The sequence below is a fragment of the Channa argus genome, chromosome 11 (genome assembly GCF_033026475.1).
Source record: "Channa argus isolate prfri chromosome 11, Channa argus male v1.0, whole genome shotgun sequence".
In the NCBI taxonomy this organism is placed as follows: domain Eukaryota; kingdom Metazoa; phylum Chordata; class Actinopteri; order Anabantiformes; family Channidae; genus Channa; species Channa argus.
This window is the reverse complement of record NC_090207.1, coordinates 6,214,462-6,449,896: the sequence shown is the minus strand read 5'-3', so window position 1 is coordinate 6,449,896 and position 235,435 is coordinate 6,214,462. Positions and strand designations below refer to the sequence as shown.

At 40.3% G+C, this 235,435-nt stretch overlaps 7 protein-coding genes across 48 annotated transcripts in view; 5 read left to right on the top strand and 2 right to left on the bottom strand.

Annotated features, from left to right (window-relative positions):
- The first annotated feature begins 23,381 nt into the window (after window positions 1-23,381).
- Window positions 23,382-61,617, top strand: LOC137135952 (neurogenic locus notch homolog protein 1-like). 3 transcript variants are annotated; one of them, XM_067520823.1, is made up of 34 exons: window positions 23,382-23,653; window positions 24,400-24,475; window positions 36,960-37,102; window positions 37,375-37,713; window positions 39,349-39,471; window positions 39,591-39,824; window positions 40,728-40,883; window positions 41,314-41,499; window positions 41,985-42,098; window positions 44,747-44,860; window positions 45,021-45,254; window positions 45,345-45,455; window positions 46,330-46,522; window positions 47,044-47,189; window positions 47,293-47,406; window positions 48,137-48,256; window positions 48,649-48,801; window positions 48,912-49,140; window positions 49,711-49,912; window positions 50,128-50,281; window positions 50,441-50,625; window positions 51,154-51,286; window positions 52,226-52,483; window positions 52,739-52,851; window positions 53,325-53,896; window positions 54,011-54,442; window positions 54,568-54,716; window positions 56,578-56,791; window positions 57,086-57,176; window positions 57,323-57,485; window positions 58,729-59,027; window positions 59,198-59,345; window positions 59,454-59,551; window positions 59,676-61,617. In XM_067520823.1, exons 1-34 carry the CDS (start codon window positions 23,596-23,598, stop codon window positions 61,071-61,073), a joined length of 7,452 nt encoding a protein of 2,483 aa, XP_067376924.1. In that variant the 5' UTR covers window positions 23,382-23,595; the 3' UTR covers window positions 61,074-61,617. The 3 variants fall into 3 exon arrangements, with proteins under 3 accessions (XP_067376924.1, XP_067376923.1, XP_067376925.1); XM_067520822.1 differs by having other exon boundaries at window positions 57,320-57,485; XM_067520824.1 differs by lacking the exons at window positions 56,578-56,791; window positions 57,086-57,176; window positions 57,323-57,485.
- Window positions 61,618-63,358: 1,741 nt separating this feature from the next.
- Window positions 63,359-72,510, top strand: ubac1 (UBA domain containing 1). Of its 2 annotated transcripts, none has more exons than XM_067521957.1 (10): window positions 63,359-63,809; window positions 66,785-66,905; window positions 67,000-67,073; window positions 67,218-67,322; window positions 67,482-67,584; window positions 68,135-68,243; window positions 68,471-68,807; window positions 68,891-68,977; window positions 69,293-69,431; window positions 70,066-72,510. In XM_067521957.1, the coding sequence occupies exons 1-10, from the start codon at window positions 63,672-63,674 to the stop codon at window positions 70,179-70,181; spliced, it is 1,329 nt and encodes a 442-aa protein (XP_067378058.1). In that variant the 5' UTR covers window positions 63,359-63,671; the 3' UTR covers window positions 70,182-72,510. The 2 variants fall into 2 exon arrangements, with proteins under 2 accessions (XP_067378058.1, XP_067378057.1); XM_067521956.1 differs by having other exon boundaries at window positions 63,360-63,809; window positions 67,215-67,322.
- A 3,475-nt stretch (window positions 72,511-75,985) lies between these two features.
- camsap1b (calmodulin regulated spectrin-associated protein 1b) lies at window positions 75,986-102,231 on the top strand. 5 transcript variants are annotated; one of them, XM_067520238.1, is made up of 19 exons: window positions 75,986-76,416; window positions 77,860-78,026; window positions 83,005-83,267; window positions 86,685-86,846; window positions 88,031-88,111; window positions 89,027-89,086; window positions 91,106-91,247; window positions 91,378-91,517; window positions 91,701-91,797; window positions 92,456-92,612; window positions 93,042-93,127; window positions 93,462-93,546; window positions 94,085-96,389; window positions 96,670-96,806; window positions 96,886-97,100; window positions 97,314-97,416; window positions 97,551-97,663; window positions 99,239-99,357; window positions 99,935-102,231. In XM_067520238.1, exons 2-19 carry the CDS (start codon window positions 77,861-77,863, stop codon window positions 100,229-100,231), a joined length of 4,728 nt encoding a protein of 1,575 aa, XP_067376339.1. In that variant the 5' UTR covers window positions 75,986-76,416; window position 77,860; the 3' UTR covers window positions 100,232-102,231. The 5 variants fall into 5 exon arrangements, with proteins under 5 accessions (XP_067376339.1, XP_067376337.1, XP_067376335.1 ...); XM_067520236.1 differs by lacking the exon at window positions 89,027-89,086 and adding an exon at window positions 88,491-88,523 and having other exon boundaries at window positions 92,456-92,579; XM_067520234.1 differs by lacking the exon at window positions 89,027-89,086 and adding an exon at window positions 88,491-88,523.
- Window positions 102,232-102,370: 139 nt separating this feature from the next.
- Window positions 102,371-108,267, top strand: LOC137135736 (uncharacterized). The gene is made up of 7 exons (XM_067520262.1): window positions 102,371-102,916; window positions 103,835-104,359; window positions 104,436-104,621; window positions 104,923-105,000; window positions 106,049-106,147; window positions 106,243-106,290; window positions 106,378-108,267. The coding sequence occupies exons 1-7, from the start codon at window positions 102,778-102,780 to the stop codon at window positions 107,637-107,639; spliced, it is 2,337 nt and encodes a 778-aa protein (XP_067376363.1). The 5' UTR covers window positions 102,371-102,777; the 3' UTR covers window positions 107,640-108,267.
- Window positions 108,268-108,323: 56 nt separating this feature from the next.
- Window positions 108,324-171,041, bottom strand: kcnt1b (potassium sodium-activated channel subfamily T member 1b). 24 transcript variants are annotated; one of them, XM_067520239.1, is made up of 37 exons: window positions 170,848-171,039; window positions 167,348-167,390; window positions 166,485-166,652; window positions 146,835-146,873; window positions 135,768-135,847; window positions 134,438-134,543; window positions 133,754-133,810; window positions 133,618-133,666; window positions 133,360-133,419; window positions 130,917-130,991; window positions 130,251-130,334; window positions 128,651-128,745; window positions 127,596-127,776; window positions 126,886-127,050; window positions 126,259-126,395; window positions 125,386-125,449; window positions 125,019-125,127; window positions 124,824-124,932; window positions 123,569-123,718; window positions 123,227-123,462; window positions 122,897-122,917; window positions 122,164-122,377; window positions 120,799-120,904; window positions 120,143-120,315; window positions 119,658-119,729; window positions 119,261-119,395; window positions 118,996-119,107; window positions 118,575-118,676; window positions 117,587-117,670; window positions 117,366-117,494; window positions 116,963-116,983; window positions 116,407-116,704; window positions 114,665-114,727; window positions 114,351-114,401; window positions 112,377-112,388; window positions 111,616-111,700; window positions 108,324-111,319 (listed from the first exon to the last, which is right to left on the bottom strand). In XM_067520239.1, exons 1-37 carry the CDS (start codon window positions 170,912-170,914, stop codon window positions 111,199-111,201), a joined length of 3,873 nt encoding a protein of 1,290 aa, XP_067376340.1. In that variant the 5' UTR covers window positions 170,915-171,039; the 3' UTR covers window positions 108,324-111,198. The 24 variants fall into 24 exon arrangements, 21 of the variants coding, with proteins under 21 accessions (XP_067376340.1, XP_067376345.1, XP_067376343.1 ...); XM_067520244.1 differs by lacking the exon at window positions 170,848-171,039 and adding an exon at window positions 169,483-170,672; XR_010915485.1 differs by having other exon boundaries at window positions 111,256-111,319; window positions 112,315-112,388; window positions 170,848-171,041.
- Window positions 171,042-171,468: 427 nt separating this feature from the next.
- LOC137136828 (kelch-like protein 20) lies at window positions 171,469-180,372 on the bottom strand. The gene is made up of 8 exons (XM_067522570.1): window positions 180,247-180,372; window positions 179,787-179,929; window positions 177,945-178,128; window positions 176,086-176,229; window positions 175,493-175,626; window positions 174,138-174,349; window positions 173,237-173,343; window positions 171,469-172,137 (listed from the first exon to the last, which is right to left on the bottom strand). Exons 1-8 carry the CDS (start codon window positions 180,267-180,269, stop codon window positions 172,080-172,082), a joined length of 1,005 nt encoding a protein of 334 aa, XP_067378671.1. The 5' UTR covers window positions 180,270-180,372; the 3' UTR covers window positions 171,469-172,079.
- A 31,300-nt stretch (window positions 180,373-211,672) lies between these two features.
- Window positions 211,673-235,435, top strand: part of col27a1b (collagen, type XXVII, alpha 1b) — a 58,789-nt gene continuing 35,026 nt past the window's right edge. For 2 of the 12 annotated variants that reach the window (XM_067521135.1, XM_067521134.1), the window contains exons 1-7: window positions 211,696-212,285; window positions 214,002-214,066; window positions 217,471-218,792; window positions 221,796-221,849; window positions 227,038-227,091; window positions 229,433-229,486; window positions 229,608-229,661. In XM_067521135.1, coding sequence (XP_067377236.1) covers window positions 212,233-212,285; window positions 214,002-214,066; window positions 217,471-218,792; window positions 221,796-221,849; window positions 227,038-227,091; window positions 229,433-229,486; window positions 229,608-229,661 — 1,656 coding nt within the window. In that variant the 5' untranslated portion in view covers window positions 211,696-212,232. Of the gene's footprint in view, window positions 212,286-214,001; window positions 214,067-217,470; window positions 218,793-221,795; window positions 221,850-227,037; window positions 227,092-229,432; window positions 229,487-229,607; window positions 229,662-235,435 lie in introns of all 12 variants that reach the window. The other 10 variants (XM_067521145.1, XM_067521144.1, XM_067521142.1 and 7 more) reach the window with 10 other exon arrangements.

Below are 235,435 nucleotides of genomic sequence, written 5' to 3'. Positions count from 1 at the left end.
TATTTCAGTTGTCATGAGAGGCAGGGTACACCCTGAACAGGTCACCAGTCTATCAGAGACAGACAACCATTCACACCCACATTCACAACTACAGGCAATTTAGAGTCACCAGTTAACCTAACATGCATGTCTTTGGACTGTGGGAGAAAGCTGGAGGACCCGGTATCCACACAGAAAGCCAGCTGCTGGCAGGTCGATTCAAACCGGGAACCTTCTAGCAGCTCTAACCACTTTGTCATTGATGTTTCACAGGTTTAGTCTTAAGTATGTGTGTCAACTTAGTGTATGAGCCTGCTCACATTTGCTAGTGAGCAGACACTCACGCAGGTTCGGCCCGGTTTTAGCCGTGAATTGGCTGACGGGCAAATTTTTGAATCAGCTAGATTTCTGACATAAATGCAAATTGATGTGCAGTAAAAAAAAACAATGGGGGGAGGAGGCGTTAAAACCCTTCTGAATGGCGTCAAAGGGATATCTGAAATATCTGAGATATCTGAAACATTTTCATGCTGTCAGCTGTGTTGCAGTTTGAGCATTTTCAATTTCCCTACTGGCTGCTGCATAAATAATAGTTTACCCTGAGCTCACGGGATAAGCTAAAAATAAAAAAAGAACAATAATATGTTGTTATAAACTTGAGAGTTTGGAGATATTAAATTGAGCTTTGCTGTGGAACAAACACAATCTGCATCCTTCAGCCATCTACTGATCAATATTTTCACATATTACTTATAATAGAGTAACACTAAGAAATGCTCACCATAATCTCTCACCTTGTTGGCTCTGGGGAGGCAGCTATGACCAGTAGACTGCCCTGGAAAGTGTGAGCATACAGTAAAGGTTGCAGGGTGTCGTGTGAATAACGACAGCGTTCAAGATCACTACCATTTTCTCTCCAACCCCATGTTACAGTTTTGTAGGTGTTGCCGTAAACAGAGGTGCTGAGAAAATAACATTTTGAACTGATAGTTGTATGTGAACAGCGGGGGAGGAGGGGGTAACAACAGATATGACAGTTTATCCTCAGGGGAACATTAATGGGTATGGCAGATTTCATGGTAACTTATGCAAAAGCTGTCAACATACAGTGATTCCCTCAGAACCAAAAAACCTCATATAACCATGAGAGGAGATCATATGTCAAAAATATATATCAAAATATTAGGCAATTCAGTCGTCCACTGATTGAAAGACAACAAAGAGATGCATGAAATGGAAACAACAAAAGAAAAAAAGAGCATACTGGTTATTTAGTATCTATCAAAAAACATGACGAACGTCAAGGGCTGTCACCCTCTTTCTAAGGGTCGTGTGAACAAGCTAGGGTTAACACATCTGAGGTGCCAGGAACCCCCCCCCCCCACACACACTCACACACACACACACACCCCCACCCCTGCTAGTTTGACAACAACAGATGATTTTTTATGAACGTGTAGAGTTTCCTCTTGAACCCACAAATTAACATCAAACAGACAACACACACTTGTGTCCACTCAGGTTTCATAAAGCTCGTCTGTGCCGCAGTTAAAGGAATTGCGAAGCAGAGCCTTGGAAGCCATAGTGAGGTTTGTCACAATCTGTCAACACATGTCGGGTACAGTATCAATCTGTGAAACTTAAATAAGCTGCATTTGAACCTTATAGAGTTTGTTTTGACCTGCATTAAGTCGCACACCCATTGAATTTATAGCTTGAAGCATATCATGCAGGTGACTGCAGCAAAGTGTGCTGAGTGGACTAACTGACAAATACGTTAATGTTTTGCCTGAAAACAATCACATATACGGCAGATAAATGAGGAGAAGGAGGGACTTAGCCCACAAAGCAGGTTTTTCTGGGTTTTCTAAACAAAACTCCTAACAGTATCACACTTTTACAGTAAGTGTGTTTTTTTTAATGGGAGGAAAAAGCAACATCCTCTTCCAAAGTAAAAAAATATTAATTTAGGGAACTAATCTACACAGCAATATTTTTTTAATTCATTCATCCCAGATGGTCCCACCACAAGGTCCATTAGCAGCTGGAGCTCTTTGTAGTCATAAAACTGTAGATGATAAAATTTAGTTGTATCTCTGTCACAGTCACCACTATAACCTTTAATTTTAACACAATTTTGTCTTAAAAAGTTGGTTAAAAAGGGCATAAGTATAAATACTGCTGTGCATATTTTGAACCTCAGGACAAGACTCCAGTCCACTGTCAGCTGTAACTGAAGTGAAGAAGAAGCCATTCACTGACTGGCCACCTGTGACCGCACCTGGCTCCTGGCACCCAGCCTGAAGCTTGGTTTGATCACCATGCTGTTCCTCTGTGTGGTCCTGCTCCTCCGCTGATCCGCATTGCCGCTGCACCGTTTCCCCCTCCCCTGGCCTGAGCTCCTGTTGCTGGTTTCAGGCCATCTCCAACAGGTGTTTGTGTCATTTAACAGAACTCAAACTCTAACTTGGAGGATGGTGGAGGATTAAAGGACCATAATAGAAGTTCCCATTTCCCAAATCAATGCAGAGGAGCTTCAGTTTCCTGTCTCTTCACTGCTCAGTGTTTATCACAGTACAAATCTCTGTCCCCCTGAAGCTAAAAGCTGATAATCGTTCAAACAATCAGATCTTAAGTTGGACCACGACTAGTCACCTTCACAAAATTAGGCCGTCAGTGACGTAAAAAACACCTAGAGAGCAGCAGTAACATATGGGTTTGAAAAACGTCTGCACCAATATAATTTTTATTATTTTACTATAACTTTTTTATACACCCCTTTATGATTTGTGCTATTTTTGACATTTTTTAAGCTTTAGGGTTGAGTTTGCATCCCTTTATATTGAAATGGCTTGTCAGGACATTCAAACTTTACCCTAAACCTCAGATAATAGTAATGCATTTTGTACTTTATTAATCCTAAAGGAAAACTGCAGTGAAGAAGCCAATTCACTAAATTACAAAAACATACGCACTGTACGTTAACCTGAAACTGTGTTTGAATGTAGTAATCTGGCTGCACCATACATGAATTACTTTCCATTCCCTCCTGTACTTTATGAAAATCAGTAAGTAGACCTGACACTTGCTTGAGCTATACCTTAGAAAAATGTTTTGCTTAAGAATGTTCTCTCTCTCTCTGTCTCTCTCTCTCTCACTCCACATTAAAATCAGACCTGAGGTGTCTAAACTGTCACATGCAAATTTCTCATTTTAGGTGTATTGCACAGACAAGCTCATGTTGGAACACTGAAATTCTTTATTGACTAATGTAATTGGTAATAAACAAACAAGGGATCCATTTAAATGTGTTGCAGGAAAGGCATGTGGTCTCTGGTCCCTTTTTTTGTCCATCACGGCAGCCACTCAGAGCATTCAGTCCTACGTGTTGACAGAGGTTTTAAGTCTTTTGGATCCAGACACATGACTTGAAACTGACCTGAAATCACTTGACAGAACAAAGAAAACTGTGGTATGTAGATCCAGGGCCAGAACTACCAGTTTGTACACTGAGGTTGACATTATTTTTCACAATTACCCTCTCGTGACAACAAGGGTTGTAATGTCACCCACATTTTTATTTGCAAAAAACAGAATTACTTTTCCAGCCTTTTTAAATTCTAATAATTATCCAACAGATTCCAGCTATAAAAAAGAATGAACAAATAAATTATTTCCCCAACAGTATTTATGCTCTGGTTCTTTGGGAACTGCTTTAAAACAGCAGACAATCAACTATATAACTGCATTTGACAGCCTTTGCTTTTTCTTGCATGAGCAATGTTCTGTTGTAATGTTTTACATGTTGTTTTCTTGAAAGAGCTATTCCAGTTGAATAATTCTGGCAGATTTATAAGTGATTTTCTTTTGTGAAAATCCTTGTTCATTTCATTTTCATACCCCTGCAGTCATCACTCCACTTCATAGCGTCACATAAATTCGACCATATGAAAACTTGTATAGCTTTAGCTCTTTGTCCTGATTGTTCTTTCTTTGTCTTCCACCTTTTTCCAGTGAAATCAACATTGCCTTCTTCTGACAAGCAGGACCTGAATGGAGGCAACAAAATTGTAAACCCTCCAAAGATTTTTCCTCTCGTCTACAATCAGGCCTGAATTACACCTTATCGCGACAGGAACAATGCCCTCATTCAGGCCCCGGACATTCAAACTGGTCCAGCAACAACAAGCACACACACAGACACATATACTTATGTCCCTGTGGGGACATTGTTTGACTTGACACATAAGCCAAGCTTTTGTCGTGATTTTAATTGAAAAACATCAGTCTTACCCATAAACTAACCCCAATTCCACAATAGATGGGACGATGTGTAAAACGTAAATACTTTTTTGAGATGCGTTGCCGCCATAAAATTTAAAATGAATGAATATTTTCCACGAAATGTTAATAATTTCTCAGTTTTAACATCTGATATGTTGTTTATCTTCTATTGTGAATGAAGAATGGGTTGATAAGATTTGAAAATCATTGCATTCTGGTTTTATTTAAGTTTTACACATCTTCCCAACTGTTGGGGAATTGGGGTTGTGAATGGTGAACATTGTGGGGACCCCATAAGGCAAATGGGAGCCCAGCAAGGTTTGTCCCAATTAGGCAGGTAGGTCTTCACATGTACAGCTACAGTGAACATGCACAGGGTATGTACCACATTTTGGTAATAAGGGAAATTCATGTTACCCATCAGTGGAGTTGTCCTTAGAGAATGTTAAGCTACATCACACAATGTTTAAGGTTTGGGCTGTATACTGTATTTTGCGGCATTTCCGGTAATTCTGCAAGTCTTTTAACAGTACATTACCAACATTATAATGTCTGTGTACTTATTATGTGTTATTTCTGTTTGTTTTATGTGTTATTTGTGTTACAATGCACATATACTATACACGAAAAGATTAAAAACATGATAAGAGTAAGATAAAGGACCTTGTCTTACAAAGAAATCTTAAAATAAATGAAAATAAAACAGAGCCACGCTCAACATGTCTTTAAATAACGATAACGTAACAATAGAAAACATCTAAATCAGGGCATAATGGTTAAAACACATACATAACTACAATGTCCAGTTCCCAGCTGGGGGACCTTTGTTGCACATCAGACCCTTCTCTCCCTGCCCTTGTTTATTGTTCCTCTGTTGACTCATTTATGTCTCTTAACAGAAAAATTCTTTTAAACAAATACTCGTCATTTCTGGATGAAGGCCAGCATAGATAAAAGCAATAGACGAATAGAAGTCCTTTGTTTACATGAGATTGAGCAGATTGACCAAAAAACTTCAGTAAACCTGTTATAATTACTTCTCTAAAACACCCTCAAAAATGTCTATAAGCAGTGCTTCTGTCACTATTTATCTATCTATCACCCGTCCTCTGGGTATTTGTGACTTTATTTAACCCTGCTCAGAAACAAAATGTACCAAAAACTTTAATTCAATTCAATTCAACTTTATTTATATAGCACCAATTCACAACAAAGTCATCTCAAGGCACTTTACACTTTTCCCCCCTTGAGCAAGCCCTAGGCAACAGTGGAGAGGAAAAACTCTCTTTTAATGGAGGAAACCTCCAGCAGAACCAGGCTCAGGGTGGGCGGCCATCTGCCTTGACCGGTTGGGGTGAGTGGAAAGTGAAGGGAGAAAAGAAAAAGAGCAACAAGGACCAGTATCTGCACAGTGGAGAACACACAGCTACAAAGCCGGGGACACCTGCACAAAGGGACAGAGAGACAAAGCGGGAGAAAGACAACTAGTGGAGAAAACACACAAAGTTAATGTCATACAGTGGTGACAATTGTGGGGTGAGAGGAGAGGAAAGAGGGTCGAGAGGAGGAAAACAGCTCAGTGGAGACAGCGGAGCCAAACAACACTTCCCACTTTGCCTGGTCAAACCTGCCTGGACCCAGTAGTCACCACTAGGAGGTGAAAATTGACAGATGGGCTCTTTAGAAGAAGAAAAACATCAACCTTTAATGTCATTGAGCACAATAACATACGTATTACATACAGTAATACACATTACAAGGAAATTCTTTCCTCGCAATTAATCCATCCCCCTGGGGGGAGCAGTATGAGCAATGGGGCGGTGCCCGGGGAGCTAGCGCTGAGTGTGTAGCTCTGAGACACACGTTGTGGGTCCTGCAACTCCTGCATCCAGTCCTGCTTCTATACCCATTGAGCTTGAACAACGCTGCCTGGTTAATTGGCGGGATACTGCACATGGGCCTCATGCTGATATGAGCAATGAATGATACAGGATTCACACAGGTGAAGGGGACAGAAAAACACAAGCAGGGGACTTAAAGGGTGGAGAAATAAGGGAGAGACTTGCAGAAAGAAATATAATACAAAAATACAGTCTAGAGTAAATGTAAGTCTGGGAAAAGACAGAAAGTTCAGGTAAAAGACTGCACACATAGTGATACACATTTCTTTCTGCCTCCCCAGTAATCCTTATGTTGAAATGAGGCAGCTGGGAAATTGGCAGCTCTTCATCCGTAATGAGCGACCATCTCCCTGACCCTGCCTCATTCCTCTCGGCCTTCCTTCCTCCATCCTTTAGTTCAATGAAGCCCTCAGTCCGAACTTCCAGCCTTTCATCGCCTCACTCCAGCCAGCTCTTTGCAATTAGGAGAAAGGCCGAACGTAATTGCAACGAAAAGACGGGAGCCTGTGTGGCCCGCGTCGCCATCGGCTTGACTGTGTCAGAGCCAGACGTCTTGTTGTTCTCAACATTGTCTGTCCACACACAGTAAGAGCCTTTGTTCCCAGAGGAGACCAGATAGAGAGAGGCGATGACCAGTATATCCAGACCAAGAGCAGGCCTGCCCTGCAGAAGTCTGCAGAGTTATTTGACGTCTGTGTTTGATGCTGGGGTTTATGTAGGTGTTAACCTATCCAGTATAACAACAGCTTTATCTTTTTTTTATGAGGCGCAATCCAGCTGAATAATGGAAACTGAAGCTGCAGCTCCATCCTGTATTACAGAACACAGAGGGTTTCAGTTCATTCTTCAGATTACCAGACCACAGTCTTACTTTTTAGGTTCATTCTCACCACTCTTGTTTTAAAAAACTCCACAAATCTAATATTCCATTAAAAGTACCTTCTCATGGCCCCATAGAAGACTACATTCATTGAGAAGCCAGAAACAAGGCTCCTAACAAATGCACTAATAATAACTGCTGGATGTTCACCACACAGGAGGGTAAAAATCAGTCAGTGTGCTATACTGTAGTTTTCAAATTTAAATGAAATGTTTAAGTACAACTAACACAAAATTCAAATGCATCAAAGCCTTTGCTTATTTACAGTGCTGTGTGGATGTGCCACAGTACTTATACTGTACCACCTCTGCAGAACTGTTGATTTTCAACAACATACAGTGCAAGAGTGCTGTCTTTTAGGATCTATTGGTGTTTGATGATGGGACCACCATACAGCGTTTGGTTGCAGAGCTCAGGGATGGGGGACATCAGATAGCCAGATGCTGTTGAGATGACCAGTCTGTGGGAAGCCCGTGCAGAGATATGAAGACATGGTGTCATATGTGTCTTTTTTGGCTGAATGAGACTTGCTGCTGTATTCTGGATCATCTGTACAGGTGTGGTTGTGCACGCTGGCAGCCGGGAATTGCAGTAGTTGAGAATGTTTCAGCTCCAGCTCAGTGACTCTATGTGGATCGACAGAGGATACAGTGATGCGTCATTTCAAGTAAAGAGTCTGATTCAATTCTCTTAAGCAAATCTCCCACTAATTGTTTTGTTCATGGTTTTGATAAACACGTTCATACAATGTGATAGTAACTCCTCAGTGTGATGTTAACTGTCTCTTTTCTTACCACCATCGAATGCAATCACCAGTGACCAATGTCAGTACCAAGACAGGATCGTTTTCAGTCTGCTTGTATTGTCTTGCTATCATGAATAATATAAAAATGCAAATGTATTTTTGGCACAGCAGAGCACCCCGAACCTGTAAAAGATGGCTGGAAAACAAGTATGTGAACACAAACATCATATTATTTCCTCAGGAGATTTTCCCAGGCTCAAGAGGAATTTTGTTCCTGCTCCAAAAAAAAAAAAAAAAAAAAAACCTCAACAATTTTTTGAGCAGTGAAAAAAAGACATATGTTTGGGCTTGGATGGCAAACAATAGCCCATAACCCTCAGGCCTTTTCCTTTGTCCTGCAGGAACAGAGAAGGGAACAAACTGTTGACTGAGAAGAAGAAGGTTGGAAGACGGATACTTGATGGCGGCAAGGTACCAGGCCCAGGAGAAAGTAATGCAGTCTGCAAAAGACGAAAGAAAAAAACAATAACACAGTGTCATAATTTACAAAACACTCACAAACAGAGAGGGCACTACAAGTGCGGTAGACACAGTGTGGGAAACTGATAAAAAGATTGATAAGTTGGTTTATGGTTTATGGTTAGTGTAGGTGAGAATATCACAAAAATAATATAGATCTGGATACAAACAGTAATTAAATAAGTAAAACCCGGATTATTACATAATAATGTTAACATTATGTAAAAGCACTTTTACTCATTATTTTCATTTTCAATATCTATTAATTTTACTGTCAGAAACACAGCTGTAAGCTTTCTTGTTATTAATTTCTTACTTAACAGTTTCCGAGACCCCCCCACCCCCACCCCCTTCTTTAACCACGTACCAGCATGTTTAAGCATATTTTATTTTAGACCCAATCTCCTCAGCTGAACTCTCTCTAAAGTGTTGTGTTGTGCTGATCCCAGTAGAAGAGCATTGCTGGGAATTCCAGGCCATTTCCTGTCATGTAGCCCACTCAAGATTTCGGATTTCCACCAACAGACTTCTGCAGATGTTGAATTTTGGACTGTCGTGAACCGAATCATTTGGGGGCTCGAGGCGATGCGTGTTCATGCGGGTCACTTAATGAAAAGCAGCTTAACATCAGAGGTCCAAGGAATTTCCAGCCAGTTTGTGTTATACTCACATACACAAACATTAAATAACAAAAGTTAAAATCAATGCTGCAGATATCCAAGTTGTTAAGTTACATATATCAGTCTTTGGGTAAAAGGACTTTTTTAAGAAAATGCCAGTTAAAATGGCAGCACAATAATACAGTATTATTGGAAATTATTTGAATATGAAAATAAATATTATATTAAGTATTTGCAATGCTGTCTCATTTCTATGAAGCTAAACCGCAAATGTGATCACAGAGATTTTATATTTATACATTTTTGTAGGGAATGTAATCAGTGAATGATTATGTTCTCACACAGTGAATGTTTTTTTCTTTTAGTATCAGAAAGCAGTTTTAGAGATTGCTGTTAATTGATCTGATGCACTACGCCAGATCAATCTTCTGTCTAAACACAACCAGAGCAAGTTTAATAATGGTGTAGTCAAACAAAGTTTAGGTTGTGGTTCAAAATCTGATATTTGAATCAAATTTTATGAGAACCTTCTATTCACATGTTCAGTGACTAGTCATTTACAATAATTGTCCTCATGTCTTCATTGTGTTAACGAAACGCAAAATCTGTAATTGTAAACACCTTTCCCACAAAAACACACTTGTGTTTGCAGTTGAGCTGCATAGAAATCTAATTTTTAGGAGAGATGGTTTTGCATTTGGGGCATCCAGAAACTGGTTATTCCCATATCTCTGCTTCTGGTGTGAACAGGCTGCTAGTTTGTTTTGTCGCAGGCTGTCATAACTGACACGTGGCACCAGGTGGTTAATTTCTGTTCCAAAGCACAATTATGACTGTAAAAAGAGCTCTTAATGGCAGCACATGTTGAACTAATCACTGAGTCATTTAAACAATTTAAACAAAAACGGCTTTAGCATTTTGTGTTAAGGCTTTAAATATTTTATATATTGCACCTTGGAGTACACACTCATTATGTTTCTTTACTCTTGGACTACAAAAGAACAAACACATACAGTAAGGCAAGAATTAACAATGTGACAAAGGAACAGTCAAAAAGAAGACAACATTTGATCTGATCACCTACTTCGCAAAAGCACCTTTCACCTGATGTTGGGAAAATACTTTTCAATGATGATTTGTGTTGAGTTGTACTCATTTGGCACTGCACTGCTATTAACAATCAGTGAAAGCACCTGAAACCTTTTACACAGCCTTTCTCACAGCTGCTGTTTGAGAATTATTGTCACTTGATTTTGTGGAACAACCAGAGAGAGAGAGACGGGGAGGAGCAGGTCCATTTGTGAAGGCTCCTGTAGTTGTCTCAGTTTAGACAGAGGGGATATTCAAATACCCTGTGAACTGCTTGGGAGCCCTTAAATAGATGTTTTCTATTAAGTGCTGGATTAAGGATATAAATAAACAGTTGCAAGGCCTATAATTCAAGTAGGTTCTTCTAAATTTTTGGAAGTGAAAGGGGAATTCAGAACACAAATCAGAATTATATTTGATGTGTTGGTGAAACTTAGAACGAGAAGCTAATGAGCTTAATTGCAGAAAACAAAACATTTACTTCCTCCGGACTGTGTACGTGCTGCTGGAAAAAGCTGCGCGGCAGGTGATTGTGTCAGATCGACACCACTGAGGAGGAAGTATGTACTGCATGTTTGTGCACATTACTGCTGCTTATTGTCCTTTTTGTCTCGAGCCATTGTTATGACTTTATGTTCTCATGCTGCGTTCAGGTTTTTGACAGGACACTGTGATGTGCATTTCCAAAATTAATCCAGGGTCATTTATCACTCTGTGATAACCGTTTGTGTTCTATGTGTTTCAAAAGGATGTTTTTGTCTCTGGAAACGCAAACTCGAAGAATGAAAAGCCATTTTTCACACAGAAGGAAAAGCAGAGTTGTAAACAATCACAATGATCAAGCTTTGTCAGGGTTTTGGTGTTTTGTTTTTTTTTTGTGATCAACATCATACCGGAGAAAATGAGCCCCTCTGCACAGATAGCAACACACCTCGTGGAGGTGGAAAGTCTTTTTTCCAAATGTGGGTGTTTGTGGTCAATTTATGTCTAATTTTGAATGTTTTTTTTTCTGCTTTAGACTATTATGTGCCTATATTTAGATGTTTTGTGTGTGTTTCTGGACATGTTGTGTCTAAATTGGTACATTAAGCAGACATTTAGCTGTTTCCCTCAGACGTTTGTGGAGATGAAAAACAGCGAAAATGGAACGAATGTTGATGGTATATTAGCCAATATTTGTTTGTCTTTTGTTTGTCTTTCCTTTCCTTCCTTTAATTATCTTACCATTCTTAATAAAATACTTTTTGTTTGTTGCTGAGTTGTTTCCTGTATTCCTCAAATATGTAATTACGTACACAAATGGATTAAATGCACCCTGTTCAGTTTTACCACTGATTTAAGGACTAGTCTGATAGATAGAAACTATATTTTGGCTTACTTTTCAATAAGAATCAAAAGGGGAAAACCAAAATGTGCTAACATAAAGGGTGTTGGTGTTTACCGTAAACTGGAGAAACTTCCTCTGGGCCTACACTTGTGCATATAAACTAAATAGGGTTACATTTAATCATACCTTTTAATGCGCTTTACAGAAAACCAACAACAAAGGCCTCCCACTTCGCTAAAAAGGGAAGGCTCACTGTTGTAAAGACATGATAAGTGTGTGAATTTTTCCTTCTTTCACATCGTCTGTAATGTCGAGCATCAAGCTAAACCCCTCAGGTGCTTCATTGTCCCAAGAAACTCCTGGTTTTCTCGCTCTATGTGTGGCACCGTGTCCCACGCCATTCTCATGCAGACGCACAGAGGAGTGCTAATCCTCACCCTTCCTTCCCTCGCCCAAACTACAATTATGAGATTACACAAACAAGCACCACACACACACACACACATTGCTGTGCCTTGCTGTAGTATTGTCCAAACTTTAAGGAGACATTAATTGATAGAATAATAAACTTGAGAGCAACAAAGTCTAAGGAAAACAGTTATTTTCCAGGAAATAATTTAGTTATAAAGACAGACAGTGGGAAAGCAGTGAAAGGAATGCAGTGAGGGTGTTTGACTGCGTTTTGCAGGGAGTCAGAACCAGGAAGAGAGAATAAAAAAATCCCTAATGAAGGGAAGGCAGAAAGTCCCTCTCAATCTGAGTGGTGACCTTGGACCAAGCCTATATCAGTAACTCCGGATCACAGACTTGACACAGAGATATTTCATTCCCATGACTGGGCTGCAGATAGTTACCCACAATTCCACAGGGTTACAGGATCGGTCGCAGCTGCCCAGCGATGGCCTCTAACATCAAATCCCCCTTTTTACTGCTGCATAAGAGGAGAGCAGTTTCACATTAGACCTCTTTCAGTGAGTGGTCAACAGGTGTCGATGTTCACAGCACAGCAAAGTCTGCGCGAAGATGCAAGGAGTTCTGCAAGACATCATGGCGTCAGTAAGGGATTTAATCGACACTAGCTGCGATTCAGTTAAGTATCCATGTCCTTCGAAGGAGGCATGACCTTTGTAGACAGGATTGAGAATGAAGTTCGAATCGAAACGCGATGTTCTGGTCTATGGGGGATTTCCTGTTTACGTCACCAGCTGTTCCCACTTGGTTGCAGGCAGCCAAATGTCACGTAACTTAACAAGTTTTATGAAAACATTTTTTAAAAAACTAAATTAAAAGTTGCATCCCACAGGCTGTGCGTATATATAGTTTTTCCTTTACCAAGAATTTTGGAATAGGTTGCTAAGCGGTTGCTAAGGGCGAGGGCGCTGGAAATTTTGGCTGCATTTGAAGGAGCTTTCACCTTGTCACAACACTGTGATGCAATTAGTCTTTAAACACGGCCATCGAAAGATGCAGCCCCTGAATTAATAAGCAGATACTTAGACAGACTAAATCGTGGTCAAGTTCCCCAAGATTCTGCAACAATCCACCTGTGAAGTAACTTCAAAAACTGCTAATAAATTTACAGAGGAACAGATGCGGTTTTAAGGCAAAGGGCAGACACTCTAAATATTACATTTATTTTTCCGTTTAATGCCCTTTGTGTGAATTGATAAAGCAAAGCTATAAAGCATCCTCTCACCCTCACTGGTACAAAACATGTACAGTGCTGTCTATGGAATTTAAAGAAAGGCTGTGGCATTCGTTTATCCTCAAGATACAGTACAAAACCACACCCTTAATTTCAGAGAGTGGTGGCTCATGCTGTACTTTTTTTACCTCTCTGCTTCATTTCCTGTCTGTTTAATACTGCAAAAATGTGTGCAAAAAATAGGCCGGGCTCTGAAGCTGCATGAAAAAGAAAAGCGGGAATGTCAGAATTAGAGAAAAATGGACTGTGACTGGGAAAAGGTGACACACCTAACTCTAATGGTAGGTGGTGGCAGGAAGTGATTCAATGTAGGGAGAATGAAGTGCCTCTGGTGACATCACTGCGAAAACTTTGGCATCGCTAAGTGACCAGTATACGCATGAGATCGTCTGCGTCAGACAGCACTGGAAGTGGTACATTTCAATGTAAAACTCTACAATCCCACATGGGAATATAACATGACTGCCTGGATGTCTGACACATGGCAGCATCGAAACAGTCTTTGCCGGCAGGGAAAAAAATGCAAGACTGAATGCGACAAATATGGCAGGGGAGAGCGAATGACATCAAGATAGTAGAGGCCGAAAAAAGGTGAAGGAGATCATAAGTGAGGGGCGAGAACTTATTTTGATAAATGGAAAAAGCAATGGATGCGGAGGAGAAGTGGAATTACCGAGGCCTGTGGGAAATGTTAATACGGGAAAGGCCACACAGTTCCCAACCTTACTCAAACACAGCTTTTTTTCCTGGCGGCACCTCAGACAAATAGCCTCAGCATAACATTGGAAAGCGAACATTTAAAGTAACACATAATCCTCTTGAGAAGCCCTTTGTGTCCTCAAAACACAGCCACCTATTTACTTTATCCATTAACTTCTTATGCAAAAACAGCTTTTTGCAAGACGGCCAAGACTTCACCGGACACAAAGAGTAACATGTAGAGGGAGGGGGAGCTCTCACTGGAGTAATTATCAGATATCTAAGGACACCCGTGCAGCAAAGGTATCGAAATAAAATCATAAAACATGCAATTTGACCACTTATATTATAATACATGCAGAATAAAATTAAAAACACATTCAAACCATGCAATAAAACCTAAGAAGAAAACATCAAAGTTTACCCCAGTGACACATGTTTAAAATCCCTCTGAAACACAGATGGTAGTTGTGTTAATTATAGAAATATTAAACATGAGCAGCAGATTTGAGAAACAGAGAAATGGGGGAAGAGTGGACACTGTAGCTGCAAACACTGGTACAACTTTGTCTATTGGAGTTAAATTCAACCCCCCAGTAAACAAAAGGAGGAAGTAGCCCTGTGTGACTGGGTTGCAGGGACTTCCTGTTTGTGATTATATGTCCAAAAACAGAACCAGGGTCTCTGGACCTCCCACGACTCTGTTTAACTCGGGAATGGAGAACCACTAACCCACTGCGTCGGGCTGTCCCGCACATTGTGCTTGCACAGCCGAGGTGGCACAATACTGGGAAGCAGCTGCGACAACATAAAAGTGACAAATGTGTGTTGTTAATGACATGCAACACGCCATTTTTCATTAGTGTAATTAGCCTAATAGGTAGTAGCAAAGCACAGGAAGTAGTACTAATGGTATTAGGATAAACTTTGCATAGTAACATATACTAGTAACAAAATCCTCAAGTCCTGATGTTCCCAGAATTTCCATCGGTAGAATGGGAGACAGAGCCTTTAGCTATTAGGCTCCTCTCCTGTGGAACCAGCTCCCAGTTCAGATTTGGGAAGCAGAAACCCTCTCTACTTTTAAGTCCAGGCTTAAAACCTTCCTTTTTGATAAAACTTATAGTTAGTTATAGTCATGCTGCTATGGGCTTAGACTGCCCCCCCCGATGCACTGAGCTCCTTTCCTCCTCTTGTACCTCTCTCCTCTCCTCTCACCCCACATATATTTGACACCAGTGCATGACATTAACTTTGTGTCTTCTTAAGACATTCTCGTCATTAACTTGTCTTCTTCCTTCTCTGTCTCCCTCTCTATGTCCCTTTCCATACGTGTCCTTGGCTTTGGTGCTGTGGGTGCAGCTACTGGTCCTGCCCGATGCTTTTGTTGCTTTTTGTTTCTCTTTTCTTTTCTCTCTCTCTCTTTGTCTCTCTTTTCCACTCACCCACTCTGAGCCTTGTTCTGCTGGAGGTTTCTTCGGTTAAAGGGAGTTTATTTCCTCTCCACCTTTGCCTAGGATTTGCTCAAGGGGGAAATGTTGGGTTTTCTCTCTATATTGTTATAGTCTGGACTTTATTATGCAAAGTGCCTTGAGATGACTTTGTTGTGAATTGCCGCTATATAAATAAAGTTGAATTGAATTGAAGTGATGGGGTAGACACAACCATGTCCATGCAGTGATGAATTATAAAACAGACAAAGGTGCCCACTGTGCTGCGTAGGACCTTTGGACTGAAAGAGACACAAAGTAGTTTGTGTCTCATCTGAAGTCAATTATTGTCTATTTTATGTCTTTTTGTTTTTATTAGCTATGTTGAATATTGTTTTTATTTATTTCTTTTTGTTGTCATTTATTTATTTTTCATTATTTCAAAGGCCGTTTATTTATGTAATTTGTTGGCTCTTTGGAATGGTTTCATGTCCAAATAGTAACATATATAATAACATATATTATATTATTATACAATATCATTGCCTCTTTTTATTCATTTTGTGTCTCTCTTAGATTTATTTTTTGTCTCTTTTATTCATTTTGTGTATATTTATAGTCATTTTGTGTCTCTTTTGGATCATTTTTGTATTGTTTTGATCATTGTGTGTTTCTTTTAGGTCATTTTGTGTCTATTTATCGTGATTTTGTGTCTATGTTAGATAATTTTGTGTCATCTTCATTTTGTGTCGCTTTAGGATCATTCTACCTGGTCATTTTGGGCTTTTTTTAAATGTCTATTTTTGTCACTGTCTTTCCTTGTTCACTCAATTTGTGTCTCTTTGGAATCAATTTGTACCGTTTCACTAAGCACTGTGACTTGAACCCTGTGATATGAACCGTGATAATTTGTCCATGTGCACGTGACTTCTGGAGTGAAAATCTACCAATTGAAAATAGTTTTATTAATTATAATCTTCACCCCACCTGGACATTTTCCAAACCACCCTGACAATGTACAATATTTACTATAAGATTCTCAGCAGCCACCCCCTTCCCTTAACCTTGTTAAAGCAGGAAAGCCGGAGCCAAAGACCCTTGCTTGCATTTCCTCACACTGGGCGACATAATCCATGATTCAACAATAAAGTCAGAAACCCCTCCTCCCTGATAAAGAACAGTACAGCAACAGCAGGATACATTAATCCTTGTTTGAAACACTAAGGAAATAATACGACTGCAATACAATGGCCTATTTTCCTTCCCTCAGGTAGGCTTTTTAGTTGGCACACTCACTTGTAAGATTTGTCCCAGTGGTAGCTGAGATCTGGATTTTGACAGTGAACCAAGTGGTTGGTATTGAAGCTACACCCCTGAACAAACCGGGTTTTGGAAAAGGAAATACAGACAGAGAGCTGATGAAGCATTATACTTCTCCAGTAATTTTACTTTTCAGCTCCTCCCACCGCTTCTGGGAAAACAGACAACTTAAAAGTCATATAATGTTTTTTTACAGTTCATTGTATAGGAACTTTGTATTAAAACTTAAAACTGTTTCTTGCCTTGTAAAATGAATCACTAGCAACCTGGTACAAGACAGATGGCAGATATTTTAAGATAAGGTGCACCTTTAAAGTTTATTGTAAGAAATACTTATAAGTATATATAAGTAAATAATCAATAAGTAAAAGTATCATCGCCCGCATTCAAAATGTTGCTTAAGAAAAAGTACAAAAGTATTAGCTAAATAAAAATACTGGAAGTACCAAAAGTGCTCTTGATGTATTAATGTGTTTATCACTTTACTGTTGCAGCTGGAGTTTGTTTTATTCATGTTCTACACTGTTGAATTACTTTACATACTGCTGGGTGGCTAGAGAATTTCCAGTATACCATCAACTGTACCTGCGTACACGTACTGTACATCACTGACTTTGAATATATATTTTACATCCTAAAATCAAATTAGCTGCTAAAGCACATTTATCATCTGGAGCTTTGTTCTCTCTATGTTTACTGTATAACTGTACTACTGTGTAAGTTCAGCGGTGGTGAATGTTGCGCACCTATGCTGAAAGGAATGCTTCTTAATGGTTTTCCCTATAGTTAGAGCAAAATGTGCTTTTTCAGAATTGACTTGGCCATCTGTAAAAAATGTGTCTTTATCTGATAAAAGGTGATGAAACAAGTAGAACATGGACATGTGCAGGGGCGGAAAGGTGAATGTGGCAGAAAGAGGAACAAAACAACATAAAAAAGAAACATGTCCCTGCTACAAATAACAAAAGACATGGTACAGTTCATCAAATATTGTAGACCTCACTTTTTCTTGTTTTTCCACAGACCTTTAGCTCAACTGAACCTAAAAAGCCCTGTCCAACTATTGACAGTCCCTCGGGGGACGTGGGGGTACAAAGGTCAGTTTTTTCCCCATCCATAATGCTTCTTCCAGGCCTTTGAGTGTGTATGTAGTAAACAAGACTGTATAATTAGAAATGTCTTAGCTGTAGTAGATAACAACTTCTTTGGGACTGCTGGAGTACTTCTGGGAAAACGAGTGGAATAAGAGGAGTGTGGGAGCAGCTCAACTGAAGAGATGTTCAATTTGAAGGATTGTAAGAGGCCTGATGAGGCAAAGGACAAAGGGGGAAATCATTTGTAAACAGAAATAGTATTTAATCATTTAGTGACCCCTCAGATAATCTCACAACCCTGGGCTCTTGGTTTGGATAAAACGATATTTTGCTTATGGCAAAAATGCCATGAAAGAATTCACAAAGAATTATCCTACAAATCAACTAGCAAGCATTGTTTGTGATGCTAAAGCTTAAACTTTCGTTTATTATTCAATTATTTTGAGTTAATCGCACATTCACCATCCTGCTGCTATACAAAGCAACACGAACAGATCGGTATTAACCTAAGACTTGGAGCAGTCCACAGAAATGTGCTATTTACAAACTACTGTTTTCTAAAAGCTACTTTAAAACCTACTAAATAAGTCAAATAAAATGTCTAGAAGGTTAGAAAAAAAACCCAGACGCAACCCATACTACCATTCATCCAATCAGCACTTAGATAGAACAAAGGCCAACAGTCTGAGTCTTATTCAGTTTGATAAGTGTTAGCAGCTTCTGGCAAAAGTCCAAAAAGACAGAATAACAGAAAGAGGTGACACCAATAGTAAACACATGATTATGCAATAATAAATTGAACATCACAGTGTGCAAGTATTCAACGGATTGATATGGTTCCCTTTAACATCTCTCAACTGTTTGCCTGCCTCACTTTTGTTTACTGCATTACTTCTAATAAAGTATCAAACTATCTGCAAACCATCTTTGAAATCTCACCTGTTCAAAACCGTCACTTGCAGATGCAACGATATGAGACCAGTCGAGTTGTACTTGACATGACAGTGAGTTACATAAACACGTCCTGACTCGTCCAGTACACACCACATCTGTGCCTGCAGGCTACTCGTCGCCCACCCACACTCTTTCTCAAAGGCGCAAACAGAAGATCTTTTATGCAAAGTGACATTAACACTGTAATTCATAGCAGGAAGCTCATGAAGTACAATGAGTGCAGCAGTTGAACAAGTTTATGTTCCATCATCAACATAACAGCCCAGCAACCAAAGGTCAGGGGTTAAATGGTCACATCAATAGATACTTGCACTATTACAGTATATATTCCTGTAAAACTATTAAAAGACAGTGCCTGGGTAGTTTGCATGAAAACATATTTTATACATTAATATGGTAAAATACTTAGATAGATAATGAATTTAGGGGGTTTACTCATTAGAACTAAATAAACTCTAATCAACTAACATTTCATATATTCAAAACACTATTTCAATTCTGGCAAATACAAACAGGTTTTAATAAATAATGCTAATCTGTCTCATTACAGAACTATTACTGTTGACAAATGTCTAAAAACAGCTTATAGCGTCAAATCCTGTATATGTATCATTTAACACCGTGACATATTTTTGTTTGCAACCAGAAAGTTATCGCCATAACCACAAAGTGCATAGAGAAGTCATCACATGAGCACAAGGGATAACAAGTCCAGATTAATTAAACCAGTATTTATAATCCCGCAAAATTACTGTTTGTTTTCTGCCACAACAGAAGCTAATAACACTTATTTTGCATGCTTCCATGCTTCACTTCCACTGTGAGGGTTCGTGGGTTCACAGAGCAACTGTACTATAGTTTTGTGAATCAACCCTGAGCAGTTGTCTGCAATTTATGAGGCTGATAAAGTAAAACAGGTCTCTCCATCTGTGCTGTGCCAGTCCCCCAGGTCAAAACAATGAGAAGGAAATCAACACAAATCCTGTTTATTCTCCACCTCACAATGTGACACAATAAACATGTTTCCCCTTATCACAATGAACAAAAGCACAATAGGGCATTGTGAAAATGAAATTTGGATTCTGTGGACATGATATGTTTAAAAATGTCCTTACACTTATTGTGACTAAGTATCATGTTGCTGTGGTGCAGCTCGGAAATGTAAAGTGGACAATATGTGTAAATTAAAAAGAAAATGTTTAACTCATCTGTTAATTTTTCCAGAAGTTTGCAGATCAAGAAAGATGTAAGCAACATTTATTAAAAAGCAAAAAATTAACAACATGTTCTTGATGATCCCCACGACTTCTTTCTTCTTCAACAAACCAACTTCCTATAGATGTTTTTCTTAGTGCAGTGCAGTGGGACAACTAGATTTCCATATTCAGCACAACAAATGGGTTGTATACAGTATAAACAGTGGGCCTACAGACTCTGTCTCTGCTGTCGCTGCTTCCCACAAACCACATTGTCGGTCTGGGCTGTTTAAACTTGGGACAGATATAGGAGGCTTTGATAACAAGTGACACTCTGTGTGTGTGTCTATTTATTAAACTAAACACTCTGAAAACCAACCAAGTTCAGTTTGAAGCTGTTAATGAGAAAAGATGAAAAGTAAAAACGTATCGCTTAAAAATGAAAGTTTATCAAGTTTATTTTGCTCTAAGTTAGTGTGTAAACAATGACCCCACTTTCCCTCCATATAGTAGCTGCTTCTGGGCTTTTCTTACAATATTACACATTTCATTTATTGTTTGTCTGCCTAGATCCTGGTTTTGAATTTGAATTCAGTTCATCTGTAAATTTAAAGCAATAAAAATAAATAAATTATCAATTTAAATCCTTAAATTAATTGACTGAAGGAGATCAAATTTAGGTAGGTTAATAGCCAAAAAGCCAAAGCTGATTAAAAACTTCATAACAGACGGAGACATTTGGATAACAATAACCATATAGTGTTGCCTTAATCTGCACATTATAGTGTGTATTTGAATAGATGGATTTAAATGTAGGCTACACACAGATAAACCATGTGTGACCTTCACCATCACATTTTCCCATCACTACTTCTTCCAGCACTCCTACTCTCTGTCTGCCCTCGGGGTTTGATCGCCTGCTTGATTTACTTATTTATTTTTTTTGTTGGATCTTTGGCAGGCGGTTTACCTGTCACTTTGTGATTTATTAAAAAAAATGAGGACGTAACGTGTTGAGCAAGACAATTACCACAATCGTGTGCTTGAAAGTGTCCGTTATCCTTCAGTAATATAAAAGTAGTTTAGAAAGATGGGATTTCAGTTTGACAACTTCTTACTATCTACTCTACCAAAAGATTTTGTGCTCATAAACAAATGACATGTATGCATTACATAATGGGCCTCCTTTAGGCAAAGACAGAGGGACTGGTGGGGTCAGGAGACCCCAGTCAGAGCTTGTTTGAAATAGACTCCAATAACTATAAAGAGACTCAAAACAACTTCAGAGAGACACTAAAAGGCTACAAAAAACTACAATAAGGACATACAAAACAGGCAAATGATATGTAAGATAACCACAAAAGCATTCAGAATGACTTCAAAGAGACACAAACTGACGCAATAACAAAAAAGAGATGATAAATTACCAAACGAGGCGACCGCAAAGAGTCACACAACAACACAGAGATACTAAATATGCAAAAGAGAGATCACACACAAAAAAAATTTGAAAAATTGAAAAAAAAAGTCAATGCAACACTTTTGTAAACATGCCACTGTCTCTCCTATAAAAAAAAACCTGTTGCGGGGTTTAAGTTTAGAAAAAACAGTTGTTGAAATATTGACATTCAAACTTTCATTCACTTATATAAACCAAGATGAAAACCCAAAAGTCATGAACATCTACAACTTTATCAGCCAACAATTCCCATCACTGAAAGCTCTGTGAAGCCTCAATAACTTTGCTGCTGGGACAAAAGAGCGGGGAATAAGATCATTTTCCATTATTATTATATTGGATTTTATTTTCCTTAGCTTAAAATCATGTTACATGGACAAAAGCCCCAATTTGTCTCTAACTTGGATCAACCCCCCCCAAAATCGGTACCTACACTTGTCATTAAATAACAGCATCTTTTCATTACTCTTTCTCTGCCAAATGCCCAAATTTAAACCTCACATGCAAACTTATAATTTTTTGTTCCAAATTTGCAGTTTCTAAGATCAGATGAAGATTTTTTTATTTTCTTAGACAAATATTCATCCTGTTATACAAAAGACATTATACAACTATTGTACTACTATATTCCTATCATGTAAACTGAGCCTTACAATAATGTGTGAAACTGGTGGAATTCCCCTGCAATTCAAGTTTGAATTGGTTTAACGGCCTTCACACTGTCCCAAACAATTGTTTAGAGTATGAGCAGGATTTATCTCTTCTCAACAGTTAAGCTCTGTATCAGTGAATCAGTTTGGAAAAATTGTGTTTAATAAAAACTAAAAAACTAACTGAATTGAGCACATTTTTTGTTAACGAAAAGTTATATTTACATATCTAAAAACATAGGCAGCATGACGGTTAAGTCGTTAGGATGAGGCCCCACAGTTAGAGGGTCCCCAGTTCAAACCCACTGGCATCGGCCTTTCTGTGTTTGCATGTTCTACCTGTGCTTGTGTGGATGGAACTCTGGTTACTCCAGGTACTCCGGTTTCCTCCTTAGGTACAAAGACCTACAGTGAGGATAATGGGAGGTGTATATGAGTGTGAGTGGTTGGCCCTGAGGTAAACTAGCGACCTGTCCAGGGTGTACCCCACCTCTTACCTAAAGAAAACTGGGATGGGTTACTTTCCTGCTCCTCAGCTACTGTTATAAAATGTACAACTATGTAAACACCTGTGTTATGATTCTGTCTTGTGCAGGACAGGAGCTGCCTGTGAGAAGCTGCTCGGACCACGTTCACAAACCACCCGGTGGAAATCAAGCCACCTGCATCTGCTGACTCTGCAGCCCGGATGAGTGCAAACACGCAGGAGTAGCTGTCAGCATTTATTTATCAGTGTGGCAAATCATCATCAGAACTGCAAACAGCAAGGTTCCCATGCTTTGTCATGTTTTGAGGTTCTGTTACAGGAGCACATAGGACGTGGGTCTGACTGATGTGGGCTTTAAAGTCCAAAACTCTCCCTAGAATTTGAAAATTGCTTGAAACCTGTTATTGCTTTAAGAGTATTTGTAAGAGAGGAAAGGGAAACTGTACTGCACTGACTACCAGTGTACATTACTTAATTATTATACACAGTATTAAATAATATACATTGCTTAATTAATATAAATACATTACTTTTAGCGCTATTAGAAACATGGTTAAAAACAGTCACGTGGTGGCACTGCATGAGATAAAAAGTGAAAGAAACTGGAGCTATTTTGGAAACAAAGTGTCCAACACCAAATATGATAAATGTGTTTACTGAAACATCAATGTTGTAACTTTCCAACATCCTGCTCCATGCTTCCTTCAAAACGTGTGATGTGTTTCCACACTGGTTTCACACTCTCTGTCCGCACTTAGGAAAGTTATTGATCTTAACTCCAATTAAAAGCCAAGAAGTTCCTACATTAACGTGATGAAATCTGCCGACTAATTGCTGGATATCACACTTGTCGATTAGTCGGTCACCAGTCGGGAGAAATGAAATAACAAAACTTTCTTCATGAAGTGTTACACCACGTGCCTCCTTTAGAGGCAAGTAATAAAGTGTGTGTGTGTGTGCGTGTGTGTGTGTGTGCGCGTGTGTGTGTGGCGGAATAACGCCCCTCGACGCGGAGCAGCGAAGGAAGGAGTGCGTCCCCGCCTTGGGTCATTTCCAACTCGGCATCTGAGGTGACAACATCTCCCGCTCGGAGTTCACAGCCGCGCTTCACTTTCACTGTGGATCTACTCAAGGATGAACTGAAACTTGTCTGTACTTTGTTTTCTTTAGTTTTTTTCCCTGCCGGAGAGGAAGACACCATATCGGATCTATGAAAAAAACCGCGTGGATTAGTAGAACCATTTCAAACCAGAAGGAATGCATATTTTCTTTGTGAAACTAACTTTCTTGTTGTCGCTGCCGGGACTTGCACGAGGTGAGTGACCCGGGGGATTCTCGATTTTTCCTGAGTAGTTTTTGTGTGTGTGTGTGTGTCTCAGCGAGATGACAAAGTGTATCTGTGCCACTGTTGAACTCTTTAGAGGACGCAGAAAAGTTTGGTGTACTTGTTGGATCCTCTATGGTTTGGAAACTGAGGCGAAGTACAGCATTTCCTCAAACCTTCCTTAAAGTTAGTCGCTAAAACTTCGCGGTACTGTTACACACAGGCATCAAGCTCCCTCGTAGCGTGTGACTTCAGGCACCTGTTGGCATTGTCCCGAACGTGTCTTAACATATTTCCAGCCCACTGCGCCTCTGGATCAATCTATGCGTCTTACTTTGCTCAGGCAGCTGTTGCGCACTTGCCCAGCCAACACTTTTCTCCCCATTCCGTGAAGGCATGTGTTTACAGTTTGAATTCAGTGCATGGTGTTTTTTGTTGTTTTTTTTTACATCAAGGCAGGTTACTCCCCAAATGGCATATTTTGTGTAGGGCATCTGGAGAGAGAGGCGCATGCTACTGCCAAGTCCTGTTCACCACAAAAAATGTCACTTTCAGGTGGCAAGAGTCACACCTGTGTTACACGTTTATGGAGTCACACATGTGCCAATTTTAAATTCGCCTGAGAGAAATAGAACTGTAAAGAATAGTAAGAACTACAAGCTGAAAATAACCACAGGCTTCACAGTTGATTAAATCTTATAGCAAAGTGCAGGTGTATTAAACTTTTCCTTTCACAGGCCTAAGATGCTCCACAGAGGCGTGTTTGAACCAGGGGAAATGTGAAGCAACTCAAGATGGGAATGAGGAGTGCAAGTAAGTGTGACATCTAGACTTCTTCTTTCTAACCAATACATGAGGAGGAGTATCTGACGATTCGGACATGAGTGATTGTTGAGTCAGGGATGACACACGTGAACGCTATCAGTGTTGGTATTTCTGGGAGGGAAATGGTCAAATGGAGCTGAGACAGAAGTGAGCGGACATTGATGAGGACAGGGGTCACAGTGAGAGTGTGTGAGTGTTACTGTCACTCTCTCTCCTCCGCAGCCAAACTCTTGCAGCCCTAAATCTTGTTTTTTCTTTTCTTTCGCGGGCGCGACAGCTGGGGTTGCCAGCAGCTCGGCGACTATTGTTCTCTGCTGCGATTAATTCTGTGTGACTAATCTGGGTGAGGCTTCCCAGAGAGACCCCCAGACCCTTTCCCCTTGTGTGCCCCCCCCCCCCCCCCCCCCTCTCCTGGGATTTTGTCCCCTCTTCAATGGCCCTCAGTGCCCCCTCTCTCTCTCATTCCTCTGGACAGATGGCAGAGGGTAGAAGTTTTCTAAACAAATTCTGCATTTTGTTTGTTAAGTGCTCCTGATTTTTCTTTTAGATGATTTCCGTTCTCATGTAGACTATTACTGTCTTTCTCTGCCCCAGAACTCTTTTTTTTCTTTTCTTCACTTTTCTTTGCATTTGGCTCTCCCTCCATTCTGGCATGAGCAGCCAGTGTCATCTTACTGTTGGAGCGCTTGGTGTCCGCTGGATGATTGGGCTGGACAGGTCACAGCTTTGGGACTGCCAGACCCAGTCAGCCATCTTGGCGCTCGGCCACATCTTAATTTGGTCTGCTTTGATTATTCACCTCTCAACCCCCCGCCCCCTTCACTCACTCTTTCCCCACATCCTGACAGGGCCTCAAAGCCAGCATTGTGCTCCTGCACTGTCCTCCTCAGACCTGTGCAGTTTAACTTAGACATGGGCATCCTTGAAATTTCGAAAAGGTTTGAGCAAATTGGTGACATTTGGATTGCTTGTTTTTGTCATAAGATGCAGAGTGTTAGATGCAGTGTTTACAAGGACACTGCTGCTAACAGTCATTTTGCGTTTTCATTGGAAAACCTGCTGAGAGGAGTTTTTGCAAAGTATTCCTGCAGAATAATGAGAAGCCATTGTTGGTTTTACATGGTCACTAAGTGGCCTTGAATGTGTCAGTCATGCGGTCAGTCAAAGATCCCTACTTGACATACCATACCGTAAATACTTTCTCCTCCTCATATCTGGCCTGCCGTGCCCAGTTAGATCCTGACTGAAGTTTATCTCCAGAGAGCTTCGAGGAGGCCTCTCATGAACCGCAGCAGAGAGCAGTGACAGAGCCGAGCCTATCCAGACGAGGAAAAATAACATCCCAAATTCCAGCGGCACAAAGACCAGAATGAGAGCAGCCTGCTGCAGAGCTTCTCTCTGCACCGAGAGATGAGCCATGTCAGGACGGCTCGGGAGGCAAAGCTTTTGACAACCTGTTGCTGAGAGATCACATACCTTTCACTGTTAGTCAGTGTAATGCAACCATGCTGATTTTTGATGACCTGTTGACAGTAGGATTTCACACGAGGCATTATTGGCATTCAGTTTTGATGGAGGCCGGGATGAGGCAATTTTAAAAGGATGCAAAAATACCCCAGAATTAGTTCATTTTGTTCACGTGGTTTAAAAAAACAACTGGTTTTGGGTCTGCTGCTTAAAAAAAAGCGTGAACTTAAGTTCTTGCATCATTGGGGATTTAATAAAGTCCCTGAGATTTTTTTATATTGTGTGTACATATATTTATGTATTTGCAAGACCCCTGCACAGAGCCATGCTTGTCCATGTGGATGGAAGTTCACAAGGTCCACTTCTCAGCTTTAGCTTTCAGCTGTGGTGGTCACCATGAGCAAATTGAGGTTGCTTAGTCTGGATGTAGATGGATTTGCCAGTGTTTCACCCTAAATTGGAGTTGATAACCATGTTATTATGTTAATGCAGACATAAACAAGATTAGCAAATTCCACCACTTAAAGTCAGGCTTTTTAGTTTTTTGTCCACTTATGTCCATTACACTTAAAACTAACACAAGATTTTGACGCATATATAGAATATAATAATGTGTCAACTGTAGTGTTTTGGACTTTTCATTTTTTGAGTAAACAAAGAAACAATTTGCCTATATCGATAATATAATAAGTCATAATTTCCCTCCTTCTATGTGCAACAACAGCTACAGTTTATGGCCATTTGAATGAAAGTGAGCCCTTGTATCTCTGGTTCCAAGGCTTCTTCAATAGCACCTCTGTTTGCTTGGGTCAGATGAATCTTAACTTCCTACACACACACACACACACACACACACACACACACACACACACACACACACACACACACACACACACACACACACACACACACACACACACACACACACACACACACACTATCTGCTCCTCCTCAACCCCCACCTAGATTCAGAGTCAGGAAATAGCCTACGAGTTGCCCGAAGGGAAGAAAAGGTGCCGTATCAGATCATATCATCACACAACGAGAAACACGCAATTTGAGGCTTTTATATGGCCGCTACTGCTGGTGTTGGGTTCCCTTTGGCTAGAGCCCGGCTGGTGAGGGGGCTGATAAGGAGAGAGTTCTGGCTGAATGAAGTGACTTGGTGCTGCGGAACTTCAGTGCTGGGGATTGGAGGCATTTAATCCTTCCTGGTTGGCATTTGTCAAGATGAATCACATAAACTTTGATTGTGTTTGTGTGTGTGTGATGAAGACACTGGGCATACTCCCTAGCACACTTCCTCATTTTCCTTTCACCCAGACCACCTGTCTGTGGCTTATAGTATAACAAGTAAGCAGGACGTGTACTCACCCACACAGCAGCATGCTCCATAATACCCATGATTACTTGTGGTTTTTGCCCATTCAGCTCCACACAGAAACAGGCTGATTGTGTCTGCCAGGTGGGCCTCCACCTTTTCACTCTCACTGCCTGAAACTAACTCATTCATAGGAAATTGAGGAGAATGGAGTGTGATGCCTTGTGTAGTGAAATAAAGAAGTTAAGCGCAGTAATGCAGATCACAAGCCTGATGCCTGTCACGTTACCTGTTACAAAGTGGACAATGTGACAACTTCTTGTTATAGGCTTCAACAAATAAGGAGCTGCAGGTCACCTGGCCAGGTGAGCGTTGGCAAGTTGAGTCATAATGCATATAATGAATAAGTTGACTTACAAGTAAAATCCTACAAATTTCTGAGGAGTAATTCAGTCAAATCCTAAAACTCAGTTACAGTAAGCATATTAGTAGGTCTTAGTGAAAAAAAGTTTCACAATAATCTTTTTCATATCAGTTTTTTATTTTATTTTATTGATAGTCACAATATAATTCAAGTCATTATTCTTTTGGAGGAAACTCCTTTATGTCCAACATTTTGGACATAAAGGAGTTTGTTACTATTGTTGCGCCAACAGCTGCCTTAAACCCACTTCGTATATTCTGGTATTTGTTTGATCGTTTTTTAAAAAATAAATAAATAATTCAATTTACATTTCCATACTTAGTGTGTTGTGATACCTGTGTTGCAGCATGTACATGTAAATGGTAAAAGGTCTGTACTTATATAGCATTTATACTTATATACTTATATACCATCTCAGACACACACACAGTCTCACACTGATGGGGGAGCTGCTATGCAGCTGGCCTACACTCACTGGGAGCAAATAAATTGGGGTTCACTGTCTCGTGAAGGACATTTCAAAATGTGACAGGGGGAGCCGAGAATTGAACCAACAACCCTGCGATCAGGGGACTACTGAGCCACAGATTGGCGGTCATATAACAATTTATATTGTACTATCATGTAATTGTAAATGGACAGTGTCATGATCTAACAAATAATTCATAAAGGAAAGAAATGTCATGATATAAACAAGACAATACAATATTAGGTGTAAGATAGACGTATCATAGATATCCATCAAAAATGAACATCAGTTTAAATTAGTCCAGTTCGTGTAACGTCCATTGGTACGTTGCAAAAAGGAGCTCACATTAACCAATTTAATCCAATTATAAAATGCAAAAATAGCTTCTGTTGACAGCCCTCAGAAACTTTAGATAAAGTTATGTTAATGTTAATAGCTGTACCTGACAAATATTGGGCATAAAACATGCAGATGCACAGAAGGCCAAGGCCCGTTGGTTTATTGACCGTATGAAAACATGCTGTCCTCTTTAATATTTGAAATATGAAAAACATTAGTGAGAGACATTTTAACCTTTAAACATCTGTGGCTAAGCACACACACACACACATATACACACACACGCACACACACACACACAGGCTTGCAATGCACTTTTATCAGTTGCCATTTACCAAACAGCTGTAAATTTTGCCTAACTAAAGTTTGACTAACTCACAAAATGTTCACAGAGCAAATACAGTAAAAGCTAAAAACATCAATGCTGTTAACATCCCCATCCATCTTGATTTACGGGGGGGTGAGTTGGGTTACATCTTGGCATGCTCCGGCTCAAACTCTGAAGTTACTGTGCACATTAACAACCTGAGGGTCTGGTTGCACTGTCAGCTACACCTTCAGACACTTATCTTTAAAGCTTTAAAGTGGTTCCCAGCCTCGTAAAGTAGGCAGTGGCAGAAGTCATTAGTGCTGCTATGACTCTCAAGACACACACACACAATGTGGGTCCCTGGGGGAGCAGACTTTTCCCATGGGCTGTGTCCATAATGCTCACAAATAAACAGGGTCTCTAATGAAGGCTGCCAGATGTGGGCTGGCCAGGTCAGCTCTCCTGTACGATTAGAGAGGAAGGAAAAGAAGGATGGATGCACGGAGAGGGAAAGAGGGGCAGCTCCTCCCCTGTAATTTGTGTAGCCAGTTGGGATTTGGTGGTAATTTTGGTTTTAGTTCCACAACAAACAAAAACCCAGATTTCTGTGCCGGCATCAGTTTTTAAGCCAAAGAGCTATTTATATTTCAACAGGACTTTGCATTTTAGTATTGATTCTCCTCACCAATGGTGGCAGATTTGTACTGTGGTTAGCCACTATATACTGCTTGGAAAACAACAGGCCAAAAAGAGAGGGAAGTGTGCAGGAAAGGAGAAGAGATCCCCCCCCCTCAGTCCCTTGGGCTGTGCTTTTAAAACAGATCAGACCAGACTAAAGGGGACTTAGCCCAGGCACAAAACCAAACAGCCAGGAAATGAGAACGAGTGGTGGGGAGACGGGAGAAGTGAGGGAGGAGGGAGGAGGAGCAAAGGTACAAACACGCTCCACTAACACTTGACTCCTAAAGCTCTTTTCTTTGGAGACACCAGAGAGAGGGAGACACAGAGGGAGACATGACATAAACCTGTTGTTTTTTTAAATTACACTCAGAATGGTCTTACTTTCATGTCTCTGGCCAGCCTTCCATCTTTGATGTCATTCTCTCAAGTCTGGGAACTTGGCAACATTGTCAATCAAGTAGCTCGACTATCAGGTTTAAACAAACCCTCAGGTTAGTCAAACATATTTGGAAGAGCGAACAAAGGTGAATGGTAAAATAACTACTCTGTTCCTGGTTAATTTTCAGGGGCCAAGTAACTTATTCATCCTCAGTTGCTCCACAGCTCCTGGCAGCCTTTGTTAAATTCATCTTAAATTAAAAGAAGACCTATTATGGACCTTTTTATTAATCAATGAATTGGTCACTTAAACTGGTTTAATAACTAACCAAACACTTTTCTACTTTCTTTGTGTGAATTTGTTGCTTTAATTTGCCTTGTGGGACTTTTTAAAAACATCACCTTGGAAAGTTATGAAATTATTATACACTTTCTGACATCTCTAGGCCAGTTAATTGATTTTTCCAGTTTAACAAATTAACCAGCTACTTAGTGGATAATGAAAAGAATGATAGGTCACAATTTACTGTTCTTACTGTAATGTAATAAGAGAGTATTATCAAAATGTTGTTTTTGAAAATGTTGCTTGTAAAAACGTCCTTGAACACCTGAAATCTGTCCGAATCCTAAACTGATTCATAAACAAAGATTATCCTGAAATATTCCCAATTATATCATTTGTAGAAATGGAACCAGACAGTGATTCTGTCTCCCACAGAGCTTCCATGGCTTTACAAATACAACCTAATTCACTAATCTTCTTAAAATTCAGACAGTAGAGTCCATACAGCTGCCAAAATCTGTATATTCATTGTAGGTTTTCATTCGTATACAGTACACATGTGTACTACATATTGTGTTCAAAGCCTCTGTCCCCATCTGTGTGTGACCTCAGAAAGATGGCAGATGGCAGACTGGCCCTAAACTGAGGAAAGTCCCCTTAGAGTGACGCCTGACCAAGGGTCAGATGTCACCACAACATCTGCTGCAGGCTCGAGCCGCCCCGTCATGCATCCCATCAGTGTTGCAGACCTGTTGCCACAGGCTTCTGCGGCAGCAATAGAAGAAGAGACGTCCTAAAAGTGAGTGTAGAGGAGAACAATGAGGACTACTTGGCAGGGTTGACAGAAAAGTTAATAACAGTATCGGCCTTACCACAGAGATAATTCCGCCGGTGTCCTGCAGTTATACGATACCTCTCAAACACCTGATATTTGCTCAGCTTCTGATTTCTGCCTCTCTTTTCATGTCTTCATTATTTACCTTTCCAGCTGCCCAGTTTACCTGCTGCTGTTGAGATTATCCCTCTCACCAGGCCAGCAGATTTTTCTTGTTGGAGCAGCTGCTTTTCTGTTTGTTTTGAACACAGCCAAGACTCCATAAAAGAGTCGTTGAACATCTTTTGTGTTTCTCCTTTATTTTATAAGTTTTATAACTTTCTTGGGGAGAAAGTTTGATTCCTGTAAAAATCCACTTTTTTTTTTTTTTTTTTTCCACTGAGCATCCATTTGGCGGGGTCTTGCCAAGTTAAAGAGCAAACTGTTAGCATTCTTTGTCTAGCGTGTGCTACAGTTGACTTAGTGCAAGCGCCTCAGCTGGAGTGTGTTTGGACAGAGCGTCCATGTGCATCGAGGTAAGGGTGCGGGGGCTCTGTCTGTTTGTCTTTTAGGCCTTAGTGTGAGACGCTGGGCTGTTTGGGCGAGGGCAGAAGCCGGTTCCAGAGGTGGTGTGAGTTTCTTCAGGGAACCATAAAGTGAGGCTGCCAGTCAGCTTCTATTGAGGTTTCTCAGCCTGGAAATCAGGACAGGAGACTCTTTAGAGTAAACACCAAAATTCTCTCTGAACTTTCAACCTCTTTCTGTCACTCTCTCTAAACCAGTTCCAATCTCAGACTCTTTTGTTTGGGATTATAAGGTTAGTTGTTTTTTGCCTTACGCTTGGCCACAAATGATGCAGACAACTGTGCAGATCTTGGAGTAAGCAGGAACGTTTTGGAGGAGTGAGCAGCAGTCAGTAGAGACTTGGAGAAATCTAATGTGGTGTCTCATAAATGAAAAGAAAAGGGTGCAGGAGAAGTCGGGTGAGCGGGTTTGGCGGGAAAGAAGGCGCAGGGAGGGGAGCGAGCGGATGCCAACAGCTATTCAGCTTTGAACAGCGGAAGTGAAACCAATAATGAGGGGGAAAACAACAAAATTCAGGGATGAGGGATGAGTGTGAAATGTTTTATTTATTTTTTTTAGAGACAGAGAGGGAGAAAGAGGAGGGACGGGAGAGGAAAGAGGAGGTGGAACAGCTGAATTCGTCCAGCCTGTGGTCAGCTCTGAATGGGGAGGACAACAATGGGCCCACTCATCTTTTGCTCTCTCTCCCTCTAGTTTCTCTTCCCCGCACTCTCCTCATAAGCTCAGTAGTTGGAGTGGGGGCTATTCAGATACCAACACTGTAAAAAAAGAAATTGTTCAACTCAAGATGTAAAATAGCAAATAATAATTAAATGTTTCTTAGAGAGATCTTCTTTTCTGTCTGGTTTGAATTTGTCTTGAAACTTTTCTTCATCACAGGTTAACGCAAAAAAAAAAAAAATGAGGATTCATCATACATTAAGAATTTTGGTTTTTGCAGTACGTGGCCCTTGCCTCTTTCTAGGCATGATGACAGTAGTATGATGAGGAGCCCTGGAGAGGAAGGAGGCAGAGCGGTGGGATGAGGGAGGAGGAGGAGGGTGTGAATGGCTGGGACAGCAGCTGCTGTCTCCTCATTAACATGCGCACCTGCTCCCTTGTGGCCTTTTTCCAGCGAGCTCGTGTGGCGCCTCACGACCTCAGCACTCGCCACTACTGGAGCTTAACTGGACTGGCCTTCTGGCAGTCAGATCTGCACTGAGCCTCCTCCCTGCATCTCAAACACACACACACCCACACACACACACACACACACACACACACACACACACACACACACACACACACACACACACACACACACACACACACACAGAGAACTGATGACACTGATCTCCAAAGAATCAGTTCTTTTAGATTTAAAATGATTTGATACTTAATTATACATCAGAAAATTTAAAATGCCTTAAACATGGGACGTATAGTTTTTAGGTCTAAATGTGCAAAACTAAGATACAGACTGACACTTTCATGATCACTTTGAGCACAGACAGGGCAGAAACTCACTGAGTAGTTTGCTCACTAATTCAACTGCACCTTTTGCATAGACAACACATCAGCCTCATTTCTGCCAGCTATCCAGTTCTATAGCTCCTCTTATTCAGACTGAATAAAGGTGAATCGAAACATGAAATTGTCTTATATTCTTGGCTTTATATTGAGATTTGAAAAATACAGGAATTTTCACCAGCCAAGTTAAAAAGCTCTTTTTGGAAAGAATTAGTAATTCCACAAGAAGTTGGTGATGTTTGTAGTTGTAATACAGCTGACATGTGATCTAATGTGGTCCTTGATTATTAAGAAGAAGGGCACTGGGCACAGACAGATAACCCCCCTCACCAATACAGACAGAAAGAGAAAGACATAATATTCTGTCATTTTGTTTAGTTTTTTGTTTTTTCGATAATTTTTATCTGTTTGGGTTCATATTATGTTATTTTCTTTTTCTTTAGTCTATTTATGTCTCTATGTGGTCAACTTCTGATCTCTTAGTGATTGATTCACTTTTTTAACATTTTATTTATTAATTTTTTCGTCCTTTCAGCTTATCTTGTCGCCATAGCCACAGCAGATCATGTGTCCGCATTTCGATTTGGCACCGTTTTTACGCAACCCTCCCCAATTTCTACCGGCACTGCACGGCTGGGGATGAGGATGGGCTTTTCGAGCTTCAGTTTCTGTCCCAAGGACACTTCGACATGTGGTCAGAAAAAGTGGGGCCCTATGGTAGGAGGGTGGCCAGTCTACCAACTGAGCCACTGGCGCCTTAACTCACTCAAAATGTCAAATAGTATATTGCTCTCATTCTGACGAGGTCACAGTGGCAGCTTCATCTCTTTCTTTATCTTAATATGATGCTCAAAAGTGAGTCTGTAGTTCCGTGTGACAGAATCCGTGTAGTTTGCAACACAAATGCGAAATTTGAGGAAAACAGCAATACATTTAAGTTTGGCTAATGTACATGGATAATGTCTGGTTGATGCCCAATCCAGTCAGTATCAGGCAATATATTGGTTGTTAGGTTTAGACCACTTGGGAACTGCCTACATATTGTTATTTTTTTAGACAAAAAATACCTTGGATTTTTTCGCGCTTTGACTTTTAGCTCCTGCTTGTTTGACCTAATGCAACCAAAAATCCCCGGCCAGATGACACTAAACCAAGGTACTCCTCTCTGCTCTCGACGTGGTGACATGCCACCACTCACCACTACTGTTTATGCAGTGGGCAGCCTAGCGTATGATGTTTTCTTTTTTTGCCACAGTCCTAAGGCTGACTAATCCTCTGAGAGGGAGACCCTGTCTAAACACATGCCTGTCCCTACAGAGGGGCCACGGTTCGGCCCCCAACTACACACACAGACACACACACTGGACCCCCTGGGAATATTTGGGGACGTGGTCCTGCCAGCCCCTCAGGGCTAACAGACTTTCTGGCACTGCTCAGGTATTTCAGAGTCATGGCGGGTTTTATTGTCGTGGGAAGGCAGCTTTGATGTCGGCAGGATGTTCCATGCACAATATTGTTCCTGTGGGAGAGTTAAACACATTGTTTGTCAAGTTTGTTCCTGGAAAAAAGAAGAAAAAAAAACATCCAAAGCCTTGGAAATGCAGATTTTTAGGTGGTGGTTCACCTATGTGTAGGAATTCTCTCTTCAAAAATCTTTCATGTTTCTTAACAGACCTTGCACCCGGGTGTTTTCCATTTCTTTTTCTTTCCATTCCTTGTCTGATGCTGGAGCAAATCCTCTTTTGGGAGGGAAAAGTAACGAGCACTGAGGTGGTGGCTCGGTGCTTTGAAGTTGTCATAATGTTGGCTTACAGCTCAAACACTGTGCTATAGATGCGGCCTTGTCCTCAGGATTAATGAGTGCTGACAAACGAGTTGGACGGATTAGGAACAAGACTTCCAAATGCCTCCGATTCTTTTTTTTTTCTTCTTTTGTTCTGATCTCCAGTGCGATTGAGAAGATGCTTTGTTTGTCTAATAACCAAGCCTCCCTGGCCACCCAACGTTGTCAGCAACCGTATTGAATCTCTGAAGATGTAGCAGATCGGAGGTGGTTGGCTTCAGGGTCAAAAACAGCTGCAAAAAAGACTGAATAGTGGACCTGAATCATATTAGGTTTACATCTTTTTTATTTGTAACTTATTATTGGGATAATGAGTGTCCATTTTTTAAAAGGGCTAAGATAAACTGACCTCTTTTGCAAAGTTTTCCAGCAGCTGCCAGACCCGTCCATCCATAATCTTAACTGCTTATCTTGTTCAGGGTTATGTGAGGTGGAGCCTGTCGCAGCTGTCAGGGGGTGAAAGGTGGGGTACACCCAAGTCTATCTTAGCAACGCAGAGAGACAGACAACCTTTCACACATACAGGGAATTTTGAGTCCCCAGTTAACCTAACATGCATGTACTTAAACTATGGGAGGAAACTGGAGAAACCCAGACGAACATGCAAACTCCACACAGAAATGCTGCAGCTGGCAGGTAGATTCAAACCAGGGGCCTTTTAGCAGTGAGGCACCAGTGCTAGCCACTCCACCATTGTGCTGCTAAGCATAAAGGCCCATTATAAGACAAATAAGCAACGGTTCGAATTGTTAATTAAATGTATCAGCGAAGCCCCAGAAATTGTACATAATATGTCCTCATTCAATTTATGAGAGAGCATGTAATAGTTCAGAAGCCTGGCGTCAAATACATTTTTTGTTTGTTATTAAACAAGGCATCAAAAAGTCACTTATTGTTATTAAAATAAAAGCTCCAATAAAAACCACTTTTAATAAAAAATGTAATTCATTAAGAAAACTAATTGCATCATTACACCCTTTATTCAAACAGCTTTTGACTGGTTGACCATGACCCACCGTATTGTTTAAGTAAATTTACAAATAGTTTGCAAATAGTTGTAATCAACTAGTTGTAATCATTTTTGAAACGTGAGATCCTGTGCGTAATCTTCATATGTAATCTTCCTGTGCCTGTGAAGGACTGTACAATAAAGGAATGAGTGTGTGTGGCCCCTTTGTTGAGCCGAGCGTATCCTCTGGGGACGCCCCTCGACTCTTCTCATTGTAACTGTAAATGTGTAAATGTGTCCCTGTGATCTGCGGCAGCTCTCTGTCTCTCTCTTATCTGGAACTCGTTTGCTGAGGTTTGAGCAGTGTTTGTGACTCAACCTGTGAGAACCAACACAGGAGTTGCTCCCCCCCCCTCCCCTCCTCTGTTTTACAGCCTGAAACACATTGTCTAGAAGAAGGGGGCGGACAATGTGTTTGAGGCTACAGAAAGATGAATGCCATGTTCCAGGCATAGTTTCTCATGGCCATGTTGCCGTGTTGTAAAAACACCAGGATGGGACCATCTTTCAGAGAAATGGGTAGTTAGTCTTGTCGGTAAAGGCTATTACCCATGTTTCGGATTTATGAGCACAGTAGTGCACAAATGTATGACCCTTGCTATTTGGAAGTGTTGTCTTACCCTTGTGAACTTTTCATTCAGCGCTGGGCTGAAAAAGATTGTATGTTGAAAATAGTGTTTGGAAATTCCCTGGTTAGTCTTTGTAATGCTAAATTGGAATAAGAATTATAAATAAAGTTCTTTTATCAGTATACCGATATGTCTTGCAGATAGGTTTTTATTACATCATAATACAGTTACATTAATTGTAAATGGTGAGCTGAGCTTATTTGAATCATATTTTTTTTTTCAAAGAACCTTGTGGAGGAAATGTTGTGTTTTTCTAAATTATACAAAGATAAAAACTGTTCACCTGTCTGTCTTTGGAAAATGTGGAATGTGCAGAAGTTGGTCCCCATATTCAATATGCGGATGCATCCTGCTCAAACCTCTTCAATCAATGGCTGCACAAAATGTTGCTGACAAGTCTGCTTTTCTCAGGTGCCGAGATGGATTCCTTGGAAACAGGTGCCAGTTTTCTGACCCGTGCACCTCTTTTCCATGCATAAATGGCGGCACGTGTCGTGCAGATTCCAGGGGCAACACAGTGGACTTCAAGTGCCGTTGCCCACCTGGATGGTCAGGTAACACGTGACCGTTTGACCTTACAACAGGTTTCTATCTTGGTAACTGCTTGTATAAGACACATGTGAAGGTTAATAACATGTAAAGTTTTTCTTGCTAACAAAGATGCTAAAAAAAACCATAAGTTTAGTGTCTTTTAAATTCGGTCTGTCTACTAGAAAGAACTGACAAACACTTTTTGTGATCAGGTTCTCATGTCAGGTCCTTATTTTATTTCTATATAAATCAGGAGAAATGTGTGAACCTTGTTGTATTTACTCTGTGCCCGCAGGAAAAGAGTGCCACCAGCCCAACCCCTGCGCCTCAAACCCATGTGCCAATGGTGGCCAGTGCTCTACCATTGACTTCCAGTACATTTGTACCTGCACACCATTCTTCTCTGGGCAGACCTGCAACCAGGATGTCAATGAGTGCTACGCGAACCCGTCACCCTGCAAAAATGGCGGGATGTGCATCAATGAGGTCGGGGGGTATCAATGCCAGTGTCCGCAGGAGTACACTGGCAAGCACTGCGAGAGCCGCTACTTGCCCTGTAACCCGTCGCCCTGCCTCAATGGAGGCACCTGCATCCAGAAGGGAGAAACCAGCTATGAGTGCTCCTGTGTGCCAGGTAGGGACATGAAACTTAAGACGCAGTTAGGGAGCTATTTTAGAGTAGATTTAAGTATTTATTGTCTTAAGGCCTCGTCACACCAGCATTTAAAGCCATGTGTTCTTTTTTTTAGAACCAGCTTCATTTTGAAGATAAAGGCCATTTTGGAAAAAAAAGCCTGAAATGGAAATTATGGCGAAGTTAGTTATTCATTTCTAAGTACATCAAAGTTGGCCAAGTGGAATTTAAATGTCAGTGCCTTTTGGCTAAGTGGTGGTTAAGAGATGATGTCATTTAAGGCAGGGCTGTTCCTGCTTATGCTGGGCCCTGTCTGTACACATGTGTATTTCTGCTTTGTGTGTGTTGTGTGTGAACAAGCAAAGCAGGAAAGCATTGGGCCTTATCATTAGGAAATGGTCGTAGGACAGCATCCTTTTCACATAGTGACTGAAGCAAAGCTTGCCGGGAGAATAGACCTGCACAAACCTCCCCACCTCTACACATACTGTTTTTATTTGTGTCAATGCAGACTTTTCTTCTGCTTGTTCCCCAAAAAGACATATTTGAAACAGTTTTATTGAACAGTGTTTTATAAAGTCATTTAGATCTCTGCATGCAAATAAGAATACATATGTATGCATGTGCGTATGTGTGCTTTGGCCTGCAAAATACACATTACCTGACAATGGTGTTAGAAAAATATCAAGAAAAGTTGAAAAGCATCAGTACATGATCGCAAGTGCACATGTAAGAAATGAAGAAAACTGCATTTACTATGTTTATTTACAAGAAATCTCCAGAGGGTTTGTTTCATACAGCACTTGTAAAGGTGATGATCGCAACTGTAAATGTTTCTCAGTACATACATTTCTTTAAATGCATAATCATATTTGCTGAGTGAAAATGCCATGAGATCATTTTCACAACATACTTTTACAAATTGACTTTTAACAACTTTAGCTTCTTTTCTGCAGACCACACTTTAATGATTTACAGTCTGTTCCCCACAAGAAAGCTGAAAACTAAACAACAAAAAAGTGGCTTTTGGAATGCACCTAACCACGGCGAACCAAAATTAACATTTTATGATTAAAAAAAGAACACATTTCTTCTGTGGGTGTGAAGAAGCGGTGAAAAATATTTACATGAAGGCACAGTTGTTTAAAGCAACAAGCATCGATTCACGTGTTGTTTTGCAGAAATATCTCAGCACTTAAAGCTTTTGTCACATTTTAGTGAAGGGTGGAAACAGTCCTGTGTCAAATCATTCAGGTTTTTATTAAATTGACCTAAAAGACTCCTGGCAGTGGCAGGGATGACTTGAACTGGTTTTGACTTTCACTTTATATTACCCACTGTGCCACTTGTACAGTCCAGTGGTTTGCTCTTGTGTAACTGTATAGCAGAGTGGATGTTATTACATGGTGAGGTTGCCACAGCTGCTTTCTTTCTTGGGAGGAACAAGACAGTTGACCACATTTAACTGTAGAGAAGTTTCACTACCTTTGTTTTAGATGGAAGTTTTCAAACCAGGAGAAATTTGAAACCTCCACTAGTCGAAATGACACAATGAAAGCGAAGCAAACACACAGTGTTACACATTTAATTATGTCTGTGTTACCTCAGTTACTTACATTTCTATATTTGTTTCAGGTTTTACTGGACAAAACTGCAACCACAACATTGACGACTGTCCAGGTCATGAATGCCAGAATGGTGGAACCTGTGTAGATGGTGTAAACACGTACAACTGCCAGTGTAGAGCAGAGTTTACAGGTTTGTGTAGCAATGTTCAACTATTTGTTTCAAAGCCCTCTCTCAGTTTAGACACTAAACTTGTTTTCACTTTAATCAGAAGTAATGAAAAGAGTTTCTCTCCCCCTCCCCCCCCACAGGTCAACTCTGCACAGAGGATGTTGATGAGTGCCAGCTGATGCCCAATGCCTGCCAAAACGGGGGCACGTGCCACAACACCTTCGGCAGCTACCAATGTGTGTGTGTGAACGGCTGGACTGGGGACGACTGCAGTGAGAACATTGACGACTGTGCCAGTGCCGCGTGCCACCAAGGGTCCACTTGTCATGACCGTGTAGCTTCTTTTTACTGCGAATGCCCCCATGGCCGCACAGGTATTTCAAGGTTTATTTTGAATTTATTCAGCTCTTAATAGGAGACGGGAAGTTGTTTAATATGAAAATGTAAAGTCAGGTTGCAGCTTGAAGCCACATTGAGTGTTAAGGGTTATTCAGTTAAATGTTTAACTGCTATTTGAAGAAGCAAATGCAATGATTTCCAGTAATAATCAACATCATGTTTCTTCCTCAAATAGTGCGAATAAATAACAGTTTGGTACATATGGTACCTCGCTTTTGGAGTCCTGGTTCTCTTAATTCTTTGGTATGGTAAGATGAAAAATACTGTAATTGTTTTTTTATTAAGAACTTTGGCAAACATCAAACCTTTATATATTTTTCAAAATCAAAAGATATAATGGCCATGATGCTAACTAGTAGCCAGGGGCTGCGCTAAGTGTGGCCCGGTTCCTCACTTAATATGTTTTTGTGGTGAAAAAAGCACAAACAGGCCTGCTCTTAGCTACTGGGAGAATGCATTCAGTACACATCTGCACAGAACCAAAAGTCCTATACTGAAAAAGGTCTGAATATGTGCACTATTTTGCCCTTACCAAACAGTATTGGGCGTAAATAAATGTGTTTATTAATGTGCTGTATTTGTCAACTCTTTTTTATGAATTCATATTTCATATTTTTACATCTGTGATTTATTATATTGTCATGAAATATATTAATAGATTACTTACAAGCCTTTAAATTGGCCCACTGTTGAAATTGACAAATTCTGTTGTATCTGTTTATAACTATAGTTATACTTTTCTTGGGCTTAATGAGTTAAAGATGAGACAGTTAAAAAGTTAAAATAATGGTAAAGTTTTTTTGGGTAGACGTTGTTGGGGCATGGGGTAATGTTACAAGTCCATTATAGTAAAGTCCACCTTATGTACTCTGCTCCAGGTCTCCTGTGCCAGCTGGACGATGCCTGCATGAGCAACCCGTGTCAGAAGGGCTCCAACTGTGACACCAATCCTGTCAGCGGGGGTCATTACTGTACCTGCCCCATGGGATACATTGGTGCTTCCTGTGATCAGGATGTGGACGAGTGCTCACTGGGTAAAGACTCACCCTACCTGACCTAGCAACTCTCTGACTGTCAGCAACAGGCCTTAAGAGTCTACTGATTGAAGACACATGTCAGTTGTAATGAGTCCAGTAAAGTGTAGACACTGTCTTCCACTGTCAAGACTCACTACATATGCACTGGTAACTCTTTTGTACAAGCCAAAATGCAAGCTCATTCTTTCCTGTCATTATGGGTATTTCAGTGCCCATAATTGTGCCCATAACCACAGAAAATAACACGCTCAGGGGTATTATTGCTGTAATGACACAAAGTTGAGGCTTGGTTTTGGCTTCATCAAACAACACTAAACAACCCAAATCATCCCATTGTCATGTCTTTAGAGTCAAATTGCTCCTTGTTTGGTCATACGCACAAGACCTAACAGGCCACACAAACTAACGTATTCATCTGCTTAAACAGGTTCCAACCCATGTGAGCACGCAGGGAAGTGTATAAACACCAAGGGCTCGTTCCAGTGTAAGTGCCAGCGGGGTTACGTGGGGCCACGCTGTGAGCTGGACATCAACGAGTGCATGTCGAACCCGTGTAAGAATGAGGCCACCTGTCTGGACCAGATAGGAAACTTCCACTGTATCTGCATGCCAGGTGAGAGGACGGCTTTTGAGTTAAAGTGTCAGAGTTTGACTAGAATGTATTGTTGTTCGATATCTACAATAAAAAGTATTGTATATTTCACGTATTGTAAAGCCTTTTAAGTCAACAGTGTATGAATAAATGTGAGTATAATAAGATAAGATTACATTTTTTAGTTTAGTTCTTATTTGTTTACAAAACCAACAATGAATCTTCTCTACTCATGTTGTTCTCTGTTAGTCTCCAGCATGGAGTAGCTTGTTTGTTTGTCCTATATTCTTCTGTTGCCAAATGCCCAGTTTGTGCTTGATACAACAGGCAATTTAATTATATCACCTTAAACTTTGCCATTTTCACAGTGACTAATCAGGAGAGTACAGTTCTATTCCTGTAGACACAGTGTGGTTAAAGTCATTTACAACAGTGTGAAAATGCCTCTCACTCACTCTCTCTTACCAATCCATCTCCCTCCTGGTCCTCCCTTGCTAATTGGCTAGGCTACCACGGGGTGTTGTGCGAGATCGATATGGACGAGTGCGCAAGCAGCCCCTGCCTGAACAACGGCAAGTGTATCGACAAGATCAACTCCTTCATCTGCCAGTGCCCCACAGGTGAGGCTGCCGTGCTGCTGCAGAAGAGAGGAGGATGATGAAGGGAGGGGGGAGGAGGCATGGGGCCAGGGGACATGAAGGTCGATCTCTCGCTCTCTCTCTACCTTTTTTTTTTTTAAATTCTCCTTTCTGCTCAAACACACACACAAACACCTCTGTGGACGGTCACTAATCCCAGCCCTGAGGCAGGCTTCAGTAGGCCCGGGTAGCCCAGAATGAACGCAGCAGTCGGGGAGGAGAGGGAAAAAAATCTATAGGGAAAGACTCGATGAAGTTTGAACTTTTTAAACAAGTTTCTTTCTTTAAGTAAGTCTGATGACCGAGCAAAAACCTGCGTCCAAACAAGACATTTGGCTGGAAACAAGTGAGAGCTACTGTAATTATAGCAGCCAGAGATATTACGATGTTTCATAAAATGATATTTGTTTGTGTTGTGGTGGTGAATTAGGTCATAATTTGGTCTGTTTTCAGGACAGTGAGTTGTTTTGCTGCAGTTTTTTATTTTTATTATTTTTTTCAGAAATGCCTCTGGAGTTGCGCTATTTAGACAAGAGGTATTGATGTTTTGTTCAGGGGTGAAGGAATGCAAGTATTGAATCTGAGATTGAGAAAAACAAAAAAAAAGAGGGAGTAAGCTTCTTCAAACTCCACAAATGTGTTTTTTGTTTTGGATTCTTTCAGCAGGATCATTGAGGTGGAAGTGATTTTTTTTTTTTTTTTTTTTTTTCTTTTCATTTTCTTTTCTGGGAGGAAAATAGTGAAGCTCCCGAGTCGGGTGGATCAAAGGCGGCCTGGGTGGAGAAAGAGACAGGATTCCTCCTGTTGAGAAAAAAGAAAAGAGGGAACAGATGGAAGGAATGAGAGAACGAAAGAAACATCCCAATAAGGAAGCTTTAGAATTAACAGAGAGCGGCACAAGAGCTTAACGCCTCAGAAAACTCTGTGTGTGACAGTGAGAGTGGGTTATGTGAGGAAGCAGCACAAAGTGGCATTGGTGAAAGTGTTTTTTTTGTGTTTTTTGTCTTTTTTGGGGGGGGGGCTTTGAGGCGCACAGACCGTTATCCTGAAACAGGATGGGAGGGGTAACAAAAGGGAGGGGTTTTAACCGCACTGGTTGAGATGTAAATTTGTCCTGTTGCAAGCCAGGCCTGAGGCGAGGGTCCCCTCTTTTCATTTCTGTACATAGAATAGCCATGGAAACCCCACTGGGAGCCATTGAAATGTCTGATTCCAGCAGTCTGGGGATAAATCCCTCTTTAGCTGCTGAGTTCCATCGTGTGTGTGTGTGTGTGTGTGTGTGTGTGTGTGTGTGTGTGTGTGTGTGTGTGTGTGTGTGTGTGTGTGTGTGTGCGTCCCAGTACATGCTTACATTTTTGCTTTTGAGTGTGTATGCATATGTGTGCATGTGGGTAAGAAATTCTTACACAGAGATTTGCTGTAGCCCTTTTATTTATTTCAGTCAGGAGTGCATTTTGGGGAGCTGCAGCTAAACCGAGAAGAAACCCTTCATCCTGGCAAACAACCTCTCAGTTCGTACCGCTGAGGGTTTTTTTCCTCCACTGGCAGCATTGCTAAGAGAAGAGCCTGGTGTTTTTCCCCGCTCAGGCTGCAAACAGCTGATCCTCCACTTTTAGTTCCTTCTTCATGAAGCAGACTGATTCTTTTTTAGGGCAATGCTGGCTAGGCAGTGCCACAATATGATGCTGTCTGAGGCTGCATACTCCCGCAAACCATCAAGCTTATAACCTTTCTAAGTATGAGCCACGATGTATATGTTTAGGTACATTTGTGTAAGTATGAATACATGTGTATGGGTGTCTGCACTGTGTCTTCATGTGTATGTGTGTGCCTCAGTCAGAAATCAGTGAGTGGTTCTTCCTAAACCCCCTGAGAGAAATCAGCTCGCCGTCAGCCACACAAATACTTCCTCACCGGATTAGCCGCAGCTGAGTCTCTCTTTTTAGCTAAAACCACCTGTGTGGTTCCTGCTCTATTGAGGTGGGACGGGGAGTTAAGACTTTATCACTTCATCAGACAACATCCTACTAGTCTTTGGATTGTATGGTCATGTGACAGAGGAGACTAGAATAAAATATCTGCGACGAGAAAAACTCCAGGAAAAAAGGAGAGAGCCCGCTGGTTGCTTTTGAATGACAAGGAGTTTGAATAGTGGAGGTTCAAAGGTCAAGGTGGCTCTTTTTAGAGGCGGGCAGGGAGTGGATGGGGCGTTGGAGACTGGGTGAAAGCACGATGGTAGAATGCACTTTGTGATGGAAAAGTTTTAGGGGAACAAAGGAGGCAACAGGCTTGGTTTGGCGTTGCGTTGAGCAGACAGGCCCTCCTTTGTTTCTCACCCCTTGGTCAGGAGGCCTCCCCCACTCTCCCTTCTCTTTTTGGAGCCTGAAAAGAAGTGAAAGGGAAAATAGAGAGCTTATAGTATTGCATAGTTGTTAATTAACATGCAGATTTCTGATTCGCTGAGAGCTCTTATTGCATGAACTTGTAAGGATTATAAGTGAGACTGGTTTAAAATGGTGAGAACACAGTAGCCATGTCTGTATACACACACACACACACACACACACACACACACATCACCTCCTTTGCACACACATGAACACAATAACACTCTCTCGTTGTTTTTGCAGGCTTTACTGGGGGCCTTTGCCAAATAGACATCGATGAATGTGCCAGCACCCCGTGCAAAAACGGCGCCAAGTGCACAGACGGGGCCAACAAATACACCTGCGAGTGCACTGAAGGTATACAAGTTCAAACAAAAACTAAAAACGTTTGATAAAAGCAGATATTATAGATTAAGATCTTTTAGCGATTATTTTTACAGGGCAAAAGAGTGTAAAGAGAGGCCAAAGCTAACACAAGCAAACACATCAATTCACAACAAAATCACATTTTTGCCAGGGTACACTGGGAGGCACTGTGAGACAGACATCAATGAGTGTTATTCAGACCCCTGCCATTACGGTACCTGCATCGATGGCCTGGCCTCCTTCAGCTGCCAGTGCAACCCTGGATACACCGGCCGGCTGTGTGAGACCAACATTAACGAGTGTCTGAGCCAGCCGTGCAGGAATGGAGGCACCTGCCAGGACAGAGAGAACACCTATATCTGCAGCTGCCCTAAGGGCACCGCAGGTAGGGGCTACATATACAAAGAGTGGCTGCACTGTTAGCGTAACCTTTTTGTTCTTAAATTTAAGGTTACTGAAAGCACGTTTCTTCCAGGAATTAACTGTGAAAACAACATTGACGACTGCCAGAAGAACATCTGTAACCATGGGACCTGCATCGATAAGATCGATGGCTACGATTGTTCCTGTGAACCTGGCTACACCGGTAAATAACTTGTGCACTGGCCGTTATGTTGTCATATTATTGCTTAATTAATAGTAATAATAAGTGTAGAAATGTGTGTATATATGCAAAAGATGTGTTTCTGTCCACAATTGGACTCAATCAATCTTTAAGCCGTGGAAAAGCTCTGTGCAACAGTAGAGTTAATTTAGGGCAGGTTAAACTCTGCTTCTGTCTCAGGTGACCAGTAGACAAGGTGAGTGTTTGAGGTTGCAGCTTTTTGGGATCAAAGATAAGGATGGAGAAGTGTGGTTGTGATGGGGAGGGTAACAGATGGTGAGCGAGTGTGCACGCTCCTTTGAGACTCGACCGGTGTCACTTTCCAGCTCCACCCTCTCCAAAACCTGCTGCTGTTAGGACACGCAAAGTTGCCCTCCCACAGAACGAGAGGACACACACGCACACTGTGTCACATACAGTCACGGGGGACGTGAGCAGGAGAAAAGATTCCCTGAAAGATTCCTGAAAGTTGAGCTTTTAAAAGCTTGGAAGCCAGTCTCTGCTTTAAAGCTGAATGGCCTGCCTTTATGCTATGCGTGGCATCGGACTGAATAGCGTCAGCGCTTCAAGCGGCCGACAAAGGAGGACTTAATACCCCTGATGTTTCTGAAAATTGATACAGTCACTGTACTGAGATGCAGGATCCATTTTGTGGCAGCATTGTGTGCAATTCTGTGTTTACATTGTGTATGTTTAAATAATACGAAATCTTCCTCTAGACAGGCAGAAATGACTGTAGTCATGTAAAAGCCAAATGACTTCTATGTATATACAGAAATTAATACATTATGTGACTAGAATACGTACGGTAAGATTGAGCCAGAAAGTACACAAACCATCCTCCCCTTCCTTATAGGCATCGCGTGTAACGTCAACATCGACGAATGTGCCGTCAACCCTTGCCACAATGGTGGCACCTGTATCGACGGCATCAACAGCTTCACCTGCCTATGTCCAGATGGTTACAATGACGCCACCTGCTTCTCCCAAGTCAACGAGTGCCTCAGCAATCCATGCATCCACGGTCACTGCGAAGACAAGATCAATGGGTGAGACTGTCCACAAACCGGAGACCGTAGGACATATGATATTGTGAATGACATTAAATTAGTGAACCTTCAAGGTGACAGTAGGTGGCAATCTTTGGCTAAATTCAAAGTTTTTTTGTCTGTATGTTCACTGTGGGTCATGCACTATTTTGTTTTTTGTTTTTTTTGCATTGGGGTAGAGAAGAGAAGATTAAAGGTGGTTTCTCTATTTTAAAAATGCTTTGTCAATACATTTTCTTACCAACATTGCCCCAAAATGCTCCAAATCTCCAGTGATCTGAAGTAGACAAGAGTCAACTGCATATTTTTAACAGTTTCTCGGCCAGTTATGAAGAATGACCCTTGTGAAGTGGCGTGTCTGGCTTATTATTGTAATTTCTTTTCATACAGCACAGACAAATATTCTAATCCAGTTTGCAGACTGACAGAAAAAAGTAGAAGAAATTGATTTTTGGCTTTAGTGTCTTTAACATCACCAAGCAATTCATGTCTGAGATTTTCCATTGTTGTCTCTCCTTCAGCTACAGTTGCTCGTGTGACGCTGGCTGGAGCGGTAAAAACTGTGACATTAACAACAATGAGTGTGAATCCAATCCGTGTATGAATGGAGGCACCTGCAAGGATATGACCAGCGGATATGTTTGCACCTGTCGCATGGGCTTCACTGGTCAGTATTTGAGTCAGTGTTTTGACCTGCATTTTTCATTGATCCCAAAGTGTGTGTGCGCGCGTGTGTGTGTGTGTAATAGATTGTTTTACTTTATTCACAGGACCAAACTGCCAAACAAACATAAATGAATGTGCCTCCAACCCGTGCCTCAACCAGGGGACATGCATCGATGATGTCGCAGGCTACAAGTGCAACTGTATCCTGCCCTACACGGGTATGAAAATATCTGATATGTTTATGTGTTGGCCTCGCGGTCAGACTTTTTCCTAACTCTGGTGATATTTTCCACACCCTCTGCACTTTACATTACTGGGCAAAGAGGAAAAACATGCAGTGGATGAAATAACTGTTGAGTAAAGTTCAGCAGCAAGACTTCCTCAGGACACAAAGAACCTCTGACTCACTCTGCACCTCTGTGATACACAAGCATCCCAGATAAGAGAGTTGGAAAATATTTCATCTCAGCTTACTTATTATTTGACAAAAGAGATAATGACAGAAATCCTGAGGGCAAACTTTCTTGTATTTGTCAAATCGTCTTTTAGGCAAAATCAGCAGGACTTTGAGTAATAAAAAACTTTTGCTTGTGCCAGGGTGGGAACGGGGTGCTTGACACACTTCCTGCTTGCCTGCTTCCTGTCTCACAGAACAGCAAATGGGTTCACAATGGCCGGAAACTGGAGCTGGCTTCCTGTATGTGCTGTGTGTTGTGGAAACTGATAGGGAAATGTCTCTGCAGGCCTCTAATACTGACAGACCCTGGTTAAAATCTTCTGATAGCACTGATTGAAAGATGATTTGGTGTCCATTTGGGTTGGGTTATCTCTTAAGTTCATGACCCCTACGTGATCTCACGCAGTGCAAGTTATCATCAAACGCAGATTGAAAATGTTTGTATGAATAGTGTGCTTTAGTAGAAGTCTTGTTGTGTTTGTGTCTTACAGGAGAGAACTGTGAAACATTGATGGCCCCCTGCAGCTCCAAACCCTGCAAACACGAAGGACTGTGCAGGGAGTCGGAGGACTATCAGAGCTTCTCCTGCGTTTGTCCTGAGGGATGGCAAGGTAATTGTTAAAGTCTGTGTGTCCCGCAGAATCTATTTCAGATTGTGTTTCCATTTGTAAAAATATGTTTTAGAAAGGAAAATATTTAAAATTCAGTTTCCATGTTTCACACAACACCTCCTTCAGTTGTTTTTTGGTTTGTTTATCTCTTCAGTCAGTGGCCTAAATTGTTTCGGTTCATGATTCACTTTATTCATCTACCAACATGATATGCCTTCAACCAGTTCACTTCTTGAATTATGCTGCTTTGCACTTCTCTCATCTATATCTATGTAGTTTAGACAGAGGATGTTAAAAATATCCATAATCAGTTCAAATTATGCACCTGATTTCTGCCTTCCTTTGAATAGAATACAAAAAATACTTTCTCTTCTGCTTTCCCCCTGCCTTAGGCCAAACCTGTGAAGTGGACATCAAAGAGTGTGTGAAGAATCCATGTCACAATGGAGCAACCTGCCAGAACACTATGGGCAGTTACCAGTGCAGCTGCAAACTGGGCTTCACTGGACGCAACTGTGAAACCAACATTGACGACTGCAATCCCAGTGAGTTTTCCAATTGTTCTTCCTCTGTTCGGTTACTGATGGTGTTTGATAGCAAAAACAAGAACCCGTGAAAGCTTGAACAAACACATTTCCTAATGCTGTCTCTTTAGATCCCTGCAGTAATGGAGGCACCTGCAAAGATGAGGTGAATGGCTTCCTGTGCACTTGTGTGCCTGGCTTTAGGGGAACAAAATGTGAGGAGGACATCAACGAATGTGAGAGCAACCCATGTAGGAACGGAGCCAACTGCACAAACTGCGTTAACAGCTACACCTGTACCTGCCCACCTGGTTTTAGTGGAATCCACTGTGAAAATAACACACCTGACTGCACTGAGAGGTACGGAGCTCATGAGTCAATCACAGCATCACAAAATACAAAGAGCTCAGGTTGTCAAGTTTAGATCCATCAGTTAGTATTTGAAGAGGTAAGACAGGTGAACACTGGTTGTTGTGTTTATTTGCACATATTGGTGAGCAAGGTCGTCTATTCAGATCAACAGGTTTACTTTCATCCACTTGTTAATGTAGAGCACATTTTCTCGTCCATTACTGCCTCTTCTAGTGGGGTTGATGCACAACAGCTGGCCTTAACATCTTTTAAAGTGCAGCTCCGCAATAAGCAAGACGAGTTGAGTAGTCTATGCATGAAATTGGTGTGTGGTGGTTTAGTTGGTTGCTTAAATGGCATAAATAGATTCCCACATTATTCTTTGGAGATTCCATAAGGGAAAACATGTAAGTTTGTATACAGTGGGGTACTGCTGAAAAAAAAGTATTTGTTGTTGGTTAACTTTCTGTTAATAAATCAGATGTGAATTTGACGGCATTGTGAACAGTGACAGTTTTATTTGCTCACCTCCACTCTTCTTCCTCAAAATGTATTTTAGAATCTTTTTTTTTTCTGTAGCTCTTGCTTCAATGGCGGCACCTGCATGGACGGGATAAACACTTTCATGTGTTTATGCCCACCTGGCTTCACAGGGATCTATTGCCAGCATGACATTAATGAGTGCGATTCCAAACCCTGCCTCAATGGTGGCACCTGCCAGGACAGCTACGGCACCCACAAGTGTGCATGCACACATGGTTACACTGGCCTCAATTGTCAGGTAGTACAGTTACAATCTGCTTAACCTTAAATTATGACTAAATGACTAAATGTAAATTACAATGAATATTTAAAACATTTTTAAGGTTGAACCAAAACTTTCATAAACCTCTTGACCTGCAAATCACCAAATCCAAAATTACAGATGACGGTTCAGTTTGGTACAGTATTCAGCATCGGTAGTTGTTACATCTAATATGTTTGTACAACTTTCAGAACTTGATTCGTTGGTGTGACTCATCTCCATGTAAGAACGGGGGTACCTGCTGGCAGAGGGGCACCACCTACAGCTGTGAGTGTGGGACTGGCTGGACAGGCCTGTATTGTGACGTCCCAAGTGTTTCTTGTGAGGTGGCAGCTAGGCAGAGAGGTAAGATATATATATATAGTACATTTTACAATTTGGAGTGTTTCTTTATGCTTCCGAAATGTGACTGTTTCACACACTGTATTGAATTATTGTGTTGTTTAAACTGAATGCAAATCTCCCCTGACATGGACACGACACTCTGTCTCATCCTCTGCCCAGGAGTCGATGTTGCCCATCTGTGTCGTAACTCGGGTCAGTGTCTGAATGCAGGAAATGTTCACTACTGCCACTGCCAGGTCGGATATACTGGAAGCTACTGTGAGGAGCAGGTGGACGAATGCACCCCGAACCCCTGTCAAAACGGAGCCACCTGTACCGACTTTTTAGGCGGATACACCTGCAAGGTAACAAACATAAAGAAACCTTACACACAGTAGTTGGAATTAAAAAAACAAAGATGTGGATGTTATGTTATTTGAAGGTATGCTCAGTGGTATTGCTATTTTACCAACTTTGACAACTTTTATAGATTTTGTTCTATATTGACCTTTATTCAGGCAAAAATCATCCCAATCATGCAGATACTTGTTTTCTATTCGATTTGAATTGCTAGTCGAGTCTTGAATATTCCGAATTTGGTAAAACGCCTGGATGTAGAGCAGGCATCCTTTGCACTGAAGTGCTACGCAGTCCTAATGAAGAGGCCTGTTTATAAATAGAAAACAAACAACTTGGTTATGTTAATCTCCTGTGGAATAAAGGATCTCCTGGCCTTGGCAGGATGGAGGCCAGAAAACAGCCAGGTAAACAAAAACCATCTTTGTTTTATGTCAGGCATTGATTAAACCTTCCCTTCTCTTCTTCTTCTATGCTCTTCTTCTTTTTTTTTTTTTTTGTGGCTTCTTCTCTCTCTTGCTCCTTCTCTCTCTCAGTGCATGCCAGGCTACGTGGGGACTAACTGCTCTGACGAGATCAATGAATGCTTCTCCCAGCCGTGCCAGAACGGGGGCACCTGCATTGACCTGATCAATACCTACAAATGCTCCTGTCCCCGGGGAACCCAAGGTCAGCAGACCTCACGCACACACCTCCACACCACTCAGCCTCTATATTATCTCCTGCTAGTGACCACCCCTTCATTAATTAGGGCTTAACAGCACCCAGGGCATGTCTGAAAACTCCTCCTTCCATCTTGGCTCCATCTCTTCCTGTGCTTGTCAAATACACCATTGATTTTCCTGGTAGACATGAAGGGAGCATATGTTGTAGATCAGTTTTCCAAAAAAGCCATCATGTTGCTGGATACATTTTAACCAAGACACACAAAAACTCTTAAGAGGCTTCGGCAAAAAATGTTAGGACACAAAAGATTTCTTGGTAATGTGTTTTATATCAATTTAAATAAGTTAGGTGGCATTATTTTACAAACCTGATTTGTCACCTTTTTTATTTTATTATAGATTTATTAAAACCTAATATTTACTCATTTTTTATTTGGAAAAAAAATTTGCTTTTATTTTGGAAAGTTTAAAATTCACACATGGACTTGTGGCTTGCAGAGTAAAGTGTGTTTAATGTCTGTGCACTGTGTGTTTGAATACAGCTCATGGAAATTAGCCCTTACCATTTTACACTGCCTGCAGTTATACAAGAGGCAGAGATATGACCTTTTCCATTGACTTTACACTTGCACCATAATTCCATGCAGCCATGACAGTACTGACAGATTAGAGCATGAGGGTGTTTTTCCCTACACTGTTGTTTTTTTGTAGCTATTGATCTTATCAGAGCGCTGCTTGAATGTCACCTTGGGACTTTGTGGGAAGTTACTTAGTGAAGCAGATGTAGACAAAGCATGTAGAGATAAAACCACAGTTGGTTTCTTAACAACACCACAAATGCCCTGTAATGAAACAGACATCATAGATTAAATGTTGTGTAAAACATTCTTCCTAATTTTGGATTAACTAAATTCCTGTTACTCTCCCCGTCCTGTTTCATCAGGTGTGCACTGTGAGATTAATATCAATGACTGCAACCCCTTCACTGACCCAGTCACCAAAGAGCCAAAGTGTTTCAACAAAGGGAAGTGTGTGGATCGAGTCGGAGGCTACCACTGCATCTGCCCTGCAGGATATGTAGGGGAGCGCTGCGAGGGAGACGTCAACGAGTGTCTGTCCAACCCCTGCGACCCTGTAGGCACACACAGCTGCATCCAACTCACCGACAACTACCGCTGCGAGTGTCGCACCGGATACACAGGTGAACAGCTTGGGAGCAACATGAAAATGTGAAAAATGCAGCAGCAGATGATCTCACAATTTATTTGCCACACGCTGTTGAGAGATGTGTATCTATTGGTAAAAACTTCCTGTCTTCTTAGAAAACTTGAGCCTGGTCAGGGAACAATGATTGTGAAAGTAAACTCTTTGTGAATTATAATCATATTGTAAAACCGTGAAAATTATATTGAAACCGTAAATATGTGTATGTGTGTGTGTGTAACCCCCACTATAGGTCAACGCTGTGACACAGTGTTTGATGGCTGTAAAGGGAAACCTTGTCGAAACGGAGGAACTTGTGCTGTTGCCAGTAACACACCACACGGCTTTATCTGCAAATGTCCTGCTGTGAGTACATGCACACATCTATCCAAATCTCTCTCACATTGTAATAAATCGCATTAGTTGCCAAGAGGGTTATCCAGACCTAAACTGTAACTGCTACATCTTGGCCCCTAACCTTTAACCTGTAATTTTCTGAAAATAAAAGCTTATCCTTGCAAACACAGAAACGTATACACACACTTTATACGAAATACGAAAACAGAAAGATGCAGCCGTTCACTACAGAGTACTCTCATTGCGTCTTTCCATAGTTTGTGTATGTTCACCTTTGACAATTAGGTTCCATGAATCTGTGTCACGGGAGGCTCCCACCGCAACGCTCCATGTGTCAGAACACATTTTTACCTTTCTACAGAAATATGTGACAAATGTTGCCCGCCTAAATAAATTACATTAAATAACATGCTGTACAAACAGACATTCACACTTCAGACTAATTGGCTAAATTAACACTATTTGCTTTCCTCTTCTTACAGGGTTTCACTGGCTCCACATGTGAATATGATGCCCAGGCATGTGGCAGTCTTCAGTGTCACAATGGAGGCACCTGCATCTTCAACCACAAGAGTCCCAAGTGTTTGTGCACCCCATCCTTCAGTGGGCCCGAGTGCCAGTATCCCACTGACAGCCCCTGTAACTCAAACCCCTGTTACAACGGTGGCACGTGTGAATACACCTCAGAGTCGCCATTCTACCAGTGCGTCTGCCCTGCAAAATTCAACGGTCTCCGCTGCCACATCCTGGATTACAACTTCCGGGGAGGATTTGGCCGCAACATCACACCGCCGTCAGAGGTGGAGGAGGCGTGTGAGATCCCGCAGTGCAAGGAGTATAAGCACAACAAGTTCTGTGATGTGCTTTGTAACAACCACGCCTGTGGCTGGGACAACGGCGACTGCTCACTCAACTTCGACGACCCCTGGAAAAACTGCTCAGCCTCGCTGCAGTGCTGGCGGTACTTCAACGATGGAAAGTGTGACTCGCAGTGTGATAATGCTGGATGCCTCTACGATGGATTTGACTGCCAGAACCTGGAAGGACAGTGCAAGTAAGTGACTTTTATATCTAAATTAAACAAAGGTCAAATTGGAATTTGTACTTTGTATTTCCATTCATATTCAGTGTATTTGTAATCCTAATAGTCTTATCTCTTTATCTTAAGCCCTCTGTATGATCAGTACTGCAAGGACCACTATGCCGATGGCCACTGCGACCAGGGCTGCAACAATGCTGAGTGTGAGTGGGACGGCTTGGACTGTGCCAGTAAAATGCCTGAGAAGCTTGCCTTGGGCGAGTTGGTCGTGGTGGTTCACATCACCCCTGAGCATCTCCTCAACAATTCATTTGGCTTCCTGCGTGAGCTGAGCCGCGTCCTGCGAACCAACGTGTTGTTCAGGAAGGACGCCAGGGGGGAGATGATGGTATACCCCTACTACGGGAACGAACATGAGCTGAAGAAGTACAATGTCAAGCGCTCGGTGGACCTGTGGTCAGAGGTTCCTGGCAAAGTGCTGAACGTGGTAAAGAGGAGCCTACATGTGGCAGAAGTGAGGAGGATGATCAAGAGGGAGCTGGATCACTTGCAGATTAAAGGGTTAGGAATAATATGCAAAAATAGTTGCATTTTTTTTACTTTTTTGTGCTGTCAATAAACTATATGCTAATTTAGTCTTTGCCTTAATATAAACTCTGGATGTGGTGTCTCTTCTCCCTCTTCAGTTCAGTCGTCCACCTGGAGGTGGACAACCGTCAGTGCTTCCAGCAATCTACAGAGTGTTTCCAGAACACAGAGGATGCCGCAGCTTTCCTTGGGGCGTTGGCCTCCAGTGACAAATTGGATGTCCCATACAAAATCGAAGCTGTTTTTAGTGAGTAAACATCCTAAGAATCTCAACTGATTCAAAAAAAGGTCTAATTATTTCTTTCTGCACCTCTTAAGTAGAAACTGGTATTAATTTTAACAGATGATGGCACCATCCTTGCAGGATTTTGCACTACAACTACAAACCTTGACTCATTTAGGTTTATGGATGTATTTACACTACAATTCCAGGCATCCATTGGTTTCTGTTTATTTAAATCAACTGAGAAACTTGCCTTGTTGTGCATTTCATCAAGGGTAAATATGGTGATATGTTTTTAACAATTCCTAAGACAAAACCACAACAAAGACTCTATATGTTATTTCTCACATCCATTGCCCATCTATGGATATTAGATGATATGTTACTTTATGACAATAAATCTGAACTCAGTTCCACATGAACCATCTTGCTGCTGAAATACTGACCAGCACACAAACTGTATAATATGCTGCTGAAAGTGATCCCTAACCAATGCAGTGAAAACTACAGCACTTGTCTTGTTTAATGAGGTTATTTTGTCCTTTTCAAAAAAGATTTTAAAAAATATATATCTTTAAAGAATAAAAGGAAGACACATTTTTTAAACTGTCACAACAACTGACTGATACATTTCTGGAAAAACTAAATCACAGAAAATCCCCAGCCTCATTAAGATCCACCTAACAGAAAACAGTAATGTAACTTTGATGCTGATGTGATGGTTCCACATCTCAAACAAGCTCCAAGTGTTTAGTAATTGATTTTTGTCTCACAATAAATGGCTGTTTCAAATGATAGAAAAGAGGTCAATAATATAAGTAGTTGTGTAGTAGTTCTTTTGTAACAACAATGTGAAGCACCTGAAATCCTTGTTTTAGTGGCTGCCCTTAATGTACATACTCAAGAGGATGAAACACGTGCTCTTTCACGTTCCCTCTAAAACTGGAAGTATCAGCTGCGCCCTCTGGTCGGGTCCTAACCCTTGCACCCTTTGATTGTGTATTTGTTATGCAGAAATGAACAAATGCAGTTGTGAATCTCATGGCCTAAACAATCAGTCCTTCCCTCGGTGTGTAAATCCACTGGCTTCGGGCTCCAAAATGGTTAATTGGTGCAAATCAACCCCCAACACAATGTAACACTTACAATCTCATCACTCTCTCTTCCACAGACATGTACACATATACGTCGACAGACAACACACTTGCGCGCACACACATGCACGCAGACACACTTCATCCCACAATGTGAGGGGCTGCTGCAACCTTCACCTCGCTGAATGTAATACCAGGACTTAATGCATCTCTAAGGGTTTAGGTTGGGGGAGTTTATCATTTCAAAATCGTTAGTGGAAAAAAAAAGAGAAGGGGAAAAATTGATCGGGAGTGTGCTAGAAGTTGGGAGTCTTTGTTATCTCGAAAATCCTAATAAATCCTTCGTCTTTACAGCTTAAAGCGCGTGCAGTAATTTGAAGTTCATTAATCCCCCTCCTTTTTTTCTCTTAAAGAAGAAATGGTAAAGTTGTCTCTTGGTACCCTGGGTTGAAAAGGGAGAGATGAGGTGGTGGTGTTCTTTTTTTTTTTCCCCCGTTTTTCTTTTTATCACGCCCCATCCCTTTTTTTCCCTTTTTGATGAAAAGTGGTTAGCAATTCCGATTATGACTGAGTGGATAGTAGAAGCTAGCTTTACAAACGGTGAGGATCATCAGTAAGTTACTGGCACTTGGTGGTGGTTGTAGCTGTGCTTTGGATTGGGAGCCGGGGCGCGAAAAAGCTGGACTAGCTCTGCTGCAACACTCAGGCTTATCCTGGGTGTCCTGGTCTGTCCTGTTGGTTTACATCTCTTCCTCAGGCTGACCTGAACATGTTGTCCCTTGTCCTATCAGGCAGTGCGGACGTCTCACCCACTCCGAACCCCGTAGCAATATACTTGGCTTTGGCCGGCGTAGGGATACTGGTCTTACTCGGAGTGGGGATGGTGGCTGCCCGAAAGCGCCGCCATGAGCATGGACGCCTTTGGCTCCCTGAGGGTTTCAAGACCACAGAGACCAGCAAGAAGAAGAGACGTGAACCTGTCGGAGAGGATTCAGTGGGATTAAAGTAAGTTTGTGTTTCTTCACCAGTGGCGCTCGGTTACCTGATTCTGTGCACGTCAGGTGAAGGGTTAGTTCTGAAGGACAAAATGGGTGTAACTGGTGCAGTCAGATATGGGAAAGGAGGTGTTTTGTCTGGATTATTAAAGATAATGATATAGAAGGTTTAGATGCGTATTAAATCACCGGGGCAGAGGGGTGGGGTATGGATTTGATCAATGCTTTTGTTTGGTGAGCAGCTCAGATGAGATGGTAGCAGTAGAGTACAAGAATTTTCACTGGGTTTTCTGGTTCATCACAGGCCACTGAAAAACACCTCTGACATTTCACTTATGGATGACACGCAGAATGAATGGGGAGAAGATGAGGCTTCGGATGCCAAACGCTTTAGGGTAAGCAAAGTGAAATATTTCATTTAAACTAAAATTTTTGAAGAAGTTTTTTTCCTAAAAAAAAACTTATTACATTTTAAAAATACATAATTGAATACATTGGAATTTAGTTTCATAGTTGTCATTTGCTACCGCGGTTTTAGCAGCTTGACGACCAGGCTATACTGGAGGTAGATGACCAGACCGACCACCGCCAGTGGACGCAGCAGCACCTGGACGCCGCTGACTTGCGCATCCCTTCTATCGCTCCCACTCCTCCACAGGGCGAGATTGAGAGTGATTGCATGGATGTCAATGTCCGAGGACCTGGTGGGTTACTGATTTATTTATAAGGGAAACTAAATGGACTTAGATATAAGTGGAAGTGGACCTAATGATCCTAATTTTTACATCTTGGTGACTTGTTTGCCTCTAAACAGCCATCAATGTTCCAAGACCATACAAAGTGAAATCAAATGTGTTTGTTTCATCTTTTAGCAAAGAGTCGTTGTCATTGTGCAGGAAAATGCATTGAACAATTTTTCAGAAGAAATTGTTGACAATAGATCATGTTAAAAAGTAATTTTTTTTTAAATCTGCTATCTTATTTTTTTCTGCCTTTTCTTGGTAATTATTGCACACTTAATGAAATATTAAAGATCTATGATTGTAATATATTGTAACAAGGGTTGAAGTAGATATCGATGGGGTCACAAGCTCTAAGAAGATCTAACTTTTGAGTCAACATTTCTAGCTCTGTGTGTGTGTGTGTACATTGATTCATGGCTTTTCAGAGTGAACATTTATTTCTAGTGTGTGTATGTGTGTGTGTGTGTGTGTGTGTAATCGCGCATGTAGGAGTTGCTAAAGCCCCATGTCCTCAGGGTAAAGGATCTTCTTCAAAGCAGGAGGCTGGAAGCCAGGCGCCTGGGGGGAGAACACTGATACCTGATCAGATTAATCATTTGACCAGTAACCGGCATCGCTTCTTTTTCTATTCAACATTACAAAACCAATAAAGGCATCAAATGCAAAAACACAATTGTGCAGTAAGTGCCCAAGTCCCCGAAGAAAAGCTATGAAAAATCAAAGCAATAGGGTTAACAACTTTAGAGCACGCTTTTTTTCCTCTCCGTCATGGATCGATGCACTTGAATCGACCAAATCTGTGAGATCTGGGGCTTGCTATTCTTTTGAAGAGGAGAAAACCTATCCAAGTCGACTGACTGAGCTGCCTCTCACAGTTAGATATTAATGCTTGGTTTTTGCAGCAGCCTAGCTTTAGCACAGCCCAGCCTCTATCCCCCTAGCTTCGCTTTCCTTCTGAAGCCTCTCTTGTGTTGGGGTCTTGATCAGAATCCATTATCGAAAAGAAACAGCTGTGATGATTCAACTGAAGCAAAAGTGTCAAATCCACATTCGATTTGTTTGTTGCCTTGTTTTGATCTGTCTGTCACTTTGAAGTGCCTGTCTTTTTGTAGGAGTAAAAGCGTCTGTGCTAACCGCGCATTCTGTTGCCTACAAGTTCGAGACACCTGTGAATATATCCGCTATCTCTCCTCGTTCTGTTCAGATGGATTCACACCCCTGATGATTGCATCCTGCAGCGGTGGAGGTTTAGAAACAGGCAACAGCGAAGAAGAGGAGGATGCCTCTGCCAATGTGATTAACGACTTTATCTATCAGGGCGCTAACCTACACAACCAGACTGACCGCACAGGTGAAACTGCTCTTCACCTGGCTGCCCGCTACGCTCGCTCTGATGCTGCCAAACGCTTACTGGAGGCCAGCGCTGATGCAAACATCCAGGACAACATGGGCAGGACGCCTTTGCATGCTGCTGTGGCAGCTGACGCCCAAGGGGTTTTCCAGGTGAGTTTTCATATGCCAAATGTATTTGCTAGGTCGCATAGTTGCATTAGTTGATTTATCAGTCACAAAATGCCAAACAATACCTGTTTCCAGCTTCACAATTGTGAGAAGTGGCTTCCATGTCTTATAAGTCAGTAGAATCAGGACTAAGTTAATCCATGTCTCTGTAGATCCTGATAAGGAACCGTGCGACAGACCTGGATGCCCATATGCACGATGGCACGACACCCCTGATCTTGGCTGCTAGGCTGGCAGTGGAGGGCATGGTAGAAGAACTGATTAACTGTCACGCTGATGTCAATGCAACAGATGATTTTGGTAAAGATTCTCTGTTTCATGTCACTCATACAAATTGCTTATTGTTACATATTGAAGAGCTTTGATTGCATCAAGCACATAGTGATAGCCCTGTTGTTGTCTCTACAGGTAAATCAGCCCTGCATTGGGCCGCAGCAGTAAATAATGTGGAGGCTGCTATTGTTCTTCTCAAGAACGGTGCCAACAAAGACATGCAAAACAACAAGGTATTTAAGAAGTCTGTATGTCTCACAGTTTTTACTCTGAAACAATAGGGAGACATCTTTCCGGTAGAACATTCCTTATGTGTCTGTAAACGTCCTAATGTGTCTTCTTTTTGTTCTGCCTCAGGAGGAAACTCCTCTGTTCTTGGCTGCCAGGGAAGGAAGCTATGAGACTGCCAAGGTTTTACTAGACCACTTTGCCAATAGGGAAATCAGTGACCACATGGACAGGCTGCCCAGAGACATTGCACAGGAAAGAATGCATCATGACATTGTGAGGCTGATGGACGAGTACAATTTGGTACGAAGTCCTCCCATGCACGGAGGGTCGCTAAGCACTACGCTATCGCCTCCTCTTTGCTCACCCAATGGCTACCTAGGCAGCATGAAGCAGCCGCAGCCTCAAGGTCAAGGCCAGGGCAAAAAGGCACGCAAGCCCAGTGCCAAGGGCATCAGCTGCAAGGAAGGCAAAGACATAAAGGTGAAGAAGAAGAACTCCCAAGATGGGAAGTCTGGGAACCTCTTGGACAGCTCAGCTGTTCTGTCACCAGTTGACTCTCTGGAATCTCCGCATGGCTACGTTTCTGATGTGGCCTCACCTCCCATGATGACCTCGCCTTTCCAGCAGTCGACATCTGTATCCCTGAACCATCTGCAGGGCATGTCTGACACACACCTGGCTGTAAACCACATGGTGATGCCAAACAAGCAGGAACTGGCTCGAATGCAGTTTGACCCACTGCCTCCCCGCCTTACCCATCTGCCCGTGTCTGGCTCCTCTAGTCAGGGCGCCATGAACGGACAGTGTGATTGGCTGCCCAGGATGCACAGCAACATGAGCCAGCCAGGCCAGTTCAACCCCATGAGAGGAGCTCCAGGTGGTCAGTCAGGTCTGCATCAGGGAGGACAGCATGGGATGCTGACCTCCCTCCACAACAGCCACCCCACCACAAGCCTGTCTCAGATGATGACCTACCAGGGAATCCAAAGCACCAGACTGGGACCACAGCCCCACATCATGCAGCAACAGGCTCAACAGCTGCATCAAATGCAGAACCTGCAGCAGCTTCAACAGCAGCAGCAGCAGCAGCAGCAACAACAACAGCAACAACAGAACATCCAGCTTCAGCACCAGAACTCAAATGCCACTAACAGCCAGAACTTCATCAGCAGCGAGCTCAGTTCCCCAGAGCTCCAACAGGGCACAGGCAACTCCAGCATACCCATCCACACTATCCTGCCACAGGAGACCCAAATTATCACCCCTTCTATCAACCAGTCAATACCCAGCACCCAGTTTCTCACCCCACCCTCCCAACACAGCTATTCAGGCCCCATGGACAACACCCCAAACCATCAAGTCCAGGTGGCTGATCACCCATTTCTGACCCCCTCCCCTGGCTCTCCTGATCAGTGGTCAAGTTCCTCTCCTCATTCCAACATGTCTGACTGGTCAGAGGGTATTTCAAGCCCTCCAACAAGCATGCAGTCTCAGATTGGACATATACCTGAGCAGTTCAAATAAGTCTCTTGTATCTTTATGCCCAGATGAGCTGCTGTATATTTTTTTTATAAAAAGCACTCTGTGAAGGAAAAAGAAAAAGGGGCAAAGCTGTAAACAAGATTTAATAAGATTTTTATATACTTTTATACTAACAGCAACACTTGTGTTTCATCCACTCTTTTTATTTATTAATGTCTTATTTATATGCATTGCCGGCTTACAAAAAGTAATGGAGATCCATGCTGTTGGGTCATAAGCAGGACAGAGAAAGTCTTTTCTTTTAGTTCTTTTCTACAGCATACACACTGGGTATTTATTTCTTAAGGTCTTTTAGTCTTTGCCCATTTTCATATAAGTTCTCAATGTGTGTTTATATTTTTTGTATAATCTTGTTTGTAAAGAAAATCAGTTTTTTTGTTGTTTTTGTTTGATTCTTTGTTTGTTTTGTTCTTGTAGAGCACATTTTCAGTTCCAGTGTTATTTCAAATTTTGTGGGAAAAATTTTCAAGTCAGCTGATGGAAAATGTCAACAAAACAGTACATGTCATGCAAGTCCTTTCCTCTTTTTTTTAATATGACAGGATTTCTACTACAGTTGAGCTCTTTAGAGTTGTGTACATTTCAATGAATCAATTTAGGTTGTTCATCTAGAATTGATTGTGTTATGTAGACATTTGGTGGAGATGTGATATGTTGTACAGTATACAGCCATCTTGGAGATTGGCAGTTAAGACAGGCTTGAATATCTTAGTCCTGTGGTGTTGGAGAACTGGCCTAGTGGCCACAGTGTATATTGTTGTACAGAGGGAAAAGGAAACTTCATTTCCTCTTTCCCTCCTATTAGTTTGAGCCTATGGCTGTGTTCTACCCATTGTAAATATGTTATGCATTTCCCTTGTAAGCAAGATTTTGTTTAAGAAATCTGATGTCTTAAGCATGCAATTTTTGTAATTCTCACACCTGTCAACAGCCTCTGAGATGTAAAACGGAACAGAATATATATTTTGTATTTTGAATTCCCTTAATGCATAATAAAATCTGAAATATATATACAAACAGATACAGTATATTGTTAGGGAACTTTTTTAATTAAAAAGTGAAATATTAAGGTTTTATAAATTCATATATATTTACTGTTCTGTAACAAAATCTACACCGAGGCATTTTTTTGTTAAATGTTTTGCTCACTTTGTCACTCTGTGAGACACTCCCTCTAATAGTTTGCAAATGTTATAGAAAAAAAAAATTGGTTGTAGTCAAATTTTATCATGTGTCTCTTATAAATTCATAAGTTACAAATATTGTAAATATTTCATTATGAATCTGTAAAAATGTTTCTTATAATAATAATAAAGGGCGCTCGTGTGTCTTGAATTTACAAAACTTGTCTTTTGTTTTATATCTTATGATTTCTAAAAATCATGTGCACTATCTTTTAAGAAACTTAAGCTCTATTAAGCTAATAATAATGTTCAAAGATTGATTAGATTCAGTTGCACAGGTCAATGAAACTCTTACTTTGCATATCCTAAAAAATAGAATTAGAGGTTAAGGTCTTAAGACTTACTAAAATAAAGACTTAATATAATGTCAAAACAATTCAACATATTTTTTCTGATCAGCACCAGTAGTATGTGAGTGTGTTACCAGTTCTATGTGATAAACAACTGCACATCTAATACAATAATTCCAGTAAACACATATGCCTAAATGTGTTTGTTGTCAGATATGTCACCTTTTTCTTCCTGCCCCACAGCACTAACGTTTAAGCTTTGCTCAAAAGGGAGAATCTTGTTTTATTTAGTGTGTCTCCATCTAGTGGTGCAAATTTATTTACAAGTAAGACCCAACAGTATCATTCACGCCATTTTTGGTCTATTGTAGCGAGACCTAAGGCGATAAATAAATAAATAAATCCTACATGACTTTGCCAAAAATCCTACCTATAAAAAAATAAGGCGCAAGGCCTCAAGTAATTCTTCGTTTCTGTTAGCGCAATATATAAAGTTATTCAGGTTAGGAGACAATCTGGCCCAGGCTTTAAATGTGATCATTTGAAGAAACATTAAAACCATATAATATATACCATAATTCAATTAATCTCTTAAATTGTGACCCCTGGGTCCCCTTCAACGTAATGATAATTATTCTGTTATTATTATTATGTTACCTTCAATGTAATAATAATAAAAATAATACTAATAATCTGATGGTTTATTCGTTAGTTTTTTAACTGTATGTTTATTTTTTTTAGTTTGTAAAAGAACTACGACTCCCATGATGCACTCGTAGCAGCCTAGTTGAAGTTCAACGTTCAAACGTTACAATAAAAATAGAGTATTCGCTGCCTGGCTGCTTGTGTGTCGACAGGTACAAATAAACTTATTGGCGAGGAGAGAACACGCAAATCGTTTGCCATCGCAACGAAAAACAGCAGAGGAGACCGAAAATGACCTCGAGTTAATCGGTGCACGCTTTTGCACTGTTGTAGGCGGATTAGGCTACAGAACGACGGCTAGCTAGGTGCTAACGTTAGCACGCTAGCTTGCCTGGAGCACATAGCAACAGCTGCTGGCTAACGTCACTGGACTGGCGCTCTTTACTCTCTAGACTGCAGGCATGTTCGTCCAGGAGGAGAAAATATTCGCCGGGAAAGTGTTAAAAATACACATCTGTACCGTGGATGGCACGGAGTGGTTGGAAGAGGTCACGGAAGATACCACTGTGGAGAAACTAAAGGAGAAGTGCTTGAAACATGTAGGTTTCTGTGGCTTGTTTGTGTCTCGCTTGTTCCCTTTTTGTCCTGTCACTCCTCGGGGGTGTTTGCGGTCTACTGTTCCCTCTGTGCTAGTGTCAGTGTCCCTGGGTCTATATTTATAGTAACTGGTTAGACCTTGCTATTTATAATTTAACAGGTTGGCTGCCCCTATCAAGCTAGCTTGCTAACCGTCTGACTCTGCCCCTTTTCGGTTTCCAGTGGCTTGCCAGAAAGGCATGCTGCACGTCAGGTCGTCTATTATTACACAGCTCATCACTCTTTTCCTTCTATGGCCCAGAGCATTAGCTGGAGTCATAGTGTAAAGTCTTTTTTATTTCATGATACATTTTGTATGACATCAACATTGGACTCAAGGCATTGCAATGAAAGTTTGCATTTATTATCAGATGGTATCGTTTTGTCTATGTAATTTAACACCAGTTCAATTAATTGCCTTTAGTAGTTGTTCTGGGTCAATTAATCATTATTTAACCCCTGCAACTTTTTCCATAATTAAATATTTCTGTGACTTTTCTGACAATTTATTCATAAACAATTTTAGCTATAGACTAAGCTTTATTTAAAATATTTTAGTTGCAGCACTTTTTCATATAAAATTTAATAACGAATGGGAAGAAACTGTGAATTTGTACATTGATGAAGTCATATTTGACTTAAATTGTTGCAGTTTTTTGAGATTTTTTTTTTTCTCAGTGAACTTATGCATAAATCCACTTAGTGTTTGCTCTACATATTCTTTTCCTTTCCCTTTCAGGGGTCAAAACAGTGAATCATGTGCCTCCATCTAACCCTTTCCTCTGCATCCTCTTCTCACACCAACTAACTTAATGTCCTCTCTCACCACATGCATAAATCTCCTCTTTGGTCTTCATCTAGACCCCCTGCCTGGCAGCTCCAACCTCAGCATCCTTCTACCTATATATTCACAGTTTCTTCTCTGAACATGTCCAAACCACCTCAATCTGTCCTTTCTGACTTTATCTCCAAAACATCTAACATGAGCTGTCCCTCTGATGTCCTCATTCCTGATCCTGTCCATCCTCGTCACTCCCATAGAGAACCTGAACATCTTAAGCTCTGCTACCTCCAGCTCTGCCTCCTGTCTTTTCTTCAGTGCCACTGTCTCTAAGCCGAACAACATCGCTGGTCTCACCACCGTCTTGAACACCTTTCCTTTCCCGATACTCTTTTATCACACAACACACCTGACACTTTTCTCGACCCGCTCCAACCTGCTTGCACTCGCTTCTTCACCTCTTTTCCACACTCTCTGTTGCTCTGACCCGTTGACCCTAAGTACTTAAAGTCCTGCACCTTCTTCACCTCTGCTCCCTGTAACCTCACCGTTCCACCTGGGTCCCTCTCATTCACACATGTATTCTGTCTTAATGCTGCTAAGCTTCATTTCTCTCTTTTCCAGAGGAGACCTACATATCTCTAGGTTTTCCTCCACCTGCTCCCTGCTGTGGTTACAGATCACAATGCCATCTGCAAACATCATAGTCCATGGAGATTCCTGTCTAACCTCCAGACTTCCTCATTCAATCCCACAGCTCCTCTCTCAGCACCATGTCATACACTTTCTCAAAATCTACAAAGTAGCAACTACCTATGACCTTCTCTGACCCTTAGTGTCCAACGTAGCATACAAGCCTTTTCCACCTCTACCTTCACCTTACGCTGCATCTCCTGTACTGCTGTCTATTCTTTTCAGTCGTGTGTGTCCCAATTCTTCTTAGCTAATCGGTTTCCCCTGTATACTCTCCTGAACATCCTAGTTCCAACCCCAAGTCCCCTTGTCCACTTTTCTCTTTCCCAATGACACACAGAGTACCTTCCTACCTGTCTCCCTGATCACATTAGCTTTAGTGGTTCAGTCTGCTGGAGCCTGTCTAATCTCCTCCCTGAAAACTGCACAACATTTGTCTTTTTTCAAATTCCACTCTGCTCTGCCTTAGTCCTCGTCATCTTCCTCACCACCAGAGTCCTTTTACACACTACCATCCTGTGTTGTCTGGCTACGCTCTCCCCAACCAATACTTTGCAGTCACTGATCTCTTTCAGATGCCCATCACATTCTCATCACCTCTGTTTCTCTTTACCTACATTCCCAGCTGCACCAATCGGGTGATATCTCACTCCAGAATTTGTCCTTCTCAATGCTTAGAACGCTTTGAATTTCCTTCGAATATCCTGCTTCAGACTCATCAACCTGTCTGATACTCTTTCCACCTCTAGAACATTCCTCACAAACTCCCGTTTCAGGATAACTCCGACTGCATTTCTCTTCCTAGCCAAACTATGGTGCAACGACTTGAACCCTGCTCCTAAGCTTGTAGCCTTGCTACCTTTTCACCTGGTCTCTTGGACACAAAGTAAATCAACCTTCCTTCTCTGCATCATATCAACCAACTCTCTAGCCTTACCTGTCATTGTCCCAACATTCAAAATCCCTACTGTCAGTCCTACTCTCTTGACTAAATAGGGTCACGCCTTTCCTCTTGTCCATTAGCCCAATTTGGCACCCCGTAGGTCAACAGCACCGGTTGCGTTGGTTGTTAACCTGAGCCTGGACCAATCCGGTATGGAAGTCAGACTCGGGTGTTAAATTAGTTTTACATCGGATGCCCTTCCTGACACAACCCTCTGCATTTATCCAAACTTGAGACTGACAAAGGAAGACACTGGCTTGTTCCCATTCAGTTTTTGGTCTAGATGATTTACAAAAAATTGGTTACGTTTGCTCTAGTTGACAGAATATCAGTTATTAAGTCAATATATTAGACATAATCACCTTCTGCTTATGCAATGTTCCATGCTGCTTCTGTGTTTTTTTTTTTCTTTTTTGTAAAATAACTAGCTTTGTTCTAAATGAAGATTAAAACAATTAGGCCTAGTAGTTGGAGCCCCGCTGTCCACTTGTCTGAGCTGCTTTATATTGTTTGTTTTTTAGTATGTACATGGAAGTCTAGAAGACCCCAAAACACTCACCCACCATAAACTTCTACATGCTGCTACGGAAAGAGTCCTCACAGATGCTAAAACTGTTGCTGATGAAAATCTTAAGGATAAAGGTATGTAACAGCCTATTTGACAAGTTTGGGAATTATTACATCAACAATCCCACTCAGTTTTTCATAAACTGTGCATGTTTGACATATGTTGTAGATGTTTTGCTGCTCATAAAGAAAAGACCACCACCAACTCTTCCAAAGATGGCAGAAGTTAGTTCAGATGAAAAGGTATGCTTCATTTTTTCTTTTTGTTATGCAAGTGAAGTTTTGAATGCGTTGGTTTTACAAGAAAAACAGCTTTTTAATGTCTGTTGCTTTTTAATAATTTGATCTCTTTTTTTTTTTTTTTTTTTTTTTTTGCCGTCAAAGAAGAAACAAGATAACAAAGCTCCAGACAAAGATGCTATCCTGAAAGCCACTGCCAACCTGTCGACACGCCACACTGACCGCACTGTTACCCAACACAACATCAGAGATGTAAGATTCCTACGCACGTGGCTTATGGGTTTTTAAAATGTAGCTGTGTAATCTTTTCATTCTGTTATTTAGAATTTAACACAGATTTTAAACAGATAGAAATTAATAGAGTGAGAGATGGTATTGATTTCCGATGTGTTCATGTTTGTTTCGAACCAGTTTCAGACGGAGCTTAGAAAAATCCTGGTTTCTCTCATTGAAGTTGCCCAGAAGCTTCTTGCCTTAAACCCTGATGCTGTTGAACTCTTCAAAAAGGCCAATGGTAACGCATGCAGCCCCATTTCCAAGTCAATAATCATATAGTTGGAAAACTAAAGATAACATTTTTGTTTGTTTGTTTGTTTGAGATGCAAAAGTCAAAATAAGCAGTCACTGTATCCCAGGGCCAATGTATTAAGACAAATACGTTTCAATGTAAAGACAGTACTGGGAAGATGGAAGGAGTACTTTGAAGAGATTCCACTTGACATGTGGAAAGAGAGCCAATCACTATCACAAACTGTGCTCACACAGATCTAAAGAAAACATGAAAACCCCACACAGAAAGGCTCTAACTGGCTGCTGTGCAGCAGCAGTGCACGCCAATGAGTGTCTTGTCTAAATGATAAAATGTATTTTTAACATGGACTTGGATGAGATGAGATATTTTGTGTTCATGTTTATGTTCTCTTTTAGATTTTACTTTAAAGAATTTATAGTTTGCTTTACACATTTGAGCCATATTTTTCTGTTTTTTTTTTTTGTTTCTGTTGTATTAGACTTTTCAACCCTTAGATTCAGTTTTTTGATGTCTTTGTTTCTGTCTCTTGTAGCAATGTTGGATGAAGATGAAGAGGATCGGGTGGATGAAACAGCCCTTCAGCAGCTCACTGAGATGGGATTCCCTGAGAGCAGAGCTATCAAAGCTCTTAGATTGAACCAGTAAGTCTGTACTGGTTTAATAATGATTCACTATTACCTGATGATCAAGCAGACTTATTCAGGTTTTCCTAAAATCTTTTCCTCTGATGTACATTTAATAATTCCTTAAAGACCTAAAATAAAAAAGTGTCACAAAGGGCAAAGTCTAACTTGGTCAGCTTGTTTAGCATAACCATTGTCTCATTCATTATAGAAACTTTTAAAGACCTTATCTTCTCTTCCTGCAGCATGTCTGTGACCCAGGCAATGGAGTGGCTAATTGAACATGTAGATGATCCTTCTGTGGACACACCGTTACCGGAGCAGGACTCCTCTGGGGCTTCAGGAGCCACAGCAGCTGCCACACCAGGCCCCTCTGCCTCGGCCTCTGCCTCGGCCTCTGCCTCGGCCTCTGCTTCGGCCTCTGCTTCAGCCTCTGCTTCAGCATCTGCATCGGCCTCCAGTCCTAATCTCCTCCGCAGTCTCTCCAGCCAGTCGAGCACAGACGAGAACAGCAGGCAGGACGAGCTCACAGAGATCTTCAAGAGGATCCGCAGGAAACGGGAGTTTAGACCCGACACAAGAGTGGGTACCTTTATCGAGTTAAAGCTTTCACACACTATTTTACAACAAAGTTCATGGTGTCTTCTTTGCTGCTGTTTCTTCAGGCTGTCATCGCACTGATGGAGATGGGCTTTGATGAGAAAGAAGTGATCGATGCTTTGAGAGTCAATAACAACCAACAGGATGCTGCAGTAGGTGGACACATCTAAGATAGTAATTTTCAGGGAGAAAACTACATGAAATCTGTACCAGATTTCAGAAAAAGCTCTCTTTACACTCCCTGTTTGTGATAATACTTTTTTTTTTTTTTTTTTTTTTGGTAAATCTAGACAATGTTTGACTGATTGTCAACACTGACACTAAAACAGTTCAAAACTCAACTTTGGTGGGCTTTCTTTAAAAATTATTAAATAGTTGATCATAATTAAAATTGATTTCTTTTCTAGCTGACCCTGCACTCTGACTGGCATAAAGATTAAAAAAAAAACTTTTTTTTTTCCCTACAGTGCGAATGGCTGCTGGGAGACAGAAAACCTTCTCCAGAAGACCTGGACAAAGGCATTGATACAAACAGCCCACTGTTCCAAGCCATACTAGAGAATCCAGTTGTCCAGCTGGGTCTAACCAACCCCAAGACCCTGCTAGGTACAGTCTAATCAAATTTAGTGGAAAGGGCAGGATATTAAGCAATTTGTTAAACCCCACAAAACCAACAACGAAAATAATGCATTCACACCGATACAACAGACTAACTGTTAATATCAAAAACTAACATGCATCTTCTGTCCAGCTACACTCTAAATTTGTTAAATCCTTAACTGAAGCAGACCAAGAGGGCCCTTTCACACCACTGGCACAGTTCATTCATATTGTTACTGATACTAGTACAGTTCTTAATTTTGTTTAGTTATGGTCTGGTTCATGTTCACACTCTGTTACATATGAACCAAGAACTGTAAACTGGAACTGACAGTTCACAGGCCATCTGGGTGACAGTCTTCAGTAGACCATATATTTTTATTTATATTATTTATATTCAACTCTCAAATAACTTTAATATTAGGTTTCTGCTGAAACAGATTTTGATTTGGCTTCACTAGAGTGGTTTTGAAAGATTTCTCACCAAATCAAACAAACCAATCCAAACTGAAAAAAAATTGGGTTGTGTGGGAATTTGAGGTCAAACCACTTTGAATGTATGATCCTAACTAGTTTAATGAAGGGCTAGGTTTTTAAACACACATTCACAGGCTGCTGGTATGTCTTGTCTTGTGTGCAGCATTTGAAGACATGCTGGAGAATCCTCTGAACAGCACCCAGTGGATGAATGACCCTGAGACTGGTCCTGTCATGCTCCAAATATCCAGAATCTTCCAGACCCTCAATCGCACATAGAGCCTCCTGGTGACCCCCTTGTGTGACTGTGGCAGCCTGTGTGTGTGTTTGCGTGTGAGTGTGTGTGTCTGAGAGTGGCAGAGACGGGTATTGTTTTTGCCTTGTAGACAGGTGGCCAGAGGAGTCAAAGGATGAATTAAATTACACATATAACTATTTATAACAGTGCAGTAAAAATGCTTATACAAAACAAATATTAACATAAACATTATAGTTACAATAATAATACAAATGAGATTTAGTATGTTGTTTTTACATTTTAATGAGAACAATTTATAGGTATGACAGACGTGATTTATTTTATATAATTTCTCCATGTGAAAAATTGACATCAGATATAAATTCAAGGTTTACACTTACAGAAAAACTCTTTTTCTATGTTTTGCAATATTTCAATATCAATTACACTCTTGTCTGTCTCTTTAAATTGTTACATTTCATCAGTGGTGAATGTGTGGAAGACTTATGTCAGTATCATGTTTTGTTTTTCTTCTCTCCCTTTTTGCTTTTTTTTTTTCATCAAATAACTGCTTGTGTTTGATTAGTCAAAGTTGACTATTTAAGCTCACTAAAACTGGGCTTTCAGACACATTACCTCTCTCCTTTCATGCCTGTGAGGTCACTGTAAGTTAACCGCCTCTCTCTTGTTTGTTTTTTTTTTAATTTAAAAAAAAAAAATGTTTTTTTTTGTCCTGGAGCTTCTTTAAGAATATTTGAATTTCTTGCCTTTTAGAAGAAAGATGTACACTAAACTGTTTGTCTTAGTCATGTTTTACAACAAAATTCTATATTGGGCCTGTCTGTTTATTGTCAGTGTGCTGTTGAATGTCATATGATAATGTTGCGCTCTTTTAGCACTTGTTCACTTCTATGAATATTGCTCACTGCAGCACTGAGGAATTTAAAAAAAGGGTTTGATTTTTTTTTTTGGTCTCAAAAAGCTGTTGTGGGATATTAAATGAAGCTGAGCCTAATCAGAAGGGGGTTGACTTTTTAAACTTTAATTGGCATGGTGAAAATGCATGCCTGCTATATGTTGTAGAGGTGCATCTTCACACTGCAAAGAAATAATGGGATGCAACCATTATCTGTTTTAGTTTACTGTTTGTTTTTTGTTGTTGTCATTTGTTTTTTTCTTTTGAGAGCAATGAACATTTATGCTGTCAAACCAAACCAAATTGTCACTATATAACCTGCCTTGTCATTAGACGTATTAATTGAAAATACCCTGTATTTCTGTGCAATAGCAATGAGTTCTGTTGACTTGTAAAGAAATATTTTTGATTTGAGTGCTAGAGATATTTCAACTACAATGGGTAGTGTGTTATACAATATTAGCCTTTGCATTGAGCGCCTAAAATCTCCAGCTATAAGAAGGATAGCTGCCTCTCCTCCTTTTACAGAGAGTTTAAAACCAGTATGGAGGTTGGTGTGTTCTGCCAAGCTTTTGAGTGTTTTATTCACTATTAAAAATGTGGTATTGATGTGACTTTCTGCTCAGGGAGGCGGAGATTGTGTTTTTTTTTTTTTTTTTTTTTTCTAAACCTATCATTCTAGTTTAGCATTTGAAAATGGCTTTAACTAATCTGTCTAGAACTCAATAAGAGCTCCACAACACATGGTTTCGTAAATGCAATATTTGGACATGTTTAAATGTTTTTTGAGAGAAGTGTTTGTTTGAACTATGTAATTACATTATTTATATCAAAGCCAAACTAGTAACTTGTTCTTATTTATAACATTTTTAGCGAACCTCAAAGCTAATCTACAAATGTGAAAATAAAGTGATTCAAATGTTGTTTTTACAAACCATTACAAAAATGTGCTTATGAACTGCTAGTGCACGATGTGATGTTTTTAAGTCGTGTTTGAATGAAGGAGCGTTTGCATATGTCTCTGGAAGCCCCTCTGCACACTTTCTGCACTGCAGAACTGCACTGTACCTTTATCATGGCCGCCGTGACTTACTGTGTGGCCACCCCTATGATTAGCATTGGCATGTGTCCAAAACCACCTGTCTCCTATAATATTGTGAAACACACCTTTGGAGATTGTACATGTAAAATGAGCAAGATCCGCAGAAATTGATGTCTTCTTTTGAAGATGTTCAGAATACACCGAAAGAACAAAATGAACTTTATTGCTTAGGGATCCTGAAGAACTGTAATATTCACGGGTTACTGTTTTTCACTCCGCTTTCATGCAGGACTGTCCCAGATTAACAACCTATGCAATAAACTCTCTCAGTCTGTTCGTTTAAACAGTCTCACGGCTGCGGCTGCTGATATATACGTCACTATTGCATTAAAGTTATTTTTTGTGGCCGTAATCTTTGTGTTTTTTTATGAATGAGAATGAGAGGTCAACAAACTTGGCAGGAGGATCCCATGGTTGAATAATTTTAGTGTTTAGTATGAAATAATTAGACACCTGACAGCTGTTGATCCTGAAGCCTTGAGCAGCCACGTTGGGCTTCCTGGAGATCTGTTGTTTGTGCTTTTCCTCTAGTGTTTCTGTCTGCTTTGTCAAAATGTCTTTGATTTTATTGTGGGCATTCCTCACGTGTTCCCTTGTTTCTCAAGGGCAGGAGCCATCTGATTACCTTTAACTCAGAGTTTTCTTTTCCATCGTAGGACACATTCAAGTTCCACTTGTCTTGCTCTGACTGGCATGCTCTCAGTTAATCTACCACACTCAAGCTTAACAATGGTAACTCAATTCTCAGAAATGATACCATTTTGCTCAGAGATAGAGTGGTGTTTCATTTTTAATCTTTCATGTTCTTTCTACAAAGCTGCCTTTTCTATCTTTAGTCTTTGCATATCATTCCTCATGTTCTCTAAGGATGCAAAAGCTTCTCTTAGGTGGTAAGTGAGATCTGCTAGTGGATTGACTGCAGCCTGCTTTTGTAAAACCATCTGCTCAAAGCTCCTCTTCTCATTTTTGAGGGAAGCCCTTGAAATATTATTATCTGTCAGACTCTGTTCTAAAGCCAGAGTCATCTCACAGAGCTCTTTCTTGCATCATTTTATATGCTTGAAAGGAAAGAGGGTTCTCCTTTTTAACTGGCTCTTCAAGTTCATTGCTAGCTACTTTTTGTCCAAAGCACCTGTATGATCTCCTCAATCTCCTCGTGAATGTGTATTCAGAGGGAGGTTTCTTTCCACACAAAAGATCCCCTGACCTCTTAATTTTCTTATATGGAAAAAAGGTCCTCACCTTAAGGTCCTCACCTTGCTAATTTGACTGGAATGTATAGCTACACTATCTGTAATGTGAACAGCACAAAGTAGTTCTGATTTTACCATATTTTGATTTTATTGCAAAGGATCGGTTCAATCAAATTCCAAAATTGAATAACTTAATGCTGCAGGAACTTTGCGTGTTTTTTTATTTTATTTGTTTGTTTGTTTTATTTTGCAAAGTACATCATGGATGCCAAGGAAGCCATTGATCTATTATTAGTAGTATTATTAGCATTGCAAGCAGGTTACCAGTTGGTTAGTTTTTTGAAGGTCTTGGAACTCTACAGAATTGTCCACATTTTGTCTTAACATTATGCCAGTATTCCTATTTACCACTTTTGAAGGACAATGTATTTTAGTACTTTTTAATTCCCTAAACTAAATTTCTTTCCTGCATTGATTTATGTCTAGTTTTTAATAGTTTACCTCTGTCAAGTTTCCTGTAAATTCGAACCTGAAAATGTTAATGCATCTTCATGTGGGGTTGGGATAAAAAGCAAGTGTCGTATTAATGTATTTCATGCTGTATCTGGAATACTTTATCAAGCCCCATGGGGAAACTGTTGTTGAAGCTTTACATAGATGATGGTGCTACTATGGCCATTTCAGTGTTTTGTCCAAGGACACTCCGGCCAGAAGGCACAGAGAATTAAGCCACCAATCTGGGATTCATGGACAACAGCTGAGCTAAAACCGCCCCAATTTGTAAGCTATGAGATTCTCTTTTGCCCTTTTTTTTCTTTGTCCAAATTTTATGTTTTTGGCTCCCTTGCACTTGTGTTGTGTTGATCAATTACATTTTAAAAGGAGATTTATCTATTTATAGCAAAAAAAGGTCACCACTGAACAACTACTAACTCTAGTGAGTAGATTTTTCGTTGAATGCACTTGAGCAACAACATAAATAAACATTCCCAAATCATGGGGCAAGATGAGATTCAGAACCAACCATCCAGCATCTATCCATTGTAAACACATAAAGTGCATAAAGGGTCATATGGTCAAGACCAAAATGTTATGTATGCATACTTTCAATTTTTTGATTGTTTTCATATACATCTACTTACAAATAAACCCTAATTTCATGAATTTGCATGTCTTTTTGCAGCGTTACAGTGTTAAATTGTGACATAGAAACTAACACCACATTCTTCATTTCATCTTCTTTTTTTCTTTTAGTAATGGTACACTTCCATAACCTACTGTATGTGTGTCTACAACCACATTTCACCACTAGATGCCAGCACTGGTCAGAGTAACAAGGACATTACAGACAACAGACTGTTATATTAAAAGTATACATATACTTTCATATTCAGCTGAAAAAGTGGAATTGAAAATATATTTGCACTTTATTGGTTCCAGCCAACTTTTGTCGATTTTTGAAAGTATAAAAGTGTAAAAATCCTAAAAAGTATAAAAGATATTAAAAAGCCGTATACAAGCCAGTCCTATGCTGAACAATTTTAAGTTATCTACAGCATTCACCTAGATAGTAATTCTACTTTTTCTTTTCCTTTCGGCTGTTCCCTTTCAGGTGTTGCCACAGCAAATTACTATTACTACTTACTAATTAACTTCATGTCCTCTCTCACTACATCCATAAATCTCCTCATTGGTCTTCCTCTAGACCTCCTGCCTGGCAGCTCCAACCTCAGCATCCTTCTCCAATCTGTCCTCTCTGACTTTATCTCCAAAACATCTAACATGAGCTGTCCATCTGATGTCCTCATTCCTGATCCTGTCCATCCTCTTCACTACCAAAGAGAACGTCAACATCTTAAGCTCCGCTACCTCCAACTCTGCCTCCTGTTTTTTCTTCAGTGCCACGGTCTCTAAGCTGAACAACTGGTCTCACCACCATCTTGAACACCTTTCCTTTCATTCTTGCTGATACTCTTTTATCACACAACACACCTGACACTATTCTCCACCCGTTCCAACCTGCTTTCACTCGCCTCTTCATCCTCTTCAGTACCCTCCTCACTTCACTCTTACTAATCTTTGGTACTTCCTGCTCCTCACCAGTCACCTCTTCTACTCTTTGTTCTCTTTCATTTTCCTCATTCATCAACTCTTCAAAGTTCTCCTTCCATCTTCCCATCACACTCCTGGCACCTGTCAATTCATTTCCATCCTTATCTTTAATCACACCAACCTGCTGCACATCCTTCTCATCTCTATCTCTCTGCCCTACCGACCTGTACAAACCCACCGCTCCCTCCTTAGTTTCCATCCTAACATACAAATCCTCAGATGCTCCTTTGTTTGGCCTCTGCCACCTCTACCTTCACCTTCACGTCCTGTCTACTCTCTTCAGTCCTCTCTGTGTCCCACTTCTTCTTAGCTAACCTCTTTCCCTGTATACACTCCTGAACTTCCTCGTTCCGCCAACAAGTCTCCTTGTCCAATAATAATTATAATAATAATCCTTATGATAACCATTACAATATCATTACTGTGAATACTCCAGCAGTAGATAAAAAGTAAGAACGTGAGCAACTGCCAAACGGTTTATTAACAGTCTGGAAGGTGACCACGCATGCGCAGTCGTTGCCTTTACGCAGGCTGGGATGATAATTACATTTCTATGGGCTGAGCGCGAACACATTGCTGGTTCTCGCTGCAAAGCCCAATCTTCTGTCTAACATGGGGCGTTCAATACAGACATAGATTTTGAAGCAAAACAGCCTCTGCACGTTGCGCTTCTTCACTGAAGAGCTCTTCTCCCCCTTTTTTTTTGCCTGGTGTTTGTTTCAGCTCAAAGTCTGCCGTGGATCGGTTGTCACAGGCCGCGGTTCGGGTCTTGTTGCTGGGAGGAGACCATTCAGACAGACTCCCTGCTAGCATTATTAGCTGGCTATGATGCGTCGCTGCTGCTGGGGTAATTTCTACACAGCAGGCCTAATGTAAAGCGAGGCAGGTCCTTGGTTAGGTGTTTACCCGGACGGAACCGAAGGGTGACTTGGGAATATACCACACCTTTCAAGGTAATGTCTTGCCAGTTAGCTAACGTCATTCATGGGGCCGATGAATGCAGCACTACTGTATGCTAACTGTTAGCCGGATAGTTAGCTGCTTTACATTTGCATGCATGGGCGCTTGGCTAAGACAGTGTTATAGAAATATGCCAGTTAACGGAGGTCTCCTGGTTAATGAGGTTATTATAATAATATTGTAACGTTACAACCCCAAGCTATCAATTATCTGAATGATCTTGATCAAAAAGCTAACGTAACTTGGGCGTCAATGGAAGAACATAGTTGTTATCATTAACTTTGAGTTAACGTCACCTAACATTACAGATAATGTAACAATGAGACATTCATTTTCGTTTTCTGGCCAAAAACAAACAAACAAAATATTTAAAAAACAAACAACGATAAGATGTATGTTATTAGAAATGCTGTATTGGACTCAGTTGTAAACGTCACTAATGTTAAGACAGTTTGTCAGACGTCTCGCAAAACGGTGGTTAAAAATAATGAAATATTCAAACCACACATCCCCATGAAAGTGCAATTGATAGTGAAAGTGCACAGAGTTTGATGGAGGCACTGATTAGAAAAAAAAACAGTCTTTAATAAAATTCCATTCCAAATACACAGCACTTTCACAATCTTATTCTTATCTTAGAGAGTACTTTTAAAGGGGAACTGTCAAAAACATTAAAAACTAGGAGGAACCAGGCTCATAAACACTTGATAGAAAGCCACAATAATCAAAGTGGCAATTTACAGAGTCTGGGGGAACCTGACGGCAAATATGATCTGCTTTCTTTGCAGTCTAGATTGTGAAAATACTGTCACACATTGCAGCGGGAGTTGAAGTTGTGATTGTATGAGTCACTAGTTTAATCTGTTATCCGAGTCCTCAAGATATTCATGGTCAAGTGTACTTTCTGCGTGTCGTTTTTGTTTAAGCGACTAATGTGATAATTCATTGAAAATCCGTACCAAAGTCATGGTGTTCTGACTATAATTAACATAATGACTATAATTAACACAATGGCTATAATTAACATAATGGCAAGTGTTTGAATCATATACCCTTCGACTCTTTAAGGCCACCATCACCTCACTCTGGATTACGTATTGCACATAATGACTTTGATCATGCCTGTAAGGTTGCCTCCTTGGTACTTACAGTATGTCTACCATCAGATCAATTGACCACTAACATGATTAAGTGGAGCACCCGAAACAATATTTACCTTAATTATCAGTAAACGTAAGATGTGACTGGAAAACAAAATTCATTATGGAATCATTTTAACACAGTATCCAACCACTCACAAGAGGGAGTATTGCAACTTGGCAAACTGTGGATGACAAATCCTGTTATCTGGCTCTGTCTGTTTGTCAGCAATTTTTCCAATATAATTTTGACTTCATGTTAACTTTTTCTTTCAATTGTATTTTATTTTTTTAAAGGATGGATGTTGATTTGTGCACCGGCGGTGACAGTACCAGGAGAAGAGTGGATTTGGCCGGGGCTGCAGATGGCACATTGGATGTTGTACCACTGGAGATGTATGATTCTGCCAGAGCAAAAATAGCTGCCAACCTGCAGTGGTTGTTTGCCAAAGCCTATGGAATTGGTAAGTAATGTATTTAACATACATATGGTTTTGGCATTTGCTTGGCTATTTCTTGTAAGTAATTCAATATATTTACCATTTTGAACCACAGAGAGATTAATAATTTCTGAGAATATGCAGTATAACTCTTGATATTCTTAAAGTAATTTCAGAAATTCAGATATTGTTGGGACTATAGTTTTACTCTTGTCAACATACAGTCAGCACAATGTGTGTAGCTTCAGTGGTGAAACACTGACAGCAGACGCCCAAGAGAAAGAAATATTTGTGTGCATGCTCTTAAGCCAACACTAATTCCCTCATGACACTTGGCAACTAATGCTCCTCTCACTGACTCACCAGATCCTTGCATTCTTGTAGGGTGGCCAGTTAGATTTGAACCCAAATCAGGATCAGTCTGTATTTTAGACTTTACTCCGAGCATGGAAAATACTGATCTGCACTGTCAGTCACTTTCACTCCCTGTTAAAATTCTATCAGCATTAGTAAGTTGGCCTGTTGGCCAGCTTTTCTTGTTGTTTGTGGTTGCAACAGTCAGGAGTTGCAGAAATGAGATCAGTTGTGTGAAATTTAGGACAACCTTGTATGGATTTGTTTTGTTGTTGCTGTAAACCTCATCACCCTGTCCAGTCGATGCTTATCTACTGTTGTGTTGTTAATGTTTAAGTTCATGTTCTCTCATTGATTACAGCTAGTGAAGTGCACAATAAAAACAACTCTATATGAGTTGATGTATTTACTGTAAATTGGAATTTGTGGAATAATTCAGTTGCCAGTTTTTTAAGCACATTTAGCCAAAACTGGTAACTTAAACTTTTGAATACCCATGTGATCCATCATTCAAGATTCAAACAATTTCATTGATCCCATGGGAAAATTGTGTAAACGATTCATTGAAAAATGTGTTTTTATTTTAAATGATCGGCAAAAACCATTGTCCTTTTTTTGGGTAAAAATATATTTTAAAGTTTATCAGTGGTCCAGGTAAATGAGAATTCTGCCATCTTATTTAGTGAACTTGTATAGCTATCTTGGAACTTAGTATTATCGCCCCAGCAGAATGTGTTCTGCACGTTGATTTGGCATGAGTTTTTATGCCGGATGCCCCTCCTTTCACAACCCTCCTTTTTTTGTTTTTATTTTTTCTGGGCTCGGGACCTGCACCAAGGTGGCCCTTGGTGGATGGGTGGGGCCACACCTGATGGGGTGGGATTCAAACCCGCAGCATCCTAACCCAATGCTCTACCACTGAAACACCAGGCCCCCAGTATTTTTAGTTTAAACTAATCTTAGAAAATTAATAAAGCAGCACACTTGAAACAAATCCCGTGTTCATAAAATTTCATTTTTTATGAAATGCTTTAGAAAGTTGTTTACTATACTGGCTGTTGTATGTGATGTTGTGGACTCATGCTGTGTTAAGAGATTCGTTTTGAATAGAACATGTAGTCAACCAGTGTTATAAATAAAATGGTCCAAAATTAAAAATGGATGAGGATATGATGCAGAGTATATATGTAAAAATGGTCACAAATGCAGCTTGGGCAGCCACTGTCTCATTGGACACAGTGGTTCTGACCAACATGCAAAACATAAATGAGTGTTCAGGGTTAGTGAGGTTAGGTAGTCAAGACGCATTATCGGTCCTACAGTCCAGCTTTTATGTGTGCATACCTAAGTTTTAACCATGAGGAAAATGTTTTGTGAGATTGTTTTATTCTCTGAGCTTTCACAAACATAATACACTTCAACCTTTAAACTCAGACATGACATCAGAGGACTTGTTGCAAAAAAACCAAAACCCTTTTGTTGCATGATTATCGCACCATAGCTCCCTTGTACTGCACAGGTGGCTTTTTGATGTGCAATAGGTGGTCTCCCTATCATAGCAGTTAATCTTGGTCACTGTAAGCCTCAGCTATCTCCTGCATGCATCACTCACTGCTTTGCATGTCTCTTGCATCAGTCTAGTCTCTGGTCAAATCATCCATCATGATTTCAGATCCTCAAACAAGCTTTCTTTTGTACTCTGTAGTCATTATACCTATTTCCCAATTGACCTCATGCATTTATAGTAAACAAATGACAATCAGATGGAGGTTATAATGGTAATCACACCAGGTTATGAATGGAAAGATATTGTCTATTATGCCCGCCTCCTTTCAACACCTGCACTTTCCTCTAAACCCATTAGCTAAACTTAATAATTTAACTTTTTCTCAGAGTTCATACAAAGGCTTGTAGGCCTTTGCTTGCCCTGTTCAGTTTGTTATCATAGGCCCGAGCTAATAACAGTAGCCCCTAACTTGCAGCTGCACACTCAGGTTCAGCTGCAAATATCCTTCTTCCATGGCAAGTAAATATATAAAGCCCATATCACCCAATATGGTGTCATATGGTGTCTACTACAATGCCAATGCTGCACAGTTGTTTGCTTGGCTCATGCAATGACTGACCGGCTTAAACAGTGCAGCCATCTTGTGATGTTGCCATGGGTTCAGGTGTTCCTGGTGCGTATTCATCAATGTGGGTTACTTGTTTAGTTTTTGATTATGCATGTCTTTGTTTGTGTATTTTATTTCCTGTCCTACTGCCCTCTGCTTGTGCCACAGCTGCTCCCAGTCTTAGCGATAGACAGCCAGACACAACAGCAGCAAGGGTGAGCACATGTCCTAGTTACATATCCTAGCTGCTATCCCCAGCTAGTGTTGATCATGGTGTGATACTGGTCATGGTTGGCCAAATGCTGAAGCACATCCTGGTTCTTGTTGTCAGATCGTTTCCTCTTACAGTATCCCATTCAGCCTGGTCCCTGATGGCTCGGGGGGAGGCTTACACACAACATCGGTGCCTGGAAAATGAAGTCAAACGTGAAGACCCGCCCCAACCAGACCTCTTTGTTTTTATACACAGTAACTCCCAATTTTCTGATGTATTTATAGGCTCAGACAAAGGTCTTCAGGAATGACCCACACTGTTGGGCATTACACATAAGTTAATGAAGTTGTACAACCACCAGTATATTGGTAAAGCCTGTGTTGTGTGGTATACAGTTTGGAGCATCAGTGGGATATAGGCATTAGCATCCATGGAAATAAGCACTGCATCATTAATCAAATAAAATTGCTATTGTAATTTGTATTACTTTGCATTTCTCTTTTCATTCTTGGACAACAACAAATATTATATAGTCAATGCATTGGGAGGGACAATTGATCAAATGAAAGGCTCTTAATTGTTTTTTTTAGTTGAAACCACAAATGACAGAACTGTGACAAGCCACATAAACTGTGCACAGAGATAAAAACAAATTTACACAAGGCATCAGAAAAAAGAACACCGCTCCATTGACAATAAACCACAAAACATGACTCCACCATTCATACCAGTTAAAGGGAAACTTCACCAATTTCCAACTTGCTCTCTATGGCTTTAGTTGAGGGTGTTAATGCTTTTAAATGTTCCTCTGACTTCACTATATTAAAATATTCCTCTGCTTCTGAGTGAAAAACTCCCCCAGATGACATCACCCAATTTTTCATCATTAGGAGTTCAGATGATGTCATCTTGGGGAGCTCTTGAAAAGCACGTTGACCATGATTACAAACTCCATAGCATGAGCAAGAAGATAACAAAATCTCAACTGAAAGCTCTTTTTTTTTTTTAAGTGATGTCATCTGGAGACACTTCTCAGGTAGATGTAGAGAGTATACATATATTTTTATATTGTGAATTCAAAGTAAGGTTTAATGGCATTTGTGTACATGTACTAACCACTCCACAACCAAAAGAAGCACGTTCAAAAGCCACACTTTAAGGTAATGGTCAGATTTGGTGAATGACTGTCAAAAGCACCTTGTTTACAAAGCAGCAGATGCAGCACAGTTGTTATCTTTTTATTTAAACTTGTTTTTTTTAAATGATTTCCACTGTTATTGTAGCTCAAAGTAGAATCTTGGTTTGCAGAAATGGGCAGCTTTTGTTGGCTGCTCTCCTAGACTCTCTCTACTAGATTGTGGTTTAATACTTTATCTTTCATTTGTACCATATTTTAGATATTTCAGAACAGTCTTGCTTGGTGCCTCCTTGCTTGAGCCCTTTGGCATTTGTGTTTGGCAGATTATCATCCACAAATCCATCTTGAAGAAGCTGCCTTCTGTTTGCCTTCCTGGTTTTGAAAGCAGGGGATTGCTGACAAGTGGGTCCCTTTGTAAGTCAGAGCAGGCAGTAAGAACCAATCACATGCACACTGACTGTACAGCTTGTACTGTTGGAGCTCAGGCAGTTCAGAACAGATTTAACAGAACAATGTTATTAGCACAGCACTTTGTAGTAAAGTGCAGAGTTTTGGGTTCATGTTTTGGTGTTGTTTGGATTATATTAGACCTATTTTAAGTCTTAATGTGTGGTTGACATTACAGTATAAATTTAGTTTTTGCATGCCGTTAGTCAAATGTTTTGTCTCATGCCCCTATATGGAAACACTTTCTGGTCTTGAGTGACTTCACATCCGAAGCAACAGAATCTTTTGTGTAGGTTATATTTTTCTTTTCGTTTATGTGGCTGCAGTGTTGTCAAATTACTTCTGGCAAAACCCAATGTGCCACCTGAGAAACTTGCTTTCATTGAGGACTTTTCCTGTGTAGTTCCACAGTAAGCTGTGGCTTGCAGTTACAAATGGTCATGTTTGCTCTTTGTAAACTGAAGCATGTATTCAGCAAATACTATACTGAAAGCATCATGCTTTGTCATGTTACTGTAGTTTATTGACACTGTAGGTGTTTGATGCGTGTAGTCTGAGGCACTCTGAGATGTCGGCATTAGAAATGCTTGCCAGGCACCATATGTTCCTGCTTCTTGTGTACTTTCTAAAATGTTTTCTTGCAGGCTAATATCTATTCTCAGTGCTAAACTGCACATTACTTCAGTAGCACATGGTAATGCCACGTGGTTTACCTACCCATTTTCATCATTACAGACCATATTCCAGAAGACTTGAGGGACCCCTTCTATACAGACCAGTATGATCAGGAACACATTAAGCCACCTGTCATCCGCCTGCTGCTGTCTTGTGAGCTCTACTGCCGTGTCTGTGCCCTCATCCTCAAGACGGAGCAAGCAGCTTCTCTTCAGTCCCACATGTCTGTCATCCAGGCTCTGTCCAGGAAGGGGATATACGTTGTGGAGAGTGACGATACACCAGTCACAGAGGGGGACCTGGCCTGCGTGCCCATCAAAATGGTGAGCAGATGGATGAAAGATTTTGTATAGAAAGTTAATAATCTCCTTTTAATTAAATATTGAATTATTCTTCACTAATAGGCCACTTTGGACTTTAAGTGAAATTACAAGTCAGTAATACTGATATTTATACTCGTTTATCTCAACCTTTAATCCTTTGTCAGAAAAATTATTACCTATTACCGAGTTCTTGGAAATAGTACACACACTATAAAAAGTAAGCCCTCTCAGAGCAGCTCATTTAATCGCTCTTAAGAAGGTTACTCTAATGCTAATACTGTTAAGAATTCTTTCTCTTAAGAATTTTTTTTTGTCTGTAAAATCTTTCTAATAAGCATTTTTGTCAGTAAAGTATTTGGGGAATGTTAACATCTAAAAAACCTTCAGTTAAAATGGTCCACTAGCTTGGCTCTACTAAGCCATCATATTTATGTTGTGTGGATGTTTTCCAAGGTCAGCTCTGCAAATAAGTTAAATATCCTCATTGTGTATCCCCAATCTAGTTCTTCACCTGAATCAACATTGTCACAGCCCAGTAAACAGCCCACCTGGTGCCAGTGAGATCCAGCGTCTCACAGTTTCACCCAGAGCACTCCACCTAGGATAGAATGAACACCAACCAGATAACTTGCTTACAGCCATCTTCCTTCCCCTTTGTTACCATGGTAACTAGCTATGGTGTTCAGCAGGCTTTGAGTCTGCAAGCCAGCTAGTCTGGGATGTGTGTCTGCTTTTCCTGTGAGCAGCCCGACAAAATAATCCATGCAGGCATGTGTGTAAGCAGCCAGACACAAAGCCTGGTAAAGGGATGGAAAATCCTGAGCAGGACACCGATTATCTCTCATAGACTGTTGGAACTTCCCTCCCAGTTTGCTGACTTGACAAGGCGTTTCCATAGCAACTAAATTTCCTACTTTGTGTCTAAGCTTGTGTGATTAAAAAACATCCTGAACCTGCAGACAGTTCCACTGCACCTCGTTTGAGTGTTGTGGGGGGCAACAGCTGGAGGTTGTAAATCCATAAGAAGCTACCCATACTCTTGGGGGCACTTAAATGTGCATGTCTGTGTTCACAGACACCTCAGGGCAACACTAGCCCTCTCACCCCCATGGGGCTCCACACTGTTCTGATGAAGGGCAGGTTTGTGTTGAAAGAGAACAAAAGATTTAACCACACTTTATGCTGTTAAATTTGTCTTTTATTAATAGTGAGGTTTTTTTTCATGGTTTCTGGTGCTGCAATATTTAGTTGCATGTGCAGTTGCGAATTTGGTAAATTTTGGTGTGGCTGTGGTTATGGAGCAGGTTATCCACAGGTGACAGGATCAATAGATCGATCCCCGGCTTCTGCTGGCATGTTGAAGTGCCCTTTGACAATATACTGAAGTTACTCATGGTGGGTCAGAGAGAGAGAGAGAGAGAGAGAGATATGAAACGACAGAATGTTATCTTAAGAAGGTCTGCCGGTCTGCAGCTTCTATAACGAATGACCTCCTGTCAATGTCTGGAGCACGTCCAGGCTTTGTTTGGAGTTGTTGCTTCACACGTGTAACACACAGCAGAAGATTATCTGAGTTGGATGCGTTCTCACATCGGGAGAAACTGGAACTTGATTTCACTGAGGGTCGACTGCCTGCTAGAGCCTATGGGGGGCACATCGTAATAGTTTGCTGCTTGAAACTGTACTTGAAGAGAGACGCCATGGCAGTTGCCACACCCATGTAGTTGCTTTAAATCCTCCTGACGATTTGGGAAACAACAGACCATCTCACTTAGACGTTTGCATTCTTACATACACTGCATCCGGGTAAAGTCTGGAGAAGCTAATGAGTCAAGGGCATGTGTGAAAGTGGCTTACCAGGAACAAATGTTTATGAGATGATCTCAATACTTATAATTACCTTTTGCAAACAAACAGCTGAGATAAACAGCCGCTGACGTGTAAATAACAAAGCTGAACTTGAGCATTATCCATCATTCTGCATTGAGTCTTTTCTTTTTTTCATTTCTTCATGGATTAACTTTCACAGTTTTCAGGAATACAGTGTAGGGTTGTCTGCGAGTCGACTTTCACAGTTATTGTCTGTGTCTTTGTAGGTCCTGCTGTAGCGAAAGCTCTAAATTGCTCCCATTAGTTTTGTTAACAAGCTTAATCTCTCATTCACTTCCATCACCATCATTGGATTAGGCAAGTGGCATGTTACACAAAGCACTGACTGAAACAATTCCTTGTATATGTTGGTTGGACTCAAGTTTTTGTGTGCTTCAAATAAGCTAAATAACAGAATTTTACATAGAATGATGTTTAGAAGTTGAAATGTTTAAGACAAAATTCAGTTTTCCCACCTGGGGACAAAGTGGGGGCCAGTGTTGCTCAGTATTATGACTGCAGGCACCAGGCGTTTGACCTGTGCCACAAGTGGTGCCACTTAAGTCAAAAGACTTAAGAATGGGGGGAAAACATTTGGAGAGAAATTGAGTTGCCAGACTTCTGTCCTAATCCAAATCTCTTCTTGAAGCTAATGTTGTATTTTTGGTTATAGTGGATTAAGCTACTGACAAAAAAGCCCACATGGAATATTTTTAACTGTCCATTTTCCCAGAAACACTATAGGAGTAAAGTTCCAAGTAAGTGGAGTACAAACACATACAATAATTGTGATAGTAATGTATCTTATGAAGCATTCCTGATGGAAGCACTTGAGAAGTACAAATCTTGAATATTGCCCGGTGAGCAGCTGGAATTTTTATGTTGTTTGCTGGTGTCAAGTTGGCCCCACCAGGGCACCCGTGGTGTGTGTGTTTGTTGTTGTGCGTGTGTGTGTTTGATAGTGTGTGTGACACCACTGACACCTTAAGTGGTGGAAGGAACAAGTTTTATGTGACACACCATTTTGACCATTTTAACTCTTTAAAGAATGCATCATAAAAGGGCTGTGTTGTTTCGTGTACCATCTGGTACCACACATGTACCAGATGGATTAGGTCTTGTTTTTAAAAAAAAAAACATTCTTAAAAACTATGATGGTTTCTATTATTCTCAGACAGGATTGTCCAACTATGCTCTGACTTTAAGTCCAATCTTGAGGTAAACTGCTGAAGTGCTCCTTTTACATCGCAATCCAACAACATGCACTCTTTTGTTAAAGCATCTGTGTAAATTCAAATGACTGACAAGCACTACTTGAATTTGTTTCATGCAGATTGTGACTGTTGAGGTTATTTCTTACTTTTCACTTTGTACTTTCACAGTTAGGGTGTTTTAAAACATAGAATGTGTTTCACATTAATGAACTTGGTGCACTAATAAACCTGATTTGCAGTGCATTAAAATCGACCTCCAGTTTCGATCTTGGTGTAAAAAAAAAATATATATATATATAAATAAAATTGAATTGTGCTGTGCTCTCTCACCCAGAGTGCCCACATGCCCATGATTGATGCCCTGATGATGGCCTACACAGTGGAGATGATCAGCATTGAGAAAGTGGTGGCTTCTGTCAAGCGCTTCTCTACCTTTAGTGCCTCTAAGGAGCTGCCCTTTGACCTGGAGGATGCTATGGTCTTCTGGATCAACAAGGTTTGAACACATGGACACACAACCCAGATAGAAGAAATGAGTCAGCACAGTAAAAACTGAAAATGTTGCACATCAAAGCTTTTCATAAATGTGGGGTTTAGCCTTTTATCTCTATAATCCATCTGATTTTGATTATTGGCTGCTGCTCATTTATTCAGCACCACATGGGATGAATAACCGTCTTCACATTGACGTCCTAACAGTGGCCCCGGTTGTGAAGCCTCTATGTCACCAGTGTTCAAAACGGGTCAACGGAAGTGTGGATGTTGTGCACCCACTCGAGGCTCAGGCTCACACTGTGCTCATCTTTCATTGAGTCCACAGCAGAAGTGTAAATCATACCAATGTTCCCTTTAATTTTAATCTGAAATTAGAATAAAATTATTAAGATTATTTTCAGACTTAAATAAATAAACAAAAACTTTACACAAGATCTGTTTCCACTTTTAAATAGCTGAAAACATTTGGTCTGCTTTTACTTGTAAAGCAACATTTGAGAGGGACAGCAAAACTATAAACACATTTCATTTCATTCTGCGAATATTAGAATTTGGTTTGACAAAATGCCACAAGATAATGTTATTCCTTGACAGTAATAATGTTGTCTTATGAAGAAAAAATAAAACATAACTCAAAAGAAGAAAATGTGGAAAACATGCTGACATAATGACGTCTCTTTGTTTGAGCATTACATCTCTTCATTACTCCATACATATCTGATTTATTCCATGGAATCTAACAAGCTCTGCTACATGTCATTATTTGTTCTGTGTCTCATTGTGAGTTTGCTCTGCATTTTGTGACATGTTGCTTTTATTGGTACTCAGATTTTTAATGGTTCAATTATTTTAAAGAGAAGTATATATAGAAATTAAACTTAAAAGATTAAAGCTGAGTTTTTACATTTTTTTTGTTTCCTCTCATGTAACTTTTTGCATTGCAGGTATTTTTAGGATTGAAAATGTTCATAAAAACTGTTATAAACTCTCTTCAGGCTCTCAAAATAAGTAAGCCTGTCTCCTAAAATCAGGCCAAGGGTATAGGAATAATCTGATTTATCACCTGCTACATGCATGCTCAGACTTAATCTGATAAAAATAATCTGCAAAAGGTGGGTTCTCTGAGCAACCTTGTTTTCTGGAGTACATGTAACCATGCGGAATATGTCATTATTTCTTCTGCAGGTGAACATGAAGATGAGGGAGATTACAGAGAGGGAGCATAAAGTCAAGCATCACCCCCTGGAGTCCCCCAGCCACCAAAAGGTAAAAGCCACACCATCTTTTCTTTCTGGAGAAAAATCCAAAAACCTAAAATACCAGCGCCAAAATCACCACCAAGATTCTCCCAGAAGATCCATATATCTGGCTTTTATAAAACAAGCATGTTATTTAGAAAGTCAAGTTGGGTCATTCCCATGAAATCTTTATAAAGGTAAATATTGGCTCAAGATGTCAGAATCCTAAGTTTTGTAGGGAATGTATCACCCTAATGCCATTTTGGAGTTGTTCTCACCATGATCCCTCTCTGTCAAAACGGAAGCAGATCCAATCCTTTTGTCTGTGACCTCTGACCTGTTAATCTCTCTGCTCCTGTTCCTCATCTGCCCCTCCCTCCCCTCTCTTATCCCTGCAAACTGGATAGTCTCCCTCCAAATGGTATTGGAAGCTAGTCCCTGTAAGTTGGATGCCAGACCCCCGGCATAACCCCATTTTCTTCCCTCTCTCCCCCTTGCACGCATAGTTCTGTGTTGATGTGCGTGCACACTCCACCGTGGCTCATTCAAGCTCATTCTGTGCTGCTTGTAGCCAGTGTGTCAGCAAGGGGGAGAAAGCTGACACTTTATATTTTTTCTTTTTGTTTTTGTAGAAAATATGTGACACAGGTGGAAGGTTGCTATTTTTTGGCTGATGTGTTCAAACGTTAGCTACGTAATGTGTGTTATCTCATTTCAAGCTCAAGTACACCATGTAGATTTTGTGTGTGTGTGTGTGTGTGTTGGTATTTGCTTGCCAAGAGCAAATCCATGACTACACTTCCCCTTTGCTTTGCAGTCCCATACCTGGCCACCTCCTCTCACTGCTCTGCTTTGTCATTTCCCTTCCATTCTCCCTCCTCTACTCTCACACTCCATGTGCCCATGGTCTCCCCTGACTGTCTCTCTGCTCTGTGTATGTCAGCTTGATGTCCTGCACGAGCTAGCCCACTGCATGCAGGTTCCAGAGGAGCTCTCCGAAGCGGTACAGTGTTTCCTCCTAGTCAGGGGAAGACCCACATATTGTAGAAGTCGTCTAGTAGTAGTGCTTATTGTTGTAGTTTCACCTGTTGCTTCAACATGGTTAGCATAGTTGTGTTTAATACCCACTGATTAGATACAGCCCTGAATGCTGAAATAAATGTTAAGCAAGTGCTGTAAATGTGCTATTCTGTATAGTATGTAATTTGTTTAAATAGTGCTGATTTTTTTGACTTGCCATAAATTAGCGTGTTCTGTCAGTGTGCGAAGACTGAAACCACATGTTTATAATTTTTTAATGAAATAATTTCTTTATTGGGGGGGGAAGTTCTTCCTGGAAACTAGTAAATGCGCATATGGAATCCTGCACAACAGCTCTGCCACATATTCTCCCTTTATGAAATATTTTTTTATAGAAGTTTTTTTTTTTAAAGACATTTGTAATTCCACTGTGTTTTTTACTGAGGTTGTAGAGTGTGGTGGTTCTTACTGAACTGCTTTACAGTGAGCAGCCACAACGCTAATACTAACTGGTGGTATTATTGTTGTGGTGGAAAGAGGTCAGCATGGGAACAATGTAATGCTAGTCATGAACAACAGGTGTCAGAACACACTGTGCATCCCATCTGGCTGCTTATGGGCATGCCTAGCTGCAAAAGGCTCAGTATGCCCATGCCCTGACCACTGATTGGTGTATATTGAAATATATTATTTAATATTCTACTACAGAGCATTTTGATTCAAGACTCGACAACCTCGATAAAACATTGTTCAATCCATCAGTATTCACGCTGGACAATATTTCTGTAAAGGTAGAATTTGTAGCTAAGCTGCTATATTGGATAGTGAAATTTTACCAGTGTACCTTATAAAGTGTCTATAAGGACTCTGTTTTGTGTGTTCTGGGCTCTTGTTTAGGTTATTATTCGTGCTGTAGTCACTCCCGTCTTTCGCATCATGTGTTCCAAAAGACCTTTCATATTTTCTATACCAGGGCATGGCTGACTCTGATTAACGTTCCTCATGCCTTGTTTATTAGTGAGAATGTCAGGTTGACTAGTTAAATAATTGGGAGTGACATTCTCACTCATTATATTTAAGTTATGTGGAAGCATTTGGAGTTAAAAGCAGTACTACCTGTCAGAGCAGTCTTCTTTGGTATCCTGTGTATTCTATATTTATATTGCTCCAAACTTAATGTAGGTCTTAAAGTGTACGGTATGTTCACTTGTAGTAACTGTACACGCATATGTAACACAATGTTATAAAGACTTTGGGTCTTTTGTATATCCTATTTAGAAAAATGTTATTGCTCAATTTTATCAATAAAAATTGGAAACAGAAATAAACATTGAAAATACATATTGGCAACTTTTACCATCTATGTAGAGTATGTATACGAAAGGGTAAGTGAGTTTCTATACCAGCCACACACTCATTTCTCATAAGTGGGCCAGTTATTACCCCAGTTTCACTCCCAGTCAGTCCATGCAGTGTGAACCAGCTGACCATAGCTGGCTGCCATCCCATTAAATGGAAGCAGGCTGATCATCTACTGTGTACTGTTGCAAATCACTGCTTTAACACTTCCATCTCCTTGAATTTAATCAGGCCCTCAGGGTTCTCCCTAAATTGAGTTATTATGGGGACACCGGACCTTTTCACTCAGGAGCAGCATATTCTGGAAATTACATTAAACATACCATTGGATTGGTTGAGAAGTTGAAAGTTATCTTATTCAAACAAAATGCATTTTTCTTTAATGCTCCTGGGGAGAACCCTGATCTGATGCTTAAATTAAATGTTTAGAGCCTTAACAGAAGCAGAAACATCCACAAATAATATGCATATGCTTTGACTAGTTCAGATGTGAATCTCAATAACAGCGAGATTTCTACTTGCGACACTAGTCATTGCATTTAGGATGTTTTTTGATCACATATTGATAGTACCATGGTGGTGATTTTGTTACTGTAATGCCTCAGCTTACCATAAACCTTCATCATTTCCCCCTGGTGGTTAGCTACGATATCGTCGGGAGCAGGCTTCAGGCCGCCAGCTTCCCTTCTTTCCACTGCTAGAAAACTTGATGAGAGAGGTTTGTGACGGAGCTGCACTGCTTGCTGTGGTCCACTACTACTGCCCAGACCTCATGAAGCTGGAGGGTATGCGATGTGTGATACTATTTTAGACACTTGCACAACTAACTGTCCCAGTCAAGTCAGTGTGACATTTATAGTCAAACAGTCATTGAGTTGTGTCCTGATCTGACCTACTTTGTGCCTTTCCGATCAGACATTTGCCTGAAGGAAGTACCCTCTATTGCTGATAGCTTGTACAATATCCAGCTGCTCAGAGAGTTCGCCAGCGAGTATCTGAATAAAAGTTTCTATCTTACAACGGAGGATATGCTCTACTCGCCACTTGTGCTCAAGGTACAGAGTTTGATGTACGGAGTTTGCATGAACTTCTAAAGCAATATTAGTATTTTACCAGAGATTACATTAAGTATAATTTAATGGATTTAAAACTTTTATTGGAGGAGATTCTTCATGTTTTTAAAAAAAATCTTTATTACCCAGAATCTGTACTCAAGTCTTTTAACTTTTTCCTTATAGCACAATGTGATGGTGTTTATTGCTGAGCTCTTCTGGTGGTTTGAGACTGTCAAGCCAGAGTTTGTCCAGCCCAGAGATCTCCAAGAGTTTAAAGATGGTAAGAATCACATGGTTTACAATCTTACAAAAGACATCCATGACCTGAAAATTCAGGTTTGCACGTAATTGCAATGCAGCTGCAGGTAAATTAAGAAATTCTCGTGGGCTTGCAAAGACGTGACTAAAAGACTATTTATTTATACTTCTCATTGATTATGAAAGTTTTTATTTATTTTTTTATTTTATTATTTTTTTTTTTACATGAATTTAAAGAAAATCTGTATTTTCGTTAACATGCAGATAATGGAGGAAAGTGTTTAATTCATGGTGGGAACTACGACATGAGTCAGCTGGTTGATTGGATGAACATAATACATTTCTATTAGTTGTTTTTCTAGCTAAAGTGCCACACGTGGAATAACTTTAGGTTTTTGACTGGTCACTCTGATATTACAATATGCAATTTCACTTTTTTTGAAAATGACTGTTAATATATTAACCAAGAAAGAAATTAGTTGATTAATTTATTAATAAATGTTGGTTAGAGGTAGAAAGTTATAATTAAAGGGAGTTGCATCTAAAATGTCAGCTTCTTTTTCATGTCCTGCCTTTTATTTGGGTCACAATTATCAATAAATCCGTGACAGTATCCCAGGTTGAACTTGTGTACAGATCAGAACTACCTGTGTTTTTAATTGTCCTCGTCCGTTCCTCAGCTCGAGCCATAGCTCTGCCCAAGAGCACCCGTCCATCAGTGCCCATCTCCAATGCTACCAAGCGAAGCTTCCTGGCCAGCCCTGGCATGGCCGATAACCACAGCAGCCCTGAAGTCTGTAACAGGTACTTCCTGCATCCTGAAGACTCTGACCCCCTGTAAGTCTTCTCATTTCATCCCATCATTATCCAATCCCTAACCCAACAAGGACGGGTATGCAGTGACATCTGACTATCATTTCCATGTGTCCTTCACCTCTAACTTATTTGTCTTCTAACAACATCAGATTGGTATGTGTGGGTGCGTGTGCTTGTGTTGTGGATGACTGAAAGGCTGTCTTAAGATTTTATTGAACTGTCAGTTGGTCACACTGTTTGTGGGAAATGCATTTGTTTTACAGAAAATGTCTTGGGTGTGACCTGTGTACTGGGCACTGAAGTGTTTCTAAACCTTGTGCTGTTACTGTTTTCATGTTTCAGTAATTTGTAAAAAAAAAAAAAAATATATATATATATATCTATATATAAATACTGATTGTATTTTTTTTGTTTCCTTCTTTTTTCTTTTTTTTTTTTTTTGGGTTTAAGTAAAGGGGGTCCGACCTTCAGTCCTTCCCATCCACTTCTGCCACTGCGACAGAGGCAGCAGAAGCAGCAAGGAGAGGAGGGTACAGGTAAAGGAAGTTATTAAGCTACTTATTGCAAACACAGTGATGTTCGATGAAAAAAAAAAAAAGTTCACATTTGAATTGCAGTTTATGTCTTCAGGAATTTTAAATCAATTTACAATAAGTTTTAACGATAGTCATCAAATTTGCTCCACAACACGGATGAACTTTTAATTTACCCATTTATGTCTGACAGTAAATTATATATAAATTACATAATAATACCAAACCATAAAACACATTCATCTTCAGAAATTACAGGTTTATTTTCAATGTGTCATGCTGTTGTATTTATGAGAAGCTTGCTTAATATTCCAAATGCTCATGTGTTTCTGGCTAGGTCTAAGAAACCGTTCGAACTCCCTGACTCAAATGGATGGACAACCCCGTGGCTCTCTCGCTGCATGGCCAGACAAGAGGCATAGGTACCTTCAGATAACATATCAACAAACGTGTGTTGGGACCTTTTGTAAATAAAAAGAGAATGCTATGGTTTGCAAACCTTTTTTTTTTTTTTTTTTTTTTTCTGGTTGTATAAGGTGCAAAGACAACATATATTGAAAAGCACTGAGCATTCCAGCCTTTTTTATTAAAATGTCATTGGTGCATTCTCATATGGATTGATAAAAGCAATATTTACAGTATATAGTAATAGATCCGGTTATGATCTTTATGCAGACACATTTTCCAAATATTTTTGGACTAACAGTCCACTCAGTTTTATTTATAAACATATAAAGTTTAATCTACTCTTTTAATATGGCAAAGATTCTGGATTTCCAGAAATGGTATAATAATCCAGCATTAGTTTGCCACTTTGTTAAATACTTTGACATGGTAAAGATCATGAAAATGTTGAAATAGATGAGACCCAATTGGGCAAATCTCCAGCAATATATGAATTCTATATATTTTAACTTGTTTATTACATATACTGACTTGTTACATGTTCTATTCCTGTAGACCACTGTCCACGCTGAGCCCCTACATGTTGCATTCAGGCACAGACAGTGATGCAGACATGGCGTCTGGGGACAGTGTGAGTTTGGCTCGCTCCATAAGTAAGGACAGCCTGGCATCCAACATCATCAACGTAACACCCAAACACCAGGGGTCTGTTCCCCTGCCCTCACAGGCTTCAGTGCGCAGAGTCAATGGCCACAGCCTGCTGGGTAATGTTGACATGGAGGATGAGGAGGAAAAACTGACAGCAGTTGTCAGGACCGATGCTCCCACCATTCCGAAACAGACAGAAGGGGCACGAGCGACCACCACAGTGGGATCCAAACCTTCCGAAGAGTCCAAATCTGCACCAGATAGCTTTTACCTAGAACCACTAATGCCTGCCGTGCTCAAAACGGCTAAAGAAAAGTCTGTATGCCTAAATAAGGAGGAGGAGAGTGGGGAGGGGCCCCGGCCCTCAGGAAGGGGTTCCTTACGTCGAGGAGATGGATCAACATCAGCAGTTCGTAGAAAAGCTCCCTGCAGCCAAAACCAAACCTTTACTCCTCGTCACGATGAGACAGACTTGTTGGAGGACCTTCCCCCGGATCAGGCAAGTTTCAGGCCCATTGTCACCAGCAGTGTGGACCCCTCATCCAGAGATCCACCAGGGGGTTTTTATCTGCATTCAGATTCTGAAGAACCAAAGTCTGGCCAGACCCTGGATGCAGACTTGGAAGACCTGGATGAGGAAGAAGGGGATTTGGATGAAGCTGTCACCACTAAAGACCCCAGCTGGTCCAGGAAAACTTTCAACCTGGAAGATGAGGAAGAAGAAGAATCAGCCAAACTCCAAGAGGACATGAATGTTAAAGAGCATGAGGACAAAGACATGAACGGTGGCAGTGGACGTTCCAGCCCCTGCCTCAGCGGTCACTCCCAGGCCAGCAGCATGGCCAGTGGCAGTGTGCGCATGACCTCCTTTGCAGAGCGCAAAGCACAACAGCAACGCTTTGGCAGTAACCACGACCTACGTTCCAGTGCCTCCAGCTCCCAAAGGACCACGCCAGATGGATCAGAGGGCAGCGGGCCTCTGACTTCTTCCTGGAGGCTTAAAAGAGACCAGAGCCCCTCATCGCCCTTGGGAGGATGCACCCGTACAGGCGATGGTAGTGCTAATGTCTTGGCTTCTGAAATTGTCCAGCTTCGTATGCAGCTGGAGGAGAAGCGACGGGCCATTGAACACCAGAAGAAGAAGATGGAAGTTCTGTCAGCGAGGCAGAGGCAGAAGCTGGGGAAAGCAGCCTTCCTGCACATTGTAAAGAAAGGAGGAGGCAAGAGTGATACACTACCAAGCCCACTGAAAGCTGATATCTCTAAAGATGAGGTCAATGGGGAGAAAAGACCATCAACTAAAGATGATATGTGTGTGGATACTCTGAGGGGGGCCAAAGAGGACGAGGGAACCACCACGCCAGGTGCCTTAGAAGGAGACAAAAAAGGGAGTAATGGAAGCTTTTATTTAGACGAGGAGTTGGACCTAAATGAGTGCAGCCGTTCCATTGAGCTCCTGAACGAAGCCATCGGCAGCATCCAGCAACAGATGATGCAGCTGTCACTGCAGCAGGAGATGTTGATGAAACAGAATGTTCAGTCCCCCCCGGGAGCAACTCCACCTCCTCCTCCTACCAGTGACAAAAATTCTGACTCCAAAGCGGGGGCAAGCTTTCACTATGTGGAGCATCTCACTGGCACTGGGACTGCCCCCACCAGGAAACCCCCCAAGCTGAGCTCAGGCCGGGGTTCCAGGTCAAAACCATCAGAGATAAAACTAGCTAAGGAAGTGAGCCGGCACACTTCCAGGACCCTCACTCCCACCCAGATTGGGCCTGAGACACTACCACACCCAAGGCAGTTAGCTGGGGGCAGGTCCCCCAGGACGGAGCAGCCAGAGAGCCCAAGAAACCCCGCAACCGGAGAGATAATGGACATGCCAGGATCTGGTCACATTCGCACTGCCACCTTCCGGCTTCACGATGAGGCAAACATGCGCATCCCTACCCGAGTGGACCTGACAGCTGTGGCTGTACCTGAGCTGTCCTTTGGCGAGTGCCTGTCCAGCACACTAAGAGAGTCCGAACTCAATTCTTCTGATGGTTCAGGGAAAGAGAATATACCATCAGAGGAGGTGCAGCGTAGCAAAACTCATCTGATTGAAGTTGATCTGTCAGACCTGAAAGCTCCAGAGGAGGAGGACGCTGCTGAAGACGGAACAACAGAAGGAGGTGATGGAGAGCAGAAGTCAGTCATGGGCTTCTTCTTCAAGGTAATGGAAACATATTTATTTAGTTCTTTTTGCAGTGATTATTATAATATTATATAATATTATTATACACTGCAGGGGTCCATGATCAAGTAATTACTTCATTCAACGTCATTTTTTTATTGATCCATCTAATAATTTTGTGTGAATGTGAAGTGTCTGTAAATTCTGAACAATGTGCAAAAATAATTTGAGCTCCATTTGCTCAGCACAAACTCAAAGATTGAGTAAGTACTATGACATACGCATAATGTTCCTTTTTATTCTGCGTTTCATGTTGTAGGATGAGCAGAAGGCGGAGGATGAGCTTGCTAAAAAGAGAGCAGCATTCTTGCTTAAGCAGCAGAAAAAAGCGGAGGAGGCTCGACTCCGTAAACAACAGCTAGAAGCAGAATCAGAGCTCAAACGTGATGAAGCCAGGTAAAAATAATAACATCACTGGAATAAAAAGTAGTCTAACAGAGAAGGTGCTAACAGACGTGTTTTATTTTAATACCAGACGGAAGGCTGAGGAGGAGCGCCTCCGAAAAGAAGAGGAGAAGACGCGTCGGGAACTGATAAAGCAGGAGTATCTGCGGCGGAAGCAGCAGGAGATGTTAGAGGAACAAGGCCTCGTGAAGCCTAAAACACCCAAACCGAAGCAGAAACACAGACCCAAGTCTGTTTTCAGAGAGGAATCCTCCAGCGACAATTTCTCCAAGGGCTCTTCCACACGTAAGATTGTTACATCACCGCTGACATTTAGCTGAAGCCTAATCTTTATCTGCGTGTCTAAGCACAGTGCGCTTCAGTGGTTTTATTACCAGCTGAGCAGTGGGGGCCCATTTACTGACCATCAGTCCTTTTCTGTTTTTCAAAAACAGGGTGGTTACTGTAACTTGTTGTCTCCTTTGTAACCTCTGCGATTGTCTCATCTGTTTCCTGTAGCTGACAACCTGAGCAATGCCCAATCGGGCTCTAGTCTGTCTCTTGCATCTGCAGCCACCAATGAGGCTGATAGTGTTAACTCTGGAGGGGCTGGCTCCCAGCGGTGAGTTGCTGATATTTATACCCTTGATAATATTCAAGCAGTGCATTGTTTCTGTTTGACACAAGCGGGACTTTTTCACAATTCAAATTTTACTAAACATTTTAACATGTACCTACTTTCACGATGTCTTCTAGCTGTGACTCTGTGGAGTCGTTTCCTGGCAGTCGTAACAACAGTCGAACTGCAGAAAGAGACTGGGACAATGGCTCCACTGCATCATCCATCACCTCCATGGCTGAATACACTGGTCAGAGAACACATTTCATCATGTTTTTCTTTCCTCCGCTATTCTAATGCCACGTTACTAGCTTCACAGACCCGTTTATGTATTAAGTGACAAAAAGATCAGTATGTCGAGGCTGCTTTTAGGTGACACAGTAAACATGATTCAAAGAACTATATTGATCCCATAGGGAAATTGCCTTGTTCGCAAGAAAAAGAAAGGAAAAGCACCTCAACCAAATCAAGGAGAAACCACATAGCTAAATAAACTAATACAAACTGCTGAAATACAACTGAACACAAATTAAGATGTATGAGGTAAATAACAATTTACCTTTAAAAATAAAGTAAATAATACACTTCGACCTGTGAGTCGACCCTCGTTTTTACAGAATGGTTTAATGGTCACTGGGAGAAAGGACATCCTGGGGTGTTCTGTGGAGCACTTGACTGTGATCGGTCTCTGGCTGAAAGTGCTCCTCTTTGCAGCCAGCGCACACACTGCATGTGGGAGGGAGGGATTGTCCAGGATTGAGAGGAGTTTGCCACAACATGCAGAGGGTCCAGCTCCCCCTTATTAAACTGTCTGCCTCCTTCGTATTGCTGCCCCAGGAAACCACAGCATAGCGCTACCGCGTATTCAGAAAACACCTGCAGCAAGGTGCTGTAGATGTTGAAGGACCTTAGTCTTCTTGGAAAATACAGCCTGCTCTGGTATCCTTCTGTTGGAGCCTCTGTTCCAGTTTCCTCCTGTAAGCCTCCTTCCCCTTTTTGATCTTTACAGACAGCCGTCTCTGGACCTCTCTCACTGCTTCCCTGTCACCTGACCTGAATGTTGCCTTATTCTCATTCAGGATTACTTTAATGTCTTTGGTGACCCATGGCTCGTTGTTTGGGAAGAACAGTTTTTGTTGGTACACAGATGTCTTTAATGCTGCCTGTCAATCCATCAATGTCCTCACCGTGTGTCGCAGTGTGTCTTCCAATCTGTGGCCTCAAGGACCATTGCTGCAGGGCACATTAGTCTACACTCCTGAAAGATATTATCCTTCCTCGTCAGTGCACCTTGTTCTCCGGAGACCTCACGTTGCCCATAATCAGAGATGGGAGATGCGGCTTGTAGCTTCTAACCCTCGCTCGCCTGTTTTCTTTTCCACCCCTCGGCTTTTTACCAGCCCTGCGACCTCTCGCTGTTTAAACATCCCGAAATTAGGAGGTAAAGTCCGAACGAAACCTAAATCCCCGGTGCCGGTCTGCTGCAGCCCGATCAGCTGTTTCCGACTGTAAACAAATAAGCCCGCTCCAACTCCATACAGCTGCTCACAGATGATTAAAACAAAAAACTCCCTCCAACCGCAAGGTTAGAGAGGCAAAGCTTTACACAACAAACTAGTGACTTAACTATACTAAGAAATACAAATAGGAGGGGTAAATTAAAAGAAGTACACTAAAAGAATGGCTGTGTCTCGGCTTGCTTCCTGCACACTCTGCGCATTCACGGCTTTCCTACCAAAGGACTCTTGCATAATGTAGACTTGCATGTAATTCAAAGTTATGACTGATTAATATTTATTGATATGCGTTATTGACATCCTTTTAGGTCCCAAACTCTTCAAGGAGCCCAGCGCCAAGTCAAACAAGCCAATCATCCACAATGCAATCTCTCACTGCTGCCTGGCCGGCAAAGTCAATGAGCCCCAGAAGAACCAGATCCTGGAGGTCAGTGCTCTGTCTGACATACTGTAAATATTGAAATTAAGTTTAAGGAGTTTTTGATGTTTACCTGTTCACTGATCTTAGAATAGCTATGTTAGTGCAGTCATTGCAGCTAAAACAATGAATTGAGTGTAAGAAATAAATGGCAACTATTTCTTGTTGTCTTGTATTTAAACACACACACTGAAAATTGCCAAATACAATAAAACTCAGCAGATATTTACTGAAGAAGCACTGCTGCTTTTGTTGGTTATATCATTGCAAACTGAATAAGTGATGTCACCATCAGCTAAAGTGATTTTCTGAGTGTTTTTTGATGTTTTGTATTGGGAATCACTTTTCAACTCATAAATTAATTCTGTAGCAACAAAACATTTACTAGCAGAAAACAGAGGTTGAGTTGGACTTGGAGTTGTTAAGCTAAGCCCACATATGAACAGGAAGCAGATTTATTCACAAACGTAAAATAGATATTCAATCTGTCCAAATCTGCTTTTGGGGGCCTTTTAATCTCTACTGTATGTTATATAAATTCTAAAATAATAACTGTGTCGTACACCTATTATTCCTCATTCTCCAGGAGTTGGAGAAGTGCGAGTCGAACCACATGATGATCTTGTTTCGGGATGGCGGCTGTCAGTTTCGGGCGCTCTATTCCTACTTCCCAGACACCGAGGAGATACAAAAGCTGACGGGCACAGGGCCCAAGAGCATCAGCAAGAAAATGATTGACAAGCTGTACAAGTACAGCTCAGACCGCAAGCAGTTCACAGTCATCCCTGCCAAGACTGTGTCGGTCAGCGTGGACGCCCTGACCATTCACAATCACCTGTGGCAGGCCAAGAGAAGTGCTGTGCCAAAGAAAAGTGGAAAATAGCAGGCCAGTTTCATAACCCTCTGTCGTGTAAATCAACTTCTCCTCATCTCGCTTGTTTCCTGAATAGACTGCATTGATGCCCACAACCTAACTCACCACCACACTCGGTCTGGAGACCTATTTAGGAGAGGCCACATCCATGGACATGTGGTCGTCGGTAGGCGGACCCAGGCTGAAACAAAGGTGAAGGTATGTGTGTGTCAGGTGGTCCGAGGGACTGGTGCTTGCAACAAAAAGAAGAATGCCGTCTGAATTTGCGTCTTCTCCGTGTGATCTCAGTGTGATCTGTTCAGGTCTCTTTTGTCCAGCTGCAATTTATTTTATTCTTTGATTTTTGAATGACAACCATGACTCAAGCATGTGGCATATTTCTCTGTCTCTCATATGTGGTGGGTGTTCATTTCTACATGACGTATCTGTTAGTTCAGCACTGTTTTCATCGAAAGCTCAGCTGCAGCACTAAAATCCTTCCTCAGCGCAAACAACTGTCCTCCTTCAGACAAACTTGGACAAAAAGGAGGGTGCACCGGAGGATTTGTTGTTCTTTTCAGGCTATTTGAAGCACGGGACCTTTGTACGACCCTTTAGGATTGTCGGACTGCACTGCTGTGCCCCCCGAAAAACTAACAAAACAAACAAAAAAAAAAACCCAACAGCAATCTCTTCCTGTTTGGACCATCGAATCAGGCTGGAGTTACCGATTTTTGCCTCACCAGGAATCTCCGAAAACCTGCTGCTCTGAACTGTCGTCTTCTTTGTGTCCTGAGGGAGCCTCTCGGCCCCCCTCAGACGTCCGTTGGCCTTTCACGCATCGTGGTACTATCGTCTATTTATTCAACCGCTTTTTAAAGTAGACGCTGATCGTGTAGCACTGGATATGTGTAAGAAAATTTTAAAACTTTTATTTTATCGAAACATCTTTTTTTTTTTTTTTTGAGGGTGTCAAAAGAGCCTGAATGAGAGGCTTTGGTACAGAAATGATGCTTTTTTTTGTTTTAGCTTTTTTTTTTTTTTTTTTTTTTTTTTTTTATTACAGCAATGTGTTATAGACTTTGAGCTGATGTTATGTGTTTTCATCATAACGGGAATTCTCTGATGTTTAGAGCGGAGTTGTGTTATTGCTCTTCACTGGGCACTGAATTGTCCTGTATAAAGGTGCACTCATGAACACTTGTCGACGGCTTCTTACATGCAATGTAACCCACCCCCCCCTTCTCCTCTAAAGTCCCCCACCCCTCTCCTTCTCCCCCTGAGTGTTTTTGTCAGTCTGTCCCATCTTTAACTACACACACACTCGGCACACACACTCTTGTTGTGAAGAGTGTTTCCGTGCTGCTCCGTAACCAGTTCGAATGCCAGTATTTGATATATTCACAAAGGGGGTTTCTGTGTGGGGGTGGGCTTGCGGGGGGACTGGTTCAGTTATGTACCAACATTAAAGAACATTCCTCCAAGGTGTTGACAAAAACTGCCACATTGTTTCTCTCTTCTGTCTTTGAAAAAAAAACAAAAAAAACACTCAAAGTGCTTTTTTTTTGTTTTGTTTTTTTGTTTTTTTTAAGAAACCATTTGTTGGCCTCGAGAACAACCAGAAGTGTTGCACAAGCACTTTACTTTATGTTTGTTGGGGAATTTCTGAATGGGCATAAAAATCAAGACCTAAATAATGAAACTGCTGTTGTACTTAAAGGTGCAAAACCTAAACCAAACGCTAAGACACAACACTGACATGTAATGTTCATGGGCCTCCGCTGGTTTGATACTACTGCTTTCTCCAAAAACTACAGAATACTTGATTCTCACTTGCTGCATTTTTGGGGTTTTCTGGGGATTTTTATGTTAACTAAAAGATTGTATTGGCATTTGGTCACCATTTTTGTTACACTAGTGTACTTTTCATCCTTGTTGATTTTATCGTTGATCCCATGCCATCTATTTATTTTTAAATGGAAGCACTGAAACAATAAATTTTCAAGTGAATAAAAGTCAGTTTTAATTTCTGTTCTTTTCTCATTGCTTTTATACATTTGTAAAACTCACTAATATTTACACAACTTCTCACCAACATGTTTTTCACTTTTTTATTTTATTTTTTTGGTCCTTTTACAAGTGACACGTCTGAATATTTTTTTTTTTTCCTCTGGATTGATCACTTTTCATGTCCTTTTATGAGTTGTGCACTAACTTAACAATGTTGTATGAATCTTCTCAAAGCAAAGGAAAGAAAAATCTGGCATCCAGTGCAACAGGTTTTCTACTTTAAGCAGCTTTAGAAGCTTCGGGCCCCTCTGGTGCGAACATCCTCGCACTCCACCAACCAACTGGAACAGCGGCTTCAATGATGCCTTGACGCCTGAGCTCATATCCATGGTAAACTCTGATCTCTCCATGGCAACTGTGTTTCTTTTTCACACCTGCTAGTTCAGGTCATCACAAGACCTTCAAACTGCTAAACCGTCACTCCAGCTATGTGCATCCCGCTGTGATAACTCTGGTCACCATGAGAGGTGAGTGCACGTATTTCATGCTCATCTTGAACGTTGGAAATGACCTGTAGAACTAACGGATGTGATTTGTTTTTTATCACAGTTGTTTGGATTCTCACTGTGCTGCTAGTGAATGTGGAGTTCAGCTATTCGTGTGTTGGAGAAGGACACATTTTGCTCTGCCTGAACATCCCTTCACGTGAGAAAATTATTTAATAATCAGCTATATATATTAGTAAGTAGACTCATAAAAATATTTGAGCGGATGTTGGTGTTTGAGTATTGGATTTTTCAGTTATGGAGTCCTTAAAGTTTTTTTTTTTTTTTTTTATTAATACAGTATACACAAAGAATTTAAACAGTCTAACACTATGAACTAAATATAATAACTGATCATTATTGATTAATGATACACATCATATCACACTTCTTATCTCTCAGCATAATGAGAGATATTAGAAAATGTTTTTTTTTTTTTTTTCTTGTAATTAAATCTAAGTACAGTATAAAGCTACACTATATAGAGCGATGCTCAACAACTTATTGTGGAGAAGTGCTGTCGATGCCTCTCATGACACACACTAAGAGAACAGCACAGGCAGCAGGAAAGGTTATCCCAACACATAAATGTAAATGCCACGGGCCTTTATAGATGAATTTGGTAATGATAAAATCCTTATCACGTTCATGGGGGGAGTGCTTGAAAATCACTCTTGATTTTGGCAATACAGGACATGGAGTGTGTGGTGATGTTACACCGCACAAGTTTACCACCAGAGGGCAGCAAACGCACCAAAGACATAAGCTTCAACATGAGTAGACTGGCACTAGGGATATTAAATTTTATTAAATTAAATTTATTTTTTTATCCCGTGAGTTCAGGGTCACCACAGCAGATCATTGTCCGTATGTTGATTTGGCCCAGTTTTTACGGTGGATGCCCTTCCTGACGCAGCCCTCCCCAATTTCTACCGGGCTTGGACCGGCACTGCACAGCTAGGGATGGGAATCGAAGTCAGAATTTATAAATTACATTCATGCAGTCATCGGACCAGCATTTGGTTTGAAAACACATTCATTGTGAATTCAGCCGTACTACTAATTTTAATACTTTTAGATTTCAGCCCTGGTTATTTGACCCTGGTGATGTATCTCAGTGACGTTGGCGAGATCAATGCCACCATGTTTCGCAGCAGCAACCTCAGCACTGTGACCAGGCTCAGGATCGACAACGCTGGCATCACGGGAATCGCCGAAGGGGCCTTCAGTTCTTTCCAGAACCTCACGAGTCTCAGTTTAAACAAAAATGCAGTGACGCAGGTGAACCCTAAGTGGTTTGGCCATCCTGCTATCCTCAACGAACTCAGTCTCACAGAAAACCTGATTGAAGTTGTAAACGAGTTTTCATTTAGTGGACTGATTGGCCTCACAAAGCTAAGTCTGACAAAGAACAGAATCCGAACCATCGTTCCAAATAGTTTTAGCTCCCAGACCAACTTGGCTGAGTTGGATTTATCTAATAATAGCATGACTCAGGTTTCGCCTCTGGCCTTCAGTTCTCTCGAGTCCACCAGGATCAAACTAAATGGGAACCCGTGGGACTGCTCTTGTGAAGCCAAGGACTCTGTTGACACCCTGAAAGGTTGGTGAAACGGAGACTTAATAGGTCCAGCGTGTTTGACCAACATCTGAAAACCTAAAGCTGCTTGTTTTCTCAGATCTATGGAACAGATCTCTGTTAGACCCACTGGGGGTGACCTGTGAGAGTCCTCCTCCTCTAAAAGATCACCCTGTGTGGAACGTGCCCGTGTGTGTGCTGTCTACAACACCAAGATCACCATCAGGGACACAAACCGTCCCCCCTAACCCCACTGGTCCACTCTCAACTGTCCCTGCATCTTTTGGTACATCCGGTTCTTCTTGTCTCTTGTAATTGTGGTGATGCTTTACTTCGCAGGTCCCCGGGGTTTCGCAATGAGGTTTATGTTAATGGAGGCCATTGGACACAGCCCCAGAAACATTTACAAAACAGACAGGTGGCAGGTCACAATCATAAAATAATAATAATTTCTCGATTACATTTAAAATATTGTCGGCTACCTGCATTAGGTCATTTGTGCATATTACCTCTGTTGTACATGTGGTTCTTCTAATGTTCTTCACTGTTAAACCTACTTACCCTTGTTCTCTCTTGTTCATCTCCAGCACAACCAGCATCAGAGAGACAAAGTTCTGTCCAACCCAAACCCACTGAAAGCCTGACAACAGTGACTTTAAAGACGGGTATAATTGGTTCTTCTCACTTTCCATTTTACATTTAACAATGGAGACGGGACTAAGAGGAAAAAGGTTTTATTTAGGGAGAAGCAGGAAAAACAAGATAAAATATGTTGATGAGCTTTTTAGTAGAAAGTCCTGTTTGCTAAAATTAAGTGACTTATAATATCATGGAAAACCACATTATCCACGTTCCCTTTCTGACTGGTCAGAACAAATCACAGCTCCTCAAAACCTTTTGAATGTCAGATTTATTCTAATTCTATGACACCGAAAACTAATTAGTGGTTATCTTAACATATGTTTGTTTGCCTCATTTTTGCACTATGCTGCTAAGTGACTGTGGTAGTGGGATTTTTCTTGTGGACAGCCCAAGGTTTCAAATTCAATTTTAGTTTTGTCCTTTGTTCAAGACAGGTGTGCGAGTAAAAGCTCCCACCTGCCAGAACAGAGCTTAAAGAAATACACAATTTCTCATAAATATAGTTTATTTTTCTTCCATTTTGGAAAAACTTTCTACTATACAATATAGTTTTCTGGCTTCTGTGTTTTAGTTGTAATACTTTCACAATATTTCACAAACTAATTTAATAACATTTTATTTAAGTATTTCCTTTCCCCATTATTTACAGCTTCCTTGTCTTAATATTCCCTTTTTTTTTCTTTTTAACCTCTGGTTTGCTCCAACCATGTGATTGACTCATCCTGTGGAGGAAAACAGCAGACTTGGCCTGGTGCCTTTGATGCCACCATAGCTTTTTAAATAAACTTAAAAATTGCCACTTAATTCAGATGAACTGTGCACACACAGTATTCTTGAACTTGCCGATTGCTGTTTCGCCTACAGACGCCACCACAACTTGGTAGATTTACCCATATTCCAGTTATTTTGACTGAAGTTAGGCAAATGTTACATGTTTCTCCTTACAATAAAATACAAATCAGATTTAACATTTTAAATAATTGTCATTGCAGTAACACATCTACAAGACTGTCCGGCCTCATATCTTTGCATTCTGGGAGCTTGATTGTTGTTTTCTGGTTTTCCCTATAGCAGCATCATCATCATCACCATCATCACAGACAGAACCCTCTGAACACCCCAGACCCACTGACATGCCCATAACGCTGTCTTCACAAATTGAAGTGACCGGTAGGTTTGATCCCTTGGTCTTTTGTTGAGTTTCAAATTCTGAAATACTACATGTGTATATAATAATCCATTTAATTTCATTTCTGTTTCTTCAGAACCACCATTCAACACAAATACTGTCTGCACACTCGCTGTTGTTATAGGTACGTTGAATATTTCTTGTGCATTTAGTGTGAAGATGACGTGCTGGAAAATACTGTGTGATAATTAAAAATGATTTTCCTTGGCAGTGGTCCTCTGTGTGCTGCTGCTTGTGGTGTGTTTCCTGGCTGTGCTGCACAGAAGGAAACGCACCAGAAAAACCGTGATGCCCAAACTTGCAAAGGAAGACAAAAAGAAAGTCGAAGAAGACAGCAGATCGAGTCCGGATCAGTCTCCAGGACGCTGTGAGGAGAAAGACCTGGAGAGTGGTTGGTGGAGGCCTTTTGCTGGAGTCAGAGCTAAGTCTGCTAATGCTGTTCTCTCTAGGTCGTCTTTTTGCACGTCAGGGAAAGATCAAGTTCCTCCACAAAATGAAACCGAGTCTCAGCCAAAATACACAGACACCCAGGCTGTAAATGAAGTAGCTGGAGGGATGCAGATAGAGAATCTCTCCATCAGTACTGTAATATGTGAGAAAAATGAGAAACGAGCTGATGCTGATGGAGATGTGGCTGAAAACCGCCACTGTCTGTCCATCAACACTGAGACTGTCCCTTATCTGAGCATCGGTGCAAATCCTGATCATCCAAAAAACCAGTCTACCACCGGTCCAGATCATAGATCACAGGTGCAAAAAGTTTTAGGGAGGATCTCAACCTGGCCTCCGACTGCAATTCAGTGGCAGGCACGATGTAAAATGAAGGACGTGGAGGAAAGTAGATCTGACGTCCTCACGTTCTGGACACAAAATGAAATGTTCAAGTTCTCAGATGAAGTTAGGAAGATTGTAAACAAAGCGGAGCAGCCTTCAGGTTCTGATGGTGTCCAAAAAGAAGACAACACTGAGAAAGATCAAGAGGTACATACAGCAAATAAAGCTCGCAAGATATCAAGACTGTCTGAGTCCTCAAAACCAAATGTCCAAACCACTTCGTTCTGCGAGACTCATACCAACACGGACATGAGGCTGGAGGAGCAGCCAAAGGGGGAGGAAATGATCCAGGATGCTGCTTGTGGCAGACAAACAATTAGAGAAACCCCAAATCAGAATCCGGAAAACCTTCATGAAAGCAAACCTGCAGAAAAGCCTCCGCACAAGCCCACGAGTAAGAGCAGCCGAAATGCAGAGCTGAGAAACGAGGCAAAGGGAGCTGCAAGAAGCAGGCTAAGAGGAGAAACCCGAAGCACAGGTTCAAACGCTACCTCTGGTGGGGCCTCGCCTGATGATGAAACGCTGCTGTCCGGCAATGAGTACGCCTTCATGGACCTGCTCCATGAAGTCGTGCAGAACAATGGCCGCTGGACACGAGAGAGGTGGAAGCAGATACATATCAACAAGCAGCGGCGTTAGGGAAGAGATGCCCTCAAACTTTGGTACACGTAACAACAAAGTATATTCTAGTTGAATTGTGAGTAAACTGATTCACTTGAGCCGTCGATGATGAAAAGGATCTTTCACGTAAGTGAAGTCAACATTAACAGGAACGGTTTGACATTTTGAAAAATTGGCTTGTGGTGAAGTTTCCGAGCGTTCAGTGCAACAAGCATCTGTCAGAATTTAGCATAAGTTTTAACGACAGTCGCACAAATACAGGGGATGTTTGCCTACGTCACATTGCTGTGGAAAGTAATGGCAACATTTTTTACCAACTTAATGACCAAATTAATTGTTGGAACCAAGTCAATGTGTTGTTTTTGTACAATGACCCAGAAGCACTGGCCCAGTTGTGTCTGGCTGATGAGGGTTTTATTTCATTTCTTTTTTGGACAACCAGGGTCTACAGCCCTGAACAAGCTCATCCAGGTTGCAGGCTGAGTGGAGACGAGAGCAGCACAGATACTCATCCTACGCAAACAAGTGCATTTTCCTAAAATGTCAAACTGTTTCATTTAGTGGTGGGTAAAACTTAGCATCCCGGATGAAATGAAACCTGTGATTGGCAGCTGGTAAACCACACTACATGTAATATCCAAATGTTCCTCACATTGTCATTTAAGAGTCTGAAATGAAATAAACAAGCTTTGATCCATTAGATCTGGCTACATGCAGCATTTATTTGTTCATATGTGAAGTATACCCACTTCTCATAAGAAATAGTACAAAATGGATCAACCCCCTTAGTCAATGACTCAAAAACAAAGTGGTGGTAAACATGTTACAGTGGGTTTTGAGAAACACCTAGACATCATGCACGTTTCATTCATATAAATACACAGTATCAAATATTGGCTCCAACTCGCAAGCAGTTGACAGGATTATGGTTTCCTCTAGCAACACGATGAAACGTGAAATTTCCCGCTAAATGTACAAAACGTGTCGTTCTTTGCAAGCTCGGACATCAAAACATGCTTTTTAGTGTTTACATGCTCCTCGTGGTAATACGTATGGACAGCAGGATATCTGAAGGAAATCCTTTGTGGAACGTTAACGTTTGTCCGACATGAAGACGCAGGAAGACGTTAAGTGAATGGATCTTCCATTGTGGTTCTCCGCTCACCTGCCCTGTAAACTGCCACTGAGCCTAAATCCACTACACGTTTCAATGGGACTTCTTGCAAAATACATACTGATATACATTATTTTTCTTAAAGAAAAGTTATCTTGATCCTTTTAAAACAAACAAAATTGGCACATTAAGCCATTTCATCATAGCTATCACTTGCTATTTCTTTGACAAATCAAAATGGCACATTTTGAAATAAGCTTTGCAAAATCAGCAAGGTAAATCAAATCAGTGAAATGCACGATGGGTAACACGTCTGTCTTTGCATCACAGCAATGGGTGAATATAGTCTGCAGTGTTGTACAGATTCATATTAAAGGGTCATGCTGTTACGCTCTAGACATCCTGCAGAGCTTAGTGCAAAAATAGTTCAAGTTCTCTTTCACTTTTGAATCACACAGAAGAGAGTGAAACAAAACCAAGTGGGAAAACAATGAAAATAGAAAGTAGCTATTTACAGTGAGCAAACCTCAAGAATAAATAACAAATCAAGAATAAATACTGAACACTGACATGGTTTTACACACGTGTGGCTTGTACAATCTGAAAAAAGATGGTGATTCATTTCCCGCACATTCCAAATGAATTTGGAAATAGATTACAGACGAGAAATGGACTTTACTGTTCCTGGCAACCAGTTGTACTGCAACTCATTTAGAGTTGTGCAACCGGAGATCACAAATTAATATGTACAATCAACTGAATTCACAAAAAAAAAAAAGGGTAGAGCCAAACTGATACTGACAGATTAAAAACAATTTGATAATGATACACGTGTCCGTATTAACTGCGTACACACTTATGATAACGATGCCTTCAAATAATACTTGACAGTTTGTAATATACACTGCATGAGGAGACTGATATTTCTCTCATGCCCCTGTATTAACTGTTAACTGCGGCATAATCACAGGAACGGGAAACCACTAGCACCGGTTTCCTGCACGTCTGTGTCCCAGCACCTTTAGATTTAGAATCATTCCTACAGATTAGACTGTCACGACTTGTTAACGATTGGACAGAGCAAACTTCTCCTCAGCCTTTATGCCAATGTCAGCAAAATGCCTGCAAGTCCTGGCTTCATATGTATCATACAGGTGTGAGAGTGGCATCAGCCTTCCCATCTCACAAAAAAGTGAACGACAATATTTTAGAAACAGTTCAAATGTAACACTATAAAGAACTATAAGCAACAATTTAAAAAATATATGAATATTGTTAATTTTAACTTTAACAAATAAGGTTGACAGCTTGATACTTGCTGGACAGCTACCATCAGTCCTACCATTCCCCGACAAGTCCTAGCGCACTAATATCACATTTCAAATCATTTTTTACTACCGGACAACTGTCTTTATAACAAGCTGTCGTCATCACACGTATAGACTCAGCTCTGTGTTGTTCCGGTTTTGGTCGTTGCAAAAGGATTCAGATAATACAATTTTCAATCTAAACTGGCAGAACTGATAAATTTGACCCGACCAAAAAAAAAAAAAAAGAAAACAGTTTTAAACACAAAATTAATTGTGTTTTGAAAAATAACATACACCAACAAAACTGTAATTACTTGTACTAGAGCTCCATTAAATTTTGTTGGATTGTTGAGCCTGTTACAAACGAGTAATTAATCTTCATTTAGGCCAGTAGTCTTTTGGCAAACAGACAATCGATGCAGAATGGCACATAATATAAAAAGCTATGTAAAGATATTTACAGAGCAATAGAGTAAATGATGACACATACAGTACTGCAGACATGGACATGTTAAATAATCAATATTAAATAGTTACCAAAAAAAACCCTACTAACATGGCTGAGAAAACAGCCACTACAGTGTGTGAATTCACAGATAAGTTTGTGCTTTTAAATAAAATTTAGCAAGAGAACAGAAATTCTTTTAAAAAGTGAAATAAATATTGTACTGTACTTTCAAACTTCATGGCGAGAGGGTGTAGTTGCCCCAGGATTGAGTTATTTTGTATGTTTGGTAAGAAACAGGCGAAGAGGAAGTCGGCCTGAGTCACGGCAACAGGGCAACTTCACCCCTGTGCAAGACAGGTTTTGTGAATTTCAGATTTGATGTTGTGTATGTGCACGAAAACCTCTTAAATGTCCACAGATCGCTCACAACATTGATGGTAGTGTAGGTACAGTAGTGTGGGGGGAGTCTGGGGTTGATGGCGAGGCACTCTTCATGCATCCTCTTGTAGCAGCTCAGTGGGAAATAGCAGGTCTCTCATGATCATCTTCTAAAATGCTGACTGCTTCTGCTCTGAGAGATACATTAATGCACATTCACATCGGACAGACGAGACCTCCCTTCATCTGTGTGAGCCAAACGAGCTCTGTTGGCCCAGGCAGGGCAGAGAGGTTAAGGGTCAGGGTGTCGAGGACTATACGGGGGTTTCAGAGGTGAGTTTCATCCCTCGTCTCTGTGCCAAAGTCCTGCTGGTTCCTGGTACTGCGAGTCTGCCCCACTTGTGAGTCCTCTGGCATGTGTGCTAGAGGGTCAGACCGGATAATGTACCTGAAAAGATACAAATGTGGAGTCAGCAGGTTTAGCTTAAAATGTGAAAACTGTCGAAAGCCGACCGGCAAACTGTGGGTAAGTTAGCAGCCTCGAGGTTTTCTTACAACAATTCCGACCCTGCGTGAAAACAAAGTTGGCTACAATTGTTCCGACTGGCCAAAAGCCGGCTGTCAGAGGAGAGTGAGACGTGAAAACCATTTCAATAGGGATAACAAGTGTCGTCTTTTCCACATTATAGTAGAAAATGCTGCAGTTACAAACGTGAATACTGTTTCCTTTGCTCTGATCCTTACACAATGTCATTGAGCTCCAGCACGGTGTCAGGAGGAGGATTGATGAGGACGTAGGACAGTGTGTTCTGGTGGTCATTCATCTCATCTGTAAAAAGAGACAGAACATAGTTTCAGAGCTGCTCTGGTGCCCTCCCTCGACCTCCTCCCTTATACAGAGCATTAACCTGGAAATGAGCCCCCTAAGCCCCGAAAAGACTGACGACAAATGTAAAGGAATGCATTTATAGTTCCAAGTGAAGTTGTATGAAAATCACAGTTAAACCGTTAAAGGGAAACTGCAGAGATGGTTGCTACAACTGTGATGTCATCAAATTTAAGAAAGTAAAAAAACTCATTTAAACTAACAAACTGGTGAGAATAAGCCGTTTTGTTCTATGCTGTCCAGTCAGTTTTATGTGAGTTAGCATTTAAAAATGTAAGAGTTTCGTTATATTTATAAATTACAGAAGAAATTGTTTAATTTTCAAGTTCTCTTTCAGCCTTTGTATGCAGTAAACTGCATGAATGGTTGTCTGTCTGCATGTCTCTCTCTGTGTTGGCCCTAAAATTGACTGGCAACCTGTCCAGGCTGTCCCCCGCCTCCAGCCCCCCTACCACCATTAACAGTATAAGGATTGGCAGTTATCATAATGGAAGACTATTTTCAACATTAATAATGTGTCAGTGTGTGTTATGTTTGTTTATGTCCGTGGTTCCTACTTGCAGTGCGTGATGGGCGGAGGAAGGGAAAGGAGGGCACGCGTCTCTCCATGACAACCCACCTGTTTGTGGCCCTTTATAAAGCCAGGCAGGGTGGAAGAGAGAGAAGGGCTAACCGTTACTGACAGGGCACTTTGTGGAACAAGGGGGAGGCCCATGCTGCCTGCTGACTTAAACAGCGCCCATGCGCAGCTTGAGAATGGAGCCAACATGCAGACGGCGTCCGCGGCTACGCAACATATTGATCCCCATCGCATTCCCTCATTGTCCTGCGCATTCCACACTGGACCAAACAGGCCGGTAAGGCGGCGGGTTGCCATGCCACGGACGACACGCAGCCCCCACAACCCGTCCCCGGGGACGTGTGACACACCCACAGACACAAAGGACATGCTCCAGCATCCGTCAGACTGGACCAAAGGCAGAGCGACTCAAACCAAACTCAGAGGGAAGCAGAAAGCATTGCGAGTGTGAGAGTGGAAGAGGTAAATGTGCTGCTGCATCATAATCGGGTTACATTGATTCAATAATGCTAAAAATCACTACTAAGTAGAGACAAAACAGGCTTGCAATTATAGGGGCCGTACCAATTTGTTTCCCCCCTTACTCAGAGCATCAAATATGGATCATACCGTGGCCACAGAAAATACACAATTCTGATTAATGGGCAGCTGTATGCTGAGGATTCCTTCGTTATGATGCAGTTGAGAAGGATTTTATTCCTGGATTCTTTCTTTTAGCTCTTCTTTAGCGCTTAGACATTCACATGTCCAGTTTTGGCGTTAACACCAAACTGAAGGAACGATGAATTCCTTGCCTGCTTCACCTAATTAAGTCCCTGTCATGATAACTTGAAGATTTTACTAAACTAAGTGACATTTAACACTAATCACTGTAAAAAAAAAAAAAAAAAAAAGGGGAATATTTCTATGAGTATATTTTTATACTATACACATTGTCGATGTTCGGGTGGTTTGCATGGGTACTAGAAGTACTTGTGACTAATTAACAAGTACTACTGCAATCCATTCAGACCTTTCTGCTTGCTTGTTAACTAGCTGTCATGCACTTTCAGCAGCAGGAGGTGGTGTTACATCTGACTTAGTGGAGTTAGTGGAGGGTACACTGTGTCTTGTGCGGTCAGACTAATGTAGCTTGGAAATATACAAATCACATATTTGCATGTTACTTTTTTTTCCCAAATACAAATATGTGGAGATATACACGTTAAAATTAGGCCAGATGCACTTGCAGAAGCACATCCGGGGTGGTCCGGGGGTACAGGTACTTCTGATGAGGAATTACACATTGGCATCATAGTCCTGTTTCACCATAAGTAGCACATTGATAGAGCTGAAATCAAAACTCTTTTACCGTCTGCTACACTCTGCTAGTGTCAAATTACAATAAAGAGTAATGTTGCCAAATGTACAAATTAAGCAGAAATCATTTTAAATTCTCTCAAAGAATTTGAAGGAAATATATCTTCACAACTGGTGGAGGCTCACAATGAGTCTTCATGGGAGGCAGCAACAGCAGCTACGCACTACTAACTTGAAACATATTTCTACAAAGAGTTTGTTAAAAAACCAAATAGACCTTTTTTTTTTTGGCGCCTTTTGGCTTCTGTGGCCATGATATCAATGTCATAATACATTTTGGGAGGTGTCCTGATGGAAAAACCTACACGGTAAAACAGGGTGGCATCTCCAACATGAGGACACCTCTGATTAACTTGTGCACATTCTATGTTTAACCTTCCATCCACAGACAGAATGTGTTCCGCTCCACTCTTTAAGCCATACTCTGACGCCCTGCAGGACTCTTGCCATTTGGGACGTCACTTCACGGGAACACAATGCAGAAACGACCAGAGAAAGAGGGAGAGACAGTAGAACAAAACAGAATTGCTAGTGATATACCACTCATTCAGACAGGAAAAACACACACACACACACACATACATCCACACACACGCGCGCACATCCACACACACTCATGCAGTAGAGTTGCAATACTATGGTCAACCAGCTAACCTGACAGCCTGGTTCCCTCTGTATATGGGTGCTCTGAAATGTCCTGCAACTCTGAGCAAGGGCATTCACTGTTAACTTCAATGGCCTGATTTGTTAAATTGTAATTAATAGAAAATGAACAGTATCATCAAAATTGAAGTGAAAAAAAAAAAAAACATCTTTTACAAATGAATATTTGTATTTTATATTTCTATGGATAAATTCAGTGCACTAATCTTCAATGGATGCTGGTGAAAGGACAACTTTCCTTTCTCCACAAGATGGACGTAGCCACTCACATGTTATAAATAAGTTAGAAACAGCACACAAATTACCTTGCAAATATCCTAGATTTACTCGATTCATGACATCGCTCGCAGTGAGATTAGAAACATCCTCTAAAAGCCAAAAGGAGGGAAGACAGAAGTGTCAGAGAGAGAAAGTAGGAGGAGGAACAGAGGAGGAGGGGGGGGCAGAAAAAAAGGAGGTATAAAAAGATCAGGCAGGCAGTGAAGGCATTTGCAGTTAAATACTCAAAAAAGTGAGAGCAATGCAAAGAGGCCATGCATCCGTTTTGGCACAGAATCACTTCCAAACTATTCACACGATCATCGTAAGGATTATTGCATCCTTACGATGATGAGCTTTTAGGGTTCTCCCTGTGATGCGCTTAATCAATGTTATATCATATTTAGAAAGTGCAACACATCTGGAGCATGATTCTGTTTGCCTTCAAGCATAAAGCTGGGAGGAGAGAAGCTAAAGTAAAAGAGTGAGCAGAGAGAAGAATGCAGGCAATTGCAGTCTGGAGTGCAACTGAGATGAGGTTTAGTGTTCCTACATCTCCATGCATGACATGTTCACATCCACATGTGGGTCTGCTCATGAATATGCAGTGGGGTCCATGAGTTATGGCACACTGAGGAGGAGTTTGATGAGTGTTAAACTGATGAGGTTTTCGGAAAGTTGATGGCTATGTTGAAGATATTTTCTAGACTGACAACAAAACACAACACAACACAAGACGTCCTGATAGAAAATGAAATGAGATAAAGTGACGAACACAGATTGGAGTTCTTGAGGATCTCAAACACGGAGCTGATCTTAAAAGTAGAAATGTGTTCAGTGGGTCGGGCCAAACCTCAGCAGGCAGAGCAAAAGTCACCTAAACTCCAGCTTCTTCAATCGACTGCACATTGTTGGAGCTATTGAGGCTCTTTTTGCATTGATCACTCACACTATACACTTTAAGTAGTACACCTGTAGAATATAATGCAGTTCAACACAGCAGCACTGCTTACAATCTTAGAATTTCTCAGCTTTTAAGTTGAAACTGTCAGAAAGGTGATAATTCTACTCTGTTTATTATGGAGGTCATACACTCGTTATATCTAGGACCATATGTTATATATATTTGGGCTGTTCACACTTTTCACACTCAATCAGATGCGAGTCATTTGGGTAAATCGGCTTTAAAACACATGACTGTTTGTTGTTCTAGAGGCTGTCGCTTAATTTTAATATGGTTTATAAGCTACAACCTAAATCACACATAAAATGTCCAAAACTCAAAAGGGGAATAAATTTACAGTGGTAATATTGTAAAAAGCAGCATATAGTCACATTTCAGAATCTGGAAATACTGTGTTTTTTAAATGTAGTTACATTTGTGAATGACCAGGTGAGTAAAATATTAAAAAGGCAATATAACCACACTAACCTATATTGATAAACAAACTAACTTATCCCTGATGTTTCCTCAACTTAACACTCACATATTTGCTTCACCCACTGAGGTTTAACTCATAATTTACTTTTACATATTTTCCCTGGTGTGACCTTAAAGACGTTTTTTTCAGAATGGAGACCCCAATCTGCAACAAACATTATATTTTCTATTAATATTCAGGTATATTATAATTAGTTGTGATTAAGCAATTATAAAGGAAATGAAAATTAAAAACAATAATTATTCATTACTACATTTAGTCACAAAGTAATTACACGTGAACATCTACATAACAAAGCAAGTGCCCATCACTTCTCTAAAGACGTTGCCATCTGCTGTCGTACTCACCGTATCCCACAGTGGGAAGGCCCAGGTGCTTCATACGATTCTTGACCAGCTCTGACAGCTCCTGTCGTTCAGAGCGCTGGTACAGGTTGAGTCTCTGCTGCGAGATGCGCTCGGCTCGAGTTGATGGTTTGACGTTCCTTCTGCTCAGGCGCCGGGCCCACTGCATGCTTTTCTTCCTCAGCAGCGGGTGCTCCGACTGATCGCTCGTGGTGGAGTTCCTGTGTGCAGTCTTCTCCTTCCAGGACTCCCCGCGCTCGCGTTGCTGCTCGCCATGCTCCGCGTTAATGGACACCTGAGACTGTGGGAGTAGCACGAGAGTGTTAGTGCTAATGTGTGTGCGTGTGTGTGTGTGCAGTCTTGACTGTGTCATCCTGTTTTTTGCTCCATTAAAAGAAAATATGTTAGAAATTCAAAGCAAGCTTCTTACTTTTTATACTTTAGTGCTATTTTCATGAAATCACATTTATCTTTAAGATATAATAGCGATAAAGTCCACACGCCAAAATACCAGAAAGATATTTCATCCTTTCCACTGGCAAGATCAGCTAGAGCTTACCTGTGCATGACTGTCCTTGCACTGAAATACGAGAAGGACAAACAGACATCCAAACAGAAAGATATTGGCATTCAAAGCAAAAAAAACAAAATGACTAAAAGCCTTCAGCCACAACATAAAATTGTAAAAACAGTGGACTTACTAATCAGTTATTTACTATTGCACAGTAGGAAATGAACATTAGTCAGCATAGCTGTATCTTTAGTTAATGACTAGTGGAGTCTGTCCCTTATACATAACGTGCCATGTAATTATTTTGAAGCTGCACAAAAAACTGTGGCATTAACAAAGTCAAGGAGGGAAAGATTAATATAGAGAAGCCAAAGCCAAAGCCAGACGCCAAATATGAAGCCAAACCCACAGCCAGGTGTTAGAAACCAGAATCCGATCAAACTCAACTTGCCTCTGAGGTCGAGAACATGTGTGACTCTGTGCGGTAAATCCCTATGGGGATCTCAGAGCTGGAGGAGCACAGCTTCTGAAAGAGTCTACCGTAAGTCCTGATCCACAGATCCTCCTCTGTGACCTTCATCTGAGGAGAAGGAATGTTGATGCACATCACACACACCTGTTCCACTCAAACTTATAAATCACTTGCTTAGATGAACGAACATTCCTACTTACAACACACAGGTACCCAGAGCCAGGGGTTGTATCCAGGCCAAGAAGCAGCCGCGCAATAGCTATCATGTAGTCCTTAACAAATGACTGTCAAAACAGAGAGAATACTGAGAACACAAACCCTATTTAATTATTCAAAATTCACAGATGATCCAACACTGTGACAAGTTTCCCCTGTATGAGATGTTCTTTATAGAATGCAATTTTACACCTGCCATCATATTTTTTTACAGTTCATTCATTATTTTCTTCTACATATGTGAAAGCATATTGTTGCAGAAATAAGAATGTGAATTAAACCTGAAGCTACAGTATGTAACATTTTTTAAAACATTTTCTTAATAGGAATATTCTATATATTTTATCCTCATGTGGAGAGGTGACACTGACCAGCACTGGCAGCAGTGAATAAGAGAAGAGCAATGACTTCTGCTTAATTAGTGATTTGGGGATCGTTCTTTTTTTATTGTAGTTAACAAGTATTAGTGCGTGTGTGAATGGAAATCAACATTGTAAAGCGATTTGGAAAAAAAGCACTATATATGTGGCCATTTACCATTTGACTTACAGTTTCCCTTCCATTAGCTCAAACCAGTCTCCTCTGATCTCTGGCATCACCAATGTTGTTGTTCGCCCAGTGAACTGGCACTCACTGGATATTTTCTCTTTTTCAGACCATTCTCTATAAACCTTAGAGACGGTAAAAGTCCCAGCAAATCCGCAGTTTTTGAAATACTTGGATCAGAATGCCTGGAACCAATAATCCTGCCACATTCAACGCATCTTAAAACATCTTTCTTGCTATTGTGATGCCAAGTTTGAAGTTGAGGTCATCTCGACTGTGTCTGCAGGCCGAAATGCACCGAGTTGCTGCAGTGCGATTGGCTGATTAGATATTTTTTGGTAAAGAGCAGTTGAATAGGTGTATCTGATGCATGTTGACTTACTCCATAGAGGACTGTAGTTCATTCCCAGGCATTTGTTATCTCACCTGATAAAGCAGTGTATCCAGCATGCTGATACTGAACACCCTGCCTGCAGCAAATGGCAGCCGGAACATGAAGGCCAGGTTGGAGCCCTTATCACGCTCTATCTGAAATTAGTAGCACAGCGAGGTTTGAGAAACAGTGCAGCAAGATGATTAAAATGTCAGAGTTTTGCTTACTGAACTATAACTCTTTTTACTCCATCTTTAAGAAGATACGTGTGAAAATGAAAGTCAACATTTAACAAGTCTTTTCCATACATGTGTCTATAGACGGGAGATTTAATTTCACACTACAATGATAACTCTCAGTCCCTATTTACTGACTACAGGAGCAGCGGATTAATATAAGACCTACTTGGACGATTTTATACATCAGGCTGTGGCAGATTTTAAACCTCTCAAGTTTATGTCAAATCACACTCACCTTCTCCAGTTTGGAGAGAGCAAGTGAGTAACAGTCTTTGGCTCTGAACTGCATGAACCTCATGTTGGACGGGTGTGTGAGCTCGGTGATGATGCTGAGACTGGGGAACAATCTGAGCCAGGGAAAGAGGACACAAAATAAAAGGGATGTAAGTGGAGAGATGTCAGGAAGGGAAAATTCCGTGTGGCACTGATAAATGTTTTACTGAAGTTAATCAAGAGGCGTGCAGTACATATTTGATGCAGTAAAGCACTCGCTCTGTTACCTGAACATCGTCTGAACGTTAACAATGGTCTTGGCATCTGCCATGTAGTCCTCCTCAGCGCTCATGGTGCTCTCCTTGTCCACAACCACCAAGTTGTCGGCATAGATTATGCCACACTGCAGCAGGTTGTCCAAGCTGGTCCGTTCAGAGAACAGTATTTATTATCTCAGAATGTGACTGGTCGTATCCCCACTTGTGACAGCAATCATAATTTATCAGTAATAGTTATTGTATTCTCATTATTTTTTTTAGTGTAAACACTTTTCCAAAAACTACTCCGTCATTGAACATCCTGTGGAAAGTGGTTTTCTTTTTTGTAATGACTCTCAGTAACTCAGAAAGAAATTTCCACTGAGGTAAAAATGAGCATTAAATTAGTTAATCAAATCTGACATACTTATCAATGGTGCCAGCCATGAAGTAAACCATTGGAAAGCAACAAATGGCCTCTAAGAAGTGGTTGTCCGGCCTGCAAAGGAAACGGGAAACATCATGAATGAGCTAATTAATTTTGTAAAACCCTAGTGACAGATTATGATATTGGTGTCATTTCCTTTCCTTGCTGATGAGGTTGGGGAAAAATTCTTTAAAATCAATTAACGAATCATTTATTTAGCAACTAGAGGGAAAAATCTATATTTAATTTCTCAGTGCTATAGAATGATTTAATTTGTTCCTATTGGTGCCACTTTTACTACCTTAAAAGCACAAACGTGTAGACATCCATGTAGGAATCCATGTAGGAAGCAACGTTATTGTGTCATATAAAGTATGTGTGATATTTGAGGTGCTGATGTATGTAATATTAGAAGGCTCATACTTTTACAGCACAGTAAAAACAAAAACAGACAATGATTTGAAAAAAAATTTCGGAGGACTTACGGGTAATCCAGCAGCAGCACGATGGGGTTGAGTTCCTTCCTGGGCCGGTAGTATGCTCGCAGAGGGACAATGAAGTTGTAGAGGCCATTTCCCGCCATCTCTGCGGACACTATAATCAGCTTATTCTTGAAACCATATGCCTTCGCATCCTCAAAGCTATTATGTGTACAACCCTGGATAAAGATAAATAGGGAGTTAATGAGGCCTTGGTTGTACTCCGCTCTTTGGAGATACAAATTTGACCATAACAATTCTTTTTATATAATCGGCTGCCAGAAAACTTCCCTCTTAGCTTCCTAAAATTAGACGATACATAGCTGATTATAAGGGAAGTGGGGAGGTGGAGTGTCAGTTGAAATAGATGGTACCAGCTCATTAAATATTTATACATTATAGAATTTGTTTTATTTTTAAAGATTGTAATAAAAACTAAATCATAAATTATATAGTAGTTATAGTAGAGAATATTTGTAGCAATGTATTATGAAATTGGCACTTTCTCTATTAATCTTGTGATTACTAACACATAGTATATGCCTTTCTTAAATCATTGTAATTTAGAAAGTATAAATAAAATATAGCTTCACTCTAATTTTACAGTAAGAATTTGTGGTTTAATTTTGTGCCGTTTGTGTCTTTCCTGCATCTGAACTCACCTTGTCAAGGCGAAGGCAACAGAACGGAGCTTTCTGTGGTAGGAGGTGGCAAAGAGTTGGAGAGCTGCCGATGTAGGGCGAGTTGGGAGGGTAGCCCTTCACAAAACTGATGAAAAAAAGAAAGAAGAAAAACCTTTGAAAAAAATAAAAAGTCCTGTGAAACATAACACATTGTGCAGATATCAGATGTTCAATCATGCTGTCCTTATCCGAACGGAGCGATTCCTTCAATCACTTCGTGATTTTTAACCAGTTTTTTCTGATATACACCTAACGGCCATAACTTAGGAACTTACTTTTCACTTCACAATAATTTTATATTTAGTTACAATTTTCATCATTTTATACCAAATGTCACTGTGAACAACTGCCAGATTCTGCAGCTGTTTTTAATGTAGTCACTTTTGACTAGTAATAAGACCTCAGGATTTATTACTGGTGAAGAATTACTGCATCAACAACTACATTTTTTTTTTGTAGTCTGTTAGTTTCACTCAGGTCCCATTTTGTTTTGCAACAAGTGCAAATTTGCCTCCGTGTGCTGTGATTTGCAATGTGTCGGCTGCAATTACCCTAATCAGTTTCACAGTGCCCTTCTAGTTTGCCAATTAAGGAGCTTCAGACTTTGCTAACAGATACACCTATAATGTGATCACCACATGATGGCACTGTGGTACTCCGCTTTACGCTAGTCTTCTGCAGTTTCCTCCCAAGTGCTGTGTCTGTCAACTTCAAGAAAAAACTATTCAAGCACCATAGGATGCAGCAATAGAGATTTAAAGGTTAAGAGGACTGTGTCATGTCCAACTTTATGATACCCTCTGTTTCTTACATCTGCTGTTCAGATGGACTCAGATGTGGGCTGAGGTAAAGACGGGAGACACAAGTGCATGAAAACCACATACAGATTGAAAAGAGAAGAACAAAGTTACTAAGATAAACTAATTCCTCTGACTTGCTGAGCTATTGTGACGACTATGTAGCTCCCTAACTGACAGATGAGCAATGCAACGTGAAGAATGTACGTGCACCGTATTTCAGCCTCACTCGAGAGGAGAAGTGATGACCTCCCCGTCATGACATTTACATTTATCACTGCTCCTTTTGCACTGTACCCCATCATGACACACAGATTACACGCCTATTCCAAACCCATCCATCTCCTCTCGTACAACCACCGAGACATTAAAGAGAGGGATAGGGGCCATCAATCAAGTTTAGAATGCAGGACACTTGTGATGTGAGATCGTATCTCTTCGTATCAAGACAGCCCAGCCTGTAAACTAAAAACACATCAAACCTCTTAGAGTCAATGACATGTAAGCCCCTTTTTTCATGCATTTTAATTACAGACATGTCACTTACTCTGATCCTACAGAGCCCTCTTCATCTGATTGATTGGCATCATCCTCTGATTGATCGCTGAGGAGGTCACAAGGCAGAATAGCAGAAGTGTCTGCGATTTCTAAGACAGGTGCAATGCTTGGCCTGCGACTTCCAGCACCATTCTCTGTGGGTAAGGTAAGTTTGCCGCTTTCCTCTGCAGGTTCAGGGTTCTGGAGATCTATGGCTACAGTGCCTGACAATGACACAAGGTTACTGTATGAGCTGCACACTTTAAGGCCTTTAAGAAAGAGCATGCACTGCAATTTGACAAATGTGAACAGATTAAATGTTTGCACGTCTTGTGAATGCGGTAAATGCATTAACATTTTAATCCACACTAAATATCAGTCCCCATTTAGCTTGTTCAGCATCTTAACCATACACGTCTATAACACCCTGAGAGCAGATGACTGACTTTAAGGTGAAAATGTACTGCTTTCTGAATAACATACTTTTTTTTATGATCTACATCAAATGGCATGCAAACAGTATTGCCACTGTGTTTATTCAAGTCCCTAACATACATCACATTAGCTTTTTATACTGTAATATGATGTATGATATATGTACATTACATATATTGGCTTTTATATGAAAATATGGTTTTATTACTAATAAAAGCTAACTAAACCTTAAGTGTTGTGGTGTCGTGTAGTGTGAAAAGCGTGTCAATAGTAAGAGTAAAAAAGTGATTCATCATGCAGAAACTTACCAAATGAAGTGGCCTGATCAACTTTTACAAGTCAAAGACAAAGCACAACACAAAAATGTCAGCCAATAAAGTAAAAAAGAATGTAAGAAAAGATTCATGCGTAAGTGTCAGCGAAAGCGTACAGCATCACCAAGGCAGCCACCATTCAGAAAGGTTCAGTGTGTGCAATTTAGGGTAAAGAACATTGGCCATTTTCTCTTCTTACATGAAAAACCCTTTCAACCAATCAAGTTCAGATCAAAGCATCCTTCTGTAACCTGAAAAAATTATATGCCATCTTCCTCCCCCTTCTCATCACTAGATTCTCTACTTCCAAACACAGTTTCTCACCCATGCTAGCGATGATGCTGTGCACAGGCAGCCTGGAGGGGGCATCATAGAGGCCAGTGACAGGCAGGCCCTTGTTGTGCTTCTCCTCCTGCTTGAAGATGAACGCAGAGTTCTCTTCCTTTGTGATGTTGATGTAGTAGCAGGTGTCAGTGGCAGCCATGATGTGGCGGGGGCCAGGGTTCAGGAGGATGCTCTTGTTGTCCTCTCTCTTCACTCCAATCAAACACACACCATACCTACACACAGGGGAACAGGTAAGCAAAGGTCAAAATGGTTTTTGGCTTTAACAGGTACAGTAATGAAGTCAAACATTATAATGCAATTCAATGAAGTTTAACTAACTTTTTATGAGCAAGGAAGGAGGCATAGGCAAAGCTTTTTCCATCATACTCTCCAAAAAACTTGCTGTCACACAAGCGGATGTGGTAGACCTCATTTCCAGAGCAGCGTCCATACATCCTCTGCCACTGCTCTGGTGACATCTGCCCCTCCCTGAAAAATTTATATCAGAACATTTACTGTTTGGCTTAGGTTTAGCATCGGCTGCAGCCAAAGAGCAGCAAATATTTTCACCTTAAACATAAAAATATTTTAAGTACGGCTCAAGAGTCACTTCACATCATAAATAATAAGTTCATTATTCTAGCTCTCATTCCCCCCATAGATTTACCGTAAACATCTAGTTGACCTTTTCAGACTCTAAATAGCCTACATTTTAGTTAAAAAAAAAGAGATGGCTATCAGATAATTTGATTCAGGCAGTGCATGTATTTGCATGCAAGCACAGCTTTTCATCAGGTTGATTATAGTTCAATAAACACTTAGTCTATTCCCATTACGTCACCTGACACCTTCACAGCCCCCAAGTCACGAAAAAATAAACGTGCTGCGTCTCTGATGCAAGTAGCAGTGGAGATATAGTGGTCATCTTGCAGATAATGTCGGATTTAGAGCCTAACAAGTAGCACTGTAAGGTTTACTGACTTGACAGTGACAAGCTTCTGCAGTGGTGACTGCAAAGTAGTAGCTCTGCAGACAAACAAAACAAAAACAGGTACAGACTCCACTGCAGGAGCATCAGTCTTTCTCTAATACTAATCATCTATTCAATCTGTCCATATAAATAATAACTTTAAAAGGACATTAAACATTAACAGACCACTTAAAGCTAAAAGGATTAAAGTTTACTTAATAAAAGCATTTCACAGACGTTAAGCTGCTCCAGAGGCTCAACAGCACAACATCAGTGTTAATAAAAATAATGTCAGGCTGAGACCCAGGCTGACACTTCAAGATGACTACTTATACATGGAATGGCCATGGATTCATAAGTAATTAACTGCTACTCATGAGATATTTTCAGTTTAAAACTATTGGAATTTATTCTCATGTAGCCAGAGCTAGAACTAGCTTTTTCCGGTCTTTATACTAAGCCAAGATAACTTTATTTAAATGAAACATGCAATACCCTGTTAGGAAGAACAATTTGAGACCCTGATAACAACCCACTAAATACGTTTTTCTATAGCAACAGTGCACACTGCATATGATTGCAAATAAATGCAAATATACAGTAAATACTTGTACGTATACTCACTGTCCTCTGGAGGTGTGAACCAAGAGAGTGACTAAGGTGGACGTGGCTGGACACACACAGTTGAGCGCCAACATGGCATATTTAAACTCCTCTTCACATACTACATGATCTATAGGTAGAAACAAGAAGGCAACAATGGGTTTGGAAGGGTCCAGAACTACTGTCTCTGTAGGTGTGTAGTCTGCCTGCACTTACCAGCAAACTTGACATGAAATTTATTTTCCGGTTTGAGAATTTGGACATAGAGAGGGCAGTTTGGCGCAAAGTCCTTGGCAGCCCAGGCCCTTAAAATAGTCTGGTGATCCTGTGGAACAAAATGTCTTCTGTTTCACTCATCTTTCCAATGGCTAATTTGAAAATGCAATACAAATTTTATGGACCGAGAAGTTTTCCCTGCAGACTCATTGTGCTCTTGATACTTTAGAGAATCAGAGCATCATATCCAATCTCTCGGCTAATTTTAATGAAGAAGTAGAGTGTGAAGGGAAACTGTGAAAATGCTATACTAAGAACAAAACAGAGTTTGTGACTGCTTTGACAAATTCCACCTGATGTGACTCACAGCAGCAGTTCTGTCGACTTCGTTTCTGCTGCTCAAGATGAAGCAGGCCTCAGCATCGTCCATCCTGACGATTGAGAGAAAGGCAAACAGACAAATTCAGAAACACAGACAGGCAGGTTTATAGATTGGTGACTGTATAGAATATATTCAGCCAAATGTGAAATTCATTTTTAGGAGACGATCAGTGCTTTAAAAAAAAGCTTATGTCTAAAGAAAATAATCATTATTTCATAAGCTTTTGTCTTATGTAATAAGCTTATGTAAAAAGCTTATGTCTAAAGAAATACTTTATCAGAAATACTGATGCATCGATATTTTGCATGTACAGAGGCAACACTTCCAAGTCAAACATATTCTTGTGTGATCTTTTGTCAGCTTAATGTTTGCCCGTGTGTGGCCTTTGATGTGAGCAGACCATTAACACAGACTGAAATCCCATTACGCTGATGTGCAAGCAGAGGGCAGCCAAGCCAACTTGTAAGTATCTCGCCCTCTAACCACAGCTCAGCTGCTCTGCATTGCCAGTACACATGCTTTACAATAATATTTAATTTCAATTCTTATGCACAAAAATTGATGTGCAAAACTAAAATCTAGACTTGTCATAAAGACACATGTTCAAAGACTGACATAAGAACTTGCCATTATTACTCAACCTGGTTTTATTTTCAGCAGTAATATCAGAAATGATATTATATTTTCATCAGAAATGTCAGCACCATTTAAGAGGGCTCAGATTAGGGTGCTTCAAGGATGCCACTCACATCTGCTGATGCTAATGTTTTAAGTTTGATATACCAGTATTTACATGTGTACGTATGTTAAATACAGTACGTGTTTGTCTAAGGGTAAGAATCCAGTACATTCACTCACTTAGCCCTCATAAGGTCCTGGTCTTTTAGGGCAGATCCTTGCAGGTAGATGACCCTCTGGGACCACAGAGGGATTTGAAGAATGCGGCGAACCTGAATATCTATCTCTGTCGGACACAGGATCACCACGTAATAGTCCTGCAAGCCAGAGAGAGTCGAACTCATTTTCAAAACGTATAACATCTGTACAATATTAACTATACTGTACTATTTGAAAGAAAGAATTGACTTTGTCTTTAATTTTTGATTCAACACAATGTTTTTTTTTTCTTTTTAAATATGACAACTTTACTCCAGGTCTAATAGTTTAATTGATCGATTACAAGTTTGAAGACTGGTGTGATTCTAATTAAAGAAAAAAAAAAACTACATTTGAAATATTATTATAATTCAATAATGTATGACAAAACTGTCTGGGCCAATTTAATTTGTCGTTGAATCAAAATTTAAAAACAAAGTCTGAATTTTATTCCTCTATTTTTTGTTTTGGTGGAAACTTTGGATTATGTAGTTTCAAGTTATTTCTGAAAAATTGTGGTGTTCTTTTTTTCCGTTGAAGGGTACCAACAATTTCGTCCACGTCTGTGTATTTTCATAGTTTAAGCCAACTTTTAAAATTGTACTGTACCTGTAGTCTGGGATGAGCGTAGAACTCATTGAGGAAATCCATCAGCAAGTCTATCTTCAGCGAGCTGACACACAACACTACGTGCTTCTCTGTCTGAGCCCGGTGGCGGCTGTAGTTCCCCCCCAACTTTTGGCTCTCCATCCACAGGTATGCAAGCTCTTCAAACTGACACGTTGACAACAACATCAACCAGATGTCACAAGTAACAAGATTAAAATAAATAATGAACAGGAGAGGGATCTGCTATCGGGACACAGATGGTGGAAGGCACTAGAGTGATACTGCTGATGCAATCAGTTTGCCAGCATGAGGAATTAATTTGTATTTCCCACCCAATTTCCTCTACAGGGACAGAAAACATTTCAGAACATCTGAAGTGATGGACAGGCTTGTGATCTTTACAAATAAATAACACAGTGACTATATCATGTAGCAATTCTGAGCCAGGATGACTTGGCCTGAATTATTAGGCCAATTTACAGACTTCTTCCACAGCTCAAAATGTCAGAGAAGTAAGCATCTTATTAGATTTGTATTTGCTCTCAGCTACAAGAAAAGTTCAGATTTAATGTAATTACATTTTTGATGATAACCCAAAGAAGGCAATCACTGCATGTATAATATCATAATACAAGGTTTACTGAAGTATGGCCCCTCAGTGCACTTCGAGAATACAGCTACATTAGCTTTCAGTAAAATAATTTCAGTACCTGCAGTGGGAGCACTACCAGCGCGACGCAGATAAGAATGACCACCAGCAACTGGGACGGCCAGATCTGTGGTGTAACATCCCCATAGCCGACAGTGGAGAAGGTGACGATGCAGAAATAAAAGGAGTCAAACAAGGACAGGTTCTTCCCGGCTCTTTCAAGGTGCTGAATCCCACAAGCTCTGCAGAAAAATTACCAAAACGTAATTCCATTATAAAAGTTATCCAATCACATCAGACATGTCATAAAGCACCAAATAAGGGCAATCTATTTCAATGTACTGATGTAGCCTGCAGTATCAACTTCACTATTAAAGGGCATTTAAGTCGAGACAGTTTAGGCTCCCGCTCAGTATAAAGTGACACTATTGATTACTTAGTCGGTTCCACATCACTGCCTTGGCTAATTTATTTGTGTTTTTTCATTGATTTACTGAAGATTTACTGAAACCCTGAGGCGATGGGGATGAGGGTGTCCAGACAGATAAAGTGGAGTGGACAATGTAGATGCTGGGTGGTGGCCAAGGTTCATGAAGACTGCCAAAGAGCTAAGGTCTAAGAAGTGACATCTTTAGTTAAAACAGCAGGTGTTAGACAATTGGAAATCAATAGGAAATGGGAAAAGAAAGGGATGGGTTAGTAAGTGCTGTCACGTGTGTTTCCTCAATTTACCCTTTTGCTGCTCCTAGCCTCTCACTTGCCCTCTGTAATATGCTAAAACAACAGTATACACTTTCGATCTTCTCATCAACAGTTTTGGGTCATAAAATGGTTCAAACGAGAAATGATGAAAGCAAAAGCATTTAATATTTCGACAAATTGTTACATATTTACTTGGTTTTGCCAGTAACAGGAGTTAACTGGCTCCATAATGTAAACATTATAGCCAACTTTCAGTCTAATTCTACACCACTGTGCTAAGGAAAGTGCTATATCTACTTCTAATAAAGCTATGTTAATAATGTTTACATTAGGGCCAGTGAACAGTAGGGCCAGTAGCCTCTATGGCCACAGCTTCACGTCCGTGTCCAACAGCAGGGATAGGGGCTTACTCACCCAGTGAAAACCAGACACAGCAATGTGCAGATGAGAATGAACACCTGGTTGAACATGGCAGAGTGGGTCCTCTGGATGGCACGGTGGAAATCATTCTGGACAGAGGGAAAAAGAGCTGTTACAGTACATAGGCAAGCAGATGGACCTACTGATATAACTGGCAGTTCCTGCCTTTACATTTATTAACTTTGCCTTCACCTGCACATTTCTTGTACACATATTGTACAGTACATTTGTGCAGGACTATAAACATGGCACTAAAAACCTTAAATAAAAAAAAAAAAAAAAATCATGAATCATCCTCATTATTGCTCTCATCATTTACTAGAACATTTGAGTACTCAGGTCACATTTCCCCGCCTTGAAATGTAGCAGCTCATGACTCATTTTCAGTAGCACCTTGTTAGCATGTTCTCCTTTCACGGCCTCACCAAACTGTCACTGCTTCTTCTCCATGTGCTGGTTTGCTTGGCCCCAGAAACCACCATCTGTCCAACTACCGTCACGGTCTTATCTGAATCATAGCGAGTCCATTCACTACACCAGTTGGATATCATCTAATTGCTTTGAATTCCATGTACTTTGACACTTTGCACACATGGCAAGTCCTGGATAATATTGACACTCCAACAACAGAATTTTGTGCAGCAGGCTTTTCTATCCTTTGCTTTTTGTGGGTTAAGTTTGAAGAATATCTAGTTTATGTGACCATCTAGACAACATGCCATATACAACCCAAATTCAAAAAAAGTTGCGACGATGTGTACAAATTTAAATAAAAACAGAATCCAATGATTTGCAAATCCCATCAACCCATATTGTATTCACAATAGAACATAAACAACATATCAGCGGTTGAAACTGAGACATTTTACCATTTCACAGAAAATATTTGCTCATTTTGAATCTGATGACAGCCACAAATCTCAAAATCTTCTTTTAACTACTGTGTGTAAACATCTGGGACGTGAGGAAACTAGTTGCCGTTAGGAGAGGAGTCTCCCATTCTTGTCTGATGCAGGATTCTAGCTGCTCAACAGTGCTGGCCCTTTGTTCCCAGATGTTTTGTTTTATGATGCGCTAAATGTTTTCTATTGGTGAAAGGTGGGGACTGCAGGCATCTGATATGTTGTTTATGTTCTATTGTGAGTAAAATATGGCTTGATGAGATTTGCAAATTACTACATTCTGTTTTTATGTACGTTTTACATCATCCGAACTTTTAAATTGGGGTTGCAAATCCCTGAGACAGAATGCTGTAGTATACATGTGGGCCTGTTCAAAGTTAAACTAAAAGCAAACAGTTTGATGGGGGGTAAAAAATGTGTTAGCTCCGTCCTGAATGCCTAATATATCCCCTCCTAACAAGACGCCAGGTGGTCAATTTGAACTAATGGCTGCTGTTACCTTTAATAGCCATCTAAAAAAAGCAAGCACAACTAGCATGCTAGTGACAATTTAGCAGATGGCTAAAATGTACAAACACAAACAGCTCTTAAAGCAAGTGTTACTCACATATTTGAAGCCTTCAGTGTTAAAAACGAACATATGTATCAGCAATGTTTTTGCAATTCATCTACAATAGATCCAGTATACTCACAATCATGTTCTCCAGGGCACCTTTGGCCAGCCAGCAGTTAAGAAATACGGGGACGAATATGTTTCTCAATGGAGGCCAAAAGATCTGGAGGAAAAGAAGGAAATATTGAAGAGGGAAGTGTGAACTATTGAATCGGTAAAAATACTACGCTGAAACACAATAGTGAATTTATGTAGACAATACAGACAAAAAAAAGTGTGTGTGTGTGTGTATGTGTGTGTGTATATATATATATATATATCTCTATCTCTCTCTATCTATCTATCTATCTCTATCTCTCTCTCTCTATCTATCTCTATCTCTCTCTCTCTATCTATCTCTATCTCTCTCTCTATCTCTCTCTCTCTCTCTCTCTCTATCTCTCTCTCTCTATCTCTATCTCTCTCTCTCTATCTCTATCTCTCTATCTATCTCTATCTCTCTCTATATCTATATATATATATATATATATATATATATATCTCAGAAATCTCCATCATGTGTATGTGGCTGGTTTGTTAGGTCTGTCACAAGGTACAAATGGTAATGGGGCATTAACATTACATTAAGGGATTGCTTAGAGAAATCCTATACCAAAATGACCGCAAGCCTAAATTAAAGGAGCCCGAGTTAATAGGTTTCAGAAAAACAGGACCGACTGGTCGATTAATTCAATTAACTACTCACTGTTATTATAAATGGCACTGAGTTGATCATCTCCAATATGAAGGATATCTGGAAGAACTGCTCCCAAATGTTCCCCTAGAAAATAAGAGAAAGGGGGAGATTATTTTACAGAGAAGAGTAATTTCAGTAATAATGAGCACTGGAGGAAGTCAGCGGTGCCAAGTAACCGTATCAAATCTCTATTTGACATAAGCAATATAAATATTAGTCTGCGTTTATCACAGCTGGAGTGGAGTAATACAAATTGGCTCAATTAAAAAAAAAACAAAAAAAACAAAAGTGCTCATTGGTTTATTTTTGGTCATAATGCGCTAAAGCACGTGCTTGTAAGCTGAGCAAGATTTTGATGTGCATCTTTCACAATTAAAACAATCTCTGTAATTACAGCTGTTCAAGATGTTATTACTTTATGAGTTTACTTTATAAACCATGTGAATTTAGTTCATGAGCATCATTACATCACTACATCCTATAGTATCTATTTAATAGCGCTTCGAATGAAGGAAAGGGACACTTTTTTTAAACTAGCAATACATGGTTGATGGCATCTTCAAAAGGCCAGAGAATACAACGCAGAGAGTACATACTAGCTAATTGTACAATCAGCAAGTGGGTCGGCAATAGTTTAGAACCCAGGACTGTTTACAAGGTGCAATTCAGTTATAGTTTCTCTCTGTAATAGAGCTATAAAAATCCCAATAAAAAAAAGTGTACAACACAACATTTTACAAGTCTATATTTCATCACTAAGAATACAATTTGGCATTTCCCCTTGTGAAATGAATCCAGTGTCCCTAAACAACCTTCTGACGAATGAGAAAAAAAAAAAAACATGGCCTGATATAAAATGATGTTATGATGTTCAAAAGATGGCTTTTATTAAATCCAGACCACCCTTTTAGAGGGGAACCACGGGGAAAGGAGATGAAACCGATAAAAAAAACCTATTTCTAACAGTCACAATCAGTCTCAGAAAAGCAAACGTACAGTGCCGAGAAAAACTACCCCTTGGAATTTTCCACATTTTGTCATGTTACAACCAGAAATGTAAATTTATTTTATTGGAATTTAATGTGATAGAGCAACCCAAAGTGCATAATTGTGAGGTACAAGGAAAACGTTAAATTGTTTTCAAACGTTTTTTACAAATACCTGAAAAGTGTGGCGTGCATTTGTATTTGTATTAAATAGCTCAAGCTCAGTCAGATTGGATGGAGAGCATCTCAACAGCAATTTTCAAATCTTGGATTTAGATCCGGACTTTGACTGGGTCATACAAACACATGAATATGCTTTGATCTAAACCATTCCATTGTAGCTCTGGATGTATGTTTAGGGTTGTCCTGTTGGAAGGGGAACCTCCTCCCCGGTCTCAAGTCTTTTGCAGACTCTGACAGGTTTAGATCTAAGATTGTCCTGTATTTGGCTCCATCCATAGTTCCAGAAACTGCTGAAGAAAAGCAACCACTCAACATGATGCAACCACCACATTTCACAGTGGGATGATGTGTTCAGGGTGATGTGCAGTGTACAGGATCGCTGCAGCTCCTCCAGAGTTACCATGGGCCTCTTGGCTGCTTCTCCGATTAATGCTCTCCTTGGCCAGTCTGTCAGTTTAGGTGGACGGCCATGTCTTGGTAGGTTTCCAGTTGTGCCACACTCTTTAAATTTTCGGATGATAGATTGTACAGCTTTAAACTTCTCCACAACTTTATCCCTGGCCTGTCTGGTGTGTTCCTTGGACTTTAGTGAACAAACAGCATCATAATGTTCTCTAACAAACCTCAGCTGTATTTATACTTAAATTACACACAGATGACTTCCAAAGGCAACTGGTTCCACTGGAGTTTAGTTAGTGGTATCAGAGTGAAGGGGGCTGCATACAAATACACGACACACTTTTCAGATATTTGTAAGACATAGTATGAATAGGATGTCTAAGCAAAAAAAAAAATAAAATTTTTGAGTCTAACTAAACTGCATTACATATATAATTTATTGTCCACCTCGCTTAAATATAAAAGAACAAAAATATAATGTCCATGTACAGTTCATGTGAATTTTCTGTGTTGAACTCTCCAAATCTCTATTTCTACAGAATGTTGATTACTTTAGGTCACTACTCACACAACCCTGCCTTCAATGTACATGCACTCAGGACTCAGGACAGATGTGCAGCTTGAGATGATGAATGTAAAACACAAGCTGCACTTCCACTTCTATAACATGTTTCTGCATAGCAATGTGTGTTGTCCAAGTCTAAAAGTAATGAAAAAACACTAGTGTCCTGAGTCATTGATATATGCATCAGTATTGGCTCTTGGACTGGAGACTGAAAGTTGTCAGGCCACAAGAGAACAAACGGGCAGAGCTGAACTTTTATTACAGAGAGGCAGACGTCTGCATGAATTAAAGAGAGAGAGTGTGCATTGGGATCTTTTACCTTGTAGCTGAGATATGTGATAAGCATGGTCTCCAAAAAACTGATTAAGGCCACTGTCACCTGGAGCAGAGGGGGACAGGGAGATAAATCAACCCAGAAACTGCAGACTCATTTCTTCTGACTCCTCAGTGCTCACAAAGAACTCCTGTACTCTGCACAGCTTTTATCTAATAAATGGAGGCTAGTATGTTTGGGCTGAATTCAGAATTATGCAGTGCAATTTGATTTATGCCGGCTTTCACTCATGGTTATTCTCACCTGTATTGCCCATACAGGAACTCGTCTATTCACCCAGAATATCAAATCCCTGCCAAGAACAATAAAAAAAAAAAATGTTCCTAACACACAACATAATTGCAGCACAGAAAATGAGCGCACTTTGTTCAAAACGTACCAGTTGATTTCTGGCGACTCGGCTGTATTTGTCCAACTGTTGTTCCGACATATTGCACTGCAGATTAAAACAGCAACAAGGGAAACACAGAGAATATGTGTAAAATTGTGTGTGGTGGTTGTGCGCGAGTGGAAACCTGCCCAATGGGAAACATTTCCACTAGCTAATAAAGAATAAACCCAATGTGTCTCTGAAAGCTGTTGGCAGCAACTACAATACAGACAGTCTGCTACTTCGACATAACTGCACAGAAGGAGCAACTTAGCTTTACTTATTTTTACTTACTGCGTGTGTTTTAGACAAACATAATACAGAAATATATAAGACAACTTAATTCAAGACAACTTTTTTTTCATTAAAACCAAACAGAGGTACTGATCTTATGTGGTGTTAACATTTTTAGTTTTAGGAGAAACTGTAGAAGTAGATTAGAAGTAGAAGACTCCAATAAGAAATATTTAATGTGATCAAAGTAAAAATCCAAAACTTTCTATATAAAAGCCAAAAGCCAACACTTTCTGGAAATATCCTCTGGTATACGGCAAGGGATTTCATCAGTTTGGCATTACAAGGAGCATTTCAAGATAAAAAGCATAAATAAAAAGACCAAAGCAAATTAACATATTGAGCAAAGGAGGAATTGATGAGTGAATTATTAATATTATTACTGAGTGTGACTCTCACCATGGGTTACCATTAATCTCTTTGGGGTTATCCAGGCTTACTCTCAGGATGTAGAGGGCACAGGTGAGGATCTTCAGCGAAAAGTTGAACAGACGGATTCTCAGGCCTATTGGGGAATAAAAACAGAAAAATCTGACTATAAATGTGGTTAATTTAAATAATTCGATACCTCAGTGTTTGTTCATATAAATCTCATGTATTTTCTTCACAGGCCTTGTAACAACTATGAAGCTGCTAAGTTTAGTTTGTTACACATGACATTTAATGTTTAAACTCTGCTGCCTTACAACCACCTCTGGGATCATGACTTTAATGCTAATGACAAATGGAACCAAGTCACTGCTTATGAGACAGTTAATTCAGCCGCAGCATTACTAGTAGTTGAGGTAGATAAAATACCTTTAGTAAAAAAAAAACAAACTCCAAGCTGTATAAGATTCTGTATAATAAAAGGCTCCAACATTAAATTAAATAAGTATGTTTATGGGCTTATAGGATGACAAATGTCTACACAGAAAGATTATTGACTGGTACGATTACACAAAAATGGCCCAGAAGGGCAATAATATCTGTAAGTGACTGATAAGCACAACAGACTTGCAACACCAAAAATGCAGAACACAAACTTAGCTGATGATGTGCTGGGTATCCAGAGGGTGGTGCTAGCTGCACTATTTATTTCCAATTAAACTGAGAAACTACCTGGAATAATCAATCATGACATGACCTCGTCAGGAAAAGCCATTGTCAGTATTAAGGTGATTTGAAAGTAGACAAACACAAACAGTGCTGTGATGCAATAAAATCGACAGACCCCTCCAGCCAAAGTGTGACATTTTCATTAGACTCTGCTGTTTTATGTCAAAGACTGTTGAGGCTTAGTGACAATGACAAGTCGACAAAATGCACCAAACCACCGAACTGCACCAATGTCAGAAATGTCGTGGCATCAGTGTTATCTAACTAATGAGAAAAACACTGCAGCTCTGCCTCATCTCTAAAAAAACAAAAGCCACTTTCTTTTGTCTACACTGGTTCACAGTGCGCATGCATGCACACACACACACACACACACACACACACACAACAAAAACAAATATTTATAAAAAAAACATCAACAAAATCCTGGAGATTCACAACGAGGCAGTTAATATAATATTACATTCCCCAGCTGAGGCAGAAATTGGATATGGGTCATCACTGGCTGTCATTTCCTCCATTATTTGTTCATCTAGCTCTGAGTATGTCTGGCAGCAGCAACCCTCCTACCATTTGCAATAAGGGAAGACACCAGAATGGCATGATTTTCCCCGTTTGCTGTACTACTTACTTGACCTTTGGTTTTTGATGAAGAAAAGCTTCAGCCTCTCCTTAAAGGTGTTTTCATTCACATAGAACTCCACCTGCACCCTGTAGGGAACAGTGACAAACTATCAGCGTAAATGTATATGGGTCAGTGTATAGAAGCGCAATAATACACACAGGGCCCTCGGCCAACACACACATCAAAAAAAAAAAAAAACACACGATTTTACCACTGAAGCCACCGAGTTACAGTGTTAAATACCTGACTGTAAGAGAAAGAAGTACGGACTTATTAAATTAGTTCATGGTCACATTCATGCATTCAGGTTGGGAAAATACAATTTGTAATTCAGTGCATTTTAATACCTTGGTTTGAGAAACAATAAAATAAAAAAATAAACCTTTTTTAAACTAACGTATGCCTCTGTTTTAAATGCTTCGCTGTTTAACCCAGTCTTAAAACAATCAGCAATGTGGGAACTTTGACTAAACCACATTTGAGCAAATTAGCAAACCTGAACATAGTATCTTATTTAAGGATAAGCAAATGAGAATTAGAAGTTCATTACAGTGTTAAAGACAATGTTTGGAAGATGTTTTAGTCCATGCACAAAACGTTGAAGAATTGATGGATACCCGCTTTGGTTTACCTGATGTGGACAAGACCATAGGAAATGACCATACCTCAAATTTTACATCAAAGTCTTCTTTCAACACATATGGCAAGATGAAGCTGTGAAAAGTATTGAGTGGGACATCTTGGACTATAATAGATCTTAGAGCGGGGGCTTCACCAAACAACTTCTTAACCACAAGGATGATGTTTATGCTGCTGGTAGGTTAGATTAATGCAGGAATGAAACATTATTAACTATGATGTAGAGCACTTGTTGTGACTAATGAGGAGGCAGAACAGGTAATCATGGCCTTGTGCTTACAGAAGACACCTTTAGAGACTGATACCTTGTCTGACAAGATGACTTCAGAGTGCAAAAAGAAAAGGAAGGAGAGGCAGCAGCGGGAGGGCAATTAAAGCAGACACACACACACACACACACACACACACACACACTCGCTCGTCTGTAGGAATCAGCCAATTTTGAATGGTTAGACTGTCTTTAGGGACATTATGGTCATTTTTTCATGCTTGAAACTTTAGAAAAAGGAAACGTGACTTCAAAATACATTCACCAACTGTTGTTTGCTTATGCACTGGTTTGATAACACTGTCCAGTTAGTACATCCGCGTGTAGTTGGTGGTGTTTTTTACCATTTAGTAGCATTTCCCCTCTTCTAATAATATTTGAATGTAGTTTTGAATTCTATGTTCTAAAAGAGACGGCATTATAGTATATACACCAATGCCTATGATGCTTTTATGTTCATACTGTGTCAACAGTAAACTCCAAAAAAAACCAAAACCCTTCTGTGAGTCTGTGCTACTTTCAAATTTAGTAATGACCCTAGAGACAATGAACAGAATCTGGTACTGTGTAGTGTCAAACACCTATGGATCCCAGTGCTGGTGTTTCAGCCCACCCTTTTAAGGCACACATTAGTGCAATATTATCCGATTTATTTTTGTTCACATATTTACAGTAGTTGGCATTTAAAAATAAACTAGACTTCATCATAACAAGCAGTCAGATTGTTGAAATTGTCATTGGTCCAATCAGTTAGAGAAACGTCTCTGGTTGGCTGTTTAGCTTCGTAATCAGCACACAAAAAAGCAAAAAAAACAAAACATTAATAATGTAGTTATGGTAAAATGGTATTATAATTTGTACTGTCTGTCATCTCTGTGGTGCACTCAAGTGCCACTTGTTAACCCAGATGAAGTCATTGTGGTGAGAAGCAGGGGCTTGGTGTGTCACTGCAGCCCTTTCTTTTCATGGCACTGTGCACCTCATCATGTTTTAAAGTAGCTCCAACTATAAATACAGCAGGACTTCTTCCACAATGAACAGCCGCCACACCCACAGCGACACAAAAACCCCCGTGTGTGCAAATCATTGCCACGGATCTTTGAACATTAATAAGGCTGTCAAATATAAATAATGGTATTATGAATATGTCCTCATCTAAAAAGTGTCCTGGTATGTAGGGCCTGTTGGATACAAAGAGCCTATTAAAATATTTCACAGACCATCAGAAAGAAGTTAACGATCATGATGCAAGTAATGATGAGCTAAAGTGTAACCTCAGAGAAGATAAGGTCTTGTGAACAAATATTCAACACAAACAAACATGCAGATACACAAAATACAAAACCCCCTGACGATTAGCAGTAATAGGAATTTCATGCACATTTGCCTGAAACAAAAAGCAACTACAACTACTTGGTAGAGTCTGGAAATAAACATTAAACAGAATATTAAACTCAAAAATAATCTGGATGACAGAACAGATCTGACCATACTCCTTTGTTCACTCTAGTGATGAGACAAAAAAAAAAATGAATAAAACAATCAAATAAAAACATAACCGCCAGATGTTCTGTGGCACATAGTATATTTACTAGTGTTGCAGAGACAACCATAGGGGAAAAGCAGTATCAGTTACCCTGGGGTTAAAAAGAACACGGAGCTAATCCAGAAATGGTGCACTGATGCTTCGGCACGCTCTGCTGTTTCAACACACAACAACACCACTGTCTAAATAACTAAATCTTTTATCACGATTGTCGATAAGCTGTAGGCTTAGGGGTGCAGAATCTGTACACAGACAAATAACACGGCTAGCGTCTTCTAAACACGAGTGTAACAGTGTTTTCTATCAGAGCCTGAATACCATTTATCACAATCTCTGACTCCAGGTTTGCTCTGTTCCCTTTCTGACAAAGCAAACATTTCAAAATAGAAAAATGTCCCATGCACCACCCTCAGAAGTTTACTTGATATAAAAGCTACAGGGATTCTAAAAATATTACACATGGACAGGAATACTCAAAGCTTCGAGATCTGTGTCATTCTCTGCTTCTCTTTCACCAAACTGCATCTGCAACTTGATGTGCTATGGATACAGGACTTGTTCTTTAACTTTAATAGGTCACAATAATAACCTTAATGGGAGTTAGGTGGCCTGCGACAGCACCGACAAGGAGGATGGTTCACGTTTGGTTTTCGGAGATAACTTTACTGTGTCAGCTGTTGTATACTGCAAGTGCATGAGGTGCATGCTGAGGGTCTTAGCTACCTTGTGCGCAGAACCCTAAAACATTTTATTCCACAGAAGTTTGTATAAGCCAAAGTAAGAGCACTGCAGCAGAATTTCTTATAACTTGGCCTTGAATCAGCATCTGAACGATGCCGCGGTCATATTTATTTCAAGGTCCGTCAAGGAGGTCTGACACAAATGTGCAGTTAAGAGTGCTACCCACATTATTGATGACTATACTTCCTGCTCTTTTTGTTAACTCTAGTGGAGGTTTCATGAATGTATTGCCATGGATGACTTATGAAAATGTTCTCAAGACAAGCAGCCATTCCCCATTTCTTTGATACCCAAAACCAATTGGTTTTACAGATCCAGACCACGTTCCCTTGAGCTTAAGGCTCAACATGGTATAAAGCAGGAAACCTCAAAGCCCGAATGAGATTGAAAAGTACCACAAAGGATTCTGTTTAATATAAAGGTACCAATAAAGGTTCCAACATACTCGAAATAAAACTACAATCAAGCTCAGAAAATGGCAAATTAAGTTAAATGTATTGTGTCTGAGAAATAGAACATTTGACATATCCAAGAAAGAAACGTTGTTCTTATTAAAATATGTCATTGACAAATGAAAGGTGCTCTGGGGCATGATCTTAAATGTGTGGCACTTTTTATGAGAAAGCCTATTTTAAAAGAACTTGATGTAATATAGGCGACGTTACAAGATTCACTATTCCCTGTCAGCGCAGTGATTCCCACCTGATGAATGTGAAATTGTTTGATAATCAAAGATGGCACAGAAAACTTGACCAGAATGTTTCAACAACAAAATGACCTGAATGAGACTCAGTGGTAGAGCATTGGCTTGGGATACAGAAGGCTGCGGAACCTGCGAAACACATTCCACTGGGGCGACCCCGGACGGGACAAGCCGAAAGAAGCACACATTAAATGTGTCCAATGTTCTACAGCTTTTGATTTGACTTTACTTTTTCCAACTCGTGTTGGACAGGTATCTTCCATTTAGACCACTAGAGGACAAACATACTCTTTAGACTCTGCCATACTCTGAGCCCTTCAAGTATGAAATCAGAATAAATGACAATGCTACAAAACTTTCTAATTACACAGAAACTGTTGCTCCTCTCCAAGTGGTCCGAAAGGCAAGTCTCACTCAAAACGTTTAAAGGTGAATACAGTATCTCTAAGCAGCTTTGATAGCACCGCTGCTTATCACCATAATTTATGGAGCATACATCTATAATGCAAATATTGCATACTTTGACTTTAAGCGTTAGATATAGATCAGGGTAAAACTTCAGAGATGTCTTTCATTTTGTTGCAGCAATAAAACACCATTAGATTCTTGAAGCAACTGTACATTACATTTCAGACTGAGATTCAATGCACTCTGGTATTTTATTATATAACCTGCTACTTACCTAGTGGAGCTACTGTGAAATTCCTGATCAACAAGCAACTCCATGCTGAGAGAAACAAGCTGTAAGGGTTTTAGGACCTGCTAAACATTCATCAAGCAATGTTCACCCAGATTAAATTACTGGTTTTCATAATGCTGTGGCTGAACATGCAAAGGTGGGTTGTGCTTGACTTTGATTCTAATCATCTAAACATTGTGGTTTTCTGCACATGCAGCAGTGAACTTGTTTTTAGCTGAGCTTGAAAGCAAACTTTTGTACTTCCTGTGATGTTATAAGACAGTTCCTGTAGCAGCAGAAAAATCTGCTATTAGAGGACATATCTGCTATGTTACTGCTTTTTTATTGAAACAATTCTTTCAGGAAAACAAGTTCTGTCCCAAGTAGCTGAACATAAGCCACAATGTTTGCTATCACCTTTAAAAACATGTTAAGGCGCAGAGCCACGAGGTTAAATTCTTCTAAACCTGCGCACTGAAAGAAGAACAGAGCACTTTAGTATCATGCAGTATCGACATCGTGCATAATACAAAATATAATACACTCTGCCAGCCAGAATTTCTGCTTAAAGGATAACAGTGATGAAGGTAACACCTGCACGTCAGCACATGCTCAAAGCTCAACCAATCATAGTTGATCCCAGAAATCTCTCCTAAAAAATAAATTTGAATAGGCACTATGTGTCTATTATTAAATGTGTCTTTGTAGCAGTCCTGACAACATTGCTCCATTAAGGTATTTTATGTTTATGGTCATGGTCGCTTGATTGGCAGGTATCTCGGCCTATCACAATTAGTTCTGTTGTTTATTGCATGTCCTGCCTGCAGCCAGGTTTCCTCTCATTAACCACACGTAGACTTTGTTGTTGCCTAGCAATTTTCAGAAAAAAATGAATTGAAAAATAATATTTTATGAAATATTTTGATAACAAAAACAGAAAAAAAAACAAGCATTGAAAAATTAGAACTATAGCCATTTCAATAGTTACCTGCCCACTTCCCAGCACCTTTGTAGATTACTTTGTTTTGAGCATTTCACCATGACCGTAGATTTGTGAGGGAGCCAGAAACACAACCAGAAACACTAACACACTGCTGTAGAGCTCTGTATAAAGAGATTCCAATTACTTTTCAAGACTGGATTAGTTGAGAATTAACCATACAAAGCTGTACTGAACTGCATGTTAGACACACAGCCTATTAAAACAAGTGAGGAAATGGCAATAGTAACCTAATCAAATTATCAGAGTAGGAAACAACACAGTGAGAGTAAAGCGGTGGAGTAGCAGGTCCACACACAGCACGAACTGTGTTAATTTTACAAAAAAAATCAAAAACAGACCTATTTTGACTTTTAAAGCCTCTTGTTGTTAGCTTTAACTTTAAACAGACCTGGGCAGACTTTCATTTGAAAACATGGAGGCATGACTTCATGCTGGATGTGTCTCCTTCATTCTTCTACTCTGCTGCTGTGTGTTGCCTTTGACAAATCCATGTAACTGACATAAAATTGAACAAGACAGGATTTACACACAATGTGCTCCAGTGTCCAGCATTTTCACCTTGCAAGCATGTGTGTAGTTTGTCTAACAGGACACTGATAACCTTAATGGATAAGACCAAAGGAGGAGAGAAAAAATTAATGAAATTAAAGGGTGAAAACGATACTTTAGAGTTATATACCTCCTAATAACTCCCAGAACAATGCAGAGTAAAACTCTAATTTCTAGCATTAAAGCACTGCTTTCTGAAAGCTTCTATCCTACCACTAAAATATACTCTTGCTTACATGTCTGTAGGCAAATGTATGGCTTTATTCCTTCTAAAATAAAGTTGCAGTAAGGCTAAAATGCAAATATCAAATATGTTTTTTATCAAATTAATTTGCTTTTGCAGTTTAGTTTTAGCTTAGGAAATGTTTGGTAGACAGAGTTACTGAACAAGCATGAAAAAGTAATGTTCTTCAGTTACTGAAGCACGGTAGAGGACAGAGCTTGCTGCTAATTTTTTGATTTGTCCGCAACCATTTATTTTATTACCCTTTTCAGATGCTGTCATTGTTAATTTAGTCAGCGTTTATTTCTATTTTAATATTTGAAACTTTGAATTGTGCCCGCAAGACTTAAGTTATTTTATTTGTAATTCCTAATGTTATTTGTGTTCAGTTTTACAGCGAGTAAGAGAAAGAAAGAGAAAGGGGAAGTGAACCTTATTGGAGGACATAACACTCACACGATAGCTAACTGTCTAGCACAGAACAAGTTCAACTCTTTGTGAGGACAGTATACACAGACAGTGGGACAGTGCTGTGGATTGGGGATAAGGAAGCGACTTTGAAACACCTGGTGCCTAAAAGGAGAACTGCAGGTTGGAATATATTAGGCTATTTGTGTTATTAACCAATATAATTAACACAAAAATAACACATTTTAGGTATTTCTTTATTTATTGTTGGCTCATGTTAAATACATTTTACCTAAACCTGTATTACTTAAAATCTACTGAATTATATTATGCGTTAGTTTGTTGGCACAATTTATTAAAATACTTATCACATATTTTAGAGTGTGGTTAAGCTGCTTCTGATGCACCGATTGCACTGCTGTTAATAAGAAGCATCTCACATTGGGTGACGTCCTGTCTCTGTCATTAGGCATATAGTTTTTAATGAACAGGTTTATAGACTACAGTCCACTAAAATTAGACAGCACTGGAAGATTAAAAGGTAAAAACACACTTTGCCCTCATTGCTAAAGAAAACATTTCAGTCATGTGAAAATAGATAATAAACAAGAATTTAGATAAACAAAAACAAGCATCTGCACCTAATGCACATTACATACTATACTTATAATATTCTTTAACAGCGTCACTGCAGCCAGGGTATCACTTAAGGTTGTCAAATTTCAGTGAGTGAATGTAGTTAAAACCTAAACATTGAATTTATCTGACTAACTGAAATGGTGGAATGTTCTTATTGCTATATGTTCTCTATATGCTCTTATATCGTGTACCGTCCTCCAGTCACTTATTCAGAGTTTTTGATTGAATTTTCTGATTTTCTATCTGATTTAGTGCTTAGTACAGATAAAGTCATTATAGTGGGAGACTTTAACATTCATGTAGATGCTGACAGTGACTGCCTGAGCACTGCGTTTAATTCATTATTAGATTCAATTGGTTTTTCCCAAAATGTAAATAAACCCACTCACTGTTTTAGTCACACGTTAGACCTTGTCCTTACGTATGGAATTGAAGCGGATAATTTAACCATATTTCCTCACAACTCTCTTCTGTCTGACCATTTTTTAATAACATTTGAATTTACAATAACTGACTACATAGCAGTTAGGGAAAAATTCCACTATAGCAGATGCTTAAGTGAAAAAGCTGTCAACAAATTTAAAGAAATTATTTCTTCATCATTTGCTTCACCATATGTTAATACAATGGAAAGTAGTCTCCTTAATGTTACTCCTGCACAAGTAGATTATCTTGTTGACAATTCTGCAGCCTCACTACGTACAATACTCGATAGTGTTGCCCCTCTAAAAAAGAAGGCAGTAAATCAGCAGAGGCGATCTCCATGGTATAGTTCACAAACACGCAACTTAAAACAGGAAACACGAAAGTTAGAAAGGAAGTGGCGTTCCAGAAAGTTAGAAGAATCTCATTTAGCCTGGAAAAATAGTTTAAAAATGTACAAAAAAGCTCTCAGTGATGCCAGAACAGCATATTATTCATCATTAATAGAAGAAAACAAGAACAACCCCCGGTTTCTGTTCAGCACTGTAGCCAGGCTGACTAAGAGCCATAGCTCTGTTGAGCCTACTATTCCCTTAACTTTGAGCAGCAATGACTTCATGACCTTCTTTATGAATAAAATTGTAGCTATTAGAGAACGAATTCACCAGATCCTCCCCCCAAAAATTACAGATAGATCTTCATATACAGCAGTGCTAGAGTCATCGATAAGGCCCCACTCCCTGTTAGACTGCTTTTTACCCATAGATCTCTCTGAGCTAACTTCAATTATTACCTCATCTAAACCAGCAACCAGCAATCTGCTAGACCCTATTCCAACTAAGCTGCTCAAGGAAGCTTTACCCTTAATAGATACATTCATATTAGATATCATAAATCTATCTTTAGAAACAGGCTATGTACCACAGGCCTATAAGGTAGCTGTAATTAAACCATTACTTTAAAAACCCTGTCTTGACCCAGGTGTTTTAACCAATTACAGACCAATATCTAATCTCCCCTTTATTTCTAAAATAATTGAAAAAGTAGTCGCAAAACAATTATGTGATCACCTTCATAAGAATAATTTGTATGAAGACTTTCAGTCAGGATTTAGAGTTCATCATAGTACAGAAACAGCACTGGTAAAAGTCACCAACGATCTTCTCATGGCCTCAGATACTGGACTCATCTCTATACTTGTTCTGTTAGATCTTAGTGCTGCATTTGATACCATTGATCATAACATTTTATTACAGACTGGAACATGAAATTGGAATTACAGGAACTGCACTAGGTTGGTTTAAATCTTATCTATCTGATAGATTTCAATTTGTTCATGTTAATGATGAATCCTCCATGCACACAAAGGTTAGCTATGGAGTTCCACAAGGCTCTGTGTTAGGACCAATACTTTTTACTTTATATATGTCTCCTTTAGGCAACATTATTAGAAAACACTCCATAAATTTCCACTGTTATGCTGATGATACCCAGCTATATTTATCTATGGAACCAGATGAAAATAATCAGTTAATAAAGCTTCAGGCATGCCTACAAGACATAAAGGCCTGGATGTCCCACAATTTTTTACTTTTAAACTCAGACAAAACTGAAGTCATAGTATTTGGGCCCAAAAATCTCAGAGATATGATGTCCAACCATTTCATTACTCTAGATGGCATAAGTCTGGCCTCCAGTACTACTGCAAGGAACCTTGGAGTTATTTTTGATCAGGATCTGTCCTTTAACTCACATATAAAACAAATCTCTAGAACAGCCTTCTTCCACCTACGGAACATTGCCAAAATTAGGAGCATCCTGTCTCAAAGTGATGCCGAAAAACTGGTCCATGCATTTGTTACCTCTAGGTTGGACTACTGTAATTCCCTACTTTCAGGATGCCCCAGTAACTCCCTAAAGAGCCTACAATTAATCCAAAATGCTGCAGCAAGAGTGCTGACTGGAACTAGCAAGAGAGATCATATTTCACCTTCACTAGCTTCTTTCCATTGGCTTCCAATTAAATGTAGAATAGAATTTAAAACCCTGCTTCTTACATATAAAGCTCTGAATGGCCAGGCTCCATCACATTTAGAAGACCTCATAGCACCATATCATACCAGTAGACCACTTCTCTCTCAGAATGCAGGCCTACTTGTGGTTCCCAGAATTTCCAAAAGTAGAATGGGAGGTAGAGCCTTTAGCTATCAAGCTCCTCTCTTGTGGAACCAGCTCCCAGTTCAGATTCGGGAAGCAGACCACCTCTCTACTTTTAAGTCTAGGCTTAAAACCTTCCTTTTTAATAAAGCATATAGTTAGTTATAGTTATGCTGCCATATGCTTAGACTGCTGGGGGACCCACCCCCCAATGCACTGAGCTCCTTTCCTCCTCTTGACCATCTCTCCTCTCCTCTCATCCCCCAATTGTCACCACTGTATGTCATTAACTCTGTGTGTTCTCTCCCGTAGTTGCCTTTGTCCTCCTCTGTCCCCCTCTCTCTGTCCCTTTCTGCAGGTGTCCCCCGGCTTTGAAGCTGTGTGTCTTCCAGCGTGAAGCTACTGGTCCTACCAATCTGCCCGATGTTTTGTTGTTGCTTTTTGTTGCTCTGTTATTTTCTCTCTCTCCCCTTTCCACTCACCCCAACCAGTCGAGGCAGATGGCCGTCCACCCTGAGCCTGGTTCTGCTGGAGGTTTCTTCCGTTAAAGGGAGTTTTTCCTCTCCACTGTTGCCTATGGCTTGCTCCAGGAGGAATTGTTGGGTTCTCTTTATATATCTTTATAATCTTGACTTTATTCTGTAAAGTGCCCTGAGATGACTTTGTTGTGAATTGGCGCTATATAAATAAAGTTGAATTGAATTATTATCAACATGCACCAAAAACTGCTAACCACTAATGTTATTTCACAATTGTAGTTTTACAGTTTTCTCTATTATCTCACTAAATACAGGTATCATTCAGTACACCAAGCTTGAGTTCCTTAAAAAAAAAGAAAAAAAAAAATACCCATAGGCTGCTTTTTCACCATTTACTTTGCTATTATCAATAATATCTACTTTTAATTTGACCATTGTTATGATGGTAATTATGCTGGTCAAGGTACCATTTCTACATACTGTTTTATGAAATATTTGAAGTGAAAAGTGCTGCGTATGTGCTTTGGTGGTGACAAAGTCGCCAATCAATCTTTTGTACAGTTACTATTGCAGACACACTCCATGCCATGCAAGCATGATGCTGCTAGGGACTTACTGGGCATTGGTTGAGTCCATACTGTACTCCTCCTGATACCTGGATGCAGCACACATGGACACAGATAGGCACAGGTTAGGAGAATGAGTGGGATTTAGAAAGGAGGGAGGAAGAAAACCAAGAACAGGATGGCATTCACAGTGACACTGCAATTTAAATTACATTCACTTGCATCCTGAGTCAGCACCACTTTTTTTCCTTGAGGTAGTAGCTAGAAAAAGCTGTGCCGGAAGAAGATCAAAAGTGTGATCCATTTAAAAATGCATCACATTATGTCTTTGAGCAGATGATTCTTACTGCATGGTACTGTATCAGGCTACTCTCACCTTAAATTTCCACATCCAAGTAACTAAACATTTTCAGTGGATATTCAAGGTGCATGAGCTGGACAAAAAAAAAATAAAACCAACAACAACATACATTTTGGAACCATTAAATCACATGTCACATGCTGGGAAAGACTTTACTTTAAGCAATTTAAAAATATCACCTAAAATGAGTAAAGAACAGATGGGGAACAGTGCAAACCACAGGAGATCAGTGGACACACTTGGTCAGTTTCATAAGATGCTGAGATACCCAAAGAGAAAAGGGAAGTGTGAACTGAGCCACAGAGAGATACCCAGATTATGATATTTATTACTGACAACTTGCCAATTCTGATGAGCAAGAGGTCAAAGGTAGAGTTTCATTTAATACAAAACTAATTATAAATACACTCCTGGCCGAGACGTCCTTTAGAAACCAATTACTGAAGCTGAACTACAGACTGTTATGAACATGTAATTTAGTACGTTCAAGACAATCAAACAGTACATGTAGGTCTTTTTTTACCTAATGTCTCTATTATACACGTTAATTTCAAATATTCCAGAGTCAAAAGAACACTAAGCCACTTTGTATAACCAGTAACCCAGAGGCGATTAATAACAATAATTATGGCTGGTTTCTCTTGGGCGGGATTTCGGTCATTTCCCAATCAAGGCTGTAAAACCAATTACTGGCCCGAATGGTCCTGCAGTGTGTGAGAGAGTTACAGACATGATATTAATGCTCTTGGCAGACTTAGAGCCTCCCTGATCTCAAATACAGTATGAAAGAAGCGACGACTGAACATTAAAAGAGGAAACAAAAAGTGAGCCGAGTCTGACGGATCCCCAACTGTATGTTGTGTACCGTAAGCTGTAGCTTCCACCAACCTCATTCGAGACCAAGAATAAAAATGATTTCCAAATCATCTCCAGCTCGCCCCTGCGAAAAACTATGTTCTTAGCCATGGCTTCATCCACAAGTTTTGTTTCCGCTATAAACAGCACAAACAAATGCTACTAGCTGACATGCTAGTTGGCCACAACGGGCTGTCTCCAAGTCACATTTCATCATGCATTTTTTTATTTTTTTATCTCTTCAGCTCAGTGATCCCACAATGATGGAAACGAGCTACCAAACTCTGCACGCTCAGCAATCTTACTCCCAATATTCCAAAAACTGCTGAAAACATAACTCTTCCACACCTTCCTAAATAAATGTACCTTTGTGCTCTTTCTTGCCAGTCCTGCAGTAAGTCAAAACACTGCTGCAGGATTTTACAAGTAGTGGTCATTTAATTCAGATCTAGCATTGCTAAGAAGAGATCACGCAGATTCAGATTACTTTCATTATTGAATTAGGTGTAGGCGATATCTCTACTTGATGTATTGCGATGTATGAAATTACTATATTAAGAACATTATAGTGCCCATCCTGCTTATCCCTGGTTATCTGTGCCTTACATCCTATAAAATGGTGGTCCTCAGGTGCTTCTTAGACACGATAGTAGTCCTTGTGCCCTAATCAGTTGAAAACTCCTGTGCTACGGAAACACGAAGTAAATAAAAATAAAAAAAACTTTGTCATTAAAAAAAAAAAGTCAGTTATGTCAATCTAAATCCAATTCAATATTGGACCCTGCCATGAAATAACTGAGATGATTTTAAATAGGAATAACACTCAAAACTATGTATGTAGGCCTACTACATTATTGTGTTTCCACCTTTGTACTTGCAAGTTTAAAACTGCTCCAAATGAGACCTAATATAAAGCGAATGTTTTAATGCAGACTTACAGTACATTTTGGTCTCCTCGTTCTTTTTAAATAGGGTGGCCAAAACATTACACTAACTCTTCTTATAATGCACTCCAGTATGAATCCACTGCCCACTATGACCTCAATAATAAGAGTAGAATTATCACCTTGCTGACAATTCCAACAGAAAAATTGAGGAATTATATTATGTCACTCTAATCATTATACTTGTGAGACTGTAAATCCAGCATTTATGAAGATCTTCAGAGGAAATTTCAAATTTTATATCCTTAGGTATCCTTAGTTATATATGCATCTCTTTACTAAAGATGCAATGAATAAAACAATATGTAAAAAAATAAATAAAAATGATGTTGTAAAAAAGCCAATTAGAAACCTGGTTGGGCCAGACAAATTGGAACTACCTGGGGAAATCAGCTGTGGACACTGCATTTTAGAAAGACAACTTGTTAGTGGAGCGGCGCAGCAGAGAGGGGGGGTTGCTGCGCCTTGTTGCAGAAAGTTTAAGAATGGAAGGGGCCATGGAAGACAAGCGTTATCCTACATCGTTGTGGAAAAAAAAATCAAAACACCAAAGCCCAGATACAAGCGGGTATACACTGTATTAGAAACACCACATACAGTACAATAAAAATGACACGTGTCCCAAATATTTTAGATTTAAAAGTTTGTAACTGTAATCTTAGAAATACTTGATACTGTAAAACTAACAAGAAAGATTCCTTTAAGTGCCACGACAAAGCACACGTAAAAATATGTATTTCTGAAAATAATAGATAGATTTAGTTTGATATCCCCAGAAGCGTGGAATTGATCAAAGTGAGTCATTAATATTACAGTTGAGACTATGGAGCTGAAATGTTTGACAAAACAAGGATCAGCTTCCTCCCATTTGTGCCCCTCGATATACAGTAATGGAGTGGCTCAACACAGGAAGCAGATTGGTCACAAGAGAGGATTCTAGTAATTAATGAACAACTTTTTGCCTTTTAAACAACAGCGCATGCTCCACAGGACCCAATGAAATCCACGGACGGATCCCACTCAAGTCAAATGGCTTTCATTGGAGTCGGTAATGCACGTTTCTAGAAATTCTAATTGAATTTAATAGTAATTTGAAATCACTCACCAGTTACTACATGACGTTTATCACTCATTACAGGCTCTTATCCATAGCTTAGCTTGAATGATATTAATCATGTTAAATGACAGCTTTCCATACAACGTAGAGACAACAGCCAAGTTGAAGTTCTGTGAAGGATATACAACTGCGGCTTTGTGTGTGATAGAATAACGCTTCACACATATTCTAGGTTAATTAACTGTAAAAAGGCTATGCTACAAGAGCGATCCCCTAGGTTCCAAATGTCCGTAAAAAAAAAAAAAAAAAAAAAAAAAAATTGTTTACAAGGGACAGAAAGCAAGTGTATAATGATTCATCTACATATAAAGCATATTATACATAACAATATATACTCTGCTTTGATTACAATGTCTATTTGGTAGCAGTAAAAATGCTATTTTGCTAATTGGTCTATCAAAGATGCAGATAGCATCATGCTGCCCTTCATGTGGTAATGTAACAATGATATACAAAATAAAGAAAATTGTTTCTCACCTCTCTGCCAGAGATTTGAAATCACAAGCATAAGCTGAGCTACTGAGACAAGTGCAAAATGACCAGCACTTTCAATGTAAGCTTTGAATCACATTAACTCCGAACTGCCTTAGGGACTGACCATTATGGAGTGGGAGGCCTCTCCAGCACTTTCAAAGCAACATGGGATTAGTAGTTGCCAGCGTGTTTACAGAACGTGCATCAGGAAAGCTTGCAAACATGCTCAAATTGTTCCCAACCCACTCCTATTCACTGTGACACAGCTCAAGTTTACTTCTACAAAAATATGTCTAGTTGGTAGAAGCACAGCAATTTCAGACCTAGATACAAAAAGTCAACAAAACAACAAGATTCTGACATGTAGTTTGACCATACAGTATGTGTTAAAGTACTGATTTCTCGCTGATATACTCTATATTATATTAGGTAGTTTCTGACTGGCTGGCATCCAATGAAACCTTAAATAGAACATCTCACCTCTTTCTGCTCAAACATAAATTCTAAATCGAGCTGCAGGTATGTTATACTGCAGGTAACCATAGTAACCACAACTCTGCTTCAAGTCCCATTATACATTACAGTAGTACTTACTTTGGAAAAAAAGGTGCAAAAATATATGGATCATTTGCCTTTTCATTCTGTCCATGGCATAAGCACTACAGAAAATTACACACTTAAGAGATTCTACAACATCGGAACAACGCATTTGTTATTTCTAGCATTTATAAATTGTCACAGCTTTGCAAATGGTGCTACGGTAGCATTGTGGTTTACTCAACTGTGGGTGATAATCTTAAAACCAGACCATACCTGAAAACCTCAGGAGACAATGCAAATCATTACAACACCACAAACCATTCCCGAAAAACTCCAAATGAATATTATGGTCTTGATGTTAGCAGCTGCCTTTGAGAGCTCTCTTCGAAGCACATCATCCTATCAGAGTGCTGTCCTCCCTTGTATTGCAGTCACCTCAGATTTCAAAAGGTCTTGTAGCTAGTGCTACTTTGCATACTTCAGACTGTAACCTTTTTTTGGAGCAAGGCTCAGATTCAGTTCTAGCGGACATGCAGACAGCACTGTGCAAGCTCTGGTGTCTTACAGCTTTGCCTGAATGATCCCACATTCTCACATTCTTCAAACCTTCTAATTAATTCTCTGTTAACGATGTCCACAAGAAGAAAGAGAAGGCATGTGAGACGAAGGGTGTGACGGGTGGATGGGCTACACACATAGTATTACTGACTCTTAATTCAAGGCCACCTGCCTGCTTTTCAATATATTCTCCAGATATCTGAGGTCTTTCTAAACAGTAATTTTGTTTATGGGGACAAGAAGAAACCAGTGCACTCATTATTTGAAAATTCAACTCTCCAGTCAACTGCTGAGACATTTCACCCTGTTGTTTTAATGAGCAATAATAATGGACAACATGTAATTTACCCCAAAGACCACTTTAAAACCCCTCATTACACCACAGGTGCTCAAATCAAAATGAAAGTGTAATTGCTCCATGAAAGCAGGCCGCTATAAATAAACACTGAGACAAAAGAGAAGAGGACACATACTGGAGCAGTATGTGTGATTTATAAAAAAAAAAAAAGTGTGAAATTCTGTACAATCATTTATAGTTACTGTAATTAAGTTGCAATTTCTTTCTAAAGAATGCTATGAAGTAATCCGCTGGAAAACTGATTAAAATTATGAACAAATGAAAAAACTAATGAAATGAAAAATTTCCCCACGTCATTTTAATAATGATTAAACTATGCATAAAACATATGGTACAGCCTATTAAGCAAGAAACCACAATAAATCTAACATTCAGACATAAAGAGAAGAGTAAGTACTGTTGAGATTGTTAACACAGAGAGCAAGAGGTCGTCAAAATAACATATACTAAAGGATTCCAACAAGCTGTTTCTTAATAATCACAGCATTTACTCAAATTGTAAGGATGTCAATTACCTTTCTCAATAAACAATAAATAAATAATAAACTGGTGCAGTTTAATGAAGATCCATTAACCAAGACAGCTAGTACTTTACTATGTGGAGTGGAAGCTCAGGATTTGGATCTGAATCATCTGAAAGGCAAAACCAAATCAATACAATATGTCTGAAAGCTTTCTGTATTTTAAGATAACTTTTTTCTACAATCCTTGATCATTTCTGTTATTTCTGATAACTACAATAGTCTACCAGCTTATTATTTGCATTATTAGGTTTTGCGTTAGGTTTTTATGTCTATATATTAAAAAGAGCTTATCAATTTTAATCCAAAAAGATCCCATTTGATTATATTTCAGTATTCATAACAAGTTGCTAATATCCTAGTAGCCATATCCTGCAAAAAAAAAAAAAAAATTAAGTTTCATGTCCTGTCCGCTCCCACTAGCCTCAAAATCCAGATTTTTTTTGCACACCAACAGGACAAACCAAATGCACATTTGGAAACAGATTTTTGCTAAGTAAAGATACAATGTGCTGGAAAGACTGGATGAAGCCAAAAATAAATCTGTACGAGTTCCGGTTATGACCATTTGTGTTTAACAGGCAGTCAAGCCCTCTTTTCTTGAAGATCCTCCAAGTCTAACTTAGGCTCTACCATCTAAAGTATTTAGATCTCAATATTCTACAAAAAATCCTATACACACATAAAGAGGATTCCCAAGTGCTATAAATTATGCAGAAATAAATGTATCCTTCATAGCCCATGTTATACAGTGGTTCAGATTATTGATCCTCGCACTCCTCCATCTACATCCTCTCATTATCGAGCCAGCTGGACACAAATCCCACGCTGATCACATTTCACTACCTAGAAAGCTCTCTGGCTCCTGACAACATCCTGTCTGCCTGCAGGGGACATTCGGGGGCTTGGTGTGGACTTAGAAATAAAATAAACTCATTAATTTGTGACAAAGTAAAACAATGCAACAGCAGGATGCCCTAAGGCCAACGTTTATTCTTCAATTTTACACATATGAATAAACGCACTGCCAAGAGTGGCAACCTTTCTATAAAGGGGGTTGACAGTGGTCCAAATCTGACTATTTAGGGCAAACAGCCTTTTGATAGTTTAGGTTTTATACCTCAGGCATATAAAGATATTGCAAATACCTACAATTTACCAGCAACACCACAAGCTTCATCATCTCTATTGGCATCTGTTCATCATTGCTAATTTTTAATTATATTATTGCAGCTTCCTCAACATCTGTGATGCCTGTGCTGAAATAGCTTCATCAATCATTATCACTGGTATTAGCGCAAGTATCTTCCCTGTACACTGGTTTCAGAATTACTGTTTAAATGACAAGATTCCCTATCCATGAATCTATAAACAGAAAAATAACTTAAGAAAAATACCCTAACACAAACCCAAAAATCAGCAGTTGAGTACAAGTAATGTTCTATCATCTTTACTCTGGTCATCATCATTTTTTTTGCATCCTTAGCTCAACCACAGCAGTATTTGCAATTCTTGTTGGCGTTATGAAAACAGAGTGCAGAATGCCTTAAGCTATCCTGTCATTTTGAACCTACTGTGTGATCGTGAATGAAAAACTAGATGAAAAGTGCCACCTGTAAATAAAAAGATGCTAGGTGGAAGACTGCTCCCACTACTTCCATTCCAAACTTTACATTTACTAGCAAAAGTGTCATTCATTTTGACACGCTAAACCTTTCCTAAGTGAAATTAAATAAAAAGATCCTCTAGCCCTGACCTTGAGCAATACTCTGAAGGCCAAGCCACCTAAATTGTTGGGCTAAACTCTGCCAACTCTGTAACATCACTGAATATTTCTCAATAAGCCTCTATTATTAAATGGACATTAAAATTTCCTTAACCATTATGATTTAGGTGAGGATCCAAAACCCTGCGCAGGCTTTGGTTTAACTGCATTTTTTGGGAACACGTGTAATGTTCTTACACAACAATGGGAGTGAAAGTGGTGCGTGTTGAGTTTTTCCCTATAGCACCATTGTTGCATTTATTCGTCAAATTAGATAATTACAATTAAAGTAAAAAACTATATTCATGTTAATGCAAATGCTCCACAATTGGGTGAACATATCTCAACATTCTAATCAAACAATCCCAAAGATTTCAAAGTCCTCAAATAAATACTGACAAGAAACATTTGTACAGTTAGAGACAGACCACACTGCACCCGGTCAGGGGTTTCTCAAACACTGCCAAACAAGCACAATATTTTTGTTTTCTGCCAACCCAACCTCCTACAACCTGCAGGGGACGGTGCCAATTTCACTTTTATTGCCAGCAATTCCACTGTTCAAGTTCTTTTGTCTCTTTGAAAGACAATCCACAATGTAATTTGTCTACAAGATAGCAGAAGACTGTCCTGACAGTTCTGTATGTTGCACACATGTGCTGAAATATAGCATGCACGTTTAACTAAACATAAAGCTATGTCAACACAATCTCCCGTGGTTTGCATTTCATGTAAACGTTGTGTAATTTATTAAAAAAAAAATCTTATCCTTTAAAAGAAACAGGATTCATTAAATGGTAATGTGGATGCAGCAACTACTGAATTATGTAATAACTATGCATCGCAGCCATTTAATGAATCCAGCTTATGCAGAGAGGAAATGATAGAAGGCGTTTGCAATAAATCAGCTGTACATGATGTAAGTGACTCATAAAAAGGTGCACTGGCTGCATTAATGCTTAACCCCAGTGAGAAATATATATGATCCGTGCGCATCGATTATGTCAAACACAGCAATACATTTTCGTGGGAAATACCAGTTAAAGGGTGAATGCATTTAATGGCAATGGAGCACTGATTACACGCAACTTTTGACAAAACATATAATGATCTAAGTTAATGTGATGACTTTATGCACCATGCGCTCGCAGCATCATGTTTCGCGGATGCCGCACGTCTGCAAGCGAGCTGCATTCAGAAATGTGCGACTTGTGCGGGTCTGCGGCAGCTACCTTTGGCCAGCATCGCTCCCAAAAGAGCCCGTGGTCCGGAGAGGATTGGAGGTGTTGACCCAGGAGGGCTCAGGTGTTTTCTGGACATCGGTCTTGACGTCTGGGTCGATCTCCGAGGGCGAGGGAGTCAGCTTAGCGCCTGCCATAGCTCTCTCTCTTCCAAGTGTTACATCCAGCAGAGAACGGCCAATATGTTTCCTTCGCCTGATGTCAGCACAGTCTCAGTCAGCGACCGCCGGAAAACCGCATCCCCCGTCTCACTGGTGCTGCACGAAGGCGCAGAGAGAGCGTCTTCCACCCTGCCGCATCACAGGCTCCTCGCACACGCTGAAGCGAGCATGAGCTTGTCTCCCGATTATCGAGTGCTCCTCCATCCCTGATGGAGATGTGAAGTCCCCGTGCGTCGGTGAGATTCACACGTCGTCACGATGCAACGTCAACTGCTCGGCCAACCCAACGGGCTCCCCACCGGGTTACATAACTCAGGTGGTTAAATGGTGTGATCCCCGATTGCTTCTGATCACAACAACGTACCAACCATTCGCCTTAATCATGAAAATGAGATGCTTCCAAATCACACAGTCTACTGTATTTCATTAGCCCACATCCTGAAAACATCTACGGCGTTCAACTCCAACGAATCAAATGAGGTGAAACCACAAACAAATAAGCAGGTGGCGAAGGCAAAACCTCTATGGCATGATCATGCAGGTCTGCATGGAAACGCAGGACACAACTGGGGAGCAACTTCCACGGGACACAATATTACAGTGTCCGTAAATTGAAATAATAAGTAAAAAGAACAAGAAACCTGTGCTTCATCTCATCACAAGTTAGATTTTCTTTACAAATTGGCAATGGTGTTGAATAAATATTATAATAATGTACAAATCAGCCATAGAAGTACAGCTTTTAAAAACACCTTTTCTATAGTTTTCTAAACCAAAGCAAATAAACTCTGCATTTCCAGCAGTTCCAATTCAGACCATGCATTTTTCTGATCTAGATTGCCAGTGCGGAAATAGGGAGGTTTCTTTACAGCCTGTGGCCCACAAGAGAATTTGAATTTGAAAATTTGAATGAAAGCTGGCCAAACATCGCTCCTTTGGTCTGATTAGTTCAGGAACTGAGTTTACCACAGCACTGTAGTGTATTAGGCAGAGAGACAGGGTGCCAATCTCTCATAACTTACATACATATCATACAGTCACTTCATTTAATCAATCCTCATTAGCCGCGGTCACGTGTTTTCTTATTCACGTGTTAGGACTAATTCACGGAACAAATCGAAGCACCAGATGCAAGAAAGGGAGAACATCACACAGACAGAACTGTGAAAAATACGTCCTTACTGTGATCTGTCAGTGTTAATCGCTAAGCTTTGCATATAAACTGGCCACAAGTGTTTACAAAATTTTATATAAATCCTGAATTAAGAACGTAACCTGAGAGTGAGGGATCGATGCCCTTGCAGAAGAATTTACATCACCAATCAGTACATTGGCTCAAACAATAAAGCAACTCTGATACTTCTCTCTTCATAAACTGAACAAAGATTTCACATAATTTCTATGTTTTAAAATTTAAAATTAAATAAAAAAAAATTAAAAAAATTAAAATTAAATAAAAAGATTGTCTTGGAATTAGTCCACCAGTTGTTGGTTCGATCCCCGGCTCCTCAGGTCACATGTCAAAGCGTCCTTGACTAAGACACTGAACCCCAACTTACTTGCTCCCAGTGAGTGTTGGCCAGCTGCACAGCAGCTCCCCCATCGGTGTGTGCATGTGTGTGTGAGATTGTGTGAATGCGTGAATGAGAAGCAGTGTAAAGCAGACCATTTACCATTTAATGAAAAAAAAACAAAAAAAAAAATACCGCCACTATCTTCAATGATAATTGCTAAGCAAAATTATCCAGCAGTTAAACTGTAACAAATTTTATAGACAACAAAAATTCTGAGTAAAAATGTGTTTGTTTCTTTACTAAGTGAAAAAAACAAACAAAGCAAAAGCAAATCCTCGACCATACCGATTTCCTTGTACTTAAGTTAACCCAAAGCCATAAAAAAGTAAAGAATGTCAATAATTGATAAAGGAAGACAAATATGCCAGAGCATGGAATAGAGAGGAGTGCAGACAAGTTCATCCGTGACAGGCACAGGTGTAGACGCACAGATTTGAGCATAGAGACACTTAGTGGTGAAGTAGAGAATTGCAGTGTGGGATTCACCTGCCAGTAGTATTAGAGTGCACTCATACTGTCCTGTAGCAGGTGCTGAGTTAATTTATTCTACATCTATTAACAAAGATGACTGTATAAAGCGGGGTTTTATCTCCCGTGAGGCTGGTACTAATGCACTGCCCTTGAACAAGCTGCTCAACACTTTCAAAGCTGCACCACACATGCTGTGGAATCTGCAGCGCCTATGTATTAAAATAAGATTAAATAGGGGAAAAATACATCATCCAATGATGTACCATTTAAATACATCAGAAAGAAGCTGCTGTGACGCATATTACAAGAGTGCTGGGTAGAGCTGCTAAAGCATTCTGCTCAGAAATGCTTGACACATAAACTCACATTCTGCATGATAAGTAACTTCCAGACAAGGAGAGGAAAGAACAGAAAAAGAAGAAAAATGACTTTTGAGTAAAGAGCTGATAAATACACGTTATAAGTAACTCGGGACATTGTTGAAAAATAATGTGATGGTTATGCAGATATGCAACATTCTGCCTGTGACAACACAACAAAGCCAACAATGGGTTAGATAATTTAAGCTGGCTGAGCAACTGCGCCTCCTTATAGAGCTTAACAATGATTGGGCGTGCCTCAATTCCATGCTATAGATAGGTGTTGAGAGCTTTGATAATGCCTCCCCTGTGAAAACATCTGAATGCAATGAGCTGGCGCTGCTGTGGGTGTGTTGTCTGACTGTGCACAGCACAGCCATAGAGCAGGAAAAAGTCTAGTCAATGCCTCTGGCAGGCTTACTCACCGGAGTATACGCATGCACTCCAGCACCACACTCACAGGAACGCTTTTGCTTTTGACTGCTGTTTTGCAAAGGCAATTTTGAGGGAAAAACTTCAGCTAGCCATTTTTCGGTTGTACCCGAACACTCCAGACATAACAGTGGAGCAGTGGAAACACGGCTTGATGATTCTAATGAACTGACAACTGAATGAGAATGTATTTCTAAAATTAATTTAATTTCTACAACAGCAAAGTTGCATAGCCTGGAATGTGCCCCTATCCTTTAATCTTCATAAAATAATTAAAATAATAATCCTGATACTTATCAATAGGTGAGATGTAAAATGATTATAGAAATCATTCACTGTAAGGTATTTATATCAATTAGTGATTAGCATACACGTGATTAATGCAGGCAGAGTTGACATTACTGTACAGATGTTTTAACTAACGACTTTTATTGGTATTGTACTTGCCGTGTTTTATTTGTGTGCAATGATACAGTAAAACAAAGAAAAAAAAAAAAATAAAAAATGTGTCTACCTGAGTGTCTTATCTCTACTGGGATCCACTATCAATACAGCATCACACACACATTATCGCAGCTAAACTGGAGCCCAGCTCAACTTTTAACATAATTAATATAAGGCCTGGAAGAACTACATGAAAGCAAGTAGACAATAACAGCTGCGTCTTATTTTTTTTTTTTTTTTTTTTTTTCATTTCACCAGTTGGCACCTCTTTTTCAAGGGAGACAGTCGGGACGGCAGCATGGTACATTTTAGACAGGACGACACAGGATATAATTAAAAACAAATAGACTAAGAATCTAATCTAATCTAAGAAAGCTATTGACAATAGGTAGTGCAATATAATTTAAATTATTTACCAAGTACCATTCCTGTCAATCCTCATCTTAAAATTCTATGACATATTCAAAACTGTATATAAATAAAATTAATTCAGACTGTAAACATAACATTGTTTAAAGCTCACTTTATATTGAAAGAAGGCAAAGATTGTGACAGTAGGCAGTGTCTTATTAAACAACAATCATCATTTGACCAGCAGGCAGCTGAGTTAATTGAAAAGCCACTGGCCTCTTTACTAAAACAATGCAGCAAATCCATGATTAGCGAACCACGGCGGCTACGTGATTATGAAACGTTTTCCCCATTGCCTCAAACAGGCAAAAGTCAAATAGACAAAGTGCAGCCCAAAAAAACGAGTGAGTGAGAAACCAATAGGTTATATATTATCTATTATATTCTTCATATAATTTTTTTCAGTGATTCCCAAATAATCCTCTACGTGACGCTGTACACATTCACAACACCAGACCCCCTCCCCTCTATAGCACTGACAACCTCTGCTTAATGGCTTCATCATCACAGCTGCTTCTTAGTCTGACAAGCCAACTCTACCGATACTAATTAAGTTGGCAAGACAAGGCATGAGGTGAGGCTAAATGGGAAATGCACAAGAGATGCCTTAGTACAAACATGCAACAATCCCGAAGAGATGCAAATTCTGAAATCTTATTTTTCCTGAGCACCCCTCCTCTTATAATTCTCTCTTCTGGGCTTTTCCTCCGACGACTGTGTGCTTGGTCCCTGTAATGGTTCAAAAGGTTTACAACCCCAATTTAAAAAAGCATTCATGTGGTCTTTCTTGCCCACGCCACAGGCACTAATCCACCTTCATACCATCACAGATGCAGGCTTTTGAACTGTCTGCTGATAACAAGCTGGATGGTCCTGCTGCTCTTTAGTCCGCAGGACACAGTGTCCGTGATTTCCAAAAAGAATTTAAATTTTGATTCATCTGAGCACAGAACACTTTTCCATTTTATATGAGCTAAGGTCCACAGAACACAGCAGCGTTTCTGGATCGTGTTCACATAAGGCTTCTTCTTTGCAAGATACAGCTTTTTGTGCTTTTCGATTCCTGAGATCATATTCCTGACACCATACAGACCTTTGGCCTTGTCCCAGGCCCACAGAGATTCCTCCTGATTCTCTGAATCTCGACGATATTATATGATGGGGGAATCTTTAATGTAACTTTTCTGAAACTGAGACAGTTTTAGACGCAGTTTGTCACAGATTGGTGAACCTCTGTCTAGTTTTACATTTGAGAGGCTCTCCCTCTCTAAAATGCTCCTTTTATACCCAGTCATAACCTAATTGATTGTCAAATGCTCCTTTTGTTTTTTTTATTTGCAGCAATTACTTTTTCCAGCCTTTTGTTGCCCCTGTTCCAACTTTGAGTTGTTGCCATCAAATTCAAAATGAACTAATATTTTTAATGAAATGGAAAAAAATATCTCAGTTTAAACATCCGATTCTGTTCTATTGTGAATAAAATATGGGTTGATGAGATTTGCAAATCATTTTCAGTTAGATTTTACACATCATCCCAACTTTTTTCAATTAGGGGTTGTAATATGAACAACAATACAAACCATCTGGGTAAACTGCATACCGATTGTTTTCAGTTTTGATACTTTGTGCCACCTTCAAAAAACATCCACTGTGTTAATGGGCAATAAATCTTGAATGGAAATTGAGCCCAGTTCAAACAGCTTTGCAGGAATTTTCGGTCTGCCTGCAACTTAATAGTAACAATAACCTTAAAACAAAAAGCATGTCAAAAACACAAGCACGCACACAGCCGCTCACGAGATCAAGTCTAGCGACCCTGAAATGTCACCCACCCGCTCTGTGCTGATGGTGGTGACTAATGCCACCCATGGTCTAAATTGCAAGCTCTGGCTGCTAAGCGCATCTATGCACATCATCACTAACAACTCTGAGCCTTTCATGCACATCTGACATTTTGTATGGGGACATTAGGAACTCTAGGATCAGTACTTGAGATACTAAAACAATGAAGAGCTGACCCCAACTAATGTTAGCTAAATTAGCTTCCAGAATTAGCTACAGCTGAAGAAAGCTTATATAGTCAGCTGTTGCCAAATACAAATCTATAGAACAATCGCACCAACTTCATACAATACAAATTAACTGATGTTTAATTTAAAGAAATATTATGGTATCAAATGTTTAGAAATCGCCATCGTGAAACTAAAATGAGCTGGAGTGTGGATTTGAGACTACAGTGTGCATAAAGCTTTAGAGCACTCTGATCACTAGTCCTCCTGTTTACCTCTTTCCTCCCCTTTCCCCATCCTCTGGCGTTTTATGTTCCTCCTTTGTTATGTTGTCTGGATTCTTTATCTTACAATCAGTCTCCTGAATTCACTCAGATGGAAATCGCCCCAGAAACAAATCCCAGCTGTCACTTCTGCCATAAAATCAGAGCAAACAAACAGCTGCGGCCAGTATCACTGCACTATTGCTGTCTCAGCACACTATTCGATTTGGGTTGGTTTTGTAACATCCATTAAAATGGGGAAAAATAAATCCCAGAGGCCTCGAGTGAGTCAAACCCTCTGATTCTACAGCATCATAAATACATTTAAACTGTCAAAAGGTTTGGAAACACTAATACATTATTGCAAGTTTACATTAAAAAGTAATACCAAAACACGAAAAACATGTTTATCCTTCACCTGCAACATTTTATTCAGCAGCTAAAACCATCTAAACCTTATAAGAATACTTACAAAAAACAGGACCATTTGCTACTCAACCAGTGTTAAGCTTAAAGCCTCCGCAACTTTATTTCCAGTAATCTATTTATGCAATCCCAGGTGTTAAAACATCTTAAAATAAGTTCAGGTCCAGTAAACCAATCATGAGTTTTTATTTGGCGCTTCCTCCATAGGGAGAGTGACCGGTCAATTTCAGTGTAAATTAGAACTAAACACAGGCCAACAAAACCCGACTTATCACTGTGTATTTGCCTTGAAAACAGAATGCTGTTCTTTATGAGATATAGCCAAGAAATTAAAGATATATTTAGAATATGTCCAATATAGTCCGTCAGACACAGAGTGTAATTAGGTGCAGCACAGTTCGCACATAAAAAGATGAGAGATGCCTGCCCCACACCATCAGTGAAGCATGGAGGTGGAAACATGATGATCTGGGAATGCTTGACGATGGGTGAGTGGGTGATCTGAATCATGTGCAAGGCATCCTCAGTCAGCATGGAATACCCCTCCTTACTCAAGAGGCATGCCATTTCCTATGGGCAACGACTAACTCGGGATAACTTCATTTTGTAGCAAGAAAACCAGACCAAGCATTCTTCACCGCAGTTAAGGAGTTATCAGGAGGAGAAAGTAACTGCTGGAACACTCCTGGTGATGGGTTGGCCAGTTCAATCACCAGATCTGAATCTCTCAGAACATGGACCAAAAGGGATATCTGCATAAACTGCAGCATAATCAGCAGATTTATTTTTTAATTTTATTAAGAATTGCAACAGTTAACATGTAAATTTGATTGGATTAGTATTCTATTATTCTCAAATATGCTTTCAAATGAATCATTTCATTATTTTTGGTGTTCTGTGATCAAGGTATCAAAAGCCACCAAACAAATGGTGTCAGAAATAAGGAAAGACCGCAAACTTAGCATCTCACAGATATGACATTCTGATCCATGAAACATCATTGAAATTAAATATTACCCTTATTGTTTTTGAATTGTGACAGCTGCAAATGTTCACAGAGGCAAACAATAGTTTGTTTAGGCTAATAAAGTGATAAAGTTAATACCATGAGCAGGGTGCTGCTCAAAACATTAGCAGGCTACTGTCAGCCCCATTCAGCCTGTCAACATATATCATAGTGACGTGTCTAAACGTGAGTATGAACCCACACGTGTGCGTGTGTGAGATTGGTTTTCCTAAAGCCATAAAATTCTACCACCTAATTGTTATTTCATTGCATCAGAACAAGCACATACACTGAGCCAACCAAGTTTTTCCAGCAAATAAAATATGGCACATATGACAGAAGGAGAGATGCTATACAAAATGAAAAAAAAAAAATGTGATTATTTCACACAGTTTTGTTTTACTTTTAATAACAGTAAATCCTATTAATTACTTAAAAAGTCCCACTCATCCTTGTTGCTGAACTAGAATACCAAAGTTGCTATGTTGCTGAAATGCATTCATTACATTATTGGATTTTCAGTTGTATTGGTATGAACAATCACATTTTTGGTGCCACAACAACCCTATCTGAGACCAGCTGCTGCTCAACCACAGAGCAAATATCAGTCTGGGTCACCATTCCAAGTGCCATTATTTCACTCACTAGGAGGTGTTAAGGAGCTCAGTGACCAATTAACACTGCTCACTCTGTCATTATTCCAATCAGCATCCTGCCTTGACAAGTAGAAACAATTCTAACAAGATTAGACACACAAAGGAAAGATAAATGCCACTAATTTTCTCCCTGCATCTCAATTTGTTTTCAACCCTGTTGGAGTGGATAAAAATGTTTGGTGGCTTGTTTCTATTTCTGATGTTGACTGAGCCTGCCCTCCCTCTGCTGGCTGACAGACTGAGAAATAATCCCACATACACACAGTAGGATGTACAACCAGACACTTGTAGGTGCACACACACCGGTGTGCAGATACACAAACACCTGCACGGACAATACTCAAAGACACACACACAAACACACACCCCGCTTGTCAGACCCATGACTTCAGCGTGATTCCTCCTCTTCAGCACCCACACAGCCAAGCCGTCATTGCAGCCCTCTGACACCCAACCCTGGAGATAATGACAGCCCAGGAGGGAGACTCTCCCTAATCCACACCGCACGCCTACATACTCGCCACATATTCAAGAGATGAACTGAAAAAAAAAAAAACACACTCATACTCCAACAGTATTAAGTCATTAAGCCCTTCTGTGCTGTTATAGTGCCACACATTAAAAAAAAAATTTGCATTTGCCAATAGACATTAAATTTTATTTATACTGACATGTTCTCGGAACCAACAAATGCACTTATTTAACGTTGTTGCAAAGCAAAACTATACCCTTTAAAGATGTAAGTCTTTTTATATTTTTCTATTAGGTCAGTCATTTACATAGGCTGTCATTATGTTTACCTTCTGTAATTAACATTTGTATGTGCCATAACCTGGCTGCAACGCAATGCCAAAAGGTGAACAGAAGCAAAGTATTTAAAAAATGGGATGTGACACTTACTGTACACAAACATACTATCTTGATGTTATTAATAATGTGATGTACCATCTGTAGGTGGCGCTCAGCTTACACTCAGGTAAGTGCTGTATGACCTGAGGCCTATTAATAACCTGAATTAAAGAAAAAAAATCCCATGGTCAGAGTTTACTGTAAGTGTAAAGCTGATTAATTTGGTTTCAGTTCAGTTACTGGTGGATGTTAGAGACCATGATGATCGTGATTGGTGTGAATGGTTGTGAGATGGACTGGCAACCTGTCCAGAGTGTATTCTGCCTCTTGCTTAATGAAAGCTGGGATAGGCTCCAAGCAGCCCTTAACCCTGAACAAAGTAAGCTGTTAAGATAATGGGCTGGTTTTATTGACATTCATCATCTCATCCATCCGTCAATCCAACTGCCTGCCTTTACATGGACTTGGCCAACTGCCATGTACTTGTCATGACTTGGCTAACTGTTGTGTGCGCACACAAACACACTCAAGCAGGCTGACCGTCATTGTGTGACATCTCTACATCTGTGACACAGCATACTGTACATCTGAAAACCAATGAATCGCTGTATTACTTATTAAAGTATGAGTATCAATGTGTGGAGGAAGTGGTCAAATACTGGAAAATGCTGTAAATATTATGTGTATACAAAAAGCCAGGTCTTGATATAAAACTTCTTGACAGGACAGCGACTAAAAGATAAATACAATTGTTCAGTGGTAAAACAGGTCTACTTACATAAAACTAAAAAAATAATGTCACTAACCACAAAAGTTATCCAAAGAAGGAAAGAATTAAGGCTTGCCAGTCTCAGATTCAATGATAAAATAATTATACATTATATTCATATGCATACATATATGTTACAAACATCAACAAACATGAAAAAAGACAAACATGAAATTCAACTCCTTGGTAACAGTGTATTGATGACTGACCACCAACAGCTTTGTGTGACAGAAGAATCAATATTTACAGAATGTTAAAATGACCAAACTAAGGCAGGCAGAGGTTCAGTTTTAGACATCTCAAAAACTCAGAAAACTAATGTCACCTGCATTGTCTGCATGGCAGAAATGAAACTAGCAGCAGGAAGGTTATAATATAGTGTTCGCCATTTGTTCTTTGCAAGCCAGTGTGGGATAAAATTCCAGTCTTTCTGTAAAAAGCTTCATTTCAGCACCATGGAGAGCTCTGCTATACTCAGCAGTGCCTCACGCTCGGTTAATTCTTCCATTCTTGGACAGCAAACAGCATCTGTTGGTTTGCATCTCCACCCGCAGCAATAATTAAAATCTTAAGAGACTCCCAAATGGACCAGTGGCCTGGTGACTGTAACACCAGTCAACAGCCAGGGAAAGATAAAGCTCAGTTTACAGCAAGAGGAAAATGCAGTCTTAATACAAAGACTTACAGCAGCCAGACAAGGTAAAACCTACTTTTGATAGCACTTGCATTTCTATACTCATTTTTGGGGCATTTTATTTCTGTCAATATGGTAACTGATTTGAATTTACCTCTTAGCAGGACGCATTGTTTACACAGTTTCCATTTTGCTACCGTGCCTCTGAATTACGGAGATAATTTTGTCTCTGAAGCCACTTTGAACCAATGTAATTGTGCCGACCTTAACTTTTTCCACCACAAAACCTCTCGCTCCACTTGCCATTTCCACCTAAACGTCCAAGCAACAGCTAAATATATAGTAAGGCCCTCCATATCCTGTAGTGAGGGTGTTGTAACAAGGAACTCTGGGAAATGTGGGTAAATAATGAACAGCGTTTCAAATTTCCAGAGAGATCTGAGCATGCATGCGCACACACACACACACACACACACACACACACTCTCTCTTCTAATGCTACCTGTCATCATTCTGAAAAGTCTGGTCCCCCAGCAGCAGGTCCCTGAAGCGGTAGCGAGGTGGAAGAGGGGGCACCTCTGACTCCACGTCCGCCATCTTTAAAGCTGAGATGTCCAGAATTACACCAGAGTTGCTGCTGTTGTTCTTTTGCGGGATCTCAGTGGAGGGCCTGTGGGACGAGAAAGGGAGCCGCATCTGCTCATCAACAGGCCAGTTCTGAGACCCAGTTACATTACAATGGGGACACACAAATATTGGCCCTGAGACCAGCAGTATAAAGGGTAAATACAAAGAAATCAATAAAATGTGAATTACTGGTAAGAAGTTTTCACATTCTGGAAAATCTATAAGAAGTTGCAAGGTTATATAAGGAGTAAGAAAAGACCATTTGCAATCAGAATAATCAACACTACTGAAATTGCAAGTTCCCCAATTTATTCACAAAACAAAATTAAACAAAACGTGCAAAGGAAAACAGGACAATTCTTGTCTGTTCTACAAATGCGTAGTGTAAGAAAACACAGCATGCATTACTGGAGGATATCTTGGTGAGAACAACTGACAATCCCTCTACCGTGGGTCAACTAAGTTTAAACACTTCTATTAAATTTTATTCAAACTGTGCCAAACACACACAAAAAAAATGGATTCTTAAAGCAAATTCTAAACATGGGCCTTATTTTCTGAATCAAAATGAGTCATGCATAACAGTCTGATCTAGATGATTTGATGCAACTTTCATCCATTATTCAAAAGGGAAAAAAAGAACCCTGTATAGGCTACAAACATGAAATTGCAAGTCTTTGTGTCCCACCATGTCATTCAATGTCACAATTAGGAGAATAAGGTGCATCAGGAAATTACCTATCGCCATGGGAACCTGATGATCGGCGTGGAGGGCTCATGACTGTATAAGAGCAACAGAGCGAGAAAGGGAAAGAAAGACATGAGGCGATTTTAAATGCATGTATTAAAGATTCACCACTTGGAAACATGGGAAGGATGCAATACGATTACATGCACTGTCTGTGTTGCAGCTTAACTCAGTTCAGAGTTCAGCAAGCCCTCTGAAAGACGCTGCTCTTTAAAAGAAAAAAACAAAAGTGGGATTACTCTCTGCCTCACAGTGCCCACTTCATACTGTTCTTTTTTGTGCAGTGTACATTCTCAAACTGGTAATATGGAAAATTGAAGGCCAAGTCAATTTAGCCATCACCTACCCACAGTATGTTTACTGAAAGTACCCTAGACTAAGTTTTAATTTTCTGCTCATGAAGCAAGCCAAAGAAAGTGGAGAAAGGAGAAAAATATTTTAGAAAAAGAGCACTGACATTTACTACACCTACGGTGTGATGAAGTTCATTCGTGTGTGTGTGTGTTTCTACATCAGTGATTTAATTTTTAAATGTTTTTTTTTTACTGTAAATGGCTTGACAAGCAAGTGACATTATTTATCTGCACATGTTATGGGACTGCTTTGACTCCCCGCTGAAAACATCCACATATGCAACAAGGGTTTCACCATAGTACATTGTGGGCACTCGTGAGTGGGCTTACAGCGCCTAGAGACTTGCTCTCACTGATTAATAGAGAAAGCACTGAAGCATATAAAGAGGAAAAGAGAGTGAAGTGATGACTGTGTTGGCGAGAACAGGGAAGAGAAAACAGGAAATAAAAAGGAAGTGAGCGCAGAGTAAGGAAGATTGTCCTCAATGTGGTCTTAACTTCTCATTTTCCCTAAGGTAATGTAGGACCAGATGAGACACAGACACACAGACACACAGACACACAGACACACAGACACACAGACACACAGACACACAGACACACAGACACACAGACACACAGACACACAGACACACACACGAGAAATCCACCCTGCTTCGCTTCTTATTTAAAACGCACACTCTGAAACCTTTGAGATTACTTAATGGAAGGGTCAAAGGAACCACAATAGGGAAATCGGATAGTTGCTCCCAGTAAGAGACTGCATCCACTTTATGGAGGGGCCACAAAAAGCAAATGAAGATAAAATACACGGTGGGCAAAAATTGTCTCTAAACAATTAAGAGCATCCAGAGAAAGCAATAAAAAATAAAAATTAACTTACAATATCTGTGAAAATGTATGGTCAGGGGAGATACTTTTCATCATTTTGACTCTGGACACAGTGGATGCAAAATGAAACAATATAAATGTCAAAGTTTGCGTCAAAAAATATTGCATAATTCAGGTATACACGTAGACATTTTTATTAAGTAATAATTTTTAGGCAATTATGTGACCAGAGTCATAGACATGAGCGGATGCTGGGTCCTTTCCTGTGATGCCCTATATTGGGCCTCTTCTGCAGCTGGATTCAGTTCCTGCTTGTTTTGGGGGGTGTTTCAAATCAAATCCACTGTGGTGTTGCGAAGAGATAAAATGATCAAAATTCACTGTCCAAATATACACAGGCCTGACCGTATGTATTATGAAAGACCCTAAAATCAAACTTACTGTACTTGTGATAACAATCCAGAGAGCAATTACCATCCGCAAAAGGTAAAGATTGTTTCAGTTTCTTTCAAGTTTTCATTCTGATTGTGCAAAAAGAAATGTGTCATTTTTAAAAAAGGGTCATTTTCAAAAGGAACGTTTGTTAATGGAACTGACAGTAAACATATTTGGTTCATTCTGTGATAAAAAAAAATGTAGTTTTTCATTTTCAAATACGGATTAACCACACAAACACAAACAAACACACACACACAGTTAATTCCATAATGACTTTCGGGGGGGAACAATGAGAAAGTCACAATCAACTGAACATCATTGCAAAACAAAGCAGTAATGTGAAGTTGTATGTCACACTGTAAAAACACAGAGAACTCAACCACAGTCATTACTAACTTAAAGCCACGTGCTTAGCAGTGTTCTGGTCTAAAGAGGCAGGTAAACCAGCAGTGACTGTGAGTAACAGCAGGCTTCCTGAGTGACTTTGTGCTAACTTTGTTTACCTGGCTGCGTCCCCGTCTCTGTCCGAGGTCCCATCATTGTACACGTAGGTTTGGTTGAGGCACCGTTAACCTCCACACGCTGGCGGCACAGCACTGCCTGTGTGATAGAGGACGTCTGCCATCACCGCGTCCCCGAGACAGCGCTCTCATCGTCCGAAAAAAATGGCAACTACGGAGGCGAAAGAAGTCGAGTCCAGCGGCCGCGGCGCTGACAGGAGTTCAATGACGTTAGCTTAAGCGTTGGGACGAATCAAAGCTTTCTCCTGTGGCCGCTTACAGCGACACGAACTCGGTGCTGGCCAAGCTAGCTTTTTGCCAACAATAGTCATGTTTTGGGAGATTTGCGTTCGGTTCATCCACAAAAAATAAAAAAATAATAAAAACAAATAGTCCCGTGCCTCACCGCTGATTGGTTGACAAGCCTTCGAAGCGCGCAATTTATCACACACCTGAAGGTTCATTTAAATATCAATGCGCAACACCGCCACGAATCACTGGGAGACTTCCCTGTCACTTAGCAACAACTTTGTTTGCTAGTATTGCTGCCGAACTACATTGTTTGGCGGAAGGCGGATGGGTTATTATTTTTATCCCTATGCTGTCGAGAACAAACTTGATTTCCCGTGTGTCTTCTTTGTAATTAACTGGCAGTGCCGTTTTAAGCTTGCGTCACAACGCCTGCTCCAAAATCGCTGAAGGTCTCCGTCGCCGTCTTCTGCCATTAGCGGCATCTGTACTCAAAGCATCTGCATCAGCATCCGTTCCTCCCCAGGACGCAGAAGGAGACGGACGCGCATCTCTTACCAAACCTTGCACATTTTTGGTGCTCCGCCATCTACCGGGCAATTTTTTCAAGCAAATCACATCCTATGCACACGGGAAACCTCTCATAGAAAAAAGGCTTAATAAACCTATGAGTAGCTAATGTAACGCAAATGTTGCTTCGTCATGATTTGTCTGCACTGCTAATGAAATAATGCCTGTCTGTGGTTTTAAATTTCCAAGACAGCCGTTGTATATCTAGACAGATCAATGTGCTCCTTCGGGTTTAAAAACAAGATCATAATGTAAAACGCAGTTTATGTACACTAAGGTGAAAAGTTCCACTGTACAGCAGCATATATAGTCGTGAATGAATACATGAAAATACAGTAACATACAGTTACATACCATCAAGGCTTTCAATGGGCAATTGCCCAAAAAACTTATAACAATAAGATTCTTTTAATTATTGTCTTAATGTCCCTCATCAGTTATAATATGTAAATTACACTAGTACATGCAAAGTCACTATGACTTCAAAATATTCACGATCTCTTCCTTTCTACATATTTTTTCATATTTACACATTTTTTTTAAACATACCTGTAACAGGTCTGTCTTCTGGCTTTTGCCTCACAATTGTGCCCCTCAAATTGAAGAAAATATTCATTCTGTTTTCACACAGGTAGTAGTTGGAAACACCGCCGGCTCATGTGCGTCTCCGGAAAAGCCGTGCTGCTCTGTGTGCATTCCTTGCGCTCTGCCTCTCCACATTTCAGCCCATTATTCTCCAGGGAAAAGAGCTGAGCGTCATCATTTTAAACCCACACAGCCACTTACACTTTCCCATGCCAACAGTCAGATCTCACTCACTCACTCACTTATCTCACTCCACATCTTGATTCCCACAGAATTCTTTTCCACAACTTGATCCAGGTGATTTGGTTATTTACGTCGATTTATTCCAGTCTGCGTGTGCCAAGCCTGCGGCGGTGCATGTTTACTTAAGCTAAATGATAATGGAATGAAATATGATGAAAAGATTTTGTTTACAGTCACTGTTGTGTCTCAGTTACAGTATGATGACGTCACATGTGTAAATATTAACTGATGAGCAAACAATTTAACATAACAGATATTTCTAATGAAACAAACATGCATCTAAGGCGAAACAGAGTCTCATACTGAGAGCAGCAAATAAGAAAGGCTCAAAGCACAAAGATGTTGGCTACTCAGAAAACCTTTATTCTTGGGTATTTTTATACAGCAGGCTTTCAACAATCCGTTATAATCTAATAAAATGAACTTTCTTAAAGCAATATGCTTTATATTCTAAACATTCCTTTTTTCTTTACTTCTTACTCAACATTATAATTAATAAATACAAAATTACAGTGCTTCTCCATTTAACCACTAGATCACTTGGTTGCATTTGAAATTGCTTTCATCAAACATATTGTCAGTACCATGTCTGTATTTTTACAAATTTCCTCTGTTCCTGTGGACAACATACAACCTGAAATGCATTTGCCACTGTTTCGTGTTATAATAAAAGGGTTTGTTTTGTGAGAAAAAGAAAAAACCCATAACGTTAATGGTAACCTGTCAGCCTATAATGTGCTTTAATTTAATACTCACAGTCATTGTGTAACGTGAGCTGCCAGCTTTGACTAATGCAGCAATGTGTCATTTTGGAGTGAACTCTTCAATTATTCAGTCATTACGCTGCCTTACTTGAACCAGATCACAATGTGTCCTGGAGCCTGGCGTACATCCATTAGGCTATTTCTCTGTGCACCTCTGTACTGATCATATAATATGAGTATTGTCGAGCTTTAGCACAGCACAGCAGCTCTCCCCCCTGGATGCTTGCTCTTCATGCTTCCAAAGTGTCTAAAAACAGATGGAGAGGGAAACAGTCAGACTCAGACAGTGAAGCCCTCCGATTCAGTGAGCAGCCTGAAGGCATATATAATATATAGGAGCCTTACATGGGCTTTGAGTATGAATCACAACTCTTTGCATTTGTCTGGCTGTAAGCAGCAGACAGTCTTGATGTAAAGTATTTTCGTCCCACAAGCTTGCCAGTCGTTTGACAAATGCATCATAATGGAAAGGCAAACATCAATTTCAAACAATAATTAATGCAGTGTTACAAATTGATTACTTTGAATAAGGCAGTTCTTCTTTTCCTTAGTCATCATATATTGCACAACTTCAACCAAAGCGAGAGTCAACATTTTTCTCCATTTAGAGTATCTGCATGCATCAGACTGCACTCTGTGAAATTTCTCACCAAGTATGACTCTGAATAATTTTAACTTTTTCTTACTTGTCAAAGGAAAGTTGTGTGATCCAATTAAACATATTTATATACAACACAATACTTATTTAAAATTGCTTAAATGTTGGCCAGCATAATGGTAGAGTGGGTAATATTTTTATTATTATTATAATTTCTCTATTTATATGGGTTAGTCTCATTGAGACACGAGGTCTTATTTTCAAGAGAGACCTGTTTCACAAAAAGATTTAGTGCTGTTGTCTTATAGCTCTGTTGTTCTTAGCTTAACGAAAACCTTTACAAAATGTTTACTGGTGATTTTAAATTGCCTGCATGTGTGTGATTATGTGTGTGTGAATTCTTGTCTGTCTCTGTTTTGGCCCTGTGACAGACTGGGGACCTGTCTATAGTGTCTCTTGTCTGGTGACAACTGGGCCAAAGTTTGGGAACACCACAACAGGATAAAAAGTTTAAATAATGGATGGACGGACTATTTAAAAGTGGTATTTAAACTACAAAGGTTCCATCTAATGCAATTCATATAACACAGTCCATTTCCTGTTTCCCAAATCATAAAGACATTATGGCTTTTATGCTTCCTACAAATCTTATCAACAGGGACATTTTTGAATGTTGAGTGATTTCTTTTGTCCAATGAAACAATGGGCCACCACATCAAGGACGTCCCAATATTGGGTTTCCTCTTACCTCCACATGTTGGTGTCATGGCTGTAAACTTCAATTGTTTTGAGATTGGTGTCACCGTCAGAGCCTCCCAACGCCAATAAGGACCCATTGAATACTGCAAGGGACATCTGAGGCATGATGCACCAGAACATGTACGAGAGAGATTCATAAAATTATTACAGCGTTTATTAACCCACGGATTTCCTTAAACGGTGAAACACTGACACTCCCATTTCAGAATTTTAATAGGCAGCACACAAACAGCGTGTGTTATCAACACAGCCGTAGCCCCACCAGTCGCGTGGCTGTATAGACACCAACATCACTCAGCTGGTCCACCATTTTTGGTCCAACAGCTACTGGATGGATTACATGGAAACTTGTTCGGATATTTGTGGTGCCTAAAGGATGAATTCTGGTTAATTTGTTGAACCACTAACATTTCCCCATAGGGGTTTTGAATTAAAAGGTTGAAATGAACAGTAGTATAGATGGATTGTAAGGAAATTTAAACCACACTTATGCTTGATGAATAGTATAGGAATTTTGGGGATCCCATAATATTCAGCTTGGTCAAATTTGAAATGGTCCAGTACTTTTGTTTAGGACCAACTTACGACACCATCAACCTGTATTTTGTGTAAAGAGCTCATTGGATATTTGTAATCTAATAATAATCTACTTCATACATTAAGTCCATTCTTTGCATGCTGTTTCCTATTGTGCCCCAGTTGATTCTTTTATGATATAATTCGGTGGGATACTGATTTATTTGAGGTAATCTTTAAATAATCTTTTTGCCTTAGTCACATCAGTTGTATTTCTTCTCTCCATACTTCCTGTTGTTTTTGTTTGTAATATCTGAGTGTTAAATCAGAGGGGAAGGCTGACATCTGATCTGTCATAGTGATCCATTACTCACGTTGTCCCTCTTGTTCCTCATGGATTTGACAGGCGTCCACCTCATGGTGTCCGTGTTAAACTTCTCAGCAGTAGAGACCTCTAAACTGAGCTCATCCTTGCCCCCAGCAACGTAGACGTGTCCCATGTAGACAGCACAGCCGGCATTCTCCCTGGGACTCAGCATGTGGGCGCATATCGACCAGGTACCATCTACAGGGTTGTACCGCTCCACTGGAGAACATTGGAGAATAGGAAAAGTCGAAGAAGGCCATGTATACTATATTAAATGTGACTATACGCACACTGTATGAGTAACACTTTACTAGAGACAGACAGTGTTTATATTTATATATAAAAATGTCCAGGTGATGTCTATTGCACTTTTACACGTCCACAAACAGTTAGAAAACAATATACTGTACTAATCATATAAATATATTTTATATTTATTTATTAGAAATGGAAAATGATCCATAAATAATTTAAGTTTTTAAAGATTACGGTAAGCAAGGATGTGAACTTGCTGAGACTCAGAAAGGTTGTGGGAATTTTACTGACGTGCATTTCTCACAGACTGAAATAGTAATAACACAACATAACCCCATTTATCTTTGGCGAGGTCAGGGGCTCCTTAAGAATGTGGGTGTGTGTGTGTGTGTGTGTGCGTGTGTGTGTGTGTGTGTGTGCGTGCCTATGCGTGTGTGTACCTTAACACTGTGTGTGAATGGGGTGAAAAGAAATCTAGTTGCTTTTTGTGACCTAAGCAAAAAGCTGAGGTTTATTCAGATAGAGGTAATGTTTACATGGAACAAGTCAATTTTATTACTCTTTCCAAAGTTGTGCAACTTTGGATATTTGTGCCAGTTACACTAAACCATGTCACAGCAACACATAAAAACCCATCAGTCACTGACATACTCATAACAAACCCTGTATATTTAAACGTGTTACCTGCTTTTTAGAGTTGTAAAGTGTATTACTTTGAATTGATTTATTGCTAGAGATCACACAGGCATTTTCCACTTCTGTCTGACAATCTCAAAACAATAAATAAATACAAATAAATTGTAATCAACACACATGTTTCAGCTCATATTCAATACAGTTATTTTTTAGCCCGAATGTATCATTTGATGTGTTTTGGTGTGATTTAACAGTAATAAATAAGGTGCCCAAAGTAATGAGGTGGAAGATTCTAATAAAGTTGTCGTGAAACATGTCTCTGGGTTATTTCAAGAAATTGTAGGGATAAAGATTCTTATAACAGCACCAATCAAAATCCTTTGTCTTGACAGAGGCTTTTTACCTAGTTTGTATTTGGCATAGTGCTTGAGGTTAGACGTTAGGGAGACATGAGAGAATCGCTTCTCTCACCTGAGCTCAGAGCCATGTCCCCATCATTCCCTCCGATCACATATAAGTGACTCTCCAGCACAGCAGCCACTGCTCTCGTGCGTCTGGTCAGCATTGGCGGCTGTTTGCTCCATGTGTCCATTTTTGGATCGTATCTGGAACAATAAATCTTTATTGTTAACTAATGCTCTTTATGTATATGCATAAAACTAATAATAGTTTTTATGCATATACAGTTAAATTGCTTTCAAAGTATTCATTGAGATAATAACTACTGGCATTTTATTTAAATTTTATGTTTCAGTTTTAAGTGCATTCTTATTTTGTTTAACACACAACTGAAGATTCTCTCAGTAGCAGTTGGTGAAAAATGAAGGGAAAACGGAAAATGGTTTTAAACATGTTTATCTGCTTCATGAAAACTTCTTCTTCGTCTTCTTCAGAGAAACCTTTTGATTACAAAACTGTGCCAAATAAACATGTGGACAATGATCCGCTGTGGCGACCCTGAACTCATGGGACAGGCCGAAAGGACAAAAGCAAAAAAAAACCCAAAAAAACATTCACAGTCAAATTTGACAGTTGAGATATTGATTTTTAGTATCATTTAATACCTCTCCATTGTATTTAGGGCAGTAGTGCTGTCATGTCCTCCAATAGCATACAGGTATCCGTCCATCGCCACCAGACACGCTCCACTGCGGGGGCTGCTCAAGGGTGCTACATCAGTACTCCAGCTGCCTGTGTCTGGATTGTACCTGCCATGATGGAAGTCAAGGAGCGGATGAGTGCTGGGGAAGCTCACATCAGCCACTGGTAACAACACCTTGACTGGAACCCACACAGAAACAAAGCTTTCAAGGTAACTTGTCCTTTTTAAGGAACGCACACACACACACACACACACACACACACACACACACACACACCGGCTGAGAAAAGGTTTTGAGTTGTGTGAGCATTGATGGCAAAACAGCTGCCAGAGCATCTCCTCTTCACTGTAAAGATTTAAAAATGCTTTTCTCTCCATCGCAGGCTATGAAATGAAAATGTGCATCGAACAAGACAACATTTCTTTCTAATTGGGAAATTTTTTGCACGAATTGGGCGCCAGAAATTTTGCCAAAATGTCACCAAAGCATTGAATCCGCCCCTCAGGGGTTAGGTGCCCTCCGGTAACCAACTTGAGAGCTACTAGCTGGTTCAGGCCATTAACGGCTGATCAACTGGAGCAGGTCTTTCCCTGCTGGTCTGCAGCCAGCCAGTGGTCATTGGCTGGGAATCAATTTGGCAGTGGCTGTCTGTGGGATTTCAGGCAGTGTCCTTTGAGACATCAATTAGAGCAGAAGAGAAAAGCATAAATTCTAATATATAAATAAATAAATGATCTCAGAAGGGGGTTGGTGGGGGATTTTGGGTGGTCCGGTGCTTGTTTCAATTTGTGTTTAACATTGAAAAGTCTAAATCTCATTTCTGCTTTAACAGTGACATCTACTGTCCTGTTACACAAACAACAACAACAACAACAGCAATTAAAGACCGTTTTAGTTTTCGACCCGCAGGTCACCAGTTCAATCCCCAGATGGGCAGGAAAAAGTCAGTGTGGGACAAGTAAACAAATAAGCACTGGTTTCCTCCCTTGTCAACAGCCCTGTGGTGCCTCTATAGGCGAGACCCCCAACCACTGCTCAGTGTTGCTGTGGTTATGCTGGTTAACGTTTATAACATGGGGATGTGACAATGTCACAACGAATGAACTGTACCTGCAAATACAAAAGTGTTACATAGGACAATTTGGGTTCTGTTTTTGTCTTACTGTAAGTTCTCACTGCCCGAATCATTCATACATTGATATTCATTCAAATTTAGTGTGTTAGTCATATTAGTCTGTGTGTTTTGAGCTGTATTTTATCAAAGTGCAGCTAGAGATTTTTTATTCTAGATGCCGCTCTCCTAGTTCAGTAATATGATACCAGGACAGGACTTTCAATGCACAACAGTGCCTTAGTTTGGAGGGAAACTTACAGTCATGTCATGCCCTAGGTGGTCTCATGTCATCATCATGGTGTAACCAGCTGCAAGACCACAAGTGTTTTTCTTGAGGGCCAGTTAATAAAGCCAACTGGTATTACCTTTATCATTTTCTAGTAAAAACGGGAGGAAGCCTCTAAAACAGCTCGATCCTCAGAGCCAAGCAGCTCCTCCTTTTTAATCTGTTATGGTGCGCGCTTGCTTTTACCGACGTGAGGTAATGAAAACCTTCATACGCGTCACATCATGCCAGAAAATGAGCCTAAACCTTTCGTTAAAGCCGTAATTACAGCAGCGTTCTGATGTTTGCCTGTTACTGGAACATGAAATTCAAAACATCATCAGACAAAATAATAATTAAAAAAAATCCAATAATAAGAAATTCTTTGCTTCATATTTCAGTTTGGAGAAAAAGACATTTTGAAAGTGTACTGCTTCTCACCTCTCCACACTGCTGTAGCATCGGACCTTATCTTCTCCACCCGCTGTGTAGATCTGGCCATCCAGTGTGCCCACAGCCACCTGGCCACGACTGTTAACCATGTAGGTTGCTGTTCTCCATTCGTTGTACTCTGGGCAGAACTGTTCTACCGCACAGGACGGGTCATCCTGGGTCCATCCCCCAACTAACGTCAGAGAGGACTTACTATTTTATCACAGTTCTCAGCAAAAACTCAGCATTGACATTTTCACCGTTTGGGACAAAAACTTCTAGTGTTTATCTTCTAATCCATTGGAATAGTCTATGGAGCTCAGAACAACACAATGTCTGTATGTTTTTTTAAAGCAATCTGAAAAGCCTGGCATTTTAATGAAATATTTTATGCCATTGCATTTATTTACATGTCATTTATTCTATTTATTGTTTTCTTTTGTTGATTTTCTCATGTTTTATTTATCATTGTTTTTATGTGTTGTATCTATATTTCTATCAAAATTGTGTTCTTATCATTTTCCAATAATTATCTTTTTTTTAATTTATTGGTATCTTTAATCTTTTCTTTGTATGCATTAGTCTCATTGTCTTATAGGCTCATATTGGTGTGCAAGGTTGTCAACTTTTCAACTTTTTTGTTGTTGATTTTTATCGTTTGTGTTTGCTTGGTACACCTTTCTTAAACTTTCACTCATCTGTGCAGCACTTTGAATTGCATTAGTCTGTACAAAAGGGGCTATATTAATAAAGTTTTTCTCGATTGATTGATTGATTGATTGATTGATTGATTGATTGATTGATTGATTGATTGATTGATTGATTGATTGATTGATTGATTGATTGCAGTCTTTACACTTTATGGAGGGAAATCGTAATCAAACAGGCCAATTTTGGCTCAGACTTAGTAGTGATGACCTGTTTTGACTGGTTTCCATGGTAACCTTTAGCAGAAACACTTTAGTGATCTGGGTAAGTGAAAAAATGCCAATGCGAACTCAAAATAAGGAATTTTAATTAAAGCTGCATATGTGATTTGTCACATATGCAGCTTTAATAAAATTTTAAAAATTAACTAAAGGAAAATACTGCAACATTGCAACAATCCAGAAAGCTTACACCTGAGCTGATGCTGGCAGCTGTGCAGTTGTTCCTGAGACTAGACAAAAGTTTGATTTATATTGTACAGAGGTTCTAGGGAGTCAGTATGGTATCTGTAAAAAGTTGCGAGACTGGAGTTGCCTGAAACTAGAGGTCACTTCCCAGCCATCCATTAATATAAACAGATCCTCTGCAGCACGTGCTGCTGTCCGGAACAGAATGGAGCAATTACACTAAAAGGTGACCACAGTATTCTGTAGACAGAATTATTATTTATTAAAGAGTAGAAGCCATTTTCACAGAAAGCTTTCCATTTAGCAGCCCCAGTTTCACAGACTTGGTCTTGTGCATCACTGTCACAGTGTCATGACTTACTCGAATAGAGCTGCTCTTAATGTTATTAACAACACCAAAAAGTCAAATGTCTTTTGTCTTTTGGACCCATTAGCACAAAACAGATTCAGCAGAGGCCAAGATTTCGCATCAAAACTTCTAGAACCTAACTACGTACATTTCCCACCATGTAACTCAAAAACGTCTTTTTCTACACCCTCTCTGCCTCCACTCATTCCATGATGCAGGTTGTAGTGTAAAAACTGACCAATTGTTTTCACTTTTCGTGAAACTGTAAGAAACCTTTTAGACGCATACAGAGCATGAACAGCTAAAACTGCACTTGAAACTAAAGCTCCTGTAATATTTAAGCTCACAAACTCATATCGTCACATACACATCAAAGCAGCTACTGACCCACAAACATCTTTTCATTAATGCCGCGTTTGGGGGGAAGCTTGCGGGGCCCCCTGGCGAGGGAGAGGGGAGCTTGACATTCGCACTCTTCTTGGTTCTCTTTGATCAGCACGCGTTGGGGCTCGGGTTCTCGCGGGCCTGGCCTACAACACACAGGGAGAAAGTAGACGTGAACAAATCCCAGTGATCATGCAGACACAAACCACCATCATTTACAGTATCTATCTAATCTAGAACATGGATTGGAAAGATTAATAATTTTTACAGTCTCATTCGAGAGGACATAAAGTATCCTATGAAGCGACACATAAGGATTCAAAATAAATCCTTATGAAATCATATCACACTCCAAAGAGAATTATTTGTATTTTTGTCAATGACGTAAACACATCTCAAAGTCAACTTTACATCACTTAAACAAACAAGTGCATTGGCTCTAATGCAGTATTAATAACCTTACCCTTGTTCATTGTACACTCCCATGTTTTATCTCCTCTGTGTGGAGCTCAGTTTCTACTGAGAAGATGCCGTTTGGTATGCATTTAACTGCCTGCTCAGCTTTCTGCTCTGAAAGACTCTGTGCTACTCCAAGGAGTTAAATCTCCTCCCCAACCCACTCCTCAACCCTCAACACACAATCACACACACACACACACACACACACACACACACACTGACTTCCCCAAGTGATTCATCCCACCGGCACCTGCAGCCAAGACTCTTTTTCCACAACATAGTTCGAGCTTCCAATGGACAACTGTCATGCCAAAGAACTTTGGTCATGCTCCATTTTTAGGGTTAGGGTTAGATGAGATTCCATTACCATGACCAGTGTGACCATTTGTCGTGGACAGCCACCATTAGCATTGCTTTCTTTTGTGGTAAATAGTGTATGTTCATTTACAGTTTTTTAATATATTGACTTTAGTCCTCTGCAAACCTTTGTTGACTCTAGGCCGATAGGCAGGGCAAGGGAGCATCTTTCCTATGAAGTTCTGGCAATAAATGCTTATATTTGCAAAAGCAAAATAACAACTTCTAACAAGCGTGATTTATTTTACACATTTTATCCAAGTGTCTTTACTTTACCATTGCTCTCTTCAAGTATTGTGAATATTGCCACTTATTGTAACCCAAGGTTCACTTGCAGTATCATCGTTTTAAAGCACTTTACTAATGTTTAAAGATCCAGAAAAAGCTAGTAGTGTATGTGGACACGAACTAATATTTCCAATGTAAAGAATGAAATTCCACATTGCTTTTTATTTTGCTTTTTTATTTTGTTCTACATTCTGAGTGATGTTGCTGAGTGACCTCCCTTTACATTACTGCCTGACCCGAGGCTTTTAACTTACACCATTTCCATCACTTCTTTCATTTCTCTGAAGTCCACTTGACTCCAAAAAGATCTATATTTATATCTCTGTCCACTGGAAACATCTCAGATGGTCGAATGATTCATCTCATGCAGGTTTAAGGAAGTTGGGTCAAAATGCAAATTCAACACAGTCAACGCTGTTCTCAGTACACAAGTCTTCCTCTAGGCCTGACTGACAAGTTGTGCTTGACTCATCAAGATTATGCAGAAGATGGATGGATGGTTATTTTAACACCATGCTTACACAACAGAATTAGATGAACAGGCACTGCTCCTTTGACACCACTAAATTTAACATAAGGCTTTACCAAAATTTCAACAACTACCATTTCCGGTTCATTTAAAGTTAAAACAGCATCTAAATGAAGGTCACAAGACTTTACAAATGGCCAATTTTAGAATTTTTGATGTTGACTGATGTTTAGCTTGGTTCCTGGATTTTGTCACCTTCTCTTTCTACTGCACAGAACATCTTCATCTTCATCATCTTGAGCATGAAATCTGAAGAACTGAACACCTAAACTGAGGACTGAGGTGTCACCTAAGACCTTCCTGACATGCTTAGAGTTTCCACAAATGATTTATCCTCAACATTCTAGTGCCCAGTGGACACCTGACAGTGTAACCAAGTCCAGTATCTATAGTTAAAATCAAGGATGAGGTGTTATTTTGGAGACATTATAGTATATAGCAAAGCATAAACTGTAAAACCAGCAGCTGGTGAATGCATGCTGCATTTCAAAGTCATGGGTCTCTTGAATGTTTTGGTTGTGAGACTAATTGTCTTCGAACTTTGCTACACTAGCATGAAACATGGACACTTCACCAAATATTTGAATGCTCCTTTTATATTTGTAAATGACAAATGTGCGATTCAATCACAAACTCTAAACCTTTTCTCTCGGTGTTAATGCAGCAGACGTCCTCATCAATGTTTCCAGAACTAAAGCGGGAAAAAACCGACTCATCATATAAGCATTTATGAAGGTGACCCAGCCTCAGTCACCGTGGAGTGAGTGACATGGTGCACAGTAAAATGTGGTGGTCATCTGGGAGGAAATAAGAACAGCAGCTGAAGATCCCAAACCTTCAGTCCTCTCACATGCCACAGACCCTGTGTGACACTCTGATGACATGACACCAAGCCACACGCAGCTGTCTTTGGAGACTTCCTGACTGGTCCTCAACCTTAACACATCATCCCTCACCCCCAAACAGACACACACACACACTCACAGAGTAGTACAAAATGTATTCTGGGATGTGTGTCAAGTGTTAGTGGTGGAATGTGACTATTTGTGTTGCCGGGTAAGGTTGTAATGACCGGTAATTTTAAGATAATGTCATCTTAAAATAGAAGGCAGAAAATTAGGGGATTAGAAAGCAGGGGAAGAGAGGATCAAATGAAAGCAGACATATGATGTGTGTATTCCTGTGCTTGCTACAGTATAAAGAAGACCAACAACAAAGGATTTCTTTCCTGAAATACAGTAGTGCAGGCAAAAGCCCTGTGGAGATTTATTTCCATGCCACACTGTATTACAGTATATAACTCTGTTGAGTTATTTGTTGGGAAAATCTGTTCTTTCATACTGTGTGTGTCCTGTACACTGTGTAAAGTAGGTACTATCACTGTATCACTATACGAACAACACAATGATCATTCACATGAAAATCCTGTTCATGAAAGGGGATCTTCTGTGTCAAATGTTCGGTGCCTCAAACGGTCGTTATCTTCTCTTTGTGACATAATTATTACTAATCATATGAGCATTTGGTCCCGGTAGTGAGGTTTTAGTCATTTTAGAAAGTAAGTACTTTTTGGACTGTATGTTGTGAAATTATTCTGCAAGGAAACATCCAAACTACTGCTGCTCATAATGACAAAGTAAAAACATATTTTTTAGAAACAATTGTAAATGTATAAAAAAAAATCAACCTGTACACATGAAATACAAAAGTGTTCACTCGCACGATTGTTCTTTGAAACCACTTTATGTTAATTTGTAATCTTTTGCTGCCTTCACTGTCAACTTGCACAAATTTATGGCACATTTTCAAAAGTAGAGGAAGTTGTGTTTAAGTAAGATAATCCTGTACTTATCCCACAGTGGGGACATCTCCATGTTCCATGGAGCAAACGTGTGCAAATATGTGGAATTTCTGTTTAGTGTGAAAAACAAAAAGTCAATCTAAAAAAATCTGTATAAATATTTAAAATAAAAATACAGCAAGTACAATTTAGCTTTATTAGTGTTTAGTTTTATTGCACATTGTTACCATCAGTAGGAAAGTGTATTATACTAAGTTATGGATATCGCTCATTCAGGCACTCAGGATGTAACAGTCCGTCACCGAAGGAGCTGATCAGAGATGTCACTAGGTCGTACACCGGGTGGGATTTGTTCTCCAGCAAGGATTATAGCTTGGCCACTACCATCCTCCTTTCTCCCACTTCCACTGGTTCTTGTAAGAATGACTCAAGTTGAACTCCTGCAGAGAAAATAACAACAACTCCTCTGTAAGTGCCAACACAGAAACTGGCAGTTCGGAGGGAAGATTCGTTTTACCATAACTTAAAGCTGAATGGCCAGGATCACATGACAAGTATGATCTAAAGATCACAGAAGCCCAATTAGGAGGCGGGTGGAAGACGATCGTGGACAATATAATGTAAACAGCTCGACCCTGTAGCACTTTTTAGAAATGATGTGGAGTGAGGTGAGTGATTTGAGGAGTATGTAAAGTAAAGTGAACACACTGGAGCTTATAACTTATTCCTGAGCACTGAGAGCTACTTCACTTGCAAGCTGTTGGGAGGCTGTTAAGAGTCAGGTCGAAACTTTGTTAATATCTTAAATGGGATTATAAATGCAATTTATAATGTACAATTTTATAGCTTAAAAAAATTAATTGATTGCATTGCTTACTGAGAGGACAAGTGTAGCTGATAAAATGAAGCTATGGTAAACCAATAACTAAAACCATTTATTTTGTGTTTTTAAATGTTTAAGGGTATATTGTTCATACCCATTATATTACCGAATGTGGAGTTGAAAATCTCATATTGCATTTGAACACTCATTAGCACAGATTCTGGTACAGACATACTTGTTCAGGTGGCTTATTGAAAGTAGTTAATGCCAAGTTTCCCATACGACTTTTATTTTATAACTCTTATGGATATTTTACAATATCGACAATTCTTATTTTATGACAGGATATGATACAATACAGTATATGATATGATATAAACATCACGTTTTGCCAAAGTTGCAGACAAAGTTACAAAGATCCCCGTTTTACATTGTTACATTGAGCATCGTTTCATGACAAAACAGTAGATAAGGCGTCTGTAGAAACTCACACAAATGGTTAGTGGGCTTATATGTCTTATTGGTGAGGAGCTATTGCTTTTAGCAGCACAGGAATTGCAGTCTCCTGTGTAATGTGCTTCTTCTGTAATAAAGAAGCAAGTAACTCCTATCAGACCATAAATCCCCATCCTCCTCTGCAGAAGCTCGCTCCCCCAGCCCCCCTAACCTTAACCATTTATCAATATACCATGCAAGCACTGAATTCTGTTTCCTCCATGTGCATAAGGATTTACTTTACTAACATAAAAAAAAAAAGATCATTACAGTTACAACCACATCGGTGCTAGTCCATCAACGAACAGCCATCAGTGAAAACCATTACAGACTGTTTGCAGCCAAGTGTGGGCCGACCTAATGCTGCACAGCAAACCAGAACCAGGACTTCATTAGTGCTTTCCTAAAACACTGGGGTTCAGCAATCACATTCACCGGTTTATTGACTTCACTAAGAGGTCTCAGAAGAGCCTTACATCCAGCCCACACACCACTGTAAAGCCGCCGCTGCATTACATTATCTTTAGTTGTCATCACACAGCAGTATAATGAGAGAGCAGAAGGAATCTAGGATCTTGTTGACACTATTATATACTACAGCATTTTCTAATTCTAATGCAGACGGCATGATGTGCTCTCGTCCCCTCAACATACGCTTCCCTTCAGCGAGCAATGTGACACGCCTCAAAATGACTTATAAGAACCGAAACCTATCATAAAGAAATAATAAACTGCTGTAGCGATGTGATTTTTGAGACTTTTTGTGAATGAAGAAACCAATCTGTCCACCTTAAGATGTCTGATGGTTTTTGCTATGCTACACTCATGCAAAGGGGAACCATGCCTACAAAAATATGAATGTTGACTACAGGAGAGGATTTCCGTTGCTGGATGTTGCTGCTGGTTGACATAACCTACAAAATAAGAGTAATGCTCAATTCCCAGGTTATAGTCACTTGGAGGTGGCATAGGTTGCTAAACTAACATGGCCTAAAAGGGGCTGTGACACTGTATAAAACTGTGGGCATTTGCAGACACTGGACAGTATCAGCTTCACGTGCTCAGGTCGTTGTTATGCAATATTGTGCACCGGTTTGTTGTCACGCTTTGATATTTCAAAAGAAAACGACTTAGCTTTAGGAGAAAAACAAGACGGTCGGGGGTTAGGAAAACATTGTGGTTTGGTTTTATTTGGTTAAAATACTCACTAAAGTAGAACTGACTAACCCTTTTTTGTACATTTTGTCATCCACTGCCACTTCTGCTCACTTGTCATATTTACTACAGCCACAACAAGGCTTACTGATAACAACACGACTCCTAACGTTATCTACTGACAGAGCTCACAACTATTTACGTATTAATAATTAGCAGCAACATGTATATATAATACCCACATGTCCTTAGTGAAGAAAGCTTTCATGAAAACCACCACCACACAAGGAAAATCTTTTTGAAACGCAAGACACAATTTCATTTTTTGAGTTTTTCCTTCTCTCTCCCTGCCAGTGTGATTCATAAAAAGAATGAAGGCTTTTGCTCAATAAAGACACTGCTGTGTGACAAATGGAGACATAGACATGCAGAGGCACATCTTCATGTCAGACGCACTCATCTCCGCTCTGTAACACTCCAGCAGGGATTTATCGGTGACTCCACTTCACCTTCCGCCAGGTAGAAATCATCTGAGAGCTGAATGCAGCCCAAGGGTACAGCTTCTGCCATGGTTTTCTCTATCTTTTGCTTTTCCTGTCTTACTTGGAATTTGATATATGTGAGGAATTGAGCCTTGGTCCCACTGGGGGAAAATCCAAAGGAATCTACTGTTCATTTAATATACAAACACAATCCCTAATTTATATGAACGAAAATATATCGTTCACTTTTTAATCACGAGTCTTGTAATTAGCTTTCTTATTGCCATTATCCAGTTTTCTAACAGGTCGGGTAATGTACATCGTTACTATTTAATTTAACGTAGGAACATTTCAATTCATCTGAACTTTGTGTCTGTACTGTTGGAATGAATCACAGAAAAGTCATGCACATGCAAACTGCAAACATGCGAATTGTACCCAGAGAGTCAGGTTCTCTCTTTTCTTTTTTTTTTGCAAGCTGCAGTACTTATCACTGAGCCGTGATGTGTAATGTGGCAGGTGGTCTGCCGGTGCAGAAGACCTGTGCAGTTAATGCAGATCTTCTGTTTCTGTTTCAAATACATGAATAATGTGTCATTAGCGGTGTCAAACCGGGTGGGTGGTTTTATGCTTTTCCAGATCCATTATAATCATCTCTCATACACGAGCTTCAAACATTTTGAAGCTCATGTTTAATGAATATTGCAACATACTTTTAAGGGTGGACCACTGTATAATCAAGATGCATTATTTCCTTTTCTAGCTGGGTCTTCACAGGCCGCCTGCTCCACGTCCCAGTCAAGGAGGTACCAGTTTGCCACATGGCTCTGCTAGTCTCCAGCTGGGTCCGGCTCTGGCACCCCAGCTGCTCAGCACAGATGGGACAGGCCACTCACACAATCCACTGAGACAGTACAAGGATGCTGCATTAACTTAAGATCTCAGACAGGTGGTAGCACATAAGGTCATATTGTTCAACCTGTTGTATGGTGGAAGCACAAATGATATATTTATCTATATACAACATAAACATTGTCTAATAACTGAGGTTTTCCTTAATTGGACAGATATGTGCAATTGTTTGGTACTTTTGATACACAACACTTTTGTTATTGCTGCAGCTGCAACAGTGGGCATCCGGAAAATTTATTTTTAATGAATGAAATGAAATTAATCAAATATTTTTATCAAAATTTTAAATAACTGGAGCGTTGAAATGTAACTTTGGCTCGTGTGTTTCTGCTTTGTTTAACTGTTCAGCCAACCCTGCTGATGGTGACTATAGCACCATAAACACAATATAATCAGTATTTTGCATTAGCATGAATCTTTGCTAACACTGAATATTGCACTCATGAGTTCAGGAGGTAAAAAGGCTGCAGCAAAATGATTCTTAATGTAAAAAATGAACCTGCTGAATTGCAGCTAGTTTTGGAAAATATGGTATTTGTATACTAGGATTAATTCCTAATGTGTGAAATCAGTGTGCAATGAGTACTGCTTTTCCCATCTGCCAAATCCCAGCTTTCATAAATTATAATTCCCCTGTGTGATGTACTGCTGCCTTTTGGTATTAAATTAATTTAACCATAACATGAAATTTGATACAGTTTTGCAACCAGGCGCCAGACTGCTCCATCCCAGCCTGCCTGGCAGCAACAGTAAAGGGTGCAGCAGGTCCAGTATTTTGTGGAAACTCAACTAGAGCTGCCAGTTAGAATATCGAGTGGCCACAACAGGCAGCCTTGACTTAATGTTTCTGACAGCAGGAACAGATGATGCGGCACTTCAGACACAGGGAGGCAATTAGCCACACAGGAACAACAGACCACCAGGACAGTTTTCAGAAAAAAGCTGTCAGCCCACTCTCCCCTATGCTCTGAAGTAATGTGACTGAGTGGCATGATGCGATGGCCTGATTGGTCTTCTTGTGCCCCCAAGTGGCGAAACAATGAAACCACAGCTGATGTTTGTTGACTATGACTATGAATTGCAGGGCTCTGCTACTGTATTGCATTCAATTTTGAATATACCATTATATGTAGAATGCATGGAAATCCAGGTATGGAGAATAAATTAAACATCTGGCACAAGAAAGTAAGAAATTTGAGAGCCAGGCTATAACACTAAGACCTGAAGATGAATGAGCTGTGTTGCTCCATAAGCAGTCACAGAATGGCTTATTGATTATGATTAATAACCAATAGCAATGTTGGAATGCATCTACTCCTGTGTGCTCGCTAGAAAGGCCTGTGTTTAGTCAGGAAACCACAAATTATGAATGATTGAAGGAACTTTAATTCTGCCCAGCTAAAACGCGCTTACAAAATACAAAAACCACTGGTGAAAACATAGGAAACCACTAAGAAATGACTCTAACTTGTAAACTTGTAAAAGGTAAAGTCAGCAAACTTAAACTGCCAAAAATACCCTGCAATAACATACGGGGTCATGCATTAGAAATAGACATTATCTTGACATGTATATGTATTTGCAAGTGCAATGCTTCAGCAAAATCAATGCTCCCTTTCCCGGAAAGTTCTGTTTACACTGACATACATTAATGTATTGAAGCCACCCAGTGAAACCAATGGCCACTCAGCAGCTGCGCTCACTCCACTGGGAGTTAATGGCCTTGCTGCAGGCCACTTCGGTGGTGGTAATGAGGCAGGGGGAAGGCCCCAACCGGATTTGTCCTGCTGGTCTGCACAATGAGCTGGGAACTTTCTGCTCTCAGTTCTTCTTTTCTAATCTTTAGGACAGTATTCACTAACCAGGGGTACTTCCTTATGCAGCCACTGGTGGAGGGGGGTGGGGGGTGGGGGGTGGGCGGGTGTTGAATAGAAAGAAACTGTGCTCAGCTAAGTGGAAAAAGTTGAAATTACGATTTCATTTTCAAAAGAATACAGTATTCCACTAAACTGTTAAATGTTAATATGGTGAAAAAAATCAATCACAAATGGAGGATTACAAATCAGTGTGAGGCTAATCTTTTTTAAATTGATTCTCACAATAATCATCTACATAAGGTTCAGTGCACAATGTGAATCGGTGTAACACATTGAGGCTGTAGAAAAACTGGCAGAATCATTAAATGAATAGCTAAATACATGGTTAAATTGTCCGGCTATGGGACCATACGGGTCAAGAACCATCGCCATTGTGTTTTGAACTATTGGAAGTAATATGTGAATTTTCGGGAAAATATTCCATCCGTGTTGGTTAAAAAAGTTTGGGGCTTTATACTGGTCACAGCTTATACAGTACATTAGGAAGAATGTGTGGGAATGAAATACAGCATGTTCTGCTTCTCTGGTTCTCACAATGAGAAGCAGGATGAATGCTCGCTAATCTAAACTGTCCCCTGAAGGGAGGATATTACCTAAGCCATCTCTAAAATACAGTGACATATGACTTTAACACAACTTGTAAACTCCAAGAATTACAATCGGTGTGGCCACACTTCCAAATACTCTGTGTATTGGCTTATAGTTCAACATTGATCACTGGTGACTTTTACAGATCTTGGCCTTCAAAAGATGCTGAGCAGAGGAAAATGACAAATCGCCCCTCCTGCAAAGCAGTGCTCACATAATGCGTCACATCATGGGGCAGTAGAAGGCGGAGGTGTGTGTTGAGCCCATAATAAACCGAAACATCGCTTCAATGAACATGGCAGGAAGCAAATGCGGCACTGCCAAATCAAATACACCCAGACCCCCTATCAGTTTATGGATGTAATGGATCCAGCAGGCAGACGGAGCCCGTTGGCCCCCAGAGGCCCTTTGGATGTGCCACGACACATAAGAAACTGCATGAAGCCAGCGTGTACTCAGTGGGGTCAGGCTTTTTGAGAGAGCCGAGGCGTGCAAACAGTCCGAGCATTGAGACGGCTCACAGAGGAGAGATGAAGAGGGAATGAGCAGGTCTTTGTAGGGGAACAGCAGGAAAATGACTGTTATATAACAAAAGCGGCACAAGATGGCAACGCCTGTGATCATGTAGATGTTTAGAGCCTCTATTTATAGGGAAGAAACCTTTAGGAGACTTAAATTATTTTCATGTGTTTTTATCCACTAGTGGAAATGTCATGATGGGGATCACATGTCCGGCTTTTCTTAATCCCTCAGATGAATGAAGTGATCACTTGTATATTTCTTCAGCATGTTTGGGAACCAGCTGTGTGCAGTCAAAATGTCAATGACACTATGTCAGTGTGATGTGCTAGTACAAGACCAATATCAATTCGCCAAGATGTGGGGAATAATTTCTCACTTTATTAAAGGAGGGGTTCACAATTCAGCAAGTCTGTCTTGAAATGATAGTCAGATGTTCAAGTGAGACATGTTTTGCATCTGAAATCATACTGGCAGTTAAGAGCTCCCTTATCAATGTGTTTCCAATAAACATGATGCTGACATCCACTGTCCCGGTACTGTGCAAAGACACATTTGAATGTTAGTTTGAGGCTTTTCTCTAAAAATCAAGTGAATATCTTCTAATGTTACAATCACTCTGCTGCAGCTCTGTTGACAGCTGACGGTTTGGAGGTCTTTAACTCATTTACTCCGATAGCTGCAGACACGGGTCTAACTGTGCACAGAGCGAAAACCCTGGAAATGACCAGCGTGGATGAGATGAATGTTCGCAGGCAGCAAAATAGGTTCCGGTGTTTAATGTGAGCGCATGACTTTTTTCAGGACAGACATGAAAGACATGTGAACCTTTACTTTAAACACCATATTTGAGCCTGTCTGTGACTTTAACCACTAACGAGATGGGATCTAGTTCATGACTGTACGTGAACCTTTTAGGTAAAAAGAGTCGATTGTTGACCTTGGAACTGGCATTTAAGAGACAATCCCAACTCAAAGTTCGTGTACCAAGTGGTTTGTGCTGGTGCCTGCTCTGGCATGAAGGCTAAGCATGAGCAATGGGCCCTTCTTTTCTTCTTTTACTAAACTAGCTTTACGTCTTTTTGTCCCATTACAGTCTGACATGTGGTTTAGTGGCTTTCCATCTTGTAAAACAAAAACTGAATGCCTCATTTCTTTTCCACAAAGGTGGTTAAATTGCAAACTGTAGAAAAGTGGCCTAATGTATCAGCTTTTGACATGTCAAGAACAAGTTCCATAATTATAAATGTCAGTATCTGGCTTAAAAAATGGAAATATGGGGTTAGAGTGGTTAAATTCAAAGCTACAGGCAGGTTTCTGACACAAACAATTGCAACTCCAGGCATCAGTCACTTGATAAACGAAATCAGACATATTGCATGGCAAAAGATCAACAACACGGACAGAATGTGTGGAGCGAAGGTCAAGGGCCATTAAAGATTGATGAGGAACCAGCGTCAGGCAGCAGGAGTCCAGCACGAAAAGAATCAGCTGCTCAGGTGTCACTGGCTGGGCGTGTGAAGAGAGAACAGAGAACAGGAGATCAACAGGTGTGGGTGTATCAGATCACCTCGGTGGAAAGACCCATTTAGCTCTGAACCTGGACCCCAGCACAGGTAAGAGCTCTGTTATTATGGTTAATATTAGGTTCATATCGTGAACTAGTTAATTAGCGATTTAAATGCTCGATGTCGTAGCTAAAGATGACTCTTAAATCAACAGTTACAAGCACATTTATTTAAGAACTTCAGTTCTTTAGTTAAGAAATTAGGTCATTTTGTTTGCCGCTCTCTGTGCTTTTTTACTTTCTGACGTCTATAGTTACTGTAGAATTAAATCATACTCACAAAACATATACCATGATGCAGGATGGGTTAAATTAGGCAAAATATTATAAATGCTGCACACACATTAGTGCCTCTGTAATTATAATGCAGCTGTGTTATGATAATGTAATACTACTGCTCTGAGTACTTATGTGTTATGTTTGCAAAAAGGTTAATATAGACTGCATTCACTTTTTGGTGACATGCAGCGAGGAATAATGCTCAGGTACTTCTGCACATAGTGTTAAGATCATTAAGTTAGCCCCCCGACTGCTGACATAATGGCTCAGGATTAAATCACAAGGATTCTTTCAAACACATGCCAGCATTACATCGGAAATCAGTCTCACTTTACTGCTTCTTTCCTACATTCTCATTCCGCTGATGCTCTGGTAGAAGTTCGCTCTCTTTACAGCCACTCAGAGATGCAAAAAATAAAAATAAAAAAATAATAAAAAAATGACACAGTACCTGAAGTAAATGCTTAAAAAAACACAGGGGAATTGTAACCTTGGAATAATAAGACTGAGAATAAAGAAAGACACTTCTCAAAGCACAAGTCCCATTTTCCTGCTATTTGCCATTAGAGCCTGAGGTGCACTCATGCATACACAGACTGCTAATCTCAGAACATGGCTGCCTGCCTGCTGCCTCCTCACCCAGAAGCACTCAGCCCGGCAGATGACATGTCCGCAGACACAGCGATTAGGTTACAGATCACTGTAATTTCCTGACAGGCTGTGCAGGGAACAAAAGAGTCTTGTTAGCGTGGGCTACGGTGGAAAAACTGAAAATCACCGTGATCTTAATTTAGATTTTGCTTGTGTGGATTTTTGAGACACTCGGGTAAATTGAACCGCTGTTGAAAGCGAATGATATGCTTGACTCTGTTTCTTTAGCTGAAGAACCACAGTGAACAATGAGGAAGCCTCAGTCCGTTTAATTCCTAAACTTTGATCTCCGAACTTTATAACATCACCACCAAATCGAATTATGTGTACATCTTGCTTTCCGATTAAAAAGAAATTAAGTTCTATTCCTCCCTCCTCCCTCTCATTTAATTTCCTCACAACTTGTTATATCACTTTACAGCACTTTACATTAAAGTACAGTAACGATGTTATAGTGTTTAAACCTGGTTCCACACAGACTTTTCCCAAAATAATTTCAATAAACTTTCACTGAATTGGTCTGTTGTCAGAGAGTTACGAGGCTATTGCTCAACACTCAATCTCAAATTTGTCGTTGTCAAAACGGTGTTTGCAAGCTTAGTCTGTCCACAGCTACTTTGTCCAGCTTTGCCTAACACCACAAGTGGATATTTTTTTGTATTTGTTTATGTACAGATTAGGCTGAGACAATCCCATTAATTACTAAGCTGTATCCATATTTTTGAACTTTGGAGGGGTCTCAACCCTGGCCCAAGACCCACTGCCCTGCTTGTTTACCGTCCTCCCCACTCACTGCTTGAGTGTGTCCCTCAAGAATACACGTGGTGCATCGGTCGGGATTTGAATCGGGAGACTTCAGAATGCATCCCAGCCTGATGTGCCACCCAATGAGCCACCAGGCCCCTTAATGTAGCCAGTTAAGATGGTATCCTCCATGTCCTGATTGATAACACACCTGACCCAGGTGATCAACAGTGGGCGGGTTGCAAAAAAAGCAGGACATACATATATGTGGGGTTCTGACCAGTAGAGTTTGAAAAATTTTTGAAAATGACAAACTATTCTTTAATAGTATTACAGCGGAGATGATTTCATGGGATTTGTGCACAATTACAATAAATTTAATTTAACCAAATGTCACCTGGTTATTACTGCTGCTGCTTATCCCATACTAACTTATTACCAATATTACAGTAGCTTGTTACTGCCTGCTTATTGCCAAGCATTAATGCAAAGTGCTCATAGTTCATACAGACACAACATCAGCACTACTCTCTAAATGTATGCATAAAATCCCGTGATCCAACCATAAAAAAGTGTTTTATACTCAAGTATGTGTGTTGTTTCTTCTCTTTGTACTAATGAGGCAGCTCAGAATGGACTCATACAAGAAGGAATCAATGAGAAGAATCAGGAGAAACAGCAAGACTCTGCTTCAGGATCTCTTTTACCGAGGAGTCCACGGAGGAGGCAGACACACTCCTGTGAGTGTCTAATTAGCCTGTTTCTGATCCATCTCTCTTCTCCTCTAATCTCATTAATGCTGCAGATAATCATCATTTATAATTGTGCACGTGAAAACCCTGTTCCTCTCTGAAAATGTAATTCTAAACAGATCCCAGCTCAGCCTGGTACAGATGCTAAAATGATCCAGTCCGTCGCCAGTCTGATCAGAGCAAAGAGCAAACTTCTCCAGCTCGAGAGTCCGGACACCATGGAGATCCACAAGGTTAGCAGGAAACACTGTGACCAGTTTAAGATTGCAGTGGGAGAAGACCTCAAATTTAACCTGCAGCATGTGACATTCAAAGTACTTAAACCCACATCAACTCAATTTGTTTTAGATTTGTTTTAAATGTCATGTGTTTTACATGCAAATGAAGAATAGCAAAAGACATTATGAGTTATGTTTCTCTGATTGAAATAAAACACATACAGTGTTAAAGTTACTGTTTACTGTGACGTAAAGATCCACTAATGAATATGCACATGCGTGACATATAATTCCAAAACCCAAATAAACAAGTTGAGACACAAGAGGACAATGTCCCCATCTACAGGGCAGGAGGACTCACTACATGGTTTGATGAGTAATTTAACAACGCACCCCATCAGCCTCATCAAAACATGAATTATAAGAAAAATGTAACAATATAATATATTTTAAAAGAACGGCATCCACTTTACTCACATACCCCGTGTTGCTTTTTCTGTTCAATCGTCACCTCTCTCACCGGTCTGTAGCTTGGTGACCAAGCAACTCGCTCTACCAGAGCTGGTACCGACAGCATTTACCTCCCAGCCATCAGAACCAAGAGTCCGAGCCTCAGCTCAGTCAGAGGATCTCTGAGTCACTCCTGTCCTTATCTGTATGACAAGCGACGGGGATCCTTCTCCTCTGTAGCCTCTCAGAGAGCAAGAGGTCGCACTAAAAATCAGGTAATGGGACCTGTTTCGTTTTTTACTTCCCATCAATTACACATTTAACAGCTGAAAGTCAGTTTACACATGATTTCCTTTTTATATCAGAGTAACCTAAAAGCAAAAAGTGAAGCAAAGAAATCCAACGTCACCATGACAATGACCTACCTAGGACAAGGCCATCGCGGGTCCGGGTCCGGGTCAAGTCCAGATGAACTGAAGGTGCTCCAGCAAGTCAACGGAGGGGAAAACATTTGTGTCTTCAAGAGCTTGGTGATCCCAGGAGGTAGGAGATGTAAAATTCAAAAAACTGTTTAAACATTTTCTTTGCTATAAGAGTTAAAACCCGCCTGTAGGGAACAGAAGTGTTTTCCCACATTAAACAGGGCCAGAATAATAGTTGAGTGACACTGAACATGGTGCAGCGTCTGCCCATTTCTGTGTTTAAATGCTCATCTGCCCTCAAAGCCATCGTGTAAAAAGAATGAACCTGATGTTGCCCTGCGGCTGTATTTGATGAACAAGAATTGAAAGCTGACGTGTGACCCTACCATCACATTAAAAAATAATAATAAAAAAAAAGAAAGCCAGCAGACAAGACAAGTTATTTCATCTTTGCAGCTGCTACATGTTGATACACACTGTACAGCCGTCACCGCAGGGGGGGCATCACACTGTCAGGCACATGCACATGAAAGAGGTTATGGATTTCTGCTCGAAACTGTGTTTGTGATCTGTTTACACAACCCTCTGCAACCGACCAACTTAAAGGAATAAAACAAAGGACAAAGAAATGCACAACATGCACATTCCATTCCATTTATGAGATTTATCAAAGTTAATTAGATTTAATATGACTTAATATTCATGGACTTTTGTCCCACTTTATATACTGTACTGTACTATACACAGTGTTACAGTATGTGACTTTGGTGTGGAGAGTGATGCTCAGATCATTTGATAATCTAACACATTGTGTTTTGCCTTGACACTGTACCTGGAAAATATTACATTCGGTTTGATTTGCAGACCCTGCAGTTTTTGTTTGGAAATACTTTTTAGTCTGTAAGAAAGCTCACGCTGTGTTTTGTGTATTGTCATGAACGAGTAGTAAAGAAATGTTAATGAATAATTACTTTTAAACTAAATTATATTATATTCCCCTCTACAGTTTACTGGATGATGTCTGCTGGTCTAACCAATCAGAGAAGGCCGCTTATTATTTCTTCTTGACTTGTGTGCAAGTTGCATGTTGTAGCTTTAAAGCTTTAAACAACTGAAATGGGACCTACACTCACTTCTCTTGTGTTGGAATGAAAGCGGTTTTGGAGCTTGATATCACAAAAGCTGGACAAGTAAACACAATACATACCGCTACAACAAATAACTAGACTTAATAACTAACAAATAACTACACACCTTGGCACAGGTCAGAGCTATGTGCTGTAGCAAGAAAGGTGTTACACAGCACAGCACAGGTGGTGAATCTGAAGAATCCAAAGTGTAGAGACTAACGTGAAGTGGAACTAAAAAACTAAACACGAGCACAAAAGATAATTAAGGAAACTTCATGAATCGATACGAATGGAACTAAAGGCTACAATGCCGGGGAGAACAGAATGTGCACATACAGGGAACCACTGGGGGCTGGTATTAACCAAAATCCAAGAGTGTGAGCACAAAGAGAATAATCCGAATGAGGTATGACCGAAAAGGGTGCGCACATGCAAAGGCTGATTAGAGGCTCAAATTGAAATCGATAAGGGGAGATATAAACAATTAACCAAACCTCAGCCCAATACTTTGCGTAAACTGAGTTCATAAACAGGAGAAAATGGTGACAGTCAGAGGGTGAATGTTTAAAGGGACTGGGGCCTAAACCTAAATCCTAATGTTTAAGCAGGACAGTGTTGCCTCTAACTGGGCCTCATGGGATTATACATTTTCAGACACAACCAAGAGAAAGTGGAAAATTTGTCTCTTTAGTCATTTGGACAAATATGTAACTTGCAAACAAATTTTAAAAAAAGCTCAATGGTAGAATCACAAAATACAGTCCCTTTAGTGAGCTACCTAAAATTACTTTTCTCTTTTCTGAAATTTTTGCTGGTGAAAACTGTAGAAACAGAGACATCTGAGAAGGGAACATTACTGTTGAACAGCTCACAGCTCATAGACATTCAAGACAGGTTCAGCTCAGTGTGCAGGAATAAAATCTCGCCACATTTTCCAGCTGGAGTGACAATCGTTTTCACTGGCTGAATCTTTTAGATTTGGTGGTCCAGTACACTGGGGACTGAAATTTCCAGTGAACTGAACTGTAATCAGACTGAACTGAGAGCCAAACTGCAGACAAAAGCAGCACCATGCAGCATCATGAACAGTGATGGAATGAACCGGATTTAAAAATTCAAATCAACAAATCGGATGTTCAACAGCTAGTTAAACAGCCAGTAGGGTCACAAGCTAACAGCATTTGGAGCCAATGCCTAAAGCCATGTCCCAAATGCTGCCTCTCCAGGTGTCTCACAGCCGTATGAGCCCCGAACACAGGGAAAAACCATTCCTGAACCTGTTGACCTTCACAGCAGCCAGAAGCCAAACAACACGGATACTGAATCCATCAAATATTACCTTCTCCAGCTTTCAAAGTTTTGTTCTATTTATCTTTCAGAACAGTTCCAGTTTGTCTCCCAGAGACACAAAGGTTACCCCTTCAGTGCTACCTTGTATGTTAATGGCATCATGGTTGCCAGAATCAGTTCCTGCTGTGAGTACCGCTACGCTCCAGGCTTCCAGCAGGGCAGGAAGAGCTGCTTCAGATTGACTTGGCTGGCGGGGGGGATGCCCTGTTACAGGTCAGATTTCATCCTCTGGGAGATGGACATTGGCAGAAAATTAGAAATTAGTACCAGTCAAAACAGGCCGGGTAAACCCATTGCTCTGTAGATATAATGTATTGTGAGTTGACAGAGGAGGAAAAGGGATATATATTGCATGACATGAGGGAATGGTGTTGGTGGTGGTACAGGGGAGGAAATATGAGTCATGATGAAAGCACACTTTTCATCTTTTTCAGATGCACAAGTCTTCGAAACAAAGACAGCTCCTGCCAGCAACTGCACAGCGACACAAAGGAGAACTTAATTCTCCCTCTAGAGCAGAACCCTGGCAATGGTACAAAGCCTGAGAAAAATCAGTGTCTCGATTTTCCATTACTTCCTAAAGCTTATTCATCAACATTTGTTGACATTAGGCCCAGTCCTTGATTTCGAGGGAATAGTTTAAAGACCAACAAAGCCTTTTTTCATTTTATCTTGAATGTCTCTTTCGCAGGCATCACCGAGTCGTGTCCATCATCCCCTTTGTTTATCCCAGCCAAACCAGAGAAGAAGTCAATGAGGAGGACAAGAAAATACATGAAGGAAGGCGGTGGAGGATCTACAGACAGCGAAGACTACACTGTAGCTGGGATCAGGGAGGCCTCCAAGAAGAAACGTCGCAAGGGTCAAACTATTCAGAAAAAGAGCAAAGGCAAGGCAGCAGGACATAATAGAAAGGAAGAGGGACGAGACAGCAAGGGCTCGGAGGTCACGCAGAGGGTAGTAGCGACAGAAAAATGCAACGACCAAGTATCATCCTCCGGACAAGAGAAGAAATGGCTGAAAAGCAATGAGTCTACAAAAGTGCAGACAGAGCAGCTGCAATCAAACAAGACAAGCAAAGCTCTTGGTGAGCACTGTTTAGCTGGTTTCATTCCGGTAAGAGGAGATGGAAAGAACGGAGGAGAATAAATTCTTTCCCAGTTTCAATTGGACATGTGCATGGCCTTCAGTTCAGCTGCATGTGTTATTTCCATTTAGTAGTTTTTGTGGAAGAAAATGGGAACGAACAAGAGTTTTTCTTTCAAAAGATTCATTGCAGGATGAGGAAGCACTGACTAAGCAGGATGGAGAAAAACAGAAGGACTTGGGATCCAATGGGGAAAAAAGAGATGGGGAAAGACCAAAGGACTTCTATGAAGAATGCGTAGAAATGAGCGACGCCTTGGAGCAGGGCCCAAACAAACACAACTGGTTCAAGGCAAACAGTGAGTAAAGAAACCGCAGCACAGTAGGAATAAACTGGAATCCCCCTTGAGTGCTGTAACTGATTTACATAATTCACTTTAGCAGAAAAAAAAAACGGTGGAATTTGCAAGAAAGTGATGCATTTATGTCTGCTTGGAGAAAGATGGATGATGCGTTGGATAGATTCAGCACACACAGACACACACACACATGGCTGCATGCATAAATCTCACAGCAGCAGATCTGCATTCTCTACTGAACACCAACGCTCAAGCTGAATTTTGGATTTGATAATTTACGGTCTCACAGCAGGACTGGGTATCGATAGCACTGTGTGCACTTGGCTTTGGGAGAGACAGTTTTATTGTGCCTTAGTTGCTTTTTTTCTCTCTCTATGCCAAGTCCTGGAGAGGTGCCGGCTCCAGAAGAAGCTGTCATCGTGCCCCAAAGCTCCAGGCTCAGACGTGGAGCTCAGTGCAGAAAGTGACACCATCCTTCAGCCTGATGGAGAGCCAGAGGAAGAAGAGGACACAGCCAACCAGAGCGCTGGCAAAGAGGAGCCTGCTAAAGAACAAGACCTGCAGGCGCAGGTGTGTGTAGAACACAATTTACCATGGTGAAGCTGTGTTTATGCCAGAAATGCTGTTGGCGTTAAATCACTGCCAAAAGTCCTTGATATAACCACATCCCTACCGCACCAGTGTCACATTAATTTGTATTTGTTTTGCAATTTAATTCCTAAATAATGTAAGTAAGGGTACATAGAAGAGCTATTTGCCCTTAATAGTAACACATTTCCCATTAATGACAAGAATATTAAAGCACTTCTCAGCCTTTATAGGAACATTAGAATAAGAAACATTGCACAGTGACAAAACTGAGACCATATTTTTTAAAGAAGTGAAAATGTAAGATTCAAATATCATGTGCTCACATAAGATGCAATGTCTGTGTTTTATGCTTAAATGTAAAACATAACAGGGAAAGGATATTTTGTCATTGGTACAGTGTGAAACATTTTTATGGCTCACAAAAAATGGAATGACTTCACCTTAAATTCATTCTAATCTAAAGAGTCATGGTATTATTTTAGAGGTGAATACTGTACACAAATGGTCAGAGAGTGTTATCCTGGACAGGCAGGCGTTTGGCTCAGTCATACTCAGTCATGATGGAAAAGCTTCCAACAGCGCCTGAAAAATTCCTCAAGGTCCAGCAAAGTGGCACAGTGGATATGGCTGACAGCCAGACCATATGTCTCTCTGGACTCTCGCTCTGTGTCTGTTTAGAAAACCTCCAGCACCTGTCCGGCTCACATCTTTCTCAGCCAACAACACATTTTTAGTTAGTCGGCTCTCATGCACAAACAGCAAAGGCTTAAAATTCACTGCATTTTATTCACAGGACCCTGATGCAAAATGTATTTCTGCACGAGGGGGAAAAAAAATACATTTATCTCTCAGTTTTACCAAATGGGATTTCTGTATTTCACAAAGACTTGCTGTTTGGCAATTACGGTGAACTAGAAGTTAGATGAGATATTTCTAGTTCTATCACCTCTTTGCAGTGTTGCATCCTCATGTGGGAGACAATTTCCCACCAGGATTATAGAATAGAAAAAGAAAACATAAATAAAACAGATAAATATAATAGCTCTGAAAAATGTTTCTGACTTTCGTTCCATAGTTCTATAACCCCTTGCCCTTATGAAACCTTTCCAAAGCCCAGTGGATGATCTCTAAAATGCGTACCCATAATTTTTCCAGTAAAAAGCTGAACTTATCGACATTTGTCTTATGGAAATGAGAGTTTCCACCGATGTCTTGTGCCAACTCAAACTACATACAAACTTAACCTCTCCGCCACATAGTTTAAATTCCTTCACAACTTCCTGGTTTGTAACTGTAGCTCGGCGCCATGATGATGGTGCTGAGCACGTCGGATGAGGTGGCACACCTGGTTCTGAGAAACACGGGCCTGACCGATGAACTTCTGCTGAGCCTGGCAGGAGCTCTGAAGAACAGCCAGTCCGAGGTCACATTACTCAACCTCAACCTTAACCTCATTGGTCCATACGGTGCTCACATCCTGCTGGACATACTCAGAGTGAAGCCTCAGGTCAAAGGCTTACAGTAAGTCTAACCACCTTGTCACCATTTTCTAACAGACAGAGATAGACATACTGAGATGCTCATTTCACTTTTCTCGTGCAAGCAAATAGAGAAGATCAAATGTCTATTTCTTTTCTGAGCATCTGTCCCTGTAAGTATTTAGTAAATGATGATGAAAGTGCATGTTTCAATAGACCTACTCCTGGATGCAACAGTTCAAACTCTCGTTGTACATTAAATCTCCACGGCAACAACTTTTTTTCTCTCTCACCAGCTTGTTTGGAAACAAACTGCGTGACCATGGTGCGCTCACCCTGTTGAATGGAATCGCTGAGCTGCAGGAACAAACGGCGAGAGTTGCGGCTGCCATCCAACAAGCGATTCATTTTCCACCGGAGCAGAACATGCTTCCACAGCTTCCCAATGGGTGGAGCTCTTTTAGGGTTTTTACGCTTTTAGAACTGGATATTGGGGGAAATGGCTTAACCACTGAAGGGGTAAAGGTGTTGGCATCATACGTGAGGCACCACTCATACCTTCAGTACTTAGGGCTGGCGCAGACCAGTGGCGCTGATCTTGCGGCATGGAAGGAACTTTTCGACAGCCTCAAAGGAAACAGCTCACTAACTCAGATCGTCCTAGATGAGAACAACTTGGGAGACCCCGGGGCCAGGCTGCTGGCTGACACGCTGAAGGAAAACCTGAGTCTGCGGGAGGTGGATCTGGACAGGAACTGCATCAGTGATGTGGGAGGAAACGACATCATGGGGGCGTTGCTATGCAGGACAGAGCTTCCACTGAGACATTTGAGCCTTGAAGAAAATGACATCAGTGCAGGGCTGATGAGTAGGATACAAGAAATGGTAAAAAAGAAATAAATCCAGGAGGAACAGGAGAATTCACTTACACAGCATGGGGATCTATGTAACATAACAAGCACTGACTTGAAAACTCTTTTGTTTACATTTTGAGGTCAGCGAGGGAAAAAAACGGACTCGTTTGACCTTGAAACCCACCCACACACACACACGCAGATCTCCTCCTTCCTATAACTGGGTGGCCCTGCTAACAAATGCTGCATCTTCATTTAGCCCTGACAGGTGGTGTAGGAGGAGGCATGTTTGCTTTAGTGTTGCACTGTGGTCTGGAGCATTTTCAAAGACATCTCAATGAACTGAACATTTCTTCATTGTGGTGAGATTATAGGTTCACCTTGAGTTTTTTTTCTTTCCTCCTTCTTCCCACCAGTTTTAGCCCTCATGACTCTACACCTCCTACTTTGCTAAAACAGACGCTAGCACAAAAGTTACTGATCCTTCTGTCTTTATATTGAATTATTTGCAGCCTCTCGACAAAAAAGAAACCACAGTGATTCATTCCACCCACAGTATTTACAGGCCACGGATGACTTAGGGATGAGCCCCCCCCCCCCCCCCACAGAACACTTCAGTAGCTATCATCAGATCCCCTTTCTCCACCTCTGCAAATCAAAAGAGAGTTATGGGCAGCTGAGCCACGTCAACTATCCTCATTTTGTCAATCTTGCCTCTTCATGCTAGACAGTACTTCTATTCAGAACATTACCATGATGGTGGCAAAAAAGCAAAACTAGGGCAAATTCATCAGAATTTCGGGGCTGTCATCTCATTGTTCTATCAACACCGACATTCTGGGAATAACTGCACCTGTGATCAAAGCTTGTCAAAGTGGTAATTATCTCCTCTTCTCATGGCTGCCAGTAGTGATTGTTCTCAAGTCAATCCTTCTGCATTTCACATGCACTCTTTGCGAATTCCTTTCTGTGGCACCCTGATAAAGATGCTCTCCGAAGCCCCAGGAGGATGACAGACAAATGAGACGGGCGCACCTGTGGATTACATCTGCAGAAGCTATCTTGCTCTGAATAAAATTCTATTTGTGATGCTGAGCATTTAAAGCAAAGGAAAGATGTCTAGCTTAGGGTTGTGCTTGGTAAAGGTCAATTCTTAGCGTCACAAGTCTTTAGGTCAGTTAGGTTTTTATTATCAGTACTAAAGAAAGTCCGATTTTAAACTAACTGTTACACCTGAGCATAATCCTCTGCTGTAATTAACTGACTCCTTTAATAAAGTCTCCGTGCTTCTATGTTACAAGCAAAACTCAGATCAGTGATCCCATTGTCCCTCTGCTAATGCTACCTGTATCTGGCCTGAAACAAATCCTGCAGTGCTACAAGCTTCTTTCAGCTGCTCCTGTCCACAACAAGCCCCTGAATCACAGAAGCTCAATCTGTTAGGAATTTACAGGTTCACTAGTGAAACAGTTTCCTCTTTCAGGCCATTGAAGCAAGTGTATCACATCTCTTGGTCTTCATTTGTACAGACACACAAGGCCGTGCTAATGCTGTTGTACAGCAGAGAAATAATCAGGTTAGACACATCATTCATCACATTTGTTTTATAGTAAGAACAGATCTGTTTGACTAATAGCTGGTTGTAAAGTGAATCTTTGTTAAACCCTTCATTTCTAAAACCTAGCAGATGTCTGACACACTAGAATGTGGAGGTTACCTTTCACACAGCTGATGCTGTACTTTGGGGAAGGTGAAGACTGGAGAGTCTTGGGAACGGAGTGTCTTTACTTTGACTTAATGCAGAAACATAACAAGTAAAGGGAACAATGGTTACTTTCCCTCAAGAGAAGTTCAGTGACTTTAATTTTGCTCACTAAGTTGATTTCCACATACAGCATGGATTTGTCTGAAGTCTGATGTCTACAGTCATGTGGCTCTTGTTACACACATCTGAATGTGAGTTGTTCTTTTTGCCCATATTGCAGCGTGACCATATGTTGGATGCTAAGTCACTTCATCATTTTGGTTCATACTGAAATATCAGAGGAATTAGCACAAAATGTATGGACGATATGTCCAATGACTTCAGTGAGGAGGGAGTTTGTGATTGGCAGTGAAATGTCTCATCATCAATCAACTGGATTGCCAGGACATTTGCTTTACACATTCATGTTCTCCTCATGATAATAACTAATAACTGGTGATGCCTCATCCTTTCCTCTAGGTCTATCATCTAGTCAAAATGTGAACCTTTCAACACTTTGTTGACCTGCCGGTGATTCCCAAATGATTTCCCTGTGTTTGGTGACAAAGAAAAATCCTGGAATAGGCATAGAATAATAAAAATGTCAAATGACATTTCAGACTATACAGACATAGTATATGTATATATATATTTACTGCATTACCAAACACCAGTTAAACTGAGGCTTCTACACTGCATCATTCCCACTACCCAAATTAACATCAAAGCAAGATGGGAGAGACTGTATCCACTTTGAGGCTCTGTGCCATGGGAACAGTCAGTGTACAGCATGAGGGAATGGAAGGACATGACTGCATGTTTGTGTACAGTGTGGACTCTTTTCAGCCTACATTTGGAAACACAGGTGGCGTGTATGCTTATGTTTACAGGCGCTTGAGTATGGTGGATCTCGGTTGGAACAGCAAACCCTTTGTTGTGTCCATTTAAGTTCACGCCGTATTGACACATTAATTAGTTTTGGTTTTACTTTGATTAGTTTGACCAATTGGATTTAATTGCTAATTTAAAAAAGCTTTTTAATGTTTAGGCAGGACTCAACATTTTTTTTAGGGCTTGCAGCCTAAAAAAAAACTCCCAGCCTTTGTGACTTCCTAAATAAAATCCCTGTTTTGGCCAACAATGGATCCACAGGAAACTATGACGTGCTCTTGATTAACAGCAGCATTAGGATCTTTGTCTTCATTTTCTCAACGCTTGCAGTAAAGTAAGTCAGAAAGGTGGAGGATGCTGATGTTGGCTCATGCTTGCAGCAAACATTGTAGCATAAGATGACACTGCGATGGGACGACTTATTGGGGCCTCTTTAGAACAGAACCCCTTTATTCCCCAGAAATCGGAGAGTAATTTATAGACTGCATTGTGCTGTGGTGATGATGCATGCAAAGCTACAGTTATAGGAAAGTGAAATGTAGTTTTTGATCTAACTGACAGATTAGCCAAGAACCCGACTTGACCTGAAGTTTAAATAGAATGTTCTCAAATAGAAAATTATTATCGGTCGAGTCAAATTCCCCATTAATTGTCACACTTAGAGCATTAATTGAACTAATTGTATTGGTTCTTGCAGACTAAATAGTTCTGTTACACATGGTTTGGCTGCTTCAGAATACTGAAAAGCAATATCAATACCAGTATGGCCTCATCCCCAATGCCATTTGAACTGCTTCCCAACCTGGGGGTCATGCACAAATGGATTACTGAACAGACCCAAGAGCCCAAAAGATTAGGGAGCTCATTAAGTTCCCCTATTTCTTGTTTAACAGAGGACAGGAAAACAAGAAACAAAATGATCAGAGAGCACAGCAATCATAGAAAGATGCAAATGTATGCAAACATTAGACATAAAAACACAAAACTATCCACAAGAGTTGCAAAATTACCAATAATGGAGATAAAGCTTCCAAAACCAGACACAAAACAACCTACAACAGAGACAAAATGTCTAAAAATAGATATCAATTGACAAAAAGACAAAAATGCCCCAAAACAAAAGTAATGTTGCCACAAAATGACCAAAAAGAATGGCCTCCTGTTTCCTCTGAACTTGTCCATTGCGCCAGAACCAACAAAATCCGTTCCAGGATAAAGCTAAAGGGTACAGAGCTGGATTAAAAACATTCTGCCTATTCTGAATGTTTTTAACCCCACCGGGCTTCCAATGAGTTACAATGAGTGAAAGGGCATGGACGATGGTTCATATGGCAGTATGTGTCTCTAAAATCTTCATATTATGAGGAATTTCATCTTCGGTGCACTCTCTCTCTCTCTCTTGCCACACCGACTACAGTAGATGACAGAGCATTGTGATCATAGTGAATGAAAAGTTTTACAGTCTAGTCCTTGAACAATGGCTCCTGCTGCTGTTTGACATTTGGCAGAAAGAGCAGCTTTTCAATATGGATTATTCATCAGCGGTTTGATCCTCCACTCAAATGTCACCACAACAATGCTTCTGACTTGGCAGCAGCATCTGTCTTTCTGCGGCTCTGCGGGGTAAGGAATTGGAAATAATTACCACATCTAATGTGGCCTTCTCAAAGACTCGAACTCTGTCTTCAAGCTTTTGCTTTTCAAATTATTATTATTACTATTTTATTGAGAAGAAATGGGAATCTTGATTTACCACATCACTGCATTATTCTGCAAAAGTCTGTGTGTGTGTCTGACTCATCCTCTCAAAAGTTGTAAAGATGCTTAATACTGCATAAGTGTGAACTGCTGTCACATATCATGCCTCAGGTGACTAATGGATATAACAGACTTAGACAAATATCAAATGCATTTACCAAACGTTCGGCTTGACCGTGAAAACATTTAGACCCGTTATTCATCAAAAAAACAACAGCAAAAAAAAAAAAACAAATGCTCCTGACATTTCGTTTATTCATTATTTTTATGCAAACAGACGTCTTAAAACCATGATCTGAGCTGTAAATCTGAAGTGTTCTCTAAAAGCTTCGTTTTCTGATGCCACCCTCGTATTATTTATTAACATGTACAAAAGCTGGCCACTTTATTATTTGTACCTGTTCAATCTAATGCAATTCAGTACAGCAGCTCTGCCACGGATTCTACTTTTTGTGTCTTCCCTCGCCCACAGCTGTCGTTCTCCTTCTCTGTCTCCCTCTCTCTGTCCCTTTCTGCGGGTGTCCTCAGCTTTGGAGCAGTGTGTTGTCCAGTGTGCAGCTACTGGTCCTACCAACCTGCCCGATGATTTGCAGCGTTTTGTTGCTCTTTTTCTTTTCTCTCTCCACTTTCCACTCACCCCAGCCGGTCAGGGCAGATGGCCGCCCACCCTGAGCCCGGTTCGGCTTCAGGTTTCAGGTTAAAGGGAGTTTTTCCTCTCCACTGTGGCCTAGGGCTTGCTCAAGGGGGTTTTGTTGGGTTTTCTCTATACATATTTATAGTGTTGACTATATTCTGTAAAGGGCCTTGAGATGACTTTGTTGTGAATTGGCGCTATATAAATAAAGTTGAATTGAACTAAATTGAATAAAAAGCTGCACTTGGTTACAGCTAACTTTGGTGGTCTGTTGTTTTTACTACTTGCTGTAATCACAATCACAGTGTGGTCAGTGACACTGGGCCTAAATAAAGCTGAGGGAAACTCCAGAATCCAGATTAAACGTCTGACACAATATTAACCAGCACTGAATATTGAAATTTGGGCTTGAAAATAACTTTGAAAAGGGATGTCAAATTATTTTCCATCCATCATTTATTAGCTGCTGTTTCAGCTCTGATTTATTTGCTCAACTCAGCTCAACTCCACATTGAGGTCGACCTCCATTGAGGTCAGAAGCTGGTATGTAACTATCAAAACTATTCAAAACATCATTCTAATTAGGCATTACACAGTACTCCCCCACAGCTGCAACGTTAGTACCAGGGAGACACTGTTATATCAGTCTAAATTTGGACTTGGTAAACAAGAAAGAACTTTTCTCTAAATGCCCTGTTGTAATGTATGGAAGTGGTAAACAGAGCGCCAAGGGATGCACTCATTGGATCCAGCTTTGCCTGGACTAAGGCTGATGCATTCAGCTGGCCCCAGTTACCAAGACATGGGAGTAAAACAAATGACCTTGTGCTTGTCAGACAAGAGTTTCCACCACCAGGCATAAAAATGTTCAAAGCCTATTATGAAAATAGTATGGGGAGAGGGATAACTTAAAATGATCATAATCTCCTCATGTCTTCTGATGTTTTTACTGCCTACATGTCAAATCCAAGCCATTTACTGTAAAAACCACAATACTTCTTGGACTGTGCACTGCCAATAAATGATGTGCCTGTTTTGTTAAATAAGGATGATTCATGTGAATGTGGTATAGAGACACTATTTATACTGACTGTCTGTTAGCATGAACATCCTCAAATTTTCTGCAGACATTAAACTTGTAATATACATTGTAATGGTGGGGTATAACATGCCAGCTGACTTCTATTACCCACCACTAATCTGGAGTAAGAACAGTCAATGTCTGTCCACACCTGTCAGTGGTTTTAGTCAGGGTCCAGAATACCAATCATATGTGATGAGTGGAAGAAAATCTACTCACAAAACAGCAGAACTTACCTCCGGATTGCTTTGAAGAGTTACCAGATTTCTCTTTCCACCAAAGCTTATTCCTGGATTCCATTAAAAAAAAAAAAAAACTACAACAACTTGGCTTCAATAGAAAATTTAATAAAGTCTTTGCTTGGGTTGGAAGGACATTTTTGCTCAACTGCTGTCAGGTAGGAAATAGGAGAAAAAAAAACCCTGGCTCTCTTCCCTTTAGGGGCTACGTCCCAAAGGCTCTCAAAGTTTTACAGACCACCAGCTTATGTATCTGACCACAAGCCCTTGTGTGGCTGAGACAAGATTACATAACAAATACATACATTTCTGGTCTAAATAAAATAGAACAGATGCAGATTTGACTTGTTTTGTTCTAAACAATCTAAAGGATGTGTCATGCTTTTTTTAAACCTACAGTTTTTTTTTTTTTTTTTGTCCTTTCAGCTTATCCTGTGAGTTCAGGGTTGCCACAGCCGATCATTTTGTCCGCATGCTGGCACAGTTGTTATGCCGGATACTCTTCCTGAAACAACCCTCCCCAACTTCTGCCAGGCTTGGGACTGGCACTGCACGGCTGGGGATGGGTATTTAAACCTCCAGTAACATTTTTAAATTCGCACCGTCAGCAGCTTTGTAGCACCTTACGTAACAGTGTGCATTAGAGTGTAGCATAGCGAGGAGAGAGGAGGGCTGGGAGTAGCAGAGAACATTGATTTGCAGGCCACTCTACAGTAGCTTAAGTTGTATAGTTGCTTTAATTTGCACAAAAACATAACAGCAAGTTTTCCTTGGGCGTATGTGTCAAACCATTTTTGGCAGACTGCAGCGACTTGCTAAAGCCTTGCTAAAACCACAGTGAGATATTATGTGTTATTCAGTGAGCTTTAGAGGTGGTGGTAGGCAGATTCAGTTGCTTTAGACACATTTGGGGAACATTTCTGGCTGTTTAATGTCTTTATGCTAAGCTAAGCTTACCAGCTGCTGGCCCTGGTTTTTTTATTTATTATACAGGCCTGAAAATGTTACACTTCTTATCTAACTCTTGGCAATAAAGCAAATAATATGTCAAACTATTCCCTGCTCGGCCACTACTTGGCCTCCCTTGGCATGCTTTCAACAACACTTGGCACTGCCTGGGCCACAGTTTGAGAGCTGCGTCAATAGACTCCTACAATAATCATTAAAAACCCCATGAAACTTTAGACCCCTGATTGGAGATCTTTCTCCGCGCTCCTCCACAGGCCTCAAGGACATTGCCCCTTCTTGTCTGTGAATCAAAACGCACGGTAACCAAACCTCACATCTGACGTAGCACGGACAGGTATATGGGAAGTGCTCTTTCAAGGTGGTGAGCTCCCTTCCTTCCTGGCCTTGAGAGGATGAGCTGTGAGGGGGCTCTGTTTGAGGAGCAGGGATCCAGTTGCAGGCAGCTGAATTGGTCCTCTGTTGGGTCTCCCCTGGACACTGTCATAGCGTGTTTGCTGAAGGCGGGTCAATGAGGACTTTCTTCAGCAGAGGAATTTCACAGTGCACAACACACGCGCATACACACACTCACACAGATCAGTGCAGCCCTGCAATTCCCCCATGGTTGCTACTCTTGTGAGAACGGTACTGGATGTTGGTAAAGCAGTAGGTGAAGGAAGGCTGTCACAAAAAGCTTTTCTACTGGTTTTAAATTTTCACAAAAACACACACACCTACATTACACACTTCCTGAATATAATATCCATGTGCAGCAAATTGTGCAATGATCAACATTCAGGTCTCACACTGAAGTTGAACCCCAGTCTCCTGTGGGAAAGTTCTGTGTGTTGTTGAACCATCCAGCCAACCCAGCACTTTTCTATTAGGTCTTTTTCATTCATATATAGTAAGTCTTTGCTTTGTAAGTTAAATATTTAAGCGGTGGGTTTTCCACTGTACTTCACTAATTGCCCTGCACTTATCTTTCTGATGCAAAGGGGAATGTTAACAACCACCTGCATCTACGTGTGTCACACCGATCAGCCACAACATTAAGGCAGGGGGTCTTAATAAAACTCATGGAAGGACAAGAGTCAGTATTCTGCAGCTACACAGCAAAATATGATACTCTGTGTGTACAGGTGGTAGAAGTACATTAACTAAATACTCAAGGAAAAGTGCAAGCATTGGCCCAAAAATTTGATGACCCATAATAATACATCAGGGTTTATGGTTTCAAAATGTTTTACAAAAAAACTTAAATTAAAACCACAGGGGTTTTGGGGGGGGGGGGGGGGGGGGGGGGTTATTAATATTGTGGCTGATCTGTGTATGTCACCCCTGCCTTTTGTTCTGCTGTGATTTCAGCATTGACTTCTATAACATAAACAGGTGTTGCTGCAAAAAACAAAAGGTTACGAGGGAGAAATGCCATCGATGGTAAGGGATGAGTGGGCACCAGTCTGCCGTCTTGTGGCTAATGTTTTAAATCCTTCAGACAAACTACGCAAGGAAGTGTGTGAACAATAATATTGCTTATGCTGCTGTTGAATGTGAGAAGGCTTTGGCTAACAGTGAACATGTTGCACTTTGTCATTTATACAGTATAATGGAAAATACATATGTTGCAGAACCAGTGTTGTGATGGTATTGTGTTACTAACTAATTTGAAAGAAGAATCTAAAGGTCAGTGTAAACTTAGCAGCTTTTGGACATTGCAATGTGGTCTTCATCAGCAGCTAGTTTCCAGGTAATTCAGAGCAGCTCTCAGATGTCCTATGTTACCTTTAAATTTAAGGATGTTTCCATGGTGACGGATGAACTGAGGAGTTCGGCATTAATCAACTTTTGTCTCCCGTTAATTTAACAAAGACAATGTACATTAATAAATAAAGTGTTGCATTTAGTGTTGTGGCTGATTGGTGCAATACATCACACAACTGCTGTATAAATCAAAGGTTTTGAAGAAAAATTGGTGAACCATCTGGGATTAATTTTATAAAGGCAAGAACACGGCACCTTGGCCTCTTAAAAGCAGATACGTTTACTTAACACATGGTGGAAAATTTGTGTTATACAACAATGGCTCAAGTGTCTAAGTAAGCCAGTGTGACAAAGAGCAAGCTATGTAGTATTAGGGTGCTAAAACTGAAGAAGCTCATCACTAATTTAAACACAAATTTTTACAATAACCTTTTAATATTAAAAAAAAAATGCAACTCTTCATAATTTAACACTGTATTTTGTTATTTATTTTTGCTATGGGGTGAAAGTTTCATGTGGGGTGGGGAGGACCAAAGGGACCTGGACTACTAAAAATCGTTCTGTGGCCCTGAATTTGCTTCAAGTTGCAAATGCACAACGACTTCAGTCCCTTCTAAGCACAGTAACCTGTAGGACGCACGCGGGACTCCCATTACACGACACACCTTCCGAGCGAAGGCGCGCTGTTTTGCACTTGTGTTTCCCTCGATGTCAGCTGAGGGCGACAGAGGGAGGTGTTACCCCTTCCCGGTTCTCAAGATTCCCCCTCAGTCCACAATAAACTTTCACGTTGGGAAGTGCACGCACCCACAAACACAGTCCTCTCTGTGACTTGACGTGTGTTTGACTTTGCAAAACGCGCCAAAGGAAGAAGCGCACAGGTGGAGCAGCTCTCCGTAACCTCCTTTTTTTTTTTAAAAAAAAGAAATATATATAAATTTTATTTGGAGTCATCTTCTGGAAGGAGACTACAGCGATAAGAAGACAGCAGACAATGGCATAAAGCAGGCTTTTTTCCCGCTGGTTCGCCCCGCCGCCGCCTTTGATCTGGTTGTTCGGCTCTGCGGCACGTTCGCTCCTCGCGCGACCCTCCAAGAACACCTGGGATGGAAAAAGTTTGTCTGCCTCGTCTGGACCGCAGTAAAAACTCCCAAAGAAGCATGAAGTAACCGCTATGGAGCCGGACAATGCCCCGTACTCCAAACTCAAAGCCACTGGAGTCGGGGGGTGAGTCAATATGTTTGTAAAAAAATCTGAACAAAATGACATTTTGTCTCGCTGTTGTAAGAGATACCGGATTCAAGAGGGAGTCATTCACGCGCTCGTGAACTTCACCTGCGTCTAATTAAGCTGCAGTGTCCGTTTGACGGTAATTTGTGCTTAGTTGCTAGTAGCTCACTTGTCATATTTAACTTGTTGCAGAATCTGTGGTTTGTCTACCTGGCACTTGTGACTTGGAAGAGGTGGTACACTTAAGTAGGCTGCACAGCAGCTTATGGAAACAATTTCCTCTGCTCTCTCACTGGAAACCACTGTAGTCAGCTGTGCTGTTCTTGAAATTGTCTTTGCAGCTTGTATCAGAATGAACTGCCAGACGGTCTGGGACCGATTTGAAGGGGATGTATGAGAGGAGGAGACAGCCACTATTCTGTCTCCTCCTTCTCTTCTCCTTGCTGTGCATCCTGGCTTGCAGTCCCAATGGGAGGGGGAACTAAAAGTCAGAAAGTGTTGCATCATATAACACTGCTGGGCCACAAACGGCACAGCACGCCCCTTTATGAATGTGAGAGCAGTGGATGGGATTTATAGAGGATGGAGAGCTTGAACTAGCAGTCACTGTGTCGGTGGTTGACCGGTGGTTTTCACCAGCACTCTGGAAAAACCACAAATGTTAAAGATTTCCTGTAGCTGCTTTCATTACGGCACTGGTCACTGGGCCGGTGCCACTTCAAACTTGATTTGCTTAACAGGCTGCTTTGTACAGTACAGCTCCACGGGTCTGTGGCTCCAGAGGGCTGTTTGCTCTAAATGTGAGCAGTCAACATTCCTGTCACTTATCTTGAGACGCTGCGTAAATGTCACCGAGAAATCAATAAAGTGGAAAATGTGCTTGCACATCACTGCATCTGAGGCGTTAAATGTGAGAATGGAGTTAATCTAATTGCTGTTGAAGGAGTATATGAGCTCTTACAGGTTTGAAAACATTCTGCACCTTTTTTTTTTTAAGTTTTTATTTAGATTCATGAAATGCCTTTTGAAACGTTCAGTCAGCTTGTCCCGCTTAGTGAAAATATGTATGCAACATATCACCTTCATCTTCTTTGTTCACTTGAAACTGATGGTTTTAAGGCGATACAGGGACGTGTACTAGTGATTTGGCAGAGGTGGTCCGGGGGGGGGGGGGAGCACTCACCGGCTGTTAACATGTGGAGCGGTAGCTTATCTGCACAGGAAGCAGGTTAAGGCAGAGATTGTTGTCTTGAAACAGGTGTTTGGGCTCTTTTGAAGAAGCCGAGCTGCTGCTGCTGCTGTCACTCATTCAGTGGAAGTTTCAGTGTGTCAGGTTCATCCTTACATTTTACAACTCGCACTGTGTTCTGCAACTTCTGATGCACATTTTAATCAAGCTAGTAGGGAATTAATTAGGAGCTGAAGCAGTTTGTTGATTAATTACATAATCAGTCCCATCTGCTTGTTAACGCTTTAAGATGCAATGATTATTTTATGTTTCAAGTGATTCTGAGGACTGGATTTAAATGAGTGAGTTTTTTTTTTTTTTTCTCCTGCTGATCAGAGAAAGGTAAAAAGAAAGTTTGAAGGTTAGGGCACTTTTTACATTTTAGAGACCAACCATTAATCATAACATATTTAAGAACTGTGAAGTATAAACTAAACAAGATTATTTGGCATAACATTTCTGACTTTTTGCTTTTGTCTCTTCAGGAGAGTTCTGATTCTTTGGACTATACTGTGCTGGATCTGCTTTCTAAGGCTTACAGAAGCACAAGGTAAGTAGCTTTAGGACGAGTATCGGCGTATGTGGTTCTGTTACGAGACCTCACTAATGCACAGTATTGAAGTTGGATTGTTATAATGTAGGAAGAAAGGATTTTTATGGGGTGATTACACTGAAAGTTTCTCATCCCAGCAAGAATATCAGGTGATATTAGGAGTATATGCAAGTGAAGGGCAGTGGAAATGCAAATTGGGTGACGATAATCTAAATACTGTGAGTGTCCTACCTTAACATGGGCCCCTTATGCACATGTTTGGATTATCTGTGACCGAAGTTATCAGCATCTGGACTTCCCCCAGCTTGGTCAGCGGTGCTGTTTGATCGATCGAGGCCAAAAGCCCCGGTTCAGTATGCTTGCTTGTCCCTAGAAAGCATATTGTTGGAGTTTGGCCACTGCCTTCTCCCTTTTTCCTGTGAAGTGGTTGTTGAACACATACACTGGATTTTTAAGGAAACCACAGCTGTCCTTCATAATATGGTTCTCTAGTCATGACATTGCTTTCTGACCGATGTGTGGATGGGGACATTTGCTTTAACCATGTTAGTTACTCAAACATTTTCAAACCCTCGGTAGGTTTGCTCGGAGCACTGTACTCAGTGTTCATACATCTATTTATTTTGCTGGAAAATTATCCAAATGGCCCGATGAACTTACAGCATTCTCCCATCTGCAACCGTTCAATTCTTATGTCTCGAAGCCCTCACAGACTTGTCAAATGTCCTAATAAAGGTTTCCAAGGGTTTACACAATGCATGAGATTACTTCCCCGTCACTTGAAGTGCACTCGTTCGTACGCTGACTCACACTCCGCTGTGTCCTTAATGTCTGTTGCACTCAGCTTTTTGTCGCACAGCTTAAATACTCTTATGAGCATGTTATCTGATGTTGTTGCTGTCAGTCAAAATCTGTCAGATCTTTACCCAGGAGCAGTCAAAGCTCTAGCCAGTTTCTAGATGCCTGATAATGAAAGTCACTGCAATCAAAGAGAAATGTCTTTTTATCGCCTGATGTTTTTCCATAATGACTGCTGAGTGTCTGTAGATCCAGATTTTGTATGTAAGGATGCATTAATTTGCAAACTCTCAGATCCTGATCAGACTAAAAACGTGTTACGTCCATATTGCTGACATACTCTAAACACCTACCAACTTGGTTTGGCTCAGCCCACCTGCTTCCTCAGATGATGATTAAGGTCAGCATCCCTAAAGCTATGTCACTGTAGATGTAATGCTGGCTCTCTTCCAGATGATGGCTTAACTATAGTTATGGAAAAGTTGAACTGACGTTTGATTGAGTTACACACAGGTTTGGTAAAATCCTCTGGCCAGAGACAGTTGCCAATAGGTCACTCCCCGTTTCTTTTGAGAAACATTGCAATTGAAAACATGTCTTTGGACACCAAGTTCTGGATTGACCTTCTTTATCTTTCTGTAAACACAACTTGTGATTAATGAAGTTGTTGTGTTAAATGTTAAAAACCTGTTGTTACTCTATGCCAGCGCATTTACAGAATCAAAAAAACTTCTCCCATTGTTAGTCTCTAACTCCTATTCTTTTCTTTATTTGAAGGTTTGCATACTAATAGTGTAATGGCAAAGGTCTTATTCTTTAGCAGTGTTTTGTCTTCAGGATGTGTTTTTTTTTTTTTTTTATTATCCAGCACATCAGGAGGTAGCAAAAAGCCTAAGGCGGCCTCCCTGCCCGCTTACATTTAGACGTACTTACAGTAGATCACAAATCATTAAAGAAAAACTGTTCTTTCTCTTTTCATATATAATATTAACAATTCTAAGTGGTGCTTTATGGCTGATTCAAGCATTTGCACTTGTTTCTGGTCCTTTTCAATGAGAATTGTTTGAAAAAGCCGACCTCCCATTGTCTGCACACAGTTGGGGTTTCCCCACTTTCTAGCAAGTCTAGCATCTATACTTTTCTCCGTTTTTACTGAGCTATAATTTCTCACTTAGCAGCTTGTTTTAAGCCTTGTCTGGGTTTGTTTTTTAATAGTCTAGAAGAGTCTATACACAAGATTTTAGTTCCTACACGGCAAGCATTAACATTCTGTTTTCAGCATATGCGGATTGGCTGAGGATTATCAATTCTTCTTTCATTTTCAACCTCCAACCTTAATTTCCAATTTCCAAACAAAAAGACTTTTGTTTGACATTACTGATGACTTGCACTGGTGCCTAACAATAGACAATAGTAGGATAACGGGGACATTTTTAGTCTGTTTTGATGTTAGAAAGTTAAATCTGTTTTTGGTTCCAAGAGCGCTGAATGTTATGCCTGTGAAAGTAATATCCAAATTTAAATAACCTTGGTGCTCTTGTTTCACTGGTTCTTGGTTTGGGGCTTGGGACCACCAGCTTAGGTTTGGAGTTGACAAAGTTCATAATGTTTTTTAACATGTGAGATGATTTAGAAGTAAAATATATTTTGGAATTGATTTAACTTTTGGGATTGAACTACTCGGTTCCAGAATGTGCATTTATTATAAATAATACTTTTAGACATAAAGGTTGTTGCTCGTCACAGCAAAATGTGGATTTGATTAACCTTGTTCACAAAGGTGTGGATCCAGTTAGCAAGCAATACAAATTAGTTCACACCGAGAATTGTAGAAAAATTATTCACATTTTTCTCCTGTGAGAAGCAAGTAGCAATTAAAACGTGCAGGAAACAGTGTAGTATGTTTTCATGAGCTCGGTGCCCCTGTCAGAGCGATCCTGTTTAAGCAGCAGTCGTTACGAGACGAAGTGAGATGACTTTTCTGTCTCTGCACTAATGCACCTCTTAAAACCCAACCAATGTCTTCTCCTGGGACTTGTTCAGCATGTCCTGTAGATTGTTCTAATTAAGACTGATGTAACAATTACATCAGTAGCGGGAATCCCAAAACTGGATGTTGACATTTGGCCCTAGTGGAAATTTTATGCAGTGTTTTTTAAATAACTTTTGCTGCAGGATTTTTATTAGTCTAACTTTAAACTTGTGAACTCCCAGCTTGGTAACATACCATTTTGATTTACTATTTGAAGTGCATTACTGCACTTTTTTCAGTTTATACTTTCATGCATATGATTGCTCTTGAGTGGGAAGTTAAGTGGTGTCTTACACAAATTATTATGGGATCATCTTTTGAATAGCCTTTTAAGTGCACATATAAAGCAGATGTGTAACGCAATTAACTTTTTCCTTTTTAATTTTGATATTGTAGTATATGCTCTTCTCTAAGACCTTTGGTAGCTGGTGTCTAGTATGTTTAGTAAAGAGAGATTAAAAAGGTGAATACTTGTTCAGACATGTTCAGTTGTGTTATATAAAATCATGATATTTTAAAAAAGGGCCACAGAGCTAAAAGTCACTGTCTTCTCTCTTTTGTTTCTCTAAAGATGTGGATGTTCTGCAGCAGCTTGGGCTTTCTGGGCGAAGGGCAGGTGGGTTGTCATCTTCCGGTGCACAATCCATCCCTCATGGAATCATTCCCTTCAAGTCTGGAGTTATCTTCACACCGAGGGCACGTATCCAGGTTCCTCTGCGCACCGTTATCCCTGCTGCCTACAGCTCCACCAATCTCTCCCTAATCCTCAGCTTTTCTGTTCATCGCATCAACAGTGCTTTTCTTTTTTTAGTTCTGTCTAAGAAAAGGAAAGTGCAGTTGGGAGTGCAGTTCTCACCAGGGAAGGTCCTGGTGCATGTGGGGCAGAGGAGCTCTGTGAGTTTCGACTATAATGTTCATGATGGCCAGTGGCATAGACTGGCCCTGGATGTTCAAGGCCATGAGGTGTTTTTATACACATCTTGTGGAAAGAAAATCCTACATGCAGATTTGCAGTCTAAAAAAGAGGAGGCTCTGGATCCGGAGGGCTCTTTCCTCCTGGGCAAAATGAACCATCACTCGGTGCCATTTGAAGGTGCCATTTGCCAGTTTGACATTTATCCTTCTGCTAAGGCAGCTCAAAACTATTGTGATTACATTAAGAAACACTGCAGAGAAGCTGACACATATCGGTCGGCGTTGCCACCCCTGCTACCTCTGTTTTCCACGGATCCAAACATTACTGTCACTCAAATAACTCCACTGTCATTGACCGAGCTTTCTGTACAGCGCCGGAGAGCCACTTTGGCCTCAACTGGGGAAAACACCAGGACTACAGTTCTTGCTCCAACTGAACACATGCTGATGAAGAACGAAACATCTGTATTTCAGGTTATGAGCACTCCAAAACCAGTGGCTGTGTCTGTTTCTTCACCGGTTCATTCTGAGTTGGAAAGCCCATTAAAATTTCCGACTCAAACAGTCACTACATCCTTTAGGATCAGCATGACACCACCAAGTCCAAAACCAACTCCACATACCAGAAGGAACACAAAACACAAATCCAAAGATACTGACTCCCAGAACCTTTCTGTAAGTGGCATGGATTTACCTGTTTCCACTAGACCATCTGAGATGACTTCAAACGACCACACTACAGCTGCTACCACACAGGGGTCTCCTTCCAACACCTTCTTTCCCCATGAAAAGCAGTCGACCACAGAAGCCCCAAGGGAACCTGTGCTAAAAGTGACCCGTGTGCAGGATGTCAAACCCACCATGCTTCTTCCAGTTACTCCAGCTGCAACAGACGGCTTCCAAACATTTGACCTGGAACCAACCTATTTCTCGTTGCTGGCTGGACCACCTGGACTTAAGGGAGAACCAGGACCACCGGTAAGTGTGTGAGCTCTAAACAAACACAAACCTGCACCTTTAAACATGTGCATGTTTATCATACCTGTGACAGAGCAACTCTGTGCAAGCAGTGTAGGAGCATGCTGTTCTGATGATTTGTTTGCAGTGGTGTTTTAGTGCTTATTTGATGGATGTCTTATGTAATATGTCACATTAAGTATAACAGCTGCATGTTTTATTTCTTAGGTATTGTTTTTCTATGTTTTGCTCGCCACAGCGTGTTTTATTTTCCTATGAAAGCTACACAATCATCTCAGTTTTAGAGCTTCTTGTGTATGAGATGGTCTGCCTTTCTTTCATGTTCAAAACTGCTGCTGACCTGAATGTTTACGTGTGTCTTTGTGTGGTTTTGTGTATCTGGCAGTCACCAAGCAGTGTATCTCCAAAATGTGTGCTTGACCAAAGTGTTGTTTTTGTTAAAACAATTCCAAAGTCTCATTGATTATTTGCTATTCTCAGTTTTTCTGACTAAACTCCTTTCATTGGTGTTAGGTCTCCAATTCATACAGTCTAAAAAATGTACTGTTTGTGGGGGTGTATTTATTTTCTTTTCATCTTTAGCAGCAGTAGTAGAAATAGTCAGGTACATAGCTGGTCTTGGCCAGTTTGTGCTTGAGTGGAGGGGCTGACAGTGAGGCGTTGGATTCCTCTGAGAGGGGGTGTAAGTTATCAGAATGGATACTTACAAAGCAGGGCCATTAGGGAGGGAAAAAAAGGAAAAAGCACTTGCCCACAATAACCAATCTAGGCAAAATACTTTAAATGTGTAAACAATTTTCGATTGTGTACACTCATATTGGCTCTTGTCATTCACAGTTCCTGTGTTGAAAACAAAATGGTTACTCACATTTTCCATTGTAAAAATGCACATCTTTCAAAATGTGTAAAGATGTGAAGATCGCGTTAGGTACTGTAAAGCTTTCCTGCTTATACAGTTAAGCCACAGCTCTGTATGCCCCTGAGTCTGCTCAGACTTTTTCTATCAGGCAACATTCAGACTGCAGGCAAAAGTGGCCCAAATCAGATTAATTTAAAAAAAAAAAAAAAAAAAGCACAAATGAAATCCCTATTTTTACTTATTTTTTTTTTAATCAGACCTGGGACACTTTCATCTGTTGTCCTAAATCAGATGCATATCTGATGTTTTCCAATGCGACCTCAGTCTGAACAGTCAGGTCATCCAACTTCCATCCAATTTTCACGTCACTGACATAAGTATCTTGGTGTGAGACTTGTGGAGAGGTGCTGGTAGATGTAAACAAAGATAGGACTTGACGTCCTGAAATTTGGGATAAAATCTGCTTCTATAAAGCCGCTAACGTCATGGTTCCAACACTCCAGGCTCAGACTCCGATAGGCCATTTGTTAAAGAGAATTAGCTATCATTTTGCTTACGGGTTTGTCGGCGTCCACTGCACAAAACTTTAAAATGAAATTGTAAAGGGTAACTCCAGCGGTGTCCATGTTTACTGCTGTATACATGATGTAGTGCGTGTGACGTAATGTTGTTCTTCTGCACAAGTTTTTGATCCTCTTCCACTGTGATAAGAATGATTAATGGCCTATTTAAGAAGGCAGTTTTAACAGTTTACAAGAGTGGAGATGTTTTTAACAGTAAGTTTAAAGACGTCAGGTCACATCTAATCCATAACAGAAGTACTTATGAATTCTTGAAACAGAGTTTAGCCCCAAAGAGGCGAGGATGGAAAAAAAAAAAACTAAACAATCTAGTAAGGCCCTCAGTCAAGAAATAGTTTACAGTCCTGCGTGTTAGTATATCAGGATGACTTGTATGGATCTGCAGGTATTGGATAAACACGAAAAGTTTCCAGTGCCATTGTAAAATTAATTTCTTCAGTGCCTTCACAAATATCACTGACTCTGCTTTCGGTGTCTCGCTCATTGATGTATACTCTATAGCGTTCTAATTTGGCTAAAAGACCACCTATACTATTTGCCTTCTCTGTTTTGGCAAAACTGCTAGCATGAAGTATTGCAAGTAGTATTGTGGTAGGAAACTCTTTAACAGTGCATTATTTGGCCCCCTTTTGAACTACAGTTTTTCTTTGGAGAGAAAGAGCTTATTCTTAAATCTTGTAGAAGTACTACCTTGAAAGCTGCGCAACCCTGGGATTTAATACCTTGAGTATCTGGTATGTTGCTGACCATGACGAGCACAGAGTGAGTGAATTCTATGGCAATTTATTGACAAAATGATCTCAAGTCAAATTTGAGTTTCAAGTCGTGAATAGTGTTATAAATTGAGTGGATTCTATGAAGACTTGAGCTCTAGCAGGGCCTTGGCACCAAGCCCAGCAGCAACTGCAGCTCGAAGTGCTTATCATGTGTGCACATGCTTGATGGTTTCAGTCGAAATAATCTAAAGGTTGCGTAAAGCCCGTTAGCTTTTTACAGTGTGGTGGCTGAAAGAGTATAATTATAGCTATCTGTCCTGTCTGAATTAGGCAAAAATGCTCTATACAGCTGACATTACAGTATCCCAAGTACAGCTGAACTGCCTCAAGTTATTATTATGGCCATTTTCCTTTTTTCTTTTTTTTTTTTAACTTCTAACTACATTGGGAAAAGTTTTAAAAAATCCCAACATTTCAAGCGAACTTTCTCATATTGACCCCTCATTAGATTTGATCACAGAGCTTTGCTAATCCATGTATGAAATTGTACTAAAGGTAGCCTATGCCAATAATTAAAGTGATTGGCTCTGGCTGGAACCAGGGCTGTGACCCCTCTGCCAGTGGACTGAATCAGACTTATAGTCTGTGCACTGTAGTGGATTTGGGCTGAATATTGACTGCAGAAGGAGGATAGGGCTGCCTTCGCCTTTAACAAGGGAAGCTTATGCCTGCCAGGATCTCACTGATTTAGTGCCTTGCAGCTTTTATATAACTTCACCTAATGTAGAATGTATATAACCTAAATAGACTTGCTTCTGTCTCACACCTTTTTATCTTTTTCTTTTAGGGCCTTAAAGGACTTCCAGGGTTGCCAGGAAAGCCAGGGAAGAGGGGTCCACGTGTGAGTCTCTCTCAACCAGTGAAAAGATTCCTATTGACCTCACGGCTGTTTCTTTTTCCATTACAAAGTTTTATTTCCACTTCCTTCAAAGTCTTCCATATGTATTACACTCTGTCTTAATGATGCCTTAATCATGGCTCATACTGCGGTTACATCATTAGCATTGCACTGATAGGGAAGACCTTTGAACAGTTTGATCAAGCACTCAGTGACATCTCTGGATTGCAGAGAATTATTCATCCAGACGTTAGTTGGCTTTGGCTCGGGGTTCTGTGCTTGTCTGCTGCCAAGGCACATTTGTAAACCTGAAGAGCAAACAAGCATAAGCTACAACTCTGTAGGTTGCCAACTTAAAACTAATTCAACACATAGAGTAGGCTATAGATTCCTATTTAAAAAAAAAAGGTAACTTGTGCGAGGGTATGAATTAATATCGGTTAAATAAATAAAAGCCCCTTCTTTCTGTATTGCAGATAAACAGCACAGACCTTTAAATTAAGCACAAGTCCTGTATTAACATCAGTAAATGCACGTAGTGTACTGGACTGTATTGGTGCCATATCTGTCATTCTGTGGGCTCTGTGTCGGTGTACAGCTGGGAGCTCCTAATGGAACCAAATGGAGTGAATGCAGATGTGAAATGTAAGAAAAGAGAAAACACTGACAGATGATATGTCCCAAAGGACAGTTTGTTATTATGATTTCTCTCTATGACTTTATTATTAATAGTTGTGTGTGTGTAGATGCTGGCCTTTTCACTGCCTTATCATCTTTCTCATTTAAAAAAATTAATGAAGCAAAAGTTGAACTTGTCATTACAGTCAGTCCTAAGGTGGAATGAATATGAAGAAGAGATGCCACTTTTGGTTGCTCTTTTGCAGAGGTCCTACTGAAGTACTCCTGCAGAGCACCAAGGTGTGTGTGTGTGTGTGTGTGTGTGTGATCTACCTACTGCGGCCCTTGAGACTCCAGCCTACGGTCGGACCTCAGAGGGGTGGGCTGTGGGAACCCAATCTCTTTAAACAAGGAAGAAAGAGGGCTTTGTCCCCGTCTTATTAAAGGCATTTAAAGCTCTGTCTGGAGCTCAGCGGCTCTGTCCAGTAGTGCACAGACCTCTATGGAGCTCATTCATCATCAAGCTCTTGAGACCCAAATACAGGTCGTGCCGACTCATGAGGGGGGGAAAAAAACCCGAGGGTGCAGTTCAGGCTTTTACTGATTGTTTTCGTGAACCATCAAGACTTTTTCTGGATAGTTTATGTGATTAGAAACCAATGCCACACATGATCTACACAAAGCTCCACAGCAGACTCTGGGCAAAGCCTGTACGAATATTTGGAATTAAAGTCATATTTACAATAGAAAACTATTTTCTCTCTAAGAAAAAAAGTGCACTTCCCTGTACATTATTGGACAGTAACTCCCCCTATCTATGCTGCTTAAGCAATCATAACATGATTTTACACATGAAAAGAGGTTTATTGAAAAGGCTATACATGAGAAGTGTGGCTCCTTGATACTGCTGACGGTTTATAATCCCCAAATTCTTGTGTATGGTGTGTGACAAGTTTAGACACCAGCCACCTTATGAAATGAAAGGTCTTTTAGAAATTGAAGGTTTGTGATGAATTATTTCCCCCCAGCTTTGCCTGATTTGTTGTGAGCAACTATAATCTTTGGAAGACAACTGCAGCTTGACCAGATGTGTCCAGAGTGCAGCCTGTCTGGGGAAAGTGTAGGTATTCTTACTCATCACAAGATCTTTACAGCAGTTGGAAGGACACAGTATCATTAGGGCTTTACCTCTCTGACCGCAAGGTGCCATATCTGACTGAGCAGACAGTCTCACCGCTGGTAGCCCTGAGAGAACGTCCACGTTCCTCGACACCACCATAAGCCCAGCAACGCGCCGGTGTTCACTCAGCCCTGAAGGGGAAGGCTTGAGTGGATCAAAGAAGGCTTTGTGGAGAGAAACTGACCTGCCCGTGTGCAGACAGTGTAGGACGCTGCTTGTCTGTAAAACACAAAAGATTTGCATAAATTTTAAAGTAATGGACGCTATATGACATGGTGCAGAAGCCAAATAAATTTATGTATGTTGTAAAATTTAAGTTGGTCTGCAATGAATTAAATGTGTAGGCATGAATGAGCAATCCCACTCAGAGGCTTGATGAGTTTGCTTTTTATTATATATTTTTTTCTGTCATTACTGGTTATGCGTTTTGCACTACTGCTTGTGCTTGAGCTAATAAGGAGCACATTTAGAAAGTTGAGGTGGAAGTGACAGGGGGTTTATAAAACATACCAGCAACAGTCCGTTTGTTCATCAGCACTCAATTGTTCCTGAGCACAGACAGTAAAACTGTGGGCATGTGTAAACCTTTAATCTGCTCAATGTTCTGTGAATAACTACAGAATTAATTTTTATATGCTGTAACATACTTTTTAATTTAACGAATTCCCTGTGGATCAAAATATTTACATTTGCTGCTCTCTGTATGTGGTACATCTGCTGTACCTACCACACATGGAGAGCAGCAAATGAGCAGCATTTTGTTCCCAGCTGCAGCAACAACAGTGTGTTTTTACATAAACCAATAGATATGGTAAGCAGATAAACATTTAGCCAATTTAATAAGCAAAAATGCCCAAGCTCATGCTGTTTGATGCTTTACTCATGAGCATTTGAATAGTTTTGTTTTAGATTGGTAACTTTTTCAACATATTCTGCAATTTTAGAGACTGGACAATGAATTGATTGATACAGAAAATACTGATCAGCAGATTAATGGTTGAGAAGACAATAGCGACTGTAGTTAAACCCCCAATTGTATCCTGTTTCAATTTTATGCTTTTTTTGCTGTAAAAATTCTCAAGTGCATATTTTATTTTTTAACTTTTTTTTTTTAAGTGAACCTGTCACTGATATATTGCTTAGCGATATTGATAACCAAGTCAGTAATCTACAGTAAACCATGTTAGTCTCAAATGGCTGTATTTTTTCTTTTCTTTTTTTTCTTTTAAGGGGTTTGATTGCACATAAGTGTTTGTTTCTGGCCCAGATGGTTTTAGCACAAATATGAGATGCTTGGTTCTCTTTCCTTTTGAGTACCTCCTTTAGCTTTGCTTCATTTGTAGTTCTACGAGCACAGGAACATTGAGAAAATTAATCTAATTGGATCTCTAGCTGACATGGAGAGATTACTCCTGTGTTCATTTCACCTCCCAAAACCCCTAAAAGTAGTAGTAGTAAAGATGCATCTAAACTTTTCACAGTCGCCTATTTAGATTTCTTTATGCTAACTTACCATCAGAATCTATTTCAAGATTCTTGTGGTTATATTTAGAGATTTGCATACATCTGCATTTCAAGCCTGTTATTCGCTTCTTTTCTATGTTTTTATAGCATAATGTTAAAGCTATATTGTGTAGCATAATGTGATGTCTGTTTTTAAATAGTGCTATATGAATACATTTACTGCGTACTTACATACTACACTGTCTGCCAGATTGGAAATCTTAGGGAAGCAATTAGCACTCAGGCAGCTCCGAAGGTCTTGCCAGAATAGAATGAATAGGACTTCTGATCATTTTTCATTTGCATGATATTGAATAATGATCGGGCTAAACACTGTTTCCAGCCTTGCAGTCCAGAGAAGGTGTTAGCAGGACTTTTCTGGGTGAACGGCCAGTAAAAACAGTAACACTCCATGTGTCACTCCTGTAAAATCCATCAGTCCACATTTAAAGCTGGTCACAGCTCTAACATACTGTACAGGTGTCCTTCATCTGCTGGCTGCAGGTGTGAGTGAGTGAGTGTGTGTGTTTTAGTGTATGTGCTGCTGACCTGGGTTTACATTTGCACTCGTGCATGTGTTTGTGTGCATTTGCTGGAGTTCACTAAATGTTTTTTACAGAGGATCTTCATTCCTTTTCTCACCCACGCAAAGATAGATGGACAAAGTGACTCATTCTCCTCATTATTCTCATCTCTAATGGGATAACACCCTCCCACCTTGTCATCAGCATCGTGCCTCCTCACCTTATGTGCTGCAAGAATGCAATTTGTGATATTCCTTCCCGACCTTCCTATTTCTCTACATTTCTTCCTCTCTTTGGTTTCTATCTGTAAATAATGAGTTCCACATTTTTTTTTTGTATAGAGTGAGAGGAACGGGGGAATGCTCTGAATAGATGAGTAGAGGGAAATCTGTAGATGAGCTTCTTCTAAGTGTCTCCATATGTACAGCAGTGAGTGCTTTTGAGTGGAGAGGTCGGTCCAGTTTGAAAGCAGGGGAGGTGCCCGGGCTGTGTGACAATAGAGAGCAGATAAATAACAGAGACTGGCTGGATCACCCAACTGTACCTCTACACCTCCTGGCCTCCTCTGTTTCTTTGACTCAGAGAAATCTAATCCCTCACTTTCACCTCCAGCTCAGGGGAACCGGTTTCTTTTTACATGGAAAGACTGAACGATTCAAAGAACAGGTTAAAGACACAGTAGCTTCCTGTTGGGGCCATCTGAACATGTTTCAGTGCTTTCAATTTCCTGGCGAAGATTTTCCATGCCCAGCCTTTCAAGTGTACAGCTGAGCCGAAGACTCTTCACTTGGATGCTTCAGAAAGTTTATTTTTCCCAAACAATTCCTCTTTACAGCGCGCTTGAATTTATAGCCCTTTCAACCAGAAAAAATAGATCTTGTCTTCTTATTTTCTGCTCCTGTAAGTCTCCCTGCCTGGATTGATTTCCAGGAGATGGTCCGTTTCAATAAAACATGTGGCACAGGGTGCTCGAGGAATTACATCTGAGCGTATTATATATCACTGACACCTACAGTTTGTTGCATAAAGCTACTGGGGAATGGAGTCTGATGGTCTTCATTTTGGTGGACCCCAGAAACCAGTGGAAAGGTGTAGTGACAAGGAAAATCACATCCATATGTCATAATTTCGACAGACAGGAAGACAAGCAAGGCAGGCAGGACCCACTTTGTCTCGCAGAGCTTATATATACAAACACAGAAGTAGAACCCGGGGCATTGCTGACCTGTTCCGTGACACAAACAGTGTGCATACATCTGTGAATAACTCCCATACAGTATTAACTCTGATTTTTGCTGCTCATTTAATTTGGCCTAAACATTGACCCATTAGCTATGTCGGTCTAATTCTGCATTTCTGTTTACAGGGTCCTCCTGGCCCACATGGAAACCCTGGTCATCCTGGACCACCTGGACTAAAGGTGTGTTAATACCTGAGGTGTTTTTGAAAAATGCACCACATTAATATGGTCCAGACCCCATTTATTTGTTAATTTTGTGATGCGAACACTTAAAGGGACACCTACTGGTCCCACAACCAAAATTCTAACAAAGCCAGAATCTATTCTTTTCTGCTTGGTTGACTAAGGCTAGTCTGTGATTACTTAAAGGTCCTTAAAGGATTAGTGTAGCAGTTCAAATAAATGTAGATCAGATGGGGTATTTTAGAGCATATTATAGTGTGGAATACTGCAAAAAAGTGTAAAAGGTGTAGAAGAGATGAAATTTGTTGATGTTACAAAGAATGCAAGTTTAAACAGCAAAAAACTGAATGAAAAGGTGACTCCCAGTCTGCAGGAGCTTGGCGGGAGAAACATTTTCCTACATAACAGTGATCAAAAACACACTGCTCAAACCGCACATCCCCTCAATTGAATCCAATAAATCAAGTCTTTTGTGCTCCTTCGCCAGTCGTTGTGAAAAACAGGATCACATTGTAATTGTATTGTAAATAGACAGTATTAGTGAGATGATGCAAAGTGTGCGGATGCTCAATGGACCAACATTTGTTAGAGCTGCATGTAGTATGAGTATGAAAATGTTCATGTGATGTAAATGAAACCTATTAAATACAACGCAGTGTTTGTGGTACATATGCTATAGAGGTTATACTCATTTATGCCCCATATCTGTGGCATGAAAAAGGTCATTTAAACAATAATGCACATTTGAAAAGTCAGGATATCTTGTGGTTTTCTTTGTCATCTAACAGTTCTTTGTGATTTGCAGTGGTTTGCATGTTTGAGGTCTCCTCATCGTTGCTTCAAAGTCCAGTTCTACTCTGTTAAAATGTTTCCCTTCATGAGAGAGCAGCAGTTTTAGGTCTTTCTGACTCACTCATTTGCAAGTATGAGACATTAGTCTGTGTTCCAGCTGATTTGAATTGTCAACAGAAAGGCTTAACCCCATAATATGTCAGGCTGATATCACAAAGGAGTCTGCATGTAAGACTTAGCTGGAATAAAATGGAAGATGGCTCATATTTCAAGTGTTGAGATAATCCATTAGAATTCATTGAATTTCATCGTTTTCCACTGTCTCTTCAAACATTGAAAAAAACCCAAATGTAATTGATACCATGCTGCTTGGCCTGCTTAGACCAGGGAAAAACCATAACTCATATGTGTGTTTACTGGAGTCTAACCAAACCTGTCCTAGCTCAGTTTGACCCAAACAGCAGACTGTCTGGTCTGGCACAGCTCTCTGCCTTAAGAAACTAAGAAATGGGATAAAAACATTTTAGGGAGAATTTTGTTTGGAATATGTCACTTTATCTTGACGTAGTGAGAATAAACAGACAAGATGATGTTCACTTACCTACTACTACAAAAAGCCTCAAAAAAGAATTAATTAAAGTAGACATTGAATACGCATAATCAGTGCAAAGTACAAGAGCCTATTAAGTTTTTAAGCTTTCAGAAAAAAATCATTCTCATTTTGCTGCGCTTTAAGTTTAAATTCTTCAGATTACTAACTTGAGCTGCAAACGTTTTGGACACTAATAAACTACAGGGTTCATGTGTCTATATATTACGCTTGGTCATAAAAAAATGACCACAAAGACATGCAGGACGTTTTACTTTCTAAACAACAGTCAAATCAAACTGACCTCCTAATGTGAAGTTGCCACTAGCAAGATGGGACAAACATCTGTACTCATTTGAAAAGAGGAGTTGGTTCCAAGAAAATAAGTCACAAAGCCAGATAGATTTCCAAATTGAAGCCTCAATTTGTCAGGAGTGTCAAAATATTTTCATTCAGCTGATAAGTTTTATGCGTTATCACAGTCAAACCGGCACACTGTGGCAAATATTTCCTGCATGCATTTGTTTCTTTTATATGATAAGCACGAACAGGAAATTATTGCTTTCTCCATGAATGGTGTACATTAAACCTGAATAGATTATTGGACAGGTTTTTTTGCCAGTGCAATTGTGTGTGGAATCGCGACCCAGAATGCACTGATAGAACTGTCACTGCCCGAAAAGGGAGAAGAATGTGCACGGTCACTTCACTTCACATTACTTCTTGCTGGCTTGGTGTAAACTGAGTCACCAGAGGGCATAAATGGACTGGGAGTTTGTGTAAATACAGCAGCTAGACACGTCAATAGTTGGGATGAACTCATTACTCTTTTATAGTGTAAATGCGAATTGCAAGCTCCTCTGCTCCCCGTAAACTGGACTGCTGTAGTAGAAAATATACAGGGAACTCTAGTGCAGATAGAGATATATGATGTATGGTAATGTGTGTTTTTCTTAGGGACAAAAAGGAGATCCTGGACTGTCCCCTGGTCAAGCTCCCAAAGGACAAAAAGTATAAATCTTGTCTTTTTTTTCCCCATAATGCTGTAATTATTAGCAGACACAGTCAGTAATTGGCAGACAGCCATGTAAATATGCCAATATATTAAATATGGCCTAATTTGTCCTTTTAGGGAGAGTCTGGTATCGCGGGCCCTCCTGGAATGCCTGGTCAAGCTGGACGAAAGGTAAAAAATCAGTGTGTGTTTTGTAAATCAAATGTACTCTCTCAACTCTAGCACTCTATAAACTGCCTTTGAGGGGGGAAGTCTGTGAAATTGCACGGTCTAGGGGTTCCGGCCAAACATGGATATTTTAGCTCTTGTTTGGAAAGCAACCTAGCATAATGCAGGCATCAAGGAGCACACCTGGGTTCTGGCTTTAATGTTTGTATATCTAGCCTGTTACATCATCTGTATCGCCGGCCTCCGAAATGAAGAGGGAAGCTGAAGAAAGCAGAAGTTTACTGGGTCAAGCCTATGTGTTAAATGCTCCCGTCTAATGCATGTTATGTCAGTCACTCTCTGCAGAGCAGCTCTCCTGAAAAGTAGGGCAAGTTTTGAATGTGTGCTAGCTGTGTGATCTGGTTCTGCTCAGGATTGTTTGTGCATTATTTGACTTCTCACATGCCGCAGTGCTGGGCTGACAGAGTGTGGTGGTTAGCAGCACAGCAAACTTCGCCATGGCCTTGTGCTTCTTTCCTTGACCTTTTCCCCAAGTCTGTTACCCTGCTGACAGACCGCATTCTTCATGTTTCCAACTTTTGCAAATTCTCAAAGCTTGGTAAACAAACTGACCCGTTACTCATACGTAAAACATCTATAACAATTTACGTATAATGGAAACCATGTAACATAACAGCGTCAATCACAAAAGAATTGTTAATATTACTAATTATAGAACAAATTAGTCTGTCTTTCAAGACTGTTTGACTGGGGGTGGGGTTGCATGGCAAACCATCTAAAACAATACGGCTTTGCTTGTCAAAAATGTACAATTTAAGTCCTGGTAAAGCTAAACTGTTATCTAAAAACCGGAGGCGGTGGACTACGGCTCCACATTTCTTCACAGTAACGCATGAGATTCCAACAACTCACATGAAAGCATGGCAGGACAACAACCCCCAGATGACCATCAAGTGTCAACGACCTGACAACTCCGCAGAGTTTATAGACCTGCCCCTCTGAGCCAGTTAATAAGAACTCATGAAACCTTTTTGATGGGAGTCTAGCACTTCCACGCTTTGCCTATTGTGCATGCTGATGGCCTATTGAAATCAAGTAGAGTTTCACACACGAGGATGCTTCTCACTTGTGGGATCTCCTGCTGTGTGTAACGCAACTCTGGACAAAGTCCAGGCTGATTTTTCTCCTGACGTTGTCTGGAGATCATATGTGAAACAGGCTCACGTCCATTGGCTCTGGGCCCTACTCTCTGCACTTGTGGAAAGTCCTGTAGCTGCCAGTTTGAGTGTGGCGTCATGTCACCTGATTGTGAAAAGTTCACAGGGCCACATACACCTATTTTACCACCACCCTGCACAGTAGTAGAAGTAGACAGAATTGTTTGGAATTCTGTCTACTTCACTTTAAAATTATTTTTAATGAAGGACCTGACTATCGCATGCATAGTAAGAATAAATAGCGTTTAGCATGTCATTTTTTTGCAGGACGAAAGTTGTTTTGATTATATTTAGATCTCCTTTTTTCTCTGGAAAACTGAAAGGAACTGAAATTTATTTCAGTATTATTTATTTCAGGAACTGAAATAAACAATGAAATTGAACTCTACCTTCGACGTTAAAAGGAAAAGAAAACACAGTGGCACTAGTGCACTTAAGATTAGCAGCAGGTGGGATTCAGAGCAGTCTTTGCTCTGGGATACAAACTTGAAGAGGATAGGTTAGGGGCAACAATGGAAGTGCTCCTCTGAGGAATAAGCTGTATCGGCCAATAATTGTTAGTTCTGAGAGTTTGTTTTTCGTAGGGAAAAGGTAACTTTAACCATTGTTGGAGGATTTGTGCTGCAACTGACAACCAAGTTACTCTGCCGTCTCTGCTGTCCGATGCCTCGCAGAACTGGAGAGGGCGACCACGTGGAGGTAATTTCCTTTCCAGAAAAGTCACAAATGCAGCATTTCCCTCAGATTTAACTTGGAAACAACACAAACGCTGTGGGATATATTTAAAACCCAAATGCATGAAATTCATTAAGGCTCATCAGCTTTTTCAAGCAGGGGCCCCACCCTAGTTATTTAGTAGCAGGATACCGCCAAGATTTAAATGAGGAAGTGATTTAATGTTGTTCAAAAAGGATTTTTCTTCTTGGATAAAATGTGATTTATAAAGGGGGAAACCTTGCAGCAAGAGTCACTCAATTACCTGACAGTCTGTTGCAGCAGCATCTCTTCAGAAAAACAAAGTCATAAAAGCTCGTGGAGAGAAAGAGAGAGAAAAAAAAAAAGGCAGACTGGCCTTCTTCTAAATGACACTCGGCAGTTTATCATCACACTGCTACTTTTGAGGTTTGCTGTCAGAATTACACTCTTGGATATATAGAAATGAAAGCTGTGCATGAGTACAGTAAAGGTCATAGTGAGGCTGGTTTTAGATGCCAGAAGAATACTAATTAAAGACACTGCCACAATATGTGTAAATCTCTGTAAGCAGCTTTCGTTCTTTCTGAGACCCACACACACACACCCAAACACCCCTGCCCTCATTTGGGACACAATAGTACAAGTGTAATAAAAGCCTTGGCGGGAGCTTCAACAATCTATTATGCAATCTGACAGCGCTGACTGTGAAAAACCATCTGGTCAGTCACTGTAGTGGTGGGGAGGACTCGCGCTTTAAGAAAGAAAGCCTCCTCTCACCTTGTGAGTCATGGAAAATGGAGTCATGGGAAGAGGCTCATACCTTCCTGCTGATTTATGGTAATTGTGGATGTTGGCTGGGTGTGGACCAACATTTTAGCTGAGGTTGAGCAGTGCTAACAGACCCCCCCCTTTTCTGTTTCTTTTTTCCTGTTCTGATGTTCAGTTCGGGTGGGATTCTGGTCCCCCTGGTGAACTTTGTGTTAGCGTTAAAGACTCTTTTGCACAAGTAACTGCTGACAGCCATACAACGTATTAAAATGCAGTTGGTATCCAGCTTGTAAAAGCAAGGCAATCAGCCGGGCTCTGCTGAAAGCCACCAGACACCTCATTGCTTGCAGCTGTTCTTAATTCTTAGACTTTTTTTTTTTTTTTTTTTGATCATACTCTGGGACAGGAAGCCAAAACCCCTTACAGTGCACTTTTGTATTTAAATTGCACAGAAATTCCGTCATCTGCCACAGTTGAAGCTGGAGGTTTGTTCTTTTGTCTGTTTTTATCCAACCCGCCTCACTTTTATAGACCCTTTTCGCTGAGTGTTCTCCTCAGTCCCTGGCCCGTTGCCAGAGAAAACCTTTCTCGCTGTGGGAAACGTGTAAAGATGTAATAGGAAGGTTGCCTGGGAGTCGGTCAGCGGTCTGCACTGTAAAGTAAGCGGCCTTGGACCAGTGTGCCTTCGACACAGCCATGTGTGATCATGGCAAACTGAAATAATGCTCAGCATTTTATTAGCTGTGCAGCCCTGGAAATCTTTCCTTCCTGTTGCTCAGCTGTGTCCAATAACATTCTCGTACCTTTATGTGCTGAGTGTGATTTGTCCAAGAAAGAAATGTGAGGCTTGCCAGGTGGGGAAAAAGTTATGTTATAATAAAAATAAAAATCTATGGAAAGAACATTTAGCAGGGGAGACACAGCAGCTGCTGCTGCTGCTGCTGCCTGTTAGCTGCAGAGTTGATCTGCTGCAAGTTACACTAATTAAAACAGTTTGCTACATACAGGCAGGGAGAACTAATGGAGAATGTGACTCCTCGCCATCTTTGTCACACAGATGATTTACAGAACTGCGAAAGCTGTCAATTATTTTTTTGTTTTTTACCTATATGACACACATGCGCACACTCACATCAGACAGACTTATTTCCCCTGTCGTCACTGAACTCTGCTGATCTGACCTTACTCGAAGGCCGAAGCACATTCTTTTGTCTTTTTATGGCGGCAGTGCAGGAGACTCATTTAATCCCCAGAATCCTGTCAGAGATTTCCAACTCAAAGCACATGCTGCAGATAAATAGCTTAATAAAGGAGTTGACGGAACTAGAGTAGAACAGCATCTGATAGAATTACCGTGGACAACAGACAAGCATCTGGCTTTGTTGCGGGATGTGTTGGGAAACCTTTAAAAATAGTTTCCATATAGAATTTTGTGTTCACCAACATTTGATCATTTTAAAAGCTCTGCTAGTAAATGTTTTTTTTTAAATCCGTTACACACATTTGTGAATGCACCTTCTCCTTCCTGCTGATGGTGTCAGTGTCACTTCACACCTCATGATGGCATCCTTGGCTCAAGTCGTCGTGCATTGGTTCGTGGCTGTGACATTAAGACTATACTGTGGGCCAACATCTGCATTTTGATATACGTGAGACATCGGCCTTGTGGAATGATTTAACTAACTGCTTAAGGCCTGTCATTCTCTCTCTGCCTCAGCCCTTCAACTCTGCCTGAACCACCAGTGGGTCCATCAGTATTAACTCAAGCTTTGCAACAAAATGGGTTTCAAACCCACTCCACCTAATTTTGGAACACAAAGATCCACGCTTTCCAAAAAGGACGCACATGCAGGGCTTATTATTATTATTATTATTATTATTATTATTATTATTATTAATATCATTATTATTATTGGCTACAGTACTAGTGTTAATTGATTTACGAGACATACACATCTGCCATAGACGTCAGGCACCATAAACCTTTTTGGTGGATTTAGATTTAGATTAGATTATAGTAAATATCCAATCTGCAGAAAAGCTGGGATGTGGTGTAAAATCTAAATAATGATTAGATTAAGGTTATTAAGACTGTAAACAGGGAAATGGTGAACCAACCAATCGCTTTTAAAACCAATATTATATTTTTTTTATTACTTTTACATTTCTGGGAATTAAACATACATGTTGATTGACAATTGGGGCTGGTAAGTGGGATATTTTATTAAAATGTGCCAATTGTTTTTCTCAGTCCAGTGTTTTTGCTAATCATGAGAGATACAATAGTGAATAAACATATTTAAACTGTTCCTTTAAGTGAAAAATCTCAGTTTAGGAGGAGCAAAAAAAGTTTTTGTTAGGCTTGTTTAATTGTACACTGCATTCTGTGTTATCTTTCGCATTTTTTAGCTTCTCGAGAGAAAACAAAAAGTGCCAAGTTATTTTTCTCTCAGGAAAATAATCTAAGAGCAGTCTTAAAACGTTTTTAATCTTGTTGCATTCCCTTCCCTTGTTTCATCACTGACGCTTGCATAAACTCAGTGAAGCAGCTTTTAAGGTTGAGCCCTGCTTCCTATCGAGACTCCAGAATCTCCCGCAGGACGTTTGCAGGAGGACATGCTAATCCTAATGTATACACTATTGTGGCAGCCTTGAGGGCTTTGTGTGGCTCTTGATGGCGGCTAGCTTGTTTACACTGATTCAAATTTTTTGCACCAGTCTCAGGCTGCCTGTGGATTACTAGTTCTGCCGCCGACAGGCCAACACAGCTGGTGGCTAATGACTTCACACTTGAGGGGATGGATCTATTCCCTCAGCGATAACTACGTATGACTCTATCTACGCCACTGTAGGCCTTGATTGTGAAAAGATTAATACGTTATGCAACCAGCTGGCAGGCTCATCGGAGATCACAGAGTGACCGCTAATTACCCTTGTGGGTATCGCTGATTAAAAATGGTTCGCTGCTTTAATTAATTCATTTTGATGGCAGTGAGGAGACAGACTCAAAGCCAAGCAGCTGTACTGCAACTATAAATAAAAACTCTATTGTTGTTGTTGTTGTTGTATATAAAACTGAAAAGATTGGTTTATTCA

Bases quoted from the DNA above. Each gene is read 5' to 3' on its own strand.
- LOC137135952 (XM_067520822.1), top strand. From the start codon at position 23,596: ATGCATATTTTCTTTGTGAAACTAACTTTCTTGTTGTCGCTGCCGGGA. The intron at 48,257-48,648 runs GTAATTGTTAAA...CCCCTGCCTTAG, and splicing joins TTGTCCTGAGGGATGGCAAG to GCCAAACCTGTGAAGTGGAC. The intron at 54,717-56,577 runs GTGAGTAAACAT...TTGTCCTATCAG, and splicing joins CAAAATCGAAGCTGTTTTTA to GCAGTGCGGACGTCTCACCC.
- ubac1 (XM_067521956.1), top strand. From the start codon at position 63,672: ATGTTCGTCCAGGAGGAGAAAATATTCGCCGGGAAAGTGTTAAAAATA. The intron at 67,074-67,214 runs GTATGCTTCATT...TTGCCGTCAAAG, and splicing joins AAGTTAGTTCAGATGAAAAG to AAGAAACAAGATAACAAAGC. The intron at 68,244-68,470 runs GTAAGTCTGTAC...CTCTTCCTGCAG, and splicing joins AAAGCTCTTAGATTGAACCA to CATGTCTGTGACCCAGGCAA.
- camsap1b (XM_067520238.1), top strand. From the start codon at position 77,861: ATGGATGTTGATTTGTGCACCGGCGGTGACAGTACCAGGAGAAGAGTG. The intron at 91,798-92,455 runs GTAAGAATCACA...TCCGTTCCTCAG, and splicing joins TCTCCAAGAGTTTAAAGATG to CTCGAGCCATAGCTCTGCCC. The intron at 96,807-96,885 runs GTAAAAATAATA...TTTTAATACCAG, and splicing joins CTCAAACGTGATGAAGCCAG to ACGGAAGGCTGAGGAGGAGC.
- LOC137135736 (XM_067520262.1), top strand. From the start codon at position 102,778: ATGACCTGTAGAACTAACGGATGTGATTTGTTTTTTATCACAGTTGTT. The intron at 104,622-104,922 runs GTACATCCGGTT...GTTCATCTCCAG, and splicing joins AACTGTCCCTGCATCTTTTG to CACAACCAGCATCAGAGAGA. The intron at 106,291-106,377 runs GTACGTTGAATA...TTTCCTTGGCAG, and splicing joins CACACTCGCTGTTGTTATAG to TGGTCCTCTGTGTGCTGCTG.
- kcnt1b (XM_067520239.1), bottom strand. From the start codon at position 170,914: ATGAATATTTTCTTCAATTTGAGGGGCACAATTGTGAGGCAAAAGCCA. The intron at 133,667-133,753 runs GTACGTTTTGAA...TGTTCTTGGCAG, and splicing joins GAGTCGCCAGAAATCAACTG to GGATTTGATATTCTGGGTGA. The intron at 111,320-111,615 runs GTAAGGATCAGA...GTATCTTTTCAG, and splicing joins CTGGAGCTCAATGACATTGT to GTACATTATCCGGTCTGACC.
- LOC137136828 (XM_067522570.1), bottom strand. From the start codon at position 180,269: ATGGGAGTGTACAATGAACAAGG. The intron at 179,930-180,246 runs GTAAGGTTATTA...TGTGTGTTGTAG, and splicing joins GGAGTGTACAATGAACAAGG to GCCAGGCCCGCGAGAACCCG. The intron at 173,344-174,137 runs GTGAGTAATGGA...ATCATGCCTCAG, and splicing joins TGAGGAACAAGAGGGACAAC to ATGTCCCTTGCAGTATTCAA.